This window comes from Drosophila persimilis, unplaced genomic scaffold, assembly GCF_003286085.1.
Source record: "Drosophila persimilis strain 14011-0111.01,24,50 unplaced genomic scaffold, DperRS2 tig00000732-arrow-arrow-pilon, whole genome shotgun sequence".
Taxonomy (NCBI): domain Eukaryota; kingdom Metazoa; phylum Arthropoda; class Insecta; order Diptera; family Drosophilidae; genus Drosophila; species Drosophila persimilis.
Window position 1 is genome coordinate 710417 of NW_020825345.1, and position 220219 is coordinate 930635.

Sequence of the window (220219 nt, forward strand, 5' to 3'; positions counted from 1 at the left end):
GTATTCTTGGTTTTGTTTTGTTTTTTGATTATACAATACATAAATGTGTAGATTATTCGGGATTGTTCCCGGCGGGTCATGCACAACGGCAGGGAGAATATACGCTCGAAGAAATTTCGGAAATTTCCAAGAGGACTTCTCATATTTTTGAATTTTCGTTTTAGGGAATTGCGGATGCAACATCTCTCCCGTTTTTTGTTGCTTTGTTGGCGATCAACACTCTTCTAAACGCTAAATGTAATTTCTGTTTCTGTTTCTGCGCTTTTCTGCGGTCCTGTTCGCGTCCTGTTCGTTTTCTGTTTTCTTTATAACTAGGCATACAATATCGTATAAGTATGTGTGGTTTCTGTTTCTGTTTTGGTTTTGGTTTTGGTTTCTGTTCTCGCGTTCCGCCCCTCTAGAGGCTATATATATGTATTGTATGTATGTATGTACGGTATTGTATGTAGGTTTGTTGTTGGTCCGAGACTTGACAGGCAAAGTCCTGGAGAGCGTTGGTTTGACAATTTGGCAAAAAAGTTATGAAAGGAACATTTTCACTGTTTCGGCATTTGCTTTTGCTTTCGCTTTTGCTTTCGTTTTTTCTTACTTTTATTTCTATTCCTCAATTTGTTTTTATGTTTTTCTGCTTTCCTGCTTTACTGCTTTTCTGCTTTGTGGCTGTTTCTGTTTCTGTTTTTTTATTTTAGTTTTAGTTTTAGTTTTTCAGCTTTTTCCCGTCGCCTAATGCAAAAAATCTCAGACTGACAGACAGAGAGAAAAAGCGCATCGTATTGTTGTTCTGTCAATTATAGAATATGTATTTCTATCTCTCTGCTATTTCGATTTTTTGTTTGTTTTCTTCTTTTTTTTTCTTTTGTTTTTTCTTTGTTTTTCCCTTCTAGCGTTTTTGTTTGGTTTTCTTGGTTTTTGTTCAATCTAATTTTCCCCCACTTGCTGTGTGTGTAACAAATGTCGTTTACTTATCTATCTGATAGGTTTTTTTTTGCGGTTTTTGTGGTTTTTTTTTTTGTTTGGTTTGGTTTGGTTTGCTTTTCCAATAATTTAATACTCCATATAGTTGTATATAAATATATTTTTCTATTATGCCCCCCGATTGCATATCAAATACTCGTATATCTAGTACATTCCATGTCCGAGTGATTCGCTGCCGGACGGAGCGACTAGAAAAAAAAATTAATTGCACATAACGTGGCCTGCATTTCATCGTCCTCCTCTCGTCTCCTCCTTTCTAGCCCGTCTTGCCCTTTCTGATCCGTTCTTTCTTTCTCTTATACATATGCTTGTTTACAGATACATATATATATGTATATATATATATATAGATTTAGTTAAATGTTCAAACATTTGCGATTTTGCGCGTTTGTTTTATAAATATTTTATTTACTTAATCGTACTATATGTGTTGTATGTATAATAGTTCATTGTTATATTTGCATATGCACTTACCAAGTAATTTGTTTAAGTTTTTTTCCTTCTTTTTGATTTATCAGTAAGATCTGTGTGTGTGTCTTTCAGTGTCTTCTGTATCTTCTGTATCTCTAACTTTATCTTTATCTTTATTTTTATTTTTTTATGTGTGTTTTGCATTTCGAAAATTGTTTGTGTGTTTCTTAGATATTTAGGGAGTTATTGGTTTGTCTTCCACTTTGTTCTGTGTTTTGTGTTCTTTGTTCATTTTTAATTTTTTGTTTGGTTTTCGCAAAAAAAATTGATTTATGTACGCCTCGAGCTGCAGAAATGACTCTCCGCTTCGCTTTCATTGTCATAATTAATGCTTTAACATATTTGTCTAACTATCCACTGTGTTTAATTAGCATTTTGTGTGTGTTCGCTTTTTCGCCATTTCGCCTTTTCGCTTTCAGTGTGACACACTTTGTGCACGAACACAAAGGCCTTTCATTCCATGAAAATAATGACAATAAAAAGGGAACTTCAACATATTTCAATAATAACAAATTGCCTTCGACTTTTCACATTTCACATTTGCTTTTCTTTTCATTTAATTTCTTTTTTGTTTTACTTTTTTCCTTTCTCTTCTCTTTTGTTTGTTTTTGTTAATTACTTTGGCCAATAAAGGATTTGTTGTACTTTAACATAAATTCATAAATATATGTATACGTAATTGCAGCACAATACAATTTTGATTTGATTTGTTTTGACTTTTTTGACTGCCCGCCCGAATCGTGAAATCAGGACAAATGTCGAACCCAATCTGATTATAACATTTGCAAGAAGCATTTCACTCTTTCGACTGCGATTGGTATTGTAATCGTGATCGTGATCGTAATCGTAATCGTGTTGATAGTACATTAATTTGTTGCTGGTTTCTGCATTGTTTGCGTTGGTTTTCTTTTCTTTTGATTCAATTAATTTCCTTTGTATATATTGCGGTTTACTTTATACGATTATGTATAGAGTATATATATATGTTTATATATTGACTTTAACTTTAAAAGTTACAACTTAGATACGTTAAGAATAGCAATAATAATGATAATAATAATTTGCATTAATAATACGCAATCAAATAATAACATTTTCGCTATTATTGCAACATTTTCAATTTTCTCAATTTTCTCAATTTACTCAATTTTGTTTTTCAACTTTTATCGTTTTTTTATTAGTTTCCCCCGATCTTTTTCGTATGTATATACGATGTATTTTTTTTTTTGCGTATTTTTTACTTTTTGTTGATTTCTCATTACTTAAAAGTGTGTGGCTGCCACAACAGCGTTGTTGTCATCATCCGCGCCTCCTCCAATTTTCGCTGTGTGTGCAGCCGCAGTCACGCCCCCTTGGCCCGCCGCCATGCCGCCATGCCGCCATGCCGCCATGCCGCCTTGCCGCCATGCCGCCATGATGCCACTCTCCCGTTTAATTTGCATTTTAAACGATTTTTGCTGCACACGTTGCATCTTTCGGGGGCACGACACTGCGCTGCTGCTGATGCTGCTGCTGCAGTTGTTCTTGTTGTAAGTAGTGTGGTTGTTAAATTAAAATTAATTCTTTTTTGTTTGCATACGCTCATAGTTTTTTCTCATCTTTCTTTCATTTTGTTTTTTTTTGGTATATATATATATGTTCATATACATATATATATATATAAATCTATATACATATATATGTGGGTGTGGGTGTGGGTGTGGGTGTACGGGGTTCTGGGCTTTTCTCCATACGCATATGTATATACGTTAATTAATTAATTAATTATAATATGTGTGAGTGTGAGTGTGTTTGGTTTATTGTTTGTTGCTCTTGCAGTTGCAGTTGCTGTTGCTGTTGTCGTTACGGATTTTTGTTTCGCTTTGCAATGTGGAAATACACGTGTAATATGTATTTTATTTGATTTATATATATGTATATATACGGGGATACATATATACATATCTGTGGTATATATGTATATATATATAATTTTAAATTATTTTTCTTGTTGCTGTTGTTGTTATTGTTGCTGCAGCATTACAGATACATTTACTCCTGCGTTCATCTCTTCGTGGTGTGTATCTGTATCTCTGGATGCTCATATCTGTGTGTGTCTGACATTGTTGCTAAAGTTGCAGTTGCTTGTGTTGCTCTTGTTGCTCTTGTTGTTGTTGTTGTTGTAGCTGTTGGTGTTGCTGCTGCTGCTGTCATTGCGGTTGTCGGCGCCACCTTTTAATGGTATCCATTTGTAAATGCCGCAGGAATTAGTGGTCCCTGTAAATAAACGTTTCGTGGAGAACAAAACAAGCAAACACCAAAAATTATTCAAATAAAATGCAATTTCTATGTATCTGCACATCTACGCACACACACACATACATGTATGTATATATACGATTAAATATATGTATATTAAATAGGTATATAGAAAGTAAACATTTATAGGTAGGTAGGAGGTATACATACAATACATATATGTATTTATATAGAAATAGTAAAAGTGAAAAGTTATTGGAAGTAGACAAAAATACTCGATTGTTCAACAAATAAACACTAGAGAGAGAAACGAACTCGGGAACGGAGAAACTAATCCCAAAAGGCCGATAGCAGAGGTTTGATAACAGACCATCCATCCATCCATCCATCCATCCATACTTTCCGTCAATGGACACGGCGGACACACAAGCCAACTCTTTTGTAGCAAAAGAACAGACCGAATGAACAGAAGGACTAATTCTGGCAGTCTGGTAATTGCAAGAAATGAAACTCCACAAATGGATCGGCCCATCAGGGGGAAGCCCTTTCATTTGTGAATGCCGAATCATGAAAGATTGAAACGGAATCAGAAATATCCATTAGGTATCTGTTAATCTGCATGCGACGCATGAGTATCTTTTTTCTCCCTTTGTCAGAGATGGCTTTTATCAAACCTCGCCGTCAGTCATGGATAATTGATATGGTTTTGGATATAATTTGGGTTCTTTTTGTTTTGTTTGGGTTTGCATCGACGCAAGGACGGATGTGGATTGGAGGTTCGGAAACATTGAAGTACTGAAATATTCATATACTATAATACATATACATATATGGTGTACAGAATTTAAATAAATCAAAAGAGTTTAATTGAAAACGGCCTAGAAAACTGTGCTTTTGACGTGCATACATATTTTTTTACGTTCATTTATTGTTTGTTTTATTAACATTATTTTTTGTTTGTTTTTTTTTGTTTTTTTTTTTTAGCTCAAAACGAAATATATTTTTGATTCGACTATTTGGTTGAAGTTTAAAGAAATTTGGATTGTTAATAATTGAAATTGTTTAGTTGAAAAAAAAAAAAACAGAAGAGAACACGCTGTATTTTGTTGGTGTGCCTACCTTGTGCAACTGCGTTTGTTTTATACTCTTATTTCTTTTGTTTTGCGTTTGCGTTTGCTCTTACTTTTGCTTTTGCTTTGCTTTCGTTTATTATTATTATTATTTTTTGTTGTTTTTGGTTTTTTGTTTTTGGTTGCATATATATATATATATGTATATATATATTCTCGATTTAAATATATAATTGTTTGCTTTACTTTTGCTTTTCTTTTCTTTTCTTTTGTTTTGTTTTGTTTTGCATTTATATTTTTGGGTTTTCAGTCTTTTTATATATTAGCCATCGCAAAGTTCAACGAATAAATCTGTACGAAATGAAAGAGAAATACAATACAATATATAGAAGGATAACGCATTTGTTGTTTAACTCTACATCGGTATTGGTGGTCTCTCTTTATCGCTATGGTGTGGCAAAGGGACGGATGTGTGTGTGTGTGTGTGTGTGTGTGTGAGAGAGTGTGTGTGTTTGAGTGTGTTTAATTTTGAAAACAAAACAAAATCGTTGAACGGAACAATAAACGATGGGTAACTTGAATTTGGGTATTTCTCTTCGCGCCCTGACTTCTCCCGAGTGGTAGGCACAAAGGCACATGGCACTATGGCACTATGGCACTATGGCACTATGGCACTATGGCACTATGGCTAATCGGAAGCCCAAAGGATGCTCAGGCTTCGGGCTTGAGACTTGCAGATTCTAGATGGGGGGGGGGGTTCATGGCCTGCACTTACCGGGCTGTAGTTTAACGGGGCTCGGCTGACGGCGATGGGGAAGCCGGATGGCTGCGGACTGGTGGCCTGCACGTAGCCCACATTGTCGGCCCCGGCCGAGCTGTACATGTCAATGGTTGGTCCGGGCGAGTTGGTGGATGGGAACCCCTGCCTGTTGGCCGAGCCAGCGGCTGCGGCATGCGGCGATGCCGACGGCCCAAAGCTATGGGCGGCCGCGGCAGCCGCCTGATAGTTGTTCATCACTGTGGAGAAAGAGAGGAGGTGGACGGTGAGGAGCTGTTGAGCGATTGGTGGCGCCACCCACTTTTCATAGATGGGTACTTACCTGACAACGCCTGGGTCAGCAGCGGTGTATTGTTGTTGGGTGTCAGCTGCCCATTGGTTAGATCAACTGTAAGTGGCAGAAGGGGAGACGCGACATTAGTGGGGAGTGCACACGGGAGGGGACGGGGGGCGCACAGCTAGTTAAGTAAGAGTTAGGGGGCATTCCTAGGCAGTGCCTAAGACAAGAGTATATATACGAAAGTAATCTACAGGTCACGCAGTAGGAAGGAGTACGAGTATACAAGTATGGAGTGAGAGAGAGAGAGTACGAGTACGAGTACGAGTACGAGTAAGAGTACGAGAGTATACGATTCTTATAAGTACATATATGTTGATTAAGCGGATACATAGTTCTGTGGCGGGTAGCATTGGTGTGTGGTGTGGTGTGGTGCCAAGGAAGTAAGCAATCAAAAGCGAAAGTAAAGAAGCACTAACTAGTCCCAGAACAACTACAATGCCAAAACACAAACAAAAGAGCGAAAGATACATACAGAAATACAGATACAGGTATAAGGGGGGGGTGGGTGTGGGAGTGGGAGTGGGAGAATAATATAACGCTAACTGGAACGCAGGTTATGAAAACACAAGCTGCTCGGTTATTAAACGAGCATTGCATTGGCGTTGGTCAGCGGTGGGCAGAGTGGTGGGGCCATGGGGGCGTGGGGGCAGGTGGCTGCTCTGGCTGTCTCTATGATGACAAAACAAAGCCCAAAGCCAGAATAAACCAAACCAAACCAAGCCAAACGAAACCGAACCAATCCTAGCCCATCAAAACCCATCAAAACCCATCCGAACCCGTCCAAACCCATCCAAACCATCCAAACCCATCCAAACCCATCCAAACCCGTTCAAATCGAGCCAAACTCAGTGAGTACGCTTGGTTTGGCCCGTGATGTGCACTTTCCTTTGGGCGCTTCTCCTCTGTTGTTAACGCTTTTTCCTTTTCCCCTGGATATGGCCATGGCTATAGCTATTACTGTTGTTCCCTTGTTATGGCCACAGCTGCTGCAGCAAGTAAAAATACGCCAGCGCCAATATTGAAATGACAACAGAATGCGAATGCGAATGTGGCTGTGGATGTGGATGTGAATGGGGCATGTGCATGTGGATGTGGTTGTGGATGCGACTGTGAATGTGAATCTGAATCCGAATCTGAATGAAGGACGAATGGGGCTTGGTCTAGTTCTGGACTACCTTTTTTTCGGGGTAGCCTGGTGGTCCTGGTCCTGTTAGTATAGTCCCTGACAAGACTCTGACACATCAGCCCCAATGACATGGCCCTGCCGGGCAGCCCACCATTCAGACGGGGTGAGGGGGGCATACATACGAGTATGAATGAGGGAAAGCGAAAAAAGATTGGATAACGGGTAACGGGTAACGGGTAACGGGTCAGGGGTTTGGGGTTTGGGGGGATGGCGGATGGGGAAGCGACGATGTTGCATTTCCTGCGGAAACACAAAAATTGATGTAACGTAACGTGACGTAACGTAACGATGCATGGCCGTGACTGTCGTCATTTGCCCCGCCACTCCACCATCCGCCATCCCTCCATCCCCACTCGGCTGCCCTTCCCCCCGCTTATCCCCTATTCCTGTTGTGCGTTTTATGGCGCCAATCAACTTTGGCTTACGTTTAGTTTACGTTTTTGCGGAATATCCGAGCGCCATGTTGTTTTCATTAGAGTCTGGCAATGCCACAAAGAAGCGGCAGCGGCAGCGGCAGCGGCAGCAGCAGCGGAAGGGAGAAGCAGAACAGCATGAATACCCCGTTAGAGCAACAGCAGTTGCAGCAACAGTAACCGTAACCGTTTCTTTTCTAAATAAATAACTTATTTAGTACGGGAAAGCTTTTTTTCGGTTTGTATGGCATCGAATGAAATGCGTTTCCGCTGCTGGAATCCTGACAATTGTCAGTCTTGTGGTGTTGTAAAACGTGGCGGAAAAACAACTGTTCTGTTCTGCTGCCAGCTGGTGACCTGGCAACCCTTTTTTCCCCAGGATACACGCTTCAATTGGGACATTTGAACAAACAAAATTGGTTAGAGGAAGACATTTACATTTACATTTACATTTACATGATCAGCGGGCGAATGCTACACGGTTCTCTGATATAATTCAGCTGAATGTTACATTAAGGTTACAATACATTGTACATATGATTTCTACAATTCTGTATGGTTATACGAGTATACGATATAGTATAAAGTATGTATAGTATGGTATAGTGTGTATATGTTTGATTAATCAGTTACAATTCGTTATATGTTTGTTGTACTACTTCTAATGACTGGGTTACAATTCTGGGGGGACGGACAGACAGATTTCATTAGTCTGTGGCTCTAGTCGTATTAGTCGTTTGTGTTGTGTTCTGTGTTCTGTGTTGTGTGTGGTGTGTGATCTGTGAAATGTTCCATTAACTGGGGCTAAAGATAAGGTTTCGCAAAACGAAGAACACTACACATAAATATGTATATAGTAGGTACGTATGTATGTTTTCCATGTTGGAGCTACGACTGCCGCCAATCGATGATGGGGGACAGTTTACAATTTGTCTCGATTAGGTTTTATTAGGCTCTTTGCTAAACTTTTGCTATCAACTAACGGTTTACATATAAAGTTAATAATCATAAGATGCGAGAACGTCTGTCGGAACGGTTATAGGTTCGATATATATACTACACGAGTATGATATATAGAGAGATACATAAGTATATAAAAAGAGTATAATGCTGGTACGATTATGCATTGGAATTATAAGACGACCATTAGCTGACCTTGTGGAGTGTGTTCGGAGTGTTGTTCGGAATCGGAATCGGGTTCGAGTTCGACTTCGACATCGACATCGACTTGGACATCGAGTTCGAGTTGACGTTGATGTTGCTTTGGTGTTGATGTTGCAAGTTGTGCTGCTTGCCTGCTTGCTGCCCGTAGCTGCTGCGGATGTTGTCGTTGCCAAGTTGCTGTCAATTCTAAAGCGCATACGCCCCGTTGGCCACTTTGTCACTCTCTCTCTCTCCATCTCTCTCTGTCGCTGTCGCTGTCTCTGTCGCTCTGGGCCATGTCGAAACCATTCAAGAAATTTGCCTTGCTAATAATACCGGAGCTGCAGCCTCTGACAAGAGCCAGCGAACGACTAGAGACCGACCAGAGACCGACTAGAGACAAAGGCGAATCCAAATGCCCTACGGCCCGGAAAGGATAGACTTTGCTTTGGGTTTTTGGTTTCGGCTTTTGTATCCGCATTTATTTGATTTTATTTTCACTTTATTTATCTTAGTTTTTGTGCATTTATTTAGTTAATAACTTTTCGGCTTGGTTTTCCATTTCGTAAGCAATTTCAATACTGCGTTTGGCAAATGGTTTTTTTTTCTTTTTCTTTTTCGTTTTTTTCTTGTTCTCGTTTGAAGCGTTTTCTTATAAATCACAGTATATACGTGTAAAATACATATAGGTATGCGTGTGTGTGTGTGAGTGTGGGTATTAGTGTGTGTGTGTGTGTGAGTGCTATATAGGTGTGTAAATATATATATGTATAACTCGAAAGCGCCTTATAATAGTTGCAAGAAGCACCAACGAAGCAGTGGCCACACCAACCATCTGATTGCGGCAGCTAGAATGTGGCAGCCATGTGGCCATGTGGCCATGTGGCAAGTGGCGATAATTGCATTCAATTAACTAAGTAACAGCTTATCAATTTATCAATTTATAGATAGATATATATTGATCATTCGTCAAGGTATGCCATAACTAGGTTCGAACGTCGAATGGGTTTGTTTTCATGTTGCATGTTGCATGTGTAGAATGTAGGAGAGGACCATTGAAAAATTGCATTTTTCATCAACTTAAAGAGAGAGATTTGTTGTTGTTTTTCGTTTTGATTTTTGGTTGTTGTTGTTGTCTTTGATTTTTGTGTTTCTTTCGCTTTGTTGCTCTTCGAAAATGGATGGACATTAATATTGTATTTATCGTCAAGTATTGTACAAATCAAATCGTACAAAATGAATACTCGAATGCTTAATTTGTAAACCCTCGTATATTAAATATGTGTATATATAAATAGTCATGTATATATTGTAGGTATATAGTATATATATATATATATATATATAGTAATGTCTATGTATTTTATAAAGAAATGTCCAAAAATTCGCTCATTTTTTGCTGTGTTTAAAGAATTCTTTCTTTTTCTTTTTTTCTTTTGACTTTTTTTTTGGATTTTTGTTGTTTTTTTTTTGAGATTTTAGCGATGCACCGATGAAGGAAGGAATTTTTATAGTTGATTTTCTTACAGGCTCTCAATTCGTACAATATGTGGGCCAAATGCGGTATTTTTTTCTTGCCAACAGTATGAAACGGAATAATACAACAACGGATAATGGATAAATGGATAAATGGACAAATCGACAAATCTACTAATTAATGAACTTTTGCTATGCTAAAAATCTCTGCACACGTTTGCTAATTATCTCTAAAAAAAAAGCACACACATGGGGACCACCAATATACACATACACATATGAAAATACATATATGCATAGACCAACAACAGAAACAGGAACAGAATCGGAAGCTGAAACAGCAGCAGCAGCCGCAGCTAAAACTGAAAAACAGTACAGGAAAATGGGTATGGAAATGGGTGAATGAAAGGCAAAAACAAAAACACAGACAAACAAAAGGGCAAAGCGCAAAAAAAAAAAAAAAAACAGAGTAAATATCATACATAATATGCAGCAAATTAATTAAAGGATAATAATGGCACTACATGTCTGACAGGCCTGCTAAAATTTGTCGTTATCTAAATGTTATTCCATGTGCATTTTATTCGAAATTCGAAATTCCAAATTGTTGCTGCTGCTGTTGTGTTGTGTTGTGCTGTTGTTGTTGTTCCAATTGTGGGAAGCAGCAACTAATTTATGCATAGTACATACAGGGAGGACTACAAATGAAATTTGCATTTAAATGCTACGGTAAAATAGTTTTATAAATATTAAATGTGTGTGTTCGTGTGGGTGTAGAATCGGTATACGATCCGAGTACGAATACAAATGGGGGCCAGGACCAGGACCAGGACCAGGACCAGGGCCAGAACCTGGGCCAGAACCAGGGCCAGAACCAGGGCCAGAACCAGGGCCAGAACCAGGGCCAGGGCCAGGCCAAAGGGTACAAATGGCAGAGATTCATGTGTGTGTGTGTGAGTACAGTTTGTATACGTTTTTATATTGTAGATATAGTAGGTAGATACTGCTAGGGTTCTCTAGTGTCTCTATAGAGCGATATATAGTATAGTATTGTATAGTACGTATATATGGTTATGCTTGTCGCTTATCGCTTATCGCTTAGCGCTTATGTGATTATGTTCGCCTAGATCTAAGCCTAAACGGTTCTACACGGTTATAGTACGGTACGTTCAATCATTGCATTCACGGCTATGGAACTGCTCTAGGGCTAGAGACTAGAGACTAGAGACTAGAGGCTAGAGATTAGAGATTAGTATGGGTGCTAGCTGCTGATACAATAGCCCTCTAAGTGGGGCATACATATGGTATGCATGTTTGTATGTAAGTGATACGTGGATAACTCTAGTCACTACTTAGGGGTTCCAGCTAATACTGACTCGGTAATAGTTCGATATAGGGGGGGTAAGTGGAACGAGAGGCTATATGTTGTCAGCTATAGGTGTGTGTGTGTGTGTGTGTGTGTCAGCTATATGCAGACCGCAGATCTAAGTGTGTGTGTGTGTGTGGATTACATGGATTCGAAGGCACATATTCAATGCAGTTCTCTTCGAATCTCTGGGGTTAGTTGTCATTCGTTCGCTTCTATCGAGTTTAAGGCTCGTTTCTTCGTGTTCTGGATGCGGTTATTGCTGTTGTAGTTTTAGTTTTAGTTTTGGTTTCAGTTTTAGTTTCAGTTTCAGTTTCAGTTGTTACTCGTACCATTACCGTTGATATGGGGCTAAGCTATGGCTGTTTGTGGCACTTGTGGCACTTGCTGTTGCTGTTGCAGTTGCAGTTGCTGTTGCAGTTGTGGTTGTTATTGATTGCTGTACCTACTTGTCACTTGTACAAATGATTTATTTGGATAGCGTGTCGTTGTCGTGGAGACCGAGGAGGAAGAGACAAAAATGGCAATGAGAATAGAAATGTTTATCAAAAACTTTGCAGGGCCTTGTTCTCTGGCTATCTCTGTTCTGTGTCACGACTGCCTCTCATTGTCAGACTTTTTCGATTCGATTCGTTTCGATTCGGTTTCGGCCCGGCTCGGCTCGGCTCGGCTCGGCTCGGCTCGGCTCTGTGCACACTTAGAAATTTATGTTGCCCAGAAACTGTGATTTGATGGCCGCCGAGCGGGCTGTCAGCGCCGTGGCAAGTGGCAGGGCCAGCGCCTGTTGATGATATCCCGACTGGGGCGGGCCGTGTGTGGCGGCAGCCGCCGAAGAACCACCGACAGCAGAGGCACCGCCCGGGGCGGCTCTGCTGCGGCCCGGTGTCGCGCTACATGCGGCACCGTAACTCCTACCGATGCCGCAAATGGTCAAGCCTACAAAATCATACGAGATACAAGATAGATAGATAGAGATAGAGATTGAGAGAGAGAGAGAGAGAGAAAGAGAAAGAGAGAGAGAGAGAGAGACACACGCTAGAGCTGCAAAACTATCGATAACAAGGATCGGGGGCTACCACATACGCTTCGAATCAGAACTGGATTTGGAATTGGAAACCTAATCTAAAAACAAAACAAATGAAAATGGAGAGAATTGAGGTGCTGATTGCAAGCAATCGACAGTCTATCGATAGCTGAATCGATTGTTGTACAGCTCTAACACACGCAATGGATCGATGGGGCAATCGGGCGATGGGGCAATGGGGCGATGGGTGGGGTTAGATCTGGTCGGGGTTAAGGTTATATATCAGCTAGAAGCCCTAGTAGCCAGTGTTCTGTAGTAGCTCTCTGTGTGATCGTGTGATCGTGTGATCGTGTGATTGATGCAAATGATAAACGCAAGGCCAAGCACAGGAGATTTGCGCGCAGGAATCGATTCTAAAGGGGTTCTATTATCATATGGAAATGGCAAATATCTGATTCAATATATATGAGACTGTGTAGCACTGTGTTTGTCTGTGTTTGCCTGTGTATTTGTGTGCGTGTGTATCGATAGTTTCCGATACTTTATATCTGTGCATTGATATGACGAACGGTTTGGGCTTTAGAAAAAAACGTGATTTCATTTATTGATCGTGATCATGAGTAATACTCGATAAATAGTCATTTCAGCTCTGGTTGGTCGGGAAACAGATATCAGAGCCCAGATCCCAGGTCCCAGTTCCCAGCTACCAGCTCCCAGCTACCAGCTCCCAGATCGAACACATCACAGATCTCGGATCCCTAGGACGAGCCGTTGGTGGGGGCAACCATGTAATCACCAATCAGTATGCGATTCTCCGGCATTACGCCCATTACACCGGCTGCAAAGCAAATATACAAAATTAAGAGTAAGGAAACAGAACACACAAAAACTAAAGAAAGTAACAGAAATGTTTGATTGACTGACTGGCTGAGTGGCTGACTGATTGTGGATGATGGAACATAAACACGAACGAACGAACGAACGAACGAAGGAACGAACGAATCGAACACAAGCATCGAGGGCAAACAAATCATTATAATCCGTGCTGGAGGCGAGTTAGTAATGCTAATGATTATTACACGACTTTCGTCATATCAAGTAACACAAACTGTTCGAATTGGGGACTGTGGCATGGGGCATGGGGCATGGGGCATGGGGCATGGTCGGGCGGGGTGTTGAGGTTGTTGAGCAGTTAGTACTCGTTTTAGTCACAAAAGTTTCTTCACCTTTCGCTACACATCACACTCTCACTCACATACAAATGAATAAAAGACGGGGGGCCCGAGGCGAGTGTACCTACAAATGTGTTTGTGTGTCGTGTGTGTGTGTGGGTGCGAGTGTGTGCGAGTGGGTGACTGTGTGCCTTTGTGGGGTGTACGCACAAATACGAGAGTATGGGTGAACGGGACTTACCAGTTGGATAGGGGAGTCCGAAGGAGGGATAGCCCGAATATCCGCGACCAGCGGCATAGGCAGCATAAGCAGCTGCCGGAAAGCCTGCGAATGAAGCAATATACGATCGGATAAGATACAGCTATAGATACAGAAATAGAAATAGATATAGTTACCTTCGGGCAATGTCCCCAGACCCCACATGATGTTATCTAAAAAGGTGGCATGAAAAACAAGAGAGAGCACATAAACAGATAATTACTAACATTCAGATCAATTAGGGATCAATTAGATCTAAGATATTAGAAACGAAAGAGAGTACCGAGATTATATCAGATATAGGACTAATTGATATAGATTATATGAAAGACTGCTTTACTATTATGTAGATTAGAGCGTATTCGGTTAGTGGTTAGTGTTTCGATTCGTGTGTACTTAGAGATCTAGAAATGTTGTGTTTAATATGGCAACTAAGGAACACCGTCGTCGAGTCGATCGATTGTTCCACTATATACTAGGTGTATGTGTGTGTTTGTGTGTGTGTGTGTGTTGAGTTCTAAGAGTTCTAGAGTACCCTCCCTCCCGATTTGTGGTTGGTTCTCTTTCGCAATAACAGCCTTGATCTGAGCTATTTATACATATATAGTAGTATGTAGAGTTAGAGTTAAGTATAGAGTTACATTTGATCGATATGACACACAAAGCTAAACACTTATTCGATATGTAATCTAAGACATTTAATGCTATTCTATGAGTATAAATTTCAATATTTTCGCTAATAGTTCTCTGCTTAAGATACGTACGAGTACGAGTACGAGTAGATATATGTTTGTATGTGTATATATGTATATATATATCTATATACCCGATGCGGGGGCAATTCTAAGGCCTGCGACAGTGCATTTCTACGAAAATGCCACATGCCACCAGGCCATTGCCCCGCACAAACGGCTAAGGATAAGTGGAATCGAATCAAATCAAATCAATAGAATCATAACTATAATCACACACAAAATAACTAAATATATGGGCTAGAGAAATACTACAACTCAAGAAGGGGGTGGCGGGGGTGGGGGAGAGAGAATTGAAAAAGGTTGACATCTATTAGGAGGGATATTTGTAAAAATTTGTATAAATTTAGCTTCGGGCCTCCGCTTTTCTCCAAAAACTTCACTTCTTCGACATCGACTTCGACTTCGACTTTGACTTTGTTCCTCCTTTCCTTTCCTTTTCTTTCCTTTCCTTTCCTTTCATCTCCTGTCCTCTTCTCTCATTCGTTCATCTTTGGCATCAGTGCGTTGACGGATGGCTGGTTTCCGTTTCCGGTTTGTTTGCTTGTTTGTTGGTTTGTTAGTTTGTTTTGTGGCAACTTAGGCTAAGATTACAATGGATATAACGTCAAGTACGTCGAGTACAAGCTAGAGTCTGAACTTGAGCGCTTAATGCGCTTATCGTAATGCAATATATATATATATATGTATGTATATGTATATGTAGTACGAGTATGTAGTAGTATGTGGTATATGTATGCGCTTCGAATGTATAGTATGTATGTATGTATTTACGAGTATAAGTGGGTATATGTATGCATAATAAATAGCTAGTCTCATGTTTAGTCAAATATTAATGGCTATATGCAAGACAAGTACAGTACCCACACACATATGCCATGTGTGGAGTGGAAGAGTGCAGGACGTAGGAGTCAAAGTACAACGAGAGATGTACGGGATGCACGGGAAGTTGGCCAGGCTGGAAGTTGCCTGTTATTTCGATTACGTCGGCCCTCGACTGTCGGAGCTGTAATTTGGCAAACGGGCGGCAGGACACAAGGAGGTCGGTCCTGTAATTGGGCATCCATTATCCATGATCCATTTTACCAAATTACACTCTGACAGCCGCTCTAAATGGGCATTCCAACATTCCCACATTCCATCATTCGATCATTTTTCAAACACAATACATGGGATATGCGTGTAGATACATATTTATATCTAATACTTTCTTGATACTTGCTCCTTTCGCTGTGTGTGAGCTGCTTCGACTTCGACTTCGACTTCGACTTCAACTTAATCGCTAATTGGTTACATTCGCTAAGATTCAATTCGATTCAATCCGATTTGATTAAATTAAGTGTTCATTTTTGTTGTTGCTTTTTGCCACTAGAGAGAGATACACTTTTGAAGAGCTATTGATATGAGAGATACGATACGATAATGTTCGATATACAAGAAAATCCAGTTCAAACATAAATGAGGCGCCGATTGCAACATAGTCCATCTTTTCGTTTCGTTTCGATTCGATTTCGGTTCGTTTTGGGGTCAATTTTACATTCATGTGGGGACGGGGAAGGGGGGGCTCTTAAGTGTCTAAGACATATGTTACATGATCGCCCTCTAAGGTCTAAGGTTGCTTCAAGATTGCCCCAAGTTGCTAGGTCATCTCGCAGCAATCACGCACATCTAAGCAGGCCCCTCTAGGACCTGCACTTAGCCTAGTATCTTAAGCTAGTTCGAGTAACTTCAGTTCTCTTAGGTTCTATCGAAAAAAACAACGTGTAGAATGCGCGCTAGTTAGTTAGTTAGTTAATTAGTTAGTTAATTGGTTCGTTAATCAAACGCCGCTTAGACAGAAACAAAACATACGATTATGGTACAGTAAGTACATGGCTAAGAGATTGTACACGTAATCCTAGGCCTAGGCTTAAGGGCGCTGCATACGAGCGCCTTTTATCATTTTTGGACATTGAGACGGAATGAGAGTCATATACGAGTATGTACTATGTTTATATACGAGTAGAAATATATGTGTGTACAAGTGTGTGTCCGTGTGTGTGTGTCTGTGAGAGTGTGCGTGTGTGGGTGTCTGTGGGTGTGTGTGGGTGCCATGAAAAGCAGAGAAATCCGACTGGAATCAGATCTGAAATCGTCTAGTGGATTGCCACGTCTCACTGCTGCCTGGGCGGTCACATGCCTGGCAGCTGGTAGAGGGAGGCGGCCGCAGCCGCCGCGGAGTTGGCGCCCGACATCTCCAGGCCGCCCGGCATCGCCAGCAGCTCGCTGAGCGGATAGTGGGCCGCTGCCAGGGCCGCGTTCTGACGCAGCTGCGCCTGCTGGGCCACGGCGGCGGCGGCTGCCGCTGCGGGGGTGTTGGCGGCCGCCGTCAGGGCGCTGAGCGTGGCGCCGGGCGCTCCTCTGAGGCCGCTGCTCACGGCGGCGGCGGCCAGCAGCCGCTTGTAGCCCATCACGGCAGCGGCGTCCGCGTAAAGGGAGTTGGCCAGAGCGGCGTTGCTCTGGCTGGCATTGGCTGCCGCTGCGTACTGCAGCAGAGAGGGGCCGCCCGTGGGGGCAGCGCCCGAAAGGGGCATCAGCGAGGGAGTGGCCCCTGCAGCAGCGGCCACCGCTTGAGCGAGGCTCTGCTGCTGCTGCTGCTGTTGTTGCTGCTGCTGCTGCTGGTGGGCGGCGACGGCAACAGCCTGTTGCTGCTGCTGCTGCACCGCCTGCTGCTGCTGCTGCTGCTGGCTTACAGCCGCTGCTGCTAGGGCGGCCGCTGAAAGGTGGGCGGGCAGCGGATAGGGGGAGTATCGCAGCGAGGCGGCGGCTGCCGCGGCCCCCAGGAGCTGGTGGTGGGGGTGGTGGGCGTGTTGGTGGGTGTGGGTGTGTGTGTGTTGTGGTGCCTGTGAGTGTTGCTGTTGTTGTTGTTGTTGTTGTTGCTGCTGGTGGTGGTGGTGGTGGTGCTGCTGCTGCTGCTGATGCTGCTGCTGCAGCACGGAGGCGGCAGCGGCTAAACTACTTGGCAGCAGGCCAGCAGCGGACGTGGCCGCCGCCGCCGCTGCCGCCGCCTGATTGGCGTGGCTGCCCCAGACTACCAACTCACCGTAAGCAGAGCGGCCGGCCGCACGGGTCTTGGCCAGGTTGGCCGGCAGCATCACTTCCTTTGGCTGCGCCTTCTTGCACTCGACCTGGAGAGAGACAAGCAACAAAAAGGAGAAGGAGATTGGGGAGTGGGGTGTGGAGAGTGGGGAGTGGGGGGGGTTAGTATCTGGGATTCATGGCGCTACGCTCGACTTACCATTTTGTTGTTTATCTCATGGAAATGAATTTCGCAAACTTTGTCTACCACATCTTCGCTTTGAAATGTAACGAAGCCAAAACCTGCAAAGAGAGGAAAGGAGAGAGAGCAAACAGATAAAAGAAGAACAGCGGAACAGCGAGACGAAAGGGGGGGTAGAGAGGGTGGTAGAGGGGTAGCAGAACGAGAGAGTGCAGAGTGGGCAAAAAAGTTTAAGGGCTGCAAAAATTGAACGAAATATGCTTTTGTGTGCGAGCGGCTAAATAATTTACTCAAGTGTCGAGACTCCGAGACACAGGCTGATGGCGCGCCCTCTGGCACTCTGGCCCCCATTCCTCACTCCTCCCCTTGTCCTTAGTCTGTCCTCAGGCTGACCTCAATATGCATCCCCTGCAGGGACTCAAGTGGCGGCTGGGCGAGTAATTCAAACACTGGACGCTCGCTCTGCTCCGGGTTTACATAATAAACTTTGCCAGCGGACAAAACTCAGTACTGAAGGAGGGAAGACTCCATCCCTGCCCATTCCCAGGCCCATACAAATGCCCAGACCCACACCCGGCTCCCCCCCCCCCCCCCCCTCGCTCTTGGGTCGTGGAGAGCCTAATAACTTTTTCCTAATGGCTGGCTGGTTGGCTGGCTGGCTGCCTGCCGTCCTAGCTGTTCTGGCAGTTCAGCTATTTTTGATATCCTCAAATTAGAGGCTGACGGAGAACTTAAATTCCTGGAATCCCAAGTCATTCCTGGGCTCTGTGGCAGGCAGCAGGGAGCAGGCAGCAGGGTCCCGAATTGGCAAAGGATTTATTGTAGCTTAATTGCATTTCTTCTGTTTGTTAAACTTACAAAATAGTATTCTCCCCTCGAGTGCAGGCAGCAGCAGCAGCAGCAGCAGAGCCGAAACTTTTTATCGGATCGTGGAATATGATATTATCTCCAGTATCCTTCTGCCTCTCCCATTGGGTCCTGCCCCTCCGCTAATCGCACCCTGAGGTTTTCCACTGCAAAGGCGTTCCACCAATTTGGCCTTATCGGGGGTTTTCAATTAGCGCAATTGTCTGAGATTTCACATGGTCCTTCGACCAAAGGACTCCACTCCGCTCCACTCCAGGACTCACTCTCTCCCTGTCCCTGTCCCTGTCCCTGTCGCTCTCTGTGCAATTAGCAAGGCCAAGTGCAGACACCTGATGCCCCGAAAACCCGTATGCCGCTGCCTGCCCCATGGCCCCTGCACCCTGCCGCCTGCCCCCTGCTCTGTGTACGTTTGTTTGCCTTTGGTATGCGGGCGTACAGGCGGACAGGGCGTGGCGTGGGCGTAACTGGCAAATTAGTTGAAACAAGTAACAGTAAACACGCAGGCTTATTAGCGACATGTGCCTGGAATGAGGAGAACGGCAACGGCAACGCCAACAGCAACAGCAGCAGAAGCAGCAGCAGCAGAAGCTCCACTTGCCACTTGCCATTTGCCGCTTGCTGCATGGTCCTCTGCCCCGAAGCCTTCAGCTCCGAGCTTCTCGCTTGAGACAACGTGCGGGCAGGCTGCTTCCTGCTTGTCTCTATCCTTGCCTTGGAGTGTGTTTGTATTTGTTTTAATTATATAAAATTAGCGCACGTTGCAAGTTGCACGTAAAGCTGCCACTTAGGTTTCTGCTGCTGCTGGTGCTGCCTCTTGTGCCTGGGCCTTCTGCTACTTTTTCGCCTTGGGCCACTCATAAATCAGCCGTAGAGCAAATGAAGCCAGCAATTTTTTGGTGTCCTGCCTCTACCTCTGTCTCTGGACCCCTACCAGCCCCTACCAGCCCCTACCAGCCCCCTGCCAGCCCCACACGTAACTCAATCAAAAATGTATCCGCTGGATACAAATGCGCCCTGGCAGCTTGAGGAATGCCCGGTCCGTTTGCCTCGTTTTCTGCGGCTGCCTTTTGGCCCTCAGCTCAGAGCTCGTGTTTGAGCCTGGTTCTGGGTTCTGGGTTCTGGGTTCGGGGTTCGGGGTTCTCGGATCTGGGATCTGGGGGCTCGGTCTGCGGCCAAGTCGCCATTTTTACCTGTCGAAAATTTCCCGCAGGACGACGATGGCAATGGCGATGGCGATGGCGATGGCGATGGCGATAGGAGCTGACGATGGTCTTGGCAACTGCAAAAATTGCACACTCATGCATGTTATTGCCAAGAAGCGGACATAGATATATGTTCCAGGCATAAGCTCTCGCTCTGGCTATGCCTCTGCTGTAGGATTGGGAGCAGGCGGCAGAGGGCAGAGGGCAGGGGCAGGGGCAGGGGCTGGGGACAGGCAGCACGGAGGAGCATTGCGCCAGCTGCTGTTATGACTGCGCTGCGCCGGCTTGCCAAAAAGAAAAATTACAAAATTTTCAATTTTAATATTAGTGGCGGCTGGCGGCTGGCGACGCCAACTGCCAGGTCTCCTTCTCGTGCTCCAACCCCCACCCCCACCCCCACCCCCACCCACTCCAACTCTCTGTTCCCTCCTTGTGTATCTATCCGCTCCACCTTTTCCATTTTTTCTTTTTTTGGGAGGGAGGAAGGCTGCTTAGGCGCACGTTGGGCATGTCCTTGGCTTGCCAAATGAAATTCATAGCATAGTTCTGGGCGCTGCTCAGCCGCTTGTGGACCCTGCTCTGTACAGTACAGACAGGCTAAGGGCAACATGTGCGGCAGCTGAGAGTCACAACCACATCTCAATCCACGAAACTCTGTCTTCGATCGAAGATCGAGAATCCAAGCCATGCCACAAATATCGATCTTACTTCTGAAAGGACTATTGTTAGGGGGTTCCTTTCCATCCTATATTCTCAGACTCTTAGGAGAGTAGCTCTCTCTCTCTTAGGGCGTCTCCACTGTACGTGGAATTGCCCTCGTTGCCGCTGTTTCTGTTATTGTTGCCATTGCTGTTAGGGCCTGCTGCCTATATTGTTTTATGGCATATTCATATATTGTTTTCTATATTTTTTTCCAGTCCATTCCCATTCCTCATCCATAAAACGGTTCGCTTGTGTGTAGTTTTTGGGCCAACTGCTTGTGTCTCTTGTTTTTTGCCACTGCCCCAGCCCCGGTCCCGGCCCCGGTCCCGGCCCGGGCCACTGCCACTGCCACTAGCACTGCCCTTGCTGCAATTTTCAGTGACCAGGCTTATGTGTGTTCGAATGTCTGTCGCTTTGTCTATTTGTCTGTCTGTCCGTCCGTCTGTCTGTCCCTCTGTGTGCCTGTCGCTGTGCTGCACACATGATTTATGAATGAGTAACAAACTTGCTGCCGTGTAGCCGGAGCAACCGGAGCAACCAGCGACGTCTTTTCCACTTTTCCTTCACGTTCTTTTTTCCGGCTGCCCCTCCGTTGGCTTCTTTATTATAGTCGATGCCTTGTTTGTGTGTGCCGCCACCACGCTGGCAATTGCCACGTATACGGGGCAGCCAGCCCGCTCTCGGATCGATAAAATGCAATTACAGGCATATCGCAAGTGCCAGTAGGCAGGAGGGCGGCGGAGGGCGGCGGAGGGAGGCGTATGGAGGCGGGGGCAGGCTGTAGATGGGACAGGAGCAGAAGCGGAGACGGAGACGGAGATTGGGCGATTGGTAGATGGGGCAGCCGGTAGTCCGACGACTCATGGCAATAAGGTCGTACATCGTCCAACTGTACAAAAAGTCGCCATCGCCGTCGCTATCGTTGTCGTTGCCGTTGCCGTTGTCCTCGTCCTCGTCCTGGTCGTGGCAATGAAGGCTTCTGCTACAACTAATACCCTTTGATTAACGACACACATTTTCTATTGACTTGAGGAGGGGGGCGCCTCTTCCTCTTCCCCTTCCCATGCCTCTTGAACCAGGACGGACGGACGGAGGGACGGACGGTGGCCTGTGAAGTTGGGCAGTTGGCTGCCCCTGCCCCTGCCTCTGCCCCTGGCCCTGGCCCCCAAACACTGCCTGCATATTTCATACCCTGTACTCCGATCGATGCACGCAATTGTAATTTGCAAAGCTGACATGGCCTGGCCCTCGTCTCCGTTCGGGCCAAATGAGTAGCTCAGCCAATGGGTCGTGTCAATAGCTAAACGGCCGGCCAATGCATTTTTAATTGGCAAATCAGAAAAGTAAGCCACACACACACACACACACACACTCACAGCCGTGAAAGTCGTACGGGTATACCTGAGTGGAAATTCGTGGAAATATCGTTCCACGTTCACGTCGTGGCCGCAAAAATTTCTCATTATTTTTCCTTGTTATAGCCAGGGCTGGAGTGGGCCAGCCAGTGGGCGCCTCGTACCACCCCCACCTCCCACCCGAGTCTCTAAATCTTTAATGTGATGTCCGGGCCGTGTGTCCTTCACATTATTTTAAAATGCTTCATATTCGTTTTTATTGGCCGCCTTCTGTTACTGCCCCATCCAGGCGATTCCTTTCATTTCGCTGCTCTCTCTCTCTCTCTTTTTCAAGCCTTCTTTTTTATGTATGTACATATGACTGCATCATCATGCAGTTTCAGCGCACTCCAGCGTCCAATTAAGCGAAATGTTCTGTGGGCACTGCTCTCCCGCCGCCTCCCGCCGCCTCCCGCCATTCCGCTCCCTCGTTCCGCTCGTTCTCTGGCGCTTATCTGCGATGCGGCGCACAGAAGTGTGCTACAATTTTTTATGGGCCGCGCACAAGCAAAAATCATGTTTTCTTATTCCCGTGTGCGTAATTTGAAGGGCGCAAAAGTTAACAATGTCCGGGGGTTGCTACCAGCCAACTATTGATGTATGCTGTTCCATGTATCTGTATCTGTGGCTGTATCTGTGTCTGCGGCTGTGCCTGTGCCTGTATCTGTGAGTGTTCCTGTATCTGTACAGTGTGTGTGTGTGTGGCTGAGTGAGCTAATTACTTTCCACCAGATAGATAGAGGCAGGGGAGGGGAGAGAGGTAGAGAGACACTGCACTCGGACTGTGGTCTGCCGCCTCCCTGCGAATCGAGGTTTGTGCAAAATTGGGCACATCAATCTTAATGCCCCGTGTCTCAGGTTGTACTCTGACCCTACACCCTCCCACCCTGGCCACCCCATATGCGCCTGTTCCTGGATTCTGGCCCTACTGCCCCTCGCACTGCCCCTCCTGCCCCTCCTGCCACACAACCACTCACAACGGACATGTCAATGGGAGTCAATGGGACCTGGTCGCAATGCGAAATTCGGGGCGTCATTTAAAACTTTAATAAGCAAAATTGACAACGACACAAGGCATCGGACTGTGCACAGGACATGGACACATCCAGTCCGGGGCCACCGGGGGTGGCTGGGTGGTTGGCTGGACATCAGGTGGACACACGGTGGACAGGGATCTGGACTGCTGCTGCCGGACAAACGCAACGGTCAACGGTGGCGCAGTCGTGCGCTACAAGTTCGTGTAGCGGATGTACACTGGAGATTTAAGCCTTCTGCCGCTTCTGCTGGTGCTGCTGCTGCCGCTGCTGCTGCTGCCTCACCTGACCTCGCCGTCTCCGGAACGATGCTGCCCCCATCCTCTTATGGCCCTTATATCCGGTTGCATTGGCAGGTAATCTTTTCGGCTGCCTCTACATCCTGTTGCCTGGCCATTTTAATGCCTTAACAGGGCCCAGGACGCTCAGAGCCGTTGGCGAACGTTAAGGTTTTAAAACCTGAATTTAGCAATTTCGCCCGCCCCGAAACCCAATGGAAACCCCTTCATAAGTATCTTTTCCACCGCACACATAAAACGACTCTCGTATGATACATTGACATTGTCCGTGTGTCTGTCTGTGTGTGTGTGTGTGTGTGTGTGTGCTCTCTCTCTCGCACTTCCGGCTACCGGACTGCGAGCTGCGGACTGCGGACTACGGACTACGGACTACGGAGTAGTCGGACCGGAAACCGGGGCTAGCAAATGGGGGCATTCTCTGGGCATTGTGGGCATTGGCAGTCCGCTAATGCGCGCATCGATAACTCACCTCTGTGCCGATTGGTCTGCTTATCGAACATCAGCATGGCGTCCTCGATCTGCAATGAGTGAAAAGATGGAGAGAGAGAGAGCGTTTCGTTAGCTTAAAAGTTGCAATTGTTCATTGGGTGTTTTTCTTCATAGTTTCTTAGTTTTTCTTGGCTGCACAGTTTGCGAGGCAGCAACTCAATTAATGGCCTGAATAAATGCTCGCAGCGGCAGACAAAAACTGCTGCTAATTGCAAAGTGAGTGCGCACAATGATGGCCCATAGAACGGGCTCCGTCCACATACATTCCGCCCCAGCCGCCCCAGCCGCCCATTCAACACAATCCACCAAACCATTGGCTCCGCACACAGAGCGGCAGCGGGAGCGGGAGCGGTAGCAGAGCGGCAGTGCGAGTGCGAGAGCGAGAGCGAGAGCGAGAGAAGGCGAAAAAGTTTTAGCCATTATGGCGCACAAGAACTTATAATGATAGTTGACTGTCAAACCAGGCAACTAACTAACGAACCAACTAACTGAACTCAACTGAAATGAACTGAACTGAACTGAACTGACTTTCGAGCCGGTCGAGGTCCGAGCTCCGAGCTCCGAGGGCCGGCTCATTACTGGGGAATCAGGGAATGATGAACTGACCGAATGACAGCGTGACAGAGAGACGGGGCGACGGGGGAGACAGGGGAGACCCCTTTCGGTTGTCATTTGATGTTTTAATTGATGGCCTAAATGAATGCATGAATTGTGGTGCTGCTGCTGCTGCTGCTGCATTTCTGTCTGCAAATTGGGTATCAAATTCTGATTGCCAATCTCCCAGTCTATCATAGAATTTGATTTCGGAATCAATTTAGTTGCCACTTTGATGATGGTTATTCGTATCAATTCTGGGGAAAGTATTTAAATCTGCTTTGCAATTAAGCACAGCAGCAGCAGCAGCCTCTGCCACTGCCTCTGCCACTGCCTCTGCCCTTGGAGCTGTGGCAAATCCTCGATAATCTTTTGACAAACGAAGCCTTTTGATTGGCTTCTCAAACAAGACAGTTTTCACCTCAGTTTTCTTTATCATTGGATTTGTGTGCTGTCTGCCATTCAATATTATAATGCGACAAGTTTTTCATCTTCATCTTCATCTTTGTCTTCATCTTTGCCTTCATCTTTGTCTTCTGTGTGTCTCTGTGAAAGGCGCTCCCTTTTCGTCGCCTCCTCCTCCTTCTGTATCCTTTCTGCTAATTGCACATTTCTTGGCAAAGTTTCGCTGCGGCCTTTAATGAGCTCCACGACCCGACCAGAGACTGCAGCTGGATGGAGCTGATGTCGAAGCTGAATCTGACGCTGATGCTAACGCTGACACCGAACCGTTCAGCAAGACCCAGCCCCCTCCCCTCCCCTCCCCTCCCCTCCCCCTGAGCCCCTTGTCCTGGCCTGTCCTGGCCTGTCCTGGCCTGTCCTGCCATTTCTGCCTGCTTATGGGCCATTGATTAAGTTTAATCAATGCGCTTACGGCAACTCTTCCAACGCAACTCCTGTGCACAGTAATTAAAATGCAGCCACGACAGCGACGGCGACGGCGACGGCAGCTGCGGCCTTATAAAAATTAATTAAGCTTGCGATGCAGTTTCCCCTCTGCCCCCCGCTGCCCCTCTGCCTCCCCCACTGGTTGTTGTTCGCGCCTCGCGCGCCCTGCAATTCGCAGCTCTTCAAGTGCAGCCGTCGATGCAACCAACTACAACATTGTTTTTCAATTAACAATCAACAACAATGCCACAACAATACAAGCGAACAGAGCCGAATCGAGCGGAACGCAACGCAACGCAACGGAACGGCGAAGGTTGCACGCGCCAAATGACACAAAAATTGCCAGCTCAGGTGCCGGAAGGAAGAGGCAGGAGGAGCAGCAGGAGGAGCAGCAGCAAGTAGGTGCCACAAGCGGTGGCAACTACAATTGCAATTGTTGTTGTTAATTAAGCGGAGGCACAACTGCAAAAGCGTCCGAAACACAGCTCATTGCGGCGACGGCCTGTTGTTAATGTCCGCCCCATCGATGGGCCACGCCCCGCATGCCACCATCCATTGGGCTGTCATAATTACACAGCCCCTCTCGCCGCGACACGACAGGGATCGACTCGGTTCGGATCGGTTGCTGCTGCTGCTGCTGCTGCTGGCTCATTATGTTGTTGTTGCCCCCCCCTGCCCCCCTTGCCACATTCTGTTGCCTCTCCCATCGGGCAACCGCAAACTTTAATTCTATTAGCAAACGTTAAATGTACACCACGAATGTGGGTGGGTGCAGAGTGGGCGCCGAGTGGGGCCCATAGGAGACTGAGGGGCGTGACAACTGCTGCCACTGCCAGTGCCACTGCCACTGCCACTGGCACGGCTGCTTCTGTTTCTGCTGCTGCCACTAACAAGCAGGCGCACGCGGCGGTAATTTTATTTAAATCTGAATTCATTAATTCGTCATAATCCCCAATCATTTTGGCCGCCTGGCCCCCGCCCGCCAGACCGCTGCTGCCGCTGCTGTCGTCGGAGGAGAACTTCAAAAAGCCATCAACGACAGACGCTGCTGCCACAGCACCCCCTTGCCCCCCGTCCCCCGCCAGCCCCGAATGCCAGGCCATTCATTTGGCTCATTTTGTGTACAAAAATGCTGCGCTCAGTGGAAACGGCGACGCTTCATTATCGTAATCGCTATATAAAACAGCGGGCAGACTCCGCAGACTACAATGTCAGACAGTCGCACGTACGTGGTGTGTGTGTGTGTGTGTGCGTGTGTATATGTATGTATTTTATGCGTTTTGTGGCACATTATGTGCCTAGAGATGAGAGGCGACTCCTGCCTTCTGTGGCTGACATTAATGAATGTTGCCGACAAAAGAGTGCTGCGGGTGATTTTTATTTCTCTGTGCGCCCCGCCCCGCCCCGTACCGCCCACCCCGCCGTTTGCCACGCCAAAATTAAAGGCAAACCCTGGCCCAAAAAAAAGGAGGCCCAAAACGAGCCATCGATAAGGAAGTTGGTCAAAGAGGAAGATGGATGGAAGCAGAAGGAAACAGAAGGAACACCAGAATGAAATAAAGGGGTTGGCTCTGGCGCTCTGGCGCTCTGGCGGTGTCTGCAAGTCTGATTTTGATGTAAAGCGAAAGGGTTTTTCTCGACCATTTCCCCGGTTAGCCTCGATTTCCCAGGTTTCTCTCTGTTTTGCCCTGCCTTTCCCCTGTTTCCGAGTTTTGTGGCAGCTCTGATTCGCTGATTTTCCTCCTGTTAAGTGAAACGTTTTTAATGAGGCATTTTCATGATTCCCTGACTTTTCAGCTATTTTTCTGGCTCTCCTGTTCGCCCAAAAGGTACTGCCCGGAGTTCTTTATTAAACGAAAGGGTTCTTTGGGGGTCTCCGCAGTTAAACGGCTTTAAACTAAACAACTTGCTGGACGAATGGAAATACAATTATGAATCGCATGGATTGTCTTTTGGCTTTCGATGAGAATTTGCTGCTTTCTGTATTCCAGGAATACTGTAGTCTCGTTAAATCGTCGGCCGTCCCCTGCCACTGGCCACTGGCACTCCCCATCCATCCCTTGTGCATTCCCTCGCCCCCCACGCCCTGTATCCTGGCCATTCCCACGCCTTTGGTTCTGTTTCAAAGTCCCCAAAGTTCTAACTGGATAATTTGCAGTAATTCATCTTGCTGGCGGTTTTCTCAGTTCTCTGCTCGACGCTTTTTTCTGCCCCTCCCTCCCCCGTGGGCTTTCCTCCCCCGCCACCGACCGCTTTTGTATGCCTGCTTGATTGCGACAATTTATACGGCGTCAGGCTTGTCAGGATTTGGTTTTTGGTTGCTTCTCTGCGCCATGACGTGGCTGCGGTTGCTTGTAAAATTGAAAAAAGGAATAAGTGGCAGCAGGCAGCAGGCAGCAGTGGCAGCAGTTGGAGCAGCTCTTCAAAAATAGTACCACATAGACCGATAGAGATGGATATGGAGAGAGAGAGAGAGAGAGAGAGAGAGAGGAATTTAAAGCTGCAAAAGTGAATAGTCATACATCTAATGATAGCTCTGCTCCTCCTTCCTGCTCCTGCTCCTCCTCCTGCTCCTCCCTCCTCCCTCCTGGCCGTTTGAAGAACCAAACCGAAAAAGCACTCGACTGGCTCCCAGCACTTACTTATTTTTCGTTTGTGCAAAAAGAGCGACGAGAGCAAAGTGATGGGAAAAAAGTAAACTTTTGCTAGCTGCCACTGCCGCTGCCGCTGCCGCTGCTGCTGGACGTGTGCGATTCTCGTCTGTGGAGCAGCGGGGGGCGGACTGGGGGCACGGTCTCCGGCTCGGCCTCTAGCTGAAGCACGGGCTCGTGTCTGGCTCTGTGACTGAGATCACGGCGGCGGGGGTGGTACCATCTTTCAAAAAACTTTGGCCAGGCGACAGCAAAAAAACAGAACTGGCAGAGGCACTGGCAGCGGCAGAGAGTTCTTATATACCACATCCTCTACCCGTATGTATCTGTGTCTACCAGTGTGCGTGTGTGTGTGTGTTTGTGCCATGTAAGCACATGACTGCGTGCGGTTGAAATATAGATAAACTTTTTTAAGCTCGTATTTATTACATATTTGGCTGTAAGTAGAATTTAAGTTGCTTTTTGCTTCGTGAACAGACACCGAGCGACGACAGACACACACACACACTGCGTATGAGTAATGTCCAAGGAAGCACTCCCCACCCCCCACCCCCTGTGGCTGCCACTCCGCCCAATTCCCCAGTTCTCTCTCTCTCATGTGGCATGCGATCTGCTGTTTGTGGTAAATTTGCAATCAAAAACGCATCAATTGATGCCATCAGAGAAAAGGAGAGCGAAAAAGAGAAAGAAAGAGAGAGAGAGAGAGAGCTAGAAGGACACAGCATTAATGAGGCACACTCGTGCATGTCGCAGGCCCAGGATATATGTACTATATATTTCAATTAAAAAAGGATTCCATTTATAATCCGCAACTTGATTTGTTATGCCAAGGCACAACAGCAGCGTCAGGGGCAGCGGCAGGGGCAGGGGCAGGGGCAGGGGCAGCGGCAGCCGCAGGAAGCTGGAGGAAAACCGAGAGACCAAAACCTTGCCATTAGCTGCACGAATGGAACGCAAGTATGAATATTAAATATCCTTCTATGCTGAGTGGAACCAGAGCCCAGTGCCAGAGCCACAGCCACAGCCAGAGAGCAATTAGGAGGAAGAGACAGAGACAGAGAGACAGAGACAGAGACAGAGCGAGAGCGAGAGAGAGGACAGGGAATGGCAAATGGCGAATGATGAAAAACGCTTTTGCATAGCTGATGCCAGCGATGGCTTAGTAGATCAACTATTAATGGAAAAAACCAAATCAAATCAAAGCAAAGCAAATGAAGGCACGCACTAAGAGAGATAGAGTTACGCACACGCACACACACACACACACACACACACACACACACACACACTGGCACTAAGGTGACCCATGGAAAAGGTCATGGACTACAAAATACAAAAGAGTTGGAATTTGCATAAATTTCCTTTGTGAGAAAAGCCCTGGAAAAGATAGACAGACGGACGGACCGACCGACCGCCTTTTAATTTGATTGGATTCAAATCTCTGAGTCTCTGAGTCTCTGAGACTCTGGTTGCACGCACATTTTATGGACAAAATCGAATATTCTCCTAATATCCCGTTACATCACACGAGACAAGAGACACGAGACACCAGATACGATACGCATGCACATATGTATATCCGGGGAGATCATAGTTTTATAACCACTCGAAAGGTCAGCTTAAACATTTTCAAATTAGTTTTTATCGGTGGTTTTTGGGGGCTGGGGGAACGGGGTTTGGTGCTGAGAGATTATCTCACTTATCAATTTGCTGGACAAGCAAAGTTTACCAGGGGCTATGCACACACACACACACGGACACACACGGACACACACGGACACACATGGACACACACGAACTCGTAATGGTATCCTGAGCAAAGATAAACTTGCATTTTAAGCGTCAATCTCCATTATAACCCTAATGAAAGCAGCTTTTCCTGGCCTCCACTCCCCCCTCTCTAGAGCACCCCCTGCACTCTGGCTCTCTGGCTTTCATTCTTTTGGCCTGGCTAAAAACTTGTCATCAGTTTTAATAAGCTGGCCGCAAAAACTTTGTCACTTTTTTCAAGGGGCAACGGGGCACAGGGGGCAAAGGGGGCAAAGAGGCCAAGAGCTAGAGATTTCTTGAGCTTTCGTTAGCTACTAAAATTTAATTAATATCGATTTCGGATTTGAAAAGGTTCTTCTCTCGACCCAAACACACACATACACACGCACACACACATCTGCGAACGGGGCACATTTTGCGGCAGGCCTTGAGAGGGAGAGGGAGAGGGAGAGAGAGAGAGAGAGAGAGTACACAAAAAGGGGAACGCAGGAGCACAAAAAAGCAAAGAAAAAGATGAAGACGGAGGACACACAAAGCGAATGGGAGGTGCCACGGGGGCCACGGTGGCACCGGGCACGGGCCACGGGGCACGGGGCAAATGCGAATTGGGGCCTCTCCACTCTGGCCATACAAAGATGTTACAAGCTTAGGCAAGAAGAACTTGCAACGGCAGAACGGCAGCGGCAGCGGCAGCAGCGCCACTGAAAAACTTTTAATCTTTCTTGAAGCATAAGTAAGATATATGTACTCCTTCCTCCTTCATTCCTGCTGCTGCTGCGTACATGTATGTGTGTGTGTGTGTATAGTATGGAAGTATGTGTGTGTGTGTGTGTGTGTGTGTGCTTATATGTGATTTCAAGAATGGAAGCAGCTGCTCAATATTTTTGCAAAGACTTGCGAGTGGGATTGAGATTTCTAATGGGATTGGTTTTCTGTTTCCATCTCTCCTTCTCTCCCTCTCCCTCTCTATCTCTTTCTCTCTCTCGCTCCAAGAGTCCTGTGCCTGTGGCAAGCAGTTAAAGTTGCTCTTCGGCCATATAAAACAACTTGCAGAACAATTTTCGTTAATTAAAATATTTTCAATGTGTAGTTATATGCTCGGTCTTGGTCCTCGTCCCGTGGCCCCCAGTGTCCTGCACAGAGGGTGTCCTGGCCATGGCCTCCTGCTGCTGCTGGTACTGGCCCTGGGTCGCCGTCGTCGCTGCTAAGGATGCTCGAATTACAAAGCAAATTATAATTTCATGAAAGTTAAACGAGCAACTCTCCAATGCTGCTGCTGTTCTGCTGCTGCTGCTGTTCTGCTCCTGCTTGAGGGTCACTGAGCTGGAGGGGTGGAGTGGCTCAGGCTTTGGCTCTGGCTCTGGCTCTGGCTGTGGCTCTGGCTGTGGCTGTGCCAGCGTGGGCGTTCGTTGCGCACTTGAGTGCAAAGGTGGCCGGGCCAGGTCGCCGGGGCTGTGCCCGAGATTGGGAATTAAACATGCTGCCAGGGAGCGAGCAATGCAAAATATATAAGAATAAAAAGTGAATTGGGAGCCACCACGGAGGCACAGTAGAGCTCCTGCTGCGGCTCCAACGGAAGCACTGGCCCCAAAACTGGGACCAGGACGGAGACCGACCGAGCAGCAACAATAAAAACCGAATTTTTTGTGTGCAAGTGCGAATTTATGTCTTCAATTATTCAACGCCTCATTTGTATGCCCCGCTTCCTCTTGCCGCCTGCTCTTTGTATGTGTGTGTGTGTGTGTGTGTGGGAGCCATGCTAAAATGCCAGCATGCATTTCCGTTTCCGGCCAGTGGCAGCGGCAGCGGCAGTGCCAGTGCCAGTGCCAGTGCAGTGTTGGCATGGCCATCATTGCCACTGCATATGGCTGTATGGCTGCACATGTGCCATGTCCTCCCTGCCACACGCCTCGTCCTTCTGCTGTGGGGCCTCCCTGCCTCCCTGCCTCCCTCCGTCCCTCCCTCCCTCCTTCCCGCTCTGGCAATTGAAATTTCAACGGGCGCAAAAGTAATTCAATTCAACGGCAGACGGTAGACGGAGACGGAGACGTCGACCGGCCTCTGGACCAGGACTCGAGTCCTCTCGAGTGCCGTGCCGTGCCGCCTGCCTCCTCATGCATATCCTTATATAAGTTTTCGGGGGCTCAGGCTCTGGCTCAGGCTCTGGCTGGTCGGCAGATTCCACTTTGAAGGCCCCGAGAACAAAGCATTTAAGAAGTTATTGTCATAAATGTTTGAGTTTTCCACCCCCACCCCCACCCCCCTTCATCCCCATGTCCCTCGACATGTCTTCACCTCTGACTTGTACAGCCACTCCCACTCCCACTCCCACTCCACCTCCCACTTGTTCCGCCCTGGCAAAGACACAAACTTTTATTTAGCCATGTTTGAATGCCGCCTGCAAAAGCCACCGCCACTGCCACTGCCACTGCCACCGTCCGACAATTTGCAATTCTAATGTAATTTTTTCGCGAATCATAAGTTAGGAACAAACCTCTCTGTCCTCCCCTCCCCTCCCCGCCCCCCCCAAAAACAACTCAACTCTCAGAATCGCGTCGCTCTTTGAAATGGGGCGGGGATTTACTTGAAAATATCCCCACAGCTCTATCGCTTCTGCCCCCCTCCCCGCCCCGTCGGGGGGGCTTTGACCAATTGTAAAGTTCTCCAAAATTCGGTTATGGCGGCTTTTCCTCGTTAGTTACGCGGCACAAATCGATCAGAGTGCAAACAAAAACGAAGACCCGGAAAAGAGCACAACAAAAATATGTTAATTTTCGTCATTTTTCCTCCTTCATGTTTATTGCGCGGCCGATGTGTACGAGAATTAATACGAAATCAGAAGGGGGGGCGGAAGCAGGCAGTGGGGAAACCAAAACGAATGCGGAATGCCCTGAAAGAGACCCCAAAAAGGGTATTCCTGAGGGCACGAAGGAGCTGCCAGAAATGTACTTTAATTGATCGTCGAGAAACAGTGAGAGATCTCTGTGTGTTCTCCCTGGTGTTCTCCCTGGTGGAATAAATTCAACAACAAATTGCCCGCCCTCCAAAGTCGTGGAATGCTCGGATGCTCGGATCCACTCATAATTAGCAGCGAAAAGGGATTGCGAGAAGCGCAAAAAAAGGGGGACACAGAGGGTCCGCAAATACTCTTAGCCCCGCCCGCAGCCGCCGCCCGCCGCCCCCCGCCCGCAGCCCGCAGCCCGCATACCGTGGAAAACTCCGCAAATGAAACTCAAATTTAAACAATGCCACATCGCATTTACATTTGCATTATTTAGCATTTAAGCGTCACGCGTTGCGTAAACAAATTGTGCAAACAACAACAACAGCAACAACAACAACAACAACAACAGCAGCACAAGCGCGTAATTCATTAAACAATTTCTTTTTGCTTTCTCCTTTGCATTGCCTTTTTTTTCTTCTCTGCTGCCGTTCTGCTGAGTATTTGTTCTTCGGAATGGGTGGGGGTGGGGATTGGGGATTGGGGCTTGGGGTTGGGAGAATTGGTTGGGACTTATCTCAAGTGAAGCTGTAACTGAAGGCAGCAGCAGAGGCGGCAGCAGCAGCAGCGGCATTCAACTGAGACTCTGGGGATTTAGTTGGTCAGTTTTTAAAGCCCCCACAACTACACACACACACACACACACACACACACACACGGGACACACTGGACACACTGGACACACTCAGGCTGTATGTATGTGTATATCACAAACACACCAATGCACTTATTGGTTTACTTGTTTACATGGCAAGCTGCTCGTTTTCACACTCTTTCCTATTTGCTTTAACATTTTCGCATGCATATGCATGCAGCAGCAGCAGCAGCGGTGGCAGTGGCAGTGGCAGTGGCAGCGTCAGCTAGGACCCAGGAACCAGGAGCCAGGAGCCAGGCGGACGGACCGGACGATGTCCAGAGCGATTCAGAACGATTCAGGGCCCAAGAGCACAGCACAGAACAGGATGTCCCCAGCTCCATGTCCTTGCTGCTGCTGCTGTTGGTGTTGTTGTTGCTGTTGTCCTGCGGTGGCATTTCAGTTGCCTCCACCGAATGTGCCTGTGCATGTGCATGTGCCTGTGCCTGTGTGTGGGTGTGGGTGTGGGTGTGCGCTTTAAGTGCGCTTGTATGCGTCTGCAGTTGTTTGCAATGTTTTTACATCGAATGTTGATTGTACAAAACCACTGAACAAGAAAAATTAATTATACAAAAACGTCACCGCCAAACAGCTACCGAAAACTGTTGACCCAATCGAGGAGCACGAGGAGGAGCACGAGGAGGAGCACGAGGAGGAGCACGAGCACGAGAAGGAGGAGCAGAAGTAGCAGAGGAGATGCCACAGCAGGAGCAGAAGCAGCCTTCCCACACACACACATACACACCCACACACATGTATTTATTGTCTGATGAAATTTCGTTTCGTTTTGCGGCTCAGATAAAACGAATTTATGCCTAACCAAGAGACCGAACAGCACAGCCAGACACACATATATTTCATTATATTTATTTATTATTTAACATACGAATACGAATATTAGACAGACAGGAGGGCAGGGGGGCCCAGTAACCGCAGTGTTTAAAACGAATGTAATAAATCAGACCTAACTGGCAGTTAGACAAAAGGGCATCCAAGTGCAACAGCAACAGCGGCAGCAGCAGCAGCAGCTGTGGCCAGGGCCATCTAGAATCAATTTATGCAAAGGCCCCCCCCCCCCCACGCCTCTCTCTTTGCTCTCGAATCCAGAAATAATAATCCTTCGAAATCGGTTAAAACAGCTTTTAAGCAAATGTAAAATGTAAAATCTTGTAGCATACTTTTAAGCGCTCGCTTAATATGCGAGGGAGGATTCAATGGGTGGTTTTTCTGGGGGAAAATGCTAAGCCGCGGAGCAGCAGAAGCAGCCGAAGCAGCCGAAGCAGCAGCCGTAACAAAACCAAGACGTTGAATGCCCCGGGCTCTGTACGTGTTCAAGTGTGAAGCTGCCAGCAGAGCAGAGCAGAGCAGAGCAGAGCGCTGCCACGCCCCCGCCGCTTGAAAGCACTTGCTCTCCTGCTGCTGCTGCTGCTGCCCCATGCTACCCCATGCTGCCCTATGCTGTTCCTCCTTCTGTGCTCTGCACTTTGTGGGCGGCACAAATCGACGCTTACACTTATATTATGTATTTTTTTGTAGTCGTCGTTGTATTTCTGTTTTCTTCCACATTTTTTGTGCTGCCCGCACACGGAAACTGCGTTTTTGCATTCCTTTCTGTGGCATTGCATTTAGATGTTGCCTTCGAGTGTGTGTGTGTGTGTGTGTGTGGGTGTATACATCTGTGTGCGTGCTCGGCTTTTGTTGCCGTGCAATGCAATTGCTTAGACCACCAGCCCCACGCCTTGTCCCCCGTCCTCCAGTCTTCGGGTAACCGTTTTCTGGGACTCCAGCAAGTTTTTATTTCAAGCAGCCAGCAGCGGAAGTGCGGCTCTTGTTGCTGCTGCTAGAAGTAGGAAAATGCTTACAGCGGGGGGCGGGGAGGCGGTGCCAAGAAACCAGGGGGATAGTGGGGCAGCAGAGTCGGATCTGGAAGCTGGATGCTGGCTGCTGGCTGCTGGATGCTGGCTGCTGTGTGTGCAACATTGTGGCACATGGCAAACTGATGACAACGACAATAACTGTAATGAAACTGAGATAAGCTCTGGCCACAGCAGCTCCACCACCACCACCACCAGCACCAGCACGGTGGAGGGGAGTGGGGAACTCCATGGCATTCCCCTTCTGGCGGAGTGGTCTCCCGGAGCCAAATGGCATGCTCATTTGTAGCGCTATTGTTGGACGCTGGGGCACAAATTGTGTGCAACGGGATCTGTCCAGAGAGACGATTATCGCGGTCGGTTTCAATCCCCCACCACCCTACCCCCTCCCCCGCACCACAAATGAAGGAGTGTCCTAATGAAGCTTAGGGGCTTTCTGCCAGAGATTCTACCCCAAAAAGCAGTGATTGATGGCGGATGATGGATGGACGGATTTGGAAGTTGCATGAATGGAGGATGTGCCTCCCAAGAAAGTAGTGCTACCGAAAATCGTTCCAATTTAATATTTAAATTGCTTTCTCAAGATTCAGTCATGCAAATCGATTAAACTCCACTTCCACTTTAGGCTTTTCTTTCTGCCACCCGGCCACACTGCCACACGGCCACCCGGCCACACTGCCACACGGCCACACTCCTACACTGCCACACTCCTACACTCCCACTCTCGTTCTCTGTCAATCTTTTCCTTTGCTTTTTGCCGAATTTTTTCTTTCCAAATCTAACCTCTCCGCTGGCCACTGAATAATTAAAAAAAATTTGCCACTCAGTTGGCTGCTGGCTGCTGGCTGCCCCCCTGCCACCCGGCCCCTTCCCCCGGCTGTGCCAGCGAGAACCACCCCGAGAGCAAACAGTGTGACAGCCTCAACCGCTGCCACTGCCACTGCCACTGCCACTGCCACTGCCACTGCCACTGCCACTGCCACTGCCGCCGCTGCCGTCTTCTTCTCCTCGTTTCAGCGTCATCGTAGCTGTCAGCTTCAACTACGCTTTCGTTTTTATGCCCCCAACTCCTAACCGAAAAAAAAAGAGAGAGAGACAGAAACGAATGTTGAAACTGTTGATGTTGACATTGCGCCTGGTCTGGGGTCTGGGGTCTGGTCTTCCCGAACATCCCTATACAATATTATATATGTATCCGTATCCGTATGCTGGGACTGGAGACCCATACAGCCTCCTCGCTGCTCCTCCTCCTTCCGTCTTTCGGGCACTCTCCCCACTCCCCCACTCCACCACTCCACTCATTCCCATTCCCATTCCCATTCCTCATGTTTGGCGAGTGATTTATTTGACTGACACTTTTTTCTGCGTTGATTGCATCGTAATCCCAACATAATGAGTACTGTTATATTTCATGGCCATTCTCGTTGCGAGAGAGACCCAAATGAAGTAGACAATTTTTCAAAAAACAAAGACGCAACATAATGGCGGCTGCGGAATGGAATGGAATGGAATGGTGGGTGCGATGTGGGTGTGCGGTGTGCGGCGTGTGCGGTGCGGTGTGGGTGGGCACAACGCTTTCGTTTCGCCATTCGCTTCCATTGTGCATGTGGCACACGTAGGCGGCCACTTGAGAGAGGACTCGTCGCGGACAAAACGTTGCTCAAATTTTCATCATTTGTTCGCGTCAGAGGCAGCATCAGCAGCAGGACGAGCATCAGCAGGAGTACGAGCAGGAGCAGGAGCAGGAGTACAAGCAGGAGTAAGAGCCAGGCCATTTGCCGCACATCAAACCCATTCCGAGCGAGGGAAAATTTCTATTTGGGTCTCATTTCCCCAACTAAATTTCATTTCTTACGCTCCGCCACATCGACAATCTAAATTGGAGGATTGAAAAGGGAAAAGCGTTCAGGGATTTTCCATTCAAGTGGCACTCAGGAGTCAGGGAGTCAGGAGTCAGAGAGTCAGAGAGTCAGAGAGTCCGAAAGACAGACCCCCTTCGAGATGTAGCAATACTTCCGTTTAGTTTCAAAATTCCTTCACTTGTTTCCTTCATTGCTTTTCCGGACCGTTTAGGACCTTGTGCTTGTGGGCAGCGATGACAGCCGTACGGGGATTCCGAGCCATGATCGTGGGTCCGCCCGGCTGCGGCAAGGGCTTCGTGGCCCAGATGATGGTCAAGGCGTACGGGGCCGTGCACATATCCACGGGCGACATGCTGCGCGACCACATCCGCCACCGCACCTCGCTGGGCAAGAAGGTGGAGCGGTACACGTCGCGGGGCAAGCTGGTGCCCGACCGCCTGCTCACCCGCATGGTGGAAGATGCCATCGACAAGACCGGCAGCCACAACTTCATCCTGGACGGCTTTCCGCGGAACATAGACCAGGCGCGGGAGCTGGACACCATCGTGTCCCTTGACTTTGTGCTGGACCTGTTTCTGCCGGTGCAAGCGATCATAGCCCGTCTCAGGAGCCGCCTGGTGCATCCGGCGTCCGGCCGGGTCTACAACACCCACGGGGACATGGCGCCCCGTGTGCCCGGCCGTGACGACATCACCGGCGAGCGGCTCGTGCGCCGTGCCGACGACGCCTCGCCCCTGGTGGTGATGGCTCGCCAGAGGCTGTTCGTGGAGGAAACCGTTCCTGTGATCCATCACTACTCGCAGAAGAACATCCTGCACACGATCCTGGTGCGCCACCACGAGAGCATGGTGCCGCTGGTGAAGCGCTACCTGGCCAAGCGCTGGCCCAAGCGGCACCACCGCAGGTTCCGTCCCCAGCGTCGCATCGAGCTCGTGTGTAATCAAGGCGTCACCCCCAAAAGGTATCGCAGAGAGGTCGCTCGTGTGTAGCATAAATAAAGGTCAGTTCTTTCTCTTGATTTTCTGGCGGATTCTCTCTCTCTCTCTCTCTCCCAGCAAACGTGTATTCCATTGTCATCCGATGGCGAATTCGAAGTGAGACGACATTGTCCGATGAACACCTCGTTGTGCGCCTCAGGCTTTCACTGGACCATCCATCCATCCTGCCGTGCTGCCGTGCTGCCGTGCTGCCGTCCTGCCATTTGGCCTCTGGCTCTCATCTCTTTTGCAGCTCTAACGATTCGCTCTGTGGCCAGCATTTGGCACCTGTTAGGCCGTAGGCCGCTTTTGTAACTCGTGGCACGACGGTCGATGCTCGACAGGCCCTATGGGCCCATTATCATCCATTGGTGGATTCATTGTTGTCCGCGCTTTAGATATTTCAGAGATATTTTTTGGGGCCTGCGCTTAAAAAGTTTAACGAGTCTGCGGGACTCCGGGACTCCGAGTCGGAGATTTTCCTATGCATAATGCGGACTTGGACTGGAAGTTGCGACTCCAAATGGGGGCTAATTTCTCTATGTCTGTGCTTCCCTCCCCCTCTCTGTCTTTCTCTCTGCCTGTGCCCTTTCTTTCTGTTTCGTGTCTCGCTATCCCTGGGCCTCCCCTTCTTCCGGCGCATCTGTGTGCGGCGGCAATAAAAACTTTTATTGTTGTCACACGTAGCACACTGTAGCGCAACAGTGAAGCCAACAGTCCTGCAGGTCCTGTGCCTCGTTCCCCCCCCTCCCCTACGTCCACCCGTCCCCCTCTCCATTTGTGTTGTGTAACCTGCGTACGTACTTCCGTTTTCCGCTTTGCTTTGCCGTTTCCCCTTGGCTTTCCCTTGGCTTTCCCTGGGCTTTCCTTTCCCTCTCCTTATTTTTTATTTCGGGCCCTGGCCAAATTGAATAAAATGGCCTCAGTTAATGGTTGTCGGGCTGATTCAGTTAGCGCATAAAATGAGCAGAGGCTCTATCCGCCATCTCTCCAGGAGCCCCCCTCTCTCCACCGTGCTCTCCGGCGCTCCCTTGCTCTTCTGCTCGTCTGGCTGCCTTTCTCTGCCTTTCTCTGTATATATTTTTGGTCACAAATGTGGCTCTCGGCCTAAATCTCGGTTTTACGAGCGCATTCCTTTGTCCTGGTCCGCTCGTCCTTCGTCCTTCGTCCCTCCTCCTTCCGCCTTCCTCCTTCCTCCTTCGGCCTTCGCATTTCACATTTCACATTCGCCATTGTTTTCTTTATTATTTGTTTTATTTTTACATGCTTTTGGGCGAGAGTCAGTCTTTAGTTGGCCCATTATCGCAGGGTCCAGGAATGGAGCGCGGCCGCTACGAGTGAGAAGTACAGTGTGGCATGTGGCATGTGGCACTCGACAGGGGTTTGGGCTCTGCCCAAAGGCCACAACTCTCTGAACAATGTGAAAATCAATGCTAATATATTAAACATGATTGTTCTCGCTGCATGTGTACACATTTTTTTTTTATGACAGCGGTACAGTTCCCACAAAACGTGCGACACGCGGGGGCGGTGGCAGGGGGGGGGGAAACTGTAACAAATTGCAGTCAACGCATGAATAAATAGATTTTAAATTTCCGAAAAACAAAGCAACAAAAAAACACAACTATAAAACGTTGCAACAAAAGGCGAATGATTTTGAAAAGAGAAAGACTCGCCCCGAAGAGCATCGAATATAGAGTTTTTTTTGGCCAGAACCAGGATCCGAGCCCGAAACCGAAACAGGGTCTGATCCAGAGACAGGGACAGGGACAGAGACAGCGACAGACATTCGGTGGGGATGTTGCATTTAAATGAACGACTGCAAAATGCAGACAGTCGGACATGCAAATGGCAGTGACGAGATGTAGGTGGCACGTGGCATGTTGGGGAGGGGGGGCGGAGGGGGAGGGGTAGTGGTAGGTGCCTCGATAGGGTTTTGGGGTAGGGCGCTGTGCTCCTTCCTGCTGCCCAGAGATGGAATGACGAAATGCCCGTTCGCCGCCTGCCTTGCCGCCTGCCTCACTGGCTGCCTCACTGGCTGCCTCGCTGGCTGGTTGAGTGTTTAAAACGGCTATTGTGCAGCTTGTGGTTGCTTTGCAAATTGAATAAAAGTTCATTCGAGTGTAAGGGAACCGATAGCACACCAACACATACTCACGGCAAAGCGGAGCGGACAAAAAAAAAATAACCAAGCAGAGAAAAACCCAACTGCGAACGAGCCAACGAACATTGAATGAATGTGAATGTAATCGTTTTGCAAATGAAAATTGATTTTTGAATTGTGGGTGGCCGCCTCTCTGCCACTGCCACTGCCTCTGCCCCGGTCACTGTTCGTTCTGCCCCCCACACCCTTGCCCGTCGCTGATTTCAACCTTTCCAGCATCCAGCATCCAGCATCCGGCGCTCTATCACTCCCCAGCAAGCAACTAAATGAAATCAGCGACTGGACACGGCAGCAGCACATAAACATGGAAGCCCTGGATACCCTGGAATAGCTATAGATTGTTCCCAGATTCCGAGACTTTGATCACACAAATTCCTCTTTTAGACCGATATTTCGCATAAAAGATACATCTGATCGTTGAGAGCGAGAGAGGTAGAGAGGAAGAGAGACATCGGACACTTCTCTACACTACATCCAATGCTCCGTTCACCTCCGATGCCCGCGGCACGTCCCTCTTCTCCCTCTGAAACCCCTCTTCTAGGGTGCATAAAAACATATAATTAAACTTTATACTAGACTCGTATATTGTGCAGTGGGTGGGTACACATAGCGCTGTGCGAGCGCGCGATGCGCAATTTGGTTTTTAATTTAAATATAAATTTAAATCTCTCACAATCGCATAACCAAATATGAGAGGAAAAAAAAAGGGAGAGTGCGAGAGAGTGGGCAATAGAGCTGTGAAAATACAAAAAAAAGGAGGGAGAGAGAGGGGGAGATAAAAAAAGAGATAAAGAAACTAAAAAATTGCCATTAATAATGCAAGGCTTAAATATTTGAATGCCAGTATGCCGTGCAACGCACTATGGTCCGAACGACCACTTTTGTTGGCCAAAACCTAATTTTTCAAAGTCAAAACTGAAACCTGGTTTTGATCGCTCTGCATTAGAAAAAGATCGACCATTAAATCTGCGTACCAGAAATTTCCATAGATGGCGCCACATTCGCAAAATCAGCTGTGCAACCCAACTGTTTTTTTAGTAAAGCACGTGAAGGGAAAAGTGCCAAATAAATTACCACTTTAGATCTCTCAAAAATTGAAAAACGCCAAGACGTGATTAAATTTTTTTGATGAATCTTAATCTGTCGGGTTCTTACTACGTGTTTTGAGTTTTTAACTGTCTCTAGTAGTTGTGATGTCTTCGTAATTGAAGGTTAAAGTGAGGCCTTTAACATGTGCCAACTTGTAATGAAAACTAATTTTTGAAAAGGTGTACAAAGTGAGTCCTACCTAGTCCCACCCTGAAACCTTTTGTGTGTCGTAGATTAATAAATTCTTTTTAAAATGTATATAGTTAGAAATGCCACTTTTGACCACAATTCTTGGAATTTGCATTAATAGAGCATAACCTCAAATTCGAAAATGCAGATTTCTTTGCCGTATGGAATTCAGAGAAGGGTAAAATTATCAATTATTTGAAAACGGATCTTAAGGCGACATATCATATGAAATTAATAAAGCTTTTAAAGGTACCAGCAAGAAAATTTGTTATCGTTTGGCAACATACCGGAACAAATGCCGGTAAAATTCAAAGATGTTGGAACGAAAATATGTGGATTGGCCACAAGCCTTTATTTCAATACATTTATCTTTATGTCCAGAGAATGCTAACTAAGTTCGTAAGGTTTTACAGGACCCAGTCGGAAAGCCGGCACACACATCACCTAACGAGGCGTTAACCTTGCTTCTAGACAAGGATTTCGGCAATAATTTACGCAAACCTTTGAACGATTTTATTTTTATTTAAATCAAAATTTTTTTTAGTCGTGCAACGCCGTTTTCTTAAATAAAATATGCTTAATACTTTTTTTCACTACTACTAAAAATTTAAATATGCATTATTTAAAAAAGGGGCGGTGCCACACCCATTTTTTTTCTTAAATCCAGTTCTTTTTGATTATATATATCCAATACAAAAAACTAAATGAAAAAATCTTGTTCCGTTCGGGAGTTATTAATTTTGGCCAACAAAAGTGGTCGTTCGGACCATAGTGCAACGTCTCTCCGTCACAAACACAGTGGGCGCTCTAATTGTGCGCTAGTGTGTGTGTGTGTGTGCGGCGCGCTTGGAGAACGCACAAAAGCATGCTATACATTTTTTATGCGGCCATAACAAAAGCAAAAACATACGGAAAATAGTGCGCTTGCCAGTTGGAAAAGCTCGACGCTTTTCTTATGCCACAGCGAGCGCGTTTTGCTCAATTCAAAGACAGACAGACAGACGGACGGACGGAGAGTCGAGACGGAGAGCCAGCCCGAGAAAGGAGTGCAGAAGGAGAGAGAGGGGGAGAGAGAGGGGGGAGAGAGAGAGAGCCAACAGATAGACGGGCTACAAAGTGGATTTGAATTATTCAAAAAATGCGATTGTTATTTGCAAAATGTGCAGTGAATTGAGACGCGCACAGACAAGCGACGACGACTGCGATTCACGTTGGCGAAATAATGTTGTATTTATGAGGACGGAATAGTTGGCTAAAGCGTTGCATAACCGTTTGCCGGAGGAGCCTGGCGGCAGGCGGCAGGCGGCACCATGTCGGAGATGCTGATTGAAATGTTGCAAGGAACAAAAAAAAAACCCCCAAAAGAAACTAGAGATTCGCCGCTTGAAATTTGGTGGAAATTGAAGTGGAAAGCAAGTGTTTCTTAGAAAAGCATTTTTGAGCATTTCCGCAGAAGAAATTTCTGCAATAATTATATGCCGCACAGCTTTGGGGGTCTCCCCGCATCTCTTTAAGCTGGGTGCAACCTCTAGATTCAACCACAATTGACAGCTGCATCATTTCTCCGAGGCAGAGCCGCAGCTGGGGCGTTCCATCAGCTATTTATCATCGGAGCAAAGCTCATTCCCTGAACCCTGAAGCCAAAGTTGGGCCAGCCCCCCCCCCCCCGACTGGTGCACCGTGCACCGTGCACCGGGTGCTCTGGTGGCACTGCTGACACTGCACTCTGTCCTGTCCGGCTCTCAGTCATTATAAATGAAAGCGCATCCCATCCGCCCCACCCTCTACCATCTACCAGGAAGTACCACTCCATCTATGGGTCCCATCGTCCCCGTCTTCGGGCGCCCCGCAAAAAAAAAAAGGAAGCAAGCCCAAAATGGTTTTAATCAGTTATTCATGAGACGGAGAGTGCGACGTCAAACAAAAGCCGCTGCTGCTGCCGCTTCTGCTGCCGCTGCCGCCGGTTGACATTGGAAGTCGCATCTGACGGGACGGCAAAGAGATGATGCCGCTGATGACGAGGCTGATTTCAGCTGCCGCCTGCCGCCTGCCCCATGCCACTTCTTGTGCTGATGATGATGATGATGAAAAAAACCAGGAACTGTATGCTGGATGCTAAAAAAAATTTATGAGCTGGAAGAACTCCCCCCGCCCTCTTCCCAGGATTCCAGGGGATGTGGCGGCGGCAGCAACAACAATTAGCTGCAACTTAAAAGGGAAGAGGCGCAAAAGGTTTGTTTATTCTGCGAGCTTGAGCGTTGAGGCAGCCCTGACAGCAGACAGATGGAAAGATGGAGAGACAGAGCGTGAAAGAAGGAGACGGACGGACGGACGGACGGACGGACAGGCTGACACGTCCAGGTGGTTGTTGCATGGCTGTTCTTGTTCTTCAGCGGCGTCTTCGTGTGTGTGTCTGCGTGTCTGCGCGTCAGCGTGTCTGTGTTGATGGAAGAACCACTCCAAACTAATGAGTATGCACATATTGTATGCAAGTGCAAGTGCAAGTGCGAGGGTGCAGGGTGCAGGGTGCAGGGTGCAGGGTGCGAGGGTGCAGGGCGCAGGGCGCAGGGTGTCCCCTTTGTTGCAACAGCTCAAAATGCACTTGGAGAGCCAGTGGCAGCCAGGTGCATAGAACATGTCTTGTCGAGAAGGGCTTGTCGCTCTGTTGTCGCGCTGTTGTCGGGCGCTGATTTTGTTTTGTTCCCCCGGCAAAGAGCCTTCAAATTAGTTGGCACAAAACATAAATGCAAATGACTGCAACTTGACAGGCGGCAGAGGGGGCAGGCGGCACAGGGGGCAGGGTGGGACCAGCCTTGCTTCTTCCATGCCTCATTAATGCAGGCCTGATTGGACTTTTTGTTTGCTCACACATGCACACATGCCCACTCCATTCGGCCATTCCATTCGACATTTACATTTACATTTACATACCCCCCACCATGCCCATGCCCCACCATGCCCCACCATGCCCCAGCATGCCCCACCTTGCCCCCACACTGCACTTAAGTAGCTTGGTTTTAAACAATTACATTGGACGCCTTTTGCCACATTATGCTCTATCTGCCCTGCCCTGCCACCTGCCGCCTGCCACCAACCACCAGCCACATGCCACCAGCCCTTCTGCCTGCCTTTCGGCCCCTCTGCTTGTGCCTCTCTGTGAATGAATGTTGTCTGCTGATTGAAAATTCTTGTGCAAAAATGTCGACGTCGACGTTAACGTTGTTGCAGTTGCTGCTGCCGTTGCTGTTACTCTGACATGCTGCTGCTCATTACATTAATTGCTTTGGCTTGTCTTTGCGACAGCCACAGAGGCAGACAGCGCAGAGGGCGCAGGGCGTAGGGCGTAGGGCAGTGCACACGTTGCGTATGCGTATTATGCATGCAAGTGTGTGTCCGTATGCGTGTGTGCGTGTGTGCATCTCTCCTGCGTATATCTGTGAGGCAGCAGCAGCAGCAGCAGCAGCAGCAGCAGCAGTCGCATTTCAATTTCAATTTTGCAATTTTGGCAGCTGCCAGGTGGCGCTGTCTCTCCAACTGTCTCTGTCCCTCCGTCCCTCTGTCCCTCCGTCCCTCTGTCGTGTCTGCCCGTCCATCTGTACGTCCGTCTGCCTGCTTCGCCCATATCATGGCAGCCAGCTCCATATTCGCCCCTCCTTTGCCCTTACCATTTTACCAATTTCGAGCCCCTCAGAACCGAAATGCAAAAGCCTTTTTATCGCTTTTGCCCCTCATCAATTTACTGGCTAACAGATTTGCGCAGCTGTTTTCTACCTACCCATCGTCTGTATCTGTATCTGTATCTGTGTCTGTGTATTTGGTGCAGGGCTCCTCTATCTCTATCTCTAGCTCTATCTCTATCGCTATCCCTATATCTATCTCTATTCGTGGGTGTGTGCAGGGCTCTTCTATCTGACTGTGCACCCGAAAATGTATGTCGCCTGTCAAATTACTTGAATCTCTGCTGCTGCCTCCCTGCCTCCCCCTGCCCCTGTCTTGCCGCTGCTCGCATCTCAATGCAGTTGGACCCACATTTGTGCGCTTGGTTTGTCGTGTCAGTCAAGCATAATATGATTATGTAGATGCTCTCTATCTCGCTCGCAAACAGGAAGCAAGAGAGACAGGATACACACACACACACACACACAGAGAGAGAGAGATCGCATTATGCCATTTCCTGGGATACAAAAAACTATCTATCTATCTATTGGATACACAGAAAAACATAGGGAGAGACAGAGGTAGAGAGAGAAACGCTGTCAAATCGTATTTATTATTTCATGTTTTCATTTTGAAAATTGCCATTGCTTCTGGTCCCTGATTCCGTTTTCCCCAGCATCCATTTCCCAGCTTCCATTTCCCATTTTCCATTTTCCAGTTGCTTTTGCTGTGATTACAGAGAACAAAAAGCACTATCTGTCTATAATGTCCGACTGTCTATCCGTCTGTCTATCCGTCTGTCTGTCTGTCTGTCCGTCCGTCTGTCTGTCCGTCTGTCTGTCTGTCTGTCGGGGTAACTAATCGACTGTTGTCGGAGCGCGTCAAGTGCCAGGAGTAGTCAGTCCTGTGCTCCTTCCACTACTGCCATTGTGTTTGCGGCTGGCAAACACTCAAAGGGCAAGGGAAAGGTAAGAAGAGCAGAGCAAAACCCCATGACTTCACAGGAAAAACACTTTCCGTACCTACATGTGTGTGTGTGTGTGTGTGTGGGTGGGCGTGGGGGGAAGGTGGGGGTGGGGGTGGGGGTGGGGGTTCGGTCCCTGCCTCAAAGTCCCCTAGCAATCAGGATTTCGTATGCAAATTTGTAAAATGGAATTGCATAAATATTAGAAATCAATATTGGTTTCAATTCAAAGCCAGCATGAGGTGTCTTGCCTTATCTATCCCCTCCCCTCTCCCACTCTCCCTCTCTCCCACCCTGTCTCTCTCTGTCTCTGTCCTGTAGCTGTGTATCTGTATCTGTGTGCGGCTGTATCTAGTGCGAGTGTCGATTAAAAGATAGCCGGACAAAGTGTTCTTAACTTGACTAAATGCTTTCAGTGTCAATTTGCTTAATGCTCCACTGATGATGAGACGAGAGCCCGAGCCCGAGAGCCGGAGCGACCGAGCGACCGAGCGTCCGCAAAGTTTTCCTCCCCCTCTCTCTCAGCTTTTCCATCGGCAACACTTGAACGTGTGCTTAACATGCAGTCAGAGGGGGTGGAGAGGGGTAGAGGAGGGCGCTACCCTCTGGACCTCTATGTAGTACATCCAAACGCACACATTTCCGAGTCTTCCGTGTGTGTGTGTGTGTGTGTGTGTGTGTGTTCCGTGTGTGTGTGGATAGCTGATGATGATGGAAAACAGTTTGCAACTAATTAAGCTGCACGCACAATCTAACATGCAAGTTAACACCAACCACCAGCAGCAGCAGGGGGGGAGCAACAGGAGGAGACTCTCGAGGAACTTTTACTGGAGGAGAGCGCTGCGCAGAGGTACAGTGCCACACAGTAGACGATTGAATCTTTGCCCCCGAGATGGATCTTCATCTCCCTCCACCGCACCCCGTCGGGGATTTGGCAGCAAACTGTCTCATTATCCGCAAAACCGCATAACCACACGTTTGCAATAACCCTTGCCCCACGGTGTTGCCTCCAGCCCACACGCACACGCACGCCTGATGTCTTCGGGTGTTTGACAAGGTAATATGCAATAAAAACGATACCCTCCGGCTAGCAGCGAGCAGCGAGCAGCCATCGCTCGAGCTCCTCTGTCCATCAAACGTCGCGACATTGGTTGCGTGGCTGCGTGGCCACATTTGACCGCACTTAACAAAGGCACACAGGCATTCATGCAACAAACAGATACAGGGGGGGCCAGGGGGGGGCACTAGACTCACGTGCCTGGCCAGGAAAGTGGGGGCATGCCCATTATAACTGGAGCCACAGACAGGCCGAGGACTGGAAGCAGGCTCTGTACATGCCACGGCCTGTGGCTCGTTCATCGGTGGACGGGGGGGCGGGGGGCTCCAGGGGTGCTGCTGGTCCTGCTGGGGCCCACTAATAAGTGACGCATTTAATCTGATTTGCTTTATGACATGTTCATGACGAGAACAATTAAAATGTGCGGTTGGCTGGGCACCAGAGAGCGGACGCAGGCGATGCCAATGCGTCCAATGGCAATTCCAATGCCAATGATGATGATGACGATGATGATGATGACGATAATGTTGATGTTGATGTTGGCCGGCGTAAAAAGCAAATTGTTTAATGTGCTGTGAATAAGTGACAAAACAGCTGAACTTTGCGTAGGCCTGCCACTCTGCCCCCCCCCCCTACCCCCACCCCACTTCCTCCCCTGTCGCTTCTGTGTCGTTTCTATTCCTGGACTTTTTCTGGTCATGGAACTTTATCGACGGACGACGCGTGGCCGCCACATTCGCGATAGGATCACACAGGAGTGGGGGGGAGTGGGGGGAATATGTCCTTGGGGGTGACTTAGTCTTATCGCACGTAAGGGTTTATCCCATTAGCCGCAGTTGACTGGATTATCGGGGAAGGAGAAGCCTTCTCTCTGATTAGCCAGTGGATTATTAATGATTGGTTCTTTGGGATACGCCGAATGGATGGAATGCCATTCGATTTGGCAAGCAGACAATTCTCTCTCTCCATCTGTTTGACTCTCTTTCTCCCTTCCTCTGGCTATAATTGCGACAGTAATTGGACATAATGCGACAAAGCTGACTCTTTCGCTCCGTCTCGCTTCGCCTTTTCTCTATTTCTCAAATTGTTTGGCTGTTGTCTACTTACAACACGCCTCACTGGCTCTCGCAGAGTCTCGTCCTGCGTCCTACGTCCTACGTCCTACGTCTTGGCTTGGCTGCTGCTCCACCCCCACTCCCCCCAGCCACCGACTGGGATGCCGTCGATGTGGGGCTCAACTTTGTTGCAGTTTGTTTTTACTATTGTTTTGTAATGGCGAAATTATAGACCCAAGCGACCCTTAAGCTTCATTTCATTCTGCCACATCTACACGTCCACCCCTCTGTCCGCCCGCTGCCCGCTGCCCCCTGCCCCGGCCCCCTCTGCTGTGAGTGGCATAGTCGAGCAGCGGCAGCAGCAGAAGACATCCTTCGTGCCTTCGTTCCTTCGCTCCTTCGTTCCTTCGCTCCTTGTTCATCTTTGGCATTATCTACTTCCGCCATAAACAGCAACAACTTTTCATCTTTTGTGCCAAGCAGCCAACATTTTTCGTCTTTGTCTTGTACTATCATTCCCTCCCTCTCTCTCTCTCTCCCTCCCTTTCTCTCTGTGTGTGTGTGTGTGTGTCTCTTCTGGTTAACCACGCGCCATGCTCTGCATTTTTATGATTTTTATTTTGATTTCCTTTAAACTAACTTCCTACTGCCGCAGCAGAGAGAGAGCGAGCGAGAGAGCGAGTGAGAGAGGGGTAAGCGAGAGAAAGAGAGAGCAAATCGTTGCTATTTTTGCAAATTGCCTACAATGATGGCCACAAGTTCACTTCCTGTTCGGTCTCTCTCTCACTCTCCCACTCTCCCACTCTCTCTCTCTCTCTCTCTCCATTCTCCCCTCTCCTCTCTCCTTCTTTTTTCCCCAATGTTACGCTTGGAGTAATGCTACCAGCCTCTCTGCTCTCTCGTTTGTAGCCCTGTTTTTCCTTTGGCACCCGGAAAATATTATTTCGCTTGACTTTTACAACAGGCCCTTCGCCTTGCGCCTTGCCCCTTGCGAGAGGCTCCCCCCCGGTGCCCCCCTCCCTCCCTTGTTGGCTACTTTTATTTTATGTTTTTTCCGTTTAGTTGTTGTTTCAGTGTGTGTGTGTTGTTGTTCGATGTTTCGGTGCCGTCGGTGCCGTCGGTGGCGACGTCCCGTCCAAAAACTATTTTCCTATTTGTTTTTCCCTAACTCGATTTTTCACTGGTTGCCTTTTGTCTGCTTGACTGCTCCTCTGACTCCGGCTATGACTCCAGGAGACTCCTGCTCGCCCCCCCCCCCCCTCCCCCCTCCCCCCTTTTGTCCTCCACAAAAACACATTTGACAAAAGCTGAAGGCAACAAAAACAGGCACAGTCCCGTGTCCCTTGTCCTGTGTCTATTTTTGGGATACCCCGCTTCTGTCATCTTTTTTTGTTGCTGTTCCCCCCCGCCCTTCCGCTGGCCCTCCTGCCATTTATTACCGCCTGTGCGGCCCTGTTGTTGACTGTACCCCGATTTGGCATTTGTGCCATTTGTGGCATTCATTTCCATTCATTTTGTGTGCCGTAATGATTTCCATGCTAATCACAACAATTGACGCGTGTGCGTCGAGGCTCGGCTCCGCTGGGCCCCCCCTTCGGCGGTCGTCCTGTTTTCGGGGGGTAGCCGCCGGAACCAGATCGAGATCCAGCTCCAGATAGGGGTTCTGGGGGGCCTCGGGATGGATATACCATAACAAATGATTGCCATAATTGTATGGCCCACTTCCCCCCACCCTCCGCCCCCCTCCCGTCTTCTATGCACAATACATCCCCATTGATGGATATGCCATAATGGCTTTCCACAAAAGAGACGGCGGCTCCTTCCTGACGTATAGTTTTCGCCCTCTCTCCCTCTCTCCCCCCCCCTCGAAGGACAGATCCCATCTATCAACACGAAATGAAAACGAAAACGCAATCGAAATCGAAATCGAAATCGACTCTCAATCGTTGATTATTTTGCTGTCTTTGATCTATTTTAATGCCCCGCGCATTACGTTATCATTTATTTGAGAGGAAAATTGAAAGTATTTATCAAGCTGCTAATAAATGGATGCCCCATCGAATGGATCCTTTCGAGCCCGGCAACGTGGCGGGCAAGGGGCGGGCGAGGGGGGGTTCAAGGGGCAGGACCAAGTGCTGACGAAGGAGCGTGCTAAGCTGCTCAACAATTTTTCAAAGTTGAAATTAATAACGATTTTTTCTCTTTCTCTCTCTCTCTCTCTCTCCCGCTGTCGTTTGTCCACTTTCTCATCCGTTCATCCTCTGCACTCCACTCCCCATCCTTTCTTTTTTTTTTGTTTGGTTCCTTCCATTTTCATCTTGCTTTGCCTTTAATTTTTATTTTATCTGCCATTGAACAATGGCCAGGCAATTTCTGGGAAAGATTGGAACGGGTGCGGGTGGGGGGTGGGGGGGTGGGCGGGTGTCTCTGCCTCTCCACTAGCCAGCATAATAAATTAAGCGCTGCTGCTGCTGCTGCTGCTGGCCCCCCTTCGATGGCTGCCACTTGGCCAAAATAAATTGCACTAAGCGAAAAATAACAACTCAATCCATGGGGCAGGCAGGAGGAGCAGGAGGGGGCAGGCAGCCAGCCAGCCAGCCAGCCAGCGACAAACGACACAAAAAACTGCCGGCCAGAAAATTGAAGTTGAAGCAGAATCAGAATCAGAATTCCGTATACGGATCCGAAGGAGCAGCAACGGCGGCAACGGCAACGGCAACGGCGGCTGCTCAACAAATGGAAAAAAGTGCGCAACACAATGGCCCCCGAAAGGAGAGCAGGACAAAAAGGGATATAAACAGATTACGTCGTTATTGGCGATGCTTTTGCTCCTGCCTGCTGCCTGCCTGCCTGCCTGCTTCTGACCAGCACGTGCCCACACATGTCCCCAGGATAGATGGCCCTACCGTCGGCCCCTACTCTCCGCAGCAGCGCGTATCTATGCATGGCTGCCACCTACCTCCCTGCCTCCCTGCCTCCCTGCCCCCACTGTCCGATTGATTTTGCGTCATCCGCTCTCCTGTCACCTGCAGGACTAAGCCGCTTTCGATGGAGGCTGGTGGGCGGAGGGTGGTGGGTGGTGGCACTGGACGCAGTGAAGCGTTAACGTACATCGTGTCGCCTTTGTGCCTGTCCAGCTGCCAGCATCCTGCTGCTGCTGCTCCTGCGAGTCCTTCTGCTGCTCCTGGCAGTGTCGTCTGCATTAATTTATTTCATGTCTGCCGCTCGCCTGTCCACTTGTGTCCGCAGACAATCGTGCAACTATTCACGACTGCGTTTTGTTAATTAATTTGCTCATTTATTGGCAGGACATCCAGCAGCCAGGATACAGGACGGGGCGGGAGAGGACTGGACAGGTCTCCGTCTTTGATTGCCACACGACCCTCGGCTGGACAGAGCCTCGGACCGCCTCGGATTGAGCCTTTAAGAGGCAACTGCAGTTATCTGCAGACAGCAGCTCTCTAAGCGTTTTTCCTTGCCTTTTCATGGCAGCTTTTCTTTCGCCTTTCTTCTGCTCTCCTCTCCTTTCCTCTCCTTTCTATTTCGGTGTTTTTCACTTTGGCTTTTGGGGATTTTTTCATTTTCATTTTCATTTTTCTTTCCCATTTTTCCGCTGGGTTTATGGAAAACAATAACAAAAACATAAATCATGCGAGAGCGGTGGATAATTTCTGTATGGCGTTGCTGTTTTTCTTTTTTTTTGTATTTAGAGCTGGAAAAATTGTGGCCGCATCTGCAGTTTTCCATCTCTGCCCCTAAATGGGGCAATAAGAGAATGAATGAGCGGATTTCCCAGGCTATTATCTGCCATTGTTCCCCTCCCCACCCCACCCCACCCCTCACAGCGCCCCCTAGCCGAGTCTCCACGAAATTCAAGAGCTGCGAAAATAGAGCTGGAGCAACTCTCGAGGAGATGGTAAGCCACCTCTAACGACAAGTAGTTCCAATTGCCCCTCGGGGCCGGGTGTCCTTGTGCCCAACCTTCTATCTAATCTCTGGGATCCTTGTTCATCGTTCAGGCGATCCCTCATCCGTAAATCATTTCACCTGCACTTAAGGCCAAGCCATCGAACACTTGCCACCGACTTTGGCCACTAATTTACCATTATGTCAAGTCGAGTTGCCCCAAGATGTCGTTCATTATGTGCCCCATTCTATGGGTACAGTGCATCTCCCTCTCCCCTCTCCCCACTCCCTGCTCCTGCGGGGCACTTATTATTTATTGCGCCTTAGGTAATGCCCCACCCCCGCACCACCACCACCGCCCAACCTCCTGCGTGCCCCATTGCTTTTTTGCCTTTCATTCAAGTTGCATTTTTCATGCACGTTCATTATTATCATTGCTGGCACCACCCGCACCGCCACCCGCACCGCCACCCACACACCCTCTCATCATCTGCTGTGCGCCACACCGTCCCCATCCTGCCCCATCCTGCCCCATCCTGCCCCATCGTCTCTGCTCTCCCCCTCGCCCGTTAAGCTGCAACAGCCGTTGATGATAAGCGACGAAAATGTGCAGAAAGCTGAAAGTTTCGCACAATTTTTTATGCCACACAGAAGGCAAAGCGAAAGCCGAGTGTTGAATGGGGGGCGGGCGGGCTGTGCGGGGGAGCTGGGCAGGATTTATCACTGCAGGACGCTTTTCTTTGGATGAGCAGAAGGAGCCAAGCAGCGAAGGAGCGAAGGAGCGAAGGAGCCAGGCAGCGAAGGAGGAGAATGCAGCCGGCCGGAAGCTGCCTCCTTGGGCAAATAAAAGGCAAAAGAGAAACTGCAACGCGCCATTCAATTTGATTACTTGCGTCATAAATACCGGAAGCGTCAGGGTATTGAGGCACTATCCAACTATCCTCCCCCATGCCCCATGCCCCATGCCCCATGCCCCATCCCGCCCCATCATCAGTGATGCTGCCCCATTTCGTGCATCTTATCCTCGTGCCCCATCGCCTTAGGGCCGCCCCGCCATGTGCGTGCGAGAAGAGGAATATGAATGCCACGTCAATGAATGACGGCGGTAATATCCTGTGCCGTCAGCAATTGCAGCGCAAGGATCCCCCAGTCGGAAGGGGAATGCAGCGGCAGTGGCAGTGGCAGTGGCAGTGGCAGTGACGCAGCAGCAGCAGCAGCAGCTTGAGCTGCAGGAAGGAGGAAGGGCATGCCGAGGAGGATGCTGCTCGCTGGCTTTCCTTTGCAACGAAAAGTGGGCTGGGGCACTGCTCCTTTTTATGCACTCAAAAGAATCTGCTTCGGCAAGAAAAGGCATTAAAATGTCGACAGTGAAAGCTGCAACGTGGCAGGGGCAGGGGCAGGGGCAGGGGCCGGGGCAGGGGCAGGGGCTGGGGAGGAAAACGTATTAGTAACAGACTATTGAGACGCCAAGCGGCAATCGGCAGGGGGGGGGCGGCAGGGGGAGGTAGAGTGCGAGGATTGAAGGCCGCTTTGCAGCAGCTCGAAGGCGGATGGGTCCGTGCGAATTCTTACAAGTGCCGCCTGCCAAATGACTTATGTGCTACCAGGCAGGGCACTCAGTCAGTGGCAGCACAAGGAAGCAGGCGGCAGGCGGCAGGCGGCTGGCGGCAGGATGTGGCATGCAGCAGGACCCAAAGATGCGGGACGATGCTCTGCGGCTCTGCAGGAAGCATGAAGCAGGACGCTTAAGGCGGGTGGCGATGAAGCAGGACGAAGGATGAAGGATGCAGGACTCCCCGACGACACTATCGCCAAATCAGCAGCGCGGCTTGCAGCATCACTGGCTGTGGCAGTGGCAGTGGCAGCAACCGTGGTGGCGATAAAAACGAGCTGCTGCTGCTGCTGGGGCAGGAAGCAGGATGCAGGACCCAAAATGACTTTGGGGCACACACAACATAAGTGCTTATACACATGCATATATATCACACACATGCACGCGCGCGCGTGTGTGTGTGTGTGTAATGACTGATCGTGTGATTTTTTATGCCACACACAGTGCCACAAAGAGAGAGAGGGAGCGAGAGAGAGAGTTGCGTTGAAAGACGATTTATCTTGGACTTCGTTGGGTGATTGCCTAGCGCATCACCACTTGCCCCCCCCCTTCCCCCCTCTTCCGCCCACAAATCAAACAAACCGAGGAATAGCAGGGCAGCAGGGGGGTAGGGACGGAGGCGCCTGTGGAAAGCATAAAAAGTGGCAGGAAAATCAACAAACAAACGAGTTTTTCCTCTTCTGTGGAAAAATGTAAGTTGCGGTGGCATCAAAACGAAGCCAAAGAGACAGAGAGAGACAGAGAGAGAGAGAGAGGTGGAGAGATAGACAGGGAAAAGAAAAAATAATAGCAAAATATCTAACCAGAGAGCTAGAGCGAGGCAGGGGCAGGGGCTTGGGCAGGGGCAGGGTGGATAGGGAGGTCTGGGGCCTGGGGGGACTGGGGGACTGGGGGACCGGGTGGCCCAAGCGGTTGGCAGAGATTAACTTTCGGGTCGCTCAAAGCGACCACAGCAAGTGCTTTACATTTAAAACACACGGCAATGGGAAAAAGGCAAACACCCAACAATGCCGCAGAGACACAGGGAGGAGAGAGAGAGGGGGGGTCAGCGGCAGCGGCAGAGGCAGAGCTTGTTAGTGGCCAGGACAGGACAGGACATTCAGAAGAGCAGGATGATGGTCGAGGGTCGAGGGTCGCTCGAGTCCAGGCCGTTGACAAAAGCGCATATGCAAAAGCCGCAATCCGCCAGATTAACAATTAGCCGGCATTTTAATTTATTTAATATTTATACAGCCAGAAAGCTACTAAATGCCAGCAAACAAAAAAGCCAGAGAGCCAAGGCAGAAAGAGAGAGAGAGAGAGTTGGGATCCCCCCCCCCCACCCCCTTTGGACACGTATCAATCAACCTCTTGCAACACCTTTCAACAGGGATTCCTTCTCATATTTGGTGTGGCAATAAAAACTACAGAATTTTCCCACATTTCCTCTGCTCATTGCTCATTGAGGTATGTTTTCCCGTCATTAAACAGCTTTTAATGGCAGGTCCCTGAGGCCAAAGTTCAAAGGATTTCAATATTTCCTTGGTGTCTTTGCACAAAATCGAAACTTTAAAAGTTAAGCCTGTTTTCTTGTGGGGAAAAGCCTAGGAAATAATCTTCTTTTTCATGCAGTTTACACATAAACCTTTTCTCGCTGTTGCTGTTGTTGTTTCCCAGCGTTTAGCCATTACGCATACGCATCGTGGAGCATCCATCCGCTTAGTGTTTAGCGTTCAACGTTCAACGTTCAATGGCAAATCGATGGCAACCTCTCCTGGCCTTTCCCTTCGCTTTTCCTTTTCCTTTTCCTTTTGGCTTTTCCTTTCATGCGAAACCGGAACTGAGGCTGCCCTTCGCGGGACAACAACACAACAAAAACATGACCGAATGTCTAACAAGCCCAAAAATGTTTGGGCCAACGCTTGCTGGTTTTTGCTCTTGTAATTTTTTAGGCCTTGTGTGGATATGGGCATGTTGCCCTTGCCTGGATGTTGCACGAATGGTGTTGAATATTTATGTTGGCACGCAGCAAAAGGCCAGCAAAAGAGGGGGGAAAGCAGACTGCAGTTAAAGGAAAATAAAACATGAAAATGAATTATGATACATGTGTTTGTTCCAGTTAGCAGTGGCACGACAGCAGCCAGCGCCAGCGCCGGGGGCAGGGGCAGTGGCTGTGGCTGTGGCAGGAGTGGCACTCATTCATTTAAATGCCATTTTAAACTTAAATGAAAGTTTATGGCTTTTTATTTGCAATGTCGCATATGTTTGGCTAAGGCTTCGCCTTCTGTCTGTCTGATGTTTCGTTGTATGTTGCATGTTCTGTTGCTGCCGCTGCCGCTGCTGCCCTCTAACCCCCAGTAGATCAACACCCTGTGGCACAACAGCAGCAGCAATTCGTGTTCGTTTCACGTTGTTTTATTGGAGAGACGTGTGTGTGCGCACACACACACACGGCACACACAGCACACACACACGGCACACGCATATGCCACGTAAAACTCGACACTTTACATTTGCCCTGGCAATAATTTATTTTTATTTCCCTTGTTTTCTGCCAGAAATTCGTTACCTGCCACCGAAAATGGAAGAGGAACAGACCTGAAAAGCGACCAGAGTATCCCCCCACTCCCCACTCCCCCTGCCCCCGTCCCCAATCCCAAACAGAACAGAAATACAGAACGCGCGAACACGACATGGGGCAGGTGCGAAAGGCAACATTCAGAGCAGAGCAGAGAGGAGCAGAGAAGAGCAGAGAGGAGCAGAGAGGAGCAGAGAAGAGCAGAGAGGAGCAGAGCAGAGCAGAGAAGAGCAACATACATAAATCAAATTAATTTTGTTGGCGAGGCAGCAGCAGCAGCAACGTGCGCCATTTTGTTGCCACCTGCCTGCCGCTGTTTCCATTACCCCTCCACCCCCCCCCCCCCCCCCCCATACTCCTCCCCGCCTCCTCCTTGGGGGGCGGGGGAAAAGTGCGTTTTAATTGCAAAGATGCCGCGACTGCCGTTGCCGCTGCCGCTGCCGCTGCCGCTGCCGTCGACGTCGCCGCGTTTGGCATCGCGATTCGACGCTAATTAGTCGCACAATTGGCACGAAATAAAAAGCCAGAAAAACAAAGGAGCGTACGTGACTATCTCAAGCTGTCGATCCTTGGGTATCCCCCACCCCCCACCTCCACCGACCCCCTGGCGAGAGTCGTGATAAAACGTTCTTTTAAATTGTCGCAACGTGGGTGGCAGGGGGGTGGCAGAGTGGTACCAGGGGGGGGTGCCAGGGGAGGGGGTGGGGGAGAAGCAACCGCATTGCACGTGTACCACCACACACTCGTCGTATTCGTATCATCAAATGAATATTCGCTTATTTGCATCTCTGTCAAGAGGTGGTAAAAGATACACCCCACCACACACACACACACACACACACACCACATAAGCACACACACAGATACAGATACAAAAGCAAGCATCCCATCTGCCAGGCAGGGATTGATGGCAGTTTTCGGGTGGTTCCTCCTCCGCCCACTCCTCCTCCACCCTCTCCCTCTCCTTCTCCTTCCTGGTCCTTGCTGATGGCTGACAAAATGAGTTTTTCAGTTATTTCTTTTTAGCCATATCTCCTGTGCAACACCCTCGCATCGCACTGAAAGGGCTGCTGCTTCTGCTGCTGCTGCTGCTCTGAAGGGGGTGAAAAGGGAGGGGCAGGAAGGTTAACCTTTGATTCAACAGCTGGCTTTTAAATTAAGATTTCTGTCCCCTTCACTCGACTCCAATCTCTTGCTGGGAAAATTTCTCTACTTGGAAATGAGAAAAGTTGGAGTATAGCATCCTATTTCTCCCCCTCCCGCTGCCCCTCCTGCTGCCCCTCCCGCTGCCACTCCTGCTCCTTCTTGACTCCTGCCTTGAAGAGTTGTTTGCCAAGACTTTTGCCGAGTGAAGAGCCAAGTTTTTTAGAGAGGGAGGGGAAGAGAGAGAGAGAGAGAGAGAGCGACAGAGAGAGACCTGGTAAATAGGGAGTATTATGGTTTAGCTATGGCGAGAATATCCCCGTGCATAATTTCAGATGATTACAAAAGGTTCAAACCTGCCACAAGGAGAAGTACAAGGTAGAAGGTACAAAGTAGAAGGTAGAAGGTAGAAGGAAGCACTTGAACCTGCAGCCGGATTATGTTATTACTTGGCTGTAAAGTACTTTGCGTGTGTGGGATACTCGTACAAGTATAAGTAGTTCTCCTCCATTCGAGGGGACTCCATTCCCTCTGCCGACGCACACACACACACACAGGAATGTGGCATCCTCCTGCTGTTGCTTTCCGTGCTACTTTGCATTGCCAGCTCATCTGCATCTAATGATATTGAATAAGCACTTGAAAAACTCATATAAAGTAAACAATTGATTTCCATTACGTGGCCCCCAGCAGACCCTGGACCTGGACCTAGACCTAGACCCGACCCTGCCGCAGAGATGCGGCGGCCAGCCCGTCGAAGACCTAAGCACCCCGCAGGGACTGCTGACAGCCCCAAGAAAAAGGAAAGGAAAAAAAAAGGAAAAAACCTAGATGGAAATGGAAATGGAGATGGAGATGCGGAGACTTAACAACTTGCCATTTGCTTAGCCACCGTTTACTTGCACATTTTCCGGTTTTTCCATGGCAGATTTTTGCATATTTCTTGCCCACTTTCCATGCAGCAAGGGGCAGGCGGCAAGCGGCAGGCGGCAGATACTTTTACTCGTATGCTGCATAATGCTGTGTGTTCTCCTCCTCGCCCTCCGCCCGCCTGCCCTGTGAGCCTTCTTCTTGTGCGAGTTATTTTCATATTTGTTTAAAGTCTATTTACCGCAAGTTGACAGTGAAATATGCGAAACTAGCGCGTAGCCAAATAAGTGCGACAGTTTCCGGTTACAACTGTGTGGCAATGCCACATGCCACCACCGCCGCACCACCGCACCGCCGCACCACCGCCGCCGCACCACCACCGCACTTCTGAAATGGGAATAAGCAGCAGGAGATATCCCACATTCCGTCTGGTCGGTAGGGAGGGGGGGAAACGGCTTCCCTGCTTCCCTGCATGTCATTGCGGTTTGTTTGTTTGCTTGACTTGCGCCTGCCTGGGTAAGGATTTCATGTGCTTGAGCCACCAGGAGCCAGCCAGGAGGAGGAGCAGGAGGAGCAGGAGGAGCACAAGGGCTTCCTCCAGGAGTAGGACCAACCGCAGAGCGCGTCTGTCTCTCGGTCTCGGTCTCTCCCCATCTCTATATCTCTGCCTGTCTGTATCTGTATCTGTAACTGTATCTGCATCTGTCCCTGTCCCTTTCCCTGTCTCTGGATGTGTGTGTGGGTTGCCTGCCTGTCCGCATGACAATTTGTTGTGCATGAAATCTGCTGCTGCCTCGTCCGCTAGTGCTGCAATGTTTTTTGCGCAATTTGCCAAAGCCATGCAAGGCACGAGGCAGCACACAGATATGCAGAACAGGGCACCGAACGAGGCAAGAACGGCAAAGTGCAGCAGAGAATATCTCTCTCTGGCTAGACCGGACGAGGCAGCAGGCGCACCACAGAAGAAGGAAACCAGCGAACAGACAGCGAGGGGGACTTTGGCCATGCCCCTGGCTACGGCCCGAGATTGGGGGCAAATACTAGTCTGGAGCCAGGGCCATGCAAACAAACGGTTATCCCTGCCGAGGCACTCGCTCGCTCGCTCGCTCGCTCGCTTGCAAGACATATTAGATTTCGCTGCCGTGGCACTATGCCCCCCCTCTGCCCCCACCCCTTGCCACACTGCCGCGGCGTCTGCATCTGCATCTGAAAGTGTAGTTGGGCCTAACCACTGAGACGGAAGTAATGTGTCTATCAAAGCATTAACAACGTACTACCACCATCAACCGCCGTACAACCCAAGAATGAGGACGAGAAGGAGAAGGAGAAGGAGGAGGAGGAGGAGAAGGGTATGGGGAACGAGGAAACCAAAACGAAAACGTCTTCGTTTTTGGTTTTTGTTGCTGTCGATGTACCCCCCACAGATCGTATTGATTTCTCATCGGAATTGGGGGATTTATATGCGAATGAAGATTGAAGATTGAACAGATGCACGGCAGGAATTTCGGATTTATTTGGATTGAATCTATAAGGCTGAAGGATGTGTACGCTTTAAGCTGCAGCTTGCGGCATGCCTCGGGCCCAGATTGCACAATGATTTCCCATTGAAAAGCAGGACTTTTCGATAGAATCCGTCGACGAAAGGAGAAGACTTTTCGCCCCTGCCATGGAGGGGTTTTCTTTTGTCTTTAATTGGTACGAGTATCCGGGTTTTCTTTGGACACAAGTGCTGCCTGCACATTATGATTTGGCGTGGCAATTGGGTATTCAAATGGGATTAAATTGTCTCGGCCGTCTGGGAGGCACTTTTTGCCCATATCCTTGTCTCAAAGGATACACAGATGCCTCATCGGATTAGGGATTTAACTGTCGCCGGTCATTCCACATGAATTATTCATGGCTATATCTTTGGGTTTATATAAATTGCATCCTGCCCACCTGCCAAATGCCCACCTGCCACCTGCCACCTGCCACTTGACGCCAAAAAAAGGTGTGTGCGTGTGTTTGTTGTTGGCCTCCCCAAATGCCTTTTGCATTCAACTCCTTTATGCCAAATTGAACACAAAATTAAATTAGTTGCGGCCAAGGGATTAAGTTACGGAACATTGCCATCGTTACATCGTTACATCGTTCCATCGTTCCTTGGTTCCATGGTTCCATCATTCCACTGTTGTTGTTGTTGTCTGTGTTTATGTACAACTAATTGGCTATGTAAATGGCAGCTAAGAGTGTCCTGTCCACACACACACACACACGGAAAGATACACAAACACATACGTATATGCTGTTAATTACGAGCAGAGGCAACCACAGCTTATAGACGATTTGGACGGCTCTCAAGTGGTGCGGTGTGTTGCACTCATTGGGGCGGGGGCGGGGGCAGCGGCGGGGGCACCTACAGAGGCAGGATGGGTGGTTCTCAGGCAGGTCCGACGCCCACATTGACATTTTGAGGCAGCGTTGTCACGAAACCTTTTGCTAAGGATTATGCAAATCTGCCACTCATCGTGCCACACACACGCACACACACACACACAGAGGTAAGAGAGTAAGAGGGTAAGAGAGGCATGCCTTCATTTACATTTACATTCTAGCTGAAGATTTGCGCATCATAATTTATGCCCTGCTCCCTTGCCCCATGCCCCATTTCCTCCATCCCTTGCGAGCAAGAGAGAGACACTTCATTCACAACGCCTCAAAAATTGCCCACAGTTATGACAGGAGGCCACAGAATGCGGCGGCATGGACGGGGGGGCACGAGCTACGGAGACCCTCCGGTGCACAGATCGAAGCCCAGCAGTTTGGGGCACAGACCTGCGGCAGGGGCGACCAGGTGAACAGGCAATCTCTTGTGCCACCCCCCCGCCCTGGCGCACTCCCTAGCCCGAATCCCTAGTTTTTCCCCCATTTTCCTCGCTCACTCGCTTGCCTTTTCCCATAATTAAATCATAAAAACAAGGCAGAAAGTTGTGAGTGGCAGCTAGGGCCGCGGCTCTACACTTGATGCCGATACTCAGTCGCCAGAGGGCGCACACTGCTCGAGGAAGAGCGAGAGAGAGAGGGAGAATGATCTGATCTAGATGCAGATTCCGCAGTCTATAAGTTTTCTCCTATCTTCAAAGCGATTCACAGCTCCTACGAGCATAGTCTCTGGGAACTAGGCTTTGAACAGACAGACATGGCTCAATGGACTCGACTATTGATGCTGATCAAGAATATATACACATTATGGGGTCGGAAACGCTTCCTTCTGGGTCTTACACACACAAATCGAATATGCCCCTTGCACTCTTTTTGAGTACCGGGCGCAAAAAATGATGGTTTTTTAATGAAATTAGTTTTGGCTTTGGCTTTGCTTTTGCTTTGCATGATTTGTCATAATTAATACCCGCCCAAGTGGGGGCGTCTGGGGCGTGCCAGTGTTATATGACATTTGACTGCCTCGCCCCGCCCCGCCCGGCCCCGCCTCGCCACGGCCCTCCTTCTAGGGAAAAATGGTGCACTTTGGTGGCCACTTGCCTGCCAGTCCATTCCGGGGCTCCCAGGAGAGGAGCTCGAGGTCTGGCCCCCCATAAAATGCTTATGAAAATCGCTTAAATTTAGTAACCCTTGGTATCCAGGGGACTGGTCAATGGGTGGGTGGGTGGTTGGTCCGAGAGTAATGCAAACACCGTAAACACCTTTAAAAGCCAGAGAGAGGGCGGCAGCTCGGGACTGGACTTGGGCTGCCAGATCCTGATAGTTGGCTTTGAGAGAAATTTCCATAAGAGTCCAGCAGGATGAGGGGAGAGGGGGCAGGGCGGCTCTGGGGCAGGGTATGAAATGCGACTTTACAAAATGTGTAGTTTATTTGCAATTTTTTAGCCAACGAGAGGTTTACTTTTCTGTTTTGTTTCTGTGCCACCTCTTAGCCGACCCCTCTGGCCGTGCCCCTGCCTGCTGCCGTTCCACCCCCCCCCCCCCCCCCCCCCCCTGTTTTCCAGCCCCAAAATTTCACTCTGTCTGATTCTGCATGTGGAATTTCGTTATCGCACGGCTTGCAGCAGCAGCAGCAGCAGCTGCATCAGTTGCAATAAAATCAGTGGCCAAAGGTTGCAGCATCTGAGGTCAGCACTCACACAGGACCTCCTCTTTCCCCCATATGTGTGTGGGTGTGTGTGTGTGTGTGTGTGTGTCTGTGTGTGTGCTTGTTAAATAGAGAACATTTGCAATGAAAATTTGCGCAGGGAAAATTTGAAAATTGTCCGTTTTGTTTGTGTTTCTTTTTCTCGCATTTCTCCCCCATACCCTGCCCCTTCTGGCCCCCCCTGTGCCTTTGGTATTTGCGTATTTGGAAGGGGGCGGAAAACAGTTATCCGATTTGCATTTAAAAGGTGTGTTGTTCAAGGATCCAAAAGGAAACCAGGTTCATGGGGGGCACAGGACATGCCACAAACAGCCTAAAGGACACACACAGACCCACAGAGAGCGGCAGAGGGAGAGGGAGAGAGGGAAATGGAGAAAGATTTCGAGTTAATTTGGAGATAATTGAGAGAGAATCAGCAAACATGCAACTGATTTCAACAAATATTCCCACAATCTGCAGGGTATCGCCCCCTCCCCCCCCAATCGCCACAGGATGGAAAATGGCCAACACTACTCTGAAAACTAAACAACAACCGACAATGGGAAAGCAACGAAAAAAGGCCAGAGGGAGGAGAGTGGGGAGAGGGGGGATTGTGTCTCTAACTGTAAAATGAAAAGAGGCAGAAATGCTGCTGCAAATGTGGCATGGAATGCTATGTGGCAGGCTCAAATAAAAATGTTGAATGCCGCCGCTGCCGATGCTGCTGTTGTGGCAACATGAAATTGGCCTGGCAGCTGGGTCATAAATTTCTATATATCCCAGTGAAAAAAAAAAGCACACACACAGATACACAATACTCTACATATATATATATAGAGAGAGAGAGAGAGAGAGAGAGAGAAAGAGACAGGAGCTACGCATGCAACTATTAATCATATTGAATGGCTCTGCCCCCTGCCCCCAGCCCCTGCCGCCTGCCCCTGACGCCCCCACTGGCTCCGTTATGGGGTTTTGTGTCTGCCAGAGTTCCAGCTAATCAATCTTTTCCAGCAGCAATCTCTTCCCGTCTCCATCCCCATCCCCGTCCCCGTCCCTTATCCGGGCGGAAGAAAAATGGCCGCTAAAGTCATTAACGCCTCGCTGGTCACCTGGACAGCAGGAAGGAGGAGAAGGAGGAGGAGCCGGAAGGGCAGTCAAGGGACTTGGGTCTAAGCCGCCAGGTTTGCCATTTTGCTATTTTGTTTATGGCCATAGCGCAAATCTCTATATAGGACCCAGGACCCAGGGCCCAGGGCCCTCCCCCTGCGGGTGGGTGCTGCTGCTGCTGCTCTGCTCTGCTGCCCAATGAGGCGGCAGGCGAAAGCCAAAAGGGGATTAGTTGTAATCAATAACTTGGGCAAGTGTGTGTTGAGGTTGAGGTCCTGCCGCTGCTGCTGGTGGGTTCCGTATCCTCTGGCTGGTTCTTGGGCTTCTGTTTTGTTTGCCTTGTCGAAAGTTTTTGCACAGCTTATGGCCGGGCTTATACACAGCACTTCCACACCCCCAACCCTCAACCCCCACCCTTAACCATTTCCCAGGCCAAGTTATTATTATAATTTTCTTTGCCAATGCGGATTAATTGAAAAGTTTTCCATTAAGAGTTTTGCGCGCTTGGTTAAATCGCCAGCCGCCAGCCGTAAGGCAGCCTTTTGTTTCCACCTTTTGCCGCCGCCGCCGCCGCCACCGCTGCCACCGCCGCCTTTGTGCCACCAGAAGAGGTCCTGCCATTAGCATTACCTTGAATTTCAATATGTACACTCGTACAGCGCACTCGCATCGAAGGATATACATATATACGTGTGTATGTCCTGCCTGGTGCTCACTATTTTTGATCGTTATGGATTTTGACAGTTTTCCACTCTCGGGGGCTGCGATGAAAATTACTTAAAAGCATTTCGCTTCTCAGCCGCTGATTTGATTGATGGCCGTTTATGGGCACCCTCTCCCCCTGTCCCTCCCCCTCTCTCTCACACCCACTCTCCATCTTTTTCGTCATTATATTCGCATTATCAAGTGGGGAGTGGGGAGTGGGGTATGGGGAGAGCAAAGTTGTTTCCACACGGTGTGGCGGCAATGAACCATTGCAAATGGCAGTTGACGTCTTTGCGGTGAAGAGCTGACAAAAAGTTGCGCCAATTTATGTCAATTATCGGCAGCTTTACCTGCCCCAAGACCCAAGTGCCACTCCGCCCACAGAGGCGTTGAATTTCATTTTATAGGGGGGGGGGCGGGGGTGGTGTAAATCTCATCAGGAAAGCCAAGGTACGGGGTGGGGGGGTGGAAATCCTATCTCCTGAAAGCGAGCGACTGCGTAACGTGGGAATCTCTTGATGACAGCAGCAGGGCAGTGGGGGTGGGGGGCGGTGGGGGGCGGGTAATTTGCTTGGAAAAATAAATAATGGCATTTTTAGTTGTCATACGATATAGCCATCGCCTCGATGTTTCCTTTCCGGGTTTTCCTCTTTGCCATTCATTGAAATTTGTCATGGTTCGATGGGAAATACGAGAAGGTCCAAGGAGTAGCATTTTTCAAGGGAATTCCATAATTAAGGGTGGGCGGGGGTACCCCTTTTCAAGAGGGATGCACCAGATATTCGCTAAACATCATAGATACCGATTCGTTGTAATTCCTTGAGGGGAATATCCTCTCTTCATATCTTCTGGCATCCTTCTTGAGAAGATTGAGTGTTCCCTCATCCTGCACAGCGTTTACTGCTCTCAAAGATACCTCCTGTACTCCGACCATATCTCGGATTTCTCTTGAAATCTATTATCCCCCCTCCGCCCCTCCACGGTTCTTTCGATGGCTGCAAAAAGATGAAAGCGGAGAACCCACACCTGCACAATACCCTCCAACCATCGGACCATTTAAATCTTAAACTCTTTTTCAATGGATTTCTGCGTGCTCTTGAAGCTCATTCTCCTCCTACCCCTTCTCCGCCCCCCCATCGTTAATGAAAATGCCCGTTTGGCTTTCTGTGTCCCCCCCCCCCTTCCCGCCCCAGACCATGGGATCTAGAGGGGCTATGCCGCTCATTAAAATCGGGGAAAAACCAAACCAAAGGAACGACGGACCATCGACGGTACGGAACGAGAACGCGTCTAACAAATCGATTTTCGTTTAGTATCGTAATCAACAACACAAAATTTTTGTTCTCGTGCTAAAAATTTGTGTTTTTGCGCTATAACAAGTCTGGTGGGGAGGGGAGGAGCTTCCATCGAACCGAACCGAAACCGAACCGAACCTGTACTCCCCCCCCCCCCCCCCCCCCCCCCCCCCCTCCGTCTGTGCCATGGAACCCTTCCTCCCCTGTACCATGGAACCCCTATGTAGCCCCTCTTATGCTCTCCACTTCTGGGCCTTTGCCTAACATGGCTGAATGGAGGAGGAACTTAAAGAGCACTCGAACAGCACTCAGCCGCAAAACACACACACACACACACCAACACACTCGATATGCATATGTGTATGTGTGTGGGGGTTTAAGTGGAGTTGCTGCCGCTGCAGGTGGGGCAGGGACCCCTCCTCCTCCGCCTCCACCTCCACCTCCACCTCCACCTGTGCTTCTGCAGTACTTGTCAAGATTGAATTTGGTAGGAAATTTTTCCTTTTTTGGTAGATGTTTTTTCTCTTTCATTCGTTTTTTTTTGGCTTGATGGGCGGAGGTGGTGGAGGTGTACCTTTGCTTTCATTTCTCTTTCTTTCTTTTTTGGCGTTTTTTTTTTTTTCTTTTTTTGGCGTTTTTATTGATCAAACAAAACGTAGCAAGTGGCAGCCAGTGAAGGTGTCATTGCTGTGCCTCTCCTAAGCCCCCGTGCCCCGTGCCCCGTGCCCCACCTGACAGAACTGCCAGAATCAGCCAAGAGCTAGAGAAATATATATATGTATGTGTGTATATAGGAGAGTGTGTGGTTGGGCCTTGCCTTGCGGAATAGATTGCATGATTTGTTCCACAACTGTCATTCACATTTCGTTTTATGATTATTATTTTTCTTCAATTCATTTAGCATTCGCTGGCAGGCCAGGCACGAGTATATCTATGTATCTGTGATGATTCAGATATTACATACAAAGCTATGTAAATTCAAATGGAAAAGAGGAACAACTTCCAGGCAAGATCTTCATTCAGAGCTGGCAAATAACCAGTAAATATGCCTGGTATGTCTGTTTGTATGTAATCACTTTCGACTTTTAAATATTATCCGTTCTTTTGCACATTCGATGCTGTTTTTTTTCGTACATAATTTACCTTTTGCTTTTATGTGTTTTTCGCGAACAGAGAGGCTTCCAACGTGCAGGCACAGACATGCTCGCGATCGGTACGGCTGCTTTCACACACACGAACACAATAAAAAAAACAACAAAAAAAAAGAACGATTCACTTCTTGGGCTCTGCTGGCGCAGACACTTGTTCTCGTTGTTGTTTGTCTCGGTCGTGGGCTCGTTCCGATCAACCGAAAGCACGAGGGCGGACGAACGCAGCAACGAAGGGAACACAAGCGAAGACTGAAAATGTGTGCGCGGGTCAGTGAGAGATCGGGTGTGCTCGTGTAGCTGTGCTTTTATCGATCGAGGCGCATACCCGTATGTGCTCGTATATGTATGTCGCTTTCGGTCATTAAAATATGTACATAGATAGATGTGTGTATATAGATAGATGGATGGATGGAACTCCCACTTACCGGACCAAACTGTTCGAAATAACTCTTGACGTCCTCCAGGGTGGTGGGTGCCGAGAGGCCGCCCACAAAGATTTTCTTCGTTCTCGTCACCATCTGGAATGCACAAAAGCAAGAAGGAAGAGAGGGGGTTAGATTCATGAGAATAGTGTTAAGAAACGAACGTCGTTTGCTGGCCGAAAAGGTTAGGTGGTATGGCCTGCTCTGGCATTTAAATATGCATTTTATATTGGGGTTACGCAAAAGTTATGACCCCTTCAACCCCCTGTCTCCCGTCGCCGCTCGCCTGCGCCGTCTCGGGCACTGCCTCCTCAGATGTTGAGTTTCGACTTTCCTTTCGTGCAGCCCCCCCCTGCAGCCCCCCCCCTGCAGCTCCTCCTGTAACTTATGGGCTACCCAACTTTCGCTATGAGTCGTTCGACCATTTTGTGCATTTTATGTACTACATGCAAGTGCTCTGTCTCCCTCTCTCCCTCTCTCACTCTCCCACTCTCCCTCTCTGTCTCTCTTGCACTGTGTGCAGCTGGCATTTTTAAGCTGACATTTTCAAGTGCCAACTTTACGCAGTTAGCGCCGCATGCAGCATGCCCCATGCAGCAGCAGCAGCAGCAGCAGCGGCAGCAAGAGGAGAAACAGTCGAGCGTCGAGCACCGAAAATGATGGCGAGACATGAACGAGAAAGGCAGCAGCCTCTCTATCCCTCCATCCCTCCATCCCTCTTTTTCTCCATCCCTCTTTGCCTGTGTGCGTGTGCGTGTGTGTGTGTAGTGCAACGCCAGCCTTTTTAGCCCGCAGGCAAGCGTAAACTGTTAACGTTAAGTGATGGCAGTTAAGGCACAGAGTGAACGGCACAGTGGAACCTCTTCGACACCCATTTCTATAGGCAACGAATGCTCCAGACCTTTGGGTTTTACGAATCTATTGATAACCCTCAAGATAGACTATGATTTCTAGAAAAATTCAAAGATTTATTGGTTTATTTGACAATTTTGACCACAAATTGACTTGTTTCAAGTCGAAAATTGCCATAAAAGATGCGTCATATTTATGTAACGATCGTATAATACCGATTTCAATCCTTAAATGTTTTTGCGGCACTGTACTTCGTTTCAGTCAGGACGGCACGGGACGGGACGGGACTAGTTTCCGTAGAACTAACGACCTACGGTGCCAGATCAAGACTTTCCTGCAGAGTTTCTTCCAAAATCATAACGCCCTCTGAAAGGCCATCATAGTTCTTTATAAATTAACCCAAAAAACTTGTCCAAAGTTTTCTGGTGCTCAGCAAATTCTGAACTTTCCCCTAGCCCCTCCCCCCCTCCCCCCAGCCCCGGTGAAAGTGGAGATATCCCCTCTTAAAGTTCATATGGTTAAAGGGATCCCTGGGCCCATGGTGAGCGTACGAGCCCTCGGATGAAGCCGGATGAAGCTGATGACGCTGATTGCACTGACGCTTGCAACAAGCTGCAATTTATGAGCACGGAACAGACAACAGACCCACACATACAGAGGAGGCAGCAGCAGCAGCAAGGATGAAGGGAGTTAAGGATCAGCGCCACCAGCGAAAGAGGTGAACGGGGGGGGAAGGGGGGAAACGAGGGGGATATGTCCGTTAAGGAAGCTAACGATATGTAACAGCGGTGCTGATGCTTTCTGCAGTGCCAGCAGTAAAATTCATACAATGTCGTAAAATTAAAACACTTGTGCTGCTCCCCCACTCTTCCCCCCCCATCCCCCCAGTCACCAGAGAGAGAGAGAGAGAGTGGGAGTGGGAGTGGGAGTGGCAGTGGGTGTGGGAGAGGGACAGCGATTGCAACTACAAAGTTAGTCGTGCAGCTTTTTGGCAAAGGCAAATCGCTTTGGCCCGTTGAGTCCTCCTGTGTCTCAGTCTCAGTCGCAGTCTCAGTCTCAGTCATCGTCTCATCGTCTACTCGTTGTTCGTTGTCTACTCCTGGCTCTCAGATATCCTTGCCACTTCCTCCTGGCTTCCCCAGATACATATATCCCTCCTGCAGGCTCCTCATTTTCTCCCTTTTTTTTACTCTGCACTTTGCGGCAGGTTAAGTTTTGGGGGTTGGAAGGGCGGCGAGGCGGTTGCCATCACCGCGGGCGGGCCCTCTAACAATTTGCAACAGCACAAAAACAGAGACAGAGAGGGAGGGAGTGGGGAGATGGAGAGAGTGGAGAGAGGGAGAGAGTGGAGGGAGAGTAAAGAAGAGGGAGTCAAAATCAAGTTGCAAGCGCCTGCAAGAAAGTAACTGTCTAACAACATGACGTCCGAGACACGGCATCCTGCACCCTGCATCCTGCAACACCACATAATGGTGCAGCATCGCATCATCGCCGGGACAGCCTCCCGGGGTCGGTACTGCCACAAAATGGGTTACGAAAATTGCAGCGTTGTTAAAAAGCGATTCATGCCAGAGAACTGCAGTGGCCAGCACTTTGTGTGCCATGTGTCATGTGGCATGTGGCATGTGGCATGCCAGCCCAAGCCTGGCACTAATCACTCCCACAAATGAAGCTACTTAAACTAATAAACCGAGAGTGGAACTGGCACTAAGATTGGATCTCGAATCGACGGGTTTTGGGCAGGCCGGGAGCTTCAAGAACTGGAGGTTTTCCGGCGGCAATGTCATCATCAAATATAAATGGCACCCCGGGCACGGGGCATGGGGCAGCGAACACGCCCAATGCTGATAGCGTGGGGTATGAATCAAAAGTAAAACACACCCAGGCCGATCCAAACGCGACCTCAAGACAAATACACGCACCGCACACCCACCCACACAAACACAAAGAGAGACACAGCACGGCCTATAGCTATAGATACGGCTACAACTATAGATACAGCCACAGATACAGCTATAGATACAGATACAGATACAGCTACAGCTATGGCAAGATACAAATGGAGCCGCCGCACACACGCATACTAACGAAGTGACACGGCATTTTAGCGGCAGTGGAGAAGAGATTAGGGAATGTCAATATTAGCCACAACGACTCCGATGAGCAGCCAGGACGGTGGGGTGCGGTGGGGCTCGAGGCAGCGCTAGGAGGAGGTCTTCAAAGGTGGAACCAGCAGACAACCGCCACAATGTTTGATGGTCATGGGGGGGCATGTCTTTGGCCGAATAATGCCTGGAAATTTGACAAATGACGTCAGGAGTGGGCGTGACGCCAGAGAGGCGGAGTGGAGAGTGGAGCAGGACCAGCCGAAGGACAGCAAGCGCCTAGGGGGGCGGTACCGCTGGCTACAATGCAGTTGACAAGAAAGTCACTCGTTGGATGGAGCGATAATGCGAATAGGGAAGGGAGGGCAGGGAGGGGGGCCAAGGAAGCCCAGAGACCAGGAATGACCCATCAATGGGTACGACAAAAGGTAACACGCTTTAAAGGGGATTTTACTCAGGAATTTGGCTAAAATTCCATTTCTGTGGCGGGTTCCCCCCTTGAGATTATTCATATTTTCATTTGGAAAAACTTCCTTCTTCTTGAAGTCCTTGGATTTCCATCTCCGAAACAGGTGAAGCTCTCCTAGACACTCTCAAACGTAATTCAGTTGAATAGAGATTAAAAGATACAATTTTGTAGGTGTTTTTTACGCCCCCCCGCCAATCCTTTGATCTCCCGGAATCAGATAATCTACCAAATGGAATCTCACCACCAGCGAACATCTTGAGCTCCTTGGAAGCTCCATCCTGCCACTTGCCACTTGCCACTTGCCATAATTCCATTTTAATCAGAGGTAAAGTTCTTCGAGGGCATAATGCCCCCTTAGGAGACTCGGGGATAATTAAAGCTGAGCGGATAATACTTTTGTGCGCCTCGGCTTTCCCCTTGAGATACAATTTGTGGTGGCATGCGCTGTCCCTCCCCCGCGCCGAATCACTTGCCCCCAAAACTGATTATTCAATTTAATGAGCCATAGTTGAAATCAAATTGACACTTTATCAGCTCTCTCCCACCGTAGCTTGGTCGGTTTCCACTCCCCTGGTCTATCACGTGGGAAGGGGCACACATATTTCATTTTGACAGAGCTGCCATCGATGGCGGGGCGGAAGGCCATTCCCATCATCTCCTCCATCATCTCCTCGAGACGGGAACGGGGACGGGGACGGAGATGGAGATGGAAAATGGTAAATGGAAAACGCTGAAAGGGACACAGCGTCTGGCTGATGGCTGATGGCTGATGGCTGATGTCTGGTTATATTTGGCGGAGGAAAAGGCCAAATCAATTTAACACTTTCAACTAAATTATTCATTTTGCATAATAATTTTCAAATCTGTCAAAAATTTACACACACACACACACACACACACACACGAACACAAACACTTGAGCTCATTGTTGTAAAGGCTTTTAAAGCAGCATTTCGGCGGTCCTTCAGCGGCGTCTGCACTTTCACACGCTCCGGAATGAGCCCCCAACAAAAGGGTGGCCCGGGATTGGGGGCGCTGCGAAACGCTTCCCAAAAAGCACTCAAATAATTCCCGGGCGTCGGCTAAACCATCGCCAAAGTTGCCGCCGAGCGCGAGGCAGCAGCACAATAGCACAGCAAAACGGAAATTGGGGTAAGGGGTAAGGGATTGTAGGGGTTGGAGATGGGGTGGGATGATTGTAAGGGAATCCTGCCAAGGCGGTGGGGCGCGGTGGGTTGGGCTAAAAAGTAAAACCCTTTAACCGTGCGTAGGCGCCGACGTCCGTCCGTCCGCGAAGCGTCACAAATTCTGTTAAGCGAAAATTTCATCAACGGCAAAGGCACAAAATTTTCATTCGCCATTCAGCCCCCCCCAGTCCCCTAGGCCCCCCGGCCCCCGCCCACACCCTTGCTGGCCCTGCCACGGGCCTGTGCACGGGCTCGTTCGTTGTCAAAATGAAAGGAAAATGTCTCATAAATCCTTTTAATATTAAATGAGCTCGTTCTACGCGACAACCCATTCCAGGCAGCAGCCAGAGGAGCAGGAGGAGCGGAAGCGGGAGCAGGGGGTATGGCATGTGGCATGGGGGGGCATGGGGGGCATGGGGGGCATGGGGCAATGAACACACTTAAAATTATGTGGCTAATGGGAGCAACTTGCCTGGAAATTGCGCCAGGCACCGGCACCAGGCGCGACACATGTTCCACGAACTGCTGCGGCTGCCACACACACACACACACAAGGGCCAGAGATAGAGAGGAAACCCACGTGGAAGCAGGACACACACACAGGTTCTCCAGGAGCGAAGATAGAGAGGCATGCGGCACGGGGCACGGGGCACGGGGCACGGGGCATGGGGCACTCTGTGCACTCCGCCAATTGTCATTAAATGTAATTTTTAAACCTGTTAGCGCATGTGTGCCATAAAATGTAACGTTAAAAAGGGTTCGGGGTTCGGGTTTCGGTTTTGGGTTCGGGTTTCTCGTGTCTCTCCCTAGGATGATGTGTCCTTTTTCCCTCCCCCCGTCCTGCATACAACATTTGCTTTTATTGTGAAATTAGTCGGCAAAATGCGGCGAGCGGGGGGTTTATTAAAGTTTGCCCCGAAAATACTTGATGCGTTGCCTACAACCTGGCATCAGGGGATCAGGGGATGAGGCGGCAGGGACTGGGCTCTCACTTCAACGACAACAATTTGTAACACTTGCCGCACTTCCCGCAGAAGAATTTTCCTGCGGTAGGGGGGAGGGGGGGGCGGGGGTGGGAAAGGCCTGGGATTCCTTGTAGCCCACTCGACAGCAGAATAAAACCAAAAGGAGAGGCTTCTTCAGCATCATTCAAAGTGACAAATTATCCATGCAAATTTAATACAACAAAAAAATACACAAAAAAATACAGAAATACCGAAAAAAAGGGGGAAAAACCTTTTGGCTCGTGGGAAAAAAAATGTTGCATACTTATGCGGGCAGAATGATAGGGGGGAGGGGTTTAGGGGGACGGAGTGAGTGGGTGTTTCCACATTGAAATATGAGAATTGATAGAAAGTTTGACAAATGCCAAAAGGAGGCTTAAAAGGGAAATGGAAAGAGACAGAGAGACAGAGAGACAGAGAGAGAGAGAGAGAGACAGCCCGATGTCATGTCTGCTTATCTTTTGTTCATTTCCCCGCCCCCACGCCTCGTTTTGGAGCTCGTTTTATGCATAATTCGATATGCTCCATCAATGGCCCCAATTCCGTTGGGCCTTTCCATGTTTTTGTCTTGCTTTCAATTAAAACACACACACACGCACGCACACGCACACGCACGGACATATGCATGTGTGCCACAGCTGGTGTCCTGGAATCCTGTAGCCTGTATCCCGTATCCTGTAGCCAAAAATTTGTGCAATTTCCTTTACTAATACTTTTTGCGGTCAATTTCCTTGGAAATTTGCTTGGGTTTTCCCTCCATCCTGGCTGATTTATTGCCTCCCTCTCGGCCGGGGGGGGGGGGGGGGGTGTCCTTGTGGCTGCTCCTTAATTTCGTTGATATTTATGCGGCAAATGTGCCTCCGAACGTTGCCAATAAACACGTTCCCTGCCACTGTCACTGACAAGGGATAATGGGGCAGCCAGTCCCCAGCCGAGTGCCGAGTGCCGACTGCCGACTGCCGCCTGCCCCTCTCCGTGTCTCATAGAGAAATCAACATTTGAATATGCCCAAGGGAACCGACAGACGGATAGATTTCTGGCAGGGATTGAGGGATTGAGGCACTGCCCATCAAAGGGAATGCAAATATCTCTCTCTCTCTCTCCCTCTGCCACTCTCTGCCACTCTCTCTTTTCCCAAGGCTTAAACTTGTAAATCAAATGAAATATATTGCCAGGGCACACAAAATACATTTGTCGTTGGCGCTGAGGAGTGGAGAGGAGAGAGATTGATGCCCCAAAAAAAAAGAGTTACAAGAGAGAGCGAGAGAGTTGTGGCATTTTAATGAGCTTCATAATGCGATGGTGGGGCGGTGGTGGGGGCGGGGGGGCTGGATACATGCAACACAAAAACTAGCAGCCGAATGGAAACGTGGCAGGCAGGAAGGGAGGCAAGGAGTCACCTTATTTATGCAAAACAATAATGAATATTATACAACAAGCCCCGAAATGTAATTCTGTGTAATTAATTATTAATTTATGCGCATACATTTAACTCGCACGCATTGTCGTCGACAGCAGGAGCAGCAGGAGCAGTGCCAGGACCAGCCACCAGCCACCAGCCACCAGCACCAGGACATACACACATGTGTGTCCTCGTCGTCGTCGTCGTCGACTGCTGCTCCTTCCCCTCCCCCGCTTTTGGCATTGGTATCCTGGCACAATGGCGGCTGGCGGCTGGCGGATACGGAAACTGTTTTGCCTCTGCCTCTGTGTGTGTGTGTGTGTGTGTGTGTGTGTGCAGCATCCTTTGTGCTGCCGCTTCTACCTCTTAATTGGTCGATAGGGTAGATGGTTTTTCCCCTTTGTAATTGTATGCTGTATGCCTTTAAGAGTTGTTAAAGTATTTCCTCCGAGCTCTCCATTCGGCTAATGGCTCGAGAGAAGCTCTGTATTTGGAAGGGATTTCTTCCATCTTCCTCAAGGGCAGGTTCCTCTAGCTCCCATGAGTTTTCCCCTCTCAAGCCACACCAATGGGTATCTCCTGTTCGTGTGGATGCCACCTTTATCCCCCGTTTATTGCCGCTGCTGCAGCGACTAACGACCAACAAAGTCGGTGCTGCTGCCACTGCCACTGCTGCTGGTCGCATGTTGCTGCTGTCGGTTCTAATGTTAAGTTGAATTGTCATTAAAATTGTCGTCCATAATTTCGACATTAAATACACACACACACACAGACGACACAGAGAGAGAGAGAGAGAGAGAGAGAGAGAGAGAGAGAGAGAGAGAGGGGAGTACGAGGCATAGGAGATGATGATAGCCGTCGTCTAAAGCTGCTGCTGCCTCTGCCTCTGCCTCTGGCTCTGCCTCTGCCTCTGCTGTGTATGTAAATTGCGTGTGTGGCAGGAGCAGCATCAGGAGTGCCCTGTCCTGTCCTGTCCTGTCCTGTCCTATCCTTTGCTGTGTGTGCAACACTTTTATGCGACTACAGCATAAATGCTTGCCACTGCCTCTCAAGTGTGTGTGTGTGTGTGTGTGTGTGGAGCGTGGTTAAAAAGTGCCAACGCAGCATGTTTTCAACATTGTTTAAATTTATTTGGTAGACACACACAGACACAGACTCTTGCCACAGCGACAGAACGACAGAGAAAGATGGAGATGGAGCGCACACCACTTACACAGGACACAAAGGACGCATAGATGGGGCCGACAGACAGAGACAGATTCTGGATGGACCGCAACTTGTGCTTAAAGTTCTTAAATTTGCATAACATTTGCAGAAAAGCATGTAAGGGAGGGGTGGAGAGGGAGGGGGCCCAGCCCCTGTGTGCCGCACTCATGTCCCGCCTCATATACTCCGCCTTGTGTTGTGTAATTACCAGGCTCATAAACTTCCAGGACCCAATCATCATTAGGAGCCCAACGACGACGACGACGACGACGACGAGAACGACGGTCATTACATAATTATCGCAATCACAACCGTTGCAGGTAATTGAAATTGTGATTCCCCGCCGATACTCCGCCCCCCACCGATGCCCCACCGATACCATTCGGGTGTCCATTTGGAGTCGATTTCGGATAAAGTTTTCGAGCACAGCCCTGGAGCCGAGTGGGGCAGAGTCTCTGCCCTGCTGCCTCCGACTGTTTGTGGCTTCCATTTAACGCTAATCACTTACAGTCACACAACATGCCCCCCCCCCACAGCCCCACAGCCCCCCCTCTTGCTGTCCCACTTCCACTCTGACCCTCTCTATTGCCTCATTTCTCTGGCCAAATAATTTGTCTTTCCCATTTCCGCTGGCAAGAAGTAGAGCGGGAGAGGAGATTGAGCGAAAAGTTTCCTTCTTGTGTGTATGGTTTTTGGTTCTAGATTGTTTTTGGCCAAGGTCAAAGCAGGAAGGGGGGCGGCAAGGGGCACAAGGGGGGGGGGCCACACGGGGGCACGGATCGAGGACTAGGTGACGGTTTTGCTTAATTAGAACATTCATTAATCAAATCAAAACCATTTGCCACCCCTGGCTTTAGGCCCAGTAAGACAGAGACACAGAGAGACACAGAGAGAGAGCGAGAGAGAGAGGGAGAGCGAGATACGGGACAAAGAAAAGAAGTAAACTTTCGGCGAATGGCGGATAAACACGCACAGGGCGGCCGGGCACCCCCACTCCCCTGCCCTCCTCTGGTGGAGAGGTGGATAAAAGGTTCGAGAAATAAATTCAGTCACATAGAAGAAAAAAAAGAGAGAAACAGCACGACAAACGGCATAACAAAGCGCACAGATTCAGGATCCAAGCCACCACACACACACACACACACCGATACACACACACACACACACACTAACAATCAGTGGCAAAAGCAACAAGAAAGGACGAGCGGATCCATTAAAACACATTTGTATATCTATTTTTAGGGCGAAATAAAACCTCAAACCTACCGAAAAAAAAGAGGAAAAAAGGAAAAACCAAATGGAAAGGAAAGGAAACTCCAATTCTAGGCGGAACAGCGGGCGGTAAGCGCGAATGGCCACAAAAACTCCAACAATGGGATTCACACAACAAAGAGAGGGAGGAGGAGGAGAGGGAGAGAGGGAGGAAGAGAGAGACAAAGAGCACCCGAAAAATACTTAAAACTACTTTAATTTATGGCTCACGCATTTCTGTGTTTAGCTCTTTTCTACTTTCATTGCTTTCTCCCCCACCCTCCACCCTCCACACTCCCCCCTCCGCCCCCTTTCCGCTCATTTCTGTTACTATTCATGAGCGGGGAGGATGGGCGGGTTGAGGACTCCACTGCCAAAGCAATCAGTCAGCAAACAACATGGCTTTGACGCGCACTCCCTCTCTCTCTCTCTCTCCCCCTCTCTCTCCCCCTCTCTGGCGATGGCCCCACCAAAGGCATTGCCCCATAGAAACACCAAGAGATTCAAAGGCTTCTTGAGACGCTTTTCGGGGGGGAAATTAATGAGAAATCATAAATCACAAGATAATTTCTCTCTCTCTCACTTTTTTTTGGAGCTCTCTGCGACAAGTTTGATTTTTTTTTCTTTGGTCGGGGAGGGGCTTTACAAAGTCAAAGCGATATCTCGCCTGTGACTGGGACTTCTGCCAGGGATCTCTATGCCACACTGCCTGCCACTGCCACTGCCACTGCAGTCATCTGCCATGCCACCGCCCACACCGCGCTTCCCCCCCCCACCCCCTCTTCAGTGCCTTGCTGCCTTCCTGCTTTGCTGCTGCCAACTGCTGAGTGGGTAAATTATGCATAAGCGCACTACCCGGCCACATTATGACGAGGCAGGCGGACGTCTGATGCAGAACGCAGCTGCCTGGATTATGTATGAGAAGAGCCAAGAGGCGGAGTAGGGCATGGGGGGCAGGGTGGGGGTGGGGGGCAACTCACTTGTCAACGTGCTCATCACATTTCTAGCCCTCGCACCGCACCGCACCACCGGCCGCATCCTCCGGCAATCCGTGGCACCCGCTTTTGCCGTTTATGCGCACCAAGGCAAACAAACAGCACAAAATATTTGTATGCTAAGCCAAACACATGCCACGTAGAAGCCGGAGACGGAGCGGAGATCCCTGCCCCACCGTGGAGGCAGCCACTACAGTTCCCGCCCCCGAAACGCGGGGGGGAGGGGGCGTGGGGGGCTCAAGTATTTTGCATTGCTAAGCAGAAATTATAAATCAGGGCAATTGTTGAAGATTTGTGCAGGCCGCACAACTAAACTGTCGGCATGGAAATGGAAATGGGAAAAAGGGAAAAAGAGGAGCTCAGAGGGGGGACACTGAATGAAGGAATGAGAATGAGGATTGGGATTGCGGCACGCACGCCTCGCTGGGTTTCCCCCGGTAGTAAACGGTGGATGAGGCGATGGCTGCCGGCTCTGCTGTTGACTAAGTGACTGACTGACTCGCCTCGTCCTCGTCCTGGTCCTGGTCCTCGTCCTGGTTCTCGCGAACGTGCACAGGCAGTCGAAAATACTTCGCAAGGACGAAACGTGCAAATAAAATAACGAACAGAAAAAAAAAAGTGCCACACCACGAACAAAATATGAATGAAATGCTAGTTTGGCGGCCTTCGAATGCCCTTCAAAGAGGGATCCCACCCATAGATCCTGGCTATTCCGAAACGATTTCCACGAAGAAGCCAAGGAGGATCTTCCCCAAGAACTTTGAGACTCTCTACAGGTCGTAGTTTTCCGGAAAACAAGGATCTGCAATGCAGGATCTGGCTTGCAGGTCCCTCCGTCTGATGGAAATCGCAATACCCTCTGGAAGGGCACACAAAAATGAATTTAACGAATATGAAAACAGACGCGAAACGGGACAAAGAAGAAGGCAGGGGGAGGCAGGGGGCCAGGGTGGCAGGGAGACGGAGAGACGGAGAGACAGGGAGACGTGGAGATAGCAAGGCAGAAACTCTCCGACTCGTCTCGGCTCTGGAATGGAGATGCCACGAGACTGAAATCATAATTTAATTTAACGTATTTTTCGTTGCCAAAATACAAGACGAGAAATCACGCACACACACACAGAGAGCGACAAAAACAACAGATGGCAAGAGGGCATTGGAAAGAGAACTGTATCTGAAGCCGAAAGCCGAAAGCCAAGGCGGAAAAGTGGAAACTCTCTGCCGCCGCTGCCAGACAGCGACTAAAAGCAGCGGAAATAACACGCTCCGCAGCGCCGTTTAAAAGTGTAAAAGCCGTCAAGAAGAAATAGTGAAGGCAGAAGAGTAGCTCTCGAGGAGCAGATTCTGCCCGTGCCCCAGCCCCTGCCCCAGCCCCTGCCCCAAGCCCCAGCCCCTGCCCCAGCCCCTGCCCCAGCCCCAGCCTCTGCTGCTGTATGTTGCAGTCAGTTTTTCTTCGTTTTTGTGTGTGTTTTTTTGTTGTGCAAGGTTGAGTCACTTTTGGTAATAGAATCGCAACGCGTTTTGCCTGGATTTTAATTTTAGTAATGGAAGACAATGCCCAGACGGGGCAGGGCCGGGGCAGGGCGGTGCGGGGCGACAAATAAGCTTTTTTGTGGGGCGGGGAAAGAGGGAAGAGAAGGAGAGGCTTGGGAACTCTGAAGATATGCAGAGATTTATTGCCACACGTTGCAGCAGCAGCAGCAGCATTTGAAGTTGTCGGCGAGAGTCCCCCCCCCCCCCCCCCCCCCCCCTCCTCTGCCCCTCTCCTGGCACACACATAAATCAATCGAAAGCAACTCTTGCCACAGCCGTAGGATGGAGTGTGGCACGGCGGTCGGGGGAGCGGGAGGGGGCAAATTTACACATGATTTTTATTATTTAATGTTGCCCTTGCCACATGCAGCACGTTTCACGCCTCCGCCTTCCACTTTTGTTGCTGTCGTGCGGTTTTTTAAACGATTTTTATTAGTGTTTCGGGCAGGAAAAGCGGAAAAGGCGGAAAAGGCGGAAATAACAGCCACGCGCCGTAAAGTAGACAACACATTCCGCATGCCCCAGTGTCCGTGTGTGTCCGTGTGTCCATGTGTGTGTCCGTGTGTGTGTGGAATGCAACGCTTTTGCATGGTATGCACGTAAATGACCGCCGACTGACGATTTAAATTGTTACGCCGCGTGTCCTGTGTCCTGCGTCCTGTGTGCTGTGCGCTGTGTCCTGTGGCCGTTGTCTGAAATCAAAATGCATTACGTATACGCAGGGCTGCCCCGGCCCGTGGTGGTGGGGGGGGTGTGGCACATGCATTTTATGCGTGCCACGCATTATCATTTAACATTTCCTGTTTCTGCCACATTGAATACAGCACAGCACAGCACGCAGGGGGGGACGGGGACGGGGGCCCGGAACGTGTTGGCCCAGCCAATTGTTGGCTGAATAGTTGATTGTGTCCCTGTGTCCCTGTGTGTGGCACCGTGGACGGGGCAAGGGAGGTGCAATTGATTGGCCATTGAAACGGCAATAGGCTACAGCGATTGGCGGCCGAGGGGGCGGCATGGGAATGGTGGGGCATGGTGGGGCTTGGGCCAGTAAATCACAAAAATTATACAATTATTGTGGTATCATCATCATACGAATTTTAATGAGTTAATTGCTGCGGCTTTTCCACAGTCTATCGTTTGGACATTTCGCACGAGCCTGTCCGAGTGTGAAAAGTCCTTCCCCCCCACCCCCCAGCCACAGCCACAGCCCCCGGCATCAAGGATCTTCCCTTTTCATTTCAAAGATTGCCTGCCCATCAGCCAATGGATGTGTGTGCTCCGCTGGCAAAAAGGTTTTCCCACTTTTAATTTCCCTCTCCTTTCCCTTTTTCGACACAATTTTTGGCCAAGCAAATATTTGCCTTTTTCTTTCTGTTACCTTTTGGCGTTTTTCCTCCTTCGTTTTTTCTTTTTTTTTTTGTCTCGATTCAACGGAAAATTGCATTTCCCTTTCCACCGCCGGCACCCCCCCCCCCCCCTTCCCTCCCTGGCTCCTCTGTCAACTAATCATATAGAAAGCTTTCCTTTTTGCCATATCTCCCCCGCCCCCCACCGCCAAAGGCTGACCGAAGCCGCTGCCACTGGTATTTTTTTTGTCCACAATAATTTACAAAATTATTGCGCATACGACGCGTTGCCCCGCGTGTGTTTGTCAGCGTAAAATAAAAAAGCCGCGGAGGCGGGGAAAACTTTTACAATATTTTCCTTTTCGCAGAGGCAGTGGCAGAGGAGGGGGGGGGGGGGGGGGGGGGGGACGGAGGTTAGAGAGGTTCCCAGCCGAGAGCTTCAGCTCATTTCCAGCTCAAATAAGCGTAAGTAAATTTATAAGACAAACAAACAGAAGGAGGCGCCACCGGATGTGGCAGGAGCATCTCAAGACCTGATGTTGATGTTGATGTTGCCGCCAGGTGGACAGGTGCTCCTGGAAGCCCTCCACCCCCTCCCGCCCTCCAGCCGGGCAGGTCTGGTCTCTGTCTCTGTCTCTGCCTCTCGTCGTCAGTGAGAGGCAGAGGGGCAGCTTCGCTCTGAAGCCAAACTCAAGCCAAACAGCTTCGGGGCCCCACAAGGGAAAGAGTCTTCTAGTTCTGGGGCAATATTCATTCTGCTTGCAAACAAACACGCGGCGGCAGCGGCAGCGGCAGCGGCGGCAGAAGGCAGTGGCAACAATGGACGCTGCCATTTGTGGGGCAACCCTCCGCCACACTCTCCGCGCTCTTGTGAATCTCTGGACTTAGTTGATGAACTTCGTGTTCAAGTTGTAGCACAAGAGTTGACGCCTCGCAGCCAAAAACTGCGACGGCTGCTGTTGATGGCTCAAAGGAGGAGCACAGGCAGGGGCAGGAGGGGCAGGAGGGGGGAGGCGCCACAGCCAGCTGTAACACTGATAGCAATTCCAAGAGACAACAACAGGAGGGCGAGGCGACGGCAGCAGCCACTCCTCGAGAGGTGGCTTCTTCTTTGCTTTTCCGTGAGTTTTTGTTTTTCTTTTAGTTTATTTTACTTTCGTGTGCCATGGCGTCGGCATTTTCACTTTGGGTTTGATTTTATTATGTTTTTCTTTGGGCACCGCACCGCCCCATGCCGCACTGCCCCACTGCCCCATGCCCCATGCCCCACTGTCAGCCGCCAGCCTCCTTCGGCTCTCAGTTTTCTTTCGTTTCGTTATATTTGACTTGGCCTCGGGTTGGGGATGGAGCGGGCAATGGGGGGCTCCCAGGCGGGGGGGGGGGACGATGGTGAGTCAGGAGATTCGACCTTTCGACCCGCCCTAGCCCCCGTTACAATATCAAGTTAATTGTTTGAAATAAGTGTTGGGCCCCTGCCCCTGCCCCTCCCCCCCCCCCCCCCCCACCCTCTCTATCTTTCTTGTTGCTGATGTTGCGGTTTCTTTTGTGCCGCCTTTCTGGGGGCCCGCTGCAACCCACATTTATAGTGTTGCGGTGGCATGCCCCCTCATCTTTTGCTGGTTGTCAACGCCAGCCGCAGCATCCTTTTTGGCCCCTTTTTGGAAGTTTAGTTGCCGCATTTCTTGGGTGCATGTGGGCGTTTTTTCAGCAACTCTCTTTGACTGTGCCACCCTCCCCCCGCCCCCGCACCCTCTCGGCTCCTGGCCACAGAGTCGGCTCTTCTTGGGGTGAAGTTCTCTTCTTCTCTCAGTGTTTGGAGTGCACTTTGCCCTGCAACTCTTGAAATGAATCTAATAACTTGGCCAACACGCACACACGCACACACGCAGACACACACACACACACAGACAGACACAGATACACACACAAAAAGTAGAAGTAGTTGAGTTTTACTTCCTTATCCTTCGTCTCTCTTCTCTTCTCTTCTTTTTTTCGTTGAGAGAGAGAAAGAAAAGCGGATTTTGTTTTGCAAGTTGTTCGAGTGCTTTGGCGGTTTCTTTTCCACTTTTCCCTGAGCTTTTCTATCATCTCCTGGCTTTTCCCCCTGCCCTTAGCCATTTCCCCACTCCGCCCCCCATCCCTGTCCCTTCCCCCCCTCACCCTCTTCCCGTGCATTGTTCTTCTGGCAATTCAAATATTTTACTTGAAGAATTTCTAACCAGTTATAAGTTTTTCCCTGTCCCAGCGTGCCCCGTGCCCCCTGCCCCGTTGCATGCCCCACATGCCGCTCCTGGTGGCTGCTGCCAATGTTAACAGCTCTATTAGTTCAATTTATTTGTCTGGCCGCAGTTGTTGGAAGTCTTTGGGCCAAGGGACGGCGTCGGGGTCTGTGGGGGGGCTGTGGGGGGGAAACAACAATTTTCCAATGCGAAAATTCCCCTCTGGTGATGGTGGTGACATTTGCCAAAGACAAAAGTGGGCGGAGGGGTGGCAAAAAGTGTGGCAAAGGGGGAATTCCAGATTCAGGAGGATTCCGGACTGTCTCTCTCTCTCTCTCTCGCTCTCTCTCTCTGGCTCGCTGAATGTGGAATTCAACGTTGATTGTGTTTGCAATTTCATAAAATAACAATTCCGCCTTCGTCTTCGGTCTCCGTTCTCCGGTCTCCGGTCTTCGGCAGTCTTTCATCCTTGTTATTGGCGCCCTCTGATTGCCGCCGGCGGGCTGTACGGTTAGTCCCTCCGCCGCTTGGGTGCCCTCTGCCCCTGCCTCTCTCTCTCTCTCTGAAGGCACGGCTGTGGCATGGAATGCGTTTGTAAATAGCTGCCAAGGTGTGGGCCAGGCATGTGATGCCACCAATGCCGCCGTCGTCGCCGTGAAGTCAAGTTTTCCCCTCAGCTCTGAAGTGGCAGAGAACCCCCGCCACCCCCATCCCCCCTTATTTGCCGTGGCATGCGCCAAATTCAATTCACACAAAATACCCGTAATTCAACACCCCACAGGGAGAAGGGAGAAGGGGAGCAGGGAGAAGGGGAGCAGGGAGAAGGGGAGCAGGGAGCAGGGAACAGGGATAAGGGATAAGGGATAAGGAAGAACGGATGGAGATGAATGCCACTCCACTGACTGATTGCTTTTGCCTCCATTCCACCGAAAACACAGCCCTCCCCTCCGCACCCCCGCACAGCCGCCCCCCCCCCCCACGCAATCGCAATCGCCCCCGCCCCAAGGGCGCATTGAAATGAGTTAAACCAAAGTCCTGCCATGGCCCTGCTTCCTCGAGTTTTTCCCTCGTTTTTCCAAGAGATGCTGCCTGCCTCAAGTTTTCCCCTGCCACCGTTGCCACCGCTGCCACTGCTGCCACCGCTGCTGCTGCGTGTCTGAGATTTCAGGCGACAGCCAGCGACATCATCGACATCTCAAGCGACTCGTTGACATATTTGTATTGTATTCAATCGATGAATTTCTGCAGCTCTCCCTCGCTCTCTCCCTCTCTGGCCTCCTTCCTGGCTTTTCCCCATAAGGGAAAATGACTTACTTTGCTTACGCACACATTGAAGAAGTCCTCAAGCGGCAGGAGGAGCGACAGAAGGAGCACCAGCTTGCCTGGCGGAGTTTTCTCCCGGAGTTGATTGCTTGCGTCCCGCGTCCCTGCCAGCACCGTTGACATTCGTCCTGTTTCGTCCTTTCGGTGCTCCTCCTGCTGCCAAAGTTTGCGCTACACATTTTTTACTTGGCTGCGCTGCGCTGCGCTGCCTGTCGACATTCGCGTGGATATTAAAATTTTAATAAACCCTCAGCAGCACGTTGACTGCGGGGGAATCTTCAGCAGGCGATGGGAAGGAAGCAGGCAGCAGGCAGCTGGTGCCTGGCTTATGGGCCCCAGCTGGGCTCTGGGCTCTGGGCTCTGGGCTCTGGGCTCTCGACTCTGGGCTCTCTTGCCACCACACAGCTTGTTGCACTTGACGGAAACGCGTCAGCAGTTGCTTTCCCTTCACTCAGACACTCATTCGTTCTCCAGCCATTCGATTCCATCCTCCGACAATCGCGGCAACGTCTGGTGCCATGCGGCAACGTAAATGCCATAATGCCACACACACACAGGCACACACGCACACTCGTTGAAGCTCTTGCCACTCGTGTGGCACAGCCCCCTGTGGGGAGACGTCCCCAAATGATTTCTTTTGGCTTTGTGGCAGATGGAACACATGGAGACGTGTTGATAAATCAAATCCCCAAACCGAAGTCGAATGCCACTGCCAATTTGGTTACCCCCCTCCCCCACCCCCCGGCCCTTGCCACACCCCTCTTTCGCCCACTAATTGTTGGATTGCTACAAAAGAAGCAATCCTTGCATTTGTAATCCTTGTCTCTGGAGCGCCCCCAAAAAATGAAATCAAATAAAAAGAGTCGAAGAGCCGCGAAGAGAGTGGATTTAAGGATTCGGGGAATCAAGGACTCAACGATTCAGCGATTCAAAGGGACATTTAATGCCCGCTTAGGCCGCCTCTCACTTTTATGCCCCCCCCCCCTCGAAGCGGGGCTGGACGATGGATGCCAATAGACAGACGGACACATTTTACGTCTTTCGGGGGCCCTCGGCAGTGCCTGCCACACAGGCAGTCAACAAACCATTAAACTCAAGTGTTTGCCACAAGAGCGACTCACTAGACACAAATCTAAAATGGCAGTTAGTCGAAGTCGAAGACGACTGCCTGGCCCTCTCCCTCTCCCCGTCCCTGTCCCTATCCCTCTCCCTATCCCAGCTAATGTGGCTACTTTTGAGATGGAATCGTATCTGAGGGATAGGCGCTGCTCCTGCTGGTGCTGCATCCTCCGACGGCTGATGAAATGCCTTTTTGCTGGCTTCAAAAAACTTTAAATTGGTTTAGAGCGTGCGGGTTGGCTGGGGGCAGGGGAGGAGGAGGAGGAGGACTAACAAATGAAGCCATGTTCCATCATCAGCATTCATCAAAAAACCCTAGAGGGGCGGGGGCGGGGGGAGTGGTGGAGTAACCGCACTATAAATATATTTCAACTTATTTATGGCCACTTTTCGATGAGGGCTTATTCGCGTTTACAGCCGGGTTATAAAATTTATGGCTACCTCACACCCGCGCCCGCACCCGCACCCGCAGAGGTCGAGGGTCGCGAGTCGCAAGTCGCAAGTCCGAGGATCGACGGCCTGTCCAAAGAGCGAGAGACACGCGAATTCCGGGTGCTGCCCCGGGAACGTGCCGCATTTATTTTCTTGGTGCGTAATTATTTTTATGACATTTTTGTTGTTGTGTGTGCTGTTTTTTTTTTTGGTTTTTACCTTCTTTTCGCTTCCTGTTTGTTGTTTTTTTTTCGGCTAGGGGAGCCTGGTCCTTCGCTTGGGTCCGTGTTGAAGTGTTGGCATTTGCCAAACAAATTAAAAGCAAATTATAACGAAGCAACGAAAATGAAATGAAATGAAACGATATTATCAGCCCACCCCCCCTCCGCCCCGCGGAAAGGACACACCACCAGAAGGACAAACTAAATTTTAGAATCCTACTGGTAGTCCTCCTCCTTCAGCCGCCCCCCACCTCATCCTCCCACTGATGATGATGGTCGTTGGAATTTTAATTTCTGTGTTGTGCTTTTTCCCTGGGACGACACGGCGGCACGGCGGCACGGCGGCAATGCTGCCACTTAAAGCGATTTACTTGCAAATCTTTGGTAATGGATGGGTCCCGCACCAAGAGCCAAGGTGAGAAACGTGCCCGAGGACCCCAAGGAGCAATGGAGTGGACTCGCGGCAAGTCGTCGGGCGAAACGTGCCTGACGTTGGACATAAATTAATTTATTGCGTGCGCGGGACAACAGAAAAACAAAAACAAAAGCACAAACACAAAAAAAAAACAAAGTAGCGAAAAAAAGGAAGAAAATAATAATATGGAGGAGGGGTGGGGGGGAAGGGCGACAGAGATGCGACTGATGGCGAGGGAGGAATCGTTGAAGCGTAAAAATAATTCATTGCATACTTTTGAGCGGCGCTGGAATACTCGCCTAAACTTTCCGTTGAATATCGCTAAATAATTAAGAAATTAGATACTGCGACCCAAAGATAACCGTTCGAGGGTGCAGGGGGGGGGGAGGGTGGGAGAGGGGAGTATATTGTTTCCCAGGGAACAACCAAAGAGCGTCAGAGAGAGGTGGCCTAAAAGTTGGGTCTACACTTCATTGCATACTTTCGGGCTGCCGTCATTAATTTATAGAAAATATTTCATGTGTATTTTGCTATTTTTTGTTTGTTTGTTTGTTTTGCACTTACAACGAGTTTTTTTGTTGGAATTGTGGCGGCTGCTGTCGTCGACAGCGGCGTTCCGGCTGCAACGTTCACGGGCGGACTAATCGCCTTGATAGTCGCCTGCGGCGCTGGCGGCGGTGGCAACGGCGGTAGCTGCTGCGGCGGCGGCGGCTGTTGAAAATACTCCGCTGGCTGCTTCACGTAGAACAGATTTACTCCAAAGTGTGAAATTTTGATCGGTTTTATAGCAACACTTTCGACAGGAAATGTGATGTGGACGGCCGACGATGGGTGCGTCGGTCGGTCGGGTCGGTCGTTCGGTTCTGGTTCTCTAGCGGATCGGTTCCTCGATTGGCAGGCAGATCCTTTACTGGCAGATGGATTCGCTCAATGGATTTCGCTGTAGTTTCGCTGCGTTGCTTGGCTTTTGTTTTGGTTTTGGGTTTTCGGTTTTTGGTTCACAACTTTTTTTGAGAAGCTCTTTGGGTTGATTTTCCTTGGGTGTTTCCTTCTGATTTGTATTTTTGTTTTTTGGTTTGATTTGTTTTGGGTTTTTGTTTGGGTTTTTATTTGTTTTTTTTTTGTTTTTTACACACTACTAAAGCTCAACGTTAGACAGTGCGACAAATGTCTGGCTCCTGCTCTTTGATTGCGCTTTGCACGTTTCAAAAAAAATTCACACAATTGTCAATAAAACACTCAAGACTCGAGAAGATATTTCCCTTTGGATTTGATCGGTTTTTGATATTTGCAGAGATACTGATACTGATATTGATACTGATACTGATTCAGCGACTCTGGGATTCTCTGATTCTCTGTTTCTCTGGGCTCTGGGCTTCCGTGATTCCGTGGATGTGATGTGGCCGCTCGGGTTCGTTTGTTGTGACTACTCGAGAGACGAGGAATGGTATGGTTTTCCTTTGCTGGATTGCCGCTGGCGTTGGCGCTGGCTTTGGCGTTGGCTTTGGCTTTGGCGTTGGCGTTGTGGCGCTCAGTGACTCCTGTGGCTTCTGTGGCTCTTTGTTGGCTGCTGCTACTGCTGCTGCTTCCTTGCTGGCTTGCTTCACTAGGCTACTTGCACGGAGGACTTTGAGACTCTGAGGTACAGAACGCAACGACTGCTGGACTCGCTTGTCTGATAACGACTGAAGGACTCTCGCGAATTGCGTAGGATTTTTAGCAACAGCCAAAACGCAGCAGTCTCGGTCTCAGTCGCTGTCGCCGTCGCCGTCGCCGTCGCTGCTGGCGTCGCCGTTGTCGGTATCGTTGGCTTTGGCTTTGGCTTTGGCTTGACTCTTGCCTCAGTCCGGAGTCGGAGGCAAGAGCGGCAGCAACAGCGGCAGCAGTGGCTGTGGCAGAGGCGGAAAAGGAGCGCAGAAGCATTACAACAACGGAAGTAGCTAACAGCACCAGAGAGCGACGGCCACAGCGCGAGCGACAGAGAGGGCGATACAGAGAGAGAGAGAGAGAGAGAGAGAGAAACAGCACAATGCACCCCCACAGGCTCTGGAATGGAACTGGCGGCACTGGCCGCTGTTAAGTGCTGTTGATGCGGGCTCCCGGCCAGGGTTGTCGAGTCTGTTAAATGTTCCCCCAAGCAGGAAGTCCTCGAAGTGTGGCAGGAGGAGAGTGTGAAGCGATCGTTGGGGCTTGGAGAGCCCAAAGAGCTTCCTCTATTGATCCGTTCCGATTCGTGATCCTTTGATTGATCCTTTTGTGGCCAGCAACAACATTCACTTTCAGGCAACAGCAGCAACAGTGGAAGCAACAGCAGCAGGAGAAATCAGTTAACAGAGCGAATCCTGTGCCCCAAACTGCAGCAGCAGCGCCACAGATAGATAGAGAGAGAGGGAGAGAGAGAGAGAGAGAGAGAAAGAGAGGGAGAGCTCCACTGCCAGAGAGTATCCACCGAGAGAACAAGAGAGTTCTCGAGTGCTCTCATGTAGAGAGAGAGGGAGCGAGCGACCAGCCTACGCGCGTCATTGTTGCACCTTTATGTTTGTTTTCGTGGGTGGCCCGCACACACACACACACACACACACACAGTGGAGCAAGAGAGATGGGGCGATGGCGATGCCTCGCAATGGCGCAAAAACAAACAACAATAGCAAGTCGTCGTCGTCGTCGTCGTTGTCGGTGGCAGAAATGCCCATGTAACCTCTACAGAGGGTGTCGTTGTGCGAGGCTCCCGGCTGTACGGGGACTCGATGATGGGAGAATAATAACAGGTGATGCCCGGTGAAACTCCAGCGGACTCGCGAGTCGCCTCAAAGGGTTACCAGCCGCACCACCAGAAAGCCATTCCTCAAAGGTGATTTCTCGCTAAACATTTGATCGAAAGGATTTCCCTAGTTTCCATTTTTTGGGGAAGATTAGGCCTAAGCATCATCATTATCCCCTACCCCCACCCCTCCCTCTGACGCTACTCCCCGTTTGCTCTCTCTCTCTCTCTCTCGCTCTGTGAGATTCTCGTGCACGGCTCTCGTGGCATTCATTCTCGTCCATTGTGCTGGCTGTGCTGGTTCTCGGCCTGGTGTCTCGTGCATTGGTGAAAGTGTCAACTTGACATTGCCTGGAGTGCACGCGCCACCGCTCATACATTCACACACACACGCACACAGCAGTGGCTCTCACACCCACACACACACACCGACATATACCGTGTGTGTGTGTGTGTGTGTGTAGAATCCGCTTGCGTCAAATATTTTTGCCTCCTGCTTTCTGCTTTCTTTGCCCCCGGGGCAGTTTTCGCAGCAAGTGGCTCTCTCTCTCGCTCTCTCTCACTCCCTCTCCCTCTCGCTCTTCCGCTCTCTCTCTCAGCGCATACTCTGTGTGGCACAGAGTTTCCCCTCATTTTTGGCAGGCAGCAGCGACGACGACGACGACTGCGACGCAACGTCTGCGTTGTCGGCATCGGGGCATCGGCGACTGAGGCTGCTGCCATGGCAGCTTTATCAGTGCCGCCATGAAATGTTGTTCCCGGAAAATAACCCAAAGGAAATGCTGCACACACGCACACTGTGTATGCCCATACGTGTGCGTGTGTGTGTGTGTGGGAGAGCAGCAGCAGTGTGGCACTGTGGCTGTGGCAGCAATAACTGTGTACATGTAAATCCTGGTTTGTTTCATTTGCCGATTTGGAGCCACACTCTACCGCCACCCCACAGCCCCAACCCCACTGCCGCCCCCTTTGCTGCCTTCTGCCGCCGGCACTAACTTTGTACGCTTGATGATGATAATAATGTTGCCCCTTTGCCTTGCCACACGAACCATAGAAGCACTGAGAACCAGAGCCCACAACCTCTGACCCCCCAAACACCCCCCGCAACCCCTCCACTCCAGCAAGCCCGCACCAATCGAATACCCAAAAACCCAGACATCGTCTATGGAAATTCGTATGCCGATTTTCGAGCGATTGCAATTGATTTGTAATGTATTTCATTGTTGTGTATCGCTGTATCTGTATCTGTAGCTGTATCTATGTGTGTGTGTGTGTGTGTGTTTGGAGATAGAGATTGGGGGGGGTTGGGGAGCGAATGGAGGTGGTATAAAATTTGTATTGATTATTTCTATTGCCTTTTGTTCCATCGACAGAAGAGTAGAGTCGATGCTTTGTTCCAGCGTCTAATGATAGCATTGGGGGCATTAAAAATGTCATACATGCCGCATGCCCCACCACCATAGGTTCGCCATAGGTTTCGTGTGTGTGTGTGTGTGTGTGTGTGTGCAACAATCCAAAAAATCATCATAAAGAGAGCAACTTTAAGAGCAGGAAGTGGAGCACAGGACAGCCCATGGAGGCGGCCCTGCCGTGGCGTGGCGTGGCGTGGCGTGGAGGCAGGTGCAAGCTGCTGCCGGATAAATTGTAAACTTTGGCCGCAGCAACGCCGCCTAGACACGCACCATGGCAGGGGGGAGAAGGGCGAAGGGGGGCTACCATCAGGGGAATTGGCATGTGTACAAGTCAATTATGGGTCAAAATCCGCACAGGAGCCGGGGGACGTCCCCGATTGGAGTCGCCTCAGTCGGAGGAGATGAGTGGCAAACACTTGAAGCAGCTTCTGCTTCCGTTCAACGCACATTTTTATGAGTTTTTCTCCTTTTTTTGCGTGTGTGTGTGTGTGTGTGTGTGTGTTGCAAGATGAAGGAAAATCTAAGGATGGCTAAGCATCCATCGAGCATCCCAGCCATTGGCCATTGCAAATGAAACATGTTTGGCTTTATCGCATTTATTGACGACTCCGCTGGGACGCTTTGCTTGCCACGCACACACACACTGCCACAGATCAAACAATGCCACATGGGAGGAGGGATTGATACGGGACAAGGAGGAGCGGGGGGGCCGTGGGGCGGGGGGGGCGTTCGCTATCGAGCAAGCACCAAAAACGGACTTATAAAAACATTATTTTATGTGTGTGTGTGTGTGTGTGGCAAGGAGTGGAGCGGGTGCCCGAGTTAAGCGGCAAACAGCAAACTAAAATCACTTAGAAAAGCATTTCCACCGAAGCGAGAGGGAGAGGGGGGGAGAGGGAGGGGCGGGGAGAGCAATGATGAATGTGGTAGGATCTACTGCTACTTTCCACTTTCTCCTATTCGCGGGTGGGCCGAGGGACGGCGATATCGAACGGCTATTGTGGCGGGCTATCGATTCAAAAATCGCATAACTAATGAAGTTTTTGCTAAAGTTGTGCCACTCGTGCATAATATTCATATTTGATGGGGAATGAATAAGTTATGAATGGAATGGAATGGAAACTACTACTTAGGGCAGAGGAGGAGCCAGAGGCCTGCCCCACACCCCCCTTTTGGAGGTTGTACGTCCGGCCGCATTTAAACAATTTTGCTTGTTAAAAGCTTACGCGTCGCACTTTACTTTAAACCACACCAACAAATGCCACTTCATTCGCTTAATATTTGTGGCAGAAGAGCAGGAGGCGGAGGAGGAGGGGGAGCAGGAGGAGGTGCGGCGGGAGTAACATGAGGAGTGGGAGTGCCACACACACATACAAGCAGCAGCAAAATCACACACATCCTTTTGCCATCAATTCTCTGAGCAACAAACAAACACACACACACACACGCACACCCCTAGTTAAGAGACACGCACACACACACACACACAGAAAGAGTGGGGGGGGGGGGCATTGTAGATGCCACAACACGCAAAGCTCTTTTCACTACAAAACGGAAGTACATAGAAGAAGGAACCGGGAACCAGGAGCCAAAAAGGAAGAACAAGGCAAAAAAGCAGGCCAGCAGAACAGCAGTGCAAAAAGCTACTGTGGGAGAGAGGAGGAGCGGGGGGGGAGCGGGGGAGCAGGGGATAGGGGGGATAGGGAGAGAAGCTTAGAGAGTAAAAATACTGTGGCAAAAACAGAATCATAGGTGGGTGCGAAGACCGGGCGCAGGGGGGGAGGGAAGGGGCTTTCGGCAGGTGGAAACACGAGAGCAAAAAGATATTCATTCTATCGTAAAATAGCCATTGGGGCAGCAGCGGCATGTGGCATGTGGCATGTGTGTGTGAGGCAGCCAGCGCCAACGCCAGCAGGAGGTCTCCCGCCTGTCCAATGCGAGAGTGTTGTGGCAAAGAAAAAATACAAAAAAAAAAGAATAAGAATGAATGAATGAAAAAAAAAAAAAAAAACAAGCGCCAAGGCACTCCTCTGGTCAGCGGATAACAGAACATAAATAATAACGACAGCGGGAGGAAGCCAACGAAGGCAAAGGCATCTTTGCCACACACATGAGGCAGAGGCAGAGGCGGAGGCGGAGGCGGAGGCAGAACGGCGTACAGTATATCTTAGAGCACTATGATTGCCCCAGGGTGGCAGCAGTGGCAGCAACGGCAGCGGCAGCAGCACCTCACTTACATTAGCGGGGGAAATCAGTGGCCATTTTCCACTTTTCCAACCGCCAGATCCATCTGCAGGCGGGCATCCATTTCTCCAGAGAGAGACAGAGAGTCCTAGAAGCTCCTGCGATTCCTGCGGACCAAAAAAAATTAGCCACCACACCGATCCCATATCCCCAGCCCATATCACGGGCAGAGAGGGGCCTCAATTGAAATCGAGATTCGGCTTGGGGCCCCAGCTGGACGACTTCCTGGCGTATCCTTAATCGCCATGTCCTATCGGTTTCCTGTGCCCCCAAATGTGGAATGTGAACGCGTATATAACTCATTTATTTATTTATTTGTGCGATACACAGATGTGTGTGTGTGTGTGTGTGTGTGTGGGGGGGCCAGGGGGGAGGTTGAGGCTGGGGTATATATTTTTATTCATTTTATAAACTAATGTTTGACCAACAGATGAAAAGGCCGAGTGTTTTGCTAGCCTTCAAGGAAACTCGAGATTATTTCTTGAGAATTTCCCCCCCCCCCCTTCTCGGTGGGGGTGGGGAGGGGGTTATTCTCCCCTGCGTGCATTGAAGCTTGCGTTTGATTTAATAGTTTATTAAGATACGCGGGCGCTCAGCACCGAGTGCAGATTAGGGCGAGCGAAATTTGCTTTGCGGTTCGTGCAACCCCACCCCACCCCACCACCGCCCGCCCATCAGCACTGCCACGGCCAGTCCCCCCCTTCGCTCTTTGCCACATAACTACTACTACCCCTCGACGCGCCCCCCCGTGCCACTCAGCACCAACCCTAGACACTTAAATGCGACGACCACTGGATTTTGGCTGTGGTTTATGGGCTTGAGCTGGGGCATAAATAGATTTTGGGTTTTCGCATTGAAGAGCGACTAGCAGGAGGGTGAGGGCAAGAGGAAAGAGGGAGGAGGACTTTGATAGGGGGGGGGCGGGGGACGGGGGGGGGGGGGGGGATAGTCTGTAAGTAGTCTTCTTATAGAACTGTTGAATTCTAAAGAATTTCTATTGAAAGCTTCCGGTATTGAAGCGAAGGGAAGTATTCTTTTGTGCCCGATTTCCATCATTTGTATGGGTATTTATCTGGTATCTGTGTGGGTTGCTCCCCACAGTTACATGCATATTGATCTGCCGGGAATCCAAAGAGCATCCAAAGAGTACCCATAATGGCGTACATCCTTCTTAGGGAGTTCAACTTCCAAGACCTCATGCTTGCCTTCAATTATCTGTAGACATTTACCTCCAGTTTGGTATCTGTCTAGTATTTACCTGTTGTTTTTACGGTATTAGGCACATGGTATATACTAGATAAAGCCAGGGCTATTGAACGCCTAGTCTATAATACGTTTCGCACTTGTTTTTGGTATTAATCATGCAGCTATTCCCCTGAAAAGCTTTTCCCGAACTTGTTATAGTTTTTACCTTTATCTGGTATTGTTTCAGAATCCTTAGACAGTATTTTGGTATATATTTTTGGTATTACTCATGCAGCTATCTCCTTGAAAAGCTCTTCACGAACCTGTTATAGTTTTTACCAGTATCTGTTATTTTTCAGAATTTGTATACAGTATTTTGGTATATAATTTTGGTATTAATCATGCAGCTACCTCCCTGGAAAGCTTTTCACGATCCTGTTATAGTTTTTACCAGAATCTGGTATTTTTTCAAAATTTTTATACAGTATTTTGGTATATAATTTTGGTATTAATCATGCAGCTATCTCCCTGAAAAGTTTTCCCGAACCTGTTATACTTTCTATCTGTATATGGTATTTTTCCAGAATTTTTAGAAAGTATTTTGGTATACATTTTCGGCGTACATCTGACGGTTGAGATTAGGCGCTCTTCTACGAGAGGTTTAGCATATAATTAGTTAAGCATTTAATGGGTATTTTAATGGTATTTTGTAGGTATTGAAATGGCATTTAGTAAGTCTTGTTTTAAGATGGAGAACAAGCCGTAGTCCAGATGGCATTTAGTTTCATTTAGCTCTTATGGTATTTAATTGATGTTTTCCAGTATTTAAGGTATTTTTGTGCCAGCATTTGATTTGGGAAACGGGCAGAGTTCTGTTTTTAAAGCTGAATGAACACAAGTGAATGAAATTCCCATCCGTGCGTGCGGTTCGGCATTTCCTATGGCATTCCTCTCGTTTAGTATTTATCTGGTATTAATGTGGTATTTATGTGGTATTTATCATGCATTGAGTATTTATTTTCCGATTTATCTCAATGACTCTACCCCTCCGCCCACCCCCCAACCAGTGATTGCTTCATTTTCATTGGCAATTTGTTGCACACACACACACACACACACACACACACACGGAGAGAGTCGGGGAATCCAGAATCAGAAAGCGAGACGCGAGGCGACGCGGAGGCGAAGAGATGAGACACGAAACGAAACTCATTTAAAAAGCTCATAAATTAATATTTTCACGCTTTAAATGCCACAACATTGCAGATCGCAGACACACACACACACACACCGAGACACACACACATACCGAGACACAGACACACACACACGCACATTACGGGTGCCGTGTGGATGCTAGACGATTAAAATGGCTGTTAATGACAAGTGAATGTTATAAATTACAGCAATGAAGGAAATTTGTTCCATCCCCACCCCCACACACACACACCGACACACCGACACACCGACACACCGACACACGCACCTACAGAGGACTCCTCTCCATTTCACCCATTGGCGGGCTGTCATTGGATGGATGATGAAGGATGGAGGATGGCGGATGGCGGATGGAGAAGGATGATGGGGCTGCTGCTTCTGCTGTTTCTGCTGCTGATGATGATGGCAACTTGATGGGGCACTGTGTGTGTGTGTGTATGTGTGCGTGTACGTCTGGCGGAGACACCGAAGCCTGCCTAATTATTTAAGATCAAGGAGACTACTGCCATGCCGGGAGTGGGGCCGGTGGGGGGGGAGGGGCTGCCATTTCAAGTCAACGCCAAATGCCAAACAATGGAAATTAAGGGCCAAGTCCGAGTCGAGCCCCGATCTAATGATGTTGTCTCTGCTCCATGTTTCAATGTTATTAATGATGCCCCATATGACACACATAAACACAGATGCACAGATGCACAGATACACAGATACACAGATACACAGCTACACAGATACTCTGCCCCACGCACAGACACCTCTTCTTTTTTTTGTGTTTTTGGCATCCATTGCCTTTAAATTATGCGCCATATTTTCAGTCGGGGCTTTTTTCCCCCCCTCTCAGGCTCTGCGTCGCGTTTAGGCAGATGTCGGATGTGGTATGCTTTTCCCCTAATACACACACACACACCACCAGAGGGGGGGCGGGGGCGAAATGAACGATTGAACCAACAAACAACAGCAACAACAGCAACAACAGCAACGACTGTGTGGCAGTGGCAGGATGACGACGATGCCAGCCAGCAACACGGCGAAATCAATGTGTGTGATTTGCCAATTATGTGGGTTATACGTGTATCTGTGTGTGTGTGTGTGTGTGTGTGTGGGAGAGGGAGGGAGAGAGGGGTATTGGCCTCGTCATTACCGCTGTTTCCATTTCCGGCAGACAGCAGAGAAGCGCAGGCTTCGATGTCAATTTCATAAGCAATTTACGCAGACATCGAGTCAAGGCGAGAGAATCGAAGAGGAGGGGGGCAATGAGGGGGCAAAGAGCAGGAGGAAAGGTACAGCAGAGAGAGACGAAATCCCATTCGATTTGCCAACTGTTGAAGGGCCCCGCATCACATTTTTCAAGTGTTGTGCTGTTGCGGGCTGACATTTGTGAATCCATTGTATAATTAACTAATTTTGGATTCATAGAGACACACAGAGTGGGAGGGAGAGAGGGGGGGTGCACTCCCCCAACAGATATACGGTGGTTCCTAATTATTGTCCTGCCATAAACAACTGCAAAGATACATCCGAAAAAAAGGGGGGTACGGGGGGGCCACAGCCGTAGAGGGAGGGAGTAGAGGGAGAGCAAGACAAAAGTAATGGCCGCTATAATTCACAGTTACTTATTGTTTATCTGTTCGTTTTGGCCAGCTCAATGTGGGCCATAACTTAAATGGTGGCCAAAAGCAGCAAAGGAATCCTTCGGCTCTCCTTTTTGTCTGGGTTTCCCGGCGTTCGATTTTATGGCAAAACCCAAACAGCCAACCACCTCCAACCTCCAACCCTCCCCCCCCCTCCCAGGCCATTCTTCTGCCTCATTGTGCTGTGCCTCCTGCCCCTGCCCCTGGCCCTGCCCCTCCCCGAAAGTGGCATGGTTTGTCTGTGATTTAAATGATGCGAATTAATTTGGAGAATTTTCAATCTACCCCTCGACACGCCCCCCCTCTCTCGCCAGCTGCAACCTGTGCAACAAGGCATGTGGCAGTGGCGGGTTGGGACCACAAAAGGGCAAGCCAGAGGCCGCCAAAGGGAGAGGAGACAGGGCCTTACCCTCTCGTCCAATATACCCTTCGCTGCAACAATGGCCGGGCGGCAGCGGCAGCGGCGGCGGCAGCGAAAGATGAAAAAGGAAAGCGAGGAAAACAATTGCCAGGCTGAAGCGAAAACAAGGCCAAGGAAAATCTCAGTGTACACATAACCGAAAGCCAAAATCGTGGCCATAACTATGTGCGGCATCCACAGCGAGAGAGAGAGAGATAGAGAGACAGAGAAGGAAATGGCAAACAGACAACAAAATAAAAAACACAACACAGAAAACCAACAAAAAAAGAAGTCAAAAAAGTCCAAAAATACAAAAAAAAAAACAAAAACAAAAGGCAACACACAAAACAATGCAGTTCGAAGGGTGGCAGGGGGGGAGGGGAGGGGCACGGAGGGGGGGTTGTGTGCTACAGACGAAAAGCAGATTGCATAAAAAATAGTTGAAGAGCCGGACAGCAGCAGCAGCAACAGCAACAGCAGCAGCAACAAGAGGCAGCCACCACATTTGGTGGCAAACATCTCTTTTGCGGGCGGCGGGGGGGGAACGGCATGCAGTGCCAGGGGGGGGGCTGTGGGCCGGCAGCAGGAATTGAGTGGGCGAAAGTTTAAACAACTATTTATTATAAAATAAAATACAACAAAATAACCAAATGAAATAAAGGAGGAAGCTGCGGCTGCGGCTGCGGCAGGACGAGCGTAACGAATGACCGGAGCCCTGGAAGGAGCCCGCAAGGAGGACGCCAGAGAGAGAGAGAGCACTTCCCTGTGCTTTTGGGGATCCATTCAAGGCCGTCCAAGGGCTATAGCGCCCCCCACGATCTGTGGGCTCTAAATCCAAAGAAAAGTCTACCCATATCCCCTGGAATATGGCCTCAAAGATCCACTAGAGGAAGCCTTTCCTCTGGATAGACTTCATTTTACAGGGTATAAAAACTATTTAACACATTCACACACACACACACAGGGGGGAGGGGGGAGGGGGGAGGTGGGGCATGAGTGAGGGATAAATGGAAACAGACAACAGCTGAGCGTGAAGGTGGCACGGCATCAGCGTTTTTCGTATTTTTGTATTTTTTTGGGACAGCAGGGGGCCTCTGGCCAAGGCAGACCACAGCAGCGGAGCAGGACCATCCAATCCATCCATCCAGTGCACAGATGAGAGAGCACACAGCGGATGGAGCCTTCGCTCGAGAGCCAGAGCCAGCGCCAGCGCCAGAGCCCGAGCCCGAGCCAAAGGAGCAACTTTTACGTGAAAATGTTCAAAATTTAATCAAATTAAAGTGAATGCGCCGCAGGCGAACATATTTCGCACGCGTCCTCTGGATGGATGCTGCCGCTGCCGCTGCTGCTGGGAGAGAGGGAGAGAGACAAAGAGATATCCTGCTGCTGGTGCGTGGAGGAGGATAACAGCTCTGCTGCGGCTACGTTCGCTACATTGCTGCGGCGTAAGTTTAATATGTAAATTGTTTTTACTCCACTCTCCACCGCCCCCCCACACGCCTCCCCCCCCGCACACACACACTCGCTCCGCTCCACGCCCTGTGGCAGCGGCCACCCTGCGGCATCGACATCCCACTCGACATTAAGTGGTTATCATAGCCATTTATGAGGCTGTTAAAAAGTATCTCATTAAACATAAATGGCCGCCCGCTCAACTAGAACAGGAATAGATACAGATACGGCCGTAGATGCAGATACTCCCGCAAAATATTGACTCTCCCGCGAGAGAGAGAGGGAGAGGGAGAGAGAGCGAAAGCAAAACCCCGAATTCTGAATCTGGAATTCTGAATCCTGAATCCTGAATCCAAAAAGCGGTCGCAGATGTTTCAGCGGTTTTCATATGTGGCTTGCATGCATGCCATGCCCCAAGAGGAAGGCCCCCGTGTTCAATTCCCATTTTATCCACACACACACACACACACACAGACACAGACGTGGGGATATTCTACCGAAATTCCGTTTACCTGTCAAACTTTTGCCATTTGTGGCCAACATATTTTGAAGTTAGCCAGCACCCCCCCCCACCCCCACACACCCCCACACACAGCAGAGCATTCCTGCCCCTTCCATCCTCCAGGGGGGGGCCTGGGGTCTGTCTCCGGCGAGGGGAAGACACCCCCCCCCAACGTTTATGCCTAAACTTTGTCAATTATTTGCGGATTTAACATTTTGTAGCTGGTGCGGATTTTGATTTTTGATTCGAGTTTAAAACAGAGCAACAACAATAAGGGGGGGACATCCTTGGACTGTATCCCATCGAGGAAACGACAGAGGGCGAGGAGGAGGTGAAAAATTAAGAGACACACTTCTCAGAATTGAATTGCAGGCCAGTATATAAAAAAAAAAAACCATCAGTTAAGATTCTTCTTTGGGGCATTCCCATCCAAAATTCATAAGAAATTGAACCCAAATTGAAACTGCAATCACGAGTCGAGGCCGAGAGAGAGAGCTCCAGAAATTGGCATTGCCAGTGGGCCAGAATGGGCAGCGGCGGAACGGGGGAAGCAGAATTGCTGGCCAAAATGTTGTCTAAAATATAATTGAAAAGAATTGCATTTCACTGGAATATCCTGGCACGAGTACCCGTTCAAATACCATGCTCAAAGCTTCTTCTTTAGCTTTTTCACCCTTTAACATTTTCCATTGAAAGGGAATTTCACTTGCAATCTTATGGAATCTCAAGCTGGCTGAATTTCTCTCTTTAATCGAGATCTATTCCTTTAAGCTGTGTCCTTGAGACCTCTGCATTCTCACTGAGGAATCTCTGATTTAAAGCCACCAATGCCACCAGGTTCCAGGTTGCACCAACAACGGAGGCAGCCCCAAATATATTTTTTGCAAATATTCATGTTTTTGATATTTATTTTGGGGGGGGGGGAAATATCAAATAACTATCAGTGCCGTCGCACAGTTGCAAATGCCAGGTTGCAAGTGCCGAAGTCACTCGCAACAAATTATCAGCGGAGACGTCAACGGCACCTGTCGTGCCCCACCCCTGCCCCACCCCAGCCCCACCCACCTTGTTGTCTGTTGGACAACGAATATTGGCAGAAAAAAATCCCCAACAAAAAAGAAGCGAGAGGAAGGGGATCGAAGCTGGGGATACCCTTGAAGTTCCTATAAGTTCCTCTATATACGCTTAAGGGATTCCGGAAATACTTCATTCCGTGTTCTTTTTTCTGTTGTTCAATCCCAAAACGCCACACGGCACTTTCCAGGGTATGTGTCCTCGTAAAAGAGACTCTCAAATCAAATGAAAGGCAGACAGAACGACAGATAAGGACAACAGCAGGGCAAGGGGGCACAGAGACAGAGAGAGAGAGAGGGAGAGAGAACTATATACATTTAGATGGAGTAAGACAAAGATAGAGAAGGCGAGCAGACGCAGACAGACGATGATTGTTGACAGTTGATGGGGCAACAACAGCACCACTTGCAATTTTCCAATTTGATTATTTTGCCAAGAAGCTAAATAAATATATTTCTATGCGCCAATTCTATATGCTAAAGGGGTGGGGTGGGGGGCAGTGGGGGGGCAGCACCTGGCGCTGCAACATCCCACTCGGGGTCTCTCTGGGTCTCTCTGTGTGCCGTTTATTATGCGTAGAAAGCCCGGAGAAAGTTCCTACAAAAGTAATAACGCCACAGAAAAGTTCAAACTTCAATTGAAATAAATTAATTTCAACATTCGGACTGACAGACAGGCGGACAGTCGGACGGGCGGCAACTAACTCGACAATTACACACACACTGCAAAAAGAGAGAGTCCCAGAGAGAGGAGGGAGAGGGGGAGGAAGAGTGGCTCTGAACCGCCACATAAAATAGTTTGAAGAACTTTCCCTGTCTCTGTCTCTGTCTCTGTTTTTTTTTTTTTGATTTGGTGCCCGGTTGCCCTGTGCCCCACGTGCCACATCTCTTTTGTTGTAAATGTAAAATAATAACGACAAAATTGCACTTTCAACTTTTCGACTGCCGCTCTCTCTCTCTCCCTCTCTCTCTCTCTCTCTCTCTCGAGTTCTATTGTCTGCACGGGAAAGTTGAATTAATCGAGGGCATGCCACACCCCCCCACACCCCGCTCCACCCCCAAACAGGCAACTGAAACTGCAGTCAGACGCATACTTCCGACATAGTTTGGCTGCCTCTCGACGACTGTTTCATCTTGATTGATTACATATTTTACAAGTTATTGCACACACACACACACCTCTGCTCTCTCCCTCTCTCTGCGTGTGGGGGGGGTGGGGGAGGCAGTGGTGGAGACGTGTGAGAAATACACGGTATTTATTAGATTTATGGCTTGGCTTTCATGTCTGTTTCGGTTATAATGGGATTCTGCCCCAAGAACTGTATTCAGACACAACTTTTTAATGTATTGGAAATTCACTTGACTCCCTCCCCCACCCCCTCCCCACCCCATACTCTCTGCCTCCCTCTCTTGCTCTTGTGAAATGCTGCAACAACGCATCCGTGTGGCAGGCACCCGTAGGTAGAAGAGGAAGCAAGAAAAAATAAAGTAAAACTCATGTCGAGAAGCGGTAAGCTGTGGCAATTGACTGAAACTGCCGGTTTAAATTAGAAAAGTTTGCACAATGTAAGTGTACAACTCCCCACCCAACTCTGCCACATGCCACACACACACACACACACACAGAGAGAGAGAGAGGGAGAGAGAGACAGATAGACTGTGGGTAGGAAGCACATTCGAGCGTGTTAATTTAATGGAAAACGATGCCACAGGACAGAGAGCGCCATTGATGGGCTTGAAGAGGGAAATGTGTCTGTGTTTCGACACGAAATTTGTCAAAGAAATGGAGCTGCCGAACTTCAGGATTGAGATTTTGAGGATGGCATAATTCCCCCGCCACCGCCCCCGCCCCCTCACCCACACACAGAAACAAAGATAGTTTCCATGGGGCGCCAGGGCGCCACCCCTCAAACCCCTCAAACCAGTAATCGAGCGATAATCCCGACATATATTCCCCTTTTTTTCCGTAATCCAGGAACTAAACTACCAACTGGAGGAGGCTCCACGGAGCCGTGGACTGTAATCAACTCATTTTGCCGCATGAATATCCCTGCCACACTTATCCGTGACGGCAAAAGCGGCAAAAACAAGTTTATCTACCGCCGTAAAGTGAGCCGTACTCCACTCCGGCGGGGCGAAATCTATGCGTATAATCCACTTATGGCCGCACCGTACGGACAGGCTCTTGTACGCACCTCAACTCCGGCATTAAAGGATTTTCCCCCCCCACTCCAAGCACGCACTCCACAGCAGCACGGAGAGCAGAGAGGGGGGGGGGGGGGGGGTTGGGGGGCAGGACACACACATGGATTTCTTTTGTTCCGAACAAACAGTCATAAATCCTAGCCCCAAGTTCAAACTGTATCTGGTTTTTGGGTGGGTGGGGGGATGGCCAGTGGCCCCAGCATTCTGTGGATTCCGTTCTTTTCCGTTCCCTTATTTTATGTGGCACTTATATGGGGCATGGCTGGCATGGCTGGCAGGACTGGCAGGACACAGCGTGCCCCAAAAAAGAAATCCATTTCACTTATTCCTCATGCACTTTTATGGCTCTAGTCCGCCGCCGTCGACGTACAAAATTTTGCACATTAAAAGCGAACTTTTTTACATGACATATGTATGCCAGAGTTGGAGCCCCATCCGCGCCGTGCTGCGCCGTGCCGTGCCCCGTCTTAGCCCACTTTTGGCTTCTTTTTGGCCAAATGTTGCTGGGCTCTTCCGCCTTCTTTATGGGTGGGGGCGGGCCAACTGTGTCCCCTTCCACACTGGGTGGTTCCTTCTGGCTAAATAAGGACCTCGCCGCTGTCCCATTCCTGGTCATATGTGAGCCTGCCTTCCGTCCCATAGATGGTCATAAATGGCCCCCTCTTCTGGCCCGTTCCTGGTCATATACGAGCCCCTCTTCTGCCTCGTTCCTGGCCATATGTGAGCCCCTCTTCTGCCCCATTCTTGGTCACATACGAGCCCCTCTTCCGCCCCATTCCTGGTCATATACAAGCCCCTCTTCTGCCCCACTCCTGGTCATACATGAGCCTCTCTGTTGCCCCCCCTGTTGGCCCCCTCTGCCACCCCCTTTTGGCCACATATAAAGCTTACTCAAATATACATTTCATATTCATGGTGAGGCGCTTAAAAAGCCAAGAAATTAACTCCGGAAAAGTGTGGAAAGAGCTGCCAGCGATAGAGTCGATGGGACATGTGTAGGGCAAAGCCCTACCCCTGCCGCCCCCCCCCCCCCCCTTTCCAGTGGTTGGGGATTAGGGGTAGAGGCCTACTTAGCACCCCCCCTCCCTTCCCTCACCGTACCGTTTCCTCTTGCCCGTCGAGAGTTTTCCATGGGTTTTCCACACTATTTTGTGCTTAGTCGGCGGCTCATCTGCATTTTATGGTCCAAAAAAAAAAAAAAAGAAAAACATCATCATCATTTTTTCGCATTTCATTATGGCGCGCACTGTATGCGTGTGTGTCTCCCTCTCTCTCTCTCGCTCTACTCAACCTTTCTCTAGTGAAAACTTGGAGCAGCATCATTTAGTATGCTTCATTTCATTATGTCCCCCCCCCCCCTGCCCCTGCCCCTACCACACTCCTTCTCTCTGTCTCTGTCTCTCATTTTGAAAAACTCTTAACTTTCGCTGCAACCGCAAGCATTTTGGGGCCGCATTTTGTGGGCAATCCTTCTGTGTCCTGGTTCTCGTTCCCGTTACCGTTTTGGTTCTGGTTCTGGTTCTGGTTCGTCCTTAGCAAACGGTGCGAGAAATTGTCCTCTCTTTTACCTCCATTTCCCCCCCGTCTTCACCCTCCTTAACCGCTTTTCCTAGCGCCATTTCCCTATGCCTTTCCTTTTTGCTTTTGCTTTTGCTTTCTCTTTTTTTTTTTGGATGTCGCTTGCAGCTTTCTTTCTGTTTGCTTTTTTTGTTGTTGCTGGCTGGCAGAACTCCTTTGGGTGTCTCTGCCATTTGCCTCGCACTAAGCCCCCTCTCCCTCGCCCACCCCCTCTCCCTCCCTCTCACTCTCTTCGCTCTGTCTCGCTCTGTCAGTCATTTTTTCCTCGTAATTTTCATAAGCAGCCGTTAGACGTTGGATTTATGTTTTTAAACGCCTTTTAATATGCGAGAGGATATTCGCGCGTAGCTGCCGCCCGACTCCCCCTCCCCACCCCCCCCAACAAGACACAAAGCCACTCGGCAAATGCCGCATAGCCACCGTGGTCCTAGCCAGCCACCCCTCACCGCTCACCCCCTGCATGCCACATCCGTAGCACCATCTTTATCCTTGTTGGAGCTTCTTCTTCCTTCTCCTCCTCCTCCTCCTTCGTTCTTCTTCTTCTTCTGGCTTCTGGCTGTCGTTTCTTGGTAACGCGCCGCAAATCCAGTGAGAATGCGTTTAAAAAAATATTATAATAATAACATTACGTAAATAATTGTTGGCTGCTGCTGCTCCTCCTTGCAGGGGGTGGGGGGGGGGGGGAGAGACAGGGGAACAGTCGACTGCTGAGTGGGTTCGGTGGTTATTGCAGGGTGCCAGGCACGCGCCGCTGGAATAGCAACGGAAATCAGCTGCGTGTTGATAAGCACGCATAGCTCTGTGGAGGCGGTGGAGGTGGGGGTGGGGGGCAGTAGGGAGCAGGCAGCAGGCACCATGAGGCAGGAACAGAAATTCGAAGGCTGAACAGCAATTCAAAGGGGGGGGCAACCTTAGCTGGAAGATGGAGCCCTCTTCGAGTTTGTTTCCTTCTTCTGCCAAATGTATCTGTGTATCTGTATATCTGTATATCTGTGTGTGTGTGTGTGTGTGTTTGCGTGCGTATTATGGTGTGCTTTGCGGTTTTTTTGTACCAGGAAAACGCTACCGCTAGACGAAGGGCGGAATATCCTACTCTGGAATATAATATTAGACAATTCCAAGAATTTTCAATACACTATATCTGCGTCCTATATATAGGCCGGAGCCATGGAACCTGCAATTAATTCGATTAAGTGATTCCAGGAAGAACAGACCCCCCCCCCCCCCTTGATCAGATTCGAGGGACAATTGAATGAAAACGGTACTTTATTGCCATTTAAATGGCAAATCAATCAAGGGACCTGCATTTCTGTCGAAAAATTAATAATTCCCTTATTTTCAATAATTTGAAAACAAATTGCAATAAAATGCATAAATTTCGCTTAATTTAATTCCCCCCTAAAAAAACACACACACACACATACATACATATATTTAGGTGTTTTTTAATTGTGTTTTCTATAATCGAACAATGTCCATATTGACCTCGAAAACCATAAACCGAAATAATTTATTTGTTGTATAATTTAAATGCAACAAAGAAGGGGGAAAATCGAATGAAATTAGTTTGGGGGAAATCTCTTTGTGGCACTTTGCTGCTCCTGCATTTGCTCCTGCTGTTAGCCAAAGGATCCTTCTTTCTTGCAGAGCATTATGTGTCCCAAGAAGGGTGGGGAGGGACCCCAAAAACACAGAGGCACATTTGTAACGCGCTGTCTAACCGGCCTCAGGAGATGGTGGCAGGCGAGGGGGGGAGCAGGGACAGGAACAGGCACAGGAGCACCCAAAAATGTGCGTGCAAGAGAAATTGAGAAAGGCACAACCAACAAAAAAAAAAAAAAACGAAAGACAAGAAAAGAAAGACAGGGTAGAGCTCTGCCTGCAGACAGAAGCACTCCACACACCACCTTCGCCCCCCACACCCCCACCCCCATCACTTTTGGGTGAAAATTTTGTTGTCATCATCACTTTAAGAGAGACAGAGAGAAGGTGCGGCAGAGGGAGGGATGGGGAGAGGGAGAGGGAGAGAGAGAAATGCTTGGGTGACGCTGAAGGTAAAGTCCTGTAGACAGGGGAAGCCAAAGCCACCGACGCCTGTCAGACACAAAGTTATCTTCTTTCCTCCCTCCACCCCTCCACCCCGCCACCACAGCTCCCACGGTTTTTGCAGCCTGTTTTCGTTGTTGTGTTTCCTCGCTTTTTCCTGTGGTTGTTGTTGTCATCTTCCGTTTTTAATTTCATCTGCCATTTACTGCTACTTATGACACATCCTTTTTGCCGCGGTACCCCCCGCCTCCCCCCCACTGCCACTCCATTCACAGAGCCACCAACAGGACAATCCGCCGACTCCCCACCAGAACCTGAGCTCTGAAAGACTTCCCACAAAAATATCTGTATCTGTCCCATTTTTGGAATTTCTGTTTCCCTTTTTCTTTTTTCATGTATTTTATTTTTTTTTCGCTGGTATTATTATACTCTTTCAGTAAGCTATGACGATTCGGAAAGAGAGAAAGTGAAGCAAATTCGAAGACAAATAAAAACAGAATTTACGCACCAAAAAAAGCGTCCCATTTGCTGAAAGAGCGAGCCGAGTGGGCTGCAGCTCGCAAACGAAACGAGCATGATCGGACATGTTCAACAGAGGGAGAGGCAACGAACTGAACTTGCTCTCAATGCAAGATTCGCAGCAGCTCGGCATCGGAAGCCGAGTGTCGTATTGTTGTTGTTGTTTCTGGAGCGACGCAACTGCGAGAGCATTTGTTGTGCCGTGAGAGCGAAGCAAAGCCTCGCAGATCAAACGAAGATCAAGAGATAAGACAGCAGACTAAATGCAAGAGGAGGAAAGAGAGTCGTAACCTGAATTTTGTTATGCCCTCCCTCCACATGCAAGCGCTAAAAGCGAGAGTCGTGGCCCCAGGCTGAGTTCAGCTTTTCGCTGACGACACGAGCAGGATCGGACATGTTCGACGACGAGAGATAACGAACTAACCTGCTCTCAATGCAAGCTCGCAGCAGCTCGGCATCGGAAGCCGAGTGTCGCGCTTTGTTGTTGTTGTTGTTTCTGGAGCGTGAACAAAGCCTCGCAGATCAAATGAAGATAAAACTGCACTGCGCGCTCGAAACGGCATACAAGAAAAATGCAAGAAGAGCAGCTCCGTCTGTAACGCAAATATGTGCATACATTCATGTGTATTCAATTTCGTATATTCTCAAAGCAATCTTCAAAGCCACTTTTTCCCTCTATCAAACTTTTCACAAGACTCTAATTTTCAATAAATGGTACAAGAAAGATCTTGTTATTATCATATCATATACTTAATACCTATGGGAAATACCCTAGGAATCAATAGTTTAAATAGTTATAAGACATTTTTTTTTTCTAATAAAAAATCCAGTCCCGTTTAATCAAAATTTCATATGGCACTCAAAAAACCCATATATTCTGTAGGGTATACAACGTTTCGACTTTCGAAACTAGATTTCGTTGGCATTTTCTTGCTGTATTTTTGGTAGGAGATTGGTACTTACCTTGGGATGTGCACGTCGCGGAAAAGCTACTTTTGGATCGACCTGCGGAAGAGAAGAGGAGAGCAACGTGAGCGAAACAGAGATAGCGTGAGTGGGGGGGTAAATGGGCAGCACTACGGGTGGGGGGAGGGTGAGGGGTTGGGGAAGGGGAAAGGGAGTGTGGGGAAAAATCGTATGCTTAATGACATTTAAATGAAAAGAACATTTCGCGCAACTCTTCATATTAATAGCGTAGCATAAATCTTGCATAAGCCCTGCACTGCACATTAAATGAAATTGCCCCAAAGTGGAGGCATGATGCCACACAGGGGGTGGGGGGTGGGGGGTGGGGCTGGCTGTGACTGTGACTCTGACTGTGGCAGTGGCAGTGGCAGTGGCTTTGGCTGTGGCAGTGGCTCTGCCAGTGGGTGGCTCTTCAAGCTGAGCACGCACGAATTAACGCGTAACAAATTGCTCGGCCAGCGGGCAAAAGGCAGAAAGGGGCGTGCGGGCGGGGGCGAGGGGGTAGATAGGACACTGCCGCAGAGGGGGAAAAACCGAGAGATTTCTCTCCTTTGCGACTTACGCCAATAAGCAGCGTCATTAAAAATAATTAAAAATCATAAAAATTCAATTTTAAGCACTTTTTTTTTCTCTCGTCTGATTTTGCTTCCTTTTTTCTCCTTCTCCGGGTTGGTTTTTCCTTGTGGCTTCCACATTAGTGGGGGCGAAGCCTGAGAGACAGCTCGTCTTGACAGGTCCCCCCGCCACGCCTTCAATGCAGGGGGGGTGGCGGGGCATGGATGTATCCTTGGGATCTGCGACTAAATCTCAGCCAAACTGAAGTGCTTCTGTTGCAGTATCTTAAGCCAATGAAGTGGGGGTGAGGGGAAGGGGGGATGGGGAAAATTACTGGCAAAATGGGCTCAAGGAAGCAACGCAATATCCTCTGGCGAAATCACAGATGAAAAGTTGTCACAGGACACGAATGTGACTAGGATCTAGGCAGGACATGCGGCAGGCCATGCGGCAGGCGGCGGCGGTGGCTGCCTTCTCTCTCTCTCTCTCTCTCTCTCTCTGTGTGTGTGTGCCGTGTTGATTTCCTGTGTTGCAGGACAGAAAACGGGAAAAACAACGGCAGCCGCATGGCGGGAAATTGATTTTTAGATTAAAATTAAAACTAATCAGCGTTGAGTGCGGCACGATAGAGAGGGAGCGGGCAGGAGAGAGCGGGAGAGAGGATGAGTGAAAAGTGGGCAAAAGTGGGTGTGAGCTGGCCCGCTTTTTTCGGTGGAAAAACACATCAGGCCGAAAAACCGTAACGTAAAATGAAATGAAATGAAATTCATTTTCGTTTCGTTTTCGTTGCTGTTCAGCCAAACGGAAACACGGAGAATCCCTGACCATTCAGTGAAAAATCAAGGAGACCGAAGAGCGGCGGCGGGAATATGTATATCCTGTACACACACACACAGATACGGTGTATCCAACAGATATTCAACATATAAATACGTGTCCATGTATGTGAATGCAGTTTTGCAAAAATTACACATAAATGCGAGAGGGTAATGCGCATTTTATTTACAGTTGGAAAGGCATATTCAAAAAGCCTGATCAAATGGACATCGCTTGGAAGGACATCCATCCGTCCATCCATTCATCCATCCGTCCAGCAACAGCGACAGCGACAGCGACAGCGACAGAGGAGCTTCACTTAATTAGGCTAATGCCAATGCGGCGTATGCGTAATGCGTCCGAAATGCAATTACAGCAGAGTCTTCACTGTACGAAGGGATGTGCATATGTAAATGTGGGCGTGGATTGGGCGGACAGTCGGCTAATCAAAAGCCGCATTTTTCTGTTCCCAGAGTCTGATTTTGGTATTCCTCTGAATGGAGGAATGGAGATCCTTTAAAGTTAATTATAGCTAGTGAGCTAGTGATGAGATGGGTATGCCCTCTGTCCCTCAAAGGGCAATGTTTAGGACCATCAAAAATAGCAAACAATTCGATTAATGTTGTAGAAATGGCATGACGGCGAGGCGTTACATATCTCTTTGGAATATCCATCTGTAAAATCTAGATAAGAGCAGCTGCCTCTAATGGAACTAACCAGTTTAGGCCTGAACTTAAAGATTGATATTTTATCGAATAAAACAAAAACACCTTCGGAGAGCTCCACCTCTAGAGCTCTAAGAAAGCAGAGATAGTTCATATTTCGTTATGATCTATTCGATGATTATGGATCATCGTCACCGGGAATCCCAGGTCTTCCAGCACACGATCAAGTGTCTGGAGGAAAGGTCAAACAATCGATGCTTCGCAGCACAGAAATTAGTTTGCTTAATTCTCCAAAATTCAATGAACTTTCCAATAAAAAACGGAAACATTCTGGAAGGATTTTCCTCCTTTTTTTCGGGAAAGTACGAGTATGTAAGGGAAGGCTCTCTGGACTCTGGATTCTCTCGATTCTGGACTCTCGATTCAGGACTCTCGATTCTGGACTCTCGATAATGGACTCTCGATTGGGGACTCTCGATTAGGGACTCTCGATTCTGGACTCTCGATTCTGGACTCTCGATTCTGGACTCTCGATTAGGGACTCTCGATTATGGACTCTCGTTTCGGGGTCTGGTTTCTGGACTGCGACTGCTTCACTCTTCCTTCGTGCCTTAATTTGGCTTGGAATATAAACTGCTTTTAAATTAAATTTCTAATACTCTTCCAGTCTATAAAGGGCCCGGTATGGGGCTACTATAATATGTAGAGGTGTGCTTTAAGGCCTCGCTGTACTGCCATATCCCAAAATTGCGGACTTTTACTACCAGAAAGATACTTTTGATGGCACCCCAAATTTCATCAACTAATCATAATATTCTCCCTTGAACAACAGGAAAAAAAAAACAAAAAAAAAGAGCCACCATTGCAGCTCATTTGATGTGCTTTTGGCTCCACTCTCCTCTCCTCTCCTCCCCCCTCCCCTCCTGCACTCTTACAGGTAATTAAAAATTGTTTGGCCTTTACATCGCCCTCCACCTCCACCTCCACCTCCGCCTCCTTCTTTTTTTTTGGCAACGATTTTTTATGGTAGTTTGGCTGATGTTGTTGTTGTTGTTGTTTTTATTTGGCAGAGACACTGTTATGCTTTGACTTTCTAATTGCTGTCAATAAACGTGGAGTAGAGTGGAGGAGAGGAGAGCAGGGGAGAAAGCAGGGGAGGGAGCCCCAGAGAGAGGCTCACAAATTTATGTTGGTGATGAGATGACGTCGCGCCACTGCTTTTGAGCAAATATTTTGCATAGTTTTCCCTCAAGTGGGGAGTCTTTTTTTTTTTTTGGTTTTTTTGATTTTTGTTTGCACACACAACAAAAAATGAGTGGAAAATAGTGAAAATAGGGATATAGCTCAGGTCTATGTAGGGGTAGGGGGGCAGAAGGGGGACATATGGGGTCTATAAACATTCAAACATTTACCTTTTTGCCATCCAGCTCGTGTGTGCCTTGGGTGAGTACCTTATCCACGCTATTTGGATCGCTGAATGTGACAAAGCCAAAGCCTCTGCAACGACAAGAACCGTACCGGGAACAAAAAAAGAGACAAGAAAAAGATGGCTAGATAGATAGATAGACAGATAGATGGATATATGTATGGTATGTATGTGTATAAAGTGTGAGAGAGAGAGAGAGAGAGAAGGGCTTGGAGAGACGTTGGAGAGAAGTTCCTGCAAATATTTGCACAACCAAAAGCAGACGGAGATGGAGACGACGGTGCGAGGTCCTCGAGAGGCAAGTAACTGAAACTGAACCTGAATCAACGGAAACGAGAGAACCGACCCAGGACGGACGGACGGACGGACGGGGGGGTACAAGGGGTTCGGCGGAGGGGGGGGGGACTGGGACCTGCTGCCATCGTCAGTTTAGCACGTGCGCCAATTAGGCGCTCAAATTACATCAAAATATTGCCAGAGAGAGAGAGAGGGAGAGAGAGAGAGAGAGAGGGGTGGGGGGGAGGCACGGTACTCCCGGCTCCCCTTTTTTTTCGCCGAACAGTTCGAAGCCGCTAACGGCAGACGCTTACAAGCCATTACACTCGTCCCCCCACTCTGCCCCACACTCTCCCCGTCTCTCTCTCTCTCTCTGTCTTTCGTTCGTGTTGTGATAAACTTATTCTTGTTAAATATTTAATTAAAATGCTTATTATCTCGCACTGCATTTTAATGAGTCTCCCATGCCACCAAAAACCGAAACTCGGAGGCTGAAACCAGAGCCAGAGCCAGAGCCAGAAGCGAGATTCAGAGAGTCGGAGGCACAATCCACAGCCAGAATGAGGCACAGAGGCAGAGGCAGCAGCAGCATCATCACCCAGACAGCAGCAAAAAGACAACAAACCAGTTCAGAGATTTTTGGCTATGGCTGTGGCTGCCGCACTGCCGCTCTGCCACCTCCCGCCACCTGCCACACACCCGTTTAAGCTCTCTGCCTCCGCCTCTGCCTCTGCCTCTCTGTCTGTCCCCGTCTGTGTGGCACGTTTATGTTTATTTGAGTTTTGCCACTTGGCAGCAACGCTTAACGAGGCATCTCCTCCTGGCCCTCTTCGTTCAGACGCACCACCGCACCACCGCACCACCGTGCAGGCTAAGCCCACAGACACATGCTCGTATTTGTCTTGCTCTTTTAAGCCCAATCGTGCCACCACCCCTGATCCCCAGTCCGGCAGGTCCCCCTCCGCCTCCCCCTCTCTGTCTCTCAATCGGTATCCAAGAGGAGGGCAAAAGAAGAGCAACCGCAAGCACAGACAGTAATTAACGACGATTCTATTGCAATTGTGGCAATTGTTACGGTACTGATTCCATGATTCCATGACTCCATGACTCCATGACTCCCTGGTTATCCATGCCCCTTCCTGTCCAGCAAGGTCACTGTGTGGCACTACCCCTAATGGTCCAGCGACCATCCCTGGGGGTCCAAATGGTCAACTGGTACTGGAATTACTGCGATACACCCCGTTTATGGCCCTCATTTTATGCATTAAAGGGAAGGATATATTAATAGGAGAAATTATGGTCAAAGTTCCTGGAAGAGGCAGGAGCCTTAGAAGGAGCCACTAACGCAAAAACTTGAGAGAAAGTGCTGCAGATGGGCTGGGCTATCGGAAGGGTTATTTAGAGACACATCTGTGGCTGTTCAGATACATGGAAACCCATTGAATGTTTCCGTCTTTGAATAGGGTTCTTCCTGGACACTCCAACGATTCATTCACGTTCCTTTTACCCTCATATCTTATCTGTTAGCTCTATCTATGTTTGAACCATCAAAGAATATCCTGCAATCATTGATCTTTCATTAACACCCAATATATACTATTGTATCACAGGAGATACCATCCAAACCCAACCCAGAAGTCTTTGGAAGCGTTTAGGGATCAGTGATAAGGGATCAATGAGGGATAGTGGTGATGAATCGATAGCTGGTTGGAATACGTATTAAAGCGAGAAGAAAACAAAATAATCGGGAGTCAGGAGTTCGCTTTTACTTGGCTTTTCGAAGCCCATACATATCGATAGGCTCTGAGCCGATAACGAGGAGTGTATAAGGATTGGATCTAAGGAAAGATCTAAGGATCTATAAGTCTTTCAGACGCGTTCTCCAGCACTCACAGAACATGATTGATCGTGATAGACTCCTGGTAGACGAAGCGTGATCCATCGTCCACTATCTAGTGATGAAATCCGTAAATTCTCTTTCAGGCACACTTTTCTATCTAAACACGTACACATGTACTTTCCATCATCTGCCCTGCCCCTTGTAGAACGGCATTCAATATCCATTAGCTTTGGAATGTTGGAATCTATCTGAATATTTTGGATCTAAGTGCAAGTTTCTTTAGGACTTTTATAATACCCTATAAAATACCATTCTATACCACCTATCTCCATATTCTATATCTATCTATCTATGCGTCTATGTATCTAGCTATCTTTCAATCTATGTAACTAACTATCTATCTATCCATCCATCCTATCCAACTATCTATCTATCTATAACTATCTATCTCTATCTATCCATCTATCCATCCATCTATCTATCTATCTTTATCTATCTATATCTACCTATCCATCTATCTATCTATATCTATCTCTCTAGAACTATCTACCTATCTATATCTATCTATCCATCTATCTACCCCTCTATATCGTCTCCATATCTGTATCTTTATTGATTTATGCCATTATTATCCTTCCATTCCGTACGGACATATGCCACTTAATCAGTCTATTGGTTATTCCACACTTAATTATTATCTAAGCTCCACTTCTAATCTCCCTCTCTTCTCCCCCACTCTTCTCTCTCTCCCTCCCTCTGTTTCTTCGGTAAGATTCCTTGCATTTATTGGCAATACAAAGAAAATCCGAAACAAGAACAATTTCCTTGTTTGTGAAATTTATAAAAAAGATTTTCATATGCAAAAGGGACAAGTGGAAAACAGGAAACGGGGAAACGGGGAAACGAGGAGACGAGGAGACGAGGAAAAGCCTTTTTCCCAATGATTTGGCTTTCCATTTTGCCGTTCGAGTAACGAGTAACGAGAATCGAGAGTCATTATTATTATTATTGTACGAGTAGTTCTCCGATGGATTTTGGGGGGGTTCTTACTGGGTGGGGAGTGGGGTGGGGAGGGATTCCTGTACAGCTGCTACTGCTGGTGGTGCTGTTGCTGGTAACATGCCACAGCACGGGGCACTGTCTGGTACTCTGCTACTCTGATATTCTCGCATTAAATAAACATTTTATCGTGATATTTATAGAACATCGAATCGAACAACAATTTGTGTCTGTCTGTGTGTGTGTCTACTGTGTGTGTGTGTGTCTGTGTGTGTGTGTGTGTGTGTGTTCAATGTTGCAATTTGCGCAGCAAAAAGAGGCCTCCTATCCTTTCGTGCACCTATTAATATTGATTTAAATGGGGGTCGAGGGGGGTACGAGGGGAGGTTGCACTTTATGGGCTAGGGTGGACTGTAAGGGTCGTAGGCGTAACTTCAATCCAATGTTCAAGTGGGTCACACAAAATTGCAAAACGTTGCAAGGCGGCAGGCGGCAGGCGGCAACAGAGGTTGAGGGAAAGTGCCACAAAGTTGAGGACAGAGATTGTTGCAATTGCTCTAGAGATACGGGATTGCACTGACAGGGGGAGAGAACGTGAGAGAGACAGAGTGAGAGAGAGAGAGAGAAAGACTCTCAAAGTGAAAAGCCACAAATTTAAAAGGCAAAACTCAAAAATAATGTGTCTCCTGTGTGCAATTTACTCACAAATTCAGATTCAATTTATGCAACTCGAGGCAGACAAGACCCCCCATGCCCCCCCCGGCCACCCCTCATGCTGCCACATGCCCCAAAAACGAAGGACGGAGGCACCAACGAGGGCGACGGGGCAGGGGGAGGGGGAGGGGGGCAGAGAGAGAGCAAGGCTCTCTGGATAACAACAGAAATGTGTGTGAGACCGGAGAGAGAAATGCAGAGACATTCAGGCTTGCCCCGCGCCTCCCCTCACCACTCTCGGGGAAGTGGTGTGTGTGTGGGGCTTGGGGCAAGGGGGCCAGGGGAGGGGGGGTGTGTGTACATGCAACTTGGGTTGCTTGTTGAATTTTATAAAGCCGTTTCAGAATGCTAATGAGCGCCACGCACACAAGCCAAGGATGATGCTTGCTGCTTGCCTCAACCTGTGGCAACAACAACAGCAACAAAACGGAAAAAAAACCAAAAAAACGGGAAGAGGGGGAAAAGGGAAAAAGGAAAAAAGGGTGAGTCTGCGACAGGTGAGCCACAGCCAGAGGCATGCTGTCGGCCAGGTGGGAGAGGGGGAGGGGTGGCAGGGGGAGGGTGGCGGCGTGGCAATCATGTAACACATACAAAACACCGCAGACACGTACCAAAACATCGGAGGGGGCGCACACACGAAAGAGAGAGAGAGAGAGAGAGAGAGAGCGGGCAGGGGGGGTGCCTGGGGCGGGGGAGGGGGAGAGGGAGGTTGGTAGGTGCTTATAAAAGCAAAATAAAAGTGTTATTTGAATTGAGGCAACAGCAGAGCTTGCAGCTTGAGCGTTGGGAAACTTTAGCCCCTCTCCATCCCCCTCCCCCTCCCCCTTCCGGCGCTACCCAAAACCTAGAGATCCAGGACTCCAGAAGGACTGAAGCCGGAGCTTACGCACAATTTAGCAAAACACAACTCTTGTGCATGTATTTAGCCCTTCCGCAGATACACAGATACACTCACGCCCGACAGCAGATCCTGCAGATAGTTCCAACCCCCTCTCCGCCCCCCACTAGTGGGGCAGGGCATCCTGCAGTTAAGTTGGCGGTTGGCTTCGTTGCGTCTTGCGTCTTGGATTACCGTAAATAATCTCCCTAAATGAGTTACCAAAAAACGGTCAAAGTTCAACCATCAAGGTGTTGCCTCGCCACCCTCCAGCAGGGGGGGGGGGGGGGGGGGGGGGGGGATGCGTGTGTGTGTGTGTGTCTGCTTTTGTAATCGCCACATTTGCCTTTGGGGCGCCACACACACACACACACACACACGGAGATAACAAACACATGTCCAGGCGGCATAGATCTGGCTAGGGGAAGGCTCCTCCTCGGAGGGCTCCTCCGAAGGTGGATGCTGATGATATTCCAACCGCAAGGCAATAACCAAAGTCTGTAACTAAAGAGCAGGGCAGGGGCAGGGGCAGGGGCTACGGGGGGGATGGGGCGTGTACTCAGGATTACATGGGGGGAAAATGGTGATTGGTTTTGTGGTTTTTCCATTCCATTTGATATGCACATCTGAAGGAGTGTCTCCCCAACTGCAGGTAACCCCAGATGAACTCAGCCTCCCTTCCCCTCTGGCCCCCCCCTTCCCCTGTGGCCACTCCCCACTCCGTTTTAATTGCCACAACCTCTTGGGCCTCTGTCGACCTCTCCAGCATCTCTTTCATTTCGAATGACAAACTACTGAGAGAATTGCTCTTGAAGATTCAACGGAAGTAAGAAAACAATTGTCTCCGTTTCTCTCCCCCCCCCCCCACCACCACCCTTTGCTGTTGCACCCTTTGCTCGTGCCACTGTTGCAAGTTGCAGTCAAGGCTGAAAATGGGAAGTGGAACATTATATTGTCTATTCGTTGGCTCTAAAAAGCAACAGAAAAGCCGCAAGCCATGCCCTCAACCTTACAACAAGAGACATGGGCGCAGGGGCACGAGGGGCACGGAGGGGGCATGTGGCATGGGGCAAGCAGCACGACAGGAACGAATGAAAGTAGCTGACGGCTAACAAAACTTTCAATCCCTCCATCGAAATGGATGACAGGGGGGTTTACGCGAGGGGGGGAGGGGGGTGACGTGGGGCAACGGCAAACGCATATTCAAATGACTTTTTCGTGTAAAAATTTGCAGAACAAAACAAAACAAAAGGCAAGCCCCGCACCCGCAGACGAGGGAACAATTGCAGAAGGGAATGCAACTGAAGACGGCTATTGGGGGGGCGAAGGGGGGGGGGGGGGGGGGGGGGGCTGTGCCCCAGATTGGTGGCAGGAGAACAAGAGGTGCCAGAGCGACTCAAGAGGCTCTGAAGCGCTGAAGCTTTGAAGCTGAGAGTTGGAGCAGGGGAGCAGGGGAGACTCCGCCAGAGACCAAAAGCGAAGACGGAGATGGAGACGGCGGCGGAGGCGGAGGCACTTCTCTAAGCCTTGGCTACAGGGGAGATGGGGAGAGGGGGAGGTGGAGGGGGAGTCAACGTCAAAATCCCGAAGCGCACTAACAAGCACTTGCACGCCGTCGCCGTGCAGACCCTTCCCCCTTCCCCCGAAGGAGAGACCAGACGAGGGCCAGAGGACCTGAGGACCTGAGACCAGAGACCGATGGCCCGCCCGGTCGCCGAGGCCTTTGTGCGGTCGTTTTTGTGCCCGAAAATGTTTTGTTATGCGAATACCCAGCCATTGGCGGAGGTCCTGCGGGGGGGTATATGCCACAGCTAGAGGGATCACAGCAACTTTCTTCGTCTTCTGGCCACCACTGAGGGAGAGATCTCTCCTCTAAGGGGCTCTCGACTTCTTCTGGCTGAAAGTTCTCAGTGGAAGGAACGTTTATCCAGAGGATACTTCATCGGGAGGCCTCTAGGATCCTCTCTCTTTCCAATCTGAAGGATAATTCCTGGGTGTCACCGCCTGGGGTGTCGCTTATTCGATCCCAAAGATGGTCGAAGATTCTTTCTTAGCCTTCCCCATCCCCCCCTCTGATCTCCGCCCCTCTCTGTCCCCCCCTTTGGCCAGACTGCGCGCTGTCGTGTGAAGTGGGGCCGCGTGCATGAAACTTTCACAAGTGGCTTCCTGCCTTGGCTCTCTCGCACTCCAACCCACCCCCCCTCCCCCCACCCCTCTCTCCGTCTCTCGCACTTTATAAGCCTACAACAGAGGGGGGCGGCAGTCGAGACCGAGACACCTCCTATGCGCCATGCCCCATGCCCCATGCCCCATGTTCCCACACGCCTACACACACTTTTTGCACGTTTTTATGTGCCGCCTTTTGTCTTTGTTGCGTTGTCGTTGTTGTCGTCCTGTCGTGTCCGTGTCCGTGTCGTTTTCCTGGGCACAAAAATGCATCCTTGAACACGCACACTTAACTGTGTGGAGGCCTGCGTGAGTGGCACAGCCCCCCCTGCCACTCCTCTCTCTCCCTGCTGCCTCTCTTTTTGGGGCAGCTCTTGTTGGAGGCTACTCAAGGCACTGGCATGGACACATTTAAGATGCGACGAGACGAGACGAGCCGAGACTATGTTGCCACACCATCAACGAGAGTCCACCTCGAGAGTTTCGCTGTCTGTGTGTGTGTGTGTGTGTGTGTGTGTGTGTGTGCGTGCCCTTGCGTTGATGTGGCAGCCACCCCTGCCCCCTTGCCCCCTGCCACTCCCTATCTGTGCGCTATCTATGCGGGCTCGTGGGTAATTTTATTAATCCCAAAAAAGAGAAGAAAAGAAAAGAAAAGCCTTAAGAAAAAGGGGTTTTCCTTTTTGGGGCGGCGGTGGTGAGGGGGTCAGGGGGGGGGCTAAATATTTAAATGTCCTGGCGGCCATTATGTGGGAATTTATCGATTTAGTGACAGTTTAAGGACACACATTATGGCCGGCCATTTGTTATGTTTTTATGGGCATTCGGTGGCCTGATGCCCCGTCTTGCCTCCTGCCTCCTGCCTGCTGCCTCCTGCCTGCTGCTAATGTCAATTTTTGAGTGTTGTTGCCACATTAAATTTGTGTGCCAGCTGCCGCACACTCCCCGACCCCCCCCCCCCCCCCCCCCTCTACCCCTCTGTCGCTGTCCGACTCCCAGTAGAACGTCATTTAGTTGAGGCTTTCGGCTGCAGAAAGGTGACTTTATTTTATAATTCATTTTATTATTATTATGAAAAGTGCGGGGGCGGTGCAGGGGCAGGGGCGGGGGGCAGTGCGGCTTGTTGGGGCAAGCAATTACAAAGGGGAGAGATCCAGGCAGAGTGAGTGATTAGGGGCGGCGGCAGGGAGTCTGTGGGGATCATAAAAATATGTATATTCTTTCATTCTTTTGGGGGGGCCTTTTTATTTTCATCAAAAAAAGAAAAAACATAAAATGCGCATAAAAATGCGTCGCGAGTGGAAGGGGAGGGGGGCAAGGGCGGGGGAAAGCGCATGAAATAATCAACAGTAACAATGGCAGAGAGAGAGAGAGGGGGAGAGGGGGTAAAGGGGGGGCTGGTAAATTAACGGGCGGGGGTTTTGGTGGAGTGCTTCTCCACACACGAGTTGACAACATCCGAGTGTGTGTGTGTGTGTGTGTGTGTGTGACATCTCAACCAGCAATGGACCATGCCACTGCCTGCCACTGCCTGCCTCTGCTGCCTGCCTCTGCGATGGCCCTAATGGTCTTTTGCCTCCTGTAACTGACTGATGTTGATGCCACACACAAATACACAGAATGAGAGGGCGAGAGGGCGAGAGAGTGGGAAAGAGCAACGCCATAATTAATGATGAAAAATTGCTACCACACACACACACACACACACACACACACGCATACGGACACATGGACACAGAACATATGCAGCAGCCACGAGCCAAAACGAGGGGGGTTGGGGGAGGGGGAGAGGGCAGAGCAGTGGAAGTGTGAGAAAGCTGGAAAAACAATAATGAAAGGCTGCTCTTCAAACGAGGTTCCGAATCTTAGGATACTCTCAGAATAAACAATGCGAAAAGTACTTCAAAATCGATCCAACGTCCAAAAAAAAACATTAAAAACTGATTTCCTTAAATATTCAAGTATATTTAGGATTTTTCCTTTCACTCAATTGAAATATTTGGCATTTTTCTTGTATTTCTAAAGACACAGCATTTCCTTTGCCATTATGCCCTTTAGAAAGAGGCTTCTTGATGAAAGTTTCTCCCCCCAAGGCTCCCCCAGATATGGAACTATCTGAGGGGAAGTACCAGAAATTTTTTACATTTTTTATTGGCTTGGAATTTGGTAACGAAACGCCCGTAACATGCGTCAGATGCCTTGGAGGCATGAGCGGAAAAGATTTCGGCATTCAATAACTGGGAAAATTAACCCTCAATATTTCAGATATTACCAAAAAAAAGTGCTGTACAGCTAGGCTCACTCAATGAGCAGAGTTTTGAACCCAAAGGGCACTTCCGTGGTTTTTTTTGGTACCGTAACATCCGCTTATATTCTGGCTCATTAAGGTCTACCGAATTACTTTTCAAATGGAACAAATTTTGGTTACAAAATTTTAGATATTCATTATTTTTTTGGCAACATTTTGTTCGGATTGGGATTATATTTCTGGAAGATTTCAATGGCCTATCGTTTTGAAATATTATAGTCTTTCGCACGGATTTTCCCCTTGACACCTCTATGATGCTCTGATGCTGTTTCTCTCTCCCCGAATTCCCATGAAGAAACACCAAATTCTTCCTCAGAACCACTCGATTTTCGAACCATCTTTTCACTGTGGAAACTATGTGCTTCGATTCCTTCGATCTCAGAGACTGAAAAATACCAGTCCGACTATTGCCACATGGATACGCGGTATATTCTGCCCCTCGTAGAGTGTGTGGGGCCTCCTTCCAGGGCAAGCAACCCACAGTACCCTCCCCAGTCGAAAGGGTACACGGTGTGGGGGCCTCTGTGGGCCTGGGAAATTAACATGAAAAGGGCAAAGCGCAGCTGCCACTCGCGCGTCCCTCCAAAATATGCGAGGAGATCCTGACATGGCGGGGCGATGCGAGGCCTGGTCAAGATGGGGCGACTGGAGGCTGGAGGTCTGCCAGAAGGTCGGCACACAGAGAGAGTGGTAGAGGGGGGGAGGGAAAAACAAAGCAAAGAAAACAAACAACACACAACAAAAAAAAAAGAGAGCACTTGGGGCATTAAGTGGCGCACTAAAGCGTCGAAATGTTTGAGGGTTTGAGTGGCCAAGTGATTAAATTGAGTTAATTATGTCCTTGGGGAGGGGCGGGGGCGAGGGAGAGTGCTGCAGGACAAATAACAGTTTCAAGTTGTATATAAATTATTGCAAGGATATAAAATGACACACACGAGCAGGCAGGAAGGCAGGCAGGAGGGCAGGAGGGCAGGACATGTGTTACGCCAGAGTGACACAAAAAAAACGATAGAAAGAAGAAAAGGATATCAGGGGATTATCAAAGGAAACCTGCGGAACCCCCGAAAATAATCCCAAACGCAAAAAACAAAGAGCCAGCCTCTAAATCTCCATTAGAGATACATTTTTTGCGCTGAATGGACACGAATATTTCATGTTGCATGCAAATGAGTTGCCGCCGATAATGTTGGCCGATAATTTCCACGAATTTTCATTGGCAAGGAAAATGGCACAGCCATGTAATCGAAGTTCTATCAAAAGCAGCACTTGAATGGTCCCCCCGTCTCTGCCTCCCCGGTCTCCCCCCTGCATCACTCGTTTATCCCTTTAGAATTCCTTTGAAATAGAGGAAGTGCCGCCCCCCCCCCCCGTGCCATCCCCTGCCTGGCATTGGGTATTGTATCGGGGCTCTTATCTGTAAGGCCGTTAAATTTATTATGCAATGCGATTCCTCATTCGATACTCATTTCAGGTACAACACTCTCCCTCTCTCTCTCTCTCACTCTCTTTCTCTCTCTCACTCAATCTCTTTTTTGCCCTCCTTTTATGACTGTCCAGCAAATAAATAAAAGAAAATGAAAATTTAACACTGGTTTAAAACAAGCAAAAAAAAAAAGGTCCTATCTCGACGATAAAAATACCTGAAAATACCACTGAAATGACACTAAAAATACCTAAAAATACTTACAAATACCTAAATATACCTCAAAAATACCACTGAAATTATCTCTACTTAAAAATACTTAAATATACCTAAAACTACCACTGAAATGACACTAAAAATATTCAAAAATACTTTAAAATACCTAAATATACCACAAAAATACCACTGAAATTATCTCTTCTTAAATATACATACCTTAAAATACCACTGAAATAACACTAAAAATACCTAAAAATACATACAAATACCTAAATATTCCTCAAAATACCACTGAAATGATCTCTATACTTAAAAATACTTTAAAATACCTAAAAATACCACTAAAATTACACTAAAAATACTGAAAAATTCCTCAATATACAAAAAAAAAATGCCACTGAAATGATCTCCTTGTACATCCCCAAAAAAGTGTGCACTCGATAGCCCACAGCTCTGGCATTAACCTTGTTCTAGGCGCCAGGTGTTCAAAGAGCAAAATGTTGTCCCTAATAATGATCTGATCGCAGGGCATGTTTCAGCTATCTAGTAGATACGTTCACTCTAGATATGAGCCTGGATTTGCTGTTTCAAAAACAAACGATTTATATGCCCCCGCATACCCTTTGAGTGCAGGGTATAAACATTAACAAGCGGCAGCCAGTAAAAAAAATTTAACTTAATTGCCAAAACACACACACACACACACACACACACACAGATGGAGTAGGGGTGGCATCCACAACAGCCAAAAAAAAAAAGAAAAGGGTGTTGTTGCTGTGGTTCTGTTTTTTCCTCTGCTGCGGACGGGGGCAGGGTCTGCTGTTGGCGTGTGCGTGCGCCGCCGTGCGATATAATTTATGTTTCAATAACTTTCGAAACTCATTGAAAAGTCGCTTATGTTTGCTTCAATGGCAGCAGCAGCAACAGCAGCAACAGCAGCAACAGGGGCAGTGGCAGTGGCAGCAGGCAACAAAAGCAACAGCAAACATAAGGGGAAGAATGCTAAAAGTACAACAATAAATTGTTGGGGATTTACTTATGCGAAAGCGCGGGTGGAGGGTACTGGGTGGAGTAGGATGGAGCCTGCTCCTGCTCCTGCTCCTGTTCCTGCCATTTGCCATTTTACTCAATTTTTTATTGTTGTTGCACTTCAGCGACCTCCTGAAAGTCTTTGTCTTTCGCCCGCACCCGCAACAGCGGCAGCGGCACCAAAAGAAAATTCTCGCTTAAGTTGCAAAAAGTTTTTCCTATTTTTTCTCCCCGCCCCCCCTGCCAGCCTCCTTCTCTCGCGCTCTCTCTCTCTCTCTCTCATTTTGTGAATGTATTTTGTTTTCCATTTGCTGTGCTGTTTTCTATTTTGTATTGTAATGTTTTTTGTTCTTGTTTTTTTTTGTGCTTTTAAAATTTATTTGCAAGTTTTCTAATTTGTATTTCACTTCATTTTATTCTCATTTGGGAAGGGAGAGAGACACACACACACAGAGAGAGAGAGAAGACATGCCCCAGCAAACCAAGCCGAGAGTGCCGCAAAATGCTCGCAAAAGGGCCCACAAGCGAGAGATTTACAAGAGGCAAGTGCGCGGCGACTGCGCTGCCGGACCAAAGACTCTATGCACATGTTTCTACACATTCTGGACACATGTAGCCAAGCCATACGAATGACCTCTCGACCAGTTATCTGTTGAGGCCGAAGACGCATTGCCGGACCCACACGAAGGCTTGCTGCTTTTTTGTTTGGCAGCGCAGTCGCAGCGCACTGTCCTCTTGTAAAACTGTCGCCTACCAGCTCGTTGGCGAGAGTTTTGCGATATCCCTCGCAAAAGGCGAGGGTTTGCTGGTTTGCTGGGAAGTGAGATATCTCCAGGGCAAAAAGAGTGTGAGAGAGGGGCAGGGGCAGGGGCAGATTAGGGGGTATATAAGTATGCAATGCCAATGCCTGCCCTCAGGGGTGTGCGCATATTTATTAACCGCACTGTTGACTCCACGCTGCGGCAACTTTAGCTTGCAGCTTGTTGCTCCATCTCCATCTCTCTCTCTCCCTCTCACTCTAGTACTCTCTCTCTCTGCCTCTGCCTGTGTGTGTGTGTGTTTTGAATTTTGTTGTCGCACCTTCTCTGGAATTCTGTTTACATTTATTACTTTGCGCAAGTTTAAGTGAAAAATTTCCATAAACATTCTTTTAAGCGACATAAAGTTTTTATTAAATTTTGCTAGAGAAATCCCTGACACGATGATATCAGACGGGGAAACATAGAGCACACAGAGCACCAACGACAACGACAACGACAACGACGATGGCAACAAATAGAGCTGCGGAATTTACAACTACAGGAGGAGGGTTTTCCTTTTCCACCATCTCCTCCATCCCCCCCATCTCCAGGACCATCTCCATTCTAGGTACAAGCTTCAACCTGATTGCTGCTGTTGGTGGAAGCTGGTTTTTAAGACACTTCCAGCGACAGAGGGGCACAGAGAGAGGAGAGAAGGTGTAGCAACTGTTTTACTGCTGGCAGTACTACGGGAAAGAGATACGAGCTCTAGGGTTCCTTCCACTGATGCTGCTCCTGCTCTGCTCCTGCTGCTGCAGCACGCAGTTCATAAAAATTTTGCCAGCCAACATGACATGCACAAAGGCGAAAGGACACACGGGACTCAGAGCTGGTCGCAGAGCTGCGAGTGAGTGAGAGACAGTGAACACACACACACACACACACACACACAGAAATGTGAGTGAAAGAGACACGAGTGAGAGGGAGAGGGGGAAAAAAACAGAGAAAGACTGAGAGAATGTGGCATAAACTTTCGTCGCTTGTTAACCTGAGAGCTAAGAGCAGCAGGCAGCAGCACCAGAAGTTCCCTTTCCACTGACATTAGATGAAATTCAATTAAAACAAAGATATATTTCGTGGGGCATTCCACCAGCAGCAGCCAGGAGCAGCAGCCAGGAGCAGCAGCCAGGAGGAGTGTCACTTCTCGAGTTGTTTAAAACAAAAAAATGCGCTTAAAAAACGAACCAACGAACGAACGAATGAATGAACGACAGAGAAATGTGTTGGCTCCCTATTTTTTGTTTCTCTGTTTCTTGTTCTTCTTGTTGCCGCACAGTACATTGCGTATACGCCCCATAAAACGCTTAATTAGTGCGAAAAGAAAAGCAGCGCATAAACATTTGCTAGTTTGTAAGTGATTTTTCCCCCCGTTTTTTTTCTCTCTCTCTCTCTCTCTCTCTCTCTCGTTCTCGTTTTGAGTTTCTCTGCTGTGGCGGGTGGGTATTATGGCCTTTTAAGAGAGAATCTTACAAAGAATAAATTATAGACTCAAGCGCAGATACACGTAATATACCATTACTCTTTCCATCGATACCTTTTGGTAATCTCTTAACCTTTCTTTTGGGTGCAAGTAATGTAGTTAGAGTCGGTAGAAAGTTGGGCAAGGCTACTCGTTGAAGATGGAGTTATTATATAGGAAATTTCGCTAGGAAACAACGACAATCTTTGAGGGGAATGAGAGAACTGCATGGCGTGCGATCGCACTTCGAGTTGGAGTTGGTCTGCGAACGAAACAAATATCGAACAGGATCAAACTTGCTCGGGACGGGCGATAACAGCAGCCAGCGGCCGCCGTCTTCTCTTATCTTTGCTTCTCTTCTCTGCCATTCTGCCTGCGCAATGTTTGTGTTGGCGCGCCGAACACTGATCGAAACCGAAGTTGAAGCCGAAGCCGTAGCGCTGGTTGTTGGAGTTGGTCTGCGAACGAAACAAGCATCGAACAGGATCAAACATGCTAGAGACGGGCGAGCAGCCAGCGGCCACCGTCTGCTCTTCTTCTCTGCTTTTTTTTCTCTGCCGACCTGCCTGCGCAATGTTTGTGCTGGCGCGCCGAACACTGATCGACACCGAAGTTGAAGCCGAAGCCGAAGCGCTGGTTGTTGGAGTTGGTCTGCGAACGAAACAAGCATCGAATAGGATCAAACTTGCTCGGGACGGGCGAGCAGCCAGCGGCCACCGTCTGCTCTTCTTCTCTGCTTTTTTTCTCTGCCGACCTGCCTGCGCAATGTTTGTGCTGGCGCGCCGAACACTGATCGACACCGAAGTTGAAGCCGAAGCCGACGCGCTGGTTGTGCTGCTCGTGCACGTTCACATGTTCGGACTTGTTTTGTCGCGTGGGATTCGAGCATTCCCTTTCGTTTTGTGCATGATGAAATTATACGATACAAGGCGGAACTCTTTTCGGTGTTTTTTCTGGCTTACTTCGTTCTGCGCTCTCTCTCCCTCTCATAGCAAACATGCCGTCAAAGCTCTCTCAGTAGTGCTGAGCGTAAAATCAGACCCGAAAGAGTGCGAATACACCACGTTGTATGGTTTCAACATTGTTTTTGAGCTTTCGCTAAGACAAAAACTACGAGTAAATGATCGATTACTGTATTACTGATGCTCGTTGCAGCTCCTTTCGATGGCAAACTCCAATCAAAGTATGGCCCCCTCGTGGCGGCCATTTCTTAAGAAGGGTATCAAATGCTTCGCAACTGAGTGTCCATTCTGTTTGAATAGAGTAAATGTAGCTGTAAATGTATGTAAATCGAAATTGACTCTTTTTCAAATGTCGCCTCATTATTCATACTGCCAGGCACCGCAGAAACCCAGCTAATTTACGTTAAGCATTTTTAAATAAGGTCAAAATGGGTCGGCCGAAGGGGGGAGGTGAATACAGGCTGCAGGGTGGGCAGGACGAGTGGGGGGGGCGGGCTTGGGGCTGTAGCTGTATGGTTCAGCCAACTGAATGTTGATCGAAACCGCAACAAATGACAAACGTTCCAAGTGGAAAATACACAACACGGAAAGCACACAAACGAGAGACAGGGAAATAGAGAGAGACAGAGAGAGAGAGAGAGAGAGAGAGAAGAAAAGTAGTAGACAGGGAGAGAGACAGAGGCAAACAGAAAAAACGAGAAGGAAAATCAATGAAAATGAAAACCAATTAGCGGTTAACCAAACTGTTCAAATTTGGAAAGGGATGCGCGCAGCCGTGCATGGCCATAAACAACAACAACAACAGTGCCGGCAGCACCAGCGAAAGATACACCCGCAACGGGAGGAGAAGGGAGGGACGCGAGAGAGAGAGAGAGAGGGAGAGAGAGATAAAGCCTGGGATGAGTGATGGAGAGAGGTCAACGGCAACAGCAGCAACAACAGAAGGAGGTTGAAAGGTAAAAGGTTGCCACAGGTTACAAAATTTATTACGCAGAAAATACATATATATATGTATGTATGTATGTATGTATGTATGTATGTATGTATGTATGTATGTATGTATGTAGGTTATGCACGAGAATATGCAATAATTAAAATCAGTTTGCAACACGACACCATTTTCGGTGGCGCGGGTGGGGTGCGCGGTCTCCATAGAGAATTAATTGAGAGAGCCATAAATTAGAGATACATTTGGGTATATGTATGCCCGAGAGCTGTACATAGATACAGATTTTGGTGAGGGGTAAGATCGGAAAAAAGCCAAGGACTACACAGGAAGATATTTTCCATGGAAAAAGACCCAAAAGAACTATCTGGAGCTAGATGGAATCCCCTCCAGATAGAGGTATAACTTAGACTCGATGGCCATTGGGGCTGCTCCACTCACCTGGATCTACGCGTCGTGGGATCCTTCATGACCATAGCCTCTGAGATTTCGCCATAGCGTCCAAAGTAATCGCGTAAGCTCTCTGGAAAGGCAAAGCAAATAAGAAAAGTGTATTAGAGATGAAAGAAAACAGGTACAGGGGCTCCTCCAAGTCAATCAATCAATCCATCAAGCGGCGTATGTGCATCCGCTGGGAATACTGGGGGGCCGCACAAGTACAGTTGTCATCAAAATCACAAAATCACAAAATCACGACACAAAAAGTAACTAATTTTATTTATGCGCTTCATAAAAAGAGAAAAACCCACGAAAAACGTAAACAAAATCGCAGAACATTTCATGGTTTTGTGCTGGACATTATTCACATGCTGCATGGGGCATGGGGCATGGGGCATGTGGGGCACGTTTACCCACACTCCCCGTATGGATGGTTCTCCACTTCAGACGGGTACGTCGGCAGCTGTTGTCTGCGGTTTTGTGAGCTAATCTGGTTCTGCCACGAAGAGGAGGACTCTGCCACAGCGAGAGGGGTTGGGGAGCGGGGGGGAGGGATTGGAAAAAGCACTTCAGCGGCACGTACGCACACAAACGCAAAACTGAAGTTATTTCAACAAAATTGCCAGACAAATGGGAGGAAAGCAGCAGCAGAGCGGGAGGGGGGGGGGGGGAAGGAGGAGTAGGAGGAGTAGGAGCAGTGGCAGTGGCAGCAACAACGACAGATACCAAGCCTCGTTGGCTGCGATTTAATGCAGCAGCAGCAGTGGCAGTGGCAGTGGCAACAGAGAGGGAAAAAACCGATAAAGTCATCTCTCATGGAGTTCTCTCGTGGAGAGAAAAACAACAGCAAAAAGGAAAAGGGAAGAGAGAGTAAAAGGAGACCCCCCTCTCCCTCCCCTAATCCAGTCGAGAGTGTCGACGCAGGGGCGTCATAAATTCAAACTACAATAAAAATTCAATAAAACAAACGATTTTTATTATTTTTTTTCTTTTTTTTGTGCCGGGAAACGGAGTTCCGCCAAGACGCTTCTTTAGCCATAAATGTGGTGCGATTTCTCGCACCAGCCGCAGGCCAAAAGGACACCATGCAACACACACGCACACACACACACACGCACCACCAAGAGTCAAGGGGCAAGTGTGTGTGTGTGTGTGGAGCAACTAGTTGCGCCTTGTGTCGATGCAGACAGTCCCCGTCCCCCCTCTCCACCCTCCTGGGGGTGTACTAGTGGCATGTGGCATGCTTCTCTCCCTCCCTCTCTGTGTGTGTGTGGCAGTCAAGTGGGGGCAATGCAACGCGAAACGCGAAGCGCGTCGCGTGATTTACATAAGTATGCACAATAATTATGAACAATAAAAAACAATTTGTTTGCTTATGACAGTTTTGGAACCATAAATAACAGCAGCAACTGGCGCGCTCGAGTGTGGCATGTGGCATGTGTGTGCGCGAGAACCGGGCCCAAAGTGGCTACCAAAAATGCCATGGGGCAGGGCAGGGCAGGGTGGGGTGGGGTATGGTATGCGTGTGTGGCATGTAAATTGATGGCCAGAGCCGAAAAACGAAAAAGGGTTGCGTATGCGGCGCTGCAAAGTATGCTACACTTTAATTTTTAATGGGCAATTGCTCCTCGGCCACCGTGCCACAGAGCGGGGGGGTGGGGGGGAGGGGGCGGTGTACAATGTGGCACATGGATGATGGGTGTATATTCTGTGGCATGACTCGCCCATTAGCCGCAAGGTGAGGTAAATTAGATAAACCACAGAGAAAGTTAATCGCACTTTTCTACTTAGTAATCGTATATCCCCCCTCCCTCCCTCCCCCCTCTCTCTTTTCTTGGGGTATTTTCCAGCAATATATCTCCCTCTTTTGCTGCTTTTAATCAACTTATTTTCGCTTTGGTTTTTCTTAAATTTTCCCTTGATTTCCAGCCTCTTTTCAAAGAGTTTCCCCCTGGGCCATCAATCATATTAATTCGGGGCTAATTTCCTATAGTTTTTCCCGGCAAACAACTGTCCTGAGGCCCTCGAATCTGTGTCAAAATATTGTATCTTCGGTCCACTGCTGGCTGCTGCTTCGATTCCCCCCCTCCATCGATCGACATTCGATTGATGAACCTTTCAAAGGTTTTTTCTGGTTTATTCTAATTATAATTGCATTATTGGCTTCGTTTTGCTTTCAATTCGGTTTTGATTTTGATCCCGTCAGGTGTCCCCCCCCCCCCCCCACGCCCTTCGCTCCATTTTCAGAATTCGCATCAAAATTCCAAAATGAAGTCATCATCAACATGTCAATCACAACCCGGGGCCCATCATCGTGCACTTTGTCAGAGAAGGAGCACAGGACATGGGACACAGGACACGGGACACGGGACACGGGACAGCCGCATGGACACGTGGAATACCTTTCCGGCCAATTAACCATTTCAGCATTTCTCACAGTGCACTCCGCCGCTGCCCGCTGCCCGCTGTCCGCGTGGGGACACCCACTGGACCCCCTCTATTCCTATCTGTCTCCCCCCCCCCCGCCACGCCCCACCAAAGGGACTGTCATTCCATTGCGACGTTCATTTTTGAGTGACAGCTGCAAAGTTTGTTTTGCATTTCATATTTGCGAGCTCTCGTCATGCAGTCGGCTACAGCCCTCCCCCCCCCCCTGTCAGAGTCCCCGTCTGTCCGTCAGTCTGCGAGTGTGCTCAGCGCCAACTGTCACTTGACTGCTGCTGCCTCACTGCCCCCCCTCCCTGCCACCACCGCCCACTCAACATGCAACATACTGCCTCCGACGAGGTGCCCCCCGACGATGCCCCATCGCTGGACAGGGCCAATAGAATGCACAAACAACAGCAACAACAACAAAAATATGTGTGAATGTGAAAAAAAAAGAGAAAAACGAGGGAAAAGGGAAAATGGTCAACAAATTAAAACGCGGAAAAATAAAAATAAAATTAAAATTTATTTGCTACAACAACAGAAAAGTCCTCATATAAATAAAACAAAGAAGAGGGGAGGATAAAGCAGAGGAGTAGAGGAATTTGAAGAGTAGAAGAGAGGGAGAGAGAGGGGGTGGGGGGGGAGCGAAAAAGAGCAGCAACAGGAAGGGGCAACAGGAAGGGGCAATATATTGTAAAAACCGGACGGAGGAGGATGGAGGAGGCGGAGGGGAAGGAGGGCCGGCAGCGACCAGAGGCAGGCCAAAAAAGCCAAACTTGGATTTAATTAAAATGTTTACCACAGTCATTTCATTTTCATAGCCGGCAAACATAAATTTTGAAACGCATCAGATGGAATGGGCTGCCACGGACGGGGAGGTGCCACAGGAGGTGCCACAGGAGGTGCCACCGGTGGTGGCAGAGGCAGTGGAGGAACCACAGAGCGAAACAGCTGCAAGAAAATGCCAAAAACCATTAAAGTTCTTGCCATTTCACTCGCACACACACCAACACACACACATATATCGTATACACACGATATATATATCGAATACAAAGAGGGAGAGCGAGCGAGCGAGAGATTTTGATTGTTGCATTTGTGGTTTTTGTTGTTGCTTTTGTGCCAAATAAACGATCTAGAAAATGCCTTCAATCTGCTAAAGCGAGATGGAAAATGTATGTATTTTCAGGTAATTAGTTCAAGCAGTTGCCTGCCCCTTCCCCCCTCCGCCCACCCCCCTCGCCTCCTCCACAAACAAACGACCTTCGACCTTCTACAGTGTCAGCAGAAATATATCCCAAATCCATTTAGTGAAATTATTTATATGAAAACTCTGCCAAAACCCCCCCTTCGCCACCCCTTGTATCGCAGACCGAAAAGGCAATCCGTTTTGCGGTTGCAGGCATATTAACCCCTTAACGTTCCACACAAAGCCCTGCATCCACTGTATCCCCACCCCTCCCTCCCCATCATTCATTCAATCCATCCCTTAGGAGGCCAGGGTAGGCCACACACACCGCACATGTTGTCAAAAGCACAATGCTGAAACCATAAATTTATGTGCTTTCTATTGTTTTTGCCAAAGAAAGCGGAAGTTCTGTGTGTGTTCTTCTCTCTCCCCAGCGGAGGGAGAGAGACAGAGAGAGAGAGCAGGAAAAACCAGAGCCAGAACCTGAACAAGAGGCAGGAAAAACTAGCAACAAAAAGCAGAGTAGAACAGAGCAGAGCAGAGCAGAAGAAGCTGAGGAATGAGTGGAGTGGAAGCAAAAAAAAGGTGTGCGCAAAGGGATTTCAATCAATTGTGAGGCAAACGGCAACTGGCAGCCAGCAGAACAGAAAGCAACAAAAACTAACAACCTCTGACTCTGCCACCAGTCACGGGAATGCCTGGCTCATGCCTCATGCCTCATGCCGCATGCCTCACACCGCCAGCCATGCTCTGATTCTGTCCTCTTCTATCGTTTGTTTGAAAACGCAAATTGCTATTTTGTCTGAACAGCCCAGAGAGAGAGAGAGAGAGATGGCTATAGGAGAGGGAGGTGGAGAGGGGGAGATGTGAAGCCCTGTTGTAACACATCCTTCCCCACTCCCCTGCACGACCGTGTGGCATCATTTTTCATGCGCTCCAACAACTTTTGACAAAGGTCGGTCAAGCAAGTCTTAAAAACTTTGCGACAAGACAACGCACGTTCCACGCTGCCCCCCGCCCGTGCCCCTGCCCCCGCCCGTGCCCTTCCACTGCCTTCCTCCTTCGCCTATTCGCTTAGTGAATTACTCAGGCTTTAAGGGGTTAACGGGGCTAAGGGGGTTAAGGTTCAGGCCCCTGCACACTCACACACCCCACACACACCCCACACACACCCCCCAGGGGGGCAACGCTGGTAACAGTTGTCGCTGTTTGCTCTTCGCCCTAAGCCGTAAATAATAATATTTAGACAAGTTGGCAGCACCGAAACGCCTACCGACAGAGGTACGCCACAAAAAAAGAGAGAGCAGGCTGCACGACGAGCCATTGGGGGGTCTTACGTATAACAGTTTATGTAACCGGTATAACAGAAGATGAGAGATAAGCGATAAATCAGTGAAAGCCGCGAAAAGAGTTCAAATAACATTTCAATGAGGGTATACAAGGCATCGGTATAACAGTTTCCTGGGTATAACAGTTGCCAGGTATTCAAGTTTCTAGGTATAACATAGAAAGTGTATACTACTTCTAGGTATAACAGTTTTTGGGCATACAAGTTTGAAGGTATAACACTTTCTAGGTATTCAAGTTTCTGGATATACAAATTTCTGGATATAACAGTTTCTAGGTAAAACAGTATCTGGGTATAACAGTTTCTAGGCATGACAGTTTCTAGGTATACCACTTTCCTGGGCATAACAGGTATAACACTTTCTAGGTATTCGAGTTTCTAAGTATACATGCTTATAGGTACATTTACAAGTTTTTAGGCAGAACATTTTCTAGGCATAACATTTTACAGGTATAACAATGTTCAGGTATAACAGTATCTGGGTTTAACAGTTTCTAGGCAAAACAGTTTCCAGGTGTAATTATTTGTAGGTATTCTGGGTATAACAGTTCCCAGATTAAACAGTTTATGGGCTAAATAGTTTCCAAGTATAACAGTTTCTAGGTAAACAAGTTTCTGGTTATAACAGTACACAGGTATATCAGGTTCTGGCTATAACAGTTTCTAGCTATAACAGTTTCCATGTATAACAGTTTCTGGGTATATGAGTGTAACACTTTACAAACATTTATGGATTTTATTTTTAAACACATGTAGAACAGTTTCTCAATGCAAGGCTTTTTCGCCTCAACGGTTTATCTGCATTTACATCAGCTCATTCATATGTGGGCTGAGCTCTTGTTGGTATAACAGTTTATGCTTTCACCAGTTTGTTGGCTACCAATTTCCCAGTTGTTTAACAGTCGGAACATTCATTAGCAATTGAAAGCACTTGAAATAACCCAAAGGAATGTAAGACCCCCCCATAACAAAAACACCCAAAAATTCCAAAGACATTCAAATACAGATAACAGTGATAAGAGTGCTTTGCATTGCATAAATGATTTAAAGATCAGCCCCTTTGTTCTACAAATCGAACCCCAAGCCCCTATAGAAGAGTTTCAATCTCCCGAAAGAAACATCTTCTTCGAAAGTTCTCCCACAAAAGACGATACAGGGGGAGAACCCTTTGAAGACGCCCTCAAAATAGTATCAACAAGAACTTTAAAATGTTTATCAACGTGTTCCAGTGTTCAATTCCCATCTTTACTTCTCTCTAACTCCCTCTTTGATCTATAAATCGAACCCTTGGCCCGTATATGCCACGCATCCCTGTACGAGTGCTGAGAAGACCCTCTGCTGGAACTACTCCACGAATATCTGAAAGATACTCTTGTACGTCGTTTTTGGGGGAAGAACAAAAAAAAAACTTTATTCAAATTTTGCATCTTCGTGAAACTTGCTTAACCCTCCTCGAAATGGGTGGAAAAACTTGTTTACAAGCGTCAAGACATTCAGTTTTTTACCTGCTCTACGTGGGGCAGATGTTTGCCCAACTTCCGATGCGATTTATAGGAGGGGGCAGGGGCAGGGGCTGGGGGCAGGGGACCCAAAAGTCCATAGACTTATGGATTGCTATGGCACTTACCATAATTGCATTTTGGATTTCCAAGGAAGGAATTTTCCTGGACAACTTTGAATAATTTATGTGTGTGCCTGTCTCTGTCTCTGTTCCGCTCTGTGCAGTTCAAAGGTCGAGCGGAGCGGAGTGGAGTGGAGTGGGGTGGGGTTAAGGCAACGCACAAATTAAAATCAACGCACACCAAAATGTGTGATTGATGAATGGCTCTCCATCTGCCCCTCTCCGAGAGGGAGCCTATCCCATTGTTCGGGTCAAGTCATTTAAATATGGGAATTGTTGGGACAATGGACAATGGGATAATGTATTTGTGGGTGGGGGGGGGGAGGGGATCACAGATAGATATATTCCAAGGTAAACTCTGAAAACTAAACAGAATGTCAAAAAATCAAAGTCCAAACAAAAGGAAAACAAAAGGGGGAGGGGGTGGGGGGGGGGGGGGGGACGGGGGAGCGGTAGGTAGGCTTCAAGCTGAAGATGCCACGACGCTGGCTAAACAAAAGGCGGTTTCAAAACTTTTCCACACACACACACACACACAGAGAAAAGCAAACTTTGAGACAACTTTTGAGTGCAAGAGAGAGAGAGAGAAAGAGAGAGGTAGAAACGCAATGAGACAGAGAGAAAGTGGAAAGTGGAAGCTGCTTATCTCTGGCAGACACACACACAGAGAGAGAGACCCCAGGGCGGCAGCATCAAAAGCATGCTAATGTCCAGCAGCCCTGGCCGCAAATATTGCCCTTGCCACGTGCCCCCGTGCCACCCCCCCTGGAATGGACACAGACAGAAGCCAAGAAGTCAAGCACAAAAAAGGGTCAAGAGGTGGCTTCAAAGGAGCTTCTCTACGCAGGATATGCGACTCTGCAACGCATACGAATCAATTGATTTTTTGGTCGGTTGGGGGGCAAGGTCTTGGGGGGGTGGGGGGTGTGGGGCAGATCCATTGGTATCCATGGGCGGATGAAATGTCTCCGTGTCCGTCTCCGTCTCCGTCTCTGAATGCAAAAAGTCTCTTCCTTCCTTCGAGCGCCTTTTTTTCTTCGGTTTTTATACCCGATACTCAAAATGAGTATTGGGGTATATTAGATTCAGCATCAATAGCCGAGTCGATTGAGCCATGTCTGTCTGTCCGTCCGTCCGTCTGTCCGTCCGCCCGTCTGTCCGTCCCCTTCAGCGCCTAATGCTCAAAGACTATAAGAGCTAGAGCAACGATGTTTTGGATCCAGACTTCTGTGATATGTCACTGCTACAAAAATATTTCAAAACTTTGCCCCGCCCTCTTCCGACCCCACAAAGAGCGAAAATCTGTGGCATCCACAATTTCGACGATACAAGAAAACAAAAAACGCAGAATCGTAGAAGATGACTATATCTTCTAGAGTGTACAATCTAAATCAGATCGTATAATTATTATAGCCAGAATTAAGAAAACAATTTCATTCTTTCTCGCTCTGTCTCTCTCTAACACACAGGTTTCATGGTCGGTTTTGCCAATTGCAAAATATGAGTTCAAGGATCTCAGAACCTATAAAAGCTAGAGCAACCAAATTTGTTATCCACACTCCTGTGATATCGGACCTTGACCGTTTCGTGTCCAAATTTCGCCACACCCCTTTCCGCCCCCGCAAAGGACGAAAATCTGAGGCAACCACAAATCTCAGAGACTATTAAGGCTAGAGTAACCAAATTTGGTATCCGCACTTCTGTTAGATCTCACTATAAAACGTATATCTCAAAATTTCGCCTCATCCCCTTGCGCCCCCACAAAGGACGAAAATCTGTTGCATCCACAATATTGCAGATTTGAGAAAACTAAAAACGCAGCATCATAGATAATGATCATATCTATCAGATTGCTGAATCTGAATGAGATCAGATCATTTTTATACCCAAAAGGAACAAATCAATTTGCAGTGGCTACGCAGCGCGTGACGTCACGCTCAGACTGATTTTCTGTCTCTCTCGCACGCGCTCTTTGTCGTGTCGTTCGATGTTAGCGGCGTCTGCCGGAGGATACTGACCATACTGACTAAGTATCGGGTATAAATGTAGAGTTGCGGTCTCCGCAGCAACTCACAACGTTCCCCCTCGTTTTTTTTGTTTTTTTTTTTTTTTTGTGCGTTGCAGCCAAGTGGAATAAATTTCCAGCATTCAAGGTAAATCGTCGTGGAAATCACTGAAAGCAAATTAAAAAGTAACACGGGGGGCAGAGGGGGACAGAGGGGGGTTGTAGGGGGACAGAGAGAGAGAGCGAGTCAATAAGGATGATGAGGATTCGAGTGTATTCGAGGAAGAGCTACAAAAGGGTCAAGCCATCGTCGCAATAAACCAAAATGCGGCGATCGAGAGAGAGGCGTTGCCCCGAGCCGTGGCATGGGGCAAGGGGGCAAGGGGGGCATGGGGCCCCCTAAAGGATTTCCTTATAATTTATTGTGAATTTATGCGAATCATTTCCAGTCGGATTGCCCCGGCAATGGCGATGCCATCGTAATTCGACGACGGAGGAGTGAGTGCCCAAAGCCGCCAAGGATTTTCAACTTTATAATTGAATCCATTACTTAGGAAACGTGCGTCCAAGATTTCGATGTATTAAAGTGTTTGGGGCACCGGCAACCCCCATTCTCCTGACGAGCCTCATCACGAAACAGGCGCTGATTGCCGGGGACCCAACCCAGGACGATGCCAGCGACGCGGGCAAGGGTGAAAGCGAATTAAGTTTTTTGTTGGTTTTCCCCGGCCTCGGCCCCGCCCCAAAATAAGTTTTAATTACGGGCATATGATGGTGGCCGATAATAATAATAATAATAATAATAATAATAACAACGGAGCGAAAAATGAAAAATGAAAAACGAAGCTGGAAAAACTTTTGGCGCCAAGGCAAAAGCCGAAAGAAAACCCCAAGCGGGCGGCAGACGAAAACGTAGGATCCACTGACTGAAAAATTCTATTATAATTAATAGCAGAAAATTATGAAATTAATGCAGAAAACACCACACGAACAGGCAGCCAGGCAGCGGCAGGCAGCAGGCAGCAGGGAAACATGCCCCAAAAATTGGATTCATTAAAAATTGAAGTGGGTTTCGGGAACGGGGGGGTGGGGGGTTTCGCCCCCGCAAGAGACAAGGCAGAGATAGAGATGAGAGTGAGTGCCTGCCTGCCCGTGGATTATCCCAAAAAACTTGGCTCGAATGCAGCGAAAAAGGGTTCGAAGAAGGGTAGGGGGATGGGGGCGGGGGGCGGGGGGGTGTTTCGGGTGTACCCACAATAATTGAATCTCTTTAGGTCTCTTTGGATTTCTCAAATCACATTTCACAACTGCTTCTGAAATTCTGATGAGGGACGGGACGCGCAGCCACGGATTACGGATTATGGATTACGGATTACGGATTACGGATTAGAGGTTACAGATTTCACACTCGACTGAGCAGATAATCGGCAAACGGGGAACGGAAAATGGCAGCGAGAGAGGGAAACGCTCTTTGGTCTTTGAGCATCGAATGGAATCTGGAATCTCATGATATTTCCTATTAGTCGAACATTCTCTGCTTTATGTGTGTATCATTCTTGGACCAGTCATACGTGAAGTATTCTTCAATGCCACATAAGACCCCCAAAGAAGCTCCGACTGCCAGGAGAACCAGGGGCCAGAACCTTCTTACGGTTTCACCTCCAGCCTTTGCCTCTTTCCCTAAAAAGGGTATGGACCTTTGCACAAAAATCATTTGAAATCTATCAGAAAATTGAGTGTTCACGGTTCTTCTCAATAGCTGCCACTTCTAGCACGATTTTACCCTATAAATCGAATGTTTTCCACTCTGTAAATCATCTCAAAAGGCAGCTGATGGAAGAACCTCCAGAGGAAGGAGGGAAATGGGGAGATGGAACATGGCCAATGGTCGCGTTAGGTCTTATTTCACACTCCTCGATCATGGCAAACTCTGGCAAAAATGGCAAGGGCCGCGGCTCTACATTTCAGTAAGCAGAGAGCTAGAGAATGTAAACTGGTCAAAAGATATCTATTGTGATTCGAGTGTCTCCAAGGGATTTGCTTTGTTTCTTTCGAGACATCTTCTCCTTGGAGAGTGTACCTTTGCATCCTTGGCACTTCTATTGGCAAGGACTCCCGCCAAGACTCCTAGTAGAGTGTCTACGGTCTGCTTCCGCCATTTAACCCCTACAAATGCTACCCGTTGATGAGAAGACCCTCCGAAAGAGTGAACAAAGAGACTTCCACTCTGATATCTATCGTATATCATTGCGATATCTGTGCATGTAGCCCGTATCTATCCTGCGGGCTGTAAAGGAGCCTCTTCTCGTTTTCCCGGTATCCATTTTCGCCACTTGAACATCTGAACATTTCATTTCATTTCATTTTCCAACTGGATTCCGCTTGCGCCGCCTGCTTTTGTTGCACGCAATTTTTCATACTAATTACCAAGCAATTTAGTTTTGTGTGTTAACACTCCGCTCCACGGCTGCCACGGCTGCCACGTTGATTGGCATTGGCAAGCGGCATTGGCAAGTGGCAGTGTGCCAGTGGCAGTGTGGCAAGCGGCAGTGGCAGCGGCAACGGCAGGTGGCCGCCTCATTAGTGGCTTAACTTGCTATACAAAATGTGGCACTTATGGCAAACACAGAAGCAGCGGCCGAGGCGGCAGAGGTGGCAACATGAAACATGAAAAAGCAGCAGCATCAAATTGACACTTAACCAGAAAGAGGGAGAGAGAGAGAGAGAGAGGGAGAGGGAGAGGGAGAATCAAATGAAGGGCGAGGTGGGGCTGGGGCTGGGGCTGGGGCCAAGAGGCAACAATAAGCAGCCACACGTTGACCAGGCCAAGAGGATGTGGCTCGATGGCAGGACAGGACAGGACAGGACCAACGGGAACAACAGCATTGCCAACTGTGTAAACAAAAACGACAATGACGACGACACACACACAGAGAGAGAGAGAAAGGACGAGGAAACGACAAGCGACATAGCCCTGCCACATATCAGTCAGAGCAAAGGACGAACACCCTGGGAGAGCCGACCCATGGAGATCCGCTTTAAAGTCGGGTCGCCGGGGCACTTGTTGGTGTCCATAAGCTGGCTGGGCAAACAGGCAAACAAAACCCAACTAACAAGCCATAAGATGACAGCCTCTGCCTGCCAGCCTGCCTGCCAGCCTGCCTGCCTGCCTGCCAGTGACAAATTGTGCCAAATCGAAATGGCAAACAGAATGCCAACAGCAGCAGCAGCAGCACCACCACCACCACCAACACCCCTCAGCAGCAGTGAAGAAACAGAAAGAAAGAACATAAAAGATAGGTAGAGAGAGAGAGGGACAGGCACATGGGCCAGAGAGGAGAGGGATCGTCTATAAACAGAAGCAACAAATATGCAAAAATTTCTCACACAGCTGCTAATTTGCCAAAAATCTAAAAAGGAAGCTGAAAAATCAAGAGAATTAACAGAGAAACCCCCCCAAGCCCCATAGAGATCAATCTTTTCTTTATGATCTACGGTGGGGAGGGGGGGCAGCACTTACAAGTACAGTTGTGTACAACAGTTGATGGGCACAACATACGGGGTAGTCCTTCCTTGAAACCTTTGATTTCTGAGGCTTTTAGCCGACAACACACACACCCATAGCAAATCCCGAGTTAATTCCAATCAAGAAATGCTTCCTCTCCTTAATCGAAATCCTCAAACCCTCCTCCTTCAGAGTGTATCCAAAAATATGAGCAACAGTTCGCCCCCAGAAAATAGTTACAGAGAGGATAGGGAGGAGCAGGCAGGAGCAGGCAGGAGCAGGAGGCGTGGGTGGAGTGGCGGCGATATTGATAGGCAGCAATCAAGTGTGCCACGGGGCGTATGCGCAACGAGGATTGCAAGATGGAAAGTGGCAGAAGCTCCTAGGTCCACTTTGTGCGGCATTAGCTAAACAAATAATCATTACATTTTCCATTTGTTTTTTTGAATGCCTGATGCCCGCGTGTGCCCCCCCTGCCCGCCCCGCCCCGCCCCAACTCTCGTTCCGCCTCCAACTGTGTGTTTTCTGGAGTGTATCGATGGCCGTGCCGCACCGCGCAGGCAAATACAAATCTCTCACGCATTCACGGCACGTACCACATGATGCCTGGGCCGTGGCTCCACCTCCACCTCCACCTCCACCTCCGCCGCCACTTGACGAACGTTGAGTTACAAGCAAACAGAGCTCTCTTGAGAGGCGCATAAGCTACACCAACCCCTCCACCCCGCCGTACACTAAGCCCTGCCCCTGCCCCTGCCCCTGCCCCATCGCGCCCCATCCATTCCCATTTCTACTCCCATCTTTCACTCGCATTTAAAAAAGTATCAATTTCATTGTTACGCGAGCTTCACTCCACTCCACACTCCACTCCTCGCCTTCCCCTCCTCCTCCTCCTTCGCCTCTTCTGCTTCTGCTTCTTCTTTCTCTCTGGGCTTCCTTTCAGTGTTTTGGTTCTTTATTATAAATTCCCCTAAAGAAGAGTATTAGGAGTATTATGGTAACAGAAAATACAACACAAAAAAAACCCCCCCAGAAAATACAAAAAAAAATAAGGATATAAAGAATAATCAAGTATACTTATTTTTTAGAAGAAAATTTTCAAAAAATATCTAAGAAATATAATTATTAGGAGTATATGAAGTGCAGCTGTCGTTTGGTTCCTTGAACACCTGGCCTCTGGCTACTAAATGCCAGAGGAATGCCCCTCCGATCGAATACCAAGCAGATCTACAGAGTAGAGAATGGAACCTTCCAAAAGAAACCCTTTCCAAGATTCACCAACAGTTGAACGATTTCCAAAGACGAATCCCTGGCCTCTTTCAACAAACTTTCTTTGCAGAAAAGATGGCATATAGAAGATATATATGCCTATGCCCGATCCGTATTCCCACCTATAATCCGTAATCCCCAGAAGTTTCCCCTCAATGTTAGGGCATCAAATGGGGGGCATAAACCTTTCACATTTCTCTTTCGCATTTTCATTTGGCTCTTGGAAAGTGAAATAAATTTTGAAACGGCAATTGCACGGTGGGGCATGCCCCATGGCAATATTAGATGAACATTTTCCGCCAGGACCCAACGACAGGGTTGGAGGAGGGGGGGGGCAAGGCAGGACAACAAATTATTGCCCGGTCATGACGTGAGTTTTCATTCGACTTTGACTTTTTGCATAAAATTTCAATAAGGCGGAGAGCACAAGACGGCAGGCAAATGAGTTTTTCTTTTTCCCATGCCCACACCCCACCCCCGCCCGCCCCTGCTCTATCCCTATGTTGAGGGGCAAAGCCAAAATACCAATAGTTTGTGCTTTCTTCCTGCTTTTAGGGGGCGTGTGGGGGGTTCTATCTATCGTGTCCCTCGTGTCAAATTGGGAGGCTAATCAGAGGTCTGCCCTCACCTCGGCACCAGCTGGGCAGAGCGGGTAAAGGAGGGGTCCTTCCGGGGGGAAGTCCTGGAAGTAATGCATCATTTTGTGGTCAAAATGGCAAAAGCGTTAAGTTTTTATGGCCAACGATGGCTTTTTGGATCTAGACCAGGAATATAATCTCCTGCTGTTTTGTTTTGTTGGGAGTTTCGTCGCTCGTTTGCTTTGTATTTTATTATTATCGTTCTTGGCAGGCGAAACATGGCTCAAACTCCAAGCCCCCTCCCCCCCCTCAGACGTCCCTCCCTGCCAGCAAAAACCAAAAACCAAAAACCGAAACAACAATAAAACCAGTCAAAAAGCACTCGAAATGCCAAATGAGTTTGCCCCGCCCACCTTTAGCCTAATGGCTACGCTCATGCCCCACTCTCTCTCTCTCTCTCTCTCTCTCTCTGTGTGCCTCTCACCTTTTGCAATTAATCCGTGGCAGGCACCGCCTCCCACGACTTCACCGCCTCCGCCTCCGCCCCTGCCTTCGTTTTGTCTATGAAGATTTTTGGCCAAGGAAATGGCATACCCCCCAGCCCCCTCCTAGCACCCCTTTCCCAATTCGTTATCTCAACATTTTGCTTCGTTTTTCATAAACAAAACGAGAAAATCTGTTTTGGCTCGAAGCAGATTCGCAGGCAAGGCGGCAGCGGCAGCAGCAGCAAGGAGAGGGAATCACTTCCAGCTGCAATTTGGCATCGTTTTGCGGCGGGTATTCGTTCGCTCCCGCTCCCCCAAAGCCCTCTCCATTCTCGCCGAGCGTAAGCCAACTCCCATAAGCCATCTCTCTCACTCTCTCTCTCTCTCTCTCTGGCACAATCGCTGTTGCTGCTGCTGTTGCCATTTTTCGGTCTCAAGTGACAAATATTAGAGGAGTCTTTATCGCTAATTAGACTTTTGGAGACCGTAAATCTGTTGTCATTTATTGTTGTTGTTGTTGTTGTTGTTGCTGTTGCTGTTGTTGATGATGTTCAACCAGTTGTTGTTGTTGCTGCTTGCCGTTTTTGTTGCGTTTAAGTTGCATGTAGTTTTATTATAGTTTTTTGATGGTTGTAGACTCTCCTTGTTTGTAGTTTTTTGTTCAGTTCTAGCTGCCTAGTTCTTGTTGTTGAAACTATTGCGATGTTGTTCTTATTCTCATTGAGTTGTTGGAATGGTTTGTCTTGCGTTGTTGTTGAGTTTCTGTTGATTGCTTCATACAGTTGTTGAGTCACTATTGTTGTAATTCAGTTGTTGTTGAGTTGTTGAATTCCAGTTATTATTTGGTTACTATTGTTGAGGTTTTGAAGAGTTTTGGTTGCCTTTAAATTCTTGTTGTTGAGTTTTGGCGGTTGAATTCCAGATTTCTAGTAGTTCTTGTGTTGTTGTTGTTGAGTTGTTGTGGAGTTTTAGTACAGTTTTTGAAAGTCTTGTGCTGTTGTTGATTTCCTGATGCTGTTGTTGAGTTTATTTTGTTGTAATGGAGTTCTAATTTGGGATGTTTCTGACGCTTGTAGTTCTTGTGTTGTTGTTGAGTTCTTTTGGAGCTTTCTACAGTTTGTGAATGTCTTGTGCTGCTGTTGATCTCCTGATGCTGTTGTTGAGTTTATATTTGTGTAAGAAAGTTCTTATTTGGGATGTTTCTGACGCTGTGGAACTAGTGTAAAGCTTTTGTTGTTGAAATCTTAACCTGTTGTAGTCTTTTCACTGCTTTCTGTTCACTTTTAACAACAGTTATCGCTTCATGCTGTGCCTCAGACGAATGTATTTTAAAGTTTGCCAAAATACAGAAACAGAACCGGGAAAAAGAAAGCGACATGAATGCCGGAAATATTCGCGACTCGAAGTAAAGTTTGTGCCAAGGGAATGCATTCATAGGAAGCTTGGGGAAATAGAAGGAAGTTCCGAACTAGGAGGAAACTCTGGTGCGGCAGATCATTTAGAATGGAGAAGTAATGGCCAGGAAGTGCATTCGAATGAGGAGCCACATAAGTAGTCCCACTCCGAGGAGGCGATCGACAACTGAATACCCAGACAGTTTCCACACCATTTTCACAAGAGAACTCTTAATTTTCATTCATTTTCTGGATGCTGCTGCCACTGCCACTGCCACTGCCACTGCCACTGGTCTTGTTGCGCCACATGCGGCACTGCCAATGGCTAACTATGGATAACAATGGCCTTGGATTGCATCCAGCAGACGAAACAATTCTGCGGGATACGGATACGGATGCGGACAAACGGCAGGCAGTCACAGCAGAGGCTGAGTGGAAAGGGAGGCGGACGCTGGGGCTGAGGCTGAGGCTGAGTGGAGGTGGCATGGAGTGGTGGCGGCAGTGTCTACGATTATACGAATTTTTTATGGCACATATGAGACTAATAGACGAAGGCAGAGAGCGAGAGTGAGAGAGATGGAGAGCGGGAGAGCGGGAGAGCGGCAGAGCTGGGGACAGAACAGCTGCCGCATGCCAAGAAACGAGCCGAAAGCCAGAGGCAATTTATGCGGCTCAGTGTTGCATTAAATGTACAGTGAAATGCTCGACTTAATAAAACAAAAACAAAAAACAATATAAAAATGTATAAAAAGTACAACCCAAAAAGAGAAAAGAGAGAGCGAGCGAGAGAGAGGGAGACAGAAGGGAGAAAGTAGAACACAAGGCCTTCAGATGGAGAGAATCCAATTTGAAGTGTGGCCGGAAATGAAGCAACCCCCCACCCCTACATATTTTTGTAGGTAATAAGTGTTTTTGCGGTCCTTTGTTTTTCCTGTTTAAGGCTGGGTATGATGGTTGCAACGCGGGTTTGCGGAATAAAGCAAAAGGCAAAAAGCAACGAGGGGGAACGTTGTGAGTTGCTGCGGACACCGCAACTCTACGGTTATACCCGATACTAAGTCAGTATGGCTCTCCTCCGGCAGACGCCGCTAATATTTAACGACACGACAAAGAGTGCGTGCGAGAGAGACAGAAAATCAGTCTGAGCGTGACGTCGGGCGCTGCGTAGCCAGTGCAAATTGATTTGCTCCTTTTGGCTATGAAAATGATCTGATCTGATCCAGATTCAGCAACCTGATAGATATGGTCATTATCTATGATTCTGCGTTTTTAGTTTTCTCAAATCTGCAATATTGTGGATGCAACAGATTTTCGTCCTTTGTGGGGGCGGATGGGGGTGGGGCGAAATTCTGAGATATACGTTTTATAGTGACATCTTAAAGGAGTGTGTGTACCAAATTTGGTTACTCTAGCCTTAATAGTCTCTGAGATTTGTGGTTGCCTCAGATTTTCGTCCTTTGCGGGGGCGGAAGGGGGTGTGGCGAAATTTGGACAGGAAACGGTCAAGGTCCGATATCACAGGAGTGTGGATACCAAATTTGGTTGCTCTGGCTTTTATAGGCTCTGAGATCCTTGAACTCATATTTTGCAATTGGCAAAACCGACCATGAAACCTGTGTGTTAGAGTGAGACAGAGCGAGAAAGAGTGAAATTGTTTTCGTGATTCTGGCTGTAATAATTATACGATCTGGTTCTTTTTTTGGTTTTGCACTCTAGAAGATATAGTCATCTTCTACGATTCTGCGTTTTTAGTTTTCTCGTATCGTCAAAATTGTGGATGCCACAGATTTTCGCCCTTTGTGGGGGCGGAAGTGGGCGGGGCAAAGTTTTGAAATATTTTTGGAGCAGTGACATATCACAGAAGTCTGGATCCAAAACATCGTTGCTCTAGCTCTTATAGTCTTTGAGCATTAGGCGCTGAAGGGGACGGACAGACGGACAGACGGACAGACGGACAGACGGACGGACGGACAGACGGACAGACGGACAGACAGACATGGCTCAATCGACTCGGCTATTGATGCTGATCAAGAATATATATACTTTATGGGGTCGGAAACGATTCCTTCTGGACGTTACACACATCCACTTTTACCACAAATCTAATATACCCCAATACTCATTTTGAGTATCGGGTATAAAAAGCAAAAAGCAAAAACATGGCCCGCACGAGTCTCTGTGTTTGCGCTGAGAGCAAAGAATCGTCGACTCATTCGAGCTTAAAGGCGGGGGTTAGCTTAAAGCGCAGCTCGCAAAACGAAATGAACTTGATCAAACATGTTCGACGGAGAGAGAGAGATAACGAACCTGCTCGCAATGCAAGAATCGCAGCAGCTCGGCATCGGAAGCCGAGTGTCGTATTGTTTTTGTTGTTTCTGGAGCGACGCAACTGCGAGAGCATTCTTTGTGCCGTGAGAGCGAAGCAAAGCCTCGCAGATCAAACGAAGATCAAGAGATAAGACAACCGACTAAATGCAAGAGGAGGAAAGAGAGTCGTAACCTGAATTTTGTTATGCCCTCCCTCCACATGCAAGCGCTAAAAGCGAGAGTCGTGGCCCCAGGCTGAGTTCAGCTTTTCGCTGACGACACGAGCAGGATCGGACATGTTCAACGACGAGAGAGATAACGAACTTGCAAGAATCGCAGCAGCTCGGCATTGTTGTTGTTGTTGTTGATGAGCGAGCACTGGAACGACGCAATTGTGAGAGCATTCGTTGTGCCGTGAGAATAAGCAACGGCTCGTAGATAAAACGAAGATCCAGAGCCACAGACGAAAGGCAAAGGGGGTTTGTCTGAATTTTCAAAGATTCAATCTTTAATCTCTTATTTGAAAATCTACAAAAAATATTCAAACATATGCCTGAAGAAAAGAAGAATGGCGAATAATTTCCAAGCTTAAATTTTCAAAAATATTCGATTAATATTCTTGATTCTGATTTGCATTTGTGGAATACGTAGGTAGTGCTTGTACTGGCCAGGTTTTTGGTACCAAGTATTCTCTCTCTCTCGCTTTTCTTCCTGAAGTCCAAGGAAATCAATGGAAATTGAAATATTTGAGCATTCCATCATCGTTGCCCTACCTGTCTGCTTGCTGTGGAAAAGCCCCTGCTAAAACCCCGTTAAATCGCTTTAAAAACATCCCCAAAATGTTCTTAATGAGTATTTCATAGGTGATTGTTCTCCGCTTCAGAATTTCGGCTGCCATTTCCGTTTCTGGGACGAAACCAAAAACTTAGTTAACATACGAACGCACACAGAGGCACTCGGTCCCCCTGTGCATGTGTGTGTGTGTGTGTGTGTGTGGCATGTGTATGATAAATAGCTTTCAATTTATATGCCTCCTCCGAGGGCGGCGGCGGTCAGGCGCCAAAGTTTTTGGGGTTGGCAGGCAGGGGAGGGGAGGAGAGGAGAGAGGACAGGCGGGAGCAGGGTGGAGACTTAAAGGTGTTCAAGGGTCATTTATCAGGCAGAGCGGCAACATTTAGCGTTGCCCCAATAGGTGGCAAGCCTGCAAAGGTGTGTGTGTGTAGTGTGTGGCAAGGATATTTATGCGCTTCCGCCACTGGAGGCTGTCTGGAGAGAGAGAGAAGTGGGGATTGTGGCAGGTTTCGGGCTAGTGGCATATTCATTTCGATCTGAAAGTGAAAATCATTTGCAATTGTGGCAGGCAGCAGCAGTCTCGGGACTCCGACACCGACTCCCCATCCGACTCCGACTCCGATTGGCCTGCCCTTGGTAGAGTGGTCGAGTGGTCGGCACATTCCGAACAAAGTTGCACCTCACTCTTACTCTCTCCCTCTCTCTCTCCCTCTCTGTCTCTATTAAATGAGTGTGTCGACAGGTGTGCAAGTAATTACACTCACACCCATCATCGGCAGCCCCCCCCCTTGCCACGTTTTAGCCTTTTTGCATAGGACCCTGACTGCCGCCTGCTGCCTGCTGCCACATACAATTTATACTTGCCGCTGCCTGGCATTCTGCCTGGCAGTCAGTCAGTCAAGGAAAAATGGTTGCCATTTCCTTTGGTTCCTCGTCAAAATTAATTAATTTGCAGCGCTGCAGCAGCGCCAAGGAGTTCGCCGGCACATTCCTCCATTTTCCATCTAGTAGCTTGCGGTTGTGCCCCCCCACAGCACACCCATCGGAAGAAGCCACTCATACTTACACCCGGAATAAGCCACTAAAACAGGCCGCCCAACGGCCCAACGGGGAGGGGGGGGCTCCATCCTCGCTAGCCATCCACTAATATCCATCGTTCGACGGTGCCACAGTCCACAAATCAAACCATGAAGGCAGCCAGCGATTTACACTGCACCACAAACGCGATGGACACCGAAAGTGGGACACTTTTGCGAAGGATAAAGCCACCCCCAAGTGTCTCAAGAACATTCGATATGGAGAGCTTCCATCGCTATCTACGGTCTAGCCCTGTGCCCCTCCGAGTAAGGGGAGGGGGTGGGGGGCTCCATTCAAAGCGTTTAGCCAACAAAAGAAGATTGAAATATGTACAGAATCCTAAACAAAGGGCCACATTCGAATGCGTTCCGTTCCGATGGACAACACTTCGTAAACAGGAGCAGGCAGGACCTGGCAGGACCTGGCCGGACCAACGACGACTGCCTCTAATCGAAACGCAACTTTGTAGCCGAGTGAAATCAAATCCAGGGGTCAGTCGGCGGCTATTGATTACCAAAGTGCGAGAGGGGGGCGGGGGGCGGCGGGGGAGAGCGCTAGGGGGGAGGACAGAGCCAATTGAATTGAATTTGTGCTACAAATCAAGTAAGCAACTTAGCAGCTAAACAACAGCAGCAACAACAGCCGGCGCTACCTGCCACCAGCCTCTAAGCCATGCCCCCCAACCACTCTGCTCCTCCCTCCTCCTCTCTCCTCCTGTCAATAGCTGACCCCAATCAGATGATGGCGAGGGGGCGCACAAAAGTACGCACGTAGATAAGGCACCAGCGGGGGGGGAGGAGGGTGGGGGCCTGGGGCATGGGGCAGGAGTGGCGGCAATCAATTCCTGGCAAAAGTACAGGGAAGGGAAAGGGACCAAAGGGGGGCGGGTGGGCAAAAGTGCACAAGCTTTTCGCCTTTTGTGCGTTTACGGGGGGTGCGGGGTGGGGTGGGGTGGGGTTGGAGTGGATCTACTGTGTGCCTGCCCCACGTGGCAGTGAAGTGCAGCTATAAAATACTAATCCGCATCAAATGAATGCTACATCAATCTTGTGTCGGTCGCAGGCGGCACGGCTGAAGGCTGAAGGCTGAGACGTAGATGGAGATGGAGAATGCAGGATGCAGGATCCAGGATGCAGGATAGAGGTGCGTGGCTTCCGAAGGTAACCGCTGGTAGGAACTACGGAGGAGCTTGTGGCACAGAAATCACAGAAGGAACCCGGGTGGCAGGCGCAGCTTTTATTTCGTTACTAAGCCTAGAAAGAGAGCGAGAGAGAGGGGGGAGGGGAGAGAGGGCGGAGAGGGGGGAGAGACCCACAAGAGGAACCGCTCAAAAGTCATTTCCTGCAAATGTTGTCAGCATCGTTGTCGGTGTCATCCTGATGCCTCGTCCTGTGGCTCCTCCTCCGGGCGGATGGCAGGCGGGCAGGCAGGAGACAAACAGGCAGCAAAAACTAGGGATTAGGGATTTGCGTGCACACATAAATGAATTTCGTGTACGCATGGCAGGGGGCATGCGGGGCATGCGGCATGTGGCATGTGGCATGTGGAGGAGACGAAATCCCAGCAGGGCAGCGGGGGACCGGCACTAGGGGGAGGTGGAAAGACCCACCTAAGCCGTAAGCAGCTGCTGCCGCAACAGTAAACGTTATCTACACACGTGCAACGTGTGTGTGCGCTGCAACATGCAACGCTCCCCCATCCAGCAGCAGGCAATGCAACCAATGAGCAGCAACAGCATCACAATCCCTCCAATATCCTTTGGCCCCAGCCAGACCCCGAGATCCCGACCCTGAGAACGAGAGAACCAGGCTCTGGCTCCAGCTCTGGCTCTGGCTCTGACTCTGACTCTGGATCCTGTGCCTGCCCCAACGCCCCACCCCACCCCGACCCTTCGTCTGTGTTTGCATTGGTGTGCAATTGTTGGCATTACGTGCCACTCTCGATTGCCATTCAATGCCACGAACAGCAGCATCCATCCCGAAAAGCAGAAGAGACGCAGAGCAGCGGTGGCAGCGGTGGCAGCGGTGGGGCTGGGGCAGCTGTGGCAGTGGCAGTGGCAGTGGCAGCGGCAGTGGTATCCCACGCAGAGCCGCCGTCCGCCAACTATTGAATTACTTTCGAACAGAGGAACCTGCGAGACTGCGAGACTGAAGATTGCACTTGAAATAGGATTCACAGCTCACTCGCTCCGCTCTCCCCCCCTCTCTGTGCTCCCTCCCCCCAAAAGCTTCAGATTTTCAATTTCCGTTTCCGTTTTTCTGCCTTTTTTTTGCGCTTTTGCCAGTCACTCCCCTCCGTTTCGTCTCCGCCTTTGATCTGTGTCTGCGAATGTGTGTGTGTGTGTATGTGTGTGCCCCCTGTGCCCCCCCTGCCCCCACCCCCTTTTTTGTTCATGTCTAAGCAAATGGAATAAGCGCACCGCTCATTGCTGGGGCTTGTTGCTGCTCAATGGACGGACGGATGGATGGATGGATGGATGGAATGATGGGATGATTAGACGCAGGGTAGATCAAGGGTAGTATGTGTTGAAAAACTATGGAAACCCCTGCTTTTTCAGGGGGGGGATTCATTTCAAAGACAGCCTCTAAAGGGGAAAGGGGGACGGGGGGACGGGGAACGGAGGACGGAGGGGACACACCTTTCACACACGTAAAACCCAAAAGTTCATTCGATATTCCTTGTCGTCTCGTGTGGAATTCTATTGCCCCAATCGACTCGTAATCGGATGTCCATTTGGAAAGGGCGGGAGTGCCGGAGAGCCGGAGTGCCGGAGAGGCCAGAGCCATAACGTATTCATAGTTACAATACCGCACTCTGGAAAATGTACATGCATAGCTCCCATTTGGCACACATGCAACATCATCACCTTGCCACGACGAGGGGGGGGGGGGGGGGGGGGGGGGGGGGGCATAATGTGCAGTGCATTTCGAGCAGGAGCAGAAGAAGTGGCAGCCATTGCACGTGCATCGTTGACGTTGCCCCAGGCAACAGTTCACAGTCCCAGAACGCGCCACCTCTGCCGGCCATATTCAGCCGCATGCCACATGCCAGTCCCTGCCACACACTCCCAACTCCACCTCCTCCTCCACCTCTGACTCCCCGGGTAGTACATCAATCCTTTAAGACGCAACATTGAGTGCCAATCAACAAGTGCGTTCCATCTTGGACTACAACCTGTTCTGCTGCCACACCGCACCATCCCTTGCCCCCCCTCCTCTTGCCTCTTGCCGCTTGCCGCTTGCCGCTTGCCTCTCTTACATGCAACAGCACGCTGAACACTTTTATTGCTAACCATTTCTTTCTTTCTTTCTTCGCTCGCATCCTCCTTTCCGTCCCTCCTTCCGTCGAGTCCTTCGCCTTCCCTTCCGTGAGGAATGGCAAATGTTCTGGCAAGGATTTGTACATACACACGTTTTTATCATGCAGCAGGGAGCAGGGAGCGAGGCGGGGAGTGGGCTCCGAAGTCGGGATTGAAAAGAGCTCGGGCACGTATTTGTCACGTATTATATATTTATAGCAACCAATGAACCGTTGAATGCATGGACAGACTGCAGGATAGGATACGGACGGAGGATGTTGAATGCATAAAATGATTCCCCCACTCTCCCTGCCACATGCCACATGAACCTCCTCCCCCCATCTGTAAAGCCCTCTCCTCGCTCTGTCTCTGTTTCTCCTTGGACATTGCTCATACGCCGCGTTGTACTTGAGAGAATTGAGGATTTAGTTTAAATTGAATATTCCTGCAGCCCCACGTCTGCAGCGAAAGAGGGCAGGAAAGACAGAACGAGAGAGAGAGAGAGGGAGAGTGGGGGGGAGGGAGAGAGACAACCATCACAGTTTAATTATAATTTTAATCACTTTTGGAACAGCGGCAGCAACAGCTATGGGGCAACGGTGGCAGTGGCAGTGGCAGTGGCGGTGGCGGCACGGAAATGAATTTTATGAAGCGTGCTCCGAACTGTCGTCCCCAACATAAACTGTTGTCAGTTGATGGTTGCCTTGCCCCAGCAGCGGCAGCAGCAGCCATCTGCCTCCCGCCCCTCCTCCAGTGGCAGCATCAGTTCTTGCCTCATGCCACATCATCGGGAGATCTGGGAAGAGCAGCTGTAGCTGTAGCTATAGCTATAGCTATAGCTATAGCTGTTCCTGTTGCTGTTGCTGGAACCCAAACGACTGTCATGTCAATTCAATTTTTGTGCTTCCGTGCGCGGCGACAAGTTTTTAGCCAGTTCCTAACCTTCCACCCAGTCCCACCCTTTGCTCTCTCTCTCTCTCTCTCGCTCCATCTCTTTCTGCGTCTCTTTGGGTCCTCCTCCGCCTGACAGGCATTCAGCCAACGGCACTTTATGTACATCATCATCAACACCTTTTGCCAGGCGCCATTTACACGCCGTCGTCTATCGTCGTCGTCGTCTCTAAGTCTAATCAGCGGAGACAGCCATCAGTCGAAGAGAGAGGGAGACAGACAGAGAGCGAAAAGCGGAGGATGGTTATCTCTGTTTCCTCCTTTCTCTATCATTCTTTGCCTACTCTTCTCCTCCACCTCCTGCCACTGCCACTGCCGCTGCCACTGCTGCTCTGTGGATAAGCGAATCAATTTTAATGTCGAAAAAAAAAACAAGAATCTGATACAAAATTTACAGCAAGTCCAGGGAATACCCTGTAGAATAAATGAGAGAAACAATAACAAGCACTGCTGGTTTTTAGAAGAAAGCTTTGAGGAATTGCCATACAACCATCACATACTCCTGCAATAATCGCCTCGAAAATGCCAGAGCTGTGTGCAAAAAAAACGAAGTGCAGTCGCGGCATACGATCGAAAAGGAGATAAGAACACAGAAGGGCAACGACAACAACAACAAACACAGGCAATGCTCGTGCAAGAAATGGGAATAGCTCGCTGGTGCTCTCTTTTCAGCAACAGCAAACTTGGCTCCTCTCTTTCTCGCTCATCAAGGCGCTCTCGGTTGTGCTGAGAGCAAGCGAAGCATGAGCTCGCCGATGCTCGGGCTGCCCGAATGTTTCGCATTGTTGTTGTTGCTGGCCGACTAATAGCGGGCCGGCAGCATTGAATGAATTTCTGAAAGAGAGCGCATTAGCGAAAGCATGAGCAGTGTTGTGCCGTGAGAGCAGCGAAGCCACCTACGTGGGTGAATTGAAGATCAAGCGACAAACGACAGTTTTGAATGCACAAAAGAAGGGGGAAGAGAAGCAGCCTGGCTGCTGTCCATCTCTAGAGGTGTGAATATATCTATTGAAGCCCTGCCTGAATCCACAGGGCCCTTTAAAGCGTTCGAACTTCAGGAATCGTGCCTTCGAATCACTGCGGATGCCGTTCACTCTGCCGTTTCGTTCCTGAAACACACTACGAAGGCAATTCGTGTGCCTTCGGCTAGGCACATACGGGTTTTATTTTTTGTTTTTTTACACTGAACAAATTTCCAACGAATTTGCGCCTTTTTTTTAAATTCATTTTATTTGCGTGATTGATTTTAAAGTGTTTTATAAATCAATTAAATGTGGGTTTAAATCAAGAGAGATCCCTCTTTTATTTAAATATAGTTGTGTGCTTTTTTCTCCGAGTCCACTTATCCCTTAAGCCTTTCTTTCGTTCCGATCTTTGCACAACTTTCAGCCAGGACTCACGTAGTTCCCCGCAAACCGAAGCCAACCCAAAAACACCTCTTGAAAGGAACAAAAAAAAAAGCAAAAAAAACTATGAATTATTATTTTTCATTCGAAGCGACATTGCATCGGCAGGGCAGGCGGGGGGCAGGGAGCAGGGGGCAGGCATTCCACGGAAGGCAAAGCAAATTGAATCATATTTTTAACACACAACGAAACGGGGAGTGCGGGGGGAGGGGGGATGGGGGGAAATGGGTGAAAACGGGGAAAATTATAATTGCCAGCTGGGCATTTGCTTTAGTCTCAAAAACTTTGCTCACTCTCCATCGCCGCCTGCCGCCTGCCTGCCAGCCTGCAGCATGCCACACTTCACTTCATTCATAGAATATTATGAATTAAACGAGAGAGAAAGATGTACATATATACAGGGACAGGGATGGGGCTGGGGATGGGGCTGGGGCGGGGGGATAGCATGGTAGAGACGAGGCTGCTGACATGTTGTTGTCCACAGGCACGCATTCTCTTGCGGCATTCTGGCGGCTAACTGAGGACTTGGCCCGGCTTTTGGCTTGCCACCCAGTGGACGGGGCGGGGAGGGGGATCGAGGGGGGGGGACTGGCAACTTTCCTAACGGCACGCGCGCTGCTGACTGCCGCTGCCACTGCCACCAAGAGGGCTTCCTGAATCTCTGTGTCCCTCCTGCGGCTGTTGCGGCTCCGTCGCTGTCGTGTGCCCCGACGACAAGTCAGCGCCTGGTCTATCCTGCCCTGCCCTGCCCTGGCTATGTCACTCATATGAGCCGCAAATATCCAACCCCAAAAATACCACCCTGCCACACGTTGATGCCACGCACGAACGCTTACTTTGTCGCATGCACAACTTTTTGGCTATTAAGTCATTTTTTGGTTTTTTAGATTTTTATGTCGACAAATTCTCCTCTGTTGCGTCCACTAATTGTGGCAGAATCATGTGGCAGACACACAGGCACACATCCCTTGGTGGCTGTTCCTCCAAGTTTCGACTTTGCATCGCGTGTGCTCGTGACAAATTTCAACAGTTTAGGGCCTCAAGACAGCCCCAGAGATAGAGAGGGGGAGGGGGAGGGGGTATGGAGGGGGGGAAGGAAACACTTTATCATCTCCGAGACTCTGTGGGGCTCTGGTCAAGTGTTGGCCACTGTCCCAGACACAAACGAAGCAGCTGCTTGCCATGCCCCCTCCGCCTCCGCCTCCTCCTGCTCCTCCTCCTCTGGCAACTCTTTTATAAGAAAATGTACTTGAATGAATTTTGTGCAGAGTTTCGAGTGGAGGGGGGGGAGGGGGAGGGGGATCCCCGTAACAATGACAAGACAGAAGAAGACAGAATGCAGGCACTGAAGCACTGAAGCAGTGCCTGTGGCACTTGACGATGTCCTCAATGAGCCAGGACAGGGCAGACCTCTGGCCACTCGAATATTTGTATGAAAAATCAATAAGAAAGCCATGGCTGGAAGCTGGAAGCTGGAAGCTGGAAAATGGGGAATGGCTACTCTTTATATGGTTTATGGAATATTTAAGGAGGGTTTTTGATCAGTGATGGAGGCCCCAAAAGATACTTTTCCTGCAGGGAAACGAATTGGTTTCTTCTGGAAAACCCCCCCACCCCGCGACGTAGGCAGCGGCTGGAAATCTCTGGATTAATCTTCCAATCGGCGGGAAAACCCTTTCCGGCGAACCTTTGGCAAACAGAAATCCGCAAAATGTGGCAGGAACTTTTAAAACACAAACAAAGGGAGGCAAGGGGTGGCCAGGGGAGGCAAAGGGAGGCAAAGGGAGGCAGTGGAAGGCAGTGGGAGGCTAGGAGAGGCAGTGGGAAGACAGGAGGCTACTTTGCCACTCCACTGCACCCTCCCGTTCCCCCCGCTGCCCCCGCTGCCCCCCCTGCAAAAGTGAAAAGCAAGATTTGTCACGCACTGATGCGTCTTTAAGCGTTTTAATTACCCACCAAACGAATGGACAGCCGAATGGCAATGGAAATGGAAATGGTAATGGAAATGGAAACGAAAGGCAAACTGAGGCAAACTTTGGGGCATAATATGCAAAACCAGGACAATAATTCACATTGTCCTTCGTGGCACAAAAGGCCAGAGCCCAGGCAGAAACCAGGCAGAACCCAGGCAGAACTGTATCTGTCTGTCGGTCCAGCGATGTGCGGCCTCCATCAGTGGCTCTGGCCCTGCCCCTGCCCCTGCCCCCGGGCCGACCGTTTGGGGGCTGCTCTCTACTCTGCGGTGGAGTCCATGGGCTCGAGGAACACGCCTCTCCTCTTCCTGAAACCAGACACAGATCCCTCTCTCTGCCTCTCTCCAGTGCCCTGCCTGGCTGTTGCAGTTGCAAGTTGCAAGTTGCAGGTTGCATTTGCAATTTGCATTTTGGACGCTCTGGCAATTAATAGGGCACACGTAAACAAAACACGAAATGCACGAAGGCCAAGGCGGGGAGGGGCAGGGGCGCTGTCGGGGGGCACTGGAGGGGGCACTGGTTTCTGGCTCAACGACAACGACAATGATACGATACTAAGGTTTAGGAGGACTATCAAAATGCAAAGCAGCAGGCAGGCAGGCGGGAGGGCAGGAGGGCAGGCGGGGGGGCAGGCAGGGGGGCAGGCGGGAGGGCAGGTAATGAAAATGCTTAATGGCTTGCAAAGTGTCACAGTGGCTGAGCGCCATGGCCAGTGGTTGGGGAGGAGGAGGAGGAGGAGGAGGTGTTGGCGACGGCAGGAATGGCATTCCATTCCATGGCCATTCGGTTGAGGCGACGACTCCCACAGGCAGGAAGGAGCCCAAGGAGCCCAAGGAGCAGGAGGCAATGCAATTGGCAAACTTAAAGCGCGTTAAATTCAACTGGCTAAAACACAGGCGGGGTGAGGGGGGGGCTACGTACTACCAGAGAGTGAAGTGCGCATAAAAAGTCAATTAAAAGAGGCGGCACAGTGGCAGTGGCACTGAGGCAGTGGCAGTGGCATGAAACTCACTTGCTTTTCCAGCTGCGCTTCGGTTTTTGAGTTCTTTCTCGTTTTTTTCTCTCCTTCTTTTTTTCTGTTGTATTTGTAGACCCAGCAGCTGCCTGAGTGTCTCCTCTATCCCCCCCCTTGGAGCCCCTGTCTGGGTGCGTGTGTTTGGTAAGACTTTCGAGTGCATGAGGAGTGTTGGCCAGCGCTTTTAGCAGAATAAACAGTGAAAGTTGCGCAAAAAGGACACGGCCAAGACAGACCAGAGCCGAGCAGAGCAGAGCAGAGCAGAAGAGCCACTGCCAGGACACAGGACACAGGAGGCGGGAGGCAGGAGGCAGGACGAGCCAGTAGCCAGTGCCACTGTTCAACGCCAAGAATACAGAGAGATGGCCATAAAAATGGCTCGGGAAAAAGAGTGTGAAGCATGTTGCATGTTGCGAACGGACCTTTGAACGTGTTGAACTTTCAAATGGCTTTGCCGTTGCCACTGCCGCTGCCGCTGCCAGCTAATGGCATTACAGTTCACCCACTTTTAGCCCCGTTACCCCCGTTACCCCATTTACCCCCTTTACCCCCTTTACCCCTTTGACTGCATACAAAGACAGGGGCGGGGCGGGAAATGGCGAGTGGGGGGAGCGTGCGAAAAAGTCGAGTGTAACTGCAACGTGTGTCCAGCAGTCTGTCTGTCGGTGTCTGTGCCACACTGCCCGAAAAGTTGAGTGGAAAGACCAGGAAACTTCCTTTAAGGAATGGTGGGGTGATGCCGGAAACATATAGATTTATGGAGGAGAGGAGTCGAGGAGGATCATAAGTATTGCTTCTTCTGAAAGAGCTACAATAATGGCTGTAATTCCCGATCAAAAGATGCTCCTCTTCCATTCTCAATCCTCAAAGATTGTGGATATCCCGCTGTGGATTCTGTGGCGGGCAAAGGGCAAACCTTTCGCATGCCCTTCAACTACAGAAGATTCGCTTTGATGCCCTGTACAAATGTTCCCATAAGCGAAAGGAGACAGAGAACCAGAGACCAGTAAACACTGGACAGTGCTCGTCAACCACGAGGAGGGGAGAGCATATCCCTGTAGCCTTGGGACTACAAGGTCCTAGTTCCTAGAGGGAGAGGGAGATGGCAACAGAAACCTAGCAAGAGAAACCTTAAACAACAAAGATGCATCTTTTTGGAAAAGGTACCGCAAAAATGTGGATTTCACAGACATTTCCCCGCCAAATTTTGGCCACAAATTTCTCTCGGTGCATATGGGAAAAGAAAGCAGGAGATTGGCGATGGGGCAGCGGCAGGGGCAGGGTTAGGGGTAGGCAAGAGTGCAATTAGAGTGACGTACGCTTTATTGATGCCCATGGCCATTTGGCATGCATTAGGACGCGGCACACACACACACACACACACACACACACACACAGAGCTAAAGAGGCAACACTGCTTAGAAGTGGCTTTCCAAGGTAGAAAATATCAAAGTTGAAGTGCACCTACAACAAGGGACGGACGGACGGAAGGACGGAGGGGCAGGGACGGACGGAAGAACGGAGGGGCAGGGACGGACGGAAGGACGGAGGGGCAGGGACGGACGGACTTCGTTTGGTGTCACGCAGCAGTGGTTCCTATAAATTATTTCTTATGATAATTGGGGCTCAAACGTGGGCGAATAGCAATAAAAACAAGCGAATGGATAGAAAATCGGTTTTGAAAAGTGGTGCAGAGGGGCAGGGGGCAGGCAGGGGGGGCAGGAGCAGGGGCAGACAGCCAACCAGCAGCCGGTACAACAATAACTGCAATCAATTGCTGTTTGTTAGAGCGGAAATCGGTCGACATTTGGCCCCATCGTAATTACCGTTATGCCACAAGCCAACTGGAACTTATGGCCCAAAGGTAAAGGCAAGCCTCCTATACGTGTGCGTGTGTGTGCGTGTGTGTGTGTGTGGATTTCCTAGAGTTTTCCATGCCACAAAAGACAAACAGAGGCCACCTTGCACTCTAATCGCTGCATTCGGCCAGGGAAATGGCACGGAAAATGTCTTTCAAATTAAATGAAACAACATTTCCAGTTAACAATTGATGGGCCATTCCCTACCCCTCACCCCACCCTCACGTTGCCTTTTTTGTGGCAAAAGTCTTGCATTTTTATTATGTAATCAAGAGTGGGGGGGGAGTGTGGGGGGATTACCATTGAATTTTCTTTCATTGCAATGCAATATTTATTAAAGATTTATTCATAATGGATCCAACAGATACAGATACAGATACAGATACAGATGCAGATATTTGGAAACATATTTCCATATTTTTTGGGATTTATGCGGAGATTATTTTGCAAAGATTGTGCGCTGCAACGTTGCAATTAGATTTTGTTGCATTTCGAATTTAGCATTTAACACAGATTAAAACATTGGCAATCCTTTTCGTTTCGGGCAGCCCGAAGATACATATTTGCATCCTTTTTTATGTGTAAATAATTTTGAAATACTTTTCCAGACACAAAAATATGCAGTAGAGTTGTGGATGTTGCAAGAGTGCCGCTGCCACTGTGGCAACTCGTATCTCGTATCTCAAAGATGCATAGATACATATGTAGGTGTGCGTGTGTGTGTGTGTGAATGAATGGCATCATCATATGAAAGTGTACTTAATTTAACAGCCGTCATTCCTGCCCCAACCCCCACCCCACTCTCCAGAGCCAAGGGTTCTCTCTCTCTCTCCATCTCCCTCTCTCTCTCTCTTTTGGGCATCTTTGTCGCTGCTGCCGCTGCGTAGATGATGATTTAAAATGTGCATAATAAGCGGCGGCACTTCGGAATGGAATGAATGCTAGAATAAAACGGAAGACAGGCAAAAAAAATACAAGAAAAACAAGAAAAACAAGAGATACGCGTGCATACAGTACATATGTACAAATATACATGTATATATGTACTGCGAAGGCCAGCTGGGGCGGGAGAGAAAGTCAGGAATACATTTGAATCACAAAACTAACAAATAAATAACACAAACAACCAGCGGGAAGACGTGTAAGACAAACAGTTCCAAAAGCAAAGGCAAAAACAGCGAAAGGGAACGGGAACGGAACGGAACGAAGCGAGACGAGCGGCAAGGGCCGCAGCTCTACATCTATAAGCGATACACCGTTTCATCACGCTCCTCCACAGCCCCCCCGGCAGAGCGAGCACATTGCACGAGGAAGAGAGGGAGAGGGAGAGCTTTAATATGGCTATAATATTGATCCGAGCTGATCCGATACAGATTCAGCTATCTGTTGGCTATGGTCCCTCTCTTAGATTCTGCGATTTGGGTCTGATTTCTGGTGGTCTTTGAGTACTAGGCTTCAAACAAGAGGGACAGACGGACGGACAAGGCTATATCTAGTCGACCCTTGATGCTTATCATTCCAACAAATTAATAAAACAACCAGAAAAGGATGGATATGGTAGGAGAGCCCCCATCAGTAGTACGACAGTCCCATTAGAACCTACTTATATCTAGGAAAATAGGAAAATACCAGGAATGCAGAAAAATACCGAAGATACCGATGAAAAGTACGTAGATCGAAGCGCGTGCATTATAAATGGCGCATCGGGAGAATAAATACATCTTCGAAATATAAATCTTCCTCCAATCTGTTTCACTCTCACAAAAGTAACACAAGAAATGTATGGTGGATTCTTGGGCTAGGAATTCTTTGGATAACCCGGCTTTTGTTGGGTTTTATTTGGAATTTATGCCACGTTATAGAGGGAAGGCCTGAAAGGAGGATTCAGCTGGAATCTGCCCCAGCTAGGAACCAATTTGAAGACGATATATTCTATATTATTTTTCACTTAGTAAATTCTAAGAAATTCTTGGAATATGCTTAAATATTACCCCCTCTTAAAAAATACCCCTTCAAAAGCCATGTCCTATTTTTGAATATTTTGGAATACCCCCCCAGTGAAAGGGTATGGAAAAAAGCAGACAAATGGCAAACGGAGATCGTAGCGAGAGACAGGGAGAGACATGGAGAGACATGGAGAGAGGTGGCAAAAGATAAAGCGGTAGCAATAGGGAAAGCGAACGGGGACGAGGACTCGCAGGAGGAAGATAGATATAGTGATGGAGAAATATGCAGTGGAATGGGGTAACAAAATGAAAAGAAGATATGGCAAGAAAAACATATTCAAATTTAAAAATTCGCTGGATTTACCCCCGTTCTCGTTCTCCCTCTCTCTCTCACTATCTCTCTCTCTCTCTCTCTCTCTGTTACTCCTTCGTTTTCTCTCGTTTGCATTTTGGGCAAAACAGTGCAAATGGCGAATGGAGGCGAATGGAGGAGACGTGCAACTTTTCACACATGCATCCTGCATCTGCATCTCTGTGCTCGCATGGGTGTGTGTTAGTGTGTGTGTGTGTGTGTGTGTGTGCTTTGGATGTGTGCCTGCAAGCAGTGCATACATATGTATGTGTTTACAGTTAGCGGGCGCCAAACCAAGGTGTCGCCGTGCACCCAAAATCGTTTCGGCGTGAATACATTTGCCCAGCCCCCCTCCACGCACTCGCATCCATAGTGACACCCCCTTCGTTACCATTTTGCGACAGTGGGGCAAAGGGGCACTTTTCCACAGAGTTTTCAATTTTTCCCTGTGCAAGCCCCTGCCTGTGTGCCTGTGTGTGCCTGTGTGCGTGTGTGTGTGTGTGTGTGGGCATAGTACAGTAATTTAGTTAAAATATTCCAAAAGTTTGCCATAAGTATTTTTCGGCAACACGGATAAATCTATGATGAGAAAATGCGAAAATGAATTCGATTTTCCACAAGCTATTTGCTTGTGGGTTGGCGGGGGGATAAATGCGGGATTAGGGGTATTTTTTTTGTTATATAATCGGAATGCATTCATCACAAAAAATGCATTTATTTTTAGCGAAAAAACCCAAAAAAAAACGGGATAAATGTATTCCAAATATAATCAAAATACTTTTGGAATTATTATAATTTTGTGGCTTCACCGAATGATATTTATATTCCCCCAATTGTTGATGTTTTTTTTGTTTTGCAATAAATGGAAAGATGGGAGATCATTATTTTCGGTACATTTTGGTATTAAATACTTTATTTAGGAATATATTCTGGCTTTCAAGCTTTAAATCTGCCACAGAGCACGGCGGAGACAGCCAGTCTTGCGGTTGGTATCCATTTCCCATCGAAATTTCGTTTACATTCCAATAAATATTTAATATTTTGCACTGTATATTCGATTCGGGGTACGAACACATGGCAACCCGATCAACCCCTGCACACTCGCCTCACTTTCCGCTCGATTGTGCCCCACTGTGGCGCCCCACGAGGCCGGGGTCCATAGTCGGTACCTTGAAATCGTTCTGTCGCTCCGTCGTTTGCTGCAGCGAAATGTATTCGCATTTTCGCAAACGCGCTGCATTAATTACCGCAGCAGCCGCCACCCCCTCCTCCCCCCTCTTCTGTGTGTGTGTGTGTGTGTGGAGAGAGTGTATTCGCTAACACGTTTTCCCCACCCACCACCACCCACCACCCACCACTCCTCTGGCAGGTGCTGGCGGCAGAATGGAGCAGAATGTTGCACGGTCAGCGCTCAGCCGCCTCACTTTGCTTGGGTTCTGGCTCTGCCACTGCTCCTGCCCCTGCCTCTGCCCCTGCCTCTGCCCCTGCCTCTGGCTCTCCTTCTCGTTCCGCTTCTGGTCCTGCCATTTCGCCTGGCAACGCTTGTGCTCGTTGGCGCTGATATGTTAAGCTGCATTTTTGGCTTACAAAAATATGGAGAACAGTCCCCCTCCCCCCCATACCCACAAGGGGGGAGCGAGTGGAGAATGGAGCACCTGCACAAATCCTTTTACCTTGTTGTGGACATTTCGTGATGTATTACGTAAGTGGCGGCATTTGTGGTCTATATAAAAGAGAGTTGCCCCCCTGCCCCGCTCCCCCCCTCTCGCACAGAGGGAGATTTGGCATTGGGAATCCTTAAATGATGAAGCATCTTCCACTCCACTCCACTCCCGTCTCCACTCCCCTCTCCTCCCTCCATTCATTCGCTTTAAAGTTGGCAATGAAAAAGTTTTCCATTTGTGGATATGGATATAATGAACGGCGGAGGGCGAGGGGCAAGGGGCGGTGGGTACGGTTTGGACAGACCAAAACTTTATGATGAATGGTCAGGGGGGCAGGGGAGGCAGGGGGCAGGGGGCCCGCCCTCTACACCGGAGTAAAAACCAGCAATCCATTAGGTTACAAAACAACTTGTCAAAATCATAAATGAAAATGAAAATGAAAATATAAAAAAGAAATCCAACCTTTTTGAAAAGGTTGCCATGCGGCAGCGCCCCTCGGTCGTGTGGACACCGCGCAGCACAAGCAGCGGTTTGTGGATCGTTGGAATATGCTTTTCATCAAATTTTGGAATTTATTTATCAAATATAATATTTGTTTTTTGTAATTTCCTTTTAATTTAAAGGAAAATCTGTGTTTAAGGAGCGAATTTCGATGAAATATTTTGGAGCAGGGATCGTTCAGGGGGTGTGTAGGTTATAGGGCATGGCACTTGGTATTTTTAAGCAAAAAATATCTGTTAATATCCCGAATAAACCCCAAGATATTGTACACCCTCGAAAAGGATTACTATCCATGCCTTAAATGGACTGAAAACCCCGAAAAATAAACCTTCTTGGCATTGATATGGCGAGCAGATCTCGTAAGAAGCCCCATCCCATGGATAATCTATCCCTTGAGGCACTGCCGAGTCTTTGGGTCCCCACAAAATGTCGGCAAATACACCCCAAATATGACTTTTCAGGTCCTAGACCGTGAATCATCTTCAATTACTTGAGATAGTCGTTTGAGACCATCGTTTCCTTTTGGATCCTTAAAGTCCCTTCGGGTTTATTGATTTGTTTTGATTTTGTGGTGGGTGGGGGGAGGGGGGATTGGGGACTGCTTTGTTTCCTTGCTTTTGGCTTCCTAATTGATTCTGTGGGACAGCATCAGCACTTCCTTCTGTTGTTTACCGCAATATCCGGAACTGGAGCCACACAACCTTGTCGCATGCCACACACACACACACACACACACACACGCACGCAGACGTGAGAGAGGGAGAGGCATGCCACAAAACTAAAAGGTTTTCGGTGCACATCGAATGCATAATCAACAAGCATCGGCAGCAGGGGCAGAGGAAGGGGCAGTGGCAGGGGCAGGGACAGCGGCAGGGGCAGGGGCAGCGGCAGGGGCAGCGGCAGCATATATTTATGGCCTCTGCCTCATACGATGGCAATATAAATCAAAAGCTTTTGCAACTCCATCCATCATCCAGGGATGCCTCTAGATGGCCCATGCTGCATGCATGCCACCCCCCGCCCCACCCCCCCGCCTCTTCCTTTGTTTGCCACAATTTTCGCACGAATTAAATGCACATTTGCAGGACCCTCCTGGGCGGGCGGAGGGGTGGCGTTCCCCTCCCTGTACTCCAATTACTGGGCGGCGTGGCCCCTCCTTTGGGCGGTTACATTGCACTCGGTCGCCTTTGGCGCATTGTTGTGTGTGGCTGCCACAGAGCCAGGGGCGAATGTGTGTGCCTCTCAAGGATAAACGATTAAGGAAAAACCAAAGCGTGAAACTAGGCAAAAACCAAACAAAAAAGTAAAAGCCGGAAAAGCAGGTGAAGCGGCGAAAGAGAAAGAGAGAGAGAGGGAGAGAGAAGTTGAAGTTGAAGCTGTCCTCAAATTGGAGGCAAATTGGAGACAGAGAAGGAGAGAGTCCTGCCAGAGAAGGAGACGGAGAAGGCATCCAAATCGGGGAAAGAGAAAGATGCAAATTGGTGGAAGGAGAGCGGGAGAGCGAGAGAGCGAGAGCGGGATAGGAATAGAAAGGACAATCCATAAACACAGATGAAAGGCAGAGAGCGAGGGGAAAGCGCAGTGCGCGGCGTGGAGCGGAGTTTAGAGGAGCATCCCCCCCCCCCTCTCCACCCTCTCCACCCTCTGCCACGTTGCTGCGCTTGCGGCAAATTCAATTCAAATTTTGTAAGCATTAAAATTGTTGTTCCTCTTCCTGTTGCTGTTGCTGCTGTTGTTGTTGTTATTTTTCTTGGCTTGACTGCAGAAAAACTTGGAAAAACTTGAGGGAAAACGCGGAATAAAAGTGATTGTAAGTGCCAGGCGGGGGAGGAGGGGAGGGGGAAAGGGGAGGCAGTGAAGCCTCCGCACAAAAGCAAGAAAATTTATGAAAAGATAAAAGACGCAGGCGTTCATTCAAAACATAACACACACAGATACAGAGACACACACACAGTGAAAGACAGGTAAAGGCAGAGGCAGAGGCAGAGGAGGCGGCAGAGGCAGCGGCAGAGGCAGCGGCAGAGGCAGCGGCAGAGGCAAGCGACAGGTGAGGACAAGCGCCAAAGCCAAAGCCAAAGCAATTTGGCGGCAGGCCCCCCCCTCCCAAAGTCGGAGTTGGACTCCCCCTCACCTCCCCTCCCACCCGCTCGTCGCGGTTTTGGTGGCCGCCACTTGAGGCGGCATTACAGCATCCCACAACTTTTGAAGATGCTGGAAAGCGCCTCGAATGCTGCCACTGCCACTGCCGTTGCCACTGACGCTCTGGCGACACCCAACGTGCAAGTGGAGTGGAGCTGGGAGCTTGGATCTTGGAGGAAGTTGCAACAAACAGAGAGGGAAGGCCGTCCGTGCGACCCACTGTCCTCCGGCCCCAGAGCTCGGCGGCCTACTGCCAGAGCGGCAGACTCCTGAGCCTGGCCATCGATGCCTTGGCTACACTCAGAGAAAATACACAGTTGAAAAGCGGCAAATAATCCTCTTAAAACGCCGACCGAGGGGCGCTGCTGCACATTTTTGTGATTTTAATATATTTAAACAATCAAAAAATATATGGAAAAATTATGTTTTCCAGCCCTTTAATGTAATATGCAAAAAAAAAAAAGGAGAAAAAAGAAAAATAAAAGTGAAAGATACTTTTTTGTTCACTTTCATTGGGGATGTTCCTGCCCCTTCGCCAGCCCGTTCCTGCCACGTTGCTTGTTTGCGGCAAACACAACACAACCCGAAGAGCTCCCCTGCCCCCACAGTCCGGCTCCAGGCCCTCCTGGACACAGGACCACAGAGCGGCAGAGGGGCGTTTGCTGGAAAGAAGTTTTTTAGCAACTCGGCAGAAAAACCAGAGGAGAGACAAAGGAAGGTGGGGGGGCGAACACAGAAGGAAGGGGAGCAGGAGGAGGAGGAGGAGGAGAAGGCTTTGTCTGTGGCAGCACATTTTGAAAATGTCCTCTCTCCGTCTCTCAGCCCTGGACTCGGTGTGTTGCCTAATGTTGTGTGCATGCCCCCCACCCCCTCACACCCCCCCACCCCCTCACACCCCCCCACACCCCTCTCTCCTTCGCACACTCCGTGATGGCATTGTTTGAGGGGGGGTGTGAGGGAGGGGGATGGCAATAAAAACACGCAACAAAAGCTGAAAGCTGCAACACACAAAACATTTAATCACACTTTGCAAAACTAGTTGAAAATGCAAGCTGGCAACACACTCCACTCCACCCCTCCCCCTCTCCCACCCTCTCCCGCCCCCAGCCCTTAACTGGAGCTCTGTTCATGCCACCCCCTCGTGTCGTTCTTTGTGTTCTGCGGGAGAGAGAGAGGGGGAGGGGGCGTGGGGGGGGTGGCGCTGTGGGACCAATTGGCAAATTAACTTACAATTCAATTCAATGGCAACATTTGAAGGATACATTAACACCTGCCCCACAGAGCAATTGAGCAAGAATTGAATGGAAACCGAAGCCACACACAAAGATCGAAGGACCAAAGAGAGAAGGAGCGATAGGGCACTGCCACGCCTCCGCTGCCCCGCAGCATTCATTGACGGCCCCACGAGGAGACTCCCTCTAGTCATTTGATTTGGCTTCTCCTCTCAACCTGATGACTCTTTCTCTATCCGTAACTGTAACTGTATCTCTATCTGTATCTGTATCTGTATCTGCAGCTGTCTGCGGCTACTCGTGGGATGCAATCGAAAAGGTTAATCGAGTCAAATTTGCAACGATAGTTAACCTCTTCAACTCCGTGGCGTATCCCTTATCCGGTATCCTTAGTATTCCGATTTCTATGACTCCTTTGTTGTTCTGCTTCTCTGGGGTCATGTGTGTGTCTGCCAGATACAAGCTTATGCGTAAAGGTCACTTCTATGCGTATCTACGTATCTTTGTATCTTGCGGATTACAAATTGAATTAGTTTCGTTGAATTGTGTGCGGATTTCAATGGAATCTAAGTTCAGAGTAGCTCGGAGATTAATTTTAAATAAATTCAATAGCTTAAAGGAAAGGAAAGCCTCTTTAAAGATAAGAAAGGTGTACCCTTTTAAGGGGAATCTGATGGATTCACTTCGTAAGATCGTATGAAAAATCATCAATAAAGTGTGGAGGGTGCCCTGAAAGATTATTTTTTGCACATTCCTTAAATAGGGGGAAAATCCCACATTTCTCTGTCCAAAACATTTCATTTTCAGGATATTTCATCGCATAGAATAAAGTTTTGAACAAAAATATATTGTATGTACTCGTAAGTATAGCCCAAAGAAGAAATGAGCGCCTGAAAGTGCATTAAAAGATGAAAATAAGCCCATTTTCATGTACATTGTATATATACGGCATTTTTTGTGCCTTTAAAAACATGTCCTGGAAACCACAAACTTTCTTCCAATATTAACAATGAATCAATCTATGCAAACAAAATTATTTCATATAAATTGGTAAATTGGTTAAAAAGATATAGCGGAACCTATCCAGTTGAGCGGCACTGTATGTACACTGCATATAGTGGTCTGGGGCTAATAAATGGTAGATAAACTAGAAGAAAACAAAATCAAAAGCAGGATAGAAGAGTACCCGTCCCTGGATGGTCCGCAACCGCAGCGCGCTCTCTTTTCGGGTCTCAAGACAACCGCAAACTTCGTTCTTCACTCTTTCTCATCAAACAAGGCGTCAGAGCGCTTTCCGTTGAGCTGAGCTTAGAATAAGAGTCGAAAAGAGAGTCGTGAATTTTGTTATTCCCTACCTGCACATGGAAGCGCTGAAAGCGAGAGATCGGCTTCTCGCAGACGAAACGAGCAGGATCGGACATGTTCGTCGGAGAGAGAGATAGCGAACCTGCTCTCAATGCAAGAATCGCAGCAGCTCGGCATCGGCAGCAGAGCCTCGCGCTTTGTTGCTGTTGTTATTGTTGCTGAGCGAGCACTGGAGCGACGCAATTGTGAGAGCATTTGTTGTGCCGTGAGAGCGAAGCAAAGCCTCGCAGATCCAACGAAGATCAAAAGATAAGACAACAGACGAAATTCAAAAGGAGGAAAACGCACAGCAAGGGTGTCCACCTCTGACATACATATGTATGTGTGTATGTGTGTATATATATTTATCTTCCTTTTTCGCTTGTTCTTTAGCTTTGAATAATTGTAGATTAAATCGTATTCCATTATTTATTTGCCCCGAAAAAAACAAAAAAAACACTATAATTCATAAATCCTCGAATAGTTTTCCCCTCCAACAGGCGGATATCTGCAATCCATCGACAGTAATTTCCGTATGTACATGCGAATACTATATATAGTATATACTGATTGTTCCTGCACTGCCAACGCTCATATCCTGGAACCCTCTGCCGGCAGAAGCTTATCAGAAGCCTCTGCGATAGGCACTAAATCAATTTCTGCCTCGCTGGCCCCATTAAACCCCCCCGCCCCGCCGCAGACCGCAGTCCCTGGGCCCAGCTCCGTGGATGGCATATCCTTCCACCTTCCACCTTCCGCCTTCCGACTTTTATGCAATGTCACACAGCAGCATCAGGCAGTGGAGAAAAGATAAAGCCAAGCCAAAATCCAGAACAAAATCCACACATCAGACAACAATTTCCCGGTCGGCACTTAAGCCGTTCTGCCAGGATGTATCCGTATCCAAGGACAGAGAAAAAAGCGAATGAATAATTGCCAATATGCCACAAATTATTTCAAATGAAATGTGAGGTCCCCCCCAAAGAGAGAGACCACGAAACGAGCTCGTAAAATATGTATTTATGATTTATAAGAGCCAGAGAGACACACACACACACACACACCGCACACCGCACACAACAAAAAAAACACGTAAAAATATTATACAAGGCTGCCGCCTCCTGGCGTCGTAGATAAAAGTTTGACAGGAATTGGGAGGCGTGGCTGGGTTTGTTTTTTGTTTTTTTTTTTTTTGGTGGGCGTCATTGCAATGCAATCCACAAAGAGAGAGGGGGAGGGGGATAGGGGGAGGGACTGCTCTTTGTAGCAGTCAAAAAACTTGGCACCGCCAAATGAGATAGATCTGACATGGACGGAGGCCAAGCAGCAGCAGCAGCAGCAGGAGAGCCACTTAAGCAGCCCCAGCCCCAGTCCGTGCCCCAGCCCCAGTCCGTGCCCCACTGATCCGCCGGAGTAGATTGCCAACGTCTACGGCTACTGCTGCAACGTTGCACACACAAAGGTGGCGGATAGACACACAAAAAACGCCAGTAAGTAATGAGCCGGTGCGGGTGGATGCTGGACCATGGAGATACCCTAGACACGAGGCATTTGCGAGTATGTTGCAAAGTCAGAGACTCCTTTTGGGTTGCCCACTTCCGTGGCAGGGTATCCATAAGTTTTGCTAGAATTGCCTGCGTTTGCGTTTCCGTTTCGGAGGTACGACCAAAGGCAATGTTTGTGGCACACAAAAAAGGAACTTGAAAGGCAGCCAAAGATGCAGCGACACAGACAGAGAGGGAGGGGGAGAGGCAGAAAGGGAGAAAGGGCCGGCGGCAGTAGAGATTCGTAGCAAATAAAAAGAAAAGGCATTTGCAATAATAATAAGTTGTTTACGGCGCGTGAGGTTGCATCAAAACAAGCGCTGACATTTAGGGGCGGACACGAACACATCGGATACGGACAGGGACAGGGACACGGACACGCGGATGCGGACACGGACACGGACACGGACACACGGACTCCCAGGATCCTCTGGACAGGGACATGCAGTCTCGCCTTGGGTTTCTGGTTTCCTTTTTTTTTTGCATTCGTAGGCAGCGCATTTCCTGCCAATAATCCCCCCACCCCCCCACCATCCATCGTCTCGCAGTGTCACAGTGGCGCCAGCTGTCGTGGCTTTTCTGCAACGTTGCAAAAAGCTTGACGCCATTTTTATGAATGAAAAGCCCTGGGCATCAAGCAGAGCTTTAAGAGCTGCCGTTAAGAGAGCGGCCACAAAGAGAGCGCGCCAGCAAAGAGAGCGCCGGAGAGCGGCGGAGAGTGTAAGAGCGAAGGAGCGAGAGAGAGCATGGGCAGAAAGCTTGAGCGGCTTTTGGGGCAGCAGCTGACTCCAGCGGCAGGCAGCAGGCAGCAGGCGGCAGGCGGCAGGCAGCAGGCAGCAGCCGCATGTGGCACACGTTCGCCGCCCCGTTTGGGCCCGTGTGTCAGTCACGTGCCAGTGCGACCCCAAACAGGACCTCTAACGCCCCCCGCCCCCTCCCGCCCAGCAGGGCGTGGGGCCCTCCCCCTGCCGAGTCGTGATTTGTGCAACTTCGTTGCAACTTCGTGAACGTAAACGTGTTGCAGTTGCAAGTTACACGTTACAGTTGCAGTTGTTGTTGTTGCTGTTGTTGCAGTTGCAATTGGCGGGGTCATGCAACTTTAATATGTAAACAACACCGTTGTCTCCGCCACCTTGCCACCTTGCCACCCAGCCCGTGCCCCAACTCCCGCCTGCTGTCTGGCTGTCTGAGAGAGTGCTTACCGAGCAAGGGGCATGTGGCACGGGACATGTGGCATGGGGCATGTGTGGGTACCGGAAGCAGACATGTTGTGACACTCTTTGACTTGACCTCGCCTCGCCCCCAAAGCTCGAGACACGACGACCCCGAGACGATGGGCCACACTGCGAATAAGGAATCATGAGGCACGCATGTCAATCGGAGGTACCCCCCCTGCAAAAGCCAGCTGACATAATAACAACAACAGCAAGCAGCCACAACCCGAAACACACACAATTTTCGGTTATGCAAACGAGCTACAAAAATTTGTGTGTGACCCAGTTTAAGGCCAGAAACCAGAGGAGGAAAACGAGGTGGGAGAGAGAGGGAGAGGGGGAGGGGGAGGGGGAGGGGGGAGGGGGAGAGTGGGGTCACAGTTGCAGGCACCGGCACCCGACAACGACAACGGCCACGACACCGGGTTGCAGGGCCCCGAGACAGCCACGAAGACAGAGACGGAGTTACGTGGCAGGTCCTGTGGCCGATTGTGGGCGGGCTTTTTGGCTAGACGAAGGCTCAGCTACAGACACACACACACAGACACACACACAGACACAGACACACAGTTGCATGCATGTCTGCGAGTGGCACAAAAACGAAGGAAGACACGTAGCGCACAAATTTCGTAATAACTTAATCGATGTCGACTCTCGGGGAAGCCTCTCCAGAATTGTTAGTATCTTTTGTCCGGAATGATACTCTTTTTCCCCGGGCAGGGCATAGCCCTTATTCGAGGGGGGGGACAGAAGATAGAAGACACCAGCAGAAGGGAGTACGAAGGCAAGCCAGGGAGAACTGATGGAAAAACGGGTTGTGTTCCCTGAGATTAGAGATCATCTGAAACATTGTGCTGCCTTTGATAGCATTATTTCCATAAGAATGCCCTGAATTGGCCTCGAAGGAAGCCCCCAGAGAACCGGAAAGGCATCGTTTTGAGCAGAAAATTATGCACAAACTGCCAGGGAAGAGCCCTCAAGAGCTGAGGGGTTCGGGAGTAAGGAATTTCAGAGATCTCTGATCCTTGGAAGGCCATCGTGGGCCAGATCATAGGAGACTCGAAGCCCCCAACTTCCATTGAGGGTATCCAATGAATCGCTTAAAACTTCCCCCCGTCCCGTCGTCCCTCTTCCCCTCAATTTTGCGTTTTTTTCTTGTGTGAGAGAAGAGAGAGAGAAGCCTCTCTGCGGTGTTTTTGGGGCAGGAGCAGGAAGTTGGCAATATATTTGACTGCTCGGCAAACGGAAGGCGCAGGCTAAGGCCTTTAACAATGGTGCTGTGTGGCATGCAGCAGCGGCGGCAGCGGCGGCAGCGGCAGCATAGAGCCCGCGTCGGTTAACAATCGTCGAGGAAAATGTCACTTAGCTGCCAGAGGAAAAGCCAAAGGAAAAGCCAAAAGGAAAAGCGCAGGAGACCAACGAGCTGGAAACAATGAAAGCCAAAAGTTGTCGCTCCTTTGCTCCTGCGGTTGGTTTTTCGGGTGTGAAAAAAAAGACCTGATGGATGGATGGATGGATGCAAGAAAGTTCTAATGAGAATGGAAGGTGGAACGTAAGGGGGGTCGGGGGAGGGGGGTTGCCTGCTTATTGAACGTGGAATATATGTATTTACCTTTGGGGTGCCTTTGGTGTTGGAAATTGCCTTCCGAACGCAAAAACAATCTTATCTCTGGGCAGTGGACTCTTGCCCACGCCCCCATCCCCCCCTCCACCCCATGAAGCCACAACCTCAAAGATGGGCAAAACGAAGAGGAAAACTTGTAGCCACCAAATCATGGCAGTTGTGCAAAGAAAGCCGCCAAGGAAAAACCACCACACACACACACACACACACACAGTAGGGTAGAGCCAATATTTGGAGGAGGTGGAGGAGGAGGAGGAGGAGGAGGAGGTGGTGCAGCAGCTGCAGCACCAGCAAGCACCGGCAAGCAAGTCCTGCAATTGAAATGGAGGCCCAAAAGACACCGAAAGGCAAGGCCCGAACAACAAACACATAAAGTCGATAACCCCCGGCTTTCACTCTGTGCGAGGGGGGTGCGGGGGGGGGGGGTGCTGGCCCCAATGTGTGCTTGTGACGTCAGAGGAGGAGCAGCAGCAGGAGGACTCCGAAGCGTGGTAGTCCTTAGGAGCACTGCCACTAGCAGCTCTGGTGACTCTATTGTGCCTCCCCCCCGACCCCCTCTCCCCCCTTACCACCCCCTACCCTGCCTGCCTTCCCGTCTCGACTGCATATTTGTTCGTCTGCTTCCCCGTCTTTTTTTGCAGAGCGAACCCAGAACTTGCGACTTATGACTTCCCGAGCCGACAAAAACCCCACCCTGCCCCCCTCCCCGCCCCCCGTGCCACGCCCTCATACGCCCCCTTACAAGTTTTTGGTGTTGACATTCACAGCGCTCATTAAATGTTCTCCTTCGTATCGCTTCGCTTTGGCGACCAAAAGTTTCCTTCTCTTAAAACTTGCCACACGGCCCCAGAGGTGTCTCATCTCATCTCCTCTCCGCTCATCTCCTCTCCTCTCTGCTCATCTCTCTGTAATAAGTGGATATTTTCCACCACAAAAATTGAAAATCTGAAGAGGAAGCGACGCCAAGCGACGGCCCCGGAGGAGTGTTTGTTAAGGGAGTGTCCATTCCACTGTTTCTCCCCCCTAAAAGTCGCCTTTTTTAAAGGGGGGTGTATCTTAATTAACATATCTATGGAATAACCCTTTCAAAACTGTTTCAAAACTGTCTCTAGAGGCGCTCAAAAGGCTCTTTTCGCAATGGATTTTTGGGGCATAACCGTCTCAGAACCGTTTCAAAACCGGCTCGTAAGGGCTCACATGAGGCTCTTGATGTTTCGAAAGGGACATAGGAGAAAACCTTGCCCCAAAGACTCTATCGATATGCGGCGGAGTAGCTATGAGGCAGAACCGATTCGTAGGGCACCAACCCCTGGTTCGGCTTGAAATCAAGGCCGTGACTTGCCTGTGGATTCTTCCTGGTTGATTTTGGGTCTCCTCGAACGATCTTTGGGGTCAATCCGGGGAGAGAATCCCTCCCCCTTGCCAGCCTTCGGCCGCCCACATCCCTGGTTTCCATGGCCCCTCCCCTCGCCGCAATAACAGTAATAATAATGGTAGTAGTGGTAATAGTTTGTTGTTATTGCATAATTTTAATGTGTCGTCCTTAATTTAAATGCTTCCGCTGCACACGGACGAAACGGAACGAAACGAGACGAAACGAGACGAGACGAGAGAGCGAGGCAGCACGGGGCACGGGGCACGAGCAAATCCTTGGCAACGTCACGACATGGCCTCGTCTTCTATCTACCTCAAAACGTGGCATCGTGGCATCGTGGCAACGTGGCATCGTGGCACGGGGCACCCATCCTCTGCCTCGCTTTCTGCATTGTCGTGTTCCGTTTTTGGCTGCCAAAAAATTGTCTATTAGTTTGGGGCCAGGATGAACATTCCATAATAATGGCATATGACAAGCGCCACATGCGGCAGCAAGACACCAGGGCGCGGGGGGGAGGAGGGGCAAGGGGGAGGGCTGATGCTTATTAATTTAAAATTTACGTAGAATGCATTTAGGCGTCGGCTGGAGGGCCCCCCCCCCCCCCCCTTCGCCATGATTCCCCAGAGCCTCCTGCTGCCTCCTGTTGCCTCCTGCCACGCCTTCCAATCTCCAGTTCATGCCCCAAAGGCAACACGACATTTTGATACTTCGTACAAGTTAATTAATTGTTGAGGAAGGAGGTGGGTGGTGGGAGGAGGGAGACAGGAGGCAGGAGGCACGAGGCAGGAGTGGGGAGGCGCCTCCCCCCCCCCCCCCCTGCCACCCCATACACACTATAAATGTATATTCCAGTGTCACTTGTGTAAATATTCAACAGAGACACGCCCCCCTCGCCCACGCCCCCGCCCCCGCCCCTACGGATAGAGAAGACGTGTCTCCGGCTAGGAGGAGGCCAAAGGCGCAACAACACTGTTGAAAAACGAGCCACAGTCTGTGGCATGTGTGAACTTTTTAACCAAACTCGTGCCAAAGTCAACACAAAACGAGTCACAAACGAGAGAAGCAGCAGAACAGGACACTGGCCAAGACAGGGGCAGGGGCAGGGGCCGGGGGCGGGGGCAGGGGCAGGGGCAACACTAGATGGGAGGCAGGACAAGCCATTGGCCAACTGGCAGGACATTAAATGCAATGCAAAAAGTGTAGCCGGAGCCGGAGAGAGGGGTGGGGGAGTGGATGGGGGGGGGCAGGGGGCATTCTATCAAAGCCAAGATGCGATGTGGCCACAGAGCCTCAGGGATAATCACATTCAAAAGAATATGAAGCGTCCGCCTGCTGCCACAACAGCGCCAAAGATAGCAGCCCAGGGGGGAGGGGCCAGGGGTGGGACTGGGGAGGGGTCAAGGGAATGCCGGCGACTGCCAAGCGAAACAGGAAATGTTGCACGGACAAATTCAATGCTAAGAAGCAGGGGAAAAACCACTGAACTTTGACTGATGGACGCACCCAGAGTGTGCGAAAGGGAGAGGGGGAAGGGGGAAGGGGGGGAGAGTGGCGGCAGCCTTCCAACCAACCATCCGCCTGGATGGATGGTTATTTAAGGACTTGGCCCTAACCGTCCGGCACTTATTTTATTGACAATTTTATTTTCTCTTCCTTGATTCCCCCCCCCTCCTTCTCTCTCCTTGTGTTTTTTTTTCCCTGCCAGCTTTTCAATTTCGACGGCTGCTTGCGGCAATTTGTTGTTAACTGCCTCTTGAGCTCTCTCTCTCTCTCTCTCTCTCTCTCTCGCATAAATTAATCAGGAAATCGAACGAAGCAGCGACTAGGCCCCTGCCTGCCCGTCCGCCCGTCTGCCCATCCCGACGTTGACGCCCACCTGGGCGTTATTTTTCCTAAAAAATTTGACAACTTTTTAGTTTGATTTTAAATATAGACCCCGCAGAGTAGAGCGCACTAGAATATTTTGTCATCATCGTTTGTTTCCTGATTGAATCCGGCTCCCACGAGCGGGCCGGAGTGCAGGATTGCCGGAGTACAGGAATGCCGGAAGCGTCAGCCCGGGCTAATTGAAATGGGGATTGGCAATCGAAACTTTGTTTAGAGTGCGTCGCCTATCGATTCGGTTAGAGCTTCAAATTGGGTTCCGTTCATAACCGGTTCGACAAAAACAATCGTGCTGTACCTCCCCCCCTTGGGTCCCCCAGGCTTAACCGGTTCCAAACCGTTCCACAACCGCTTGGTAATCGATGGAAGGACTTTCTGTTGGTTTTTTCTCTCTGTTTCAATTTTAAATCTAAGCCTAATCGGAAGAAATCTGTTTAAAAAACGAATCGTTTAACATTTCAACGCGGATTTTGGCCTCTTTGTGGGTTTTTTAGCAAACAAGTTTTATGATTTTTAGTGCCCAATTTCTGCTTTTAATGGTTAAAAAAAAACCTCGTTAAAATAATAAAAATTATATCAAAATCTGCTTTCTATATTTTCTTTCTTCTTTTTTGCCGGTTCTGCTTGATAAAAATCCTTTTATTGTCAAACAAAAAACCCATAAAAACCCATAAAATATTGAAAAATATATCAAAATCTCCCTTCTATGGTTTGTGGCATGTTTTGCTGTATAAATATCCTAGTTCTGCCTTTCACTGGCACAAAAAACATCCATAAACGTAATAGCCGAATCTTTAAAGTATTTAAAAACCTATAAAAATTCGCCTTCTGTGGTTTCTTTTACCGGTTCTACTTGATAAATATCCCTAACTGATTGGTAAGCGTTTCAAAACCAAAGTCTTTAATTGTCAAAAAAAAAAACACCCATAAAATATTGAAAAATATATCAAACTCTGCCTTTAATGGTTTTTTGTCTGTTTTGCTGGATAAATATCCCTAACCGGTTCGTAAGCCCAGAGCTAGGGCTTTTATTGTCAAAAACTACACCAATACACGTCGTAAAGGATTCTTTAAACTTGAAAATATTGAAAAACCTATACAAATTCGCGTTCTGTGGTTTGCTTTTTATCCATAACCGATTCGTAACCGTTTAAAAGCCCTAGATCTTCCTTTTGTTGCCAAAAAAAAACACCTTTACACGCCACAAATTTTCTCTAAAATATTGAAAAACCTGTAAAAATCCGCCTTCTGTGGTTTTTCCATCGGTTCTCCCTAATAAATATCCCTAAACGTTTCGCAAACGTTTCCTTAAACGCCTCAACAGAGCTCTTTCTTGTGGCTCGCTGCCGAAGCCCTTTCCGGCGGCGTCTCGAAATGCACACGACTCCCAGCCGCAGGATCAGGGGCTCTGTTTGCGGGGCGCAAGCCTTAGAACTCTTTTCAGGACATCATCTATTGACTTTACCTGGACAATTTCGGCGGCGTCAAAGGGCAAAGATTGAGGAGGAGAAGGGGAGGCGGGGGGAGGGGTGTTCGTATAAGTCCCAGATATGCACACAGTCATAATGCCAGATGCAAACAAAGAGCAGAGGCTAGAGAGTTCCTTGAAGGCTGTGGGCTTCATTTTCATTTGCATGACAGAAAAAAAAACAAAAAAAAACACACAAAAAAAAAACAACAGTAAAAACAGTTGGTAATAATAATAAAAGGCGAGTGGGCCGCAAATGCATATTTATTTGCCCAAAGTATTCCGTATGGCGGTACGGGCGTTAAGGCCGTATCCGTATCTCGGGTTCCACTCTCCATTCTGCACCGAACGATGGATGGATGGATGGATGGATGGATGAATGGATGTGCATGGATATGTGTGCATAGATTTCCACCGTTTCGTTAGCTCCTTTTTATTTGGTTATTTGTTGCATGAGTAATGGGGCATCTCCTCGGCTGCCTACCTCCCTGCCTCCCTCCCTCCTTCTCCGCTGCTGCTGCTGCCGATGCAAATGTACTGCGGATACAGATACAGAGAGTATCTGTATCTTTAGTGCATATATAAATAGTATTTCAGTTGAACGCACATCCAAAATAGCAAAAGCAAAGCATGGAGGAGGGGGAAGGGGGCCAGGGGCACCCGTTTCGTATTGTATTTCGAAAAATGTTGTTAAAATTGACACAAAATCAGAGACGAGCAGAAGGAGGAGTCGCCTCCGTTGAGACAAAGGCCCCAGCCCCAGCCCCAGCCCCCGAGCGGCCTTTCATTCACTGAATCTCTGGCTGTGTGAATGGGCCAGAGAGAGAGGGAGAGAGAGACGGGGAGAACGAGAGAGCGAATCCGCAAATCCGTAGCCCCAAAAGTCGGAGACTGAAGCGAGTGTTTCCCTGCGATAGCAGCGCAAATACATTTCATTTCGTCAATGCGCATACAATTACTTCCAGCAAACTGCTTGCAAAATTAAAATTAAATTACGAGCCAGATATTCACCTCCAAGACGGTAGGGGCGAAGAGGGGCGAAGAGGGGCCAAGGGGGGCCAAGGGGTGGTGGGCAAAAGTTCATTAAGTTATAGATGACGTGACGTGGTAGTTGACACGAAAAACGACCCGAGAATGGGGCACCACAAAGGCTCGATGGAGGGGTGGCGGGATGGTTGCCTGAGAGGAGGGGTGGGTGGCGCGGTGGCTGCCTGAGAGGAGGGGGTGGGCTGCCTGGGTGGCCACCTAAGAACATCATTAAGTAGCTGCAAGACAATCGTGCCAATCATTAAAAATCTTTGGGCCACAAGCTAAAGTCAAACGCTTTTGTGAGTGGCTGAAGCCGAGGCCGGGACGGAGGCCGAGACGGAGGCTGCAATGCGGATGCTTTTCCCTCAGATCTTCTGCAGCTATCAACACGTTCCACAGACTCTGCCACTGGTGCCACTGGTGCCACTGTTGCCGTCGTCGACCTGTCTAAAGCAGCCTCTAACTATGCTGTTAGACCCCGCCCCCACGCCCCACCCCCCCACCCCCCAACCCCCCATGCGCATGTTTATAGACGCCCTAGATTAGGTCTTTGTCAGCAAATTTCGAGTGTGTACTGTAGCGGAGGAGAGGCATATGCCACATGCCACATGCCACATGCCTCGTGTGTGTGTGTGTGTGTGGGTGTGCTCGAGTGGCGATAGCTGCGAAAAATCCAAAGCATAAGCTTTTGGCGCGAGTGGAAGCAGCCCACTTGAGGCACAGTGCAGTACAGCCCAGCCCAGCCCAGCCCAGCCCGACTGTTCCGGCCTGCCTCCAGTGGCTGCAGTGGCTTCGGTGGCAGCCCAGGACGCCAGCGAGAGACTTGGCCTGGCCCAGCGGTAAGAGGCAGGCGGTAGGAGGCAGGAGGCAGGAGGCAGGAGGCAGGCGGCAGGAGGCACAACAACTGCAGTGCCCGCCAGCCAGCGGTGGCGCAACGAAATCAAAAGACAAGACACAGCAGGCCATCGCCGAGGGCTGAAGGCTCGGACTTTCGGGTTCTTTGAGCCCCAAATGGCAGCTAATTGAATTGTTTTTGGGCCTGGCTGGACTGCTGGCCTGCTGGACTTCTGGACTGGTAAACAACAACAAAATTTACATGCTTGGAAAGGTATTCGAGGGTTTTCTGTTGATTCGGATACAACCGATTCGTAACCGATTCATTCATAAGATTCTTAGCCGATTCAAAGCCCATTCCTAGCCGATACGTAGCCGATTCATAACCTATTCATAACCCATCCACAACCGATTCATTCATAAGATTCATAACCAATTCATAGCTGATTCTTAGCCGATTCAGAGACGATTTATAGCCAATTTATAGCCGATTCGTAGCCGATTCGTAGCCGATTCATAGCCAATTCATTCATAAGATTCATAACCGATTCACAGACGATTCATAGACGATTTATGGCCGACTTAAAGCCGATTCATAGACGATTCATAACCGATTCGGTAGACGATTCATAGTCGATTCATTAGTTCTTTGAATTTGAGTCCAAGGACACAATATTCTGGCAGCAAAGGCCAGTATTTATGAGATATTTCAGTAGTTTTGCCACAACCGATTCATAGCCGATTCATTAAACGTTTACTAGAGCCAATAGAAACCATATTCTGGCAGTAAAGACCATCTTAAAGGCTTAACATGGCCAAAAACATAACCGATTCAAACCCCTTTCAAGCCCGTTTCGTTAAAGGGCTATTTGAATCAAAGAAAACTATATTCTGACCCAAAAAAAAGCCTTTAAAGAACAGTTTTCGTTGATTTTTAGACGCAGGAAACCAAATCCAAGAAACCCCCCCTGGAAGGTGGGAAAAAAACGTATTATAGGCGCTACTCAAACGATATCTATAGGGATTTCTACCTGTACTATACGATATGGCCACAATCCGAACTCCCGCCTGGCATTCGTGGCACAGTAGGCCCTCGATTTGTTGGGTCAATCAACTGCATTGTCTGGCATTTTTTAGGGTCATTATTTAAATTGGCGATTGATAACCGATGCGGCCCAACCCCTGGCACGTGCCACTCATTGACCCCGCCTGCAATTGCCCTTCCCTTCCCTTCGCTTCCCCTTCGATTCGATTCGATGCCATTGCAATTGACTTCTTGGCCATGTCTCGAAGGAGTCTCTTCCGCCAGAAAGAGACAATTTTTTACGCCCATCGTTTGCGGGTTTTTCTCGCGGGGCGGCGGGTAGGGGCGGTGTGGGGGGGGGGGGGGGGGGCTAATTTACCAGGCAGCTCCATTGGGAGGGGAGGGACCAAAAAGGCGGCTGCCAAGAGCGAAAATAAAAATTAAAAAAGATATAAGACACACAGACAAACACACGTCCGAAAAATGGCCAAAAGATAACAAAAGAGAGACAGAGAGAGAGGGAGAGAAAGAGAGAGAGAGAGGCAAAAAAACACTACACTCGGCAAAGGGTAGAGGGGGACTGGGGAAGGGGCAAGGGGCAAGGGGGGGGCATTGAAGAAGCCATTTGAAAATTTGAAAATTTTTTGGCACAGGTACAGGAAAAACCTACACCCCTTGCTGCCCCAGCCCCAGCCCCTGCTTCAGACCCTGCCCCTGCCCCTGCCCCAGCCCCTGCCCCTGCCCCACTCCTACAAAAAAACAAAAAAACTGAGAAAAAGAGACAAACCCAAAGACCGCATTGACTCTTCAACTATTGCTGCCGCATTTGTGCGATTGTATGGGTACGTATCTGTATCTGTATCTGTGCTCGTGTATCTGTGCTCGTGTATCTGTAGATATGCGCTATAGGTTATAATATGTTAGCGTAATGCCCCGGACGGAGCGACGGAGCGACGGAACGACGCGAGTGGCACACGGCTCTGCCGATGATGGGCGGAGCCAACAAATTCGCTAAACAAAAAACAAGCGCGCTCGACCCCAACGCCAGCAGCAGCAGCAGCAGCAGCAACAACACAAAGCGTGTGTATGTATCTGTGTATCTATGTATCTGCGTATCTGTGTGTGTGCACTGCAGATGTGTGTTGGCGGTGGCGGCGGCTCTAAGGGCTCCCAAAAGGCAAGCGCATCTTGCCAGACGACTGTTGCAATCCCTACTGTGGGGTTTCCCCCCCCCTCCTCCCCCCTTGACTGGTTTGTATCTTTTTCTGTCGGAGTGCCATCCAAAAATTTGGTTAATATGAATGCTCGGAAGCTGTGGCTGTGGATCTGCCTTTTGATTAGTCTAATGAAACTATGCGGCAGAGGGAGACACCCCCCCTACCCCCTCCGACATTTGCATCTGCATCTCTCCATTCTCTGTGTATCTTTGCATCTTTCAGGCCTCCACAATTGAAAAAAAGGGAGCAAATCTCAAGCATTTGATCAATTACAATTTCAATTTAAAGGCTAGCCCTCCCCCCCCCCCACCCCCTCTCCTTGTGTATCTCCATGTTCTCCCGCTTCTACTTCTCTATTGATTCATTGTTTTCTCAATGAGAAAACAAGAAAACGAAACCAATGAAAACGGGAATCAATTCGTCTCGTTTTTATGGCAATTCAAATTGAGATACAAAATTCAGTTAGATATACAGCAAATAGATACGTTCCCCCCCTGCCATCCCCATCCCCAGGCGGGAGAGAAGTGTAGACTTTCGACTGTGGAAAACCTTGAAAAGGTGCCGTGTTTATTCGTGCTTTTTTCCCTCCTCTGAAAGAGCTTCGGTTTCCCATTTGATTTAAGAGAAATCTACATACATCTGTATCCCATATTCAGGTATCTTTTGAGTAGTAGATCGTGTATTTCTGGCTTAGGAAATCGAAGCATGCCAAGTGCTTTCCAAAGAGACTCCAATCTTTACCTTTTCTTTGTTTTCCAGAAAGAAATCTAGCCATAAATGCCCTAAAAACCCTCGAAATTGAGCAGATTTTCTCTGGTTTTTCTTTCAGATTTGCTTTCCTTGGATTTAAGAGAAGGGAACTTCCCGGCCTTTCGAAGCCCCCCCTGAAAACTCGTCGAAAATCTTCGATTCGAATCCGATCTTCAATCGTTTTTGTAACACCTATGTGGAAAACCTTCAGAAGGTCTTTTATCTCGTCTTGCCGGGCATTTGGATTGGCGATTTCCTGGCTCTCTTGTTAGCAAAGGATCGACAAAGTGCATCCGCAGTTGCTAATTGCGACGACCCCCTTTCGCAGGGGCCTTTCCATGCCACGAATTGTGGCACCCGCCAGCTAATTGTCAGTTAAGTTTCAGTTAAAACAAAAGATTGAGACTCACCTGGACTCGTCTGCCAACTGAGGCCGCCAATGAACATTTTGCTGCAACGAGAAAGATGATAAATGAGGCAAGAAATTAGATAAATGTTGGGGCTATTGGAACAAGAAGACTGCCAGACGAAATGTCTTTTATTAATTCCTGCAGCAAGGCCCGCGATGGAGAGGGGGGAGGGAGAGGGGCACCCTTGTGGCATCATCATCATCATCATCATCTTGATGTCTCTGTTGTCTTCATCATGATTTAAATCATAGAAAATAAGCCGCTTTTCCCGGGCATTGTTTTTCAGGCTGGAACAAAAATCTCACCCGCCACTCATTCTCCCACAGGTTACCACTCCCCCCCCCCCCCCCCCCTCCCGCTCACCCCCCTGTACCCCCCTTTACCGTCTAGACCCAGACCCATGGCTTATGCAACAAAGGAAAAAAAAGAAGTCGTTGATTTTGTGCCAAGCAACAGATGCCCTCTCTCTCCCTCTTTCTCTCTGTGTGTCTCCTCAAATGAGAGAAGAATTCGTGTGGGGGCTTTTATTTTGTATTTACAAAAAAAAGAGTGATGATTTTAGGGCGTATTTTAGGGGAATTCCACAGTCAGATCTACGTTTTGGGGGATACTTTGTAGGGAAACTGAGGGATCTATTCATCAGGTCTCGCCAGGGTCTCGATTCGGGGGCCCTTTTGGTGGAATCATTCCATACAGATTCGTCTTTCCATCATCTATCATTTATAGGCATCATTGTGCCTTTCCCTCCATCATTCCATCATCTTTCTATCATCATTCTAAGGTCATTCGATCATTCCAGCATGGTCTTTCTTTGGTATCATCAATTCTTGAGGCATACCCCCTGGCTCTGTGGCAGAGAGTGATTCTTCGCACATCTATCCCCCTTCGGAGGATATAGCCCAGAAGGAAGTCCCCTATTCTATGGCAGTGATTCGTCTAGTCCCCTCTGAAACATCTAAAACTAGATCCCCTTGACAAGCTCCTCTGAAAGACTGAGGGACTCTCTCCCTGGAAGACCACAAATATAGTGTATGGGGGGAAAACAAAAGGCAAAGGCTCTGTGCCCAAAACGAAAGTAGGCGGCAGTAACGACGACGACGACGACGACGACGACGACGACGACAATGATTATGAAAACTTCAACAAACTGCAAAAGAGCGCAACAGTGGCCTGCAACATACAACGAAAACGGTGGCAGCAAAGGGAAGTGGCAGTGGAAGTGGACCAGCCAGTAGTGGGGGAGGGGGCGGGGGCTAGTGGGGGGGGAGTGGCAATGTTGGTGGCGACACGAAAAACGAATGTAAAACACACACAAAAATGCATAGAAACACAAATTGCAATGAAAACCAAAATAAAAAGGGCGGGGGGCGAGGAGGTGTACTGCCAGAGGGAAAGAGAGGCAGAGAGAGGGAGACAGAACTAAATGAAAATGTTAATAAAATGTGCAACAACAAGAGCTGCAACAGCAGCGGCAGCGGCAGAGGCAGAGGCAGCAACAAAAGAGTAACGAAAGCTAAAAGAAAAACTAAACCAAAGAACGGAAGAAGCGTCGAACTGCAGCAGGAAAAGCAGCTGGAAAATGGTCGGAAAAAGAGGTGGGTGGGGCGGGCGGGGGGCACAGAAAACCCCCGTGAAAGTAGGCCTCGGAATTCAAGTAGTTTTTCGGGAAAGGCCCCCCCCCCCCCCCCACCACCCCCCACCTACGACAGACTCTGTCATTAATCAATGTTTTCTGTATTTTGCAGCCGATTTTCCGGGCGATTTCCCAAAACTGGTTTTAGATGCGAGTTTTTCCTTGGGAACTCCCTTCATTTTCCATGCCACACAATCAATCTTCATGGAAAAGTCGAGATATCGCAAAGAGAGAGGGCGAGGGGAGAGGGGGGGTTGGGGAAAACTAAAACTAGAAGATGCCCCAAAATATGTTGCAAATTTGGTATTTTTTAAGCAGATTTTCGATCTCATTCATCATTTTTCGAGGGGCTCCATCGATTCGCGGGCTTTTCATTAAATTTTCCCCTCTCTCTCTCTCTTTTTTGGTGTTGTTGTTTTTCCGAAAGATCTCATCATTCATCGGCCCCACCCTCTTCACCCTCCCCCCTTCGTTGGTCGCTGGCGAAATGGTCTCCTGATGCTGCTGACTGATCCACAAATATTTGTATTCATTTCATGATAATTCTCTTTGCTTTTGCCGCTTGCAGCATTGTCTGTGGGGCACCGGCGGTGCCCCATTGGTTTTGTGCACCGCGGGTGACCTTCGAACGCACTTCTCTACCCCCCCCTCGTCGCCTCCTCGTCGCCAGCCAATTGCGAGTGCACCAAATAATGCGCGCGACCTTGTCCCAAACTGGCAATCAGTACGAGACCTGCCACCACCCGCCGCCCCCCCCCCCCCCCCCCTGCGCACACCCTCCCCAGGCAGAACGTCGCGTTGTTCAGCGTCCAGCTGTGTGACGCGTAATTTTGCAAAAAAAAACACACAACAGATTGGGGCGGACAGGAAAAGGGGTGGCCGGGTGGGGCAGGGGGGGGTGGCAGGGGTAAAAAAGTGTCAAAGTCAACGCTGAATACTGTCTAAAGCAATAGATTCATTCCGTTCGTTCCGTCGTTTCGTATCGTTTTTGCCGTTGCAAAAGATTACGAATACGCAGTGGTGTCTGCCTTCTCCTTCCCCTCCTCCTCCTCTTCCGATTATCTGTTCCTTTGGGTGTCTCCCTCCCCTCCCCCAAGGTGGGTCCCGCGGGTGCCATGCTACCAGAGAGCTTTGATGACATTTGCCTTTGTCTTTTACAACATATCTCCTGCCACTGCTCCTGCCCCCGCCCCCGCCCACGCCACTGCTCCTGCTCTAGCTCCCGCCTCTCTTCCCCTCTTATGGCATAGCTCCCCTTTGGGGCATGGCATTGCCGGCTTATACTACAGTTTTCGCAGCTATTTACAGATTTGCCACAAGTCTCCATCTCCTCCTCCTCCTCCTCCTCAGACACACACACAATCCTCCCTCCCCTCCTCATGTGTGGAGTAGGTTGAGTGTGGTTTAGGGGGGGCTGGGGGCGCCAGTTAGTTGGTTCGTGGTTAGGGGGGGAGGGGGAAGGGAGGGTTGGGGCTGCGCTAAGCTTACGAGTCATAAACAAGTCAACGCAACATGTCCGATTAGTAGTGCAACCACCGACGACTGGCATTTGTCACCCACAGCCTAAGCCACGAGCGTGTGGGCGTGTGGGCGGGGGGAGTGGCAAGAAGATGCTGCCTGCCACACGACGATTATTCCTTGCCTTCCTGCCTGCCACCGAACTCTAATCTGCACTTGCAGAAACAAATCCCCACACAAAGATCCTTCAGACGAGCGAGAGGGACAGAAGAGTGATATATGGGGGACCCCAATGAGGCAGGCAGGCCAGGATCCAAAGGATCCCGTGCGATCTGCCGCTAATCTATCTCTAAATTTCAATTAATTCCCGTGCCCGCAGTTTTGTATCTTTTTGTCGAGTGTATCTGCCATCGAATGCCGCTCTATGGCCTGCCGCGGGGGGGGGGCATGGTGGGGGGCATGGGGGAGGTAGAGCCCTGCTGCTCTGCTGCTCGGTCACATTTGCTTGCATTACGAAATAATTGTAAAGCGCACGTCACTTTTCTATAGGCCTTCGTCTGTCTATCCAGTTCCGCCCCCCTCCTCCCCCTCCCCCCCACACTCTGGGGCAACAGCAGCAGCAGCACTCTTGGGCCATTCATGCGCAAGTCGTCATCCATCGCCCCATTCACGGAGGCCCATGTGCCTGTCCCGAACCCGTACACAGACCCGGACCCAGACCCGGACCCGGGCCCGGTCTCGGGCTCGGGCTCCGTTCAGCGAGGTTTTGGCTTTGTGCTTGACGCCCGCCACTGCCACTGTCTCTGTCTCTGTCTCTGGCTCTGGCTTTGCCTCAGTCTCTGCCACTGCCTCTGCCACTGCCACTGCCACTGCGCTGACGTTCGCTTTGCCGCTTGTTTGCCATTCAAAATCCGTTCAGACTTTTGTATGCACATCACAAGTGTTGCCCTCTCGCTTCTTCTGCATTAAATTTGCATATAATGCCATCTCTCTCTGCCCTTTCTTTCTTCTCTCCCTCTCCCTCTCCCTCTCCCACTCTCCCCTCTATCGCTATCTCCCTCGCGCTGCACTAGTTGACGTTTTCTATTGTGGCTTCATTGTTGAATAGAAAAAATGTGCAAAATAGTAACGAAAAAAAAGAAACGAAAAGAAAAGAAAAATAGCAAAACAGCCAGAGGGGCAGCACCTCCACGCTCCACCCCCCCCCACCATGCCACACACGCATGCTGCTGCCACACGCGCTGCCTCTTGCCGCCGCTGCATCTCCACTGCGTGGACGTGGACGTGGATGCCATGCCGCTTACATGGAAATAAAAGTGCAGATCTTGTAACTTTAGTAATTTTTCACATGACAAATTATGTGAGCGGCGACCAGAGCGGGACAAGGTGCAGGAGGCGACGGAGGAGTACTGTGTCGAGAGGCCAACAAAGGGGAGCAATGGGGGCGGGGCGGGAACAGACAGACACTCGTGGAGCACCACCAGCAGAGAGGGAGAGGCCATCCAAAAGGCGCCGAGTTGTGGCTTTTGAAAGCGGACAGAGTCCGCATTATGCAACAATGTGTGGCAGGCGGCATTAGAATGTATAAAACATTAAATAACTTTAAGGGCATGCCTTTAAGGTGGGGAAAGGAAGTCCCTGGAACCCGTACCCCCTCTCCACCAAGCTCTGGCCCCCAAAAGGTGTGTTGGGGCAACAGATTTAAGTCCCGTATCGTGACTCCTCTCACACACCAACAAAATTATAAAGCGATTTTTCCGTGCTGCTAAAAGCCAAACATCGAGTAAAATCCAATGCACATTTTATTTCATTATTTTCATTGCCTCGTCCCCACAAAATCCTCTGGACAATTTGACTCCCGCCAGGCCCAAAGCGACGCAGCAGCAGGAGGAGGAGGAGGAGGAGGAAGAGGAGGAGGAGGAGGAGGAGGAGGAGGAGGAGGAGGAGGAGGAGGAGGAGGAGGAGGAGGAGGAGGAGGAGGAGGAGGAGGAGGAGGAGGAGCAGGAGCAGGAGCAGGACCAGTGACAGAATGTGAGCAGAGGGTGGCTTCCGAGGGTCGAAGCTTTGATACCCTAGCAGGCACGAGACCTCGAAGGTATTCCTTTTGGGGCAGCAGCCCATTATACCCTCTGCCAGGGTGTGCCACCCCCCCCCCCCCTGCCCGACTAATCCTGATGACTATCATGTGCGGCTATCAACAACATCATCAAAATGCACCGGCAACAACAAAAACAAAAAACGAGAACAAGAAAGACCAAGCAACATGAGGTGCAGAGGAAGGGAGGGAGGGGGAGGCGATGGCGATGGCAGAGGAAGGAAAATGGATGAAGAACCACTGCAATTGCTTCGTGGTTACAACCTTTTCACTAAGAGAATGTAGTGCAGAGCAGGCAGGATGGGGGGAGGGAGGGAGGGACGAGAATGTAGAGAGGATAGCGGAAATCGTTGGACACAAAACTAAAACGCATCGAGAGCACAGACAAGGCTAGACAAGGGGGCTGTAGAGGTACAAATGTGTCTGTGTGTCTGTGTGTGTGTGTGTGTGTGGCCTGCTAGAGAGATAGAGACAGTTATGGGAGCTGGAGAGTTGTAGAGAGTTGAAGGAGAGGAGGGGAGAGGCGAGGCGAGGCGAGGCGAACGCTAGGCCAAAGCATAAATATGCTGCTGCCGACAATTGTCTGAGACATTCGAAGGCAGCGCAGCCCAACGCCGCTCAGCGCCAGGCCACCGCCGGCAGAGGCTGAGTGTGTGAAAGCGACACTAAGCGGGGGTAGCGGGGACGAACGACAATCCCATAGTGGGTGTGCATAAGAGGACGGTGGGCTGGGGCAAGAGAAAACACGCAAAACAGAGCAGAAATATGAACCGATGGTCAGGGAGAGGGAGTGCAAAAGTGAGACTGAGCGGAGAGTGGAGAGCGGAGAGCCTAGAGAGTGAGCGGTAAGCGAGCGTCAGACAAAGCCAGGCACCGGCAACGGCGGCTAAATGTTGGCCAGGCGGCGGCAGCGGCAGAAGCAGCAAATCTTTTATAAAGCAGCAGCGTACCCACACTGAGAGAGAGAGAGAGAGGGGGGGGAGGGAGAGATACGATGGTAGTACAGTGGGTGATGAGTGTTGAAACAATAACAAAAACCAACTCTGGGGGGGTCACAGTAGGTGAAGCGGATAATAAACTACTGTTCACGTTTTCCAAAATTAAATATTCGCATACAAATATTAATGAAATATTCAAATTATTTATTTATTTAGTCAATGTTTACAGCGCGAGTTATTCAACTGGAAAATGCCACGCAGATCTCTGTGCGAAAACTTTGCATTTTGTAACCCACTGTGTAGGCCGGGACGCGACGTGTGCTTGTGGCCTGCCTGTGGGTGGGTGTGTGTGCCTGTATGTGTGTGTGTGTGTGCTTGATAGTGTGCGTAATGCGAATGTGCACGAAAAAGCGTAATAGAAAAAGAACTTTACAGTTGCATCGATTTAATCGTGCGGAAAGCTAAATATGAAGGAGAAGAGCAGAGGAGAGAGGCCCATAGAGAGAGAGAGCGGGAGAGAGCAAAAAGGGGTCCGACCAAGGCGGCGGACCCAGCGACCGGCGACTGCGTCTGGAGGCAACGTCATCAGCATCTCTCTATGGGCTGTAGGGCGGGAACGGTGAGGGGGGTGGCCAGGGGTTCACTGGGGCAGAGGCACAGCCTAAATTGGGATACGCTTCGGCTCATTTAAAGCAATTCTACTGCCGCTCTACTGCCGACATCGCTGCAAACACAAACACAATTACCAGTACATGCAATTTATAATGAATAGCGAACGAAGGGGAGGGGTGGGAAAGTGGGGGCGCAGCGCGGGTTTTTGGCGGGGTAGGGGTGGGGGATAGAGGGTGCATTGGGGGGTCATATAACCCGCTGCACTTTGCGGTTCAAAGGATGCATTGTGCCGACTGCGATACAGATAGCAAAACTTTTGCGCTGCTTTCCTCTTTTCCACTTAGTTCTTCGTTTCCATTTCTCCATTTCTTGCAGTTTTCTTCTTTCTTTTTTTTATCGTTTATTGCATAACATACGCCCCACTTTTGCGCGGGAGGAGGAAACGGAGCCGGTAGACAGCGGCGGCAGCCAGGCGACCAATATAATGTTTGCCTACACCTATAACTGTTCCTCTCCTTCTCCTTCTCTTGTTCTTGTTCCTGTTTCTGTTTCGGTTCTGTTCTGTTCCACCCAAATCCCATTCGACGTCATTTTCTAATGGCGGCGGCTTATACTTCCTAACCAGGAAGAGAGTTTACTTTTTATTTTGCTGCCAAAAGTTATGACTGCATTTAGCAGCAGGAAAGGCAGCAGGGAAAACTTTCCTTAGCCTTGCATTGATTTCAAAAGAAAATCGCACAGAGAGAAATGTACTTTTTAGGCTAAGTATTGTGCTCGAGACTACAGCTGCTCCCTCTCCCGCCGTCTCCCACCCATCTCATGTCAAGTAACTCCATTTTAATCGAACTGTTTACTTAAAAGTGCAACTAAGGCAAATGAAAAGTTTTAGGTTTCCCCAAATGGCGTGTCAGACGGGTAAGGAGATTGTAAATTGAATTTTGATAATGTCAATTGTGGAATTGCACACAAAAGTTTTTGCTATTTTTGCGGTTTAAGTGGATCTTCTCTCTCCTACCCACCACCGCCACCACTACAACCACACACACGCTCTCCTTCTCTGCCATTACAAAGTTCCGTTATTTGCTGGCTGCGGGCAGCAGATTTTGTCTCAACAAAAATCATGAATGTACACATTTATACAGAAAATAAACCCATTAAAACTCACCCGCCAGCTAACAAACATTGCAATCCCATAAAGGGGCAATATTTTGCAATTTGTTAACACATTTTAAAGCACTTTAAAACGACCGAAAACGAGACGCACCACGCACACGAACACGCACAGAAAACAATATATCGATGACCGGCTGACCGGCTGACCGAGTGGACCGATGATCGCTATCGCGCTATCGAGTGCTGCTGAACAGCCATCGATTGATCGCTCCAGTGTTGGCAGTGTCCAGCATCTGTTTCGTCTGTTATTGTTTTTGTTTTTGTTTCTGTTTCTGTTTTATTGTTAGTTATAAAACGAAATCTGCAGCAAAGCTGGCCGGACTGGCCGGGCTGGCACTTTACGCTAATGGCTGGCTGCCTGCCCCAGAGTCAAATTGCCCCAGGTCTCATTATGCATACCAAATGAAAGCTTATTGGCCGGACAAACAGCACAAACACGAATGCACGGGGACGGGGACACATCAGGGACTGTGCTGCGGGGACACGGACAAGGGATACGATACGGGGACTACGACAATGACAAGCAAACAACAGTTTGGGGCAATATGGAACTGCGCCGCACACAGCGACACAAAATCATTTGAAAGCAATTATATCGGACAAACAGGAGAAGTACATTGTGGATGTGACAGACGATTGGGTTGGGTAAATGGCGATGGGGATGGGGATGGGGATGGTGATGGGGTCCGGTCACTCTCCGTTTTCCGTGGCTCCGTGCTCCTCCGTAGTCCGCGTAGAACATAGTACAATGAATCAATTTACGAAACGTAACAAAGCCGCAATTACAAGCAGAGCGAGAGCGAGAGAGAGAGGGGCAGAGACAGAGACGGAGACAAGAAACAAAACGACAATTATGAAAAGAGCAGCGAGTGCAATTGCATTGCCACGCCAAACCGTCCCTTCCCCATCCCCCCACCCCTACCCTTCCGCGAATGACAACAACCTCTCTAACGGTTGCTGCACCAGTCGCTCATTGCATTCCCTCCATCGTGGTTCTCGCTGTTGTTGTTTCTATTGCTGTTGCTGGTGCTTCTGTCGATTCCTAGGCCCAAATTTTCGAAAGGGAGCGCTGGACGAGAGCGTGTACTGTTTTGTTTTTTTGTTTTTTTTTGCATTGCTTTTGGTTTTTCTCTGTTTTTGGGTGCCGCGTGTCAGTTCTAATGGATAATTGTCGAACCCGAATACCAATGCGGATGCCGTTGTCGTACGTAGCCATGTTCCCGCTGCTTCTGCTGCTGCCGCTGTCGTAGCTCATTCGCAGAGGGTAGCAGGGGATGGATTAGCTAGCTAAGCCACTGAGGGGGCGATGGGGACGCCCCAAAAATAACCCAAATACTTGTTGATTCACAGCCTGTTGGCGCAATCTATAATATTTGATGATTGCTCAAGAGTTTTGGAGATAAATCGGTGCGAAGATTCCTTTGGATATCTGAGAAGCACGTTTTAGAGGACCTTCACACACAGAGAGCCTCCTGCATGCAGAGTACATAATTTGTCCTCAAGGATTTCAGGTATCGAGTGTCATTCGTGGCTGTTTTTTGGCTTCATCTAAGAAGTAATTAAGAAATATTAAGAAAAATACACCCTGCTCTCCTTTTGAACATGAATTTATGGACAGTACACCCCATACAACCAATACTCATCATTTTCTATTCCAAGAAAGCTTTGGATTCTCCTTATGTTTGAATTTTCCAAACTAAATTTACCCCAAAAGCCAAATAAAGGTAAACATATCAATTCGTTACTCATATCTGCGCCAGCGAGTGAAGCGAGTGAGCCGGGGGTGGGCACAAGCCAGCGAGACGAGTGTGCAGGGGAACAATCCCTACCCAGAACGATCCCCCTTCTCCATTATAAAGGGTATCCTGCTAATCGATCAGCCTCGCCGCCAATGCCCGTCTCAATGCTCCACTCATTTGTTTGCTTTTGCTGCTTTTCATTTGCCACTAAAAATACATTGGCAAAGTGAATTATATTAATAGCAGGGCATTTATTTAGCTATTTCAAAGTTTTGTTGCATGTGTTTTACTTTTTATTTGCATTTTCTTGCGCCTTTGTGTTTATTTACTTTGCCATTTTGCGCCAGAAGAAGATCTCATCAGCCACCGATCGCCTCAGCCTTTCTCCTGCCTCTCGGGGGCCAAAGATCTCTCCCCCTTGTCCTCTATAAATTTTCGGAGGCAAAAGATCTGCCGTCGCCTCCTGTTTTTCCCCACCGCAGATGCCTTTTCCATGGACTGGGGGGATTGGAGGCCCTTTTAAAAGATTTATAAAGTTGCCACAAGAAAGAGAGTCCGAGAGTGGATGAGTGGATGAGTGGGAGATGGATGAGCAGGAAGGCGGGACCGAGACCGGGAGACCGTTCAAATTTACTGAGCCATGGCGATCGCCGAGAGGAGAGCCACCGACCGACCGACAGACCGACCGACCGCCAGTGAACGAAACTGTGAATGGAATTGTATTCGCATGATATTCCCCCGAAGTTGCACAACCGAAATAGAGCTACAGATTGGAGGATAGGAGGATAGGGAGAAAGAGAGCGAGAGAGAGAGAGTGAAAGATACAAAAAAGACACAAAGATGCGGATGCATTTGTATCTGTATCTGCAGCCGTATCTGTATCTGGGGGGAGCGTCATCAAAAGGTATTTTACATTAATTCAAGATTTATGCATTCAACATTCGCGCTACTAGGTGCTGCATTTCCCATTCGTGCAACGCCACACAAACTTTTACCCGACTCCCGCCCGCAGTTGTTGCAAACAGTTGCAACTGTTGCCAGTGTGGCACCTGCCAACATCAGCGGAGCAGCAGCGGCAGTGGCAGCGGCAGCGGCAGCAGGTGATCCATTTCTTTTATCCGGTAGCCTAAGGCCCGCTGCCCTGCCTGCCACTTGAAGATGCAACATGCCCCAGCCTATTTTTGTGGCTGCTGCTGCTGCTGCTGCAAGTTGGCCAAAAACTAATGCAAATAGACAAGAAGAGCTGCTGCATCAAACATGCCTACGGCCCTCCCCTCCCCTACCCTCCCCTCACCAACCCTCCCATGTGCCACACACTCTTTGTGGAGTGCTGAAATTTGCAGCATTTCGATAATAGATATATATACAGGGAGGGGATATACGTATGTACATCTGTATGTATCGCATGTATATGCATGAACTGCATAATTTATGGGGATTGCGTGTTCAATGGATTGCGACGGCTGTCCGAGGCCATATGGCCATAACTGCTCCTCATATCCCGCCCCTTGCTCTTCCATGAAGATCTCTGCCCTGCCCTGCCCTGCCCTGCCCTGCCCTTCCCTGCTCTGCAGATGGAGATAATCTCTGGGCTCCCGCCCGATTTGATGGAGAGTTTCTCTGATTCATGTTGACACGGGAGATGGTTATAGAGAGCTCCATTAGTGTCTCATATTTAAGATTAACTTTGTTTGAAGTTGCAAAAAAGTTTGGCAAGCGCTATGATTACGAGATTTATTCTAGGGGTGTAGATCCATGATCTTTGAGCCCCCTCTCATAGGTTCTATTGGGGTATCTTAGAAGGAGTTTCCTATAGATTGGCCAGCTATCATCTTTTGCGAGATTTTTCTTTGATAAACAATGCATTTCGAAGCACCATTTCCCATAGATCACTTTCCATTGCCTATTCAAAAACTTCTAATCCTCCCAGTCCTTACTCCAATTACACTCCTTTCCCCCCCTCCCCCCACCATTCATATGCATTCAGCGGGAGCCCCATTTCCATACCCATCTTTCCTTTCAGCTGCGGTCCCATTTGCCACACATGAATACTAATGCCACATCGATTGTGGCATTCCTCCTTTCATAATTTGTTCACTTCATGGACTGCGTCAAAAGGCTGTTTGTGTTTGTGTTTGGGTGCGTGTGTGTGTGTGTGTGCGCGCCCCACATCATCATTACCTTTCAATCAGTGCCAGCAGTGCCAGCAATGCCACTCGACTGCCAATCATGTGATCACTCATTTGTTTGTCCGATGCCGTATGACTTTCCACAGCCGTTGCATGCACCCCGCCCGAAACCTGATGCAAATTATCAGCAATGCAGCTTGCAATTAATCTGCTGCATATGACACCGCCGCAATCACAACTTAACCCATTTTCGGGACAGACTATGATGCGGCACAGGAAGTGCCTGAGTGGCTAAGTGGCAGAGTCGCAGAGTGGCAGAGTGGCAGAGTGGCTGAGTGGCAGAGACTGGACCGATGATAAACTGTAACCAGAAGAAGGACGACCAAAGTCAGGACGAGAGCCGAGACTAGCAGTAACTGCAATGCACTAAAGCACTAAGCTCTCAATGGCTTTAATTGAATTTTGATGTCCTTGGCAAATTGTTTTCTAATTAGTTTCGCAGACTTTGCAGTCCCCTGTTCTCGTCCTGGTTCCGGCCTGGACGGTACCCGGACTGGACTGGACTCGGACTCGGACTCGGACTGGGCTGGACCCCGTAGTTGACATAGAAAAAGTTTCTGTCAACAGCTCTAACTGCTTTCACACTTCCCTCCCCCCTCCCCAATCGCAGCCCTCCATTTCCCCATTTCCCCGTTTCCCCGTTACCCCGGCCATTTCCCGCTCTTCAATAATGACAAACTTAAAACTAAAACAATTAATGCCACAGCCACGACCTCAGACACACAGCAAAAACATTCAAGAACGGAACGAGATACAGATTTCGGTGAAGTGAAGATCCAGATACTCTCTTTGAGAGATACTCTGCGATCCAGATACTCTCTTGGGTTCTTGGGTTGTTGTGATGGAATTTGGTTAACATTTTGTGGCCTGCCATTCCTCCTCCAATGACAGCCCCTCCATTGGGCATGACTTTCAATCACTTTGTGATTTCGTCATCTTTTGAAATGCTTTTTCAGGGCTAACGTGGAAAGAACTTAAGCTTTGTATATACTCGTAGGTACATGGATAGGTCTATGTCTAAGAACTGCACTAAATTAAACTGCATATTGTAGAAATTCTTTGAAAAACAGCCGCTCGATTGGGGGCTAATTTGGGAAAGTTCTGGAGCTATTAGCCTCCAAAAGTAGTACAGTTTCAGATCATAGCATCCCTTAAAATATGCTCCCAAGTGTCTTGGAGAACTTGGGTAGTATTGCCAAAGAAATACAACAAAAAGGAAGAGAGATCTATAGCCAAAAAAACACCCATTGAAAGAAGCCCACTGACATCTAAGGGATCATAGGGATATGTAGATCCATAAAGAACCTAGGGTCTAAGAACTTGTCAAACGTAGCTCTGTTTACGATGATATTCTACCTATGCCAGGGTCCAAGGAACACACTGTAGGACCCTCTTAAAGGGCATAGACGGGTTGGAGACGGGTTGGAGGGGGGGGCGGAAAAAAAGAGAGAAACACTTACCCAGGATCATTGGGCACCTCCGACGGCGAGCAGGGACCCAGCTCCACTTGCTGTTGCTGCTGCTGCTGCTGTTGTTGCTGTTGCTGCTGCTGCTGCTGCTCAATCTTGATGTCCATGATGATGTGGGGCGGTGTGGCTGGGGATGTGTCTTGGGGATGAATGTTGTCTGCTGCTGCCTGCTGCTGCTGCTGCTGCGGCTGCTGCTGGTCTGTTGCTACTCTATAATTGTTGCGCTAACGTCTGCTGTCCGGGCATTGAGCGCGGTGAAGGCGGCGTGGCGTGGCGTGTGGCGTGGCGAGTGGCGTGTGGCGAGTGGCGTGTGGGTGGACGGGGGGATGCTGCTACGATTACTACGGAACGGCTAACAGTCCCGGCCCTTAATCATTGGCCACGCTAGTGGCTGCTGCTGCTAATCTGCTGTTTGATTTGCTTGAGGATTCCTTGATTTCCATTTGGCTACTGGATTTTGCCACTTCCTTTGCTTCTGATTTTGCTTCTGCTTCTGCTTTTGGCTTGACTTTGTTTGGTTTTAGGTTTGCTTTTGGCCGTGGCTTTCCTTTGGCTAATAATCAAACAGAATTGTTCACGTCTTTGGTTACATTTCACACTGGGAATCACATTTCTTGGTTGCTTCTTTTGTTGCTTCTTCCTCCTCGTTTTGCAGGCCACTTTTGGTTAGAATTTTTTTTAACAAATTTGTTTTTTTTTTAGTTTATTTTTTTGTTTTTTTTTTTTGTGCTTATGGGATTATTGTTATTATTGTTTTAAAAACGTTGCGTTAACTTTTGTTGGTTTTGTTGTTGGATTCTTATTGGTTTTAAGGCAACATCGTATCACTGCAAAAAAAAATTTGGTTTTGGTTGCGGTTTTGGGCTTGGTGGTTTTGGGGGCTTGGGGGGCGTGTGAAATTTAATTAAATTGTAATTTTAAACTTTTAGACATTGAAACTTTCGTGAGGCACCTCTCTTCCGCCTCCTCTCTTCGACGTTTCGATTCACAACAACAAAAAATGCAAAAAAAAAAGAGCTGCAACGTTTGGGTTGCGGCAGAGGCAGGGGCAGGGGCCTGCACAAAGAGTGTGGGTGCAAGAGAGACACGGGGGAGTGCAGGTGGCTGGGTGGCAGGTGCCAGGTGCCAGGTGCACGGAATTGACGGCTGAGTGACAATTTGGATGCGGTACTGCACGAGAGAGTGAAATAGATCTGCCGCTTGAAATAAATTAGACTCTGTTTATAGCCGAACTAAAGCCGGCCAATAAATTTAAGTGAAGGAACGACACTCCCAGGCGGAGTTTCAATCTAGTTATACAATCCATTTGTGGCTAAAAATGCAACCTAGAGAGGAGAAATCCAAGGGAAACCAGCGTAGCTACCAATTAAGGTTAGAACCTTCTTAGGATCTGTAGATTTCCAAAGTACTCCACTGAACTCTCTTTGTAATTTCATTCTTGTGAAGGGCATCTCATTCTCGAGACCTGTAGAAATGGCAATCATAAATCGCTCTTCCCATTCTTCCGCCCTAGAGGCCTTTCTCATCACATCCATAACAGATGACAGCTGTAGAAAAAGGGGTTACTTCCCTTCACTTCTCATTCTTAAGAGCCATAGAACTACATATCTATAGAAGACACAGGCCCTACTCCGAATTTCTCCTTCTACCAAAAATAAACCCAATCTACCCGAATAGAGAATCCTTATTTTCTTCAAAGGGAGGTCTCGAAACATCGGTAGACAGCCCTCTCGAAACTTTAGCGTTTGTAAGCTGAAATCAATGGGAAACATTTACCCTCACGATCAACTGAGGAGGACATCTTCCTGGGGATTATCATAATTATCCAATATCCGCCTAAAAACAGTTCTTAGCTGGATCTTGTGCAGTGTTTCTACGGCGGCAAGCCCCCTGAATCTGAACAACCAGCCATCCCATCGGCTATTCAATTGCCATCAACGACATCGAATTTTTATAGCTCTGAACTTTTGTCTTCTCTTCTGACAATCTCCCTCCCTCGCTTTCTCCCGCTCCCTGACACTCTTTCTCTGTTTTTGCATGTTGCTGTGTGCTAATACGCGCCTTGATCTTTTCCCACACCCACAACAACAAACAATTGATAGAGCAGGACAGAGATAGAGAGAGAGAGAGAGTGAGTGCGAAGAGGAGGAACATTGCATGTGCTGTTGACTCCCACAACAGCGACATCGACAGCAACAACAACAACCTCGTAATAACGCGCAGCATGCAAGCTTTCACAAACAGACACTCATACTCCAACGCACTCACACACACACACAAACTATCTGAGAACATGCACCGTTACAACGAGTTCAGAAGTTAACTGGCAACAGCAACAAACACGTGACCCGACAATTGCGACAATTGGCAAAAAACAAAAAAAAAAACAAAAAAAACACAAAAACCCCAACAAATCAAACACAAAAATTGCATTGTAAAAAACCCAAGAACGATCACCGCCAGGGGGCGGCAATAAATGCATCTCAGCAACGGAATTCGAATTTCGAACTTCAATCTCCGTTAAGAATGGACTTTCGCACTGGCACGTGTCCGTCAGTCGGACGTTAAAACATCTGAAAACATAAGTAAGCAGTCGAATATTCATAAGCTAATGATAAATTAAAATACCTCGCATTGGTAAAAGGAACACAATAATGCAAACTTAACCAGCCTTGCCTCGCGCCTGCTGGTACCACATTGTAGGTAGTGTCTGGTCATTGCAGATTCATCATCTTGCGACCCACTCAATTCGCTCTAAGCGATCAAATCAAAAAAAATATTTAAAAAATAAATGGACTTTTGCCGGCCGGCTAAATGCTAAATGCTACAAAACTGGAGAGGGAGATTCGAAGAAGAAGGATACGGCGAGCGGATCCGCGCACTTTTTTCTTTCAGATTATTTTCCCAAAAAAAAAACTTGTATTTTGTTGTTTTGTTTTACATTATATAATCGTCAAATTGCATTCCACACAGCCATCGTCGATTTAACAAAATGCAATTCAGCCAACTGCTGTTGCTTATGATTATATTGTATGATTATTGGCTGAGTTATGGCCGGCGCACTCCACTTGCAACTGCAGCGGCAGATGATTCGGAACTGGGGGATTTCAGTGGAATACTATATTGTGGCTATTATTGCGACTGCGACTGCGACTGCTGCTGGCTGCTGCTGCTGCTGTTTTCTGTGCGCGCACACGAACGCGACAACCAACAAAATGACTCTACGACACGGCAGGCGGCAAGCGGCAGCTGAGACCCCAACACACACTGGCCGCCAGTCGATGCGATGGTAGTTGTAGTTGTATTTGAGCAAAGCTTTGCGGCAACTTGCACTATTTAACGTGCCGTTCCGTGCCGTGCCGGCTGCACAAAGCGCATCAGCATCGGAACAGCTGATAAGTGATAAGCGGCCAGAGTCATTCAGAGAGAAAGAGAGAGACAGCGGGAGAGCATAGCCAGGCATGTAGAAACAATAAAGCTCAAAATTAAGAGCAAAAAAAGCTTCGAAAGCTTACACTGAGCAAAAAGGGAAAAGCAATAGAAATGATCCATGAACGAGCTGCTACACAGGGTATAAATAAGCACAGCTTAGGTAAGGAGTGTAATCGAAGAGAGTGTACTCCATTTCAAATTCAAAATCACCGAGAGGCAAGATATTCCCAGAGCGGCTTACTCCACAACAGCGAAACCCTCCCACCCTTCTTCAATATACCTTGGGGGAGAGCGCTTTCACTGCCGAAAGCTCTATTCAAATTCTAGCGTTTTCCCACACTTAGAGGCGCTTCGAATTTATTGTCCCATGCTTAAAATACAGCTTACGGGGGAATTTAGTTTACAGATCTATGCCCCGTTCTTCAACACCCGAACAGGTTTCCATCGGGGCGTTCTACCTTAAAAATATGCAAACAAATTGTTTAAGAGCGTGCGCGTGTGTCCGGAACACTCCAGGCCTCGTTACCGCACTGCTCTACTCCTCCATCCTTCGGGGTTGCACATTCTCTATCTGTGACTAGGGATTACAACGAAAACAAAGAGACGGCGGTCCTCCTGGACAAGCGTCTAGCTGGTCTGGGTAGCCACTGGCTTGGTCGGGGGCGAAGGCGACGAGGAAGTGTCAGTGGGCGGGGTGATCTCCTTTTCCTTGTTCCAACTCTTGAGGCCCTCGGGCAGCGAGGTGTCCTCCTCGAAGGAGCCGGTGCCCTCGACAAACTCTTCGTAAGTGGACTTCTCCTTGAACGGACGCGGGCCGAGCAGCTCAATCATGTCGTCGCGGCTGAGCACCTCGTTCTGCAGCAGGCGCTCGGCCACGCGACGCACCTCCTCCTTGTGCTTGGTCAGCAGTTCGGTGGTGGCCTCGTGGGCGCACTGGATGATGGCCCGCACCTCGCCGTCGATCATCATCGCCGTGTCCTCGGAGTAGGGCTTGCTGAACACGGGATCGCCGGCCTGGCCCACATCGAAGCTCACCTGCCCGATCTTGTCGCTCATGCCGAAGCGCACCACCTGCGAGTAGGCGATGTCCGTAATCTTCTTCAGATCGTCCTGGGCACCGGTGGTGATGCGGTTGAAAAAGAGCTCCTCGGCCACTCGTCCACCGATGGTCATGCACATGCGGTCGAACAGCTGCTCCTTGGACAGTAGGTAGTGGTCCCTGGGCAGGTACTGGGCATAGCCCAGGCCCTTGCCTCGCGGGATGATAGAAACCTTCAGAAGGGGATCCGCATGCTCCAGGAACCAGCCGGCCACAGCATGTCCCGCCTCGTGGTGGGCCACCGTTTTCTTCTCCTCCGGCGCCAGCACATTCGTCTTCTTCTCCATGCCGGCAATCACACGCTCGATGGCCTGCTCAAAGTGCTTGAGCACAATCGAGTCCTTGGAGTCGCGGGCGGCAATCAGAGCGGCCTCATTGCACACGTTGGCGATGTCGGCGCCGGTGAAGCCAGGCGTCATGGCCGCCATCTTCCGGGCCAGATCGTTCTTGTCCAGCTCCGCCTTCAGTCCGCCCAGATGGACCTTGAAGATGCTCGCCCTGCCCTTGATGTCGGGCGCCGGCACATAGATCTGACGATCGAAGCGACCCGGTCGCATCAATGCCTTGTCCAGGATGTCCACGCGATTGGTGGCAGCCAGCACCACCACGTTCGTCGTGGTATTGAAGCCATCCATCTCCACCAGCAGCTGATTCAGTGTGTTTTCCTGCTCCGAATGGCCGCCGAAAGTCTTGCCGCCTCGCTTCCGCCCCACGGCATCGATCTCATCGATGAACAGTATGCAGGGGGCATGCTTGCGGGCCATGGCGAACATGTCACGCACGCGAGACGGACCCACGCCTACAAACATCTCGAGGAACTCCGAGCCGGACACCGTGATGAATGGAACGTTGGCCTCGCCGGCGGTGGCCTTGGCCAGGAGCGTTTTCCCCGTGCCCGGGGGTCCCGTGAGCATGGCTCCCTTTGGTATCTTGGCACCCAGGTCGATGTACTGCTGTGGATTCTTCAGGAAGTTGACAAACTCCATAATCTCAATCTTGGCCTCCTCGCAGCCAGCAACGTCCCTAAGGAAAGAATACCAGAGATGAGACTTGTCCAAATTAGTTTGATGGAGGACTCACTTGAAGCGCACACCGATCTCTGTGGGATTTATCAGCTTGGCTGTGGACTGCATGACGCCGCCAAAGAGACCGCCACCCTTGCGTCCCCGTGCGCCGCCCATCATGTCGGCGGATTTGCGCATCATGTAGACTAGGAAGCCGATTATGAGGAGCGTGGGCAGCAGACCCGTCAGACTGGAGGCCTCCACCTCGTTGCGATAGATGACAGGTAAAAAGTTGATCGACTCCGTGCCCTGCTCCGTCTGGGCCGTCTCCAGGTTCCGCTCGAAGCTGTCCACGCTGCCAATGTTGAACCAGAGCACACCGCTGCCCTGGCCACTGTTCTGCTGGAGGCGCACGCGCACCCACTTCTTGTTGACCACCTCCAGTTTTTCCACAATTCCCTTGGACAGATAACTGGGCGCGCGGAACAGCAAATACAAGAGAAAAATTGATAAATTACATAATATATTTTATGGCACCACAGGTTGGGCCGCTGTAGACTTTAAGAGCAACGTATTCGCACCTGTTTACGAACTCCTTCCAGGAGATCTCCTTGTAGCCCATTTCGAAGAAGGCAAACGAGCCGACGAGCACCACGGCACCGATGGCCCCCAGCAGAATCCATCGCTCGCGATCTCCGCCACTGCCCTCGCTTATGGGACGACCGCCGGGGGGATTTGACCCTTTTCCAGAGGCTCCGCGAGAACTATTGCTAAACATCCCGAAATTCCAGTCTGACTTAGACTCTGAAGCGGCGGCCGACTTGGACGTTTGCGATACTGTGGATTTTGGTTTGTCTGTGGCGGGTTGGCTGTCCTTGCCCGGAGCCTTTTTTTCCCCGGCAGCACCTTTCGGCTGTGTGGACTTGCCGCCGGTCTCAAAGAACTTTTCAAAGCCCTTCGGCGGCTTCTTGCAGAACAACTGCAGCTGCTCCACGAAGTAGCGTATTAGGGGCGTAAGTTGCCCCGGCAGCATACCAACGCCGACACCAGCTCCGCGCTGCACCTGCTGGACCAGAAGGTGGTGAAAAAGGATGGGGAGCCGGGCGTAAAAGGAGCGATTAAGTGCCTGACACCCCTTGGAAAGTCCGTCATCCTGTTACTCACTTTGTTTGGCAGCGGGCCGGACATGTAGCTGCGTCTCATCAGGCTGTTCATTGCCTTGGCCGTGCTTAGCAGCCGGAACGCCATGACTTCTTTGGGGTTATTCAACGATTCTGGATGACTGTTGTTGCGTTGCCTCCGCCAGGCAGATGCGTCTCCGATGCCTCCTACTACGTCTATTTGGTATAAAATACTAAGTCTTGTCGCCCTGACAAAGGTTGTCGCCTCATAGAGCAGGTTGTCGTTAGAAATTTAATAAAATAATTGTAAAAAATATTACGACTAGAGGTGCGCTGTTGTGAAATTTCGATTTCTTATTTATCGCACAAAAATACCGATAGACATTGGGAATCGATAACTACAATTAAAATTCACGGGAATATCTATCGAACGTGAAACAGCAGACAAATATTGTCAATTGGCTCCGAACTCAAAAATGTGGTTCCGTTGATGATATATGTATGTATTTGCAATTTTACTTTATTCGACATGTTCGACATCAACAATTTCATTGACATCGTTCTGATGAGTCTAAATTTCCAATCCTTCGTATGAATTTGGATGGGATTGTCACATAAAAACAGCATTTATGTGATCCGCGCAATCCAAATCTAAAATGAGGTTTCTGGGTAATTTAAATTTAAATAGCATTACGTATTACCTTATTTGCCAAATTGCGAATCATCCGATGGCATAATTTCGTTTCCACAACGTTCATCTGCGCTAAAAAGCCGCTCCATTTCTGCATTTGGCCAAGGAAGAGAAAACAAGTAGATCGCAAAATTAGGCAGATCTTTGAATCTCTTACTTCCTCTAGAGTCTCTGTGTGCTAATATTTCCAGCCAGAAAGTAAAATATCATCAAATAGACAACAAATTTAAGTGAAAGAACGACACTCCCGGGCGCAGTTTCAATCTAGTTATAGAACCCAGTTGTGGCTGAATCTGAACAACCAGCCATCCCATCCGCTATTCAATTCCCATCAACGACATCGAATTTGTATGGCTCTGAACTGAAATCTCCCTCCCTCGCTTTCCCCCGCTCCCTGACACTCTTTCTCTGTTTTTGCATGTTGCTGTGTACTAATACGCGCCTTGATCTTTTCCCACACCCACAACAACAACAATTGATAGAGCAGGACAGAGATAGAGAGAAAGAGAGAGAGAGAGAGAGTGCTGTTGACTCCCACAACAACGACATCGACAGCAACAACAACGACCTCGTAATAACGCGCAGCATGCAAGCTTTCACAAACAGACACTCATACTCCAACGCACTCACACACACACACAAACTATCTGAGAACATGCACCGTTACAACGAGTTCAGAAGTTAACTGGCAACAGCAACAAACACGTGACCCGACAATTGCGACAATTGGCAAAAAACAAAAAAAAAAAACAAACAAAAAACACAAAAACCCCAACAAATCAAACACAAAAATTGCATTGTAAAAAACCCAAGAACGATCACCGCCAGGGGGCGGCAATAAATGCATCTCAGCAACGGAATTCGAATTTCGAACTTCAATCTCCGTTAAGAATGGACTTTCGCACTGGCACGTGTCCGTCAGTCGGACGTTAAAACATCTGAAAACATAAGTAAGCAGTCGAATATTCATAAGCTAATGATAAATTAAAATACCTCGCATTGGTAAAAGGAACACAATAATGCAAACTTAACCAGCCTTGCCTCGCGCCTGCTGGTACCACATTGTAGGTAGTGTCTGGTCATTGCAGATTCATCATCTTGCGACCCATCCAATTCGCTCTAAGCGATCAAATCAAAAAAAATATTTAAAAAATAAATGGACTTTTGCCGGCCGGCTAAATGCTAAATGCTACAAAACTGGAGAGGGAGATTCGAAGAAGAAGGATACGGCGAGCGGATCCGCGCACTTTTTTCTTTCAGATTATTTTCCCAAAAAAAAAACTTGTATTTTGTTGTTTTGTTTTACATTATATAATCGTCAAATTGCATTCCACACAGCCATCGTCGATTTAACAAAATGCAATTCAGCCAACTGCTGTTGCTTATGATTATATTGTATGATTATTGGCTGAGTTATGGCCGGCGCACTCCACTTGCAACTGCAGCGGCAGATGATTCGGAACTGGGGGATTTCAGTGGAATACTATATTGTGGCTATTATTGCGACTGCGACTGCGACTGCTGCTGGCTGCTGCTGCTGCTGTTTTCTGTGCGCGCACACGAACGCGACAACCAACAAAATGACTCTACGACACGGCAGGCGGCAAGCGGCAGCTGAGACCCCAACACACACTGGCCGCCAGTCGATGCGATGGTAGTTGTAGTTGTATTTGAGCAAAGCTTTGCGGCAACTTGCACTATTTAACGTGCCGTTCCGTGCCGTGCCGGCTGCACAAAGCGCATCAGCATCGGAACAGCTGATAAGTGATAAGCGGCCAGAGTCATTCAGAGAGAAAGAGAGAGACAGCGGGAGAGCATAGCCAGGCATGTAGAAACAATAAAGCTCAAAATTAAGAGCAAAAAAAGCTTCGAAAGCTTACACTGAGAAAAAAGGGAAAAGCAATAGAAATGATCCATGAACGAACTGCTACACAGGGTATAAATAAGCACAGCTTAGGTAAGGAGTGTAATCGAAGAGAGTGTACTCCATTTCAAATTCAAAATCACCGAGAGGCAAGATATTCCCAGAGCGGCTTACTCCACAACAGCGAAACCCTCCCACCCTTCTTCAATATACCTTGGGGGAGAGCGCTTTCACTGCCGAAAGCTCTATTCAAATTCTAGCGTTTTCCCACACTTAGAGGCGCTTCGAATTTATTGTCCCATGCTTAAAATACAGCTTACGGGGGAATTTAGTTTACAGATCTATGCCCCGTTCTTCAACACCCGAACAGGTTTCCATCGGGGCGTTCTACCTTAAAAATATGCAAACAAATTGTTTAAGAGCGTGCGCGTGTGTCCGGAACACTCCAGGCCTCGTTACCGCACTGCTCTACTCCTCCATCCTTCGGGGTTGCACATTCTCTATCTGTGACTAGGGATTACAACGAAAACAAAGAGACGGCGGTCCTCCTGGACAAGCGTCTAGCTGGTCTGGGTAGCCACTGGCTTGGTCGGGGGCGAAGGCGACGAGGAAGTGTCAGTGGGCGGGGTGATCTCCTTTTCCTTGTTCCAACTCTTGAGGCCCTCGGGCAGCGAGGTGTCCTCCTCGAAGGAGCCGGTGCCCTCGACAAACTCTTCGTAAGTGGACTTCTCCTTGAACGGACGCGGGCCGAGCAGCTCAATCATGTCGTCGCGGCTGAGCACCTCGTTCTGCAGCAGGCGCTCGGCCACGCGACGCACCTCCTCCTTGTGCTTGGTCAGCAGTTCGGTGGTGGCCTCGTGGGCGCACTGGATGATGGCCCGCACCTCGCCGTCGATCATCATCGCCGTGTCCTCGGAGTAGGGCTTGCTGAACACGGGATCGCCGGCCTGGCCCACATCGAAGCTCACCTGCCCGATCTTGTCGCTCATGCCGAAGCGCACCACCTGCGAGTAGGCGATGTCCGTAATCTTCTTCAGATCGTCCTGGGCACCGGTGGTGATGCGGTTGAAAAAGAGCTCCTCGGCCACTCGTCCACCGATGGTCATGCACATGCGGTCGAACAGCTGCTCCTTGGACAGTAGGTAGTGGTCCCTGGGCAGGTACTGGGCATAGCCCAGGCCCTTGCCTCGCGGGATGATAGAAACCTTCAGAAGGGGATCCGCATGCTCCAGGAACCAGCCGGCCACAGCATGTCCCGCCTCGTGGTGGGCCACCGTTTTCTTCTCCTCCGGCGCCAGCACATTCGTCTTCTTCTCCATGCCGGCAATCACACGCTCGATGGCCTGCTCAAAGTGCTTGAGCACAATCGAGTCCTTGGAGTCGCGGGCGGCAATCAGAGCGGCCTCATTGCACACGTTGGCGATGTCGGCGCCGGTGAAGCCAGGCGTCATGGCCGCCATCTTCCGGGCCAGATCGTTCTTGTCCAGCTCCGCCTTCAGTCCGCCCAGATGGACCTTGAAGATGCTCGCCCTGCCCTTGATGTCGGGCGCCGGCACATAGATCTGACGATCGAAGCGACCCGGTCGCATCAATGCCTTGTCCAGGATGTCCACGCGATTGGTGGCAGCCAGCACCACCACGTTCGTCGTGGTATTGAAGCCATCCATCTCCACCAGCAGCTGATTCAGTGTGTTTTCCTGCTCCGAATGGCCGCCGAAAGTCTTGCCGCCTCGCTTCCGCCCCACGGCATCGATCTCATCGATGAACAGTATGCAGGGGGCATGCTTGCGGGCCATGGCGAACATGTCACGCACGCGAGACGGACCCACGCCTACAAACATCTCGAGGAACTCCGAGCCGGACACCGTGATGAATGGAACGTTGGCCTCGCCGGCGGTGGCCTTGGCCAGGAGCGTTTTCCCCGTGCCCGGGGGTCCCGTGAGCATGGCTCCCTTTGGTATCTTGGCACCCAGGTCGATGTACTGCTGTGGATTCTTCAGGAAGTTGACAAACTCCATAATCTCAATCTTGGCCTCCTCGCAGCCAGCAACGTCCCTAAGGAAAGAATACCAGAGATGAGACTTGTCCAAATTAGTTTGATGGAGGACTCACTTGAAGCGCACACCGATCTCTGTGGGATTTATCAGCTTGGCTGTGGACTGCATGACGCCGCCAAAGAGACCGCCACCCTTGCGTCCCCGTGCGCCGCCCATCATGTCGGCGGATTTGCGCATCATGTAGACTAGGAAGCCGATTATGAGGAGCGTGGGCAGCAGACCCGTCAGACTGGAGGCCTCCACCTCGTTGCGATAGATGACAGGTAAAAAGTTGATCGACTCCGTGCCCTGCTCCGTCTGGGCCGTCTCCAGGTTCCGCTCGAAGCTGTCCACGCTGCCAATGTTGAACCAGAGCACACCGCTGCCCTGGCCACTGTTCTGCTGGAGGCGCACGCGCACCCACTTCTTGTTGACCACCTCCAGTTTTTCCACAATTCCCTTGGACAGATAACTGGGCGCGCGGAACAGCAAATACAAGAGAAAAATTGATAAATTACATAATATATTTTATGGCACCACAGGTTGGGCCGCTGTAGACTTTAAGAGCAACGTATTCGCACCTGTTTACGAACTCCTTCCAGGAGATCTCCTTGTAGCCCATTTCGAAGAAGGCAAACGAGCCGACGAGCACCACGGCACCGATGGCCCCCAGCAGAATCCATCGCTCGCGATCTCCGCCACTGCCCTCGCTTATGGGACGACCGCCGGGGGGATTTGACCCTTTTCCAGAGGCTCCGCGAGAACTATTGCTAAACATCCCGAAATTCCAGTCTGACTTAGACTCTGAAGCGGCGGCCGACTTGGACGTTTGCGATACTGTGGATTTTGGTTTGTCTGTGGCGGGTTGGCTGTCCTTGCCCGGAGCCTTTTTTTCCCCGGCAGCACCTTTCGGCTGTGTGGACTTGCCGCCGGTCTCAAAGAACTTTTCAAAGCCCTTCGGCGGCTTCTTGCAGAACAACTGCAGCTGCTCCACGAAGTAGCGTATTAGGGGCGTAAGTTGCCCCGGCAGCATACCAACGCCGACACCAGCTCCGCGCTGCACCTGCTGGACCAGAAGGTGGTGAAAAAGGATGGGGAGCCGGGCGTAAAAGGAGCGATTAAGTGCCTGACACCCCTTGGAAAGTCCGTCATCCTGTTACTCACTTTGTTTGGCAGCGGGCCGGACATGTAGCTGCGTCTCATCAGGCTGTTCATTGCCTTGGCCGTGCTTAGCAGCCGGAACGCCATGACTTCTTTGGGGTTATTCAACGATTCTGGATGACTGTTGTTGCGTTGCCTCCGCCAGGCAGATGCGTCTCCGATGCCTCCTACTACGTCTATTTGGTATAAAATACTAAGTCTTGTCGCCCTGACAAAGGTTGTCGCCTCATAGAGCAGGTTGTCGTTAGAAATTGAATAAAATAATTCTACAAAATATTACGACTAGAGGTGCACTGTTGTGAAATTTCGATTTCTTCTTATAGTTTGTACTCACAGCGAAACGCGGTAAGTACGTGTTTCATTACCCAACACTAAAAGAAAAGTAGAGATGCACTTTCATACTCATTACTTCTGTCCATCTATTGAGAATATATGTCAGACCTTTACGAGAATGTTTAGAATTTATGCCGAAAAATGTTATTTCAAACCGTAGTTTCTAAGATTGCTATTTTCAAAATATATTCTAGTTATCGGACAAAAATACCGATAAATTCTGTCAATCGATGTGTAGAAATCATGAAAAACTGTCAGACTGTCAGTGTTAAATGGCTCCAAACTCAGTTTCGTTTGTGAAATATGCCACAAATATCCATATTATCATATTTATATTATCACCAACAAAATAAGTCGCTACATTGATATTATCGAAATATATAAAGTCGGCAAACATGGCGGCTCGTGCTTGTTGAAGTTCTGCGTAAGGTATGTGTTCGGGGTGACCATTTACGGTATATTATATACTTTTCTGAATGTTTTGATGTCAAAATTGAGTTAAAAGTTTATTTACGCTATATCTGTATATAATGCTATATATCAGACATACAATCAATCTATTAAATTTAATTTTAAAGCTGTATTAAAGAAGGTAAGGTATTTTCAAAGTTACCGCCAATTTGCAAAAAAATTCAAAGTCCTTAAAATTACAAAACTTCGTTGAAAAGTGATTCATCAGTCGGATAAAATTATGTGTTCAAGGATAAGGTCCTATTAAGCTAGCTATATTCAACCGAAAGTCAAAATCGAGGAGTACGATTTGCATCGGTTCATTTGCGGTATATTATTAAAATTTGACGGTATATTTCGGTATATTTGTGTGGGTCAGGCGGTATATTTTGTTGTTGTGCTGTCGTGTGGTACGTATTGCTGCTGGTGAAAATTTTTTTCTCTTCAAATAAGACAATTAATTAACTAAAATTCGGCCTGGAATTATGTGGTAAATGTGCCGTAAGCTGTGCTGTGATAGTGAAACATAGAAAATGCCCAAAAAACAAAGTTTGAACGCTTAAAAAACAATTTTCTTTGCTTTCAATTGTGTCTGGTCTGTGGCTGAGGGGTGCCAAATTTGCAGCCCGAAAAAGTGAAAAAAAAAACTTTTTTACCAACTTGGCACTGCGTGAATGTGTGTGTGTGTCGGTTTATGTGGTGCTGTATGTACAGTCGGCTGCTAAATTTACGCAAAAAACCACAACAAAAGTGTAAAAATAGTGTACAATTGCAGTACACTGCTGTGTGTGTGTGTGTGTGTGTGTGTGTGTGTGAATGAGAGAGAGTGCACGCGTGTATGTGTGCGTGCAATTTTTCCGGCAGCCAAATCAATAAAACTGCAGCCGACTGCTGCGGTGTAGATTTCACTGCCCATCAAAAAAAAAAAAGTATTTGCTAATTGTTTCCACCTTTCTTTGCCCAATCCCTTACTTTCTTGCAGCTTTTGTAACTAAAACTCCGTTTTGACATCACTTTCATCATAATCTGAATAAAAATAATAATAATATATAAAAAATACAACAAAAAAATAAATAATTTAAACACCATCGAAAATGAATCAAAAAATAATACATACAAATAATTGAAAGTCACAGCAAAAATATCTAAAAATCAACAACAACTACTACACCAACAACAAATACATCAACACAAAGCTCAAAAAAGTCAACGAGGGCAAAAGCAAAAATTCTGCCATCAACTTTTTGGTTTTGAACACTTCTTTAGTTAATGTTTGCTTTTCTTTGCAAAGAAAGAGAGAAAAAACAGAGGGAACGCCGAGATCCTACCAGTAGTGGGACGTCCGTGTGGCCTGCGTCCCGTAGGTGAGAGGGAGACAAAGCGACTGCGCAAATAAAACAAAAAATACAACAAAAACAACAAGCCAAGCTTGAAACGGAAGACTTTCAAATAAAACAAATACAAAACCAACAAAAAACAAAACCAAACAAATTGTAAACGCTGTGAAATTAACTCGTCAATACTCAAAAGCACCAACAAAAAACATAAAAACCAACAACAAACGCAAAACTAAAAAGAAAATTGAGAAAAAGAGGAAGCAAAAAGCAAAAAACGGCAAGCACTGAAAACCCAACGGAAAACCTAGCGGTAGGAAAAAACCGGCAGACGTTCTGTGACGTCTCGAAAGCTCGAATAACAGTAAAAACAAAAGCAAAGGCAAACAACGCGAAAACAAAAAACTTTCAAAAACAAAAGCAACATCAATCCCAAAATTCCTCATTTATTTTCCTGCAAAAAGCTTTAATTTAATTACGAATTTTTCTGTTAAGTCAAAGTGAATTCAATTTGCTAATTATTTAACATTAAGACAACAAAAAAAGGAAGCTACAGAAGCAGCAGCAACAACAAAAAGAACACCAACCAACAAACAACTGAATTAATGTTTTAAAGTACAAAAATAACCGGGAGTAAAACAAAACTAAAACAAACAAAAAAAAAACAATTTAAGTTAAACGCAACATCAATCTTAAATTATTTAAATAAAAACGAAAACAAAAACTTCTAACCTTTAAGCCTAGATAACGGTAAGAGCCCAACGGGCCCAAGACAGTGTGTGCGAGCGAGAGAGACATATGGAAAGAGAGTGTAGCAGAAAATAGCAGCCAGGAGCACGAAAGAACTAACGGAAGAAGGAGCAAAGCAAAAAAAACGATAAAGCAACAATTGTGCCGCAAAATTGTTTGAATAGCAAAAGCAAAAACATAAGAAATATACTAAATAACGGTAACAATAAAGCAAAAAAAAAAAACATTAAAACCAAAAATCTACAAGAATTCTATAAGTTTTAAGTACCCTTTTACACCACAACAAAATACGAAGAAGAAGGAGAATGATAATGAAACCCTAGAACAACTACGAAAACGCAAAAGCAAAACAAAAACAAAACCATTAAACATAATCGAACAACTTTGCCAACAACATTTGTTTGTACATAAACCGAGCGAAAGGAAAACACGGAAAAATATAGAAAATACAACTGAGGGGAAAAAACTGTGCCGGCCTTGTGCCCCCCCAAAAAACATAAACAACAACCGTTTTTATTTTACAACAAAACATGGTTTTTTACTAGTTTTTCAGTTGAATTTTGTTATAAGTGTACCTAGTGAGAAATGTTAAAAGTCTAAAACAACAACAGCAACAAACAAAAAGCAACTGCAACAAAGGAAAGTAAAAAAAACAACAAAACAAACAAAAAAAAAACAAAACAAATTCAAAGAAAGATTTAACAACTCTGTGATAATTACTGTAAATTTATAAATTTAAACAAAAAGAACAAGAAAAAACCACACAAAAAAATCTCTAACGGAATGAAAGGGAAATAACTGTAATTTTTAACAATAGCAAAGGAGCGAAAGAAGAAAAAGGAGAACGAACGAAGAGAGAGAACGAGAGAGAGAGAGAGAACATCTTAAACCAACAACAACTTTACACTTAAGAGCAAATGCAAATGAAAAGATAAAAAAAAACATTGAAACAAATTCGTGATATCTTAAAGGACTTCGATACATATATACTATAGTATATTATATATTATATTATATAAACTATTAAACTAAGCTTAAATCTAGTAAGCAAAAAAACCGAAAGAATAAGTGAAAAACAAAAAACAAACAAGAAACAAAAACCAACCAACCAACCAACAACAACAAGAAAAGAAAATAAAAAAAAACCCTAGGTTATAAAAAAAGACTTCAAAACGCATTCAAAAAATATATATATATTTAAACACATAAACCACAAATAAAAATCGTAGGCTCTAAGATTTCAAGAACCATAGTAAATGATCAGCGAAGAAAGAACCGAACCTCTCCGCCGTATGAGAGTATCTGCATATATCGATATATATATATATATATATATATTCTAAAGCCGGAAAAGCGCGTACTTTTTGCTTAGTGAATAGTGAATGAAACAGCAATAACAAGAACACAGCAGTAACAAATCATACAAATTGTGCAACCGAAAAGTAATAGCAACGTACAGCGAAAACTTAAAAACAGATTAGAAGAACGAGGAGGAGCATAGAAGGAGAAGAAGAAATCGAGAGGAGTGGAGAGGAGAGGAGAAGCCTGCAAGCCCTAGAAGCTGGCACAGCCTCCTCCCAAAGGAGCCCCGTCTCACAATCAACGTGGAAGCAGTCCCCATCGTCCGCCCGCGCCCACCCCCGCCCCCGCACTCTCCCCACAATCTTCGTCGCGGCAGTCCCTGCCACACACACTCTAGGGTCGCTCCAGTTCCAGAATCACTCAATAATCAAGGGAAACCGTGAAACCGAAAAGCAAATATAGTAATAAATCACTACTACTTCCTATAAACCACAACGATTGCCTACAAATATATATATATATATTATGTACATTATATAGAAAGAACAATTATAATCACTTTCCAAAAACAAAAACAAAAGCAAAAAAACACACAAAATATTCAAATATCAAACAAACAAAAAACAAACCTAATCTAACCCAAAAGTAAAAGTATTCCCAGTGTATTTTTCTAGTAAAACTAAAATATAAAAAAAAATATATATATATATATTCAAAAATCGACCGAAAAATCATCAAAAAATGCAATAAAGCAAGTAATAATTCAAATTCAATTCTAAAATACAAAAATAAAAACAACAGCAAAAAGAACACCAAAACCAACGGCAGTGCAGCAGCAGCAGCGGCGGCAGCGGCTGGAAAAGGAAATGCATTTTCATCGTAGGACAAGAACAAGAACCATATTTTGAAGTACACCCGAAACACACTCGCAGAAACAAGGAAGCGATCCACGAAGGAAGGAGACAGAGGAGAGCAGAGCAGAGCAGAGGAGGAGTAACCACAACTACCAAAAGATAACCAGAAACTACAACGTTACAATATTTGTCGGCATTTTTTACAAACAAAAACAAAACAAAAACACAACCAGGAAACACAAAACACAACAAACAAAACAAACAAACCAAGAAAAACCAAAAGAAAGAATAGCAATTTTTTGTGTGTGGGACATGCCCCGCGGCAAAAGACAAAACTTTTATTAACTTCGAAGACAAGGAATTTCAGTGCCTCTTGTGCCAGTGTTTAGCCAAAATATATATACACAAAAAACAAAAACATTTAAGAAAAAACAAAAACAAAAACGAACAACAAATACGTATTTATTGCTTAATTTTTTTCTCTTTGATAAAAAACAATTACACTAAAAATCGAAACGGATAAGGATAATAGTATAAAAACAAAAATTAATTTAAAAAAACAAAGACAAAACCAATAAAACACGAACAACAGTTTTGTTTTTCTGTTTGTGGGTCACTTTTTGGACCCATCACCGCACGCTCTCTTCATTGTTCCGCCCCTCATCGTTCTCATCACACAGATTTCGGGAGTCAACCATCAAAATATCAGCGAAAATCATCAGTCAGTCGTCTTGCTAGTCCTCCTATCAGCATTTGTTCTACTCTGTTTCCTCATATCGAATCAAACAATCAATTCAGCATGAATACGCAATCGAAGGTTTATCGCACAGGCGAAGGTGAGTTTTTGTATGATTTTGTGTAGCATAAAGATTAATGTATATGGAGCTGCTTCTAACACCCACTCTCTCTCTCTCTTGGTTTTCGTTCAACAGAGATATACGACAACTTGCCATGCGATGGTTATTTCAATATAAATGCCATTCGCAATCTGGGAATTCCCACAACTTTTCCTACCATTGGAACTTTTACGCTTGACTCCACTACTCTGGGCCTGCAGCCTCAACCGCAGCAGGGACCATCGCCTCAGCAGCAGCAGTCCATGCATCACCTTCAACAGCAGCAGCAGCAGCAACATCAACAACAACAGCAGCAGCAGCAGCAGCAACAGCAACAACAGCAGCAGCAGCAGCAACAACAACATCAGCAACAGCTTCTCCAGCAGCAGCAGCAGCAACAGCAACAACAGCAGCAGCAACAACAACATGCCAGCATTGGAATGTTCGATTCGAATGAAGTGCCCGATGTACCACAGATTGGGGTCTTCACATCCAATAGTGTGCTGACCAACGGGGCTGGCAGTTCATCCTCAATCTTTGGCTCGTCGAGCAGTTCATCGGCCGCCGCAGCGGATCCCAATCAGACCACGCGGGAGACGGGTATCATTGAGAAGCTATTGGTAAGTATGGGAATGAGATAAACTTTCACTCTATTGGCACTTTCTAAAGCCGGGCCATGTTCTTTCACCCAATAGCACTCTTATGGATTCATTCAGTGCTGCGAGCGTCAGGCCCGTCTGTTCTTTCACTTCTCGCAGTTTAGCGGCAACATTGATCACCTGAAGATCGGCGATCCCGTGGAGTTTGAGATGACCTACGACCGTCGCACCGGCAAACCGATCGCTAGTCAAGTATCGAAGATAGCCCCCGAGGTAGTGCTCTCCGAGGAGCGTGTCACCGGCACAGTGACCACCGAACTGCGCACGGACAGTGCCAACAATGTCCTCAGCTCCAGCGAGACCACGGGCCGGATCAGCTATGAGAATCGAGGCGAATGTTTCTTTCTACCCTATACCAAAGACGATGTCGAGGGCAATGTCAACTTGCGTGCTGGCGACAAGGTCAGCTTTCAAATTGCAACGAACCAAAGGTGAGAAAAGCACACGAGGAAACCAGAAGCATAGCATTCTATCTTTGTATTCATCTTTGACCCAAAAACAGAGGCAACCTGGGCGCCTGCCATATACGCCTGGAGAATCCGGCCATGCCGGTCAAGTATCGTGGAGTGGTCTGCTCCATGAAGGAGTCGTTTGGCTTCATCGAACGCGCCGATGTGGTCAAGGAGATATTCTTTCACTTCTCCGAGGCCGAGGGCAATGTGGAGCTGCGTCCTGGCGACGATGTCGAGTTCACCATCCAGACCCGAAGCGTAAGTATATGCAGCACACAGAAACACACTTACCCCTCCATCGTATCATTACAAAATAAACAGCAGTCCGCAACTGTGCCACCTCAGGGCCGTGAGTTTGCATGCAACATCACGCGCTTGCCCCCAGGTTCCGTAATCTTTGAGGATGTGGACAGCACCGTCTACAAGGGACAGGTCCTAAAGTCCCTCGATCGCAACAATCCCGTGCGCCAGAACAACGACCCGCTGCCGGGACGCATTCGTTATAGGGCGCTCGATTACTCTGAGGTAGAAGTGCCTTTCGGGGACAAGGACCAGAAGGGTGACTTCACGCTACGGCACGGCGATTGGGTGCAGTTCCTGCTGGCCACCGACAGGCGGGATCAGCTGCAGCGTGCTACCTCCATTGCCCTGCTGGACGAGACCTTTAAGGTGTCCGGCGAGAAGCGAGAACAAGGCACCATTGCCTCGCTCAAGGAGGGCTTTGGCTTTCTGCGCTGCGTGGAGCGGCAAGTGCGTTTGTTTTTCCACTTTACCGAAGTGTTGGATACGGTATGAATGGATTAAAGATAGAAGCTTAATCACACCTTTTAATCATAATGAATCTGATTTGTTTAGAGCCGCGAAATCGATGTCAACGATGAGGTGGAGTTCACTGTCATCCAGGAGCCAGGCTTGGCCTATAACAACTCGCGTTTGCAGGCCATACGCATCAAGCATTTGCCGCCCAACTCTGTAGAGTTCGAGACACTGATGGCCAGCAATATTGAGGGTACAGTACACAAAATTTCCCCCTTTGCCAATCTTTAATCTCCAATCCTTATTCTCTGTCTGTTTTTTTGTATTTTTTGCAGGCTGCGTGACACGTGAGGCGCCCAAGAGCCCTATCAAATCTCAAGATCGCGTCGAGGGCGGTGTGATTACCTACGAAAGTGGCGATGTTAAAAAGACTATAATGTATTTTCTTAAAGACTGCGAAAAACCACCAAGGATTGGGGAGCGTGTACGCTTCGATATTTACATGGTAAGCTCTTGGATAAGCTCCTGATCTCGTACAGTTCCGAACTGATTGGATTTCGGTATCATCTGCTAGGTCAAACGTAACAAGGAGTATATAGCCGTCAATGTACAGCAAATTTCGCTGCAACAGCAACAGCTGCAGCAGCAGCAGGCGCAACAGCAATTGATCAGCCAACAAGCTGCTGCTCAGGCGGCGGCGAGCGCGAGCCTCACTCAAACCGATCAGCTGCCACTTACGAATGGCATCAGTGGCAGCAGCTCGACTGCCTCGCTGCAGAATGGCTACGTGATGCACGGCAGCCCCGGGGGCAGCATCAGCAGCGTGGGCAGTAGCAGCAATCAGGCCAACCTGGACGACTTCAAGCTGGAGAACAACAATCTGGCTGGCACCGAGGGGGGGCAGTTATATCGCGGCTTTATAGCCGTGATGAAGGAGAACTTTGGATTCATTGAGACCCTGTCCCACGACGAGGAGGTCTTCTTTCACTTTAGCAACTACCAGGGCAATCCCAATTGGCTCGAGCTCGGCCAGGAGGTCGAGTACACCCTGGCCCCCAATGGCAACACCTCTGTTTCGGGCAATTGCCTGCCAGCCGAGAATGTCCGGATGCTGCCCAAGAACTCCATACCGCAGCCGTCGGTGCTGGAAACCGTGCACAATGGAGTGGTGGCGCGTCCCCTGCGGTGCATCAACCCCGACCAGCAGGAATACGCCGGCCTCATTGAGATTCTCGACGAGCAACGCACCACAATCATCTCGCAGCACGAGTTCGGCATCACCAGTCTGGTGAACAAGCGAGATCTGTTGCAGAAGGGCGATCTGGTCAGTTTCCGGATCGATGAGAGCGGTCGGGCCGCCGATGTGAATGCGGTGCGGCTGAAGAAGCGTGCCACAGTGGACTCCATCAAGGGACAGTTTGGTTTTCTCAACTTTGAGGTGGAGGATGGCAAGAAGCTATTCTTCCACATGTCCGAAGTACAGGGCAATACGGTGGCCTTGCATCCAGGCGATACTGTGGAGTTTTCGGTGGTCACCAATCAGGTAAGTCGTTGGCCTTTATTGAATATCTAGGGGGTTGTCCAATGTATCTCCACATCCACTAGCGCAATGGGAAATCTTCGGCTTGCAATGTTGTGAAAATAAACGATCGTCCCGATCGATTGATCTCGCGCCTCAAGCTCAACGGCGATGACACGGTGCCCCGCCTGATACTCATTCGTGCACCCAAGGGGCCGCAGGGCAAGGGCTTCTCAGTACTAGCGCGTCATCCACGCATTCCAGGTATGTTTGTTTTTGGGCAATTCTCTAGGGGATTTGCTAAATGATTTTTGCATTGCAGGCAACTTGGTGGAGTAGAAAAATTGTGACGTGAAATGTTCCAAAGCCAGGGATATTAGATGCAAATCAAAGACAACTAAAACTACGACTACAACAACATACAGCTATATACTTATACACTTGAACGGAGCATGCAACCAACTAAAAGCAACGTGAACTTGTCGTGAATACTAACCATAAAAATACCACAATACACCACACCACAACACACTTATATTGAATATAATCAGTCCCTAGGAGCAATCAAAATCACTATTGGAAGCGATAATAATTGATAATACGCGTACACGTACATATAATACTTATTGAGGGTACGGCGGAGAACGAACCGCTGTGTGTCTGAAAATGGAAACCAATTTGTAATATTAATAACACTCTAGCCCCTCCAATCCAAACCCATTGTAACGCGTTGTTTTCAAACTCAAACGAAAACTCAACTCAAAAGAAAATCCGTGTTGTGGCTGAAATGAAATTGAAATTCTGAATGTGGTCTGAAAGATGAGATGTTGATGATAATGATAATGATGATATGATGAAACAACCAAAACGTTTGTATACGTATACTATTTTCAACTAGATTGATGTTTAATTTTAAAATTATAAAATGAATCCAAAAAGCATAATGAAACAACAACAATTATAATCTATGTAATATAATTATTCTACGAGTAGAATGGCAACGAAAACCGTGCATTAACCGCGCCACGTTAGAATTTTGTATCAAATGGCAACAGCAGCAACAACAACAACAACAGCAACACTACACTACAATCCTCTCTATATAATGCATATACGAGTAGTTCCTGCTTCTAATTGCATCTTGCTCTATTCTTCTGTCTCCTTCTCCTGAACACCTCCTGTTCTTTCGATGCTTTCGATCTTAACTGTTAACCAATTATATTTATTATGAAATAACAGCAGCGAAAACACCAACAGACCCAAATGTAAAAGCAATAAATACCTTAGTCAAAAACAAAAACAAAACAAAAACTATGGAAGCCCCCGCGAAAATCACGAAATGAAATGAAGAGAAGCGAAGCAAAGCAAAATGAAATGAAATGAAAGTATTTATGATAGCTAAACAAAAAGTCTAATTTGTATACAAGCATATATACATACATACATACATACATACATATATCTATATATTTTACATATATATAAACATAGAATGATACTATTATAATTTTGTTGATTATTTTTGTACTTTCGCTTGTGAACCTTTTTGCTGAAGCTCTTTCACTTCACTTGCCGTCTTCAATTCATCTTCAGTTGGCATCCAGACTACTGCAGGTTGCATTAACTTATTAACATTAACATTAAAAAACAACAAAACAAAACAAAAAAAAAAACAAACAAAAAACCATACTGCATATGTCTTATAGGGTATTTATTTAAACAAATCAACAACAACACCACATACATATATACTCTTTGGGTATCGTATCCAAAACAAAAATCACATTAAAAAAAAAACCACAAAAAAAAGAAAATAAACGAGGTAGAAATTTACGAACAAGTTTTGTGTGTGACGAGATGAAGAGAGCAAATAAAATTTGCTGCGCCAAATCTGTTGAAAACCATTTAATGAAGATTATAAAAATAATTTTAAAAAAATATATAGTATATTAACGAAACCAAAACCTTATGAACGTGTCGTCAGTAACAAAGAGCAAATATTGTGAAAATTATGAATTTCAATTACTAAACAAAAAAACAAAACAAAACAAAATGAAAAATGAAGAAAAAACACTAATGTAACTCACACGAAGATAATATATGCCTATACTCCTTGAGTATCGGGTATAAAGAACAGACACGACACAGACACACACTTTAAGAAGCTAACAAACAAATTCGGGATCAGTACGTCCTATTATAGCCATCTTATATACAACAACCAACAAGCAACAACAACTACAGAAACAAAACTAATATGTATATCCCTATACTCTTTGAGTGTCGGGCGTAACAACAACAACAACAACAAAAGCAACACTAAACATACACACACACAGAGAAGATACAACAACAAAATCAGAGAAAAGAGCAAGAAAATAGTAACTTTAATATTGTATAACACATCTACAGAACACATATACATACGTAGATATATACAGTATATATGTATATATATATGTATGTATATCTTGCGTTATGGGACACATACATACATATATATATACCAACGGGGCGGGGTGGGGGTAACAGCAACAGAAAAATAGTGGGGAGTGGGGAGGGGAAAGATAGCAAGAGAGAAATGCCAAAACGCCATCGAAGCCCAAAAAAAAACCAGATTTTTCAGCGGCTGAGCGTTTCGACATTTATATGCAATGCAAGAAATGAACAGCACACTAACTAAATCCTTATTATAAACAAAACGAAAAACATAAAACATTTCAACAAACAATACAAAAACACAACAACAAAAAAATCGAAAAACTCACAAAAAATGTAACAAAAACAACAAAAAAAAGATACAAAAATACAAGAAAAATACATACATACATATGTGCTTGAATACGAAAAAAACGCAAAATCGCAAACTATATAAGTCAAATATAATACAACAACAACAACAAACGTAATATAATACAAAATAAATACATACATATTTCAATAAAGCTAAAACACTGTTTTTTTTTTGTTGCCACCAATTTGTTCGCTCCTTTAAGATATAGGGAAGCTACCGAAAGAATATGTAAGGAACCATTCCATGACTACCGAAAGAACTTAACTTTAAACTTAACCAGCCCCACCCCCTACTGGATCAGCGAAAGATGAACGCTGCCAGACACTAAACATTAAGTCTAATAAAACTATTCCGACTAAAATCTGTAGAGGTGTGGTCATTAAAAGTAACAGGAAATGGGTATATGGGTATGGGAATGGGAATCGGATCGGAATGCCTTCCCACAAAAAATGATGTACATATCTTTTTTGATTGGTTTCTATTTTGGTTTTATTTTTGTTTTGTTTTTTTATTTATAAGAATAATTTATGTCTGCTTAGATTTGTTCGGTTACATGACATGACATGACCTGACTATGGTATGGTAGCATCTTCAAACGTTTCCTCGTCCCTTCGGTTCCCCTCGCTGTGGGCTCTTCTCTCTAGCTATGCTTCCTGCTCTTCCGCTCTTTTGCTTGAAGTTATGTTCCTATGCTGCAAAAAGTTCAAAATCTTTTCGCTTCTATATATATTTTTGGTTGCCTATATGGTCTATATATGGTGATTTGTTTTCATATCTTTTCTTTTTGTAGTTGAGTTGAGGGTCAAATTACTTACGAGTTAACCTTTTTTTTTTGTTTTTTTTTCGTTTTTTGTTTTTATTTGCATTTGAGTTCTCTATTAGTGAGTATTGCATTGCTTCGATTCGATTTTTGGTTGTGTCCTATGCTAAAATATGTATATTGTATACTAATCTGGCTTAGTTTTAGTAGATATACGAGTATTTCTCGAGGTTTGGGGGTCTAGAACATTTGATTTGAATTT

At 48.5% G+C, this 220219-nt stretch overlaps 4 protein-coding genes across 8 annotated transcripts; 1 reads left to right on the forward strand and 3 right to left on the reverse strand.

Moving 5' to 3' along the window:
- Nucleotides 1–3594: 3594 nt before the first annotated feature.
- On the reverse strand, nt 3595–195474 carry LOC6603686 (RNA-binding protein Musashi homolog Rbp6). 3 transcript variants are annotated; one of them, XM_026992355.1, is made up of 14 exons: nt 194742–195474; nt 181445–181485; nt 127395–127476; nt 110925–111009; nt 107474–107515; nt 67212–67304; nt 23890–23938; nt 17941–18023; nt 17746–17830; nt 14049–14084; nt 13894–13977; nt 5855–5920; nt 5530–5771; nt 3595–3702 (listed from the first exon to the last, which is right to left on the reverse strand). In XM_026992355.1, the coding sequence occupies exons 1-14, from the start codon at nt 194855–194857 to the stop codon at nt 3661–3663; spliced, it is 1146 nt and encodes a 381-aa protein (XP_026848156.1). In that variant the 5' UTR covers nt 194858–195474; the 3' UTR covers nt 3595–3660. The 3 variants fall into 3 exon arrangements, with proteins under 3 accessions (XP_026848156.1, XP_026848157.1, XP_026848155.1); XM_026992356.1 differs by lacking the exon at nt 3595–3702 and adding an exon at nt 5070–5105; XM_026992354.1 differs by lacking the exons at nt 3595–3702; nt 5530–5771; nt 5855–5920; ... (5 more) ...; nt 181445–181485; nt 194742–195474 and having other exon boundaries at nt 16835–17830.
- Nucleotides 195475–198511: 3037 nt separating this feature from the next.
- Nucleotides 198512–201709, reverse strand: LOC6601225 (AFG3-like protein 2). Of its 2 annotated transcripts, none has more exons than XM_026992246.1 (4): nt 201450–201709; nt 200867–201348; nt 200362–200757; nt 198512–200304 (listed from the first exon to the last, which is right to left on the reverse strand). In XM_026992246.1, the coding sequence occupies exons 1-4, from the start codon at nt 201531–201533 to the stop codon at nt 198810–198812; spliced, it is 2457 nt and encodes an 818-aa protein (XP_026848047.1). In that variant the 5' UTR covers nt 201534–201709; the 3' UTR covers nt 198512–198809. The 2 variants fall into 2 exon arrangements, with proteins under 2 accessions (XP_026848047.1, XP_026848046.1); XM_026992245.1 differs by having other exon boundaries at nt 200867–201351.
- A 2514-nt stretch (nt 201710–204223) lies between these two features.
- On the reverse strand, nt 204224–207423 carry LOC6601224 (AFG3-like protein 2). 2 transcript variants are annotated; one of them, XM_002026284.2, is made up of 4 exons: nt 207162–207423; nt 206579–207060; nt 206074–206469; nt 204224–206016 (listed from the first exon to the last, which is right to left on the reverse strand). In XM_002026284.2, exons 1-4 carry the CDS (start codon nt 207243–207245, stop codon nt 204522–204524), a joined length of 2457 nt encoding a protein of 818 aa, XP_002026320.1. In that variant the 5' UTR covers nt 207246–207423; the 3' UTR covers nt 204224–204521. The 2 variants fall into 2 exon arrangements, with proteins under 2 accessions (XP_002026320.1, XP_026848057.1); XM_026992256.1 differs by having other exon boundaries at nt 206579–207063.
- A 5318-nt stretch (nt 207424–212741) lies between these two features.
- Nucleotides 212742–217344, forward strand: LOC6601223 (cold shock domain-containing protein E1). Its single transcript, XM_026992262.1, has 10 exons — nt 212742–213017; nt 213114–213637; nt 213713–214107; nt 214179–214386; nt 214474–214917; nt 214984–215137; nt 215220–215389; nt 215459–216427; nt 216490–216667; nt 216726–217344. Exons 1-10 carry the CDS (start codon nt 212981–212983, stop codon nt 216740–216742), a joined length of 3096 nt encoding a protein of 1031 aa, XP_026848063.1. The 5' UTR covers nt 212742–212980; the 3' UTR covers nt 216743–217344.
- The last annotated feature ends 2875 nt before the right edge of the window (nt 217345–220219 follow it).

Excerpts from the sequence above, each read along its gene's own strand:
- LOC6601225 (XM_026992245.1), bottom strand. The coding sequence starts at position 201,533 with ATGGCGTTCCGGCTGCTAAGCACGGCCAAGGCAATGAACAGCCTGATG. Across the intron at positions 201,352-201,449 it reads CCGGCCCGCTGCCAAACAAA|CAGGTGCAGCGCGGAGCTGG; the intron begins GTGAGTAACAGG and ends CTTCTGGTCCAG. Across the intron at positions 200,758-200,866 it reads TGGAAGGAGTTCGTAAACAG|TTATCTGTCCAAGGGAATTG; the intron begins GTGCGAATACGT and ends CCGCGCGCCCAG.
- LOC6601223 (XM_026992262.1), top strand. The coding sequence starts at position 212,981 with ATGAATACGCAATCGAAGGTTTATCGCACAGGCGAAG. Across the intron at positions 213,638-213,712 it reads GTATCATTGAGAAGCTATTG|CACTCTTATGGATTCATTCA; the intron begins GTAAGTATGGGA and ends TTCACCCAATAG. Across the intron at positions 216,428-216,489 it reads TTTCGGTGGTCACCAATCAG|CGCAATGGGAAATCTTCGGC; the intron begins GTAAGTCGTTGG and ends CACATCCACTAG.
- LOC6601224 (XM_026992256.1), bottom strand. The coding sequence starts at position 207,245 with ATGGCGTTCCGGCTGCTAAGCACGGCCAAGGCAATGAACAGCCTGATG. Across the intron at positions 207,064-207,161 it reads CCGGCCCGCTGCCAAACAAA|CAGGTGCAGCGCGGAGCTGG; the intron begins GTGAGTAACAGG and ends CTTCTGGTCCAG. Across the intron at positions 206,470-206,578 it reads TGGAAGGAGTTCGTAAACAG|TTATCTGTCCAAGGGAATTG; the intron begins GTGCGAATACGT and ends CCGCGCGCCCAG.
- LOC6603686 (XM_026992354.1), bottom strand. The coding sequence starts at position 67,304 with ATGGTGACGAGAACGAAGAAAATCTTTGTGGGCGGCCTCTCGGCACCC. Across the intron at positions 23,939-67,211 it reads ATTTCGAACAGTTTGGTCCG|ATCGAGGACGCCATGCTGAT; the intron begins GTAAGTGGGAGT and ends CACTCATTGCAG. Across the intron at positions 17,831-17,940 it reads ATGAGATAAACAACAAAATG|GTCGAGTGCAAGAAGGCGCA; the intron begins GTAAGTCGAGCG and ends GTCTCTCTCCAG.